The following is a 288,358-nucleotide window of genomic DNA, read 5'->3' as shown; positions in this document are numbered from 1 at the left end:
CTGTTTATAGCCCCCTTCTCCTCTCAATTCCCACTTCACGTGGCCCCTCCCTCAATTTAGCCTCTCTTTCACCTATGAGAAGAGGAAGGTACCACATGGATACCAACCCACCGAGGTCCTCACATCACTGCAGGACTAGGCACGTCCTCTCCCACTGAGGCTAGACAAAGCAGTCCAGTTAGAGGAACAGGATCCATAGACAGGCAACATAGTCAGGGTAAGCTCCCACCACAGTTGTTGTGGGAACCTGCATGAAGCCCATGCTGCACATCTGCGATATAACGTGCAGAGGGCAGGTAGGGGCCTAGGTCTAGCTTAGCTCTTTGATTAATGGTTCAGTCTCTGGTAGACCCCAAGGGCAGATAAGTGGACTCTGTTGGTCATCTTATAGAATCCCTATCCTCTCCAGGTTCCTTATTCCTTCCCCCAAATCTTCCACAAGATTTCACAAGCTTCATGTAATGTTTAGCTGTGGGTCTCTGCATTTGTTTCTGTCATCTGCGGGGTGGAGGCTCTCAGCTCATGTAGTGTGGGTGTCCTGTACTTTATAGCTAATATCAACTTATAAGTGAGTACACACCATGCATGTCCTTTTGGGTCTAGGTTACTTCATGCAGGATGATATTTTCTCATTCTATCAGTTTGCCTGCAAATTTTATGATGACCTTGGTTTTAAATAGCTGAGTAGTATTCCACTGTGTAGATGTACCACATTCTCTTTACTCTTCAGTTGAGGGGCATCTAGGTTGCTCCAGTTTCTGGTTATTATGAATAAAGCTGCTGTGAACAACTGTGTACAAAGACTATAAGTAACTTGAAAACTAATATTGGGAAGACAGCCTTGAGGACAGTATGTAAAACAATTTGACTTAAGGTTAGAAATTTACCACTTCCAATGGGAAATTTACTTAGCTGCTGTGAAAGAGAAGGACTGTCTTGGGGTTTTATTGCTATAAAGATATACCATAACCATGGCAACTCTTATAAAGGAAAACATTTAATTGGGGCTGGCTTGTAATTCAGAGGTTCAGTCCATTATTGTCATGGCAGGAAGCATGGTACCATGCAGGAAGATATGATGCTAGAGAAGGAGCTGAGAGTTCTACATCTGGATCTGCAGGCAGCAGGAAGTGACTTGAGACACACTTTCTCCAACAAGGCCACACTTCCTAGTAGGGCTCTTCCCTGTGGGCTAATAAGAGCCATTTTATTGAAATGACCACATAGGCCTTCAGAGGACTAGTTAAGGAATAAGCCAGAATAAGGCAAAGGCTACTTACTTCTAACCACTAATCGCGTCTCTCCATCAGTACTAAGGCCTCTTAATTCCCTAGGTGTGTGCAAAGATGAGTGTAAATGGGAAAACAGGGGGTTGGGGAATTAGCTCAGTGGTACCTAGCAAGCGCAAGGCCCTGGGTTCGGTCCCCAGCTCCGAAAAAAAAATAAAAATAAATAAATAAATAAATAAATAAAAATGGGAAAACAGGACCCCCTGGTGGAAGGCTGAACCAGAGGATAGAAGTTAGGGTTAGAGTCCTGGGTGGAGAGATGACTCACAAGTTAGCATCTGCACGGTATCAATGGCTCAGGCATTGAGCATGAGTCCCTCAGTGGGTGCAGAGGAAAAAACGTGTACAGCTCACTGAATAACACCAGCTATCCCAAATGCCAGTGCACCTCCCTAAATTTTAATTTGATATTTCAAACCTATTAAAATGTTAAGATTATATTAATCTCTATGATATGAAATAATTCATATACCCTCTATTTTAATCTTGACCCTGTTCAATATTTGTATTTAGTACAAGATGAAATAAAAAAAAGTTATGAAGACATGTTTTTTTCTGTCAACAAACATTGTGGTCCATATCATGGCAGGGCATCCTCGTAGCATAGAACAGTCCACGGGTGACATGAAAAACTGGTAGAAAATCTCACAGCCCCATTCAGTATTAAAAACCTGGATGTCTTTTACCATGTAAAGATAGCGACTATCTGCTTATCAGAATGCTCCTCTTAGAAGATAAGTCAGCAAGAAATTGTCTTCCTTAAGAATTTAGAGTCCGCTATGATGGCATACTTCTCGATCCTAGTTCTTGGGAACATCAAAAAGTCCAGGCCAGCCTAGGCTACACAGCCAGTGTCTATCTCAAAGCTCTAAAAAGCATACAAAGAATTTAAAATATATGCTAAGGCATTGCCATAACTCAGACTTAATGATTGTGTAAGTAAGCTTAAGAAATTACTTTCCCATGTTATGGCACATGTATGTAATCCCGGTACTCTGGCAACTGAAGCAGGGTGGTCAGAATTTTGAGACCAACCTATGCTGCCTGTGGTCTGTATAAAAAACCAACTGTGCTACAGAGACGACACAGAGGGTAAGGGCATCTGCTGCTCTTCCAAGGAACCTGGATTCCATTTCCATTAACTTGGCTTCTCACAATGGTCCAGTTCCATGGTAGCTGATGCCCTCATCTGGCCTATATGGGCACCATGCACACACAGTGATGATCAGACATTCAGGCAAAACACCCATACGCTTTGTTTGTTTGCTTGTTTTTAAATCAGAGAACCTGGGAGCGAGGGAGCAAGCTCAGTTAGTAAAGTGCACAAGCATGAAAACCTGAGATCATTTCCCAGCACGCACATAAAACTGGCATCATGAGGTGCCCTTGTGTTACCAACACTGGGGCGAGATGAAGACAAAAAGAGCCCTGGGGGTTCCTTAGTCAGCCAGTCTAGCCTGCTCATCAAAGCCCATGTCCCAGTTATAGACTCCATCTTAAAGAACAAGGCAAGTCCTGTAGAATGAAGAGAGAGTAACTGCTTACCCCTATATACATGCATATTGTATGTGTTTGTGTATATGGGAAAATGAGCATTGAGGTACATGTCTATAATCCCAGCACTCAGAAGGCAGAGACTGAAAGAGCAGTTGTTGAAGATCATCCTCTGCGCTACAGCAAGTTTGAGGCCAGCCCTGGATACCCGAGACTCTTTCTCAAAAGGAAGAAATGAGAAGAGAGGTGAGAGAAAGGGATTGGGGAAGGAGGGGGGAAGGAGAACAGACTACTGAGGATCTTCTCCCTTTGCCTTTGAAATTGTTCTGTCTCCTGTTTGCTGCAGAAATCAATCCAAGATCTTCCGGGGGTGAGGGTGGGGGTGGGGAGGCATTCGCATTAGCAGACCATGTGAAACTCCGCCCGACCACTAGTGCTTGGCACATTCCTTGCACATACTGTTCAGTAAACAACTTCAGGGAACCAGATCCAGCTAGATCATTCACTCAGAGCCTTTGGAAGGGGCTGTCTTAGTACAGCCTTGACGTGGGAGAAGTTGAGAAGTTAGCATTTGTGTTTTCATTAATTCTTTTTATAACAATGTTCCAGCTGTAGCTGGTTAATAGGAGCCAGGCCTGCCTGTTAGTGTACAGGTCTCTTACGCATGACAAAGGGCTTCTGACGGAAACAGGTTTTATTACTCATGAAGCCACTAGGGCTGTTTACATAAAGCCACTTGTGCAGTCATGTGATGTGATTGAGAATGTCCCCATTAATGCTCCCTGGATGCTATTCCACTCCATACTGCAAAAACAAACCAAAGACTCCAAAATATAACCCACTTCCTATTAAACTAGTCATCTTTGGATGGTGCATTCATGCAGAGCCAGACCCTAGCTACCAAGGATTTTTATTCTTTTTGATATTTTAAATCAGATGGGGAAAGTCATTATTGTTTCAAACACAACTAAGAATCATCATTTGGGGGATAGAGAATAAATTAACCAACTATTTCTAGTTAAGTTAACAATCATTCATATTACTGTGGCTTTTCTGGGTAAACTCCCTAGAGGCAAAAATTAACTTTTTATGTGAGCCATTTATTTAGGATAAATTAGAATGTATATATTTTTCTTTCTATCTACCAAAATGAAAAACCTCTTAAATAAGAAGGTTTATTAAGAGAGAGAGAGAGAGAGAGAGAGAGAGAGAGAGAGACTGAGACTTGTTTAGAGATTAAAATAGGACAGTTTTGCCAGTTTTCTTAAATAGCCTGCTCTGTGAATCGTTATCATTGTTCACAAAGAGAGCTTAGGCCTTTGAAAAGTGCTTAATGAGTTATTTGTGAAAATAGAAGGACTGGTGTTCTTTTTGTGAGTGTGGCAGCCTGTGTGTAAAGAGATGCAGCCATTTCAGCCGTTTAAGGAAATTTTTACGAAGTTTTCTTCCCATTCATGAACAGTATAAATGATTTAGTAATTCATATGTTAGGGTAAATGAGTCCTCAGCTATTACCCTCACCATCTCACAGAAGTAGTTTAAAGTTAATGAGGTAGACAGATGAAGTGGCTGGACTACCCTGTCTTGATTTTTTTTTTTCATGTATAACATGGACAAACGCAGTGTTTAGACTTGGCAGGCCATGCCAGTTTCTCTGTTCCCAACAGCCATCTAAAGCAGACACAGAAATAACACATAAATAGATGGCACTGTTGTGGTCCAGTAGATGTTCATCCACAAAAATGGTAGAAGTGAATATTTAGTCCACAGGACGTAATTTGCCAGCTTCTGATCTGTTTAAGTATGTCTTGATGTCTAAATGTTTCTTTGTACTGGCAATAAAGATGGGATTTTTAACCTCTGTTGTAGGTTCAGCTCTAACTTCACACATTGCATATCAAAACAGTGATGAAAGGTATGGGCTTTGGTTTTTTTAACTACCTTCAAAAACTGAAATTACAGTGGTACATTATATATTAACATACAATAAGCATGTTAGTAAATATAGTATATTAGTTAACTCATATTAATTTTCATAGCATCTGGTCCCTGCCACATGATATAAAATGACTCTGAAATGTTAAGCTTCTCTAAGCATGTTCCCTCTCAGATAATGTAATGATAAAATTATTCAGGCCGGGGTACATAACTTCATGTACCATGCACATTGCCTGGAGTTTGTGGTCCTCAGCACCTAACCACTACCAATGTAGGTCACTTCAGATTTTTGAACCAAGATAAAAAACTAAAACTTTTACTAAAGAACTATGTAATTTTACCCTTACTTTTTTTTTTGGGGGGGGGCAGTATCCAGTGAGCTCTGCTTCTTTTGTAAACCAACTATCATTATGTCTGGTTATTGTTCTCCTAGCCTCTGTTCCCCTTTGTTCTCCCTCTCTCTGCCTCGTTTCCTTTCTACTGCCCTTTGCTTTCATGAGCAGTGTATGTATCGCCTTGTGCTTCCTTGGATACTTCCTCTTGATGCTGGGAGTAAAGTGAGGAGAAGTAGAAGCACCCCAAAAGAAAAACACAAGTAGCATAAAAATAAAAAGTATAAAATGAAAGCAAGAATTAATGTAAATTCCAAAAAAATAAAAAAGAGCAGTAGAGGTTAGTGAAAAAGAACACTAGATATGTAATAAAAGGTCTACACTCTAATGCCATCTTGGATCTTGACTCAAGCATGTGACACTGGGTTACTTATTGCTTGTAGCTTCAGATTTCTCAGCATTACGGAGAAAGATGGTTATAATTTCACACGCTACTTTATAGTATAATAAATGTGGGAAGTACTCCAGTGACTTGATTTTTCTATAAATATTATTCTCAAATGTCCTCTGGATCATGGCTTCCCTTAGATATCCATGCATCTATCTGTCTTGGCTGCCATACTCAGAATAAGTACTAGATGCAGAGAAGAAGAAGAAACAAACCTCTCACTCAACTAGCACGCACAGCCTGTGTGGCTGATCTCATTTTCCTGTTCCTTGTTCTTGTAGGCAGTGGGGGCTGTCCTGATGTAAAAGTGTTCGGTCCTGCCCTTGGGTGAGCTCACAGAGCTGAGGCTGTATCTGGGACTGCCCCAAAGCCTTTAAAGATGTTTTTAAAGCAACACAGGTATCACTTACAATGAATTTCAGATTTAAATTTCATAACAAACTGTATGTCCTTCTAAGCAAACCAGCACCTAGAATTAGCCGTTTACCTACAATGGTCTTAGATTAGTTAGGTGATGATAGCCATGAGCATTTATAACATGATTTTAGAATTGGCCCTGTGAGTGTTAAGACACAGAACTGAATGTACTGCCAGATATTTTGCAGGAGTCACAGATGTGAAAGGGAAATCTGTACACACATCCCCCATCCCAGCACCCAAATGGAACATATGAGGGAGGCCTTCTGGATCTCACTATTTTTAGAGAAATGGAGGTGAGGCCAGAAAATACTTTCTTGCAACATATTTTATTATTTAACGTGAAAATATTTGTTATAATAGTGATATATCCTATGTTGTGATTTACCCTACTGGTTCATTTAATCTCTTCCAAACACTCAATGAAGTTTGGCTTCCTAATATTGGAGAGCTAACACACGGTACTCAGGCAGGGGCTAGATCTGGCAGAACTCAAAATAAAAGCAACATTATCCAACTTTGATTTGTGTTCATGGCTCAGGTTGTGCATGGGTAATGGCCACAGAACTGTCAGGCTGACCCTTCAGCATTAATTATTTTGGAGGAGACATGCGTGTGCCATGGTGCCTGAGTGAAGTCAGAGGACAGTTTACACTTGTTCCACCATGTGGAGTCCAAAGATTAGCCTCAGATTTTCAAGATTTTCAATATTTGCAAAATAGTAAATCTATTCTGAGTCCTATTCTCCTGTGATTAGTTTACACATTATATTTACTTTAAGTTGAAGTCATGAAAAAACCTTTTGTCCATAGAACATCAATGAATCTTTTCTTCTGTTCAATGTTTTTGACTATTCAAGAGGGAAGGAACTTGAACATCTAAGTGTTGGGAGTGTGGTCTTTATATCCCTTCTCATTTATTTGTTTGTTTTTAGAAGATGATCTGAAATAAAGCACTCAAACTTTCCATATATGCCTTCGGGGCATATACACATCAGTTGTAGAAGGGGCGAGATGCCCACTGTCCAAAAGGGTTCTGAAGTTGAAGACCTACCCTAGGCTGAAATGGAACATGGAGCTAGGTTTGTCTAACTATGAACATTAAAGCTGACAAAGGCAAGGGGCAGTTAGCCTTAATGAAAGTAGTTACCCAAGCTATTTCCCATTTACAATATAAGAAGTTATTTTGGGGCTGGAGAATATAGCTCACTAACGTAGCACTTTATTAGCATACATGAGGCTACAGATTCAGATCCCAAAGCCACGCTCACAAAGAAGTTATTCTCAACTATTCACTCTGGTAAGAATCAACATTGACTCCTATAGGTGATTTTTAAATAGAACTAATTTCACTTGCCTCACAAGCAATACAGTAATTGTCAGCTTTTACCTGGAAAGAACTTAACTGTCAAAACAGATATCTATGACCAGCAATTAAGTAAATTCGCATTTCTCTTAGCATGCTATTCCTTGATGAGTAAGAAACATTTGAAACAAAGGTCAGTCATCTTAAACTCTGATGAGATGAGAAAGTAAGTAGTGTTCTGTTGTTAATCTCACTTCCTTTGGCAACTAGGAACGATTCCAATGTTCTTCCTCATGAGGGCATAGGCCTTGAAAAAGAGCAGAATGTGATCTCAGCGTCCAGACCTTCTTCCTTGCTGTAGATGGCAGCGGAGGGGTGGGGTGGGGGGTGTTTAGGGTGTGTGTGTGTGTGTGTGTGTGTGTGTGTGTGTGTGTGAGCACACGCACATGCACACGCGCACACACTCGAGTATGGGTATTCTCATTATGCCCATTGGAGTTGGAAGACAGCATCAGATTTCCTGGAGTGGTTACAGGTACGTGTGAGCTGTTGGATTTGCGTGCTAAGAATAGAATCTTGGTCCTCTAAAAGAGCAGCACACACTCCTAACCACTGGGCCTTTGACAACAACTTTTTATATATCTTTTTAAGACTGATGTAGACGTGATAAGAAGGGAAAGATGATGAAAGAGCATGTATCTGTCTGATGCAGTCAGGAGACGTAGAAAGGAGGGCTTTCTGGTGACCTGACCCGTTTCATCCTTTGTTTACTTTTTTATTTAATTTAGCTTGTCATAAATATATGATAGAGACAGACAAAGACAGAGAATACCTGGGCACATGAATGGAGGCCAGTAGACAAATATCAGGACTCTATTCTCTCTTTCTCCTATGACTTCTGGGACCAAACTTAAATACTTAGGCTTGTGTGGGACTCACAGAGTTCTAAACCTCATCAATTTAGGAAACATTTTCATTCATATCTGCAGCCTTCACTTAAGAAGCAAGCATGGCAGTGGTCAAATAGATTCTTCTACTAACTGCATTCTTCATCACCTCAAACAAATATATGCATGTATTTATTTCATTATGCCTTATGTTTTCTGCCTATCTGGGTAAATGTAGGAGTGTCATGTTAATTTTGTGAACCCTATAAAGCTAAGTATGTATCTGTGTATGGCACACACATGTGGTATACACATGTATGTTTACATGTGGGGGTGGGTGTTGTATTTACCATGTGAATCCTATAAAACTAAGCTAAATTTGTGTGGTGTTCACACGAATGTGCAAGTGTAGAGGTATCTGCCTTTCTTATTGATGGGTAGCCTGGAGACAGACAGACAGACAGACAGACACACACACACACACACACACACACACACACACCACAAACCTTAGTTTTTGAGACAGGGTCTCTCACAGAAGCTGGAGCTCAGACATTTAATAGACTAGATGTCCAGAAAGCACCATGAAGCTATTCCATGTATCTGTAGCTTGTAATGTATCACTGAGGGAACTCAGGGCAGTAACTCAGTACTGAAGGCAGGAGCTGCTCTGACTGCAACAGCACAACCTACTGTCCTGTTTGTTCCTCATGGCTCGCTCAGTCTGCTTTCTGATGTCACCCAGCGCCATCAGTCTGGTGCCACCCACAGTTTTGTTGGATGCTCCCACGTCAATCAAGGAAATGCACCCCAGGCTTACTCAAAGGCAGATATGACACGGGAATTTTCTGATTTGAGGTTCCCTCTTCTAAAATGACTCTAGCTTGCATCAGATTGACATAACACTAGCCAATACAGCCTGTCTCCCCTAACTCCAGCACTGGCCTTACAGGCAGGCACTGCCACCCTGGGCTTTTCACATGAGTGCTAGGGATCTGAATCCAAGCCCTCATGCTTCAATAGCAAGAACTTTACCCACTTAGCCATCTCTCCAGCTTCACTGAAGATATTCTTTCTATCAGATATGACTGCAAATTGTATATAAAAGACCCATAAATAAAACATTTTGACATCAGAATCCCCACTTTTACAAAAATGGCCACATTACATTAAAGTTTGTGCCATAGTAAAGAGAGGGAGAGGGAGGGGGCATATTTGTAGACAGGCATCTCTTAATGCATTATTTGTTCATCCTTTTGTGTTTTGCCCTTTAAATGTGTGTGGTGAGATGTTCAGGGGAGAGTATATAGTTTCTCTACCCAAGACTTACTCCTCATTCATTGACTACATTATGAATGTGTCAGGTTTGGTAATAATGAACTTGCCTCCCTGCAACTTAAAAAGATTTAAGTGGGGCTGGAGAAATGGCTCAGAGGTTAAGAGCACCGACTGCTCTTCTAGAGGTCCTGAGTTCAATTCCCAGCAACCACATGGTGGCTCACAACCATCTGTAATGAGATCTGATGCCCTCTTCTGGTGTGTCTGAAGACAGCTACAGTGTACTCATATATAATAAATAAAAATTAAAAAAAAAAGATTTAAGTGGGTCATAGAATCATGACCACTTAAAAACAGAATTTCTAAGCAGCACCAAGTAGCCAGACCCTTGTGGGAGCCATCTTCTATGTGGCCAGAGTTCTTTTGTACCCAAAACCATAGCTGACCCCAGGGAATTGACACTGTTGTTACTGCTTCTGTCTCTAGTCCACTCAGTGTGAGGGGAAGGTGTCAGAAGTTGAATTCACAAACGGATTGGCTAATCTACCTGGCCCTGAACTTTGCCCCTTTAGACTAGCAGGAGGAGCACACAGCTATGCTTCAGATTGACAGGTTCCAAGTTACCAGGGACCTCCAGCAGGACTGTTGGTTGTTCAGTCTCTGCAGAGCTGGAAGTCCCATAGAAGGTGACAGAGCTTTCATCTTTGCCAAAAGAATCAGAAAGAACTTGCTAGAAACAAGTAAAAGTTTTGAAAGAAGTAGAGGAAATCAACAAATCTTTATGAGCATAAAATTTCATTCATTAAATATTATTTTCAATGTCTTTTATTTAGAGTTCTCTAAAATCTAAAAGTTTCTATATATTTCTTAGTAGTATTAAAGCTGAAGTTTATAGCAGGGAAATGGTGAATTCGAGGCCAGCCTGGTCTGCAGAGGGAGTTGCAGAATAGCCAAGGATGCACAGAAAACCTGGTTGGAAAAACGAAAACAAACAGAACCTGAATTTTTGTGATGTGATTTGAAGATTTAAAGGGAAATTTAATTAAATACAAGAAGTAGTTATGCATTCTAAATATTTTTCAGATATTAGACTCTTAATAAACAAACAAAATCAATTTTTATTTTTCTGTGTTCTACTTGCTGTTCTAATGCATGACTTGTTTTTAATACTTGTATTTTACAAGATTAGTCAAATTTATTTCTGCTTTTTTGATGCAAAATTAAATTCAGCAAATTTACTTGAGACATTTTTAAAGATTATAGTCTTCGAAGTCTATGCTAACACTGGAATTGCTAAGAAGAGTAGGACCAGGAAAATGACTCAGAGGGTAGAGGTACTTGTCATGCAAACTGAGCAGCTTTAGGACCAGTGATGCAAGTCCAATCCCAAGAACCTGTGTAAAGGTGAGAACTGACTCTGTAAAGTTGTCCTTTTACTTCTACAGTGCACACATTATACCTCTCTCCCTCATCCTTTCCTCTTCCCCATGTACAACTATAATAATAATTATATATATTATTGCATTATTTATTAATATTAATTATTAATTTTTAAAAGAAGAAAGAACAAACGGCTTACTAGTTCTTGGAACTTGTTAAGTAAAAGAACAGAGGCATGTCACATGTGGAAGGAGGCTATTGTTGGGTATTTACTCTCTCTGTATCTTAGTTACTTACTATGGCTGTGACAAAACACCATGACCAAGGCAGTTTATAAAACAACAACAACAAAACATTTAATTGTGGGCTTGCTTACAGTTTCAGAGGTTGAGTCATGGCTATCAGGGTGGGGAACATGGTAGCAGGCAGGCAGTTCTGGAATAAAATGTTGGAGATGGGTGAGTGGCCCATTCTCTCAATTGGGGGGTGGGGGTTGGGAGGAGGTAGTGGGAATGGGATGCCTCACCTCTGGATATGGTCTCAACAGGCTCTCCTTCCCCTTTATGGGATATTTCAGTTAATGTAATCCCCATGGGATCCTGGAGACTCTTACTTTTCTGGTAACTGTGACTTTCTGGTTCCTAACCCCAGTTCCCCATCCCCCATTGCTACACAGCTCTGCTCAATTTCCTGACCCTCTGTACATCTCCCCCATCTCCTCCCATACCTGATTCTGTCCCTCTTTTCCCCTCCCCCTCCTTTCTTCCTCCTAAGTCCCTCCCATTCTATACTTCCCTTGATTATTTTGTTCCCCATTCTAAGTAGGACTGGAGCATCCACTATTTGGTCTTCCTTCTTCTTGTGCTTCATGTGGTCCATGAGTGGTATCATGGGTATTCAAAGCTCTTTGCTGAATATCCACTTATCAGTAAGTATACACCAAGTGTGTTCTTTTGTGCATGTGTTACCTCACTCAGGATAATATTTTCTAGTTCCATCCATTTCCCTGCAATTTTCATGAAGTCATTGTTTTTAATTGCTGTATAGTACTCCATTGTGTAAATGTACCACATTTTTTTTAATCCATTCCTCTGTTGAGGAACATCTAGGTTCTTTCCAGTTTCTGGCTATTATAAATGTGGCTGCTATGAACATAGTAAAGCATGTGTGAAAGTTATACACTTGGAGCATCTTTTGGGTATATGGCCAGGAGTGGTATAGCTGGGTCGTCAGGTAGTACTATGTCCAATTTTCTGAGGAACCTTCAGACTGATTTCCAGAGAGGTTTTACCAGTTTGCAATCCCACCAACAATGGAGGAATGTTCCTCTTTTTCCATATCCTCGCCAGCATCTGCTGTCACCTGAATTCCAACCCCCCACCAGGGAGACATTTTATTTTTGTTCTGGAAATAATTTTTTTTTGCCCTCATTGCCTTGAGCTGTTTTTTTCTTTTCTTTCTTTCTTTTTTTATTAGATATATTTCTTTACTTACATTTCAAATGTTATTCCCTTTCCCGGTTTCCTGTCCATAAACCCCTATCCCCTCTCCCTCCCCCATACGGGTATCCCCCCCATCCACCCCCCTTGCTGCCCCCCCATTCCCCTGCCCTGGGGATCCAACCTTGGCAGGACCAAGGGCTTCCCCTTCCACTGATGCCCGAACAAGGTTATTCTCTGCTACATATGCAGTTGGAGCCCTGAGTCAGTCCATGTCTTTTTGTAGTGGTTTAGTCCCTGGAAACTCTGGTTGGTTGGCATTGTTGTTCTTATGAGGTTGCAAGCTCCTTCAACTCTTTCAATACTTCCTCTAATTCCCCCCAAGGGGGTCCTGTTCTCAGTTTGGTGATTTACTGCTAGCATTGATCTCTGTATTGGACATTCTCTGGATGTGTCCCTCAGGAGAGATCTATATCCGGTCCTTTTCAGCATGCACTTCTTAGCTTCATCAATCTTATCTAGTTTTTGTGGCTGAATATGTATATGGGTCACATGTGGGGCAGGCTCTGAATGGCCATTCCTTGAGTCACTGCTCTAAACTTTGCTTCCATATCCCCTCCTGTGGATATTTTTTTCTCCTTTTAAGAAGGAGTGGGAGCATCTGCATTTTGATCATCCTTCTTCCTGAGCTTCCTGTGGTCTGTGGATTGCATCTTGGGTAGTTCCAGCTTTTGGGCTAATATCCACTTATCAAAGAGTGCATACCAAGTGTGTTTTTCTGTGATTGAGTTACCTCACTCAGGATGATATTTTATAGTTCATTCTATTTGCCTATGAATTTCATAAAGTCATTGTTTTTGATAGCTGAGTAATATTCCATTGTGTAGATGTACCACATTTTTTTTTAATCCATTCCTCTGTTGAAGGGCATCTGGGTTCCTTCCAGCTTCTGGCTATTATAAATGAGGCTGCTATGAGCATAGTGGAGCATGTGTCTTTGTGGTATGTTGGAGCATCTTTTGGGCATATGCCCAGGAGAGGTATAGCTGGGTCCTCAGGTAGTGCAATGTCCAATTTTCTGAGGAACCTCCAGACTGATTTCCAGAGTGGTTGTACCAGTGTGCAGTGCCACCAACAATGGAGGAGTGTTCCTCTTTCTCCACATCCTCACCAGCATCTGCTGTCACCTGAGTTTTTTGTCTTAGCCATTCTGACTGGTGTGGGGTGGAATCTCAGGGTTGTTTTGGTTTACATTTCCCTGATGACTAAGTATGTTGAACATTTCTTTAGTGTTTTTTGGCTATTCAATAATCCTCAGCTGAGAATGTTTTGTTTAGCTCTGTACTCCATTTTTAATAGGGTTATTTGTCTCTCTGAAGTCTAACTTCTTGAGTTCTTTGTATATTTTGTATATTAGCCCTCTATCAGATGGAGGATTGGTAAAGATCTTTTCCCAATCTGTTGGTTGTCGTTTTGTCCTAATAACAGTGTCCTTTGCCTCACAGAAGCTTTGCAATTTTAGGAGGTCCCATTTGTCGATTCTTGATCTTAGAGCATAAGCCATTGGTGTTCTCTTCAGGAAATTTCCCCCTGTGCCTATGTGTTCGAGACTCTTTCCTACTTTCTCTTTTATTAGTTTCAGTGTATCTCATTTTATGTGGAGGTCCTTGATCCACTTGGACTTGAGTTTTGTACAGGGTGATAAGAATATGTCAACTTGCATTCTTCTACATGCTGACCTCCTGTGGAACCAGCACCATTTGTTAAAAATGCTATCTTTTTTCCACTGAATGGTTTTAGCTTCTTTGTCATAGATCAAGTGACCATAGGTGTGTGGATTCATTTCTGGAACTTTAATTCTATTCCATTGATGTATTGCCTATCTCCATACAAAAATCATGGAGTTTTTCTCACTATTACTCTGTAATACAGCTTGTGGTCAGGGAAGGTAATTCCCCCAGAAGTTCTTTTATTGTTGAGAATAGTTTTCATTATCCTGGTTATTTTGTTATTCCCAATGAATTTGAGAATTGGTCTTTCTAACTCTATGAAGAATTGAGTTGGAATTTTGATGGGGATTGCATTGAATCTGCAGATTGCTTTTGTGAAGGTGGCCAATTTAACTATATTAATCCTGCCAATCCATGAAAATGGGAAATTTTTATCCATCTTCTGAGATCTTCTTCAATTTCTTTCTTCACAGACTTGAAATTCTTGTCATACAAATCTTTCACTTGTTTGGTTAGAGTTACCCCAAGAAATTTTATATTTTTTGTGACTATTGTGAAGGGTGTCATTTCTCTAATTTCTCTCTCATCCCGTTTCTCCTTTGAGTACAGGAAGGCTACTGATTTCTTTGAGTTAATTTTATACCCCTGACACTTTGCTGAAGTTGTTTATCAGCATTTAGTAGTTCTCTAGTGGAGCTTTTCAGGTCACTTAAGTATACTATTCCATCATCTGCAAATAGTCATATTTTGACTTCTTCCTTTCCAATTTGTATCCCTTTCACCTCCTTTTGTTTTCTAATTGCTCTAGCTAGAACTTCAAGTAGTATATTAAATAGATTAGGAGAAAGTGGGCAGCCTTGTCTAGTCCTTGATTTCAGTGGGATTGCTTCAAGTTTCTCTCCATTTCATTTGATGTAGGCTACTGGTTTGCTGTATATTACTTTTACTGTGTTTAGGTATGGGCCTTGAATTCCTGATCTTTCCAAGACTTTTAACATGAAGGAGTGTTGAATTTTGTCAAATGCTCTTTCAGCATCTAATGAAATGATCATGTTGTTTTCTTTGAATTTGTTTATATAGTGGATTAAGTTGATGGATTTCCATATATTGAACCATCCCTTCATCCCTGGGATGAAGCCCACTTGATCACAATGAATGATCATTTTGATGTGTTCTTAGAATCAATTTGTGAGAGTTTTATTGAATTTTTTGCATCGATATCCATAAGGGAAATTGGTCTGGTTTTCTTTCTTTGTTGCTTGTTTGTATGGTTTTAGTATAAGCATAATTGTGACTTCATAGAAGGAATTGTGTAGTGGTCCTTCTGTTTCTATTCTATGGAATAGTTGGAAGAGTATTGTATTAGGTATTTCTTGAAAGTCTAATAGAATTCTGCACTAACAACACAGGTCCCTGGACTTCTTTTGGTTGGGAGACTTTCAACTTCTGCTTCTCTTTCTTTTCGCGTCATGGGACTGTTTAGATGGTTTATTTGGTCCTGAATTAACTTTGGTATCTGGTGTCTGTCTAGAAAACTGTCTGTCATCCAAAGTTTCCAGTTTTGTTGAATATAGGCTTTTGTAGTAGGATCTAATGATTTCTTTTTAATTTCCTCAGTTTCTATTGTTTGTCTCCTTTTTCATTTCTGATTTTGTTAATTTGTATATACTCTGTGACCTCTGGTTAATCTAGCTAAGGGTTTATCTATCTTGTTTATTTTATCAAAGAATCAGTTTCTGGTTTTGTTGATTCTTTGTATAGTTCTTTTAGTTTCTACTTGGTTGATTTCAGCCCTGAGTTTGATTATTTCCTGCCATTTGCTCCTCTTGGTTGTACTTGCTTCTTTTTGTTCTAGAGCTTTCTGGTGTGCTGTCAAGCTGCTGATGTATGCTCTTTCCAGTTTCTTTTTGGAGGCACTCAGAGGTATGAGTTTTCCTCTTAACGCTGCTTTCATTATGTCCAATAAGTGTGGATATGTTGTGCATTCATTTTCATGAAATTCTAAATAAATCTTTCATTTCTTTCTTTATTTCTTCCTTGACCAAGTTATCATTGAGTAGAGTATTGTTCAGCTTCCCTATGTATGTGGGCCTTCTGTCGTTTTTGTTGTTATTGAACACCAGCCTTAATCCATGGTCATCTGATATGATGTGTGGGATTAATTTGATCTTCTTGTATGTGTTGAGGTTTGTTTTGTGTCCGAGTATATGCTCAATTTTGGAAAAGGTACCATGAGGTGCTGAGAAGAAGGTATATTCTTTTGTTTTAGGATGAAATGTTCTATGGATAGCTGTTAAGTCTTTTTGGTTCATAACTTCTTTTAGTTTCACTGTGTCTCTCTTTGGTCTCTTTTTCCATGATCTGTCTGTTGATGAAAGCTAGTGTGTTGAAGTGTCCCACTATTATTGTGTAAGGTTCAGTGTGTGCTTTAGCTTTAGTAAAGTTTCTTTTATGAATGGGTGTTCCCTTGCATTTAGAGCATAGATGTTCAGAATTGAGAGTTCATCTTAGTAGAGTTTTCTTTTGAAGAGTACGAAGTGTCCTTCCTTATCTTTTTTGGTAACTTTTGGTTGAAACTCTATTTTATTCAATACTAGAATGGTTCCTCCAGCTTGGGACCATTTGCTTGGATTTTTTTTTTCCAGCCTTTTACAATGGGCAAGTTTCTGTCTTTGTCACTAAGGTGTGTTTCCTGTATGCAGCAAAATGCTGGGTCCTGTTTATGTATCCAGTCAGTCTATGTCTTTTTATTGGGGAATTGAGTCCATTAATGTTAAGATATATTAGGGAATAGAGATTGTTGTTTCCTATTTTTTTGTTGTTAGTGTTAGAATTATGTTTGTATGTCTATCTTCTTTGGGGTTTATCAATAGAAGAATACTTTTTGGCTTTTTCTAGGGTGTAGTTTTCCTTCTTGTGTTGGAGTTTTTCCATCTGTTATCATTTGTAGTGCTGGATTTGTAGAAAGGTGTTGTCATGGAATATCTTTGTTAACTGAGAGTTTTGCTGGTTATAGGAGCCTGGGCTGGCATTTGTGCTCTCTTAGGGTCTGTATGACTTCTGTCCAGAATCTTCTAGCTTTCATAGTCTCTGTTGAGAAATCTGGTGTAATTCTAATAGGTCTGCCTTTATATGTTACTTGACCTTTGTCCCTTACTGCTTTTAATATTCTTTCTTTGTTCTGTGCATTTTGTGTTTTGACTATTATGTAACAGGAGGAATGTTTTTTCTGGTCCAATCTATTTGGAGTTCTGTAAGCTTCATGTATGTTTATGGGCATCTCTTTCTTTAGTTTAGGGAATTTTTCTTGTATAATTTTGTTGAAGATATTTACTGTCCCTTTAAGTTGGGAGTCTTCACTCTCTTCTATACCTATTATCCTTAGGTTTGGTCTTCTCATCGTGTCCTGGATGTCCTGGATGTTTTAGGTCAGGGTCGTTTTGCATTTTCTTTTAATATTTTCTATGGTATCTTCTGTGCTCTTCAATCTCTTGTATTCTGTTGGTGATGCTTCTATCTATGACTCCTGATCTCTTTCCTAGGATTTCTATCTCCAGGCTTGTCTCCTTTTGTGATTTCTTTATTGGTTCTATTTCCATTTTTAAATTCTGGATGGTTTTGTTCAATTCATTCACCTGTTTGGTTGTGTTTTCCTGTAATTCTTTAAGGGATTTTTGTGTTTCCTCTTTAAGGATTTCTACTTGTTTACCCATATTCTCTTGTATTTCTTTAAGATAGTTATTTATGTCCTTCTTAACATCCTCTACCAGCATTATAAGAAGTAATTTTAAATCTAAATCTAGGTATTTGAGACAAAGTGGTAGTCTCACCTGTGCTGTTTGCTGTGTCATCACTCCTGGGAGACAAGCTCTTTTCTGGCAGGATTTGTATATGGAGAGCTGTGGCACACGGTCCGCTCCAGGCACAGATCTAGAATTTGTTTCTTGGAGAGATAGTTTACTATTTAACAATCCTTCTTGCTGCCTGGAAAGATGGCTCAGTAGTTAATAGCATTGACTGCTCTTCTTCCAGAGGTCCTGAGTTCAATTCCCAGCAACCACATGGTGGCTCACAACCATCTGTAATGGGACCCGATGCCCTCTTCTGGTGTGTCTGAAGACAGCGGCATTGTATTCACATACATTAAATAAATAAATACTTTTTTAAAAAAAGAAGAAGAAGAATCTTTGTTGCTCTTACAGAGAACCCAGGTTCACTTTCCAGCACCTATGTATGGTTCACAGCTCCACAACTCCAGCTCCAGGGGATCTGACATCTTCTTTCAACCTCTGCAGCCACCAGGCACATACATGAGATACATATATACATACATACATACATACATACATACATACATACATACATAGTATTTTCACCAAATTCAGCCTGTAATCCATAATTACTTATCTTAAAAGAAAATACTAGCAGTTGAGTGGTTTATATGTACAATATTCCATTTCTGTTTTATATTACTTTTCTTTATAAGTCTATTGTTATGAACTTTGTATCCTAGATAAAGCTAAAATTTCTTCATTCATAGAACATTTTCTGTATGTATTACACAACAAAAAATCATTTGTATTAGAATACATGGAATTGTATGAGCTTTAATGTTTATGATACTGTTCCATTAGAAAGATATTCCTTCCTGTAACAGGCAAGTTAAAATCTGTCTGTGTACCTTCTGACCTTGTATAGTACCATATGCTAACCACTCAGTAATGGTCTGCTTTTTCCCCAGTGATGTGTTGTTAAGCTATATACATTTCTTTTCAGGTCAATCATCAGAGTTAGTGACACAGAGATGCGTTTAACTGATGCTTAAATTCTGTCACTGTGTCAACAGAGGTTTACAGTGTGGCGTTCCCATTTGTGGATCCTGAGGACACCAGCTTCAGTCTTTTTTGGCTAACCGCTGGGACAGAGAGCTGGTTAGTGGTCTGTAGCCATGATTGTACCTCACAATTATGCTTAGGCACAATGGTGATTAAGCCAGTCCTGTGAGAATAGCCAATGAGGAAAAAGCTATGAGTATCACAGGTTTAAAGTGCACACCAAGAAGATTTGGATCAGGCGACTAAATAGCATAAATCCTAAATGGAAGGTAAAGATTCTCTCTCTCTCTCTCTCTCTCTCTCTCTCTCTCTCTCTCTCTCTCTCTCCACTCTCTCTCTCTTCTCTCTCTCTCTTCCCCCGTGTGTGTGTGTGTGTGTGTATGTGTGTCTCTGTGTCTCTGTCTCTGCCTCTCTGTCCCTGTCTCTGTGTGTGTGTGTCTCTCTCTGTCTCTCTCTCTTTCTCTGTGTGTGTGTATGTGTGTCTCTGTGTCTCTGTCTCTGCCTCTCTGTCCCTGTCTCTGTGTGTGTGTCTCTCTCTCTCTGTCTCTCTCTCTTTCTCTCTCTCTCTCTCTCTCTCTCTCTCTCTCTCTCTCTCTCTCTCTCTGTGTGTGTGTGTGTGTGTGTGTATCCTTAGAATATCTATACTTTACCAGTATCACACAAGGGGTTTTCAGGGAGAGAGTATTCCCAGGGTGATGGGTATGATCATGTTATTTTTTCCCTAAGTACTTATAAGGTATTTTATGTTGTAGGATTAAGCATATAGAGCAAAGGACAAGAGATAAGCCATACTCTGGGTTCGGTCCCCAGCTCCAAAAAAAAGAAAAGAAAAAAAAAGAGAGAGAGAGAGAGATAAGCCATACTCTCAAGTTTTCTTTAAGTGGAGCAGAGATATGCAGTGAGATAGCATGTGTGTATATGAATATGGAAATAACTCTTTGGGGCCTCACTTTTGCCATCTGTGCAATGGAGGTGATGTATGCTAATGAGACAACCCACACACAGCTCTTAGAAGATGATCTGGCCTTGGTAAAGGTTGAACTCATATAGAACAGTAATTATTACCATGTAGGAATAAAAAAAAACACTGTCATGTGGAATAATATATATGATTGGAGCCACAGTCACCTGGAAATGGCAGTCAGAAAAGCTTAAGAAGCCCTTTGTCTGGGGCCTCATTGCAAAGTGGAGCAGCCATGAGAAACTACAGAAAACACACATCCCAGACATAGAGCCATGGTATGGTCCATGGTATAAAAGTCCACGGTATGGTCTGATTTATGTGCCAGGAATGTGGTAGTTCTAGGAAACCAAGACAGAGGGGCACAGAGAAAGACAGGACAGGAGTTTGGGCTTTTGTTCTACAGATGATGAGGCACCTTCAAGGTTTTCAGAATTCAGTGGCTGGAATCTGATTTGTGCTTTGAAGAGATTGTTCTGGGTACTGAAGAACAAATGAAATGTACACGTGCAAGAGTGGGACCAAAAACCAAGCCAGGCTGTTCAGGAAACCAACCTGTCAGGGAGATGACCTAGCTTAGAGTATTAATGGGGAAGCAATAGGAACTAGAGAGCTCCAGGGACCATTTTTGGCATAAATTTGCACAGTTCTCTGGCTTTCATAGGAAAGAAAGACTTAAAGATGCTTGTAACTACTAGATTGAGTCAACACTCAATTTTACCTGAAAATCAACCACATAGTCTCACTGAAGAAAAAGAGCAAAATAATAAAGGAGATGAATAAGCAAGTCATGCAAGTGTGTGGGAAGATCGTGGCAGGAGAGAACAGGTTTGGGAGGTCTGGGGTGGAGATGTGGTTAGGGCAAGGGTGCCAGAAAAGTATATAGTGTATAGAATGGGTAGCATTGAGATTCAGTCATAAAGACTGAAACAATATGGTAAGACCTTTGAATTTTCAATCTTTGTGTCTTACATGGCTATTAGTAATTTGGAACATAGGAGGAACTAGTTATAAATACTAATAGAGGAGAAAAAAAGCTCTAATTCCTTTATGAAGGCAAGCTGGTAAGTAAAAAGGTATAACATGTTGTAACAATTAGAAGATGGAATGATCTAACCGTGATTAGTGGTACATGAAAGGATGGTATGGAAGAACTCTGAGGTTTGGTTAGCACCCTAGTGCTAGTCTATTAAATGGGATGAGGAATCCAGGAGAAAACTGAACTGGAGAGCTCTTAAAAGAGAACACTTCATTTTAGGCATGTTGAATTTGAGTCACAAACACAGAGAGGGTAAAAATAAAAGTGAACACATTATTTAGTAAGAATTCGAGGTAGTCTACATCTCATGGTTTTCAAAACAGGTAGATGAATGGGATGGGAATATACAGAAGTAATTGTGTATTGACATGTATGAGACTATATGTGAACACTTTGCCCAGCTCTATCTATTTAAAGCGTTCTAGGGTAGAGGTAAACTACCATTAGCAACCACAACCAGGTCTCCTTTGCAACATGTCTGGTTCTACATTTGGATAAGAGAAAATATAAAATGAGCCTTGAGCTTGGAATATTGGCAATAACAAAAGGAAAGGATGGTGATTAGCCCACCATTTCTGGATAAGTGTAATTACTACCTCATCAAAGAAATGACCCCTTACAACAGAGATCATTGCAGAAAACCACAACTAGATACAATATAGAAATCAACAGACCACGGAGAACCCAACCCCAACCTGTACATCTTCATCATCGTCCCTGCATCTATGGCTCAGAGAACATCAAGGAAAAGATGGCCCAGGTGAGGCCCTATGTTGATCCCTGATAATGCCAAAATGAAAGGGAAAAAGTGGGGCGAAAATAAGGCTTTCCTATCATATTTACAGCCCTGGGTTTGTTCTTTTTTTTTTTTTTTTTTTTTTTTTTTTGGTTGTTTTTTTTTTCGGAGCTGGGGACCGAACCCAGGGCCTTGTGCTTCCTAGGTAAGCGCTCTACCACTGAGCTAAATCCCCAGCCCCCCTGGGTTTGTTCTTAAATGACCAAATGTGATATCTATTCTAACTATAGAATGACACTTTCCTCCCTGGGCTGCATGGCGCTTCCACAGTGATATGGTAGATAATGCCCATTGCATATCAGTGGATCCATGTAACCCAGGCACAGTAAAAGGAATAGTGAGGTCATCGTGTGCCTGAGAAAAATAATGTCAGTCATGAAAATGAAACAAAGAGATTGATGAGGGGCTCTAACATTTACAGAGCAGACAGACATATTGACAAGATGCCCCATGAAGCTTTAGAGACCATGAACAGCAAGATGACACAGGTGGGCCAAAGGAGTTGTCAGTGCCCGCCAAGACTGTGTGGGAAGCTATTATATGGGACAGACATAAACATACTTGGAGATGAAGAGACTTCAGGAAAACATCTCTGGAATAATTTAGGGGAGAAATTTGAAGATATTTCAATATTTTCTTTAATTTTTACAAAAATGATTGAAGGTTGGCAGGAAGGAAGATCAATGATAGAGCTCCTGGGGAGGAGACTTGGCCAATCTGCTAATGGGAGGAACAGAAAGATACAGGGTACGGACGCCAATCTGCAGGGGTGCAGTGCGAGCACGAGTACACCCCAGCTGAGAGTGCCCCAGAGGGAGGAAGTTGGGAGGCACATTATACAGGCTTGCAGGCCAGAGTGGAGTAAGCAGGCTGAAGCAAGTTCACACCTGGAACCAACCTTCCTAGAAAGAAGAGAGTTGCCATCTAACGGTGTCTGCTTGACTACTTACTACCACTGGTACAGGAAACTGCATAGGCTTTAATATTGAAAATAATTTACTTAAAATACATCAAAACAATTTAACAGATTTCTTTAATTTTGTTCCTAGAATGGCTGTTCCTACAATTGTATAATGACTTATAAGGTTTTCATTAATATTGGTGTAGGGCTTGTATGTATGCATTTTACTAACGCTGTTTTCATTTGGTAGACTGTTGTTGCACTCGAATTCCTTCCAGCCCCCGCCCCACAGTAGGTAGGAGACAAGGTTAGAGGGGGAAGGGTGAATAGATCTATTTCAGCCAACAAAATAGACTATTTCCTGTTGATAGAGGCCTTGAATTTCTTGGGGCAAGTCCAATCTTCATCATCAGGATATCTCCAAGCTTCTTTTTCTTGTCTCTTTGGTCATGAACACTTAATGAACTAAAGCAGGGCTGTTGTTGGGGCTCCAGAGTCTCCAAAATTAAACCGTCTCACTAGTCTTCAGGAGCCTCTTACACCTGATGTTGTGTAATACAGATCAGGATTCTGTGTGGAGTCAGAGCCTCGCTCTCCATTCTGCTTTTTCCTTCACAGTCTGACCTCTATATACCAACCCCCTTTAAAAGAAGAGCCTTTTGGTTTCTGAAGCAGCAGAGACAGATATCTGACTTCAGACAGACAGGACTGTTTATTAACACACACAGCGTGGGACAGCCTCTCTCAGGCTACAAACTGAGGGCTCTGCAAGGGAAACGATGACTGTGATCTTTCATCTAGGCGGGGCTAGGGGTTTAGGAATGAGGAAATGGTTATAGTCTATAACTGTCTCACCTACAGTCTGTCCTTCCAGAAATTGTTTGCCTAGTCAAGACAGACAAGCAAGCAAGCTCATCTGTAATCTCATAGGAACTGCTTAATGCTGTGACAGTGGTAGTGGATATGGGATCCTACAGGGTATCAAAACCATACAAACTACATGTTTAGAAGGAAAAGTTATTATTTTTCCTATCCAGTGATACTGGAAAGTTCACATGAAGCCTGATGGCGCATGCCTGTAATTTCGGTACTTAGGAAACTGTAACAATGAGCTTCAGGTTTGAGACAAGCCTGGGATACATAGAGAGACCCTATTTTAGTACATAGAAAGGTAGAAAGGAAGGAAGGAAGGGAAGGAGAACTGTCATGTTTTAGCAAAATATGGTTTTTAAATGAATAAGAAACATTTCTGTATAGCAAAAAAAACACCATGCTGTTAACATCTCTTCATGATAAAAAGATAAACAGCAGGATTAAGTGTTTACTTTGAGATCCCATGCCTGTGGTTTTTTTTTTTTTTTTTTTTTTTTTTTTTTTTGAGAAAAGGGAACGCAGTGTCCTGCGTCTAGTTCCCAGCTGCAAGGAAGCAGCAGCCCTCCTCCTGTCTTCTGGGGAGCTCCTCTCTCATCTGGGTCAAGCCTCTCCTGGCTTTTCCTGCTCCCTGCCACCTTTCTCTGTCTCTCGCTTTTTACTTTTATACTTCATACTCCAGTTCCTTCTCTGTTGTTCTTGAGTCGATGCTTAATAAAAGGTTGCGAAGTAGAGAATAAGATCTTGTAGATCCTCAGACTGCAGCCTCTGACGGTGACCTAGAATAGAACAGCCAGCCTGTCTTGATTCCCGGAATTCTTGGTGAACTGCTAAGAACTGCTGCGATCTCAGCGTAAACACCCACATGGTCACTTAATCTTCCTTCTTGGCAAATCTGCATGTGCTGACACACACGTCCACAGTTTCCCTTGTTCCTTCTCTGTGGAGCAGTGAAATTGTACCACTGAATGAAAGAAAGAGAAGTTAGTTTAGAAAAAAGAGGGTGAGATTAAAATGCTCAGAGGAATTGTAGCCTTAAATTCCCCTTTACAAATCTAACTTTTTTTTCTTTGTCATTCATTTTATCGTTTTTGGTTTTTTTTTTATTATATATAACTTTTAAAGTGTTCTACAATGAAGCTGATAAAGGGAAGAAATAAAAAGCTTTTCAGGATCTGGATATAGCTTTGACTGAATGCTTGATGTCCATACATGAGGCCCTGAGTTCAATCACTAGTGCATGTAAGTGTGTGTGTGTGTGTGTGTGTGTGTGTGTGTGTGTGTGTGTGTGTAAACACATATACACACACAGAAGGGAAAAGGCAAATATTAACTATATAATAGACCTTTACATGTTAGACCTCTTATGTGTGTTGTTTTGCATTTCTGAAAAGGTTAATATGGGTTCACAAATATCATCTGCTTACTCTTTGTTGTTTTGTTTGTTCTTGAAACAGGGTCTCACTGTGTATCACAGAGTAGCTTTGGACTTTCCGTATATAGCCCACAGTGGCCTCAAATCATGATCTCTGCCTTGGCCCCGAGATTAGAGGCTGATGTCACTATGTCTGTCTCCAATGTCGTGGTTCTTCCTAGGTGGAGCTGAGTGACTGCCTAGGACAGGGAAAATGAGGGTCTGCATTTCAAGTCATGTTTTGCTTTACCCTTAGCAGAAACTTACATTACACATAAAACAACAGTAACTAAGGGATGAGATTGCCTCTATAAAACCCATCGTCACAGGTTGGTTCAAACAGAAGCTTCCTATCTCTCCCTCTTTGCTTTCACATAAAGATTCCCCCCCGTCTATGAAGACAAGTACATGAATATCACTAGCAATTCAGATTGTCTAGTTGGATGACAGAAACTACGATTTTTGAGTTTGGAAAAAGTATAGTAACACGGCTGGTGTTAAGCAAATTAAAGTCGCCTGGATCGTGTGGGAGTAAGGATTGACACTAGGGCTGTGTTCCTCAGTCACAGAGCACAGCCGTCTCCTCTGCCAGAGACACGGAAACCTGTTTGGGTAAGGGTGTTTATTTTCTGCCTCGGTGCTTTAAGAGTGGAATTTGCCTGTTAGAACGTTACTCCAAGGACAAAATGATGAGCTGTCTGATAGAACAAACCCAGTTCTGGTGCACTCTGTGGGATAATAGTCCTCTCTCCTTTATCACAGGTGCTCACAAACAGTTTTAAAAGCTCCCTGTTTGCTGTCAGTTTCAGTCTGGGTTGAAAACTGTGTTGTTTTTTTTTTTAAGTATAACTCTCATGGTAGATCTATTTCTAGCTTTTTGAGGCACCTCCACACTGATTTCCATAATGACTGCCAGTTTGCACTCCCACAGGCAGTGAGTAAATGTTCTCTTTTCCCTGCATCCACACTAGCGTCTTCCCTGCATCTACGCTAGCATCTGTTTTCTTAATATCTTTCTTTTTTTTCTTTCTTTCTTTTTAAATCCTGACAATTCTGCCAAGGGTTGAGGTATGAAATCATAAAGTGTTTTTAATTTGCATTTCCCTGGTGGTGTATTTTAAAATATTTAAAAATGTTTCTCGGCCGTTTGCATTATAGCTTTTGAAATATAGTTCTATGGATACTTTCTGTTGTGATAAAATACTATAACCAAAAAGCAGCTTAGGAATAAAAAAATTTATTTTGCCTTAGAGTTCCAAAGGGATAGAAACCATCACAGTGTGGGAGCTGTGGCAGCATGTAGGGAAGTAAGGTGGCAAGATCAGGAAACTGATCATTCATTCATCTATACACAGAAGTAAAGTGAAGCACTACACTCTCAAATTTAGCCCCTAGTGACCACTTCCTCTAACAAGGTTCCATCTCCCAAAGCTTCTATGAAGTCCACAGACAATGGCCCCAACATGGCAATCAGCTATTTAAGTATATGAGCGTATAGGAGACATCCCATTCCTATTCAAACCGCCACACTTGTCTACTGGAACTAAATGATGAGATTTTTTTTTTTTTTTTTTTTTTTGGTGAGGACATTACAACACAGAAAGTGAAGCTAGGGTTGAGCCAGAAGCTTCCTTTGCTGATGAAAAGCTTTCCCAGCTTTTGGGGGCAGGGATGACGAGGGAGAAGAGTCATCAATGATCTTGCCCACTGGTAGACCACTGATGCTATAGTACCAGCCTGTTGGGGATCTGTGCCAATACTGGTGCAGTAGGACCACCGGAACGATAATGGGGTGACCATTCTAGATTATAAAGCATTTGCCCTTGGGTTTAAGGTCAATGCTTGGAGAGGAAATTCATTCCTGATATGCTATATCTGGTATTTTATAAAACCTCACTGCCAAGGAGATCATACTTGGGGGTGTGGAAGCTACTGCTTTACCAAATAAACATGGTGTAAGTCTGTCTCCTACATAGAATAATGATTTCAATATTCATTGGAGAAGCTTCTTTTTGCAGTAGGCATTGGTTAATGCAGAAACTTAAACCTGACCCAAGTACTGAGAATAAATAAATGCTAATTGTTCTTCCTGAAACAGGCCATCTATGTTATCTGTCTCCTTGCACCCAAAACTTACCCAAAGAGAGGGAGACAAAATGTAAAAGCTGAAAGATAGGGAGGAGTGCTGTGCACTAGTCAGTTTCATGTCAACTGACACAAGCCAGTTAAGAAAAGCTTCCAGAAGACTTGCCTATATACACATTTAATAGGCATTTTCTTAACTAGAATAAGAAAATGAGATAGCCCAGCCTATGGGAGCTGATGCCACCCTCTGGGCACGTGGTCTTGGATCATATAAAAAAGAAGGCTGAGCAAGCCATTGGTCAGTGTTTCCTTTACAGCTTCTGCATCAGCTCCTGCATCCAGACTTCTGTCTTGAGTTACTTCATTGACTACAAACCCTAGAATCAAATAAACCCTTTCCTCCCAAAGTTGCTTACGGTCAGTGTCTTTATCACAGCAATAGCATCAATCCTAAAACAGCTGCAAAATGCTGTCTTCTGGACGTGATGATATTATTCTCAGGGACTCACAGCAGCTGTAGGTTGCATGCACAAAACTGACCCTAGCAACAGTCCAGTGTGGATGAAGCAGGGGCTCACGAGGACCTACCATGACTGAGAAACTGTGGGCAGTTCATGGCTGGTAGGGGAAGAGAAGCCATTTTTTAGGTGGTGTAGCTACTGATAAAGTTACCCATACTCCAATAAATAAGCTCCAACCTGTGCTCATGAAACAACTTGACTTGAACTCAGTGAATTATTAAACAAACAAAATAAACAAACACATGGCACATCCAGCACTTGGGATCGAAGGGTTATCCTCAACCACTCAACAAATTCAAAGCTAGCCTAGGTTATATGAGCTCCTTTTGGCCACATAAAAACCACTGCTCTCATCTTGATTTTTCAAGTCAGGATTTATTTATGTAATCCTGATTGTCCTGGAACTTACTCTTGAGACCAGGCTGACCTATAACTCAGAGATCCACCTGCCTCTGCCTCCCAAGTGCTGGGATTCAGTGTGTATGCTAACACCACATGGCTACAGCACTCATCTTAAAGAGAATTAAAAGGTGGTTTATTGTAGTAGAGCCATTATGAGTGACCATGGCCCAGAAACACAACTGTAGGTTACACCAAATTCAGTGTTCAATGTAGAAGCAGCTTCATAAAGTTTTTTATACTTTTACAGAACAGAGAAAGTCATAAATCATGACAAGTTTAAAATCTATTGGGTACATTAGAGAATTGGTTACAACAAAGATTGGTGAAAAGGTCCAAGATGCTTTCTGCTGACATTTGTAGCTTTCAAGAGAGTGAAAATTAGTGTTCTGTTAAAGTCAATAGCTTCTGAGAAGTGTTTAGTGTATTTTATCATGATGTGTATGGCAAGAAATGGCATCCTAGACGGCTAAAAGTAACCCCATATAGATCAATCAGCTTCTGAACCTACAGAATCCACATCTCTCCACAGCACTGAGATTCCCAAGAGAACCTGCAGACCCGACTCCTTTCAGGAGGCTTTGTTCTCATCAGACACAGCTTCTGTTCAGGAATGTTTGCTCACACTGTAACAAAAGAAACAAACAGAATGGGAAGTGAAGAAGCAAAACTGGCATTGGGAAATGGCTCCATGACTACAAACAAGGAAAATTAGTGAGAAAGATAAGTCATAGACCTTACCTTTTTCAATACACAGCTTAACTATTTTTATTCACATATATATTTTTATGACAAACAAAATTATCATTTAATAAAGCAAGTTGATCCACATAAAATCCAACAACTGACCTAATGTAACATGTGCAAGAATGTTTTAGAAAAAAACATTTTTAAGCTTTGTTATCAGTTGTGCCCACTAAAGAAAGATTTGCACACTGTACCATCCACTGAACCCAGCCCTATCCTCTATGGGTAACTCTTTCAGTGCTGTCTACCTTAACTTCTGTTACTCCCATGTTAAAATGAGTAAGTTTTAGCTCATATAGGTAGTTTTTGCAAGGTCCTAAATCTTTGACAGGATGCTGCTTTGCTGGGAAGCCATTTGAGACCCACTCAGTATTTCTAGTGGCTCAAGAAAAGCAAGCAGACCTGTGCCAGCAGTGGGTTTTTGAAGATAGTGTTTCACCAAGAGGGAGCATTAATAAGTAGGTGGAATTCACTGTGACCTATAAGGTAACTGCTGTTGTGGAAACCTACTTCAGGTGTGAGCCAGCTTGTCCCTAAGCCACAGCTCAATGTAGAGGACAGTGTGAGAGCACATCCAGCCAGCACAAACCAAGGGAGAGCAGTACTCAGGGCAGGGGCGGGGAGGCATGATCCAGGACCATATGACAAACTAAAGCAAAACAACAAGCAGAAGTAGCCTCCAGCTCCTTTGGCTATTTGAGATAAAAGCAATAGTCAGCAAACTAGGAAAGAGTAATATCAGTTCCCCACCTCTGCCTTTGTAGGACAACCAAGAAAGAGAACTTTATATTGGGTTCCATAGAGATTTTGATATTAACTTTTTTAAACAGTAAGATTTAGTAGGCCTAAACTATGCATCATTATCAAAGGGTCACTTTGATGCTCTCTTCCTATAGGAAAGCTGAAGGCCTTCTTAATACATGCGGCCTGGATACGGACCTCCTTTCACCCTCAACCCCATGGCTTTTCCTATTTTTACCTCTTTAAAGTAAATAGAGAGAAAGCTTGGATAAAGAGGTGGCTGGGAAGTGAGGAGACATGTAAATGGCTGGGACAGAAAGAGAGTTCAGTCTAATAGAAAAGGATATGTGTTCGTTCTCGCTCTCACAGAGGATAATAAAAACAGAAGGGGCAGAGAAAGCATGACTGGATTTTAAATAAAAGACTAGATCTTATTGAGATAAGCACATCAATCTCACAGGCCACTGTGTTTGTACGTACAGAGGATCAATACCTTCCTTCATGAATGATTTCCAACACATTTCCAGGAATTGGTAATCCTGAGATTCACCAGAGAAAAACAAGTTTTACAGTTTTGAGCCAAATTTGAACCAAGCTTTAATTAAATACTGGTGAGGATGGATTGGGCTCAGGTCCACTCTCTAGAATCCCAGCAAGCCACATTTTATAGGGGCTTTTTAAAGGGTAAAAACCACAGAAGCACAGTATTCCCCAAGTGGCTTTGTTATTTTCCAAAAGCCACAATTCCCAGCATTCTAGGAAGCTGCCTTATCCTTAGGCAGATTGGACAGATAGATTGACATTGGCTCTCACAGAATCTGAAAGGTGAGAGCTCCTGAATTCAGAAAGTATTTAAGAAGGAAAAGATAGCCTCATGTACACACATACCATACACTTAAAATACACACAGGACTCTGCCTCCCTCTCCCTCTCCCTCTTCCTTCCCCTCCCTCTTTCCTTCCTTTCTCTTAAATGGAGCCAGTGAAGGGGCTCAGTGGGTAAAAGGCCTTGCCGCATTAGCCTAATAACCTCACTTCTGTTCCCAGTATGCACATAAAAGGTGGAAGTAAAACAACTCCACAAGTTTACCTCTGACCTCCATATGCACACTGTAGTCTGTATATATGCGCGCTCACAGAGAGAGAGACAGAGAGACAGAGACAGAGAGACAGAGAGAGACAGAGAGACAGAGAGAGACAGAGAGACAGAGACAGAGGTGAGAGAGACAGGGGGTTGCGGGGGATGGGACAGATGAGCCTCCAGACAGGAGAGGACTGGCACTGAGCTGAGCATGGTCACTGAGACTGCTCTGCACCAGCAAGGGCATCAGGAGAGCTGCTTTACAACTAGACGAGTGGGTGTTGCAGCTTCAGGAGGCATTGGGAACTACAGGGGTTTGATAGAGACTTGTGAAAATGCCATAAAAAACTAAAAGTAAAACAGAAAAGTACAAGATATAGCTCAGTGGCAAGAGAGGACAGACACAAGGTCCTACATTCAATTCCTACTCCCACAAAAAATAAGTAAGTAAAATGTAATAGAAAATACAGTTTTATTATATGAAATACTATCATTTCCCTAACAATAAGTTTTGACACTTTTATCATATAGATCATAGTATTGAGCATTTTTCTAGTTATAATTTTCTGTTTGATTTGTGAATTCAAAAGCATATTATAGTTTCCAAAAGTAGTTGGGTATTGTGACTCATACCTATAATCCCAAGTGTCGGGAGGTCGGCAGAGGAGGATCTTAAATTCAGGCCAATGTGTACTCTATGGGGACAGATATAGTACAGATAGTAAAAATATATTAATTACTATACTAATAAAAGTAATAACTGTGCTCTCCAAAGCTAGACATGGTAGCATATACCACTAATTCCAGCATTATTCTTTCTAAAATATATAATTGAGAAATTATCTTTTGTGATGGCAGTAGTATTTACAAATATTCCAGCCTGAATTACATACCAATGGGAAAGTGCTTCTTTAAAAATTAAAGCTGAAAAATTCTTTATTTTATAACCACTCTTGAAATCCCCTTTGTTGGTAGATAGTTCTGAGGTGGCTTTCAGAATTTTCTGGCTTTATCCATAACCTTTGAGAAAGTAGATATAAATTAAATTTCTGTTCTACTAGATATTCTTTCAAATTAGCATCTGCTTCTTAAGTTTAAGAACCGTGTCATTCTTTTCTGTATTCTCTGTTATAGTACTGTCTTCTGTGCGCTGCCCTTACATCACTGTTTATTTTCATTGTATTATTAGGACATGCGGCCTTTCAGTTCCTCTGCTCAGTCACTGTGCTCCGTAGTATAGCATGAGGTCAGGGATGGTGATAACCCCAGAAGTTCTCTCATTGTTGAGAATTGTTTTTGCTATCCTGGGTTTTTTGTTATTCCAGAAGAATGTGAGAATTGCTCTTTCTATCTCTTTGAAGAATTGAGTTGGAATTGTGATGAGGATTGTATGGAATCTGTAGATTTTTTTGGTAAAACAGCCATTTTTACTATGTTAATCCTGCCAATCCATGAGCATGGAAGATCTTTCCATCTTCTGAGATCGTCTCAATTTCTTTCTTCAGAGACTTGAAGTTCTTGTCATACAGATCTTTCACCTGCTTGGATAGAGTCACATCAAGATACTTTATATTATTTGTGACTATTGTGAAGGGTGTTCTTTCCCTAATTTCTTTTTCAGCCTTTTTATCCTTTGAGAAGAGAAAAGATACTGATTTGTTTGAGTTAATTTTATGTCTAGCCAAATTGTTGAAATTGTTTATCAGCTGTAGGAGTTCTCTGATGGAATTTTTGCAGTCACTTAAATATACTATCATATCATCTGCAAATAGTGATGTTTTGACTTCTTCCCTTCCAATTTGTATCCCTTTAACCTCTTTTTGTTGTCTAATTGCTCTGGCTAGAACTTCAAGGACTATATTGACTAGATCAGGAGAGAGTGGGCATCCTTGTCTTGTCCCTGATTTTAGTGGAATTGCTTTGAGTTTTCTCTCCATTTAGTTTGATGTTGGCTATTGGGTTTGCTGTATATGGCTTTTACTATGTTTAGGTGTGGGCCTTGAATTCCTGTTCTTTCCAAAACTTTTAACTTGAAGGGGTATTTGTTTTGTCAAAGACCTTTTGAGCATCTAATATGATGATCATGTGGTTCCAAAGACTCAACAGGGTTGACGTTAGCTGTTACACAACACGGGGGAGATAGAACCTACAGAGACCATGGACCATATTTGTTGCATAGGCATAGCCCCTGGTTTAGGGATGGGGCCACCCATGCATCTCAAAAATGTTAACCCAGAATTGTTCCTATCTAAAGAAAATACAGGGACTAAGAGTAGAGTAGAGGCTGAGGGAAAAGCCATCCAGAAGTGCTGATCCTAGGGATCCATCCCATCTGCAGACACTATTGCTAAGCCAAGAAGTGCTTGCTGACAGGAGCTGGTCAGGCTCTGGCCAGACCAATACAGATGTGGATGCTCAACAGCCATCAATTGGACTGAGCACTGGGACCCTAAGGGAAGAGTTAGGGGAAGGACTGAAGAAGCTGAAGGGTATTGCAGCCCCATAGGAAGCACAACAATATCAACTAACCAGACACCCCAGAGCTCCCAAGGACTAAACCACCAACCAAAGAATACATATGGAGGAACCCATGGCTCCAGCTGCATGTGTAGCAGAGGATGGCCTTATCTGGCATCAATGAGAGGAGAGGCACTTGGTCCTAATGGAGGCTCAATGCTCCAGCATAGAGAGATGCTAGGGCACTGAAGTGGGAGTTAGTGGGTGGGTAAGGGAGCACCCTCATAGAGGCAGGGGGTGGATGGGGGCTTGCAGAGAGGAAACCAGGAAGGGGTACAACATTTGAAATATAAACAAATAAAATAACCATTTTTTTAAAAAAAGTCACTGCACTCCTCTGTGTGCTTGCTCTCCGGAACCCCAGGGGAATGTACTTGCTCTCATCCTGTCCACTGTTGCTGCCCTTCTCATGTTTGCACTCTCACCTTGCAAGCTGAGCTTAGGCAACATCCCCACATATACCTCGATTCCATAAGCACACCCTATGGATTCATGTAGCAATTTCCCACACTAAAGTGTGTGAGTTTGGTATGTGAATAAATGTACTGAAATTCTGTTTGCTTTGTCAAATCTGCTTTGTATAACTTCTTTCATATTAATACTTTTGTGAATTTACTTTTTCCCTCCATCTTTATTAAATTGGGTATTTCTTATGTATATTTCAAATGTTATTCCCTTTCCCGGTTTCCATGCCAACATCCCCCAACCCTTCCCCCTCCCATCTATATGGATGTTCCCCTCCCAATCCTCTCCCCATTATGCCCTCCCCACAGGAATCCCGTTCACTGGGGGTTCAGTCTTAGCAGGACCCAGGGCTTCCCCTTCCACTGGTGCTCTTACTAGGCTATTCATTGCTACCTATGAGGTCAGAGTCCAGGGTCAGTCCATGTATAGTCTTTAGGTAGTGGCTTAGTCCCTGGAAGCTCTGGTTGGTTGACATTGTTGTTGTTATGGGGTCTCAAGCCCCTTCAGCTCTTTCAGTCCTTTCTCTGGTTCCTTCAATGGGGGTCCCATTCTCATTTCAATGGTTTGCTGCTGGCATTTGCCTATGTATTTGCTGTATTCTGGCTGTGTCTCTCAGGAGAGATCTGTCAGGGGTTATTTATGTCCTTCCTAAAGTCAAGAAATGAGAGTTTAGATCTGAATCTTGCTTATACATGTGTTGGGGTATCCAGGATTTGCTGTGGTAGGAGAACTGTGATCTGTTGTTGCCAAGTCAAATTGGTTTCTGTTGCTTATGTTCTTTCGCTTGCCTCTTGCCATCTGGTTATCTCTGGTGTTGTGTGGCCTCCCTGTCTCTGACTGGAGCCTGTTTTTCCTGTGAACCTTTGATCTTCTGAAGCTGGATGTGTCATAATACGTGGGGAATCAAGCTGCAAATGGGTGTGGGCTGTGTGGAATCGGGTCCGGCTCGGGGGTCTGGTCTCCTACACAGGTGGGTACCAGAAGGTCTCTGGCTGGGTGGGGAATTTGCTTCCCTGGGTCACAGGGGTCCTGGTACACGGGTTTAGGAGTGGGGGTTTGGGTTCTTACCTGTCAAGCTGCAACTGGGATGTGTGCTGCATGGGATCAGGTCTGTTGCCAGGGTTCTGGTCCCCGGCACAGGTGGGAACTGGAAGGCATGCAGTTCAGGGAATCTGCTTCCCAGGGTCGCAGGGGTCTGGGTACTCCCTCTTTATCAGATTTTCAACCACAATGGCTGGGGGGTGAATGCTGAAAATCTTTTTGTCTCCTGTGTTTTGTGGCTAGCGATCTAAATACTTGCATGTACAAAATCAAAACAAAGTTTGGCAAGATGGTTCAAAAGGCAAAGGCAGCTTTATGACTTTGGTACAGTTTTGGGGGAAGAAGACAGGGATCTTCTTGATTCTTAATTAGAAAATAAATATGCTGCTTTTTACAGGTCCTGCCTTCTAGTGCAGGATGCCTGTGGGATGTTCGGGGAAGTGTACTTGAACAGCACCCTCTGGAAGGACAGACAGTTAGAAGGGAGGTCCTGCAGCATGTCGGGAGTGAAGGTTCTACAGAAAGCTACAAGAGGAAGGTAAGAACATGCTAGAAGATCATCTACTTTATATAATAACAAATAAAAAGCAAACGTTTTGGCTTTTATCTCAGATTTTTATTGTTTAAGATAGTAAGCCAGGACTGCTCATACCTGTACTCTAAAGCAAGACTGACAGTTGAGTGACCATACAGTATCCCTAGAAAAACATAATTGATAATCAAAGTAATTATACACCCTTCTGGTTAATATTTTGTTGAAATTAAGAGAAAACAGATAAGAACAGTACATCACATGTATGAAATGAAATGTCTTTAGTAAAAATATTAATTGTGGTGGTTTGAATATGCTTGGCCCAAGGAGTAGCACTATTAGGACAGGGCCTTTGTGGAGTAGGTGTGGCCTTGTTGAAGGAAGTGTGTATTTTACTGTAAGCATGAGCTTTGAGATCCTCCTCCTAGCTGCCTGGAAGACAGTCTTCTGGCTGCCTTCAGATGAAGAGGTAGAACTCTCTCTGCCTGGATACTGCCCTGCTTCCCACCTTGATGATAATGGACTGAATCTGTGAGTCTGTAAATCGCCCCAATTAAATGTTTGCCCTTTTAAGAGTTGCCATGGTCATGGTATATCTTCATAGTAGTGGAAACCTTAAGTAACTATATTTTTGTTAAGTATTGTTGTTAACTATATTTTTCCACAAATATACTATTATGTAAATGTTTAATTTTTTAAAGTCTCCTCATTTCTAGTGATTAATACATTTTGGTAATTTTATTTTTTAAGTATGTCATTGTGGAGGTGAGCTTTGAAATAATATTATTTTTACCTCTTTGAATACTGTTTCAAATTAAGTTAGATTAAGGAGAGCAAAATTTGCAGTAATAACTGTTCAGGATTAGTTTTCACCCTGCTGTGTAACCAGAGACCTAGGTCAGAAGGAAAGCCTTCTATCAGTCCACTTCTTCCCACTGGCCCTACCTCATTGCCTGGCCAGAACTTTGAGCATCTTGGAACCAGCTGATGAAATCTGGCAATTTAAGTCATAATAAAAAGAAATAGAACACAAAAGCAAAGATTTTTTAAAAAATTGTATGTATAGTTTACTTCTTGACCCTGTAATTGAAGATTTGTTTTCTGTAGTTTTCTAAACTATGTCTGTAAAAGAAAGAAAGAAAGAAAGAAAGAAAGAAAGAAAGAAAGAAAGAAAGAAAGAAAGAGAGAAAGAAAGAAAAAAGCTATTTAATAGTGGGTGTACGTGAAAGTCTAACTCAATGAAAAGACATAAAACTTTATTTTCCTTTGAGACAGGGTCTCACTAGGTAGTCCTGGCTGATGTAGAACTCTATATCTGTAAACCAAGCTGGCCCAAAACACACAGAGATCTTCTCTATTTCCTGAGTGTTGAGATAAGTGGAACTGTTTTATGTTGTCAAGTATTAATGCTTTTTCTTGGTGTGATGGCATACCTCTATAATCCCAGAATTTATGAGGTAGAGATGGGAAGATCAGAAGTTCAAAGCCATCATCAGTTACACAGTTTGAGGCCAGCCTGGGCTACATGAGCTCTTGTTCTATGGCATCTCACCTTGAACAGTTCGGATAGTGGGAGACGTCATGGTGTACAGACTGACCAAACTACGGTTCTTGCTTCATCAGAAACCATTTTAATCTGTACATTAGAAGGAATAAGGAACACATTTTTCTTGTTTAAGTATGTTTAATTTATTCTTTGTGTAGTTAATAAATGTTTACAATGTACCTTAATCATATCCTCCCCTAAATCTCCACTCCTGCCCTCAGACACACCCAACACTTTTCCTCCCCACTGACTCCAATTAGTGTTGCCCTGATATTACTACTGACTTGATCTTGTTCAGGTCTATGCAGATAACCAAAGCTGCTGTTCGTTCAGAAGTATAGGAGCACACCATGTCCAGAAGACTATGTTTCACAGCACTCCTCTCCACCCCGTAGCTCGTGTGTCTCCTCTACCAAGAGTATTGGTGGGGCGATGTAAAAGTCCAGTTTAGATAAGGTCACCCAACAGTTCCTTTGCTCAGCACTTTGACCCATTACTTGTGTATACTTTAACCTCTGCCTGTGTAGCTGTCGTCTACTGGATGAATATGAATGTTACTAGGCACTTTGATAACACATCTGCTTGGCAAAATGAAAGCAATAGGATCTGTGGCAAGGTTTGCATCACCGGGCATGGATTTCTTCTGTGGAGTATACCACAGATCCCATTTGCTGATGGCTGTTGTCTGGGTTGGGGTTACTATTCCTCTGACAAAACACCAATATCCAAAGCAGCGAGGAGGGAAGGTTTGTCCACTCACAGTTCTGTATAACTTTTCATCAGAAAAGCACTGAGGGCAGAAACTCAAGCAGGGCACGAAGCAGGAGGCAGGAGTACATGCAGAGGCCATGGAGGGTGCTGCTTACTGGCTTGTTCCCATGGTTTCCTCAGCCTGCTTTTTTACAGAACCCAGGACAAACCCAGAGATAACTGGGCTATCACCCATCAATGCCCTATGCAGTTGCCTGTAGCCCATCTTACAGAAGCATTTTTTTCCTTTTTCTTTTTTTTAAATTTATTTTATTATTTGACAGGTATGTATATTTTGCCTGCATGGATCTGTGTGCATCATGTGTCCAAGGAGGTCAAAAGCAGGCATCAGATCCCCTGTAACTGGAGTTATAGACAGTTGTGAACTGCCATTTGGGTGCTGAGAATCAAACCCAGTCCTCTGCAAGAATAACAAGTGCTCTTAACTGCTGAGCTAATTCTCCAACCCTGGGAGCATTTTCCTAATTGAAGTTCCCTCTTTACAGATGACTTCTGTTTGTATCAAGTTGACACAAAACTGTCCAGCACAGTTGGCTACCTCTCTAAATGAGTCATGCCGCTGTTTCACCAGTGGGCATATCTAGGAAGAAACCTTTTTTTAAAAAAGTATCCTATAATTAAATATCATAAACGCTAAATCTGAGGTTCTCAAACTCATTGTTACCTTTCTTTAAGTTATATATTACTCCTTCATTATTGATAATTATTTAATTATAGCTTCTAGTATCATTACACTAGGCCTGTTACAAATCAGTAACATTCTGAATCATTTTGGACAGCATCTTTTCTCCTTTGCATGATGACCACCCAGTGTGACCATTCTAAATCATGAACATTCACCACCTTTTCTCTTGGCTGGCCTAGTCTCTGTCCTGTCATATGAGTGACAGCTCTGTCTGAGAGTTTATGGACCTGGAAGAAGTAAATTTCATAAGTAGATCTGCTGTAGGATAAACTTGGAGCAGAATAAGAACATTCTCTCTGTTATGCTTATGTATCTTGAGGCAATACCTCCTTTTTTGTATTCCTATATTATAGTGCAATTACATTATACGATTTTGGGGTAAAAGTGAAGATTTGTTTGCTCAGGTGTTTGGAAAACATAAGTAGACATAAGACAAGCTTAATTGGGCATATGAACCCCATTCTTACTAAAGCTGACCCTGACTTCACTCCTTATTAGAATATTTGTATGAGCACTTTTCAACTCAGAAGACTTTGAAGACTGAAAGTCGGCAGGTCAGATGTCTAGAGTTAGACTCACTCCAGCAAGGCTGCTCTGGTAAGGGTGCCTCATGACTCAGTCTTGAGCTGCTATGTAGCTCATGATAGCCCAGAGAGCCCCTCATGCTAGAGACTGTCTGAACACTGTGGAAATTCTGATACAGACAGACATAGCCAGGGCTCGACCAGGGGTCTGTGCCTGCGTGGACTTGATGTTCTTCCAACATCATGCTATGCGTGTTCTTAATAGTTAATGTAGCTCTTGTGTATTACTCTGGGAGGATCATTGCCATCTTTAGCATCTCAACGGAAATAGGCTTCCCATAAGGGAGTGGCCAGTGATCCAAATAGTCCATCTGCAGGGGAACTTCCCCAGGCCTCACTCATGTTCTGTGAGTACTCTCTACCTACATCCCACATTACCAAATAATGTCTGAATCCTGTTCCATATTTAACTTGCCGGCAAAATATTTGATGCTTTTAGGAGTTAGGACTCACTTCTTTTTTTATGCATTTCATTTTGCTTCGGCATGCAGCCATCCAAATAAATATTTGGAGTATCTTTTTGTTCTTTTGGAAGCTGTGTTTCTTCAAAACAAATTACTAAATACTTTTGGAATGTTGGATGTTATAATTGCCTATTAGTGACATCATCCACTGTCGGTCATCCACCCATAGCCCAGAAAACAAGGTAGTGCATCTTTTATGCCCCTTATTGTGTTTGTTAGCAACCCTTCTAAACTTTAACAAAATATACTACTTGTAAACCCTAACAAAATATGATTGTTTCCAAAAATGTAGGTTAAAATAATTATGTGTCCAATTATGATATATAGGAAACCACTTTTTTTAACAATTAGAAGATACTTGTATGGTTAAGCTAAGACATACTGTCTTTCAGATCTACTGTAGCAGATTTTTCATGTGTCTACTACAGTTTTAGTGACAGAACACCAGTCATCCCTCATTGCCACAGGTCCATCCCAGCAGACAGGCTGCCATACTTTCTTAAGGAGCTCCCTCTGGCTACTGCCTCACTCCAGAAGGTTTGGATAATGACAGCCAGCATAGTTTCCTGACCCTTTTTTTGGGGGGGGGGTATATTTCTTTATTTACATTTCAAATGTTATTCCCTTTCCCAGTTTCCTACCCATAAGTCCCCTATTCCCTCCCCCTCCCCCATAAGGGTATTCCACCACCCCCATCTACTCCCCCTTACTGCCCCCCCACATTCCCCTGCCCTGGGGGTCCAACCTTAGCAGGACCAAGGGCTTCCCCTTCCACTGGTGCCCCAACATGGCTATTTTCTGTTACATATGCAGTTGGAACCCAGGGTCAGTCCATATAGTCTTTCCATAGTGGTTTAGTCTCTGGAAGCTCTGGTTGGTTGGCATTGTTGTTCTTACGGGGTTGCAAGCTCCTTCAACTCTTTCAGTCCTTCCCCCAGAGAGGGTCCCATTCTCAATTCAGTGGTTTGCTGCTATCATTTACCTCTGTATTTGACATGTTCTGGTTGTGTCTCTCAGGAGAGATCTATATCTCTCCTTTTAGCATGTATTTCTTAGTTTCATCAATCTTATCTAGTTTTGGTGACTGTCTGTATATGGGCTACATGTGAGCCAGGCTCTGAATGGCTATTCCTTCAGTCTCTGCTCTAAACTTTGCCTCCATACCTCTTCCTATGGATATTTTTGCTCCCCTTTTAAGAAGGAGTGGGAGCATCCGCATTTTGCTCATCCTTCTTCTTGAGCTTCCTGTGCTCTGTGGATTACATCTTGGGTAATTCGAGCTTTTGGGCTAATATCCACTTATCAATGAGTGCATACCATGTGTGTTTTTCTGTGATTGGGTTACCTCACCCAGGATGATATATTCTACTTCAATCCATTTGCCTATGAATTTCATGAAGTCATTGTTTTTGATAGCTGAGTAGTACTCCATTGTATAAATGTACCACATTTTCTGTATCCTTTCTTCTGTTGAAGGGCATCTGGGATCTTTCCAGCTTCTGACTATTATAAATAAGGCTGCTATGAACATAGTGGAGCATGTGTCTTTGTTGTATGTTGGAGCATCTTTTGGGTGCCCAGGAGAGGTATAGCTGGGTCCTCAGGTAGTTTCCTGACTTTTTTTAAATTTCAGTGTCTATAATTACCTGTAAGTGTAAGATGAGTTCATTTAAGTTTAAAACCTATGTGGTGTTCAAAGCCATCCTGGTGAGTAGTGCTATCTATCTGACTGCCTGCAGCCCTAATGCTTGCTGCTCCTGGTCCAGGGACCTTCTCCAAAGCTCAGCCTTTGAGGGTTATTTTCCTGAATGACTTGCGCATCAGTTTAGCAAGCCAAAGAGCTCAAAGTACTTTGACATTATATTCTATATATGAACTTGATCTTCCTTATCAACTCTGTAATTTTAAATTCCAGGAAATGTTAAGGAATTTGTTAACTGTGAAAATGATAGGCAACAAATCGTTTTACTTAGTAGGAGAATGGAGGAACTTATTTCAGTTCTCAGTCCTGGCAAGCATGGTGGCACTGATAATCCCAGCACAGGAGAGTCGAGAAAGATGACCACTGCAAATTTAAGGCCAGCTTCATGCTGCAGCTCCCGCTTGCCTGTTTTTAAAGATAAAGCATTAGAGCCTCCCTAAATATTGGTATTTTGAATTGATTTATAGTTGCCAATGCAGAAGAATATAGTACAAACGTCAAAATAGCAGAAGTATGTTTGGTACCATTTCAGAAATCACTTGACGATTCTGTCCTAAACACAAGCTGAACTCAAGTGAACAACTCAAACAGCAGTTTTAAAAACCATGTATTCTAACAACAAAATACAGATAACCTAATATGATACTTAAGTGCTGAAAAGGAGAGGAAGCTATTAAAAATGTTTTCTACAGTTAAACATCTCTACAAGTTCAGATTTTTAGCCAATCTGAATGTCTGCTAGTGCTGTAGAACATTACAACATACAGAATGCTCATGTGTGTTCAGAATGAAGGCTCCTCTGAAGTTGAGCGCCCCAGCGCAGGCTGGCGCTGCCAGGAATACCACATTCACTTTACTGTGATTCGGATTCACTTTCAATGTTGACCACTCAGAAACCTTTCTGTTTCCATGACCCCTGCAGTCAGTTGCCAGAAGCTGTGCTACAGGGAGAAGGTGCAAAAATCACATGGAAAGAACTTCTGCTCCCTGGGTGGGTACCCGTGGACAGGCAGGTGCCAGGTGCCTGATCTCTAGGTTAGTGAGAAACAGCATCCCAAAAGAGCAAGGTAGACCACATCTGAAAGTCAGCACTGAGGCTGTCCTCCAACTTACACATGCACAGCATTGGCATACATAAGCACCTGCATACACAAACACATGCACTTCCCCACTAAATTAATTACCAGTTGGTTAAAACGCACTTCCTCTTTGGTGAAGTGCTGTTCGAGTCTTGCCCATTTTTCTTTGTGAGGCTTGAACTTTATACCTTTTCTCTTTGTTTTCAAATTTTATACGTATTTATTTAGTATGTATGTCTGCTTCTAATAATAATCCTCCTGTCCCATCCTCTTGAGTGCTAGCATTACAGGTGTGTGTCACCACACCCACACCATATATAAGTATCTTTTCTTAGAGTCTGGGGCTCAGTAGTAAAGCACTTACCTAGCATTTGAGAAGGCCTAGATTTTATCCTTAGCACTGGGGTTTTTTTTATATGAAATTTGGGAGGCTCTTCAATGCCGAGTGTGATCCCAACACTTGATGTACAAGCAAGAGAACCAGTGAGTTCAAAGCGAACCTCAGCTATAAGAGGCCCTTTCTCAAAACAAAATTATAAAAATACAGATTTTTTTTACTATATTATACAATTAGAAAGGAAGCTGGAGTTAAAGCTACTTTCAAATCACTCCAACAAAATTCTGCTTCTATTTTTTTTTTTTTTTAGCCATGGCATTCTTTATTTTTGAGAATTGTATGCATGCATGCAAGAACTATTACGGTATCCAACCCCAACTCTCCCGACATGCCCTCCCACTGTGTCCTCCCCACTGTGTCCTCCTCAATGTCTTCCCCAGTGTGTCCTCCCCAGTGTGTCCTCTCCAACGTGTCCTCCCCAGTGTGTCTTCACCAGTGTGTCCTCCTCACATATCTTTTCCAATATGTCCTCCCCACGTGTTCTCCCCACTGTGTTCTCCCCACATGTCCTCCCCACTGTGTCCTTCCCACTGTGTCCTCCCCACTGTATCCTCCCCACTGTGTCCTCCTCACATGTCCTCCCCAGTGTGTCCTCCCCACTGTGTCCTCCTCACATGTCCTCCCCACTGTGTCCTCCCCACTGTGTCCTCCTCACATGTCCTCCCCAGTGTGTCCTCCCCACGTGTTCTCCCCACTGTGTTCTCCCCACATGTCCTCCCCACTGTGTCCTTCCCACTGTGTCCTTCCCACTGTGTCCTCCCCACTGTGTCCTCCCCACTGTGTCCTCCCCACTGTGTCCTCCCCACTGTGTCCTCCTCACATGTCCTCCCCACATGCCCTGCTTAGCATGTCCCCTCTTCTAACTCTATGTTCATTTATTTCCTGACCACCCACAATGCCTAGTTAATGCTGCTGGGATGTACACAAGTTTGGGACTATCTACTGGAGCATTGGGAAGCCTTCCAATGGAAACACCCTCAAAAAGATGATCTCCCTTATCCAGCAGCTCCTCAGGAAAGGGTGGGGCCTAGAGTACACCTCCCACATCTGTGCCAGAATTTTGGCTGGCTTGATTTTGTGTAAGCCTTGTGCAGGTAGCTATAGTTGCCCACAAGTATGGTTGCCATGTTATATTCAGAAGACAGCATTTCACAGTACTCCTCATCCTCCAGCTCATATTCCTTCTACCTCCTCTTTGGAGATGTTCCCTGGGCCTTGTTACTGCAGCCTGAAGCACAGCTCGATTGCAGTGGCATGCGTTGAGCTTGAGATGGATGGGAAAGTTTAGGCCGTGTGCCTTACCTTAAGTAAGCTGTTACTCTTTCCTCTATCTGATGGAAGGAAATGAACGTGAAGAGTCTTTGTTAGAAATCTCAGCTTTAGACTCGGCACTAGGAGCAGGTGGGACAGAGGATGAGTGCTGATTTCTGAGGTCTAGACTTACAGCTCAGTGAAAACACAACACCTGAGTTCCAACTCTGACCAAAGAAGAACTGTGTTTGCCATCTTTGGATAAAGATGAGTCGTTATTTTCTTCATTTCTTAATAAATGAAACACGGCTTTGAGTCAAGCATGGTGGCACATGCCTGCAATCCTCAGCGTCCTTAGCATGAGGCTGAGTAATTTTTTTTTGTTCCTTTCTTTTTTTTTTTTTTTTTTTTTATTAACTTGAGTATTTCTTATATACATTTCAAGTGTTATTCCCTTTCCCGGTTTCCGGACAAACATCACCCTCCCCCCTCCCCTTCCTTATGGGTGTTCCCCTCCCAAACCTCCCCCCATTGCCACCCTCCCCGCATAGTCTAGTTCACTGGGGGTTCAGTCTTAGCAGGACCCAGGGCTTCCCCTTCCACTGGTGCTCTTACTAGGATATTCATTGCTACCTATGGGGACAGAGTCCAGGGTCAGTCCATGTATAGTCTTTAGGTAGTGGCTTAGTCCCTGGAAGCTCTGGTTGCTTGACATTGTTGTACTTTTGGGGTCTCGAGCACCTTCAAGCTCTTCCAGTTCTTTCTCTGATTCCTTCAACGGGGGACCTATTCTCAGTTCAGTGGTTTGCTGCTGGCATTCGCCTCTGTATTTGCTGTATTCTGGCTGTGTCTCTCAGGAGCGATCTACATCCGGCTCCTGTCGGTCTGCACTTCTTTGCTTCATCCATCTTGTCTAATTGGGTGGCTGTATATGTATGGGCCACATGTGGGGCAGGCTCTGAATGGGTGTTCCTTCAGTCTCTGTTTTAATCTTTGAGGCTGAGTAATTTTAAAAGATATTTTGACCAGAACACTAAGTGCCTCTTGGAATGTAGGAAGAGAACAAAAGCTGTGTACAGGATCAAAAAACAACGTGTTACAGGACTGGAAGGAGGTGAGCCTGACCAAATACAGCACAAATACACCAAAGAATGTGTGTCATTTGCTGTTATACAACTTGTGAATTGTGTGTCCTAGCTTCTTTTTCTTTCCTTTGCTTGCTCTTTCTTTGTAATTCCAGACTTTTGCTTTTCACTGTAGTAGAGGATATAAACTCCTTACCCATCAAGACAGATTGCTTAGAAAGCTGGAAACCAAAGAAAAGTGTATTATTCTCAGTCACAGTTTTATGCCTCCCGTGTATGTATATTGTCTGTTTTCTGAGAGGCTCTGTAACAGGGATGTCTAATATAGCTGTATCCCGGTGGCTGCTTAGCAGAATTGACGCAAGCTGCCACGCAAGCAGCCCAACACTGCATGTGGCAAACGTGGGGTCAACACTCACGTCCCACCACTGTCTTCATACAGGAAAAGGAAGAGCACCCATTCCAAGGAAAGTTATGCAGTGCCATCCTTTCTCCTAGTGCTTCTTTGTTGCTCTTTGTTTTCTCCACTCTCAGAACCCTCAGGAACTGGGTAAGGTTTTCAGTGACGGTAGAAGCATTATAGTTTTATTGCAGAATCCCCAAGCCCTTAGTTTCCTAGAAGCTTTGAGAATAGTGTGGGTAGAGACTAACAGGAAACAGAACTTAGATAATGTTTGGCATAAAGCTGCACTTCCAGCATTTGGTCAGTCTGAAGCAGAAGGGTTCCAAGTTCCAGGACAGGTAAGAAAGCAGTGCATAGTGAAATCCCATCTCAAAAAACAAAACAAAACAAAACAAAACAAAACAACAACAACAATAAAAAAACATAAGAAAGGGAGAGGGAGAGAGAATATGTTGTGACAAAGCAGAACTGAAGGTGATCTAATAATCTAATGATGGAAGGCTTAGGTTATCCTTTCTAGAAAACCCTGTCTTAAGTTAGTGATGGCAGTACTCAGGAGTCTGAGAGATGTTTTGTAGATCCCTTTTTCCCATTTATTTATTCAATTTATATCCTGATCGCAGTCCTCCTGGCCTTCAATCCTTCCCCCAACTCTTCCACAAAACTCACTGAGCTGTATCTAATGTTTGGCTGTGGATCTCTGCATTTATAAGCTCCTGTCTTGAGCCTCTCAGAGAACAGTCGTGCCAGGCTCCTGTTTGCAAGCATGCCACAGTATCATTAATAGTGTCAGGGACTGGGTCCTTCCTACCCATGGGATGGGTCTCAAGTTGGGCCAATCATTGCTTGGTCATTCCCTCTGTGCTCAATCTTTGTCCCTGACGATCTCTTTTTAAATTCTTTTGTTATATTGTGTGTGTGTGTGTGTGTGTGTGTGTGTCTGTGTGGTGTGTGTGTGTGTGTGTGTGTGTGTGTGTGTGTGTACTTATTAACATCCATGCCACAGCTCTCTTAGTGAACATCAGAGGATAGTTCTTTTTTCTTTTATTAATCATTCCATTCGTTTACATCTCAAATGATATCACACTTCCTAGTTAACCCCTCCACCAGTCACCCATCCCACATCTGCCCTCTCCCCTACCCTTTGCCTGTATGAGAGTGCTCCCCCACCTACCCACACTCTCCTGCCCCGTGGCTCCATATTCCCCTATGCTGGGGTGTCAAGCCTCTCCAGAACCAAGGTTCTCCCCTCCCATTGATGTCAGGCAAGGCCATCCTCTGCTACACATGTATTTGGAGCCATGGATCCCTCCCTGTACACTCCTTGGTTGGTAGTCTAGACTCTGGAGAACTGGGTGTCAGCCAGCCTATATTGTTGTTCTAATGGGGTTGCAATCCCCCTCCTCTCCTCCAGTCCTTCTGCCAGCTCCTCCACCAGGTTTCCTGAGCTCAGTCTGATGGTTGGCTCTAAGCATCCACATCAGCATTTGTCAGTTCCTGTCCAGACCTCCTCAGGACCTGCCACACTAGGTTCCTATCAGTAAGCACCTCTTAACCACGACAACAGTGTTAGGTTTGGTGTCTGCAGACATGATGGGTCCCCAGGTGGGGCAGTCCCTGGTTGGCCCTTCCTTCAGTCTCTGTTCCATTTTTTGTCCTCGTTCTTCCTTTGGACAGGAACATTTCTGGGTTAAAAACCTTGAGATGGGTGGGTGTCCCCATCCCTCAACTGAGGGCCATGCCTATTTGCTGGAGGAGGTCTCTATAGGATCTGTCTCTCCCTTCTCTCACATTTCCGCTAAAGTTATCCCCATTGGGTCCTGGAAGCCTCACCTTTCCCTGGCGTCTGGTACCCTCTAATAGCTATCCCCAGTCCCACATCCCTTCTTCTACATAGTTTTGTTTGATTTCCTGACCCTCTGTACCTCTCTCACTTCTCCTCCAGATGCTGATGCCCCCATCCTATTTCCTTCCCCTCCATTCCCCTTTCCCTCCACCTCCCACAGGTGTCCTGCTCCCCCTCAATGCAGAACTTAAGCTTCCACACCCTGGTCTTCTTTCCATCTGTGCTCCATTTGTTCTGTGGGTTGTATTATGGGCATTGTGGTCTTTTGGGCTAATCTTCACTTATTAGTGAGTGCATACCTTGTGTGCTCTTTTGTGTCTGGGTTACCTCACTCAGGATAATATTCTCTACAGTTCGTGAGAGTTGATTCTCTCCACAGAATTGGAATTCAGGTTGTCACTCTCAGGGTTAACTAAGAACTTTTACCCACTGAGCATCTCAACAGGCCTGTCAATCTCTATATTGTCTGGTCTAGTAGAAAATGGAGACTTTAAAGTCTCTGAAAGACTCCTTATATATAAGAGAATGAAAAGCAATAAAAAGATCTTACTAGAAAACATGCCAGCATTCTTAACTGAATGCTCCATTTCCTAGATAAGCTCACTGGGTGTGCACAGTAATGCGCCCAGAGAAATGAGCAACTGGAGAACAGATTCTTAAAGAAAGTTTACGCCCAAATATACATAAGGTTTGAAAAACATCTGAGCTCTGTGAAGATGAACTATCTCAGTAGATCAGGCTGTTCCCTACTTGCTACTTTCTTTCTTCTGTCACTGATGTGGTTTAAATATCTAAGAGCAAATTCTAGTCCATCCACCCCCAAGAGAAAGGCTTAGATTGCTCTGTGAGATTTGCAAGTAGTTAGTATCAGGTTTGGGGAGGGGGGGGGGAGGTGTCTGACAGGTAGAAAGCAAAGTGTCTATTAACCAACAAAGCAACCAGGCCTATAGAAAGCAGACTCTGTACCCTGTAAGAGTAGGAGTGCCTAGAGGAAATTGGCCCATGGTCACTGACATCACCTAAGTAGATTTAGAGTCATGGGGATTTTTTTGTTTTTGTTTTTGGTAGCGGTGGTGCTTGGTTGGTTGGTAGGTTTCTGGCAGAAAAGACTATTTTACAGGTCCTGGGTTTCCTAGAAGAACAATGAACCTTCTTAGCACTCAAGGCAATAGCTTCTTGGTCTGTCTGTATTTAGGGCCTGTTATCTAGAAAGATACATTTCCAGTAGTTGGGAAACTTATCCCTAGTAGAGCTATGGAGAGAGCTGTGAGTCCTGAAGTAAGAGTATCTAAAGGGGATCTAACAGATGAGCAGGCTCAGATTGAGAAACTAATCCTAAAATAACTAAGCAGGCAAGCCAGTAAGTGACTTCAGCTGATTGTTCAACACTCAAAAAACATTGACTTACATTTACCCTCCGGTGGGCTAGAGTGGGTGGCAATCTTGGCTGCTCCTACTTGGGGTGATTCTTCTCCTGAACGGCATCCATCATCTGCTAGTCTGTATAAATTACAGTGTATTTATGAGGCCGGATATTGCCACTTGTTTCTTTTTCTTTTCTTTTTTATCAATCTGGGTCTAGTGGCTCATCCCTGTAATTTCAGTACTAGTGAGGCTTAGACAGAAGGCTAGACATGAGTTTGAGATTAGCCTGGGCTACATCAAAAGACCCTGTATCAAAATCATAGTGCTCTGTAGAACTGGTTTAGCACTGTCCAGGAAGGAGAAGCCCTGCTTCTTTCCTCATGTCTGTGTTTCTCATTCTTCTCTCTGCTATGGTTCCTGAATACACCACTCAGCTCAAGGCAAGGGACTCAGCTCACCCTTCCCAGGCCGCACTGCCTCTATTGCTCTTCTACAGAACAAACAAAAATGTTGGTGTTAGATCTTTAAACTCTGTAGTGAGTCTGTTTCTTTTAGTTGTGGTAGTTTTTGTTTATTACTTGTTTAATTTGCGTCTGCTTAAAGGTCTGTATATGTTATTTTCTCATGGTTATTTATCCTTCATGGGTCTCACTCTTCTAGAACTTCATCCGTTTCTTTTATGTTTTCCAATTTAGTGGAACAAAGGTGTATTGAAATAGATTTTCTTTGACATCTGTTGTAGTACCTTCCTTTTTATCTCTGATTTTATTAATTTTGGTTTTCTCATTTGGTTAGTTTAGCTGAGGTTTGCCAATCTTGTTTATCCTTTTTAGGAACCAGCTCTTTGTTTTATTGATCTTTGTAACTTTGTCATTTGCTGTTGTTTGTTTGTATTTCATTAATTTTTTTTCCTTATAGATGTCTTGGGTAAAGCTTGCTGCTCTTGCAGAGGATCAGAGTTCAGTTCCTAGCACCCACATCTGGTCATTCACAATATACTGTAACTCCAGCTTCAGGGGACCTGACACGCTCTTTAATAATAGATTCATTCACAGTACAACTTACATCCCGTATAATATAGTAACCATTAAATGACCACATAATAAACCATTACAAACTTTAGCATTTAGATAGAAACCTAGTATGTAATTGCATTAAGTATGGGACACAGAAAGGTGGAGTCAGTGCTTTTTTAAATCATGATTGAGTTTCGTGTAGTTCATAAGTCACCTATGCTTAAAAATTAAGCTGTGTACATTTTTTCTGATTTGTAATGTCAAAGCTACTGTAACCTTTCAGAGTAGAGAACATGTTTTCTTGCTAAGTTTTGTCAGTGAGGAAAGGACTCTGCCGTTTTATAATAAGTATATCTTTCCTTTCACGTTCTTTTCACAATTTAAAAAAAATCATTTATGTATTTTCCTGATCTGAATTATTTCTCCCCATCTACTGATTTGGGGTTTTCTTTGGGTAGCGGTGGGATCCCAGTGTCATAAGATATATAATTAAGTTTTTTAAGACCCCTGATTTCTTTTTTGAAGTAAGCACTTAGTAAAGTGCTATACTATAAATTCCCCTTCTAAGACCACCTTTATTGTATCCCATATGTGTTGATATGTTGCATTTTCATTTAGTTCTGGGACCTTTCTTAATTTCCTTTCTGATTTCTTTAAAGTCACACTTATTATTATTGAATAATAATGCATTATTTAATCCTCTAGCCTCAGCTCCCAAGTGCTTAGGATTACAGTATGAGCACCACACCTGACTTACACTTTATGCTTGCAGTCAAAGGGGAAGGCAAGTCACTCCGCTGTTGAGCACTGCTGTCAAGCTTAGGAAGTTAGGCAAATTAAAAGTTTTTTTAATTCTTTTTTTAATGGAATTATTTATTTGTTTTATGTATATGAGTACTCTGTAGCTGTCTTCAGACACACCAGAAGAGGGCATTGGATCCCATTACAGATGGCTGTGAGCCACCATGTGGTTTCTGGGATTTGAACTCAGGACCTCTGGAAGAGCAGTCAGTGCTCTTAACCTCTGAGCCATCTCTCCAACCCAAATTAAAAGTTTTTTAAAGATTTCTTTTATGTGTGAATGTGTACCTGCATGTTTATACATACTATGTGTATCGTATGTTCTATTGCTGTGAAGAGAACCCATGACCATGACAACTCTTATAAAAGAAAGTATTTAATTGACACTAGCTTACAGTTTCATAGGTTTCATCCATTTTTATCATGATGGGGAACACGGCAGCACACAGACAGACATGGTACTGGAGAAGTAGCTGAGAGTTCTCCATCCAGATCTGCAAGCATCAGGGGGAGAGAGACACTGGGACTGGATATTGAAACCCCAAAGCCCACCCCCCCCAGTGACACACTTCCTTCAAAACAGCCACACCCTGTAATCCCTGCTAGGCAGTGCCACTCCCTGATGACTAAGCATTCAGACATATGAGCATATGGGGGTCATTATTCAAACCACCACAGCTCCCGTGGTGATGGAGTTACAGATGCTTGTGAGCCCCCCCAATGTTTGCACTGGGAACCTAACTAATGAGCCATCTCTCTAGCCCCTGGATGTATTTTTGACACATGGTATTTTAAAATTATAGTGAATTTATCAAAACATAACTTCATTGTACTTAAATTGAAAAGCATCTGTATGTCTGTTTTGGAAAAATAGGGCTGGACTTTTAGTTAATAGAATGTTTGTCCAACGTGCACAAAGCCTTTGGGTTCCATCCCCGGTGTTGCCTAAATGGGATATGATGTCGTACTCCTGAAACAGGCATTTGGAAAGTAGCAATAGGAGAATAAGAAGTTGAAGGTCATCCTCAGCTATCTATGGGGTTTAAGGCCAACCTGAGCTACATGCGATACCTTCTCAAAACACAGAAACTGTAAGCTCAACTCCCAGCACCCAAATAATGGAAAGTGCCTGACTCCAGCAACCTCTTTGCAAGTGCATGTGTAAGTGTGCACACGCACGCACACACACACACACAAACACAAACACATGCACACACACACATGCACACACACATGCACACACACATGCATGCACACATGCACATACACATGCATGCACACATGCACATACACACATGCACGCACACATGCACACACATGCGCACACACACATGCACATACACACATGCACGCACATGCGCACACACACGCACACACACACACGCACACACATACATCTCAATGTATATTCCCAGTTGGTCTGAAACTTACATAGATTTGCCTGCCTCTCTCTCTCTAGTGCTAGGATTAAAAGACTGTCACCAGCCTAAAACTTTTCAAAATTCAAAAACCAAGGACCAGTGGGTAAAAGTATTTGCCACTGTGGCCCACACACCCACAAAGACATGTACAGGGACGATAGTAGTGATAATTATATATAAAAGGCATACATAGTTATAGATTTTAACTATAAATGTTTTATAATTGTTTATTGAGTAACTATATATGTATGTACATACATACACACATACAAAACAATCCAAAGAAAATATAAATATTGCCTCCAATCCTTTCTCAGATAACCACTGAAAACAATTTTAATCTTTTAGTCACCACTTTTCAGTTAGCAAAATAACTATGTCTTTATCCTTGAGGTTCTTGTTTTACTGTTTTGGCTGTTTTATATTTCTTTTTATTCCATGTACATTGTTTACTGTCTGCATGTATGTCCACTTAAGGGTGTCAGACTTCTGGAACTGGAGGCACATCAGTTGTGGGCTACCATGTGGGTTACTGAAAATTGAACCCTGATCCTCTGGAAGCGCAGCCAGTCCTGATAACCACTGAGCCATCCCTCTAGCCCTGTTTGGTTGTCGGTTGGTTTGGTTTGGTTTGGTCTGGTTTTTCTTGCTATTGGTAGCTGGGGTGTCTTCAAACTCTTGATCTTCCTACCTCAGGCTCCATGCACCAGTCTTCAGCTGTTTTCTGCATATCCATTTCAGTGATGACAGGCTGCATGCAGGTTCCTCACAGTGTAACGAACTGTCTTCTTTAAGTTCCCGAGTAGCTTGCTGTCTGGTACTTTATTGGCAAGTATTTGTTGATGAATTCCTCCAACAGTGTCTCTTGTTCCAGGACACCAGGGCTCTTCAGTTTAATTGACAGTCTGTGGCCCCCAGTGATACCTCTGAACAAGCCTTCCTGTGACGAGCCCAGTGGAGAGGTAAACTCAGTCTTGGCAAAGTTCTTTGGGCACAGACCCTGCCCTTCTCAGATACTGACGAACATATTCTCACTGCAGTCATATGGCCCATGTCATTTCTTGGGCAACAAGAGCTCTGCAGCTCATTCCTTTGTCTGGAGTGATACATGAATGCCATCTAGGACCATGGCTGCAGCTCCTCTCCAGTGCCAACATTCTCATGGTTCTTTTTCCTGTTTCTCTGGTAAATTCTTGATGAGTTTTTGTTTGTATTTCAGTTTTTGTGAGAAGTACATATTTTGTATTTTGGCCTCACTTTGGAGCCATACTGACCTTAAGCTCAAAACAGTCCATATGTGTCAGCTTCCAAGTACTGTGATTACGGGTGTGAACCACTAAACTCGATGATACTGCAAGTCAGATTCCTAGGTACCTCATTCTGAAGCACACACCAGTCTTCCCATTTCTTTGGACTTGGTTAGCAGTTAGCACATAAACTAGGTAGATGCACAGATAGTCAGTAGAAATCTTCCTTTCCTCACTACACTGTGAAGAAATGTGTGCACATGCGTTCATCTAACAAGCACATGTGGAGGTCAAAGCTTGATATCAGAATATCTTTCTTTAATTCCTTCTACACCTCAGGTGTTTGACAAAGGATCTCTCTCAAACCTGGAGCTCACCATTTTGATTAGATTGCCTGGCCAGCGAGCCTTTGGGGTCCTTCTGTCTCCATACCACTCGTCTGTGGGTTCTGGAGAACTGTACTTTGTGGCAAGCACTTGACCTACTGAGCCATCTTCCCAGCTTTTTATAGCTGCCTTTTTACCAGGATGCTACACAGATAGCATGTGAGCATGTGCCAGAGACCATCGTCCTTCTCAAACATTTCTGTCTGCATATTATAGAAGAAGAAATAACCTCTAAATGGTACTTTCAGTATACCCTGAAGAATAAATTTCTTCCCCTTCTGTTTTGTTTTGACACTGGGCCTTAGGATGTATCCTAGGATGACCTTAAAGTCACAATGTCCCTTGTTCTTCCTCCCAAGAGTTGAAATTATAGGTTTATGCTACCATGTCCGGCGTAAAGACTAAATCTAAAATGAAATCTTAAATCTACACAAAGTATTCTTATGCTTGGTCTCCCAGATGCACAAAGTAATCCATTTCTTATCTAGTCTTCCCTTGGAAATATACATCCAAAGCAAATTGTACGTGTGTCCATGCATGTACGTTCATTCCAGGTTCAGGAATTGAAGCTAGGGCTTCCACCATACTGGTAAGTGCTTTACCGCTGAGTTATATAGGTCTCATTAAATGGAGCAGGCTGGCCATTAAGTCTTCCTGTAGCCTGGATAAGCCTTGAACTTGTGATCCTTAGGTTTCTGCTTCCCAAGCTGAGATCACAGGCCTACACAATCAAGCCAAGCATAATGATGTACATAATACAGAACTTAAGTTAATAGTATTTTTCATTCTTTTAAAAGACATTCTTACTCTGCATTTTCCTTTATGCTAAGCAGACAAAGACTTATCTGCCTCCTCCTGTCTTCTGTTATATCTTCTCTGCACATCCAAATCTGGAACAAATTGATGCAATTGAAGGAGACACCATTTCCAAGCTTTACAAGCCTCCAGTTGTCCACTGTTTAAAAGAAATCCTCCAGGTAATGGCTGTGTTTCTAACAAGTTCTTCAAATACTTTTATTGCTTCTATGTACATTGCGTGATATTTTCAGTCTATGTCTTTTCAGACTAATGAACATGGTACACGTTGCAGCTTCTATGCCAGAGTGATTTATCAAAAGCCACAGGTAATAATTCTGCTTTTTTGCCAGTCTGTCTGTCTATCTACCCCTCTCTTTATCCTATGGAAAATCTATTAGAAATTAGCAGGATGACATAATAAAAAAGTGTCTCTAAAATCTAGATTAACCCATAATTTACCCTCCTAGTTTGGAGCCATCCTTCTCTGTGTAAACTATATGGAGCTCTTTTGGATTTTATCATTGCTGTTGTTTTTAATTTTGGTTTCTTTTAGGGTTGTTTCTATTGGGGAGCTATTGGAGATGTTCATTTGTTTGTTTGTTTTGCATTTCTCTAATACATAGTCAGTGAAAAAGTTATAAAAGTATCCAAAAAATGTTTCTTAATTTCTAAGTGAGTTACTAATAGGTTGCACATATATAAATAAAAGTCAAATTGTGTCATCATAAACATGGTATATTGGCTTCTTTCTCAACTATAATAGAAGGCATACAGGTTTTTTTGTTTGTTCCTTTGTTTTTGGTTTTGTTTTGTTTTTGTGGCAGTGCTTCTCTATGTGTCCTGGAACCCAATCTGTAGCCTAGGCTGTCCTGGAACTCACTATGTAGACCAGGTTGGCCTGGAATTCTGAGTGATCACAAGTGCCTCTGCCTCCCGAGTGCTGGGACTAAAAGCATGCTTCACTACCTCCCAGCTCCTTTAAAGGGCCAAATGGATCATATGTTATGGTTCTTGGATCGTGCAGTTTCTGTAGCAGTTAGTTGGTTTAGTGTTCAGTGTGAAAGCAGACATGTTGACATTCATAAATGAGTAAACAGATTTTTTTTTTAAAGAAAAGCACTTCCTCTAAATCTAAAGCAAAAGGAAGGCTGGCTCTGTGTTTTACATGAATCTACAGGACACCTAGTGTATCATGACACCCTGAGTATCAGAGACTTCCTGTTACTCCACATTCTAGACAAAGGACTCTGCAGACTAGTGGTGGTATAAATGTCATTTGCACTTCAGAGGCTGAGAGTAAGAAGGACAGGGTCAAATGTCAGTAGTAGGTGGAAACAGAGTAGCAGAAGGAGTCATATTTTGAGTCCTCCACTTAATGACCTCAGGGGGCTGGGTAGGCATGCTGACATATGTAGTAAGCAGATTCTCAATATGCAAGGGCAATCAACCCAGCTCTCAGTGGGGTGGGGTGTCTGATGGTTCTATGGTGAGGAGTAAGTTGGGAACCAGAACTACCATCCATGTTCAAATACTTTTTCTAGGTTACATATAGCGATAAGAATTCTTTAACAGATTTTATGTTTTAGAATAGTTTGGAAGATATATAAAATCAAGGATAAGGTAAAAATGTTATGTCCTACTTCAGAGACACATAGGCCCTTGTTATCATTGTCTCCCACACTGACACAGTCACTAGAGCCAATGGCACTTATTCTGCATTATAATTTGGCACAGGATCTTTACTCTAGAATAAAAGCCCTCTGTGCTTTGCCTGTTCCTCCTTTCCTCCCTCAGACCCTTTTGTGTGTATGTGTCAAACCTAGAGTGCCAGCATGTTCTAATCATAGAATACACACTGTTTCCAGATGGTTTTTCTCCTTCTGTACTAAACATTTAGGCAGCCATGTCTCATCAATGACTTGAAAGTTCATTTCCTATAACACTTATTACTAAGTACTCTGCCATCTTGATATATCAAAGTTCATTTATCTGTTTATCTACTGTGATGGTCAGTATTGATTTTCAACCTGACAGAATCAAAAATCACCTAGGAGACAAAGTTTTGGATTCATTTGAGAGAGTTTCTAGACTAGGTCAAAGGAGGTGGAAAGAGAGTAAATCAGAGTAGTGCCTTCCCATTCTATATGGGTGCTCCCCTCCCAATCCTCTCCCCATTACTGCCCTCCCCACAAGAATCCCGTTCACTGGGGGTCCAGCCTTGATCTTCTTTCGTTGTCTGATTGCTCTGGCTAGGACTTCGAGTACTATATTGAATAGATCGGGAGAGAGCGTACAGCCTTGTCTAGTCCCTGATTTTAGTGGGATTGCTTCAAGTTTCTCTCCATTTAGTTTGATGTTGGCTACTGGTTTGCTGTATATGGCTTTTACTATGTTTAGGTATGGGCCTTGAATTCCTGGTCTTTCCAAGACTTTTAGCATGAAGGGGTGTTGAATTTTGTCAAATGCTTTCTTAGCATCTAATGAAATAATCATGTGGGTTTTTTTCTTTGATTTTGTTTACATGGTGGATTTTGTTGATGGATTTTTGTGTATAGAACCATCCCTGCATCCCTGGGATGAAGCCTACTTGATCATGATGAATGATCGTTTTGATGTCTTGGATTCAGTTTGCATGAATTTTATTGAATATTTTTGCATCAATATTCATAAGGGAAATTGTTCTGAAGTTCTCTGTCTTTGTTGGGTCTTTGTGTGGTTTAGGTATAAGCCTGGTTGTGGCTTTGTAGAAGAAATTGGTTAGTACTCCTTCTGTTTCAATTTTGTGAAACAGTTTGGACAGTATTGGCATGAGGTCTTCTATGAAGGTCTGATAGAATTCTACACTAAACCCATCTGGTCCTGGGGTCTTTTTGGTTAGGAGACTTTTAATGACTGCTTCTATTTCTTTAGGAATTATGGGATTGTTTAGATGGTTTATCTGATCCTGATTTAACTTTGGTACCTGGTATTTATCTAGAAAATTGTCCATTTCATCCAGATTTTCCAGTTTTATTGAATATAGGCTTTTGTAGTAGGATCTAATTATTTTTTTTATTTCCTTAGATTGTGTTGTTATGTTTCCCTTTTCATTTCTGATTTTTTTTAAAGATTTATTCATTTATTATATATAAGTACACTGTAGCTGTCTTCAGATACAGCAGAAGGGGGCATCGGATCTCTTTACAGATGGTTGTGAGCCACCATGTGGTTGCTGGGAATTGAACTCAGGACCTCTGGAAGAGTAGTCAGGTGCTCTTAACCGCTGAGCCATCTCTCCAGCCCTCATTTCTGATTTCTTAATTTGGATATACTGTCTATGCCCTCTGGTTAGTCTGGCAAAGGGTTTAATCTATCTTGTTTATTTTCCCAAAGAACCAGTTCCTGGTTTTGTTGATTCTTTGAATAGTTCTTTTTTTTTTTTTTTTTTTTCTACTTGGTTGATTTCACCCCTTGAGTTTGACTATTTCCTGCAGTCTACTATTCTTGCTTCTTTTTGTTCTAGAGCTTTTGGGACTACTCTCAGGGTGCTAATGTATTCTCTCTCTCCAGTTTATTTTTGGAGGCACTGCTTTCATTGTGTCTCATAAGTTTGGGTATGTTGCCCTTCATTTTCATTAAATTCTAAAATGTCTTTAATTTTTTTATTTCTTCCTTGATCAAATTATCATTGAGTAGATAGAGTGTTGTTCAACTTCCATGTATAGGTGGGCTTCTGTCATTTTTGTTGGAATTGAAGACCAGACTTAGTCCATGGTGATCTGATAGGATGCGTTGGATTACTTCTATCTTCTTGTATCTGTTGAGGCCTGTTTTGTGACTGATTATATGGTCAATTTTGGAGAAGGTACCATGATATCATTTTGGTCGATTTTTTTTCCTTTGATGAATATGAAGTGTCCTTCCTTATCTTTTTGATAACTTTTGGTTGAAAGTCAATTTTATTTAATATTAGAATGGCTTGTGTCTTGGGACCATTTGCTTGGAAAATTGTTTTCCAGCCAAATTTTACTCTGAGGTAGTGTCTGGTGTGTTTCCTGTATGAAGCAAAATTCTGGGTCCTCTTTAGGTATCCAGTCTATGTCTTTTTATTGGGGGAATTGATTCCATTGATGTTAAGAGACAACAATCAGTTAAGGAAAACTGATTGTTGTTTCCTGTTATTTTTGTTGTTAGAGGTGGAATTATGTTTCTGTGGCTCTCCTCTTTTGGGTTTGTTGCAATGAGATTACTTTCTTGCTTTTTCTTGGGTGTACTTTCCCTCCTTGTGTTGGAGTTTTCCATCTATTGTCCTCTGTAGGACTGGATTTGTAGAGAGATATGATGTAAATTTGGTTTTGTCGTGGAATACCTTAGTTTCTCCATCTATGTTACTTGAGAGTTTTGCTGGATACAGTAACCTGGGCTGGCATTTGTGTTGTCTTAGGGTCTGTATGTCATCTGTCCAGGATCTTCTGGCTTTCGTAGTCTCTAGTAAGAAGTTCTGATAGGTCTGACTTTATATGTTACTTGACCTTTTTCCCTTACTACTTTTAATATTCTCTCATTGTTCTGTGCGTTTGCTGTTTTGACTATAATGTCAAGAGGAATTTCTTTTCTGGTCCAATCGATTTGGAGTTCTTTAGGCTTCTTATATGTTTATGGGCATCTCTTTCTTTAGTTTAGGGAAGTTTTCTTCTATAATTTTGTTGAAGGTATTTACTGACCCTTTAAGTTGGGAGTCTTCACTCTCTTCTGTACCTATTATCCTTAGGTTTGCTCTTCTCATTGTGTCCTGGATTTCCTGGGTTTTTGAAATTAGGGACTTTTGTTTTTTACATTGTCTTTGACAGTTGTGTCAATGTTTTCTATGGTATCTCCTGCCCCTGAGATTCTCTCTTCTATCTCTTGTATTCTGTTGGTGATGCTTGAGTCTATGACTCCTGATCTCTTTTCTAGGTTCTCTATGTTCAGGGCTGTCTCCCTTTGTGATTTCTTTATTGTTTCTATTTCCATTTTTAAATCCTGGATGGTTTTGTTCAATTCCTTCACCTGTTTGGTTGTGTTTTCCTGTAATTCTTTCTTGCTTCTCCAGTGTGTTTGGATATTCAGTATTTGTTTTTGTGGGAGATCTGGGCTCTGATGATGCCAAGTAGACTTGGTTTCTGTTGCTTAGGTTCCTGGGCTTGCCTCTCACCATCAGGTTGTCTCTGGTGTTCCCTTGTCTTGCTGTTTCTGACAGTGGCTTGACCCTCCTTTAAGCCTGTGTGTCAGCACTCGTGTAGACCGGTTTTCTTTCAGCAAGATCTACGAAAAGAGAGCTGTGGGACCACATCAGCTCCAGGTGCGGGCAGAAACTGGAAAGGTCCTGTCCCAGACTGCTCCTGGGTTTGTGTGTCCTAAAGCCTCCAGGCGGGTCGCGTGGAGTAGAAGAGTTGACCTCTGTTCTCAGATGTGGCAGTGCTCCTTTGGACTGGCTTTTCTGCTTTGAATGCAGGCAGACACTGGAAGGGTCCTGCCCCGGACTGCTCCTAGGTTCCTGTGCCCAGAGGGCACAGAGAGCACTAGGCAGGTTCCTCTTGGGCCAGAAATGTGAGCAGTAGTTGTCTCCCTGAGCTCTCAAGATTGTCTGAACTTCTGAAGGTCCAGCTCTATCCCCCACAGGATTTGGGTACAGAGAGCTGTAGGACTGGTTCCCATTCAACAGACTTTATATAATATGTTACTGTTGTTCATTCAATGTTCTTGTTTTTCCAGATTTATGCTATCTCTCTAGTCCTTCCAACATATTTATATCTGTGATGATTTAAATGAGAAATGTCTTCCAAAGGCTCCTGTATGTGAATATTTGGTCTCCAGTTGGTCGTACTGTTTGGAAAGTTTGTGGAACCTTTTGGAAATAAGTTTTTCTGGAAGAAGTACGTCACTTGGTGTGGTCTGTGAGATCCCCCCCACCCCATTTTTCTCCCCTCCTTGCTTTTTGCAGCTGGCAGGAGTTCTCTTTGCTTCCTGATTGATAACCAGCTGCACACTCCTGTTGTCATGCCTTCACCATGATTATGCACTATGTCTCCTTTGGAACTATTAACTAAGATAAACTTTACTCTTCCAAATTGCTGTTGTTTGGGGAATTTATAACAGCAACAGAAATGTAGCTGAGCATCATTCTTTGAATTCTTCCTTTCTGAACAGTAAGATAGATGTGCCCAGCTGACCTTTGGTTGTTTGTTTTCATTGTTTTTGCCTGTCAGTGTGTGTACATGTGCACATGCTTGTGTACATGCATGTATGTGTGTATGTCTGTGTGTCTTTATGTGTGCACATGCCCCTGTGGAAGCTAGAGAGCTACTGATGAGATTCAGCTCTCCTTCTGGGTCCTGGAATTGTCAGGCTTGGCAGCAGGCTCCTTCATCCACTGAAACTGACTTGCCAACCTGCTCTTAGGGCTTTCAACTTTAGATTCAGCCCTCTCTTCAAGAAGCGCTGGTAAATTTTAAAGAAAAAAATGATATTTAGGAGCCCATATCTGGTTCTAGGTAGCCTTGCTTCTTGGCATTTAGTTGCTTTTGGCCCTGTCTATGAGTAGAGCAAGGAGGCAATGTGAATGTGTCACAGTACGTGGTGGCTAGTGTGTCTGTATAAAGTCACATCACACCAGTACCTCCTACCATAGAGCATCAGCAAGGAATTTGCTCCAGACTTCCCTTGGGGAATGTCCTCTCCAGCTGAGTGTGGTGGCTTGAAGGTGAAAGCAGGAAGATCAGGAGTTCAAGATGAGTCTTGGTTCCACAGGGAATTTGAAGCCAATTTGGGCTGTATGAAATCCAGTCCAAATAAATAAATTAAATCTTCCCTTACCAACAGGGAGGAGGCTGGCTCTGTTTATATTTTCCTCAGTACTATTTACTTTATGTAATCTATTCCCTAATGTAGGACCCCTTCTTCACCTTAATCCACATCTCCTAAGCATACCATCCACTCCAGACACATCAACTGAACTCTAAAGCAGCTCAGGTCCTGGGCCTAAGTCATTGCACTTGACTTGCATTTGTATCTACTTATGTAAATTCTGATACACTGGTAGAGGCAGATGCCAGTTTACTAAGACTTCCAAAAGTAAAGACAAGACTGATAAAAATGAAACCTACTGCACATGCATCAGAATTGATATACCTGTTTTATATCAAAGTTGTCTGCAAGAGCACACGAGGTTTGTCCCTGACCCTCAGGAGACATAGAGATCAGAGAACAGGTATGCAGTGAGCAGAAGACAGCACTGTGCATACAGATATAGGCTTGGGAGGGAAGGAAAACCGCCTGCTGTCCCTTTAGAGGACCTATAACAGGCACAGAGTAGATGTAACTGTGTCAGTGAGTACTAATCTAATAACCTTGATATGTAAACTTTATTATATATTTTAAAGTATTTTTGAGATAATATATTAAAGTATGAGTATAAATAACTGCTAAGATTGCTTTTAAAAGGTTTTAGCTATACATAATTAACAGTTTTTATTTGTCTTTTACTTTCGAATTGTAGCTAAAGAATCTTTTGGCACAAAAGGAAATCTGGCTGGTGGTGACTGACATTACCCTACAAATACAAGATGAAAGGGACCACTCTCTTCCCAAAACCCTGCCAGTCTATATAGCCCCCTCATGTGTGCTGGGCCCAGAGGTTGTAGAAGAACTTGCCAGGCCGGCATCTCACACCTTACTTTTCAGGGATACTCTTCGAGACAATGGTATGTCTGTTTGTCCTGATTGCTTGGGTAGAGTGACTGCTTAGTGCCTGCACTGGGAGGCCATCTTACCAGCCATGGGCTCTCATTGCTCTTTGCCAACCCCACCTGATAGGATCCAGCACCCTAAGTTGTGGTAAGCATGGAGAAGCACTATTGGCCACTCCGTGACTCTTGACACCACCTGTGCATACACCTATGCCTAGATGTCCCTTTTTAAAAAAAACAAAAGGTAGAGAGCATGGTGTATGTTTGCCCTGTAACAAAGGCCTCTGACTCCAAAACACGGGATGCTGAGGCAGGAATAGTAGAAGTTAGAAAACAGCCTACATCACAATGAGACCCTGTTTCAAAATAAACTAAATAATGATGATGATGACAAGAATAATCCAGTAGGCTTTAGATCAGTCTATACCATTTCTTGTGACCAAATTCTCAAACTTCTTTTTCATTTTATTTAGATATTACCTTGAATACTACAGAATTCACCTTTTTCAATTGTATCTTAATGTAGTATCTTTGTTCTTTTTCATCTAAGTTCACTAGGGTCTTTAAGATGTATTTCCATGTAGACACTTATATACTGGACATGTCTGACATTAGCAACAGACTAGCCCCTGTCTACACCTTTCTTCCGATAGAGCTTGCTGTGGCTCATGAAGGCTGGCTGGAAAATTCATGTTTCCCTTAATTGCTTAAATAATCTAAGTGTCTCCATGGCAGGTCAGATTGTTTGTATTGAACGGACAGTCCTCATACCCCAGAAACTTCTCTTGTGTGTACCTTCTTCCTGTGACTTGCCTGGCCCAGTGACAGTAGATGAACTAAGCCTCCTCACACCTGTCAACTCCATTTGCAGTGTGCAAGGTAGGTAGGCCTCTGATTGGAAGCAGAATTTCTAATGTCTTACAGCCCTGTTATTTTAAATACACTGCTGCGTAAGTTTTATTGTCTATGTTCCAGATGTTGGATATAGAGTGACAGAATGAGAAGAGGGTCTCTTACTGTGGACTTGGAGTCTACATAGGAAAATTTAAATCAGGTACATGCACAAACAGGACTCCACTGTCTCAAAGGAGTCAGAGTAAGATCTATGAAGGTTCCCTAAAGACTGGATCCTTGGGCATCTGCAATGGCTCAGCAAATGAAGGTGTTTGCCCCCAAACTCAATGGCCTTAGTTCAGTGTCCATCATGGACACAGTGTATAACGAGAGCCAATTCCCACAAGTTGTTCTCTGTTCTGTGAATGTGTGCAAGCACAAACACACACACACACACACACACACACACACACACAGAGAGAGAGAGAGAGAGAGAGAGAGAGAGAGATAATTATTTTAAAAATCTGAACTCTTAAATCAAGTATGAAAGGTACATTGATGATTGGGACCAGAAACAGGACCTATAAAGATAGCCACAGGAGAGAGCTGACAAGCCAAGGGAGAAGGGTGGGTAGGCTTGGATAGAGGGAGGTACCAAGAGGAAGCTAAAGAGACAGCCAACTGTAAAGAGTATAATCTGTTATGCACAGAAGTAGGCAGCCTCAATATTGACAGAGTCACAGAGATATAACCATTGCACAGAGAGACAGCACCCTGTGGTGATAACATAGGGAGTGGTTGAAGAAACTAGCTTTCACGACTTAGGGGTATCGTCTAGATTCAATCATGACCTTAGAGAGGGGGCCAAGAGGCAACAATGCATTGACAGAGAAATAAATACAGGGTAAATGGAGGAGTGGGTTTCCCTGGGAGGAAACACTGATGGGTTGGGTAATATGTCAAGTCAAGAGGAGCATACCTAGAGAACAGGTGCAGCCACCTGCAAGCTTCCACCTCAGGCCAGGAGGCACTGGCGGCAGATCTGCCCTATCAGACACAAAATATGAGGCAACCTTGAGGGATGCCTGTGCCTTGCTTGAAATTTTGGCTATTTGCTTGTTTGTGCTTCCTATTGTTATTTAGTGTATATTAATTATATATGACAATGGATTTCATTGTGACCATTTCATCCATATGCATAAAGCATTTTAATCATATTCACCACTTACTGCCTCCTTCATTCTCATTGATTCCGTTGTTTGGATGGTTGTTTTGTTTAGAGGTGATTATAGTTGTATTTTTTTTCTTTTTTTTTTTCTTTTTTCTTTTTTCGAAGCTGGGGACTGAACCCAGGGCCTTGCGCTCGCTAGGCAAGCGCTCTTCCACTGAGCTAAATCCCCAACCCCTATAGTTGTATTTTTAATATTTATTCTATTCTTAATTATGTCTATTTGTATGTGACTGTGAGGTGTATGCACATGAGTACAGATGCCCTCAGGACCCAGAGTGGCGGCTCCCCCTGACGCTAGACTTAAAGACGGTTTGGATGGGTGCTGGAAACTGAACTCAAGACCTTTCCTAGAACAGTACACACTCTGAGCCACTGAGCCATCTCTCTAGATCACTCAATTATATTTTTAATAAGCTTATAAAATAATTGATTTTGGTGTTTTTAAAGCGTGCGGAAGAAATGTTTCAGCAGCTGGTTGGACATGAGTCTAGAGATGAAAACAGTATCAGCACTTTCTTCGTTAACTCTCTGAAAATCACTTCATTATAAAAGTAATTACATGTACATTGGAGTACTTCTACAACATACTTGTGCTGCTGTGCCCCCACCACCACCACCACCACCACCACATACAGGAGGGAATGGAGTGTTGTAGGCAAGGCGTCTGTCTGGGGAGCTAGAGGTTCATACAGGTACAGGCAGGCCTTCGTGGACACGCTGCCCCTCTGCCAGCACACACGCAGGATGACCAGGACCTCCTTAGCTAGCATTTCCAGTTCTGTAGAGAAGGGTTTCAGGGACCCAGTCTGTGTTTTGTGGGTTTTAGTTTTGTGACATTCTGGAGATGGAACCCAGGGTCTTGCCTCACGCACTTTATTAAAGCCTTTATGTGCTTTATAGTTCACTTATTCAAAGTGTTTTAATATGCTCACAAAATTGTACAAGCATCTCTATAACCTCAGAGCAAAACCAGCAAACCAAACCCTAGCACACGCTTCTTCCCACACCTTTAACAAGTCATCTGTGTGCTCTCTGCTTCTATGAATTTGCCTGCCCTGGACTGTTTGCCATTGTTGACGATTTAAGACAGGGATCTCTTATAGTCCTGATCCTCTGGCCTCTTTGCCTGGGTGTGGGTGGCAGTTGTAGGCATGCACCTCCATACCTACTTTGTTTTGTTATTGTCTGTCAGACATTCTCCTTAGTGCGTCTGTGTGAGTACCCACACACTCCATGTGTCCCACATGCACGCTTGGGCCTGTGAGGTCAGAAGAGGGTGTTCGGTGTCCTGGAACTGAAGTTGTAGCAGTTGTGAGCCACCTGGTATGGCTACTGAGAACCAAGCATAGGCCCTTTGCGAGATGAGCCAGTACTTATAACAGACTCATCTCCCCCCAGCCGTAGTTGCCCCTCTTTTGAATAAAGTTTCCTACTGTGGCCTAAGCTACCCTGCAACTCACTGTGTAATCCAGGCTAGCCTTGAATTCGAAATCGTACTAGCTCAGCCTTCTGATTACCAACCAGCATGCTCAGCTGTAAATTACATTGTTATTTACATCATTATCCTCATGTGTGTGCATGTGGACATCATCACCATCATCATGTTGCATGCATACAGGGTGTACAGGTGTGGAGATCAATTCTTTGAAGTATGTGAAGGATTCTCTCCTTCCACCTTTATGAGTGTCCCTGTAATGGAACTCAGATCATCAGACTTGCATGGCACTTAACCACACTGAGGCATCTCCTTGGCCTGACCTCTGTTTTTCAGATAATTAAGTATGCTTTATGAGCCAGGAATGGTCTTTTGACATGAATTTTCTCTCTAAACATAAGAATGCATTTTCCTGCTATTGATGAAAATATCAGATAATGTCAGTTCAGTCCTGTTGGTCAATGGAGCTGTCAGTGCAGCACCCTATCTTACTTCCTGCTGTATCTGTCACAGTCGACAGGCAGGAAGGGGTGTTGCTTTGGGGTTATACTCGTGAATTTACTCTTCCTACAAGTTCCATCTCTTTGTTTCATGTATTTTCTTAATTTTTGTTTTGTTTTTGGTCTTACAGACCTGGAACTCTATGTAGACTATTCTAGCCTTGAGAGCTGGCTGTGTCTGCTTCCTGAGTCCTGGGATTAAAGCACACCCTGGCTCTTCATGTATTTTGATGCACTGTTGAATGCATACACATTAATGTATTGACCTTATTGTTTTTACTTAATAATTACTTCCAGTCCCAATAATTTCCAGTACTCTGAGGTTTACCCTGTCTGAAATTAAAGTTAGGGCAGCATTCTCTCAGTAGTTTTAGCACTGTGACTGCTTTGTTCTCCCCTTTATTTTTTTTTTATTAGAAAGGTAGTTTGTTTTGTTTTTTTTTTTTTTAAATGAAAACTCACACCTTGAAGTGACTTGGAATATAACTAGCCAGGCCTGGTAGTTCATGCTCATAGTCTGCACTTGAAAGGCAGACATTAACATCACCCTGAGAGAGAGCAACCTGATCCACATTAGCTAGGCAGGGCTATAGGGAAACTTGGTCCTGGAAAGCAAGCTTGTGGGCACACTCAGTTACCTCACTACCGTTTGCCTGTGAGCACACCCAGTTACTTCACTACTGTTTCTTTAACCTGCTCATAAGGTGTAAGTATTGAATACATGACTGTTATTGTCATTTCTTTAAAAACTATTAAATCACCAGTAGCTTATTTGTCACTTTAGACTTTCACGGATGACATTTTTCCTACAGACCTACATTTATGACATGTTCCTTCCATCTCAGCATTCTCTAGTAGCATTTGCAAGTGGGTTTCCTCTGTTTCCTGGCCAGCTCTGAAGCTGTCCTGGAGGACTGAGCTTGGAAAAGCCCAGTGTCATGGAGCAAGGTATTGCAAATCCACTACACGAGAAAGCAGAGTAACCAAGATTGGCTCTACCTGCCAGGTGGGGTGCCCCCAGCAAAGGCCCTCCAGCTCTCCGGGTGACCTGAGGGCAGAGTCACAGATCTCTGGGTCCACACTGCTGTGTGTCAGTGGTGCCCCCTCTCGGGTTTTTCCTTGTCTTCCCTGCTGCCTCCAAACCCAAAGGTTCTCGAATATGACTCATTCTCTGTCTGGCTCTTTCTTCACATCTTCCTTTGGAAAACCTTTTCTAAATGAATTAATAGCTAATATGTATCCCGAGCCTATGTGTGAGAGATTTCTAGCTATTAGACAGAGTAAATAAAGGCTTTCAGCAGTTCTTGAGTGAGTATAGGAAATGAAGCAGGCTTTTCTTTCAATGCTCATGTAAAATAATGCTTTGGATACCAACCATTCAGTGGTATACTTCCCAGCTGTCTCTCAAATCTGCCTTACAATTATATGAGATGATTTCCAAGGTTTATGAACTCAGATGAAAAAAATCATCTCCTGCCTGACTCTAATTTAAAGAAAATTGCTTAATCCCATATAACCATGAGGACTCGTAACACCCTCAGATACCCTGATTAAAAAAGAACTTTGATTAGTAGCAGCCTACTTTTTATTGACTAATTTACAAAAGGAAGGTTGGGATATACCCAAGTGCTTGCCTAGCATGCCCAAGGCTCTAGGTTCAATGCTCAGTACTGTAAGGGAGATTATAGAAATAGACTGGCTACAGATGACCAGCATGCAAGGCACCAGCTAGTGTTTAGGGATATTGCCTAGTCTCTCCCTCTGGACCTGTAGTTCCTTAGCTAAGGAGCTGTTGGTGGCTAACAGCAACTAGGAGAGGAGAGGAGAGCCCAGTGTTTAAGGGTACAGCCCCTGGTGAATTACCCAGCCTCTAGTGAAAAGTCACGCACCCAGGGGTAATGTACAGCACATGCTACGTAGTGCAGGGATGACACAAACTTGATTGGGTAGGGAAGGATGGGTGGGTCTTTGAGGAGTGGAGCATAAACATGATAAAAATGCATGGTGCAGATTTTTCAAGTAACCAATAAGAAATGACAAAAAAAGAGAGTTGTTACAATTTTTCAACCAATTTACCCACTTTTGATTATATTTATAAAGATAGTGTTGTTAGTTGAAGCAGATTTTTCAAAATTAAAACCTATCCTTGTTTTTAAAAGTCATTCAAGTTAGCATCGCATGAATGTATTTTAGTAAACCATGCCTTCTAGTTCTCATAATTCTGCTGCACTGTCTGTATATCTTGTTTCCTAATGCTTGTTCTAGTGTAGAAAGACATTATGCTTCAAAAATGAGAATAGGGTTAGGGAATATGCCTGTGAAGTAAAATGTTTACCACATGCTAGGCTTGGTCACCAGTACACAAATGAAAAGCAGGAGACAGGGATGTAGGAGAAAAGAGGAAAAGGGGCTGGAAGGCTGAGAATCCTCCTATGCCGTTGGAAACTCAGTCACTTCTTACTTTTTCTTTTACTATTGAATGGACTGTAATTCAACAACGATGGCTGAAAGTAGACATGTTCATTCAGATGGCAGTTGCGTGTTCCACATCAGGAAAACCATTTTCATCTCCCCTGAATACTGCCTTCCTTCCATGTGCCGTCAGCCTACAGACTAATCATGCCCAGGTCCCTGAGCCAGCTTCTGTGGTGTGCTCTGCAGAGGCTATTCCAACTGCAGTGCAGACTTTATCCTCTGACGCTTGTTCATCTGTCTCACCTGCTTTCCCGCGGCTGAACTGATGATGTGAGAGGACAGACTGTACCAGTTTTGTCTCTTAGACCCCTATGTCCCATACTATCACACACAAATGTTTATTGATTGAATGGCCCATAAATGTTTTGTCAACAAATGTATGGTGGGGGGGGGGGGATGTGCCTATGAATGTGGCTGTGGGCACTTTTCAACCTGTACCCAAGTTCCCCAAAATAACAATTCTCAGAATAAATATTTCATGAAGAAATACCTAGGCCAGAAGCTTTCACTTATTCTCTGACTAGCTCATAACTTAATTACCCTTCTACTCTACTCTACTCTATCCTGTCACATAGTCACCATTCCTCCGGTTCATGCAACTGTCTTGCTCAGAATTCAGGCAAATTCCCTATCTCCCACCACCACCACCCCACAACACATGAGAGCACATTCACCTTACTCTATCCCAGAATTCCAGTCGCTCTTCCAGATCTTCCACTTTCTAATCCTGACTCCTCTCATTGACTGTAGGTTTTTTATTGACAGATGATGCTTCCGTACAGTTATGAGAGATTCTGTGTTTTGTGGGGTGGGTACTGATATACACTCTTGCTCACACACTGGGGCCACACGAAGACATCATCTGTCCTGTTCTGTTATTATCCACGTTGCTCACTTGAGACAGGGTGCTTACTGAACCTGAAGCCAAGAAGCTCAAGTGACCCTCCTGTCTCTGTCACTGCAGGTCGTGTGCATCCATGCTTGCCCCTTTTTATGAGTGCTAGAAACTTGCTCTTACTTCCCCATGTTTGCACAATGAGTACTTTTACCCTCCAAGCCATATCCCCAGCCCTGTACTACTTGCACTCATTTATTTAGTTAGGTTTCTTGAGACAAGGTTTCTCTGTGTAGCCCTGGCTATCCTGGAACTCACCCTGTAGACCAGGATGGTGGCTTTGAACTCAAAAACTCAAAGATCTGCCTGTCTCTGCCTCCCAAGTGCTGGGATTAAACCTGTGTGCCACCATGCCCAGCTATATATTCTTAATCCCAAGTAAACCAGAAAATTCATATTTAATAAAAGGAATTAACTAACAGTTTATCTATTTATAAGAAGTACCGCAAAGACAGGCAGTTTCAGGAGACCATGATACTGGTCAGTGATGAATTTTGCCTTTCTTCTTACTGGGCTTAGGTACCGTGGTTGATATAGATGAGAGCACTGCTTTCTCATGGCCTGTGTGTGACCAGTGTGGCAATGGGAGATTGGAACAGAAGCCAGAAGATGGGTAAGGATGCCTGAAATGCCTGGGGCCCACAGGACATGGCAGTAACCCAGCCCCAGGGCCCCACAGTCTTCTACCCTATGACTGCACTACTGGGCAGCAGCATAGGGGCTGCAGTGCTGCTTTGTGAGTTTCGTAATGGAGAACCCAGTCATTGTAGCTCTGGTCTTTAAAATGTAGAACTGAGATGTGTCCTTAGAGCCTTCATTACTAGAAGGAAAAAACACGAACAGGTTAGACAAGCTGCGTGGCATGCCCTAGGGGTTTCCCAGATTTCCCGGGGACAGAGCAGCTGCATGGCATGACTTTCCCAGGGCACAGTGAGCACATTTCAGTAGACACCCCTCTCTGCCCTTTTATCTTACCCCCCTGGGCTAAGGTCAAGGCTAAACATTTGTCTTAGTTATAGCTTCTTTGTTGCTGTATGAGCCACAGGAACCAAAAGCAAGTTGGGGATTTACTTGGCTTACACATTATACTCCATCTTTGAAGGAAGTCAGGACAGGAACTCAAGCAGGACATGAATGTGGAGGCAGGAGCTGACGCAGAGGCCGTGGGTGGGTGCTGCTTACTGGCTTGTCCCCATGGTTTGCTCAGCCTGCCTTCTTATGGAGCCTAGGGCCACCAGCCCAGGGACAGCAACGTTGTCGGGACTTGGCGCCTTCTCATCCATCACTAGTTAGGAAAATGCCTTACTGCCCACAGCTGGCTCTTAGGAGACATTTTTCTGGATTGAGGCTCTAACCTTCCAGATGACTCTAGTTTGTGTCAGGTTGTCCTGAAACTCTCCGGCACAGTGTTGGTACCATTTGTGTGTCTGGAGTGACTCTGCCTCCCAGTGCACTTTATCATATGACAGGCCAGAATGTGCCATCATCGCTTGCTCGCTCCTTAGACTGGGGAGACGGCCGTGAAGAGCAGGGACTGGGGAGACGGCCGTGAAGAGCAGGGACTAGAGAGACGGCCGTGAAGAGCAGGCTGCTCTTTCAGAGAACCCACATGGCAGCTCACAGCTGTCTATGATTTTAGTCCCAAGGGATCCAGTGCCCTTTTCTGGTTTCTTCAAGCACCAGGAGTGTACATAATGGAGAGAATACATACAGGCAAAACATCATATCCATAAAAATAAGTTTTTTAAAAGAAGCAAAGAGCAAATATCTTCCTGACGCTTAGGGTTATTGACCTTATGAGTACACGAGTTATTTCTGGACTATGTCAAAGAAGCAAGGGAACATGGGTGTATGTGACAGCAGTGTGGGAGTGAGGACGCCAGGGCTGATGAGCAAGCCTGACCTGCCAGCGGGATCAGCAGGATGGGAAACTCACTCCCCTGACCTCCTGGAAGGTCTGGCCTTCACTTCCTGGAAGGCTACCTTCCCCCATATTCCTCGTGAATAATGCCTCTTTGTGTACCCAAGGCCCCCTCAGCAGCTTCCAACTGCTAAATCATCAGAAGAGTCCCAGTTCCTGGCTGTTTTTGACTGGTTCCAACAGGAGTTCTGACAGCAAAATTTCTCACTGAATGTTTAGAGAAATCTCTTTGCTGTAGAACTCTTCTGATACGTATCTCCCTGGTTGCTTATATCCTTGTGCACTTTCTCACAACAGAGGCTCCTTCTCCTGTGGGGACTGTTCCCAACTGGTCCTGTCACCTCTTCAAAAGAGACAGCTGCATGTCTTTCTGGACTGCCCCACAAGACCTGAGAGTACTGTGAAGGTCAAGGTAGGAGCTCATGTTCGATTGCATGTGTTCACTCTGTGGACAGCAAGGATGGGGCTGGAGCTGGGCTACCCATGTGTTCCTTTGTTCACCTTGTGGCAAAGTGTGCATGCCAGTTAGGAGATGCGGAAAGAGCGCCTCAGTTCTTTGGAGAAGAGGGAGTCACCTATTCTGTCTAGATAGAGTCCTGATTAATTGAAGGCTCTGAGACTTGCCTATAGAGGAGGCAGACAGCTTAGAGTTAGTGTTCGTCCTCAGATAGGAATACCTCAGGTGAGTACTTGTCACTTGGTAGAATGCCACTGATCCCTTCTTCCCTGTTACTGCAGCTGTTGGAGAGCAGTATTTCTTTACTTCTGATGTCCGCTGCTTTCAAGGATGGGGTAAGTTCAGGGCCAGCCTGAGTGTGCCCTTTGCTCTTGAATCTGTGTGAGGTCGTCCCTGAAGGAAGATCCCTTTGCTGTACATGTTCATTTTCAACAGATCCTATTGTAACACCACAAGGATTTATGTGTTAACACATACCCACCTTGCCACTGCCACTCACCCATGTAATGCAGGGGCAGAGACGTTCCTGTCTGGAAGTGAGAGATGCTGGAAATCTTCCTTCTTGGCTTTTGTTATAGTCACACAGCCTGGAGACCAGAGTCCTTCTTCATGACTTCCCAGTCACAAAACAAAATTGCTAAAGACATGCTTTTTTATTACATTTATTGATTTGTGTATTTATTAATGAGTGTGTGTGTGTGTGTGTGTGATGACCAGCACCTTTACCTGCCAAGCCATCTCGCTGGCCCTGTGCCACACTTTTTAATTTTTACTGATAGAGCTGGATTCTGAATGACTGGATTATCATTGTTATTATTTCTCAGAGCTTTGTTGCCTGCCTTGAGAATTACTATAGCAAGACTTAGTAAACCGTGGCATGTGTCTCCAAGAAGAGAATTTTGAAAGTTGGTCCTCAGAGCAGGACTCCAGCCAGTCCTCTGAAATGGCACTTACCTTGTAAAAGCCACTTAAGGGCACCGCAGGGGCTGGGAATATAGCTCACTTGGTGGGGCACCTAACCACCATGCACAGGCTCAGACCAGAAGTTCAAGATGACTCTTAACTACGTAGCAGGTCTGAAGCCAGCCCTTGGCTATGTGAGACTCTGTCTATAAATAAGTGCACTGTATGTAGCTCATGGGATTGATAACCCAGAACTAAGGCCAAGGCTGTCAGGGTTTAGATGAAATTGGAAACTGCTTAAATACGCTCTGAGGGTTATTGGTCTGAGCTGTGGTTCTCAGCCCTGACCTCACAGGGTGCCACAGCTTCTGTCCCCCTGGTATAAAGCACACCAGCTTTAAAGCCCTTTGGTGGCCTTGACCTCTGACCTGGAACTTTTACCTGAGCTGTGGCTAACACTGTCAATGTTTCTGAATAAAAGAGTCATGCTTTGACACCAAGTTAGAGGACACAGAAGCTGATATTTTTCTTATTGTATAAGTCTTTAGTCACCATGGCCTAAGAATCAAGCCCATTGCATTGCTGACACATGGTCCTCAGTGCCTCTGCCTTCATAAGGGACTCACCACAAAGGTGTCCCACCAAGGTAGCTTTTATCTCTGCAGAAAGGAACAGTTAGTAGTTGGTGTCACCCCAGATAGGAAAGCATGAGACAGGGACTTGAAGAACTTACAGTGTTTAAAGGCAGGTAGGGAACAGTGTCTGTTGGCTGATATAAGATGAGAGAATGAAGACACTGGACCAGAACTAGTGAACTGGAGCTTTCCAGTCTGATGTAGATGCTCAGATGGATGCTTTAAAATGGTGGGTTGGGATTTTCGAAGAACACATCCTCTGTGGAGACAGTTGGGGGAAAGCACGGAAAACCTTGCTTGGATGAATAACTAGATGAGCCCAGCCTCCTATGTAAGCAGACTTAAGACTCACAACCATCAATAGCCACACATGTGCATAGAGGCTGATGTCTGCCCTCTGACTCAGTAGCCACCACAGCACTGATGGGGCCCTCTGTAAGAAAATGTCTTTGGGGACCCAGACACCAGGAACATTGGCAGAATCCTCCCTCCTTTCATTCCTGTTGGCTGAGGTATCTTGTTTCTGCAACACACTTCTTAACCAGAAGAAAATGCTCTTGTAGCTGAAAACCTGCTGGTCAAGCTTTTAAAAGGCATGTGGTCATGTATGTATTCCTGTATGTGGAAGTGCAGGTGTACATGCACCTGTATATGAGTCTCCTTGGACACTGGCTGTACTGTGCGTGCGTGTGTGTGTGTGTGTGTGTGTGTGTGTGTGTGTGTGTGCATGAACATGTATGTGTGTCATGTACTTCTACATGAGGAATCCACTTGGACACTGGCTATACATACAAATACATTTTACCTGTGTATGTACTTGTACGTACATGTGCACAGATAGTAAGTAAAATAACAAAGAGAGATCATAGCTCTTGGAGTCACCTCTGTAGGTGCTCTAGTTTCATAGTCCACATCCACAAAGGAGCTATCCATGCTTGGAGCACATTTTAGCAAGCTGCCCTCAGCTCTGCTCACAGGGACCACTAGCAAGACCTTTACCTCTGACCTGGGGAGGAGCCTAACAGAAGATGGCAAAGGCCTATGTGCAGACACAGCTGCAAGTCATCCACTCTGGATTCTGTGGGTCTTCTGGTGAGAATGCACAGCCACAACGTCCAGAGAATCAAATTAGGGGTCTCCGTAAAAACCATATTCCATTCCCTGGAGCAAATGTACTGTTTCTGGTTAAGATACACGGATGTCACTGTGAATGTGAAAGCAATGGGATTAACTGTTCTTCTTGTTGTTCATTAGTGGTTACATTTTAGTAGTGGAGGATTGAAATCTGTTTCTTCAACTTTCAGAAAAGGCACACATATATTGTATCTAAAAAAAAATTGACATGGGATAACTCAGCAAAATTGTCATTACAAGTAATGGCATGCAGAAAAACTTGGGTTCCATCCCATCACTCAGTTTTTCTCAAAAAGACATGAAATTAAATAAATAATTAAAATCGGAAACATACATTTTCATATATGTAGATACCTATTCATATGGACAGTACATGATTTGCTGGTGTCCGTGTTTTAAATTCATTCTGTTGATTTCCCCAAAGCACATATGACTTATAAAACACGAGTCGAAGGCTCACTCATGGGGAATAGAGCTAAACCTAACGACTTACACAGAAAGGATTTTTCACTGACCTTTATGAAATCCAAATTGCATGCTTTTGAGCGGTGCGTGGTGTTTACACCTGAGAGGTAAGGCAGGAGAATCAGGAAGCCAAGCTTGTCTTCAGCTACGTAACAATCTCTAGGTTAGCCTGAGCTACATCCCATGGGACCTTGACTCGAGAAAACAAAAAAATCCATACTTTTATAGGAGAAGAACATGGGAATGCTGGGGTTGTCGCTTTCACACTTACACAGGCATTGGTTAAGGAAAACAGTAAGAGGCACTGACGGAGCTCTCAGCTTCCCTCCCTTGCCATCCTTCTGCCAAGTAATGGTGACCGGATCCTGGTGCTCTCCCCAGACCTCCCTGTCAGGCAGACTGTGAGCTTGCCATTCATACAGCAAACCTACAGAGAAGCACCTGCCAAGTGTCCAGTCTTCCTCTCTCGACCAGCACTTCTAATTTTTCCGAGCAGGCTATTGAACCACACTGTAGACCTTGTTCGTTGGCAAAGTATTAAGTAAGCTACATTGGGAAATTGAGTCAGCATATGTCATTCTTACATGCCAAACTGATCCTGATGATTACTCTACAAAACAAAGCATCCAGCACGCTCCACACAGATGTTCTCCATACAGTCCCTTCTGGGTTTCATTGGAATGGTCCATCTCTGCTCCACTGGGCATCAGCTGGTACCCTCAAGGCAGGGCTGCAGCCACTGAAGCCTCTCCAGCCAGGGCTGTTGGCCCAACTTCCTCACAGGACTGACTGGGCTGGCCACCTTTCCTAACTGAGCGTAAGGCATCTATCTCTATGTCCCTTCCGCTGCACTGTATCCCAGCCATAAGTTTGAGAACAGAATCAGTATGTCTGGCTCAGACATACTCATCAAACTATGGGCACAGGTACAATGCCCTTAGGACCCAAAGCTGTGTTAGCTACATTCTCTGCCCTCTCCAGCTTCCATCTTCTTGGCCGAAAGTGGCCTGAGTTCCTTGTCGCTGCCTTGTCCAAAGGCCAGGCTAGGGTGCCATCACACTCCTCTGCACTGGCCATCACCTTCCCCAGTCTCCTCCTCAAGCTTGCACTTTTATTTTTAGCCCTGCCCTCACTGAATATACTCGGCAGTTAGATCCATGAAAGCCAAGCCAGGGCACAGTGACACCAGGGACTGACCAGTACCTGTGTCTGTCTAGAGATGAAATTCTCCCAAGATTAACTATGTGGATAAAACCTCCAGTCACATCACCACAGCACAAAAAGAAATGTTTACCCCAATGTAACTCAAGAAGAAATAGAATCCAATTGAAGAGGGAAGTTTGGGGCAAGCACCAGGAAATCCTTTGACCAGAAGTGTTGCTAGATTGGGGAAGTGTCCCCAACGGAAGTGGGAGACATATGCAAGCCAAAGGCCCATCCCCCATGGAAGAACAGCACTTCCTCTGCATATTGTCTTCCAAATCCTGTCCTAGGCCAGTTTATCCTGGCAGCCACTAAAAACAACAAGACTCAACTGTCATAATAAAGTGGTTCATTCATTTGCTATATAATAAAGGGGATTTTTATAATCCACACCCCCAGCCTTCCCACTGGATGGAAGGCTGGAGCTTATGGAAGGAAGGGCCTTTGTCCTGGCTGTGGCTTTGTTGTTGGGAACAGACTGTCCAGGAATCCAGGACTGTTTATGTTAACCAGAATGCTTCTATCACTGCAGAATTATGAAGTAGAGAACATCCTTGGGAAGGAGATGGGACCGTTACTCTGCTTTGTCCAGTCCGTCACTACACAGCAGACCAGCTGCATCACTCTGGAAGAGATTGAGCTTCTGAGTACAGCGGGAGCCACTGCTGCTCCGCCTCCTCCTCCCTGACATCTGCGCCCTTGGCAGTGAGGCCAGGGACTTGATCTGGGGAATCCGAATCGGGTTAACTCTGTAGTGTTTTTATAGTTTTAAGTTTAGTGCGTTTCTTTTCTTTCCTTTTTTTTTTTTTCTGGTAAAGAGGATATTTTGTAAATTAAAATTCAAAATACCTCTGTTCGATCTTTTTTTCTACTTTACCTTCCTACAAATTTGAGGACATTTCTTTGAGTGTTTCTCCTGTCTTCTTTGTCTTCATTTTGTGCTGCTTAGGCATTGTTATTGATCTATTAGGAAATGTGCTTTGTTGTAGTTTAAACTGTTTACAATTAGCAATATGTATGTGGTTTTCTTTGCAGTATTTAATATTCTCTGTAAGACTATTCTGTAAAGCTTCAACCAATATCTCATGTTGAGATATTACTGTTCTGTTAACAATAAATAAATGTCCAACACTTTGTGGTTTTAGTGGTCTAGGAACTGCCAGAGGTGGCACTGTCACCTGTCCACTGTAGGTGAGCTGGGTGTGACGATAGCTGTATAAAACACATTTCTGTACCTTACTCCACTACACACCTGTCAGAGACCCTGAAGAACTGCAGAGGGCAAAGATCACAGACTCACAGCAATCCACAAGCCTGCTTTAGGCAGGGATTTGAATTACAAAGCAAAGCAACTACATATTTGGACCTTGGAGGTTTTGTGTTTTCTTCTGTACTGCAACAGGCTGTGCAGACCAGGGAAGGGTTTGGAACACCCAGTATTCTTAAGGAAAAAGGCATAAACTTTGGGAGGTAGGGGTGGGGATTGAGCCTGCTAACATTACAATTACTGGCACTTGGAGCTGCCCTCTTTGTATACTATGATATTAATTTGTCCTGGTGCACATTTTAAAATCTACATGTCCCTAGGTTGAGGAAAGTAAAAGCAAGGAGGGATCAAGTTTCGGAGTCTCAGCTCTCTTCCACCCTCTCACCCTTCAGCAACCACCTAAAAGTTAGGCCAGCCGTTCTCTGGCCCAGGTCAGCATAGCATACTCTGGGATAACACCTTCCACCTACGCGGAGTAGTCATGCCCTCCCATGTTCCTTCCGCACGGAGTATACAGCAAAAGGAAACTCGTCCATCTCCTTACCCCATGTGGGCAACGCACCTGGTCCTGTGGCTCCCAGGTGCTTGCTTTTCCCTGGTGAGGTCCCAATATGTTGTGTGCGGGAGAGACTGAATATAGGAAGCTGCAGCAATTTAAATGCTTCTTTATTCTTACAAATACTGTAAAAATGAATATAAAAAGCATGCGCAGTCTCTTCCTCTTATCTACAAAAGTCTGTCGGAAAAGTCTTTTCTACAATGTACCTTAGCTGCAATGGTAATAAGACGTAGAAAACGCTACCATTATAAAAAAATAATTTAAGGGGGATTCATATAGCTTCTCTCGCAGTCCAGTGCCCAAGAAACTGTAGCAATTCGGGCGGCGTCTGCTCCCCGCCGTCGGGGTCTGAGGTATCGGTCGTTCGGAGTCTCTAAGGCCCACACCGCGCGTTACCGGCAGTCGGTGCCGGTGGGCGGCAGGAAAGGCGGGCTGGGCAGCTCTTTGAAGAACTGCCGGAGGCTGGCCAGGTCCCGGGTGAGCTGCTCCACACGCTGATGCAGCTTCTCGTTCTCGGCCGACAGCTCCACCAGCTTCTGCTGCATCTCCTGGTTGCGGCGCTTGGCCTTGTCCCGGCTCTTGCGCACAGCGATGTTGTTGCGCTCGCGTCGCTGCCGGTACTCAGGGCTGCCCCGGTCCGGACCCCTCTTGCCGGCGCCCTTCTCTCGGACGGGGCCAGGCGCAAGGCTCGGTCCAGGGCTGCCTCGAGGAGGCTCGGGCGAAGTGGGTGGTGTGGGCTGTGCCGCGGCCGCCAAGCTCACCACTGTCTGCGCGCACACTGCCACTTGCGCCGGCAGCAGGGAGCCCGGCGCGTCGCCGTCGCCCCAGTCGGGTTCGCGCTTCAGCGGGCCCCTGGCGATTGACCCCACACCCGGGGGTCGCGTAGGGCCGCCCTGCAGCAGCTCCAGGCTGCCCGCGCCGGCCGCTTTGTGATTGCTGTTGAAGAGGTCGGCGAAGATCTCGTCGTGGCACAACTCTAGGGTGGGCACGGCAGCCATGGAATCAATGTAGGCGCTGAAGTCGATGGCGCTCTCGTCGTCATACATGGCAGGGGTCGTGGAGCCCGGCTCCCCCAGATCCCCAGGCTCCGGCCCTCGTCCTGGCTTGCCCACCCTGCCTGGCTCGTAGAAGGCCGCGGGCTCTGTGGGCCAGGGTGCGCCGCGTGCTGGGCTGTCTAGGCTGAAAAGAGCGGCGCTCATGGCGGCGTCGGCTGGGCCTGGCGTCCAAGTTGGGCTGTCACCTCGCCGGGACGGACCGCCGCCTTTTCTAGCCCCAGCTGACGCGCACGCCCCGCCCCGGCCCCAGAGGGTCGGGGACCCGAGCAGGGAGGGACCGGGGTGCTGCTGGGAACGACCCGCCCTCTGCCCGCACTCTTGGCCTTCCCTCCTTCCTGTTTGTGCGGTTTGGACCTACTTAGCGGTCTGAGCCTGGAGCGAAATGAAAATCTGGATTTGGCCCCGACGCGCGCTAAGCGGGACGCCTTCAGTCATCGCAAAAGCGGAACTGGGACAGGGCTGGGCAGCCCGAGTCCATGGCTTCTGTCTTGGCGCCTCCGCCTCGGGGCCAGAAGGAGTGAACCGTGGTTCGTGGACCTGGGCCTCAGTCCCCGCCGGTCAAGAACGAGCACAGCCAGCGTGAGTCTCCGGAAATTCGAACCCGCTCCAGCCACATTTCTCGGGGTGCTGAGGCCCAGCTGCCATCGAGGTTAGGTTCAGCAACACAGCCCGATGGACAGACAGATCGACGGGGCTCTCCGCTGACCACAAAGTCGACGGAAGAGAGACCGCCACCCTAACCGCGCGGTGCGTTTCTCCGCACCTGACAGCGGTCTTGGGTGCTCCGGTAACTCTTCAGGTTATTAAAGCTGTGCCACCTGGTGGTAGCATAGCATCTTGCTGTTTCTTTTCCTTGCTAAGTATACCCAAAAGAGATGCTATTTAAAGTAAATGTGGCTGGCTGAGAGAAAACTGAGATTTACATCAATACTCATAAAGGGGTATTAAGTTGCCAGCTCTTCAAATTTCTTGAAAAGATGAAGAGAAATTTCAACTCCAGCTACTCAGACCTGAGACTGGATGGGTAGTTGAATCCCAAGAGTTCAAGTGCCTGACGGCCTGTCTCAAACATGCAAAAGTCAAGAAAATAATCTGTCCAAAATCAGATGTGTCCCTCATATTCCTCCAACTCTTTCCGATTCACCAGGTGTTTTGACCAACATCGGCTGATTTACAGAGCAGCCTAGGTCCTGACTTCAATTCCCGAGGAAAATCCTAATGATGGGCTGTGGAATATCTAATGGCTTTTCTGAAAGAAAGGTAAACACAGCTTTGGAATTTTATAATTGATATAATTGATGTTGATATTTTAACTAATTACCTCTGAGGTTAAAGCCATCGCACATGTGAGTTCATGTACATGCACAGGAAAACCCTGGGAGAAAGTTTTTGGTTCTTAGCCCTGGATGCCAGAGAAGCACGATTAAGGAACACGTGTTTATCCCTCTGAAAGGCCGTTTTCAAGTGAGACAACCTGCTGTTTTTGATTCCTGGGTCCATTCACTACATTTATGAAAATGAAGCTGTGCTTACAAGACAGTGGGGCCAATTAGAAACTCAGAAGGTTTGGCCACCGTGGGTACCTGTGGGTACCTGTGGGCACCGTTGGGCTGCACCTGAAAGCTCTGTGGAGTCTGTGTTCAGAAACCTGCCGACCTGTGCTTAATTTTCCATTTACCAGAGACAGAGAAAGGCAGCATGGCAGAACAACAAAGTATGAATGTATTGTGACAGTTGAGAGCTATCAAAGACCCTTTAAAAATAACAAAGTTTAGCTCCTATGACAGTCATTTGTAATCCTTTCATGAGTGTTCCACACACCGCTCCTATCTCAAGGGCTTTCCTAGCGTCATGGGGGACTTACTCAAGGTGAATATGAACACTTCCGTGCTTTGTTCCTGCGAGAAACACAGCATCCAGGTGTGCATTTTAAGCTCTCCTCGGCACATCTGTCAAAAGCCTTCGAGCTAGAATAGTTGTCCTCAGCACCCTCACATGTGGAACATAGTGGAGAATCCAATGATGCCCAGTCCATGTGGGCATTCTGGAAACCTTGGTGTTTAAAAATTCAGAAAACTAGCAGTGTTGTCTTAGAGTCGTGGAGCACTGTCAGACTTGGAAGATCAGTCTAACAAACCAATCTCCAGGAGATCCTGTTTGTATATTTCACTCCGTACCAGAACAGTTCTCTAGATGGAATATGTATATTCCATCAAATATGTATAAATACTCTGAAACATTTCTGGGTAGTTCTAGGTAAAATGAAATATGAAATCAAGCTGGAAAAGAAGTAAAACTTCCCAGCATCCAAGAAGTGAAGGCCATCAACTTAATGGAAAGAAACTCAGCACAATTCCAAAAAAAAAAAAAAAAAAAAAAATCGAGAACAAGACAGGCTGTTCGCTTTCTCCATGCATATTCAATATAAGATTTAAAATCTTACCATCTACTAGAGGACTAATATCCAAAATATATCAAGAACTCAAGAAACTAGATATCTAAAAACTAAATAATCCAATGAAAAATGTGTACGGATCTAAACATAATTCTCAAGAGAAGAAATCCAGAATATCTGCAGAACGTTTATCGAAATATTCAAACATTCTTAGACATCATGGAAATGTAAATCAAAACTACTTTGAAATTTCATCTTATACCTGTCAGAATGGCTGAGATCAATAACATAAGTGACAGCGCATGCTGGCCAGGATGTAGAATAAAGGGAACACTCCTCCATTGCTGATGGGAGTGCAAACTTGTACAACTACTATGGGAATCAGTTTCTTAGAAAAATGGGAGTCAATCTACATAAAGATCCAACTATACCACTCTTGGGCCTATACTGAAAGGACACTTGTACCACAAAAACACTTGTTTGCTCAACTATGTTCATTGCTACTCAATTCACAATAACTAGAAATTGGGAAGTACATAAATGTTCCTCAACAGAAGATTAGATAAAGAAAATGAGGTACATTTACACAAAGGTATTACTCAACTGTCTAAAAGATAATGGCATGAAATTTGCAGGCAAATGGAAGGAACTAGGGGAGAAAAATCATACTGAGTCAGGTAACCCAGATCTAGAATAATGTATTCATTTATATGTGGGTATTAGCAAGTAAGTAAATGATATCAAGCTACAATCTATTGGTCTAGAGTATGGGAACAGGGTGACACATAACTCTCCTTAGGAGGGGAAAATAGAATAGGTTTTGTGGGTCTGAACCAGGTCCTCTTTATACATATTATGGCTTTCAGTTTAGTACTCTTATGGGATTCCTGTGCTAACAAGGTGGTTTCTGATTCTTATACCTTTCCTTGGGCTCTTTTACTTTTGCTGGTTTGCCTTGTACTGGATCAGGAGGATCAGATGCTGAGGGGAGATAGGGTTGAGGGAGGGAATATAGGGAGAAACAGCTAGAATTGAGGGGCATTTGACATAATATGGAAACCTAGTACAGTGGAAACGTCCTAAAACATATGGAAGTGGTCCAAATGAACTCTCCAAATAACTGAGGAGACAGAGTCCTCACTGGCCATCTCTTGTCACCAAAAAAAGCTTCCAGTACTGGAACTGGGTTACATCCATTTGAGTTCTTAGCCAAAGGGGTCCCATAGAAATCCCCAAATAACCCAGGCTGATGCCAAGACAAACTGACAGCAAGTCCTCATTGTTGTAGACAATATCTGCACAACTCATTGAATACGGAGAGGTTAAGCTGTTACTTATAGAACCTTCACCTGTATGTTTTAGTGTCTGTGACACAAGCAGACACTCTGCAGGCTACCAAAAGAGAAACATATATGGCAAATCAGTCACAAAACCTTTCTTCTACAATACTGTCCTGCCACAGATCTGCTAGGGCACTGGTGACACAAAGCTTGTGTGGTTGGCCAACCAATGTCTGATGTGAGTTGAGGCCCGCTTCATGAAATGGAATCCACACTTGACATTGCTCAGGTGACCGAGAACTAGAAGTAGACACCTAGAGTACAGACAAATACTACTGGTCTTTAAAAAAATAGGTAGTGAAATGACTCTTAATATCTCTATACTTATAGATCAATGCCTTTTATTCAGCCATCATCAAGTTTTCTCCTGCAGCAGATAGGAATAAATACAGATACCCACACCAAATATCACACACACACACACACACACACACACACACACACACACACACACACACACACACAGAGAGAGAGAGAGAGAGAGAGAGAGAGAGAGAGAGTACAGAGAGACAGAGAGACAGAGAGAGACCTTAGAACACCCATATCTAAATGGGATGTCTCTGAAATTCCTCCCCTTAAAGCTCAGAGAACATGAAGGAAGATGAGGCAGAAAAAAAAGTGTTAGAGCCAGAGGAGATAGAGAACATCTGGAAACCAAGGCCCTCTAAATCAACAAAGTAAAGGTCATATGAACTCACAGAGACCAAGCAGCAGGACATGCACAGACCGGCACCAGGTCATCTATGCATATAATACAGCTTCCAGTTGGGGGCTCCTGAGTGTGTGAACAACATTTGTGATTCCTGAGTCTTCTCTTGGGCTGTTTTCCTTCTCTTGTTTTGCCTTGTCCAACTTTAATGAGATGGAGTTTGTTTTATCATATTTTATTTTGTTATGTCTTGCTAGTGTCTCTTAGAAGCCTGCTCTTTCCTAATGGACCCAGATGGGAGGATTAAATGGGATGTGAGAGGAACTGGAAGGAGTGGAGGGATGGAAAAGTGTAATCAGGATATAGTGAATATATAAAGAATCTATTTAAGGGGTTGGGGATTTAGCTCAGTGGTAGAGCGCTTGCCTAGCAAGTGCAAGGCCTTGGGTTCGGTCCCCAGCTCCGAAAAAAAGAAAAAAGAGAAAAAAAGAAAAAGAAAAAAGAATCTATTTAAAAGGGAAAGAAAGAAAAATTTTAAAAGCATATACTCCTGTGCCTAGAATTTAACTAGCTGCATACCCAGATGAGAAAGCAGAGCTGTTTGACCCAGTGGGTCTTATGCCCCAAATAATATTTCCATACTTTTACATTATTTTTCATATATTAATAAAAGTGAGATGTTATTAGAACCCATGCCTGAAGCATATTACATTCTTTTTATGAATGCAAAATAGAAAGTTAAAGGAATATAATAGGAGCAATGTCAGAGTGGGACGCCCCAGGCTCTGGGAAGCCATGAGGGATGGTAACATGCCTCAGTACTTAAAATTCTTGTTGCCAAGTCTGTGGCCTGTAAATAGGTAGAGAGGGAAAATCAGCTCTACGAAGTTGTCCTCTAGCTTTGTGTATGGTGAACTCAGCTCCATGATAAATGAACCCATTCTTCATCTGAACATAATAAGTCTCTGTGAGAGTCATGCATCTTGCAGATTAAACGTGAACCTTTAAATTGTCGCCCCACTTAGGTTAGCATGTAGGCCCAAAAATATCAAGGCAAAGAAACAAGAAGAAATCTCATGATCTCAATACAAGAAAGATGAGTCTATGTCTTAGTGCCCAAAGGGTAACTATGGGTTCTCAGCACTGTCACCTAGACCTTGCTTCGATCTCCACTCAGCTCCTAGGCACAAGTTGTTGATGGAAAGGAATCCATAGCGCCATTTTGGTGTAAATGTAACTCTTATTCTCCTCTAGTAATTGTCATCTTGAAGGCTTACTGCCTCCATCTGCTAACCCAGGCCTAGTCCTGGAAGCTTCCAGCCTCCAAACATTCTAATCTAGAATGTGTTCAGCCTCTGAGACTTGCTGCTGAAGAAGCTCACCCCTTCTTGTCCTTTCCAATCTCTGGTTGGCTGAATCAGCTGTTCTGGTTCAAATTCCACTCCAAGCTGACTTATGCAATCTCCTCCTTCCCCTCCCCCTCCCTTTCCCCTCCCCTCCCCCTTTCCCTTCCCCCCTCCCCTTCTCTTGGATTACTCTGTTTGCCCTCATACTAACTTTAACAATAGGTTCTAATTCTGTAGCTCCCTCTCATTCTCTGGCTTGTTCTGTCTTCACCTGTGTCTAGCTTGTTCTCTCTGAAACTTGTCTCTCTATAATTTGGGTAAAGCTGCCTCCCCCCTTTTCTTTTTCTCCTTTTTTTTCTGCACTGCTCTCTCCTAAATAGCCTTCTTCCTCTCTCATGATGGATTTGAAATCTGAGACAAATGCCCAAGTTGCTACACAGTCTGCTCTTGTGAACACACAAAAAGGAAGTAAATGTCTGAGCAGGGTCCTTTCTGTAGCGTGTTCCAGCGGTAAGCAGTGGCCTGCCTGGTCCTCAGACAATCTAGTGTGATTTGCTAACTGGTGTAAAGGGGAGGGTTCAGGAAATGTAAATCCTTGCCAGGCTAACTGCTTTTGATAAAAATAATTTTAACTTCTTCACTATTGCATTTGGCTTTTTTATTCAGAGAAAGAACTCAATTTGTCAGATTTGCACCCCAATCACTTTTATCCACCGAGCTGGCTCCTAAACAACCAAATTATCTTTAAGTTGCATTTTATAATTGCACTGTAGAACTAGCTATTGGTACTTAGCACATTTAATATTAAGCCATGTACTGGTGAAGAGTCCATTGGTGAGGAGATCAATGTGTGGACCATATAATAGTTGTAAGATGCCCTGAAAGAGAACATTTCTTTTTTTCTAGAGATTTTTTATTAATAATCAATATTTTATTTATTAACATCCCAAAAGTTGCCTCCCTCCTGGGATCCCCCTCAAAGAGCTCTTTCCCCCATTCCCCTTTTTCTTCATCTCTGAGAGGGTGCCCTCCCTTCCATCCCCTTTCCCTGAGGCATCAAGTCTCTACAGGATAAGGGAATCCTCTCCCACTGAGGCCAGACAAAGCCATCCTCTGCTACATATTTGCCAGGGACACTGGACCAGCCTATGTATGCTCTTTGGTTGATGCCTTAGTCTCTGGGAGCTCCCAAGGGTCCAAGTTGGTTGACACTGTTGATCTTCCTATGGGGTTGCCATCCCCTTTAGTTCTTTCAATCCTTAGAGTTAGGTTCCCCTAACTCTGCCATAGAGGTCCCTGACCTCAGTCCAATCCTTGACTGTGAGTATTTTCATCTGTCTCAGTCAGCTACTGGTAGAGACTCTCAGAGGACACGCATGCTAGGCACAACATTGGTTGGTGCCCCCATCCCTCCACTGGGGACCTTGTCTATCTCCTGGAGGTGGTTTCTTCAGGGTCCATCTCTCCACTGTTGGACAGTTCAGCTAAATTCACCCACATTGAGTCCTGGGAGCCTCCCCCGTCCCCGTCTCTGGGACTTTCTAGAGGCTCCCCCCACCCCCATCGCCAAGCCCTGGCATGAGCATATTTCCATTCATTCTCCTGGCCCTCTGGGATTCTTTCCTGTCTTCCCCCATACTGATTCCTGTCCCCCTTCTCCCTTCCCCTCTTTTCTCCCACCAAGGTCCCTCTCTCCCTCTGCCTCCCATGACTATTTTGTTCCCCCTTCTAAGTGAGATTCGGGAATCCTCACTTGGGCCTGCCTTCTTGTTTAATGTCTTAGGGTCTATGGATGTATCCTAGGTATTCTGTACTTTTTGGCTAATATCCACTTATCAGTGAGTACATAGCATGCATATCCTTTTTGGTCTGGGTTACCTCACTCAGGATATTTTCCAGTTTCATCAATTTGCCTGCTGGAAGCAACCTTCCACTGAAGAATGGATATATAAAATATGGTTCATTTCCACAATGGAATACTATTCAGCCATTAAAAACAGTGGCATCATGACTTTTGTATGCAAAAGAGGATATTTCTAAAATTGACGATCTCTAAAATTGAATCAGACTATACCCGGCAAACTGAAGATATTGGAAAACCTATTGAAAGAAGTTCAGAAAGTGTAGCCTTTGTGATCTTAACTTTCTACTTCATTAAAATGTTCAATTTTGTCTAAAAGGGAAAGAAAGAAGTGTGGAGATTACAACAGCTTTAGTGATTGATATCAGATTTAATCCTATAAATATGGCTCAATTTGCCATTTTCATTGGAGATATTGATGATATATATTGTATTAGCCAGGGTTATTATAATAACTTACTTGCTGCTAATCGATAGCTGCCTTATGTACAGAATGCCCCAAAATCCAAGAATCCAGTAATTGTTCAGTCCACAAGGCTGGATATCTCAGCCGATCTTCAGTATAAACCAGAATCCCAAAGTAGCAGACTCGACTACCAGTGAAGGAATGGGCTTGCCAATGAGGATGGGAGAAAGCAGAAAAAAGAGAAAGCGTCTCTTTTCCATGTCCTTTGTATAGTCTTCCAGGAGATTATATGGCCAAATAAGAAGTGGGTCTTCCCACCTCAAAAAGATCTAGATTAGAAGTAGATCTTCCCATTTTAAACGATCCAATTAAGAAAAAAAATTCTCACAGGTGTGCCCAGTCACATTTGGGTTTTAGTTAATTCCAGATGTAGTCAAGTTCACAACCAACAACAGCCATCACAAGTCCACCTCTTATCGACTTGACACACATTATCTCCTTATGTTGTGGTTAATTTAAAAATGAAACAATAACCAAGTCATAATTATGCCTAGCTTAATATAACTATCTCACATATAATCACAAATGTATTATAAAATTTTAAAATATATTGCCATGTCCCTTAAGGGATATTCTTTTAATATATCAGCTTAAATTTGCTAATCACTAATATTCTCTTAGTTGATGCTACAGCACATGACAAAGAAGTTGAAATGAGAAAACTATCTGCATAAACACATTATTAACAGAATACAGCAGAAACACTCATGTCATTTATAATTCTCATTCCTGCAACTGTCACATAGCCTTAGCTAGTATTTATAACCACTTTCCTCTACTACCCATTCTGTATTTCCTCGGCAAGTACCTCAGCAGGTCTTATCCTAGAGAAGTGACCTATACATCCATTCCTGATGGATCTGTGCCCTTTGCTATCCTGCCTGGATTAAGCTGTTGTAGTTCTCCACTGACTTTAATCACAGTACATGGTAGCAACTGCAGGCTCCCTGTAGGCACTCCTGCACTCCAGACATAATCTTTCTTACCTGTGTGTGGAGAAGCTACTCAATTTCCCCTTGGTAATCTGTGTCAGTCCCTCCATAACACTGTTATTCCTTTCTTAGCCTGTTGGCTTATGAGCATCAGAAGCCCAAAGAGGCCGGAGAAAAGTCTCAGCTTTCATTCCAGTGGAATGTTTGTTGTATTTTCTGGAAGGAACGTTTCCCCCTGGAACCTAAACTTCTAGGCCAGAAGAACTTAAGGGAACAAGAAACAGGAAATTTTCTAGAGGGTCTCTAGGGGTGATAGTGAATGGAACTATCATCTACTCTTTTATCCTGGACCCATGGATCCTGACTACAGGAGAAACTGTACTATGCATTGAATGCTGGTTTAAAGTGTATACTGTCTTCTGGGAACCCTGCCCCAGCCTTCTAGTTGGCGTTGTAACTGTATCTTTAAAAGCCATTTTTATTTCATCTTTCTATTAGGCCAGTTGCTTCCTGATGGTGCAGAGCATGGTAAGACCAATGGATTCCATGAGCATGGTCTGTCTGTCACACATGCCTGGCTGTGAAGAGGGTTCCTTGGTCAGAAGCAATGCTATGTGGAATACCATGATGGTGGATAACACATGCAATAAGTGCACATGTGTTAGTTTTAGCAGAAACATTACATGGAGGAAAAGACAATTCTGTAATCAGAATATCTACTTCAATAAGGTCAAAGCATTTTCAGGGAGCATAAGGTTGTCAACCTGAGAGAAGACAGGTAACTCCTGCCAATGCTACCATACAGAGTCTCGGTGTTAATCTTTTCTGTTGTCAGACCCAACACTCAGCAGCAGCTGTAGCCACATCAACCTTGCTGAGTGGAAATCCATGTCATCGAGCCCATGCATAACTCCCTTTCCTGCCACACGGACACTTTGTTCATGGGCCATTGAACAATGATAGGAATGGTGGAAGAAAGAGGCTGACTGTTCACAGAATGGGTCATCCTATCTACTTAATTAGTGAACTCCTTCTCAGCTGAACGCCTTCTGATGAACATTTACATAGAACAAAAGTATCTTCAATCCTTTGCCCATTTGGAGAGTTCTATCCACATGTTTCTTCAACAGATGTCTTCTTACCAATTTTCCAATCATGATTTTACTAAGTCTTTACCCTGCCAGCCAGTTCACTGGCTACAACCCATGAATCAGTGAACAACCATGCCATCTGCTTATTTCTCCTTCCAAACACAATGTCTACTGCCCAGAGGTCTGTCAATTTTGAAGATTTCTCTTCATCAGTGTCTTTCAAGGTAGTCCTTATCATTGTCCATGATCTCTCTTCTGAACTGCCCAGATAGCAGAGTTAAAGGGTGATGATACAGCATATCTGCATTTTTAAATCCTGGAAGGTGGCACTAATTTCTGAAATTCCTCCAGGGATGAGATACTGTTTTTGATTCACTATTTTCCCTGTCAGAGGCAACACTAAAGTCTGTCATTTAGCCTTTCCAACCATGATAACCCTCAGTCCACAGGTCAGAGAACCAATGTAAGAATTCTTCCAACTTCTAAGTATATCCATCCCAATTATATATTCTGAAACTTAGGAAATAAACACAGAATGAGTTCAAGAACCCATTCAATCTACAGTACAACTACAGTATAACCAAAACACCATTAAATAACCTGACCTCCCCCTACTTCAAATGGAGGACCACAATATTTCTTGGGGTCTCCGGGATTTAATGCCAATTTAGAACCAGTGTCCAATAGACCCTGGAAAGTCTGTTTCCTTTCCCTCAGTGTAGACTTACACATGTAAAAGGACCAGAGAGAAGATTACAGGAAAAAATTCTTAGATGTTTTATCAAGTTCCTTCCTTAGGGAAACTTGGCTGTCCTTTCATTCAAGGGGTTCTGGATCTGCAAACTGGCTCAAGCCTGGAAATTGGTTCATGGACAAATATTCCTTTCACCATGATCCAAATGAGCCTCTCTGACTGTCTGTCTGTCTGTCTGTCTCTCTCTCTCTCTCTCTCTCTCTCTCTCTCTCTCTCTCTCTCTCTCTGGTTTTATTTATTTTATATATGTGGGTACAATGTTGCTGTTGTACCAGAAGAGGGCATCGGATCTCATTACAGTCATTATGTCCTGTTGGTGAACTGGTTCCTTTTTGTCAAAATATAGTGGACCTCTTTATCTCTCCTGATTAGTTTTGATTTGAAGGTTACATCAGATCTGAGAGTTGCTGCAACAGTTTTTTTTTTTTTGTATTTTCTGATTTTCATCCTAGTTTGACTTCTAGATTAGTCTCTTAGCTTCTGATGTAAAGGCATCAGTGTCTTTCTTGGAAAAAGCTAATATTAGACCTTGTTTTTCTAAACTAATCCTAAATTTGTTTATTTTAATTGGTGACATAAAGCCATTTAAGTTCAAGGTTATGTTTTTTTCTGTATGTGGTTTTGTTGTTTCTTTTTTTGTCTGCCTGGTTAATTTATATTTCTTCCTTCCTTTCCTTATAGCCTTGGTATTTGCTGTCATACTGTGTTGGGAATGACTGGCTTCTTCTCTACCACCCTCTGATGTTCTGTTGCTTTCATGTTCTGTATTATATACCGAATTTTTGTTTTGTATTTAATCTCTACTTTATTTCCTTATTTTTTGATAATTTCACATATAGTGTTATGATTATTGTCACCCTCAATTAACCTTTGTTATTTCTCCTTCCTCTCCCTTTATTTATTCCCAATAAGTCCTCAAGAGACTACATTTCATAGGCAGTGAAGAAAAGGACCCCACCCACAACAATGGGTTCCTCCTTTTTCTATGATGTGAAAGTGAAAAGCACAATATGACAGTCCCACAGCCAGTATCATGCTAACACAGAAAATCTTGAAGTACATCGACTAAAATTAGGAACAAGACAAAGGTGTCCATTCGCTCCACTCTGTTCAATAAAGAGTTTGACCCTAGAGCACTAGAAGAAGTGAAAGGAAACAAAGAGCTACATAAAAGAAAGGAAGATGTGGGAATATCTTTTATTTGAAGATGGCATCATTCTATATATAAGAGACCTAAAAGACTGCACCAGAAAACTCTTAGGGCTGATGAATTCTTTCAGCAAAGCGGAGGACACAAAATTAACACATGAACATCAGTTACTTCCTGAAGCCTTGATAGACATCCTAGAAAGGAATGGAATAAACAATTTCATTTACAGTTGCATCAAAAATAATAAAATACCTTGGAAAACCCTAACAGAGAAAATGAAGGGATCCTACCGTGCTTTAAAACACTGAAGAAAGAAGGTGAGGGAGACACTAGAAGGTGGAAGTGTGTTTGTGGATTACAAGAATTGGTATTGTGAGGATGGCCACATGACCAAAAGCAATGTATAGAGTCAGTGCAATCCTTGTTGATATCCTAGGACCATTCTTCATAGCATCAGAGAAAAATCTATTTTAAAATTTAAATATGAAAGGTTGCATGTAGCGAAAAAAAAAATCCCGAGCAAATAAGAATTCTTGAGGTGCTGGGCTGTGGTGGTACATGTCTTTAATCCCAGCACTCGGGAGGCAAAGGCAGGTAGATCTTTGAGTTTAAGACCAGTCTGGTCTACAAAGGAAGTTCTAGGACAGATGGGGCTACACAAAGAAACTCTGTCTCAAAAAAAAACTATTATAAAAAGAATTATTGAGATACATCCATTTCTAAGTTCAAGCTATATTATATAGATATAGTGAAAGAGAAAAGAAAGAAAGAAAAAAGAAGGGAAGGAAGGAAGAAAGAAAGAAAGGAGAAGAAAGAAAGAAGGAAAGAAAGAAAGGAAGGAAGGAAGGAAGGAAGGAAGGAAAGAAAGGAAGCATAGAGGACCAAAATATAAGCCTACATATATTTAAAAAAAAAACTACCTGATTTTTGACAAAGATCACACATCGTCAACAAATAGCTAGAAAAACTGGACATCTTGTAGAAAAATCAACTCAAATAGATAAAAGATTTTAGTGAAACTCTGAGCCTACTAAAGAAAAAAGGGTGGTGCACTTCAAGATACAAGTGTAGGTAAGGACTCTACTCAGGATTAGGACAACAGCTGACAAATGAGATTTTTGTTAGACCCCCTCCCCCAAAATAAAACAGGCTATTGCCATGTCTCTGGGTTTCCCATCAGAACTAAATGAAAGGACCCTACTGCTCAAGACCCAAATACTTTTGTGGTGGGATATAGTGAAATCAGTTGGAGAGCTTCCTAAGTGGTGGTTAGCTTCCATGGTACCAAAGGTGAAAAGTCACCAGTGGTCTTAACTGATTGTAAACCTATGAACTACAAGACCAATATGTCAAGCACGATGTGCCCATTGGTACAATAGTTGTTGTGTTTTATAAAAAGGAAAGAAGCCAGGGTTATGTTTGGTGTTGGCATGGTATGGTGTGGGGGAAAGGGTGTCTCTGTGGGTCCATGCTGAGGCACGTCCTTTCCCCTGAGGTACCAGTCAGTATGGAGTAGAACAGAACAGAACAGATTTATTTAGGGTATGGGGAGGGGAGTTGAGGGAGTAGAGACAGAAAGTGAGGGGGGGTAGAGGTGTAGAAGCTATCCATGAGCACATGGAGGGGGGGAACGCAGAGAGAGGGGGAAGAGTAAGGGAGCAAGAGCAAGAGGATAGAAGAGAGCAAAGAGGGGGCAAGCAGTCCCTTTTATAGTGAGTCAGGCATACCTGGCCTTTGCCAGGTAACTGTGGGGCTGGGCCTAGAAATGCCAACAACAGTCATTATTATTATAGAGGTAACCAAGCACACTCTCATTGGATTTGTGGGCCTCTCTACATAAGGAATTGGTGCCTCACAATAGTAGAAACTTATTCCTGTTGACATGGTGTCAAAATGTAAATACTTGTCTATATGTATGCGTTAATGTTACTCTCAATATTCATCAGATAAGCACCTTTTTACAGGGAGCGAAATCTGAATGCAGAAAATCAAAATAGGACCAAATGCTGAGAGTAAGTGATATTGGGTTCTCAGTCCCAAGAACATCATAGAAGAGGGGAGAAAGAGCGTAATAGCTGGAATATGGAGGGGTGCTGTAAAGTATCTTCTGTCTATAGCATGACCACTGTACTGATTAACTCACAGTATCAGGAGCAACCTGCACAAGACTAGGTCTATAAACATTCCTTCATGACTGGAAGGCAGGACCATAAGACACCGTATCGTCCCCTCGGGAATAGGTAGTTAATAGTTGCTAAGAAAAGGGTATCCTATTCATCAATGGGATAGCCAGTGGTAACTTGCCTTTGGTAACAAGAAAATAATCCCATGCATGTTCATGCAGACAACACTAATTCAATTCAGTGGGCTACAAGAATATACAGAGATAGGCCTGACCTTGTTGCACAGAAGAAAAGGCTAAGTGGGGAAGATGGGGATGGGAGGGGAGTAAGGGATTCCATGATCGAGGCACATTGCATATTATGAAACTGTAAAGGAATGAGTGTGAAGGAGCTGCAGAAACTAAAAGCTATGAGAAAACATCTGTGAATCAATGAACAGACACATATCTGAACGTAAAAATGACAAAAATGACCCAACATAGGAAAAAAAAAACTTCACCATTCCTAAATGCAGAGCAAAACGGTTTTGTCTAGTTTTTACCTTATTTTATTATTTACTCTTTAGGCGCTTGTTTGTTTTCTAAGAGGAGATGGAAGATGTTGGAGAAATTGGGAGAAAGGGAAACTACAATCAGAATATATTATATGAAAAATCTATTTTCAATAAAAGACTAAGTTTTGCCACATGACTGGTTACCTCTCCTCAGTTTCATACATCCAACTTCCTCTGGGTCTTAGTGGCGAATGCCCCCAGTACTGTACTGTCTGCTTCCCAGAGTTCCCCTCTCTGATCAGAAGCCCCACCTTAGTATTCTATCTTTTGCTATAAGCCATAGTCCTTTTATTTTAATCAATCAGATGGTGCCTTAGACAGGCAAAGAAGGGCAGAGACATCTTCACACAGTGCACAAAAAATATCACTCCAATATTTCTCCCTTTTAATCTGATAAGAGGCCTTCTCATTATTTTATATAATAAACCATATATAATACAAACAATTATAAAAACTATCATGTAAAACTACATTCACAACATCCATTTGATTTGGCAACCTTGGAGAAAGTATTCTATTATCTATCCTATCGTGGGGAGCCAGAGTTTTATACTTAAATCACTTAATCTATCATAACTTAAATTTACTGACCTGTCTTTTAGACCTTAAATCATTTTCTTAAATCCTATAAAACTTTAGTTTAATTGCAACACTATAACTATCTAGTCTTCAACTCCATTAGAGACCTAAAAAAGATAAATATTACCTAAGTAAACAAGAAGTGCGGGCACGAAGCTTCCACAACTGCACAAATGACAGAGACAGCTGGCTGCCTGGACATCTCCCAAGGTTCCTCTGCAATGTTGAAGCATCCACCTTTGGCCTTCTGGTCCAGCGTGTGACACACCTTTCTCTGAAGCAGGAATCATGAAGAACTTGCCCACCTCGTTCTTGCAAAGTCTGGCAAGCAACTCTTCCATGTCCTGCCTGTTCACTGTTTTGACAGCATGCTGCCTGCAGGCAAAGCAAGGGCTGTTTTTTGCCCAGTGGCTAGCTTTGCCACATATGAAGAAAACTCCACATGGAGATTCTTGGATGCCCATCATTTTCTTTGGAGTAGTATAGGGATGCTAACAGGAGCACTTGTGTCTCGCTGTTATGAAAGACTTTTATTAATAAAAACGTTTTTAAATGCCATGTCCTGAAGATCTTTGATGTTTCTGAAGACCACCTATTTATCTATGGTATATTTCATAGGCAAATGTTGCTTGTTTCTAGCTGTCCACTCTCTGCTTAAGTTTGAAAACGTTTACAGGATGATAATAGTTTATTTCTGTAATTAACTAAGTTAGTATGTATCATGACCATAAGTTTAATCGACTATTAGCTTGCATTTCTTAATTATCCTAAATAGTCTACAATAGCGGCTTTCAAGAACCAGAACTTCATATTGTGTTTTTAAATGAGTTGAATAGGTTACCTTAATCTTAACTTAAACAAGAGTTGAATCATATACACAATATGTCCTAACAAAAATATAACCTTAAATTTGTATCAATATACAAAATTCCATAGCAGTGTAAAAATATTCTTGGATTGTTACTTTCTAGTCTACATAGATTCAATAATCTATCCTTTTATACCTTCATTCCTTTATCTCTCCTTTTTCTTTGTATCCCTTATTCCCCCTTTCCACCTAACACTAGATACAAGAGAAAGAAGGATAGAGAAAAGAAAAAAACAACAAAAAAGAGATCCCTGGATCTAACCTCCTTTAAATTGCTTCCACCTTAACCAAGAGTGGTCATCTCCGGCTAGACCTTCCTACCTAGGTGTTTTGCAGTTGTTCTGAATGCACACTTTTTGAGGAAACAGCTGTTGTGACAGTCTGTGAGGCTGGATCTCCTGAGCCATTTGTCTTGTTTCCATTGATGTCTGGTCGTTTTGCTCTGTAAACATAAACTTTTAAAGTAACATAGATTTTGCATTGACACATATATGGAATGTGCAGTGTGTACAAACAAGCTCATTGTCTGAGCAGGTGAAGGCATCTTTCTCTATGTCAGTTTGGACTGTATACATTATCATCTGTGCTGTTTAAAAGGGTAGACTATAATAATAAGCCCTGAGGATTGTATAGCCAACCAGATTTATGGGCTACAAATAGACACTTTCATGTCTCAGCCTGTCTCAGAGCTGCTCCTAAGTAGAAGGATCAGTATTCAGGTCACCTGTTCGCTATCCTGCTGGGTCTTTCTCTGTGTGTCTGCAGCCAAGATTTCCTTGGTCAAATCTAATCTTTATTAATTTTGAAGCAATCTGAAGCTTTTCTTCTCCTGTTGAAACAAAGACAAAACCTCTTTCCTGATGCAACACATTTCCTGCCTTCCATTCTGAGGTTATCATATCTATATAGGCTGATTTAACTCAGCAGTCCTTTCTAAAAATCTGGTGCATTTCAGCAGCTGTATTATCTGTCTTATTGTCGTTTACAAAATTTGAAGTCAATAAAGCATTATTTAATCTATCTCTGGGTATCTTTATATCCCCCTTTCGTTTTATCAGCAAAGTTCTGTTAGACCTTTCTACAGTTGACTATCCTGCAGGATTGTGAGATATGCCAGTAACACGTGTCTTACTACAATGCCTAAAATATTGTTGTATTCTAATGGATACACATACCAAAGTACCACCAGCTTCAGTTTGTAAAGGCATCTCTAAGATAGCTTTCACCTCTAACAAATGTGCAATCTCAGAGTCAACCTTTTCAGAACTCAAGGCAGACACATACCAAAATCTTGAGTATTGATTGTATAATATATTAACATATGTACATATCTTAATTGTACAAGCTTTACAACATATAATACATAATCTATTGTACCAATTTCTAAGGTAGATCATCAAACAGAATCTGCATTCTTAATTCAGCCTGTTTATCTAGGACTTTAATAGGCTGCCATTCTGCAATCTGGTCACAAGGTGGCGACGTAGGCTTTAGATTGGATTCCTCTGAAGCTCCTTTATTCTGAATCAGTTTTCAACCACTTTTTTCTATCACTTCCACTCTAGCAATTGATTTTTCAGTCTTTTCCTTCTCTAAATCTGCTTTATTCTGCTCTCTCCTTAAAAAGATATATAAAAATTTAATCATTAAAAAATAATGATTTGTATACTTATAATTGTAACAAAACTATAGGATCTAAATATAGTGTCTTATAAACATGGAAAATATTTTCTTTCTAAATCTCTCTTACTCTTTCCCTTCTATAGAGACTTTATTGTGCACATTTGTAGAACATTTTTACTTATTTTCTTTCTTTCTCCTCCTTTGGAGACTTTATTTCTTTTCTGCTTCCACACTTAGTATTTATCTCTGTAGCTAAGCTTATATAAACTCTCACTTTTAAGGACCACTAATTACTGTAGTAGCTCAGAGGCTCCTCTGTATTCAGGACTTCAGGATCTTGGCTTCCTGCACTCAGTGACCACACAGCCTCATCCTTTGACTTGGAAATTGTGATCAACAGCAGCAGCTTCTGCTCTCAGTGCTGGCTAGCCTCAGGTTCCACCTGGCTACTAGGTTTCACTTCTGCTCCATTTTGCCTGCAGGTACCAGTTGGAAACTCTGAAAAACTGTGGTTGCTTGGGAAATGTTTCTCATTTCTAATTTCTGAATCTTTTGTCTAAGCTTGGATTCTGTGCCAGGCAGTGGATGCCAAATGTAGACGTATGGGCTTTATGACACGGAGACCTGGTATATTTATTAAAAGCTTCAGTCATGGCAGCACAGGTCTTCCTGGTTGCTGCCGCTGCAGAGAGCCCGTGGGTAGCACCCCACGAGCGAACTTGAGCCTCGGGACCACAGGTAAGACCAACTTTTCTGCTGCAAGAAAGCTGCCTGGTGAACTCAAGACACAGGCCCACAGGAACAGCTGAAGACCTGTAGAGAGGAAAAACCACACGCCGGAAAGCAGAACACTCTGTCCCCATAATTGACTGAAAGAGAGGAAAACAGGTATACAGCACTCCTGACACACAGGCTTATAGGACAGTCTAGCCACTGTCAGAAATAGCAGAACAAAGTAACACTAGAGATAATCTGATGGTGAGAGGCAAGCGCAGGAACCCAAGCAACAGAAACCAAGACTACATGGCACCATCGGAACCCAATTCTCCCATCAAAACAAACATGGAATATCCAAACACACCAGAAAAGCAAGATCTAGTTCCAAAATCATTTTTGATCATGATGCTGGAGGACTTCAAAAAAGACGTGAAGAACTCCCTTAGAGAACAAGTAGAAGCCTACAGAGAGGAATCGCAAAAATGCCTGAAAGAATCGCAAAAATCCCTGAAAGAATTCCAGGAAAACATAAATAAACAAGTAGAAGCCCATAGAGAGGAGACACAAAAATCCCTGAAAGAATTCCAGGAAAACACAATCAAACAGTTGAAGGAATTAAAAATGGAAATAAAAGCAATCAAGAAAGAACACATGGAAACAACCCTGGATATAGAAAACCAAAAGAAGAGACAAGGAGCTGTAGATACAAGCTTCACCAACAGAATACAAGAGATGGAAGAGAGAATCTCAGGAGCAGAAGATTCCATAGAAATCATTGACTCAACTGTCAAAGATAATGTAAAGCGGAAAAAGCTACTGGTCCAAAACATACAGGAAATCCAGGACTCAATGAGAAGATCAAACCTAAGGATAATAGGTATAGAAGAGAGTGAAGACTCCCAGCTCAAAGGACCAGTAAATATCTTCAACAAAATCATAGAAGAAAACTTCCCTAACCTAAAAAAAGAGATACCCATAGACATACAAGAAGCCTACAGAACTCCAAATAGATTGGACCAGAAAAGAAACACCTCCCGTCACATAATTGTCAAAACACCAAACGCACAAAATAAAGAAAGAATATTAAAAGCAGTAAGGGAAAAAGGTCAAGTAACATATAAAGGGAGACCTATCAGAATCACACCAGACGTCTCGCCAGAAACTATGAAGGCCAGAATATCCTGGACTGATGTTATACAGACCCTAAGAGAACACAAATGCCAGCCCAGGTTACTGTATCCAGCAAAACTCTCAATTAACATTGATGGAGAAACCAAGATATTCCATGACAAAACCAAATTTACACAATATCTTTCCACAAATCCAGCACTACAAAGGATAATAAATGGTAAAGCCCAACATAAGGAGGCAAGCTATACCCTAGAAGAAGCAAGAAACTAATCGTCTTGGCAACAAAACAAAGAGAATGAATGCACACAAACATAACCTCACATCCAAATATGAATATAACAGGAAGCAATAATCACTATTCCTTAATATCTCTCAATATCAATGGCCTCAACTCCCCAATAAAAAGACATAGATTAACAAACTGGATACACAACGAGGACCCTGCATTCTGCTGCCTACAGGAAACACACCTCAGAGACAAAGACAGACACTACCTCAGAGTGAAAGGCTGGAAAACAACTTTCCAAGCAAATGGTCAGAAGAAGCAAGCTGGAGTAGCCATTCTAATATCAAATAAAATCAATTTCCAACTAAAAGTAATCAAAAAAGATAAGGAAGGACACTTCATATTCATCAAAGGAAAAATCCACCAAGATGAACTCTCAATCCTAAATATCTATGCCCCAAATACAAGGGCACCTACATACGTAAAAGAAACCTTACTAAAGCTCAAAGCACACATTGCACCTCACACAGTAATAGTGGGAGATTTCAACACACCACTCTCATCAATGGACAGATCATGGAAACAGAAATTAAACAGTGATGTCGACAGACTAAGAGAAGTCATGAGCCAAATGGACTTAACGGATATTTATAGAACATTCTATCCTAAAGCAAAAGGATATACCTTCTTCTCAGCTCCTCATGGTACTTTCTCCAAAATTGACCATATAATTGGTCCAAAAATGGGCCTCAACAGGTACAGAAAGATAGAAATAATCCCATGCGTGCTATCAGACCACCACGGCCTAAAACTGGTCTTCAATAACAATAAGGGAAGAATGCCCACATATACGTGGAAATTGAACAATGCTCTACTCAATGATAACCTGGTCAAGGAAGAAATAAAGAAAGAAATTAAAAACTTTTTAGAATTTAATGAAAATGAAGATACAACATACCCAAACTTATGGGACACAATGAAAGCTGTGCTAAGAGGAAAACTCATAGCGCTGAGTGCCTGCAGAAAGAAACAGGAAAGAGCATATGTCAGCAGCTTGACAGCACACCTAAAAGCTCTAGAACAAAAAGAAGCAAATACACCCAGGAGGAGTAGAAGGCAGGAAATAATCAAACTCAGAGCTGAAATCAACCAAGTAGAAACAAAAAGGATCATAGAAAGAATCAACAGAACAAAAAGTTGGTTCTTTGAGAAAATCAACAAGATAGATAAACCCTTAGCCAGACTAACGAGAGGACACAGAGAGTGCGTCCAAATTAACAAAATCAGAAATGAAAAGGGAGACATAACTACAGATTCAGAGGAAATTCAAAAAATCATCAGATCTTACTATAAAAACCTATATTCAACAAAACTTGAAAATCTTCAGGAAATGGACAATTTCCTAGACAGATACCAGGTATCGAAGTTAAATCAGGAACAGATAAACCAGTTAAACAACCCCATAACTCCTAAGGAAATAGAAGCAGTCATTAAAGGTCTCCCAACCAAAAAGAGCCCAGGTCCAGACGGGTTTAGTGCAGAATTCTATCAAACCTTCATAGAAGACCTCATACCAATATTATCCAAACTATTCCACAAAATTGAAACAGATGGAGCACTACCGAATTCCTTCTACGAAGCCACAATTACTCTTATACCTAAACCACACAAAGACACAACAAAGAAAGAGAACTTCAGACCAATTTCCCTTATGAATATCGACGCAAAAATACTCAATAAAATTCTGGCAAACCGAATTCAAGAGCACATCAAAACAGTCATCCACCATGATCAAGTAGGCTTCATCCCAGGCATGCAGGGATGGTTTAATATACGGAAAACCATCAACGTGATCCATTATATAAACAAACTGAAAGAACAGAACCACATGATCATTTCATTAGATGCTGAGAAAGCATTTGACAAAATTCAACACCCCTTCATGATAAAAGTCCTGGAAAGAATAGGAATTCAAGGCCCATACCTAAACATAGTAAAAGCCATATACAGCAAACCAGTTGCTAACATTAAACTAAATGGAGAGAAACTTGAAGCAATCCCACTAAAATCAGGGACTAGACAAGGCTGCCCACTCTCTCCCTACTTATTCAATATAGTTCTTGAAGTTCTAGCCAGAGCAATCAGACAACAAAAGGAGATCAAGGGGATACAGATCGGAAAAGAAGAGGTCAAAATATCACTATTTGCAGATGACATGATAGTATATTTAAGTGATCCCAAAAGTTCCACCAGAGAACTACTAAAGCTGATAAACAACTTCAGCAAAGTGGCTGGGTATAAAATTAACTCAAATAAATCAGTTGCCTTCCTCTATACAAAAGAGAAACAAGCCGAGAAAGAAATTAGGGAAATGACACCCTTCATAATAGACCCAAATAATATAAAGTACCTCGGTGTGACTTTAACCAAGCAAGTAAAAGATCTGTACAATAAGAACTTCAAGACACTGAGGAAAGAAATTGAAGAAGACCTCAGAAGATGGAAAGATCTCCCATGCTCATGGATTGGCAGGATTAATTTAGTAAAAATGGCCATTTTACCAAAAGCAATCTACAGATTCAATGCAATCCCCATCAAAATACCAATCCAATTCTTCAAAGAGTTAGACAGAACAATTTGCAAATTCATCTGGAATAACAAAAAACCCAGGATAGCTAAAGCTATCCTCAACAATAACAGGACTTCAGGGGGAATCACTATCCCTGAACTCAAGCAGTATTACAGAGCAATAGTGATAAAAACTGCATGGTATTGGTACAGAGACAGACAGATAGACCAATGGAATAGAATTGAAGACCCAGAAATGAACCCACACACCTATGGTCACTTGATTTTTGACAAAGGAGCCAAAACCATCCAATGGAAAAAAGATAACATTTTCAGCAAATGGTGCTGGTTCAACTGGAGGGCAACATGTAGAAGAATGCAGATCGACCCATGCTTATCACCCTGTACAAAGCTTAAGTCCAAGTGGATCAAGGACCTCCACATCAAACCAGACACACTCAAACTAATAGAAGAAAAACTAGGGAAGCATCTGGAACACATGGGCACTGGAAAAAATTTCCTGAACAAAACACCAATGGCTTATGCTCTAAGATCAAGAATCGACAAATGGGATCTCATAAAACTGCAAAGCTTCTGTAAGGCAAAGGACACTGTGGTTAGGACAAAACGGCAACCAACAGATTGGGAAAAGATCTTTACCAATCCTACAACAGATAGAGGCCTTATATCCAAAATATACAAAGAACTCAAGAAGTTAGACCGCAGGGAAACAAATAACCCTATTAGAAAATGGGGTTCAGAGCTAAACAAAGAATTCACAGCTGAGGAATGCCGAATGGCTGAGAAACACCTAAAGAAATGTTCAACATCTTTAGTCATAAGGGAAATGCAAATCAAAACAACCCTGAGATTTCACCTCACACCAGTGAGAATGGCTAAGATCAAAAACTCAGGTGACAGCAGATGCTGGCGAGGATGTGGAGAAAGAGGAACACTCCTCCATTGTTGGTGGGATTGCAGACTGGTAAAACCATTCTGGAAATCAGTCTGGAGGTTCCTCAGAAAATTGGACATTGAACTGCCTGAGGATCCAGCTATACCTCTCTTGGGCATATACCCAAAAGATGCCTCAACATATAAAAGAGACACGTGCTCCACTATGTTCATCGCAGCCTTATTTATAATAGCCAGAAAATGGAAAGAACCCAGATGCCCTTCAACAGAGGAATGGATACAGAAAATGTGGTACATCTACACAATGGAATATTACTCAGCTATCAAAAACAACGAGTTTATGAAATTCGTAGGCAAATGGTTGGAACTGGAAAATATCATCCTGAGTGAGCTAACCCAATCACAGAAAGACATACATGGTATGCACTCATTGATAAGTGGCTATTAGCCCAAATGCTTGAATTACCCTAGATCCCTAGAACAAACGAAACTCAAGACGAATGATCAAAATGTGAATGCTTCACTCCTTCTTTAAATGAGGAAAAAGAATACCCTTGGCTGGGAAGGGAGAGGCAAAGATTAAAACAGAGACTGAAGGAACACCCATTCAGAGCCTGCCCCACAGGTGGCCCATACATATACAGCCACCCAATTGGACAAGATGGATGAAGCAAAGAAGTGCAGACCGACAGGAGCCGGATGTAGATCGCTCCTGAGAGACACAGCCAGAATACAGCAAATACAGAGGCGAATGCCAGCAGCAAACCACTGAACTGAGAATAGGACCCCCGTTGAAGGAATCAGAGAAAGAACTGGAAGAGCTTGAAGGGGCTCGAGACCCCAAAAGTACAACAATGTCAAGCAACCAGAGCTTCCAGGGACTAAGCCACTACCTAAATACTATACATGGACTGACCCTGGACTCTGACCCCATAGGTAGCAATGAATATCCTAGTAAGAGCACCAGTGGAAGGGGAAGCCCTGGGTCCTGCTAAGACTGAACCCCCAGTGAACTAGACTATGGGGGGAGGGCGGCAATGGGGGGAGGGTTGGGAGGGGGACACCCATAAGGAAGGGGAGGGGGGAGGGGGATGTTTGCCCGGAAACCGGGAAAGGGAATAACACTTGAAATGTATATAAGAAATACTCAAGTTAATAAAAAAAAAAAAGCTTCAGTCATCCATGACAACTTTGGCATCGTGGAAGGGCTCATGACCACAGTCCATGCCATCACTGCCACTCAGTGACTGTGGATGGCCCCTCTGGAAAGCTGTGACGTGATGGCCGTGGGGCAGCCCAGAACATCATCCCTGCATCCACTGGTGCTGCCAAGGCTGTGGGCAAGGTCATCCCAGAGCTGAACGGGAAGCTCCCTGGCATGGCCTTCCATGTGCCTACCCCCAATGTATCCGTTGTGGATCTGACATGCAGCCTGGAGAAACCTGCCAAGTATGATGACATCAAGAAGGTGGTGAAGCAGGCGTCCGAGGGCCCACTAAAGGGCATCCTGGGTTACACTGAGGACTAGGTTGTCTCCTGCAACTTCAACAGCGACTCCCACTCTTCCACCTTTGATGCTGGGGCTGTCATTGCTCTCAACGACAACTTTGTAAAGCTCATTTCCCGATATGACAAGGAATACAGCTACGGCAACAGGGTGGTGGACCTCATGGCCTACATGGCCTCCAAGGAGTAAGAAACCCTGGACCACCCACCCCAGCCCAGCAAGGACACTGAGAGCAAGAGAGAGGCCCTCAGTTGCTGAGGAATCCCCATCCCAACTCAGCCCCCAACACTGAGCATGTCCCTCACAATTCCATCCCAGACCCCATAATAACAGGAGGGGCCTGGGGAGCCCTCCGTTCTCTCTTGAATACCATCAATAAAGTTCCGATGCACCCTCAAAAAAAAAAAAAAAAAAAGCTTCAGGCACTAAGCTGGGACTGAAGTATTCTAAAGCAATGCTGCTGGCCTGGCCCACTTCCTAGCCGCCTGGCCCTTTTACCTGCCATCTTAGTCTTGCTCTGGCTCCGCCTTTTTCCTTCAAATCTGGATAGGGAGATTCCTCTCCTCCTATCTGAGTGAGTCTATCACTCTCCGGGCTTGAAGTCCTGCCTTATCCTCTCCTGCTCAGCTTATGCTATGCAGCTCTTTATTTAACCAATCAGAAGGCGCCTTAGGCAGGCAAGGAAGGACAGAGACGCATCTTCACACGGTGCACAAACAACACTCCAACACTTTTCCTTGTGTTTGTTTGGTTTTGCTTTATAACTTATAATTCCTTCACTGAGGGAAGCCAGGACAGAAACCTGGAGGTAGGAAATGAAGCAGAGGCCATGGAAGAGTGTAGTTTACTGGCTTGCCTTTTTTTTTTTTTTTTTTTTTTTTTTGGTTCTTTTTTTTTCGGAGCTGGGGACCGAACCCATGGCCTCGCGCTTCCTAGGCAAGCGCTCTACCACTGAGCTAAATCCCCAATCCCACTGGCTTGCCTTTTCTTCGTGGCTTTCTCCGCCTATTTTCTTGTAACACCCACGACCACCAGTGAGCCTTCCCACACCAAACATCAATCAAGAAAATGCCCCACGGGCTTACTAACAGGCCAGTTCGTCGGGGACACTCTTAACTGAGGTTTCCCCTCCAAATTGTAGTGGTTTGAATAAATATGGCCCCTATAGACTCATTTGTGAATGTTTGGCCCATAGGAAATGGCATAATTGGGAGGTGTGGCCTTGTTGGAGGAAGTGTGTCACTGTGGGACTTCTATGCTTAAGCTATATCCAGTGTGGCACACGGTCTCCTTCTGCTGCCTGCCCCTTGGGCATCCGCCATGATTCCCACCAGGATGATAATGAAAAAAAAAAAAAGCTCTGAAACTGTAAGCCCCAATTTGACATTTTTCTTTATAAGAGTTTCCATTGTCATGGTGTTATCTCCACAGTAATAAAACACTAAATAAAACACAAATCATTCTAACTAGTGTCAAATTGAAACAAAACTAGCCCACATGGCCACCACCGAGGGAGGGTCTCGGCAAGTGTCCAGGCAGCAAACAGGAAAGATATAAGACTGAAACTCAATTCAGATTGACTTCATCAACCTGGATCAAGACTTCTAAAGAGTCTGATCTCAGGCAGTTTATTCCCAACAAATTTAAACAGTATGATTTGGGAAAAGTTTCCTGGTGTAATACAAACCCTGATGCATAAGCAAGCATAATTACATGAAAATTTGACTTAGAGTCCACGTCATTTCCTCCAAGAAGATGGTTCTAGAGATAGGCTACCTGTGTAGCTTAAGGGCTTAGGGAAGGCTCTGGCCTTGTCTTGGTCATACAGACAGCACAGAGTCATTTGGGCTATTAGTCACCTCTGGTCCTGGTTGTGGGAGCTTGAAGGAGCCTCTGGCTGTACATGTAAGGGTATTTAGACTATTAGGTGTCTCTGGTCCTAGTTGGGGGAACTTGGGAGGCCCTGGCTGTCAATGTCATGTGGATGACACACTACCTCCAGTTCTGCTGGCAGAAGCTTGACATCGTCTGTCTCAACAGATAATGGGGGTCACCAGGCTGTTCATCGCTCCCAAGTCCCAGCTTTCTTACACCTTTCCCATCGGAGAGACATCCTCTGGGCCTAACATTCCTGGTTTCTCTGAAGATCTGTGGGCATAGGACCTTTGCGCTATGCTCCCAAAACACCATCAAAAAAGAAATGACAGCAAATAATGGAGATGATATAGGGAAAGGAGAGCCTTATCAATTGCTGGTGCAGACTGCTAGAACCACAGTGGAAATTTTTATTGTGCTTTCTCAAAAACTAACCACAGAACTACCACGTGATCCAGTATCCTGGTTGACTTTTCTATTGGTTTGACAAGATTAGAAATTATCTTGGAAGCTAGAAGAGTCATGGAAGAGAAACATCAATTGAAAAAATGCCTCCAACAAAGGTTGCTCATAGGCAAGTCTAGGGCATTTTCTTTATTAAGGATTAATGAGTAACTGATATGGGAAGGCCCAGCACACTCCAGTGAATGGTTTAACTCCTGGGCAGGTGGTCCTCACAGTATAAGCAAAAGGGTGGGGCAGGACATGAGACACAAGCCAGTAAAAAGCACTTGTTGCCTTCGTGTTTCTACATTGAGTTCATATACCTCAGTGGTAGGTATATAAGGTGAAATAAAGCTTTCCCTCCTCAAATGGCTTTCGGTCATGGTCTTTATCACAGGAACAAAACCCTGACTAGGACATCCACTTATACCGCTCTTGGGTTTATACCAAAAGGAGTCTCCATACTACTTCATAGATTCTTGGACACCAGTGTCTACCGCTGTTCTTTTCACAATAGCAAGGAAATGGAATAAGCTGTGATAGTATGAGTAAGAATGGCCTCACAGGATCTACTTGGCAAAACTGTTTGGGAAGGATTAAGAGGTGTGGCCTTGCTGGAGGTGTGCCACTGGAGGCAGCCTTGGTGTTTCAAATGTGTGATAGTTTGAATAGGCATAGCCCTCATAAATTCATGACTTTGTATGCTTGGACATAGGGAGTGGCACTATTAGGAGGTGTGGCCTTTTTGGGGGAGGTGAGCCTTGTTAGAAGAAGTGTGTTACTACAGAGGCAGAGCTTTGAGATCAGATATGCTCAAGGTATACAGTGAGGTAGATAGTCTCCTCCCTGCTGCCTGCAGATCAAAATAGAAAACTTTCAGCTCCTTCCAGCACCATGTTTGCCTGCATGCCTCTCGCCCTGATGATAATGGACCTCTGAACCTGTAAGCCAGCTGTAATTAAATGTTTGCCTTTATAAGAGTTGCCATGATCATGGTGTCTGTTCACAGCCCTAAAGCCTGAACTAAGAGAAAAAGATTCATACCATTCCTGGAATGCTCTCTGCCTCCTGGTGGCTCGAGATGTGAACTCGGGTTTTCCTGATGCCACCACGGACTCTAACCCATGAGCCCAGTTAAATGCTTTCTTATATAAGTGGTCTTGCTGGTGTTTTATCACAGTAATAGAAAAGTAACTAATGCATGGCTCACCCATCAATAGATAAACTGATAATGAGAATATGCATGCATGTAAATGCGGTGGAATTTTATTTATTTGTTAAAAAAATGAAATTTGCAGGAAAATAATTGGAAGTGTGAAGATTATACTAGGCATTAGGCTAGTCCCAAAATGATGCATACCATATGTTCTCTGTCCTATATACATCTTAGATTCTAATTGTTAGTTATGTGTTTGTAGGTAAAAATATATGTCATTAGAGGCCAAGTTACTGCAAAAGTACCCATGAGAAGAAAAAAATATTTTAAGGGAGAAACTGGAGAAGACAATAGAACTCATGAGTGATTAAGGTGGAGTGGGGAAAATTAAAGACCTTTACAAGTAGCGGGAATATTTGCGTACAATATACATTCTCATACAGCAAGGAAATAGGGAGGAGTAGCATTTTGACAAATGTCTGAAACTGAAATGGTCACACATTTTGTTACTTAGTTTTCTCTTAGGATACAAATTGACACAAAACCACAATTACATGAAAATAATTACAACGAATAGAGGTGACTCAGTTAAGCCAGATCAAGCTATATATAACTATAACCAGGTTATAAAGACCCATGAAGTTTAAAGCTTATACCTCTATCTATTGAAATATAAGAAAGGCTCAAAGATCTAAAGAGAAAAGGCAGAGGCTTATTGTGTAGAGTTGAGACTTCTGTCTTATGAGCAAAATAGCAGAGGGGGAAACATCTGCCCAGTGTCACCTCAAGTTAAAGCTCATTAAACGTTTTAAATTTTTATTTTGTGTGTGTATGAACACTTTGCTTGCATGCATATCTGTGCACCAACTGCATGCCTGCTGCCCAGAAGACTGTGTCAGGTCTCCTGCAATTGGAGTTACAGATGTTTGTTAGCCACCATGTGCTTGGAATTGACCTTGGTCTTGTAGAAGAGCAGCCAACCGTCTTACTATTGAGACTGCAGCCCAACCCCAGGTCAAAACTTTTTATTTTGTAATTTGTAGTGAGACCAAGCTATATTCTCAGTGCTTAATTGTATATCTAAAAAAAAAAAAAGAATATGATTTGGAATACTCACACCCTGGGCAAACACCACCAATGTGTCCAGTATAAACATGGTATCTTAGTTATTTTTCTATTACTAGGATAAAACACCATGACCAAGACAACTTATAGAAGAAATAGCTCATTTGGGATTTATTGTTTCAGTAGCGTAGACTCCATGATGGTGCAGCAAAGGAATAGCTTAGAGCTAGTATTTTGAGACACAACAACAAGGCAGAGAAGAGACATGGAAATGGTGCAAGTATTTTGAAATATCAAACCTGCCCCAAATGCCACAGTCCTTCTAACAAGGCCACACACCCCAATCCTTCCCAAACTGTTCCACCAACTCAAAAAGAAAGTATTTATAAACGACCTCATGGGATCATCCTAATTCAACCCACCACAACTGGGATAACTGAAGCTGAATCCTTTACCTGGATCAGATGCCATGAACCCACCCATGTAGCCATTGGGGCATCGGACATTTTCTAAAACTCTAGTACCCATTCTTTCCTCCAGACATCTCTAGGGACATCCTCATCCTGAGTAAGACAGTGCAAAGTTCAAAGACATTGATACAAATAACAACTAGGTTATTGTTTTGACATAAGAACACATGAATCTAAACTTGTTTCAGCCTTTTTCATGGTTCATTTTTCTACAGCTGTGATAAACTTGGGATAGAAAGGATTTATCTGGTATACACTTCCCCATTATGTGTATCACTGGAAGCCAGGGAAGGAATTCAAGGTAGATACTTGGAGACAACAGGAGAATGCTGCTTACTGGCCTGCCTTTGTGTGTGTATGTATGTGTGTGTGTGTATGTGTGTGTGTGTGTGTGTGTGTGTGTGTGTGTGTGTGTGTGTCTGCGTGCACGCACTCATGCATGTGCAACACCAGCTCAAAGCATGACTACATCAAAACTCTTTGCAAAGAACATCTGATCTCTTCCATAAAAATGAATATTACAGACTGAGAAACAATGCTCAAGAAAACGGTCTAAGGAGAATGACTGAGGGAGCCAGGTATGCCCTGGCCTTACAGAGAACCCAGAGGTCATCTAGGCTCTGTTCTACTGTGAAGTACATGAGACTCTCCCATCTACTGACTGAGAAGCAATGCTCAATATAAAGGTCTATGGAGGAAGAATCTAGGGTCGTCACATGTGGCCTGACCCATAGACCGCACAGGTCACCAGACTATTAGTACCTCCATTCCCAGTCTTCTTGGAAGAAAACAGGTTATGCTTCTCTTCCATTGAAGAGAGAGCCCTGCATGTTTAACATTCCTAGTTTCCCCAGTGCTTTTGTGTGGCCTTGTGCTTTCGATAGCTTGCTCCTCAGACTCATATTCAGCTACCTTTTACACCTCCCAAGATGACCTGTTCAGCGATGGCACCTCATGGTGGCTAGGTCCTTCCCCGCATCACTCATTAATCAAGAAATTGCTGTACAAAACTGACTATAGGCTAATCTGATGCCTTTTCTTCTGTAGAGATTCACAGATTACTCTAGCTTGCATCAAATTGACAAAAACAAACAAACAAACAACCAAGACACCCTTGAAAGTTGTAGAATCCGCTTCCTTATCTAGTGAGACTACAGATTTGAACAGATTATATCCTTATAAAGAGATAAGGCAAACTGGCAACATAGTGCAAAAGAAAAGACCAGCCATTCTCCAATGTGAGGCTATCAGCATCACAGAAAGTAAAGACAATAGTGAGTGCCTTTACAATTTTAGGGTTGTCTTAGTTATTTTTCTATTTTATATCAAAGAGATAACATGACCAGGGAAGCTTATAAAATAAAGTATTTAATTGGAGCTCATCGTTTCTGAGGGTTGTCCATGACCATCATGGCAGGGAGCATGGCCATAGGTAGCAGGCACGGTGCTCAAGCGGTAGCTGAGGACTTACATATTGAAACAACAGCCACAAAAGATCTAAATGGGAATGGTGTAGGATTTTTAAATCTCAAAGCCCACCCTCAAGGACACATCTCCTCCAGTGAAGCTAAACCTCATAATCCTTCCCAAATAGTCCCACCAAACTGGGTATCAAGCATTCAAATATAATGGCTCATAGGGGCCATTCTCATTCAAACCACCATAAGGATTCAGGCACACATCCAAATAAATAAGTAAATAAATAAATGTAATAAAAAGAAAAGTTTGAAAAGTATATTTTACTATATACTTTAATAACAAGAGTCAAGAGAAAGAAAGGTATTCAAAAAAGAACACTAGGCAGCTAATTTGGGTTTATCTAAGTGTTAATCACACTTCATGGCCTTTACAATCATTATATTGTTATATAATTACAATATAATTAAAACAGAATTATATTATTGCAAAGTCTGAAGCTACTGTTCCCACAGGGTTCCAAGGCAGGTGCTTCCCGAGGAAAGGGGTCATAACTGATGAGGTGAAGCTGTAGATGAGGTAAGAGGAAGGTCAGAGAATATCACTGAAAACTAAGTTAATAGTTTTGCTTTGGATTTTCAGAAAATGTCTGGAAAGACATGAAGCTCTCCCCTAGGTCATAAATACTTGGTCCTTGTGTGGGATGATGTCATCACGCAGGTATAGGCAGGTACATGATAGAATGAGGCCTGCCACTGGACGGGAAGAAAGGATGGGCGGGAGAAAAGTTTTAGAGGGAGAAGGAAACTAGAGCGAGGCAGGGGAAGCAGCAGAGAGAACATGGAGGCGGACGTTAAGATTCCAGTCTGTGTATTTACAGGTTGTTATGAATGTTCTTAAGGGATGGATGTGTACAGGGCTTTGTATGTCTAGGTGGGCAATTATATCTTATCAATTGGATCAGAGGTTATTGTGTTGTGTGTTCTTTCATGTGGCAATTTAAGTTTAAGAGAGTGTGTGGCAGCCAGAGACACTAAGTTGCCACAGAATTGGGATGTATATTTTTGGCATGGTGACAACCTGCCTTGAGAACTAGATGGGTAGAGAGATTGCTGCCAGGCTCAGAGAGAAGCCATCGGCAGTGTGATATGGGGTGGAGCAGAGCAGGTGAGACGCTTTGCTGACTGAGATAAAGATGTCTACAGATATCTTGGGGCACTACGGAGTGGGATCTAGTGCGGGATAAAAATACAGCATTTTTTTTATAATTTTACAGCAACATCCTTGTCTTATGGTTATTGCTGTGATGAAACACCATAATCAAAAGCAACTTGAGAAAGAATAGAGGGCTAATATCCAAAATATATAAAGAACTCAAGAAATTAAGACACCAACAAACCAAATAACCCAATTAAAAAATGGGGTACAGATCTAAATAGAGAAGTCTCAATAGAAGAATCTTAAATAGCCGAGAAACACTTAAAGATCAGGGAAATGTAAATCTGATATTCCACCTTACACCATCAGAATGACCAAGATAAAAAAATCTCAAGTGACGACACATGCTGGTGAGGATGTAGAGCTAGGGGAACACTCCTCCATTGCTGCTCGGAGCAAAATCTTGTACAACCACTTTGGAAATCAATTCGGTGGTTTCTCAGAAAACTGGGAAGAGTTCTACCTGAAGACCTAGTCATCCTGCTCCTGGGTATATATGCCTAAAGGTGTTCCACCATACCACAGACAGTTGCTCAATTTTATTCATAGCAGCTTTATTTGTAATAGCCAGAAACTGGATACAACCTAATCATCCCTCAAGGAAAGAATGGATAAAGAAAATGTGGTACCTTTACAAAATGAAATATTACTCAGCTATTAAAAACAATAACAGCATGAAACTTGCAGGCAAATGGATAGAACTAGAAAGGACCATCGTGAGTGAGTTAACCCAGAAAGACAAACATGGTATGTTCTCATTTATAAGAAGCCATAAACTACAAGATAACCACACTACAATCCACAGACCAAAGAAGCTGAGTAACAAGGAGGGCACAACAGGGGTTGCTTGAACCTCACAGAGAAGAGGAAGTAGAAGAGGCATTGAGGGCAGAGGGAGGGAGGAAACTAGGGGAGCATGAAGGGTAGGAGGAGGGATGAAGTGGGAAGAGGTATAGGTATAGGGAGAAAAATGTGGCATTGGGGAGGCATCTCTGGGGTGAGCTAGAAATCTAGGCTAATGGAAACTCAGGAATTCATGAGGGTGAGCCTAGCAAGACTCCCATAGGAATATGGAATCTGAACCAGTCGTCTTCTCTAATCAGAAAAGACTTCCAGTGGAGGCACTGGGACACCAAAGCAGCCACAAAACTTGAGACCCACAATTTGTCCTTCCTACAAGATACACAGGGATAAAGATGAAATTGAGAAATCGAGGGAAAGGCCAACCATTGACGTCCAGCTTGAGACTTATGCCATGAGAGAGAGCCCACCCCTAACATTATTAATGATATTTTGTTGTACTTGGACATAGGAGGCTAGCATAACTGTTATCTGAGAGACTTCACCCAGCAACTAATGGAGACAGCTACAAAGACCCACAGTCAAACATTAATGGGAGTCTGGGGAATCCTGTGGAAGAGGTGGGAGAAGGATTGAGGCAGCCATTGAGGTCAAGGACACCACAAGAAAATGGATAGAACCAACTAATCTGGAGCCATAATGGCCCATAGAAACTGAACCATCAGACAGACAACATGCTTGGGATGGACCTAGGCCATACATAACTAATAGTTGTGCAGCTTCAGCTTCGTCCTAATAGGAGCGGGTGCTGTCTCTGACTCAGTTGCCTGCCTTTGATCCATTTCCCCTAACTACGTTCTTGCCTAGCCGCAATAGATGTGCCTAGTCTTACTGCAACTTGTATGCCAAGGCAGGTTGATATCCACGGCAGGCCTCCACAGGAAAACGGTGTGTGGTGGGGAGATGAGGAGGAGGTATTGGAGAAGAGAAGAGGGAAGGGAAGATGTGATTAGGATGTAAAACAAAAAGAGACATATAAATAAATAAATATTGAGTAAATTCCTATTGAATTATTGTTGGCTAATGCAATATGCCTTCTAAATTAAAATGTTTAGTTAGCAGATAAAATCATATTTTATTGAAAGTCAAGAGAAATAAGACAAGTTTTCAAAACTGAACCGAAACAGAAAAGGTTGCAGTTCACAGAACAGCCAGATAGCAAAGGATTCACGGTACTGTTTCCAGGCTTCAGTTTCTTAGGAAGACGCTACCTACAACAGTTACCTCAGAGATTGCTCATAATTTAGGAAACAATAAGTCTTTTCTCAGAAAGGAGACTAGGATAGGAACTGAACCATGTTAGGATAAAATATCCACAATACGGTTCAGCTCACGGTGCCAGAGTCTGAATACCTCCTCTCCCTGTCTTTAAGCCCTTACTCCTGCAGCAGATTCTGGCTTTCAAAAGTGCTTTGTAGAAGCTTGTATGCTTATCTTAGTTCAAAAAGGACTCTTTTACTGAATCCCTGAGGGTATTCAAATTTAAAAGTATTGCATTGGTTTATTTTAATTTTTTTTTTTACCTCTACTGATGAATCAAGAGCTACTGATTTGCACTGATGTTTATGTGACTTTGGGTAGCAAGTTACTATAGGAAACATAAACAATTTGAAAACATAACCAAATACACTAACAGTTTTTTATATTTAGTACGTGCCCTGGAAAATACTGCATGCTCTTGTGTTTGCTCCATTTATTTGATGTAAACCTATTTACTTGGTCCTGGAGATCAGCAATGGACAGAAAGTACCTGTTTTGGAACTTATATTCCAGTAAGGAAGTAATTAACAAGTAAAACATGAGGTACTTCTTCCCTGGTTACTAGTCTATTACTGTGAGAAAACACTACAAGCAACCTTTAAAAGAAAGCATTCAAATGCGGGGTTTGCTCAGTTCCAGAGAGCTAGTCCATAAGCACCAAGGCAGGCATGGCCAGGTAGAACCAGCTAAGGGCTTGCATCTGATCCACAAGTTGCAGGCAGAGAGGCGGGTGGGAGAGAAGGAGTGGGGTGGAGACAGGGAGGAGAGGGGAGGGAGAAAGTGGTTCAGGTATGGGCTTTTGAAATCTCAAAGCCTATCCCCCAGTGGCACATCTCCCTCAACAAGGCTGTATCTCCTACTCCTTCTCAAATAGTTTCACTAAACTATAGACCAGACATCCAAATATATGATTCTATGAGGGTTTTTGTTTTAAATCACCAGAACAAGTGATTAAAATAAGAGCTATGGAAAAAATGTTCCAAGAAACAGTGAATGTGTGTGTGTATGAGAGTGTGTGTGTGAAAGTGTGTGTGAGTGTGTGTGTGAGTGTGTGTGTGAGAGTGTGTGTACGTGAGCCCCAATGCTCACGCATGAGTGCTTGTGAAAAAGTAACATTTTTTAAAATATTTATTTATTACATAGAAGTACACTGTAGCTGTCTTCAGACACACCAGAAGAGGGCATCAGATTCCATTACAGATGGTTGTGAGCCACCATGTGGTTGCTGGGACTTGAACTCAGGACCCCTGGAAGAACAATCGGTGCTCTTAACCACTGAGCCATCTCTCCAGCCCAAAAAGTAAAATTTAAGTAAGATGAAGATCTATGATAAAGATTTGAAGAAAGTTAGAGATTCCAGAATGGACTTCTAAGGCTTGTTGAACACTTACATACAACTCTTTGTTTAGTGATCACAGCAACACTATATGTAGGTACATTTATTATTCCCATTATGGACAGGAAATTGACATATAAAAATATACAGAACACTGCTTTTGGTCCGCCACTTGGTGTTTCCAAGGCCTGCTGTTCTTTCTCATGACTCCTACCTCCAGAGCTTTCCTCATGACCTTTGACCGTGTGGTCTGTTGGGAAAGGGTGACTAGTCCTTGATTTCCTCCTCACTTCCTTGATGCTTAGGTAAAGCAGGAAGCTGTACATTGATTGTATAGTTAGGAACCCGGGGAGGAGAGAGGCTGTGTTCCCTAACCATTCCAACGAAGGTACAAACCCTAGCAACCCAAGGAAAAGACCTCACTTGATAACTAACATAGATGCTTTTCTTTTCTCCCAAGCAGCATCAGTTGTTAACCGTAAGGTCAAGGACCCTCCTGTTGAGCTTAGCTCTTGTTCTCAGAACTCAACTAAAAGCATGATAAACTCAACAAATTGCAGATTTAAGTGAGAGCCCTCTTCCATGAGTTCCCTACAAAGAGCTTGTCATAAAGAGGGCTTACTCAACATTAGAAGAGCTATTAACATATGTATTAAAAGTCATCTTTTCTCTGGGCCTCTTATTGGAGTTTCTCTGTGTGGGCATGTTCCTTAAGAAGGAAGTGGGTGGACAAGAGCGCACTGGGTACAATTTGTGTATTTGCAAGTGCAAGCAGAGGCTTTCACTGAGGGAGAACATATGTTTCTGGGGCTCCATCTGTGCAAAAAGCTCGGCATCCTGAAGTACTAAGGATAAAAAAAAAAAAAGACTTTTTGAATACTTCTATTTCATCTTTCATCGTCTGTGAACATTTGAAACAGTGTAACTGACCCTAATTAACTAGAAGTGCTACTCACAGCCCGAGAAGCTCCCAGCTGCACCTGTCCTAAGGGCAGCTCCTCCCACAATCCTTCGGGAGCCCAGTGTACGTGGGGCTTCCGAGGACGTGCTCGCCCAGGGCCTGAGCGCGCCGGCTTTGCAGGAGCCACGCCTCTGTCCCCTGCGGGCCTGGGTCCCTGAGGGGCGGGGCGGGGCGGGGCGGGGTGGGGCGAGGCGGAGCTTGCGGCGGGGCAGGGCGGGGTTTGCGGCCAGTCCCTGCGCCTCTGCGGCTCTGCGGGCAGGTCCTGGCAGTCCTTTCCTGGTCACCTTGCGGACGCCATGGCGATCCCAGGCTCACTGGGCGAGTGTGGTTACATCCGGACCGTGCTGGGCCAGCAGATCCTGGGTCACCTGGACAGCTCCAGCCTGGCCTTGCCCTCCGAGGCCAGGCTGAGGCTAGCGGGCAGCAGCGGCCGCGGCGACCCGGTGGCCCGGAGCCAGCGGATCCAGGAGCAGGTGCAGCAAACCCTGGCTCGCCGGGGCCGGAGCTCTGTAGTCGGCGGTAAGTCGAGCCCCACCCGCGGTGTTAGTCGTAGCTCTCAGCGGTGCGGACTTGTGTCCGCCCGCCCACCTGTTGCTCACCTTCCCTTTTCGGACTCGTCGTTGGTCGCTTTCGAACAGGCTTCCTCCTTAACCTTTGGTTCAGGTCTACGGTTTTCCAATGTTAATTACACAATTGTCCGTATTAATGAATTCGATCCGTCGGAGTTCTAGTCTAGATTCTAAAAGCACTTTGAAATTTTATGCAGACTTTGGTATGTGAGATTGTTCTGGAGAAAAGCGCTTTTGGCTTTTATTTAGCTGTTTTAGAGTTTAGGACTCTCCGTAAATATTTTTAGACAGAAACCAAACCCTGAAAGCCCTGCGGCTCCTCTATCCTCTAAATTGAGGTTACCTCTCCCAAGTACTTGAGGAGTACTCTGTATCTGCAGTGAGTATTTGATCTGCGACTGAACAAACTGGGCGAGTCGGCTTTGGGCCTGGGAGCAACCTCAACACCCTGCGGAGGATAAGGAGGAGGAAGGAGACTTTGGCCAGGCTGAAGGTAGCTCCGCCTGCCCACCTCACACCCACACACCAGCACCAGCACCAGCACCAACAGATGCGTGGGTGCAGAACCGTCCTCATTAAAAAAAAAAAAAAAAATCAACCCCCACCACACAGACTAGTTGACAGAAGTGTGGTCGATCAGAAAGATCATCAGAAGCTTTGGCAAAGGTGGTTACCATTAGGAATAATGCTTCTGTGCCAACGTGTGGATTCCAAGTAGCAGAGTCTGTGAGGCTGTACTCTTTAGTTTGTCTAAAGGTTAAGGCAGTTGATGTTTGCATAGTTGAAGAGTAAAGAGGTGTCTAACGATTGTAAGCTCATGTAACTGAATGCCTATAATGTCCCTCATTAGGCTGTATGGTTCGCACCTTATATTACCTTTTTAAAATGAGCTGTGAATTGGTTTTTTCTTTCTCTTTTCATATATGTAGATATAGGTATGATTTTTAAGATACACCCTCCAACTTCCTGTCTCTGCCTTCCATGTGCTAGAATTGCAGCCATGAGCCACCTGGGTTTTCTGTGTATCTAAGCTTAGAGACAAGGGAACTGAGCAAATAAATAAGCCAAGATTCCAGGTAGAAAGTAGCAGAGGTGGTATATAAAAGCCAAAATGTGGAGTTTTAAACTGATCATTAATTACGGCATTAAGTGTTTGATTACAAACACAGAATGATTACTTGGAAACCAAGCTTCCCTGTAATGAAGCTAAGGAAAACTAAGGACGTTCTAAGAGCATGGGAAGGTTTACACAGGAAAGAACGGCTTTAGTCCCTGGTGAGAAAAAAAAAAAACCCAAAAAACAAAATTTAGGGTCAGGAATGTGGCGCAGAACTCCAGGATGACTGAGCCAGTGCCTGGCTAATACTGGCTAATCCTGCCATTGCATCCTGTAGTGTAAAGAGTCTCATGCCCAGTGCTAGCCTGGAACTAAAAGCCTTCTTACTTATCCTGTAAGGGTGGCCAGCCCAGAATAACAAGCAGGCATCAACTAGTAAAGAAATGGGGCGGGGGTGGGGTCCAGTGTGGGCAGGAGGAACTGGGGAGCTTTGATAAGCAACTATTATATGGCAGATTGTCATCTCCAATCTCATGTGTCTCCATTTCATTATGTCCTTAAATGAAATTGGAAAGGTAGATGAGCTAAATAAGGTGATCCGTTTCAAATGGGAGGCATATGTCTGTCAACAGTTGTATGATGAGGGTCCAAGCCCCTCAAAATTGGTGTCTCCTCTCTACGAAATAATACAGGAGCTGTTTGGTTAATTCGACCACTGCCACTGAATGTGTTCTTTATCAAGGGGCATCACTCAGGTGCTGAATTAAACACACATTGGTAACAGGAAGTTTAAACCCAAGGAAACGCAGTCCTGAATCAAAAGCCCTAAGTACCCAGAAAACAGCAAGGGTGTCATAGAGCATTCAATGCTAAACAGAATTTTGACAATCTGGAGGAACTGTGATACTCACTCCTCACCCCAACCCCACACTCTGAAACTAGAATTGTTCAATCTCAGAAATGTGTTAGGATTGTGCACTGAAGTAAGCTGGAGATGTGTTACTGTAGAAGAGGTGAGCGTGAATAGCGTAGCCGAGTGACGTGGGAGAACAAAGGCACAGCCTTGGTGCTTCTGTTCAGCTGAACAGTTCTTCCAACTAAGGGATAAAGCTCCGAGCTATTTTTGATTACAACCGAGCTCTTCGGCAGGCTACACAGAAGTGCAGCTTAGGCGAGGGTAAAGTATCAGACCCCTACTCTGAAAGGAAGTCAGCTCCCATGTACCCTGGAGCAGTGACAGAGGTGACTCCCACCTGTTTAATCGAAGCACTTTGAAGGTGTCTGGGACTCTGGGTGACTGTATTGCTCTTTCATTTTCCTTATATCCTTGTCCTGTCTGAGGTGCAGAAACCCAGCAATGCTGAAACAGTGCTGATCTGGAAAGAGTGACCTGATGTTACTGCCCTTAGCCCCAGTTCCCTGGAGAATTCTGGATTGTTGACATACCAGAAAGGATGAGGCAGCAGACAGGCTGCTGAGAGATTTGTGGTTAATACCCTGTAAGGCTCTTTCACCCTCCCTGTCTTCCTTAAGGTGTATGTTTTCACTCTAAGTCACTCACTGACTTTGGTATCATTTTAAACTGCTGAATATTTTAAAGTCAGTTTTATCTCTTAGGTCCCAAAGGTGTGTATGTGTGTGGCTGTTGTTATAAAATATGCATGTGTTTTATCAAAATTTAAAATCTTAGAAAAGTCAGAATGAAACATTTAAAAGTGGCAAAGAAAGATAGTAAAGATGGCCAAAAAAAAAAAAAAAAAAGAAACAAAAACCCTACTCTACTGTAAAACGATGTCTTACTTTATTACATTGTCTTTCTAGTGCCTGACTAGGAAGAAATGCACAATGGGTTATATTCCAACTCACTTTACATGGTCTTTGAGGACCTACCATAAGAGCTCCAACCATGCTTGTTACTCACATGATCTCCTGATGAAGCCACTATCATCAGCACTGGAGATTAGAGTGGATTCTGGAGAGGGGACTACAGATCTATTCTGGGCTTCAAATGGTGCAGTTAACAAAAGCCATGTGTACGCTGGGGATTTAGCTCAGTGGTAGAGCGCTTACCTAGGAAGCGCAAGGCCCTGGGTTCGGTCCCCAGCTCCGGAAAAAAAAGAACCAAAAAAACAAAACAAAACAAAAGCCATGTGTAGTGACTCATGCTGTAATCCCAGCACTGAGGTGTCTGGGGCAGGAGGATGGCTGTGAGTTTAGGACGAGCCTAGTCTATAGCATAAAACCCTGTTCGTAAAACACAGGCTGTTAACAGGTGATGCTACGAAGAGAAATTATTTCATAATCGTCATCTTAGTTGCCAATAATAGACATGCCCTTTTAGAGACGTAAAATAAAAGCTTTTAATGATTTTTTAACTAGACTAGAAATTTCAATTTTAATGTAAACTAAAGTAACTGAAGATAAGATAGCACAAAGCTTTGCCCTGTTAGACTCCTATGCTAGAGGGTATTACAGAATGAGTCACTCTTGAGCCAGAGGATTAGTCAGTAGGTAGAAGGAAACAGGAGGGAGGAGTCAGTGGCAGGGCTGCAGCTCATGCTGCTCTGAAAGTGAGTGTCATTCAGACCTCAGGGTGCAGTGACTTGCACGTTATCCCATAGCACACTTTCATTCAAATTGGTAAATTTTTTTTTATGTGAGAGTTTTCTGCTTTTACAAACTTCTGGTTATACTCTGTCAAAATAAAATACCAACAAAATGAGGGCTAGAAAAGAACGAACTTCTCAAATGGGAAGAACACATCCTCTGTGGGTAAAGGGCTGTGTGGGAGAATGCTCCCTGCAGAGCCAGCGGAACTGAGAGAAACCAAAGATCCAGGCACGGTCATAGGATTTGATTAAAGCACTGTTCCTTAGAGCAGGAACTACCTTAAGGAAAAGACCTGACTGATGTCAGAGTCGCCCTGGGCTAGTGTGCTGTTGTCATGGGAACAGTAGGCCAGCTTTAGAACTGATTAGTCGAGCTATTTGTGGCTCATTGGTGCCCTCTCTTACGTATCCTTCTCTGACGTATCCTTCTCTGACGTATCCTTCTCTGACGTATCCTTCTCTGACGTATCCTTCTCTGACGTATCCTTTTGTGTATCAATTTTAAAACTTTTTTCTCATGTATTAAAATAAGACTTGCTTTATTTTATCTTCATATTGCTCAACATTGACATTGATATGGAATTTAATAAGAAATATATGACTCAAACACCTGATTTGATTAATGCGATCTACAATGAGAGGGGTTGCCTCCCGCTCAGATGATCTTCAAGATACTCAAATTATTTAATTCTGAGATAAATGTAGACTTCTATTTTGTGTATATATCCAAATGTTTTTACATACAAGCCCCATGTTCCTCTTTGGAAAGGGAACACTAAGTATCACCAACAAGACTGGATATAGATCCTGAGTTAAGATTTTTTTTTTTAATATCTTTGTGCCAAAGTAACCCCTTCCCTTCAGTTCACTAAATTAAGAATAAATCATGTATAAGGTTTCCTTTATAATAGACCAGTAGTTCTCAACCTGTGGGTTGCGACTGCCTTAGAGGCTGCATAGCAGATCATCCTACTTACCAGAGATTTACAAAATCACAGTTATGAACTAGCAATGGAATAACTTCGTGGTTGGGGGTCACCACACATGAGGAACTGTATTAAAGGGTCGCAGCATTGGGAAGGTTGTGACGGATATAAGAGAAACATTAAAAAAAACTATTGTATGTCTTTTGTATGTTGGATATGGGGCTTCAAAGTATACATTTAAATGTTTCCAGACCAGATTGGCAGCTTAGTACGTAGGCCTAAATAAAAGTATTTAAAAATACTCTGCAGCATTTAAAAACACACTGTATCATTACCACTGAAAGAAAGCACATACTTTCTGAAATATAGCTTTAACTATAATAATGTTAGCTGACCCAAGCAATAATATCCAAATTCTATAATTTTATCATTTCCAGAATTTCAAAGAAAAATCATTGCATGTTAGACTTAGTATCACATCAATTTACTGAATCTTGTAAGACTATAAGACTTTATACTTTTTAAAATTTATTTTTCTTGGATATTTACATTTCAGATGTTATCCCCTTTCTGCCCTCTCCCATATCCCCTCCAACCTCCCCCTGCCTCTATGAGGATGCTCCCACTCCCACTTACCCACTCCCGCCTCAACACCCTGGCATTACCCTACAATGGGGAAATGAGCCTTCACAGGACTAAGGGATTTTCCTCCTACTGATGCTGGGCAATGCCATCCTCTGCTACATATGCGGCTGGAGCCATGGGTCCCTTCATGTGTATTCATTGGTGGGTGGTTTAGTCCGTGGGAGCTCTGGTGGGGTCTGATTGGTTGATATTGTTGTTCTTCCTATGTCATTGCAAATGCCTTCAGCTCCTTCAGTCTTTTCTCCAACTCCTCCATTGCGGTCCCCTTGTTCAGTCCAATGGTTAGCTGCAGCCACCTTCATCTGTATCGGTAGGGCTCTTAAAGAGCTTCCTAGGAGACACCCATATCTGGCTCTTGTCAGCAAGCACTTCTTGGCATCAGCAGTAGTGACTGGATTTGGTGGCTGCATATGAGATGGATCCCTAGGAGGGGCAGTCTCTGGATGGCCTCTTCTTCAGTTCCTGCTCCACTCTTTGTACCTGTATTTCCTCCCTTGAGTATTTTGTTTTCCCTTCTAAGAAAAATGAAGCCTCCATATTTGGTCTTCCTTCTTCTTGGGCTTCATATGATCTGTGATTTTTTTTTCTTAGGTTTCCAACCTTCTGAACTAATATCCACTTATCACTGAATGCATACCATGTGTGTTCTTTTGTGACTGGGTTACCTCACTCAGGATATTTTCTAGTTCTATCCATTTACCTAAAAATTTCATGAAGTCATTGTTTTTAATAGCTGAGTAGTATTCCAGTGTGTAGATGTACCACATTTTCTGTATCAATTCCTCAGCTGAAGGGCAACTGGGTTCTTTCCAGCTTCTGGCTATTATAAATAAGGCTCCTATGAACACAGTGGAGCATGTGTCCTTGTTATATGTTGGAGCATCTTTTGGGGATATGCCCAAGAAAGGTATAGCTGGGTCCTCAGGTAGTGCAATGTCCAATTTTCTGAGGAACCTCCAGACTGATTTCCAGAGTGGTTGTACCAGTCTGCAATCCCACCAACAATGGAGGAGTGTTCCTCTTTCTCCACATCCTCGCCAGCATCTGCTGTCGCCAGAGTTTTTGATCTTAGCCATTCTGACTGGTGTGAAGTGGAATCTTAGGATTGTTTTGATTTGCATTTCCTTGATGACTAAGGATGTTGAACATTTCTGTAGATATTTCTCAGCCATTCAGTATTCCTTAGTTGAGAATTCTTTGTTTAGCTCTGTACCCCATTTTTCAATAGGATTATTTAACTCTCTGGCATCTAACTTCTTGAGTTCTTTGTATCTATTAGATATTAGCCCTCTATCAGATGTAGGATTGGTAAAGATATTTCCCCAGGTTGTTGGTTGCTGTTTTGTCCTATTGACAGTGTCCTTTGTCTTACAGAAGCTTTGCAATTTTATGAGGTCCCATTGTCCATTCTTGATCTTAGAGCATAGGCCATTGGTGTTCTGTTAAGGAAATTTTCCCCAGTGCCCACGTGTTCTTAGCTCTTTCCCACTTTTTCTTCTGTTAGTTTGAGTGTATCTGGTTTGATGTGGAGGTCCTTGATCCCTTCAGACTTAAGCTTTGTACAGGGTGATAAGAATAGCTCGATTTGCATTCTTCTACATGCCGACCTCCAGTTGAACCAGCACCATTTGTTGAAATGCTTTCTTTTTTCCACTGGATGGTTTTAGTTCCTTTGTCAAAGATCAAGTGACCATAGGTGTGAGGGTTCATTTCTGGGTCTTCAATTCTGTTCCACTGATCTACCTGCTTGTCCCCTTACCAATACCATGCAGTTTTTATCATGATTTCTGTAATAGAGCTGTTTTATGCTCTGGGTGTTTTTCATGCAAGAGAGTCCTGCACCACGTGCATGCAGTGCCCACAGAGGCCAAAAGGGGGCATCAGATTCTTTGAGAAACTTGTGAACTACCCTGTGGATATTGGTAATCAGACTTGGGTTTTCTGAAAGAACAGCTCTTCTTGCCCATAAAGCCATTTCTCCAGTCTCAGATTGCCGATTTGTCGTCGTCGTCGTTGTTGTTGTTGTTGTTGTTGTGGTTGTTTTGCTTTGTTTTTTGCTTTATAAATTGAAGGATAGAAACAAATGAACATTTTTCTTGATAGATAAAACACATTCATTATAGAGTAACAAAAGACCAAAGGTATACGTACAAGTCATACAGATAAGAAATCAACAAGTACATATTATCCAAATATAGACTCAGCCTCGACAAAAATATCAGTTTTCCTGATTCCTCAGTGAGAGTTCTCTACATTTTGTAGAAAGCAGTTTCCCTTCTTCACCATGTACCCAGAAACACAGAGTAGGGTTGATGTTTGATTACCTGCCATCCATCTAAGACCAGGACATACACGCCTCCTGACCTCCTGGCAACCTAGGAGATTGCGCTGACCTAATCTGTGTGGGGAGGCTATTTTGGATGTCTGAGTGACACGACTGCAGAACATTAACTTGCCAGGTTGCTGCAGGACTGTCTGAGAAGTGTAGTATGAGATACGATTCTTTGTGTACAGGAGGAAAAGTCCACTTTGTGATAAGAACCTCTTGCTGCCCTGATCTGCCCTTCTCTGTTTTCCATGCAGTAAAGTGAAGATTCTAAAATCCCTCTCTTTTTTTCCTGCAATGCCTTTGAGTTTCGGCCACAGGAGTAGAATCTGTTTTCCTCCTGGCATTCCAAGTTCTCTTTGATGTGATGCCTGCAAATTGTCACCACCACGTCCTCAGCAAACACACACAGTTTATCTTCTTATTCCCAGGCCTCTGGAACCCTCCCCACCTTTCTCTCTGCCTGGCTAACAGTTCAGTTGTGTCACTCTGTAGGTGGCCTTCCCCCATTCCTCTCTTCTTGCACATACTGGAGATGGGGATTTTAAGTGCTAGTTAAAGAATCTGGTAATTGTAAATCTTAAAAGGTTTCAGCATGAAAGAAACATAAAAATGCGAACTTCCTGTTTGGCTTATAAGGAATATTTAAAGAAAAAAAGAGCAGTTCTGCTCAGTAAAGTGAGAAGGTCAGCCCCAGCCAATGAAAAGCTGAGAAATATAATGGGTTGAGATTCCTCATTTTAAAAAACCATATTGAAGAATTGTAATTGTTTTTGATCTGAACGTTTCAGTGGACTCTGGCTTGGCATTTCACACAGGATGGCCTCTAGCCCGGAAGGTGGAGGAGATGATGTCCTTGCATCCTGAGCAGCGGGGACTTTTGGGACACAGCACAGGAATGCAGCCAGCTCAGCAAAGGAAAAAAAAAAAAAAAAAAAACAGAACAACAACAAAAAAAAAAACCTGTAGTTTTTGTTTTCAGCTTTTTGTGATAGCTGGCCAGGAACTCAGTCTGTGTAGACAGGTTGGCCTCAAACTTACATATCTGCCTGTCTTTGCATCGACCTCAGAAATGCTTGGATTACTGGCATGCCACCATGCCCAGCTCTCTTGTCTCTCTTTCCTAAGGGCAGGAGCAGCTCAGTAACAACTGCTTCCGTCTTCAAACTAATATCCGGACCATGCTTAGTTTTCTCTTGTGAGGTGAGGTTTTCTCGATGAGGTGAGCCAGGATGAGCTGTAAATTCTGGACTCTAGTCATCCTCCCAGTTCAATCTACAGACACAGGCCATCACACCCAGTCCCACATCATCTCTCTGGAGTCTTCAGAAAAATACAGCCACAATAGTCAGTCAGGCAGCTAAGATTCCAAGTGAATCTTCATAGTCATAGTTCCAAAAAGCACCACGAAGCTACTTCAGGTGGTGGGGGTGGCAGATAGAAATGGTGTTGACATCGGACAGCAGTCAGATAACTTATTGCTGATATTAGACCATTGCTTGAAGGTAAAATGAATATACTGTGGTTTTTATTGGGCTGTTGCTTTAAGGCAGTCTGACATTGTTTGGTCTAAGTTGAAGTCATTAGTTCAAATGTTCCTCCTACTTCATCCTCCCTAGTAGCTTATTCACCATACTCATCTTTAAATTATTTCAGAAAACAAAAGCAAAACAAACAGTAAATCTCATGTGGTTGTTTAATTAGGATAACCGCCACGTGTTCATGTTTGAATGCTTAGTTCCTAGTTTGGAAGTGTTTGGGGGAAGGATTAGGAGGTGTGGCCTGTTGGAGGAGGTGTGTCATTAGAGGTGGGCTCTAAGAAGTCAGACTCCCATACTAGGCCAGCCTCTCCTTTCTCTCTGCTTCTATCGTATGAATAAGATGTAAGTCTCAGCTGTTGCTCTAGTGCCATGCCTGTCACCATGCTTCTCGCCATAATGATCGTGGACTCACCCTCTGACACTGTAAGAAAGCCTCCAGTTGGTCTTTTTTTCTATAAGCTGTCTTGGACTTGGCGTCTGTCTCATCACCAATAGTAAAGTTAATAGTAAGTAAAACATCTAGTTTCTTATTCATCAGCTAATTAATACTTATTTGCCTGTACAGACTCTATAGGAAGTTTCTGTTTCGTTGGGAATAGGAGGAATATGGGCTTTCTTCATTTCACCTCCCGTAGGCCCTTCAGGCTCAAAGCTGTTTGTGTTATCCTATGTCTATACCGCTAGTCTCCAGTCCTAAGCCAGTATAACCTTTACACCTGCCTCCTAGTTGTCTGCTCTGTGGACTGGACCAGGGAGTGAGGGGGAATAGCTAGCCTAGGCAGGAGCCATGCCCTTGAGAGTACCCTTAAGACCTCTCCTAAATTGAAGAAATTCCTTTCCCGGGCTGGAGAGGTGGCTCAGCGGTTAAGAGCACTGACTGCTCTTCCAGAGGTCCTGAGTTCAAATCCCAGCAACCACATGGTGGCTCACAACCATCTGTAATGGGATCTGATGCCCTCCTCTGGTGTGTCTGCAGACAGCTACAGTGTACTCATATATAATAAATAAATAAATCTTTAAAAAAAAAAAAAAGAAATTCCTTTCCCTCATTCAGTGGTAAAGGCACTGAAGACACAGCATCCTGAGAAGTTCCCTTAATCATTTGGGGACCGTGATACAAGGCACACTAGCATTTGTGGCTTGAATGCAAAACAGAAATTTTGACATAGCAGATGTGAAATAAAGTTAAGATTTTATTTTTAAAAATAATATTTAATATTAGCCCGAGAATTAAGGCTGAGAGAGAAAGCAAGGTGCTCACATGGAGGTAACATGCCTAAGAGCATAGAGCTGGGAAGTGAGACACACCCAGGTGTGGGTACAGGCCCCTCAAGGGAAAGTCATGGCTGTTTTAGCATTAGCCACCTGTGCCATTCTAGGGGTTCTGTGGAGGCAGAATCTCACAAAGTTGTAGAGAAGGCCTCCCCTTTTACAACTAACTGACATAAATGTCTCCAGAGATAGGATTATGATCTGATAATGTAAAACCAAAAGCCAGCAGGGCTGCACATGGCATTTAATATATGTCTTTTGCCTGCCAGTGGAGTTTCTGCTGAGATTCCCAGGAACTGTAGGACGATGGCTGGGAAGTCTTTCATTGAGTTACTAATTGCACTGGGTTCTTCCTTCTTCAATGGCAGGCAAGCGGCTTCAATGAATTCCTGAATTCCTCTCCTTTTCCAGGCCTCAAAATTTCAGTGTCTTGAAAGCGACAGGTACAAGCCTGCAGGTGCCTCTCCTCAGGAACCAGACAAAAGTGCTTGATTGGCATCAGGAAATAGGGACACATGTATAAATATAATCCAAATGGATTCAAACTGTTCAGCTATTCTGGGATCAACAATCTTCTTTCTCCCTCCAAGTAATTTGTGAATGATTATTAGTCTTTTGAAATGTAAACATTTAAACCCTCTGTTGGAAAAGGTTCCATCATATTGAGAGGGACTGATTCTGTTGCTCTCAGCATCTCTCTTGAGGCTCTCAGGATAGTTGAATGTCTTTCTTCCTCACTTGTGCAAAAGAAACGCGCTACAGGACAAAAGTAAAAAATAGGAAAAGACATTACCTAGGCTTTAGAAGTCTTTTTTCTCCCCCATTTAAGAGGTTACAAAACAAATGCCAAGAGAAAGCTAAAGAGGCAGGAGAGGGAGGACTAGTACTGTCTTCCACCCCACATTCCTCAGAGATTAGTAAGTCAAGTGTATGAGACATGCATCACTGAACACAAGGCCTGGCTTTCCCCAAGTGTTTGTGGGATAGTCAGAGTGTCCTGATTTCACAGGCACAGTCATCGTAAAAGAGAAGTTAATTTCCCAGCTACCAATTCACAATGCCAACACCTTGTCCTAGCTTTAGATTGCTCCGAGGTTTCTGTGACTACACAGTCCCCCACCTTGTTTACAGGAGCTCCCTTATCTGGTAGCATTTGAATGTTTTCATTGCCTTTGACTTCTGAAGAGCAGAAAATTCCAGAGCTCCTACCCTGGGAGCACAGTTTACCTCTGACCTGAGAAACGAAACTTCCTGGGACAGAACCAAGCTGGTGCCCCCCACCACTGGTCAGCCCAGCAGCAGGCTGCAGCACTGGATTTTCCTAAAGCCTCTTGCCCATGTTGGGTTTATACTTTTCCATTGTTTCTTGTTTTGTCTTGTTTTCTGTTTGGTTGGTTTTTGTAACTTGCTTGATTTCATTCAGGCTGTCCGCAACTCAGAAAGAGAGGTTTCAGGATTACTGACATACACCTTCTGGGACTTGGAAACACCCAGTGAGGCTTTGATAACCTCTGATCATTTGTGTTTTCCAAATGACAGCTTTCAACTAGCGTTTTAAAACACTTAGATACAAACTTAAATGCTCGTCATGGATCTGATAATTGTTGATTGGTACATTTGTATTCTAAATTACCTTAATGTTTTCTTAATTTCAGGGAACCTTCACCGAACCAGCAGTGTTCCTGAGTATGTCTACAAGCTGCACTTGGTTGAGAATGACTTTGTTGGAAGGCAGTCACCTGCCGCTAGGGACTATGACATGCTTAAGGTGGGACGTCAGAGAACATAACCTGTGACCAGATTATCAGGAAAACAATTTCAGACTTTCGGGGGAGGGAGTGATCTGTCTCAAGTGGTCTCCTTTCCCAGTTTTTGAGAAAATTTATGAAAACATGGAAAACTGGGACTTTAAAATTTAAAAGTTTGAACAATGTTAAATTCTAGTACAAATAAATATTATTCAGGCAAACCCAAAGGTACTGATTTCCATTTTATTAAAAGAAATGGACATGTTAGATTGTAATCCCAAAGTCAGACATTATGTTTCATTTAAGTTTTATTTCTCTCATACAGGCTGGAGTGACTGCCACTTACGGAAGTCGTTGGGGGAGAGGAACAGCACAGTATAGTTCGCAGAAGTCAGTAGAGGAGAGATCCTGGAGGCAGCCCCTGAGGAGACTTGAGATTTCCCCAGATAGCAGCCCGGAGAGAGCCCACTATGGGCACAGCGAATACCAATATGCCTGGCGGAGCCATGTGGTGCCTGGTGGGCGCCTTACCCTTCCACGCTATGCTCGCTCAGAGATCCTGGGCCTGCGCCAGACTGGCACAGCCCGAAGGGCACCTGGGTGCGGGTCAGTCAGCGATGCTGTCTTTGACAATGGCCCGCTTAACCCCACCATACCCACCCACCCTCCTGGCACCAGCCACAGCGCAGGCAGCCTGCTGGAGGAGACCACTGTGCGTGTGAGCCAGGCTCGATTTCAGGGCCTGCAGAGCAGAGCCGGCCGCTCCTCCTGGCCCCGGAGCTCAGTCCACAGTACCTTGCGGGAGTCAGGAAGAATGCTGCCCACCGCAGGCCAGGCTGCGGTGGGCAGCGGGGATGCGCATCGGGACAGGAGCGCCTTCGCTGACTCCCAGCTCGGGTGAGCCTCTAAACTGCCTCACAGTTTTATATTGTGTTTATGCATTGACTTACCTTTTGACCCAGTCTTCTAGTTTATTCTCAGCACCCTAACAGTGAGGCAGGTTCACAAGACATTAAAAATGTTTTCTGAGGTGCTGGAGAGATGGCTCAGCGGTTAAGAGCAAAGACTGCTCTTCCAGAGGTACTGAGTTCAATTCCCAGCAACCACAAGGTGGCTCACAACAATCTGTAATGAGATCTGATACCCTCTTCTGGTGTCTCTGAAGATAGCTACAGTGTACTCATATAAGTAAAATAAAATAAATTTATAATAAATAGGTAAGAAGGTTAAAAAAAAAGTCCCCTGAGAAAAGAATGAAGGAGTGAAAAAAGACGGAGAGGAAATAACAACTTTTTGCTATCTGTACGTTTTTGTTACTTAAATTCTACAATCACTAGCCATAGTTGTATCAGAATATTGTTTTAATGGACAGTGTAATTTTAATAGAATGTTTAATTCTATTTCAAAGAATCACCTCTTCTGGAGATTCTCAAATTTTGGAGACTGGATGTTAACTTTTCTTTCTGAAGGGAGAGGTTTGTTTCCTCTGGGAAAGAGGCAAATAGGTCTTCCCCTAACAAGAAAAAAAACAAAGGCAGTTGCCTTCCTGCTGGTGTCTTGTACAACTCAGAGTCTTGGCTGCTGCCAGAAACTTTGGCCACAGGCCTGCACACCGCATCCTCTGCCCTTACTCTGCTGTTTCACATTTCCCTTTGGCCAGACCCTGTTTCCAGACTATCTTTTTATGCCCTCCAAATATATTTTCATATGTGTGGCTCTTTCCAATGGAATATCTAAATGCAACTGTAAACTTACATTGTGATACAAAGTACTAAACTGTGGGTTTATTTTCCAGAAGATTGGAAATGTTTCAGTCAGGCAGTGGCTGATGCAGTTGGAAACAGTCTGGAGGGTAGAGGAGACACTTAGCACTTGCCCAAAACAGACTAACAAGAAATTTTTTGTTTTGTTTTGTTTTGTTTTTTATTACCAAGTAAGTGGCTGGAGAGATGGCTCAACTCTTAAGTGCACTGGCTGCTCTTCCAGAGGACCCAGGTTCACTTCCCAGAACCCAGGTGGCAGCTTGCTATTGTCCAGTTCCAGGGGTTTCGACACCTTCACACAGATATACATGCAGGCAAAACACCAGTGTACATAAAATCAAAATAAATAATAAAAGAAATCAAGTGAAACACCATACTCTACATGGATTTTTTATAAATGAAATTTCTATACCTCTTAGAGTTGAATAATTCAACAAATGAATCTTAGATGTCTCCAGAGTGCCCTGTACTTCTATAAAGCCCCATAGAGAAAAAAAAACTTGGATTGAGGCTCTGAGAGAGGGGCAGAGAAAATAAGCAGGGTGTGTTGTAAGCAACAGCTCTGTGTGGAATAGTTAGAGAGTAGAGATCGGTGCACTCTGGGATCAGGTAAGGAGACTAAGGAGAATGGACCGTCAGCAAATCATCAGGCAACTGGCCATCTATAGCAGGTTGGAGCACACAACAGATCACACTGACTGTCCTGCACATTATGTTTACTCTCATTATTATTTTAACAGTAAGAAATCAAATATCCTTGTTTTTCAACATATAAAGGACAAGTCTTTACAAAGGAATGCAAGCCCCAGAGCACCCAATGTTTATATGGCGTTTGAACCAGGGAATTGTAACTGTGTATATGTAGCCATTTGAATCAGGGAATTGTAACTGTGTATATGTAGCCATTGAACCAGGGAATGGTAACTGTGTATATGTAGCCATTGAACCAGGGAATGGTCACTGTGTATATGTAGCCATTGAACCAGGGAATGGTAACTGTGTATATGTAGCCATTGAACCAGGGAATTGTAACTGTGTATATGTAGCAAGAGGAAGATCCTTGGAGTAGGTGCGGTAGGCATAGAACAGCAACCACGAGCTGTGTCTCAGAAAGCTAACAGAAGGTAAGTGTTAGTGTCTCTTTCAGCCTGATCATCTCATGTGCAAGGAAGGTATCTTTCTTCTGGGAGTTTTGTGGCCTACTTTAAGTAGCAGGGGAGGTCCAAGACTGCTTTCCTAGCTGCAGTTTCCAAGTTCCTTTCAGTCTCACATAGTCAGTAGTGGAAACTGCATATTATGAGGTGATATATTCTGAAACCTCAAAGAGGTTTTTTTTTGTTTTTCTTATTTTGGACTTCGTAATTTTCCTGTTGGAAAAAAACTTGCAGTTATACTTCTGTCTCGTATTCTTAATTAATAATTTTTGAAGAATAATCAATTGCCTTTTTATAGTGAAATGCGGACCACACTGTTATTCTGGTTATCACTAATTTTATTCACATTGAGCAGGTCATGCACACATCAGTTAGCACCACTGAGGAGGTAACATCTTCCTATCTCTTACACATGTCTGCTTTCAGTTGGATCTTTCTATAGTCACTTCCCAGTTGAAGACTTGCTTTACTGTCTCAGCTTAGACTCCTGCAATACTCTGAAGTGTCTGTCTGTCTCTAAGCTTTCCACTAACAGGAGTGAGTCATATCCACATCAGCATTCTTTCCATACCTTGGACAGTTGGGCAATTTTTATGTCTTTCTACAACACTTACGGAGCCTGACAGCTTCAGAGACGTAACCATATGCTATATCAGGAGATAAAGACTGGGCAAACTAGCACAAATATAAGTCAGGCATTTCACACACAGAAAATTACTAGGATTTTTTTTGGAGGGAGGAGTCATTCCTTTTATAAAGGCTCTTATTCTGATCAGTAGCATTTTGTGCTCTTCCTGTTTTATTTGTTATTTACATTTATTAAGTTTCTTATTTTGTATGTGTGCATATGTGTGTGGTGTATTTATGTATGTGTGTACTGTGTATATGTATTGTGTAGTGTGTATGTGTGGTGTGTATGTATGTTGTATATGTGTGCGTGTGTTTGCATGTTGTATGTGTATAGTGTCACTGTGTATGTGGTGTATGTATGAATATGCATGTGTATATGTATGTGGCATGTGTGTGTGGTGTGTGTGCATATATGTGTATATGTGATGTGAATGTATGTGCATAGTGTCAGTGTGTCTTTGTATTTGTGAGTTTGTATATATGTGGTAGATGTATGTGTATGTGTTGTATATATGTGCAGATATGTGTGTCTGTGTAGTATGTCTGTGTTTGTATGATATGTGTATGTGTGGTATGTATGTGTGTATGTATTGCTATGGAAACCATGGAAACACACTACTACCAAGCTCTCACCTCAGCTGATTTACACTAAGAATTATAACTAAAATTGTTGAAGAGGCTCAGTTTTTGAGTTCCTAGTTTAGAAGACAGGAACCTGGGAGCAACTGTTCTTTCTGATCTCTCACTTATCTCCCCAACCCCATCTATCAAGTCATATTTCTGTGGGCCTCAAGAAGTGCTATCTTGTAGCCCACACTGGCCTTGAACTCAGTATACAATCAAGGATGGCCTTGAACTTCTGATCCTAAGTACTGGGATTATAGGTTTGTGCCACCACCCTGGTACTGGGGTTTGAACATAGAGCCGAACATTGTACATGTCAGCATGTCAGGCTGATCCCTAGCTCTGTCCTGCCATCTCTTTTTAACCAATTACAATTGTCTCCTGAATTATATTTTTCAAATATGGGAACATTATATAGTTCTTAGTATAGAGGACACCAGTGTTCTGCTTTTCTTTAAATACTTTTATATTCATGAAGTGCCTTTCAGCACAACATAAATAGTAGCCAAAACTCCCTGTTTCAAGATGGCATGTTCTGAAATTCTGTGTTGCAAATGTATTACAACAAAACATTACATTGTTTCTTATGTCCATACCTGCTGTAGGCTTACCACCACACAGGGACAACAGTCACAGTGCTGCCCACATTCACTTCTCACTTGTTCATATAATAATTGGTGAAGAGAGACTATTCACACTGAGCATATGTTAGAAAACAATCTCACAAGGTGTCTGGGTGTTTTTATTACTTGGAATGAATTAGATGTAACCATGTCTATATTAGACTATCTAACCCAGTCACCTCCCAGCAGAAATTGAAAAGGAAAGTGTTGCTCTGTGAATTAGTTGGGGTTATATTTTACAGGCAGTGACCTCTATAAAGGGGACTCTCTGTATTCAACTACTGAAGGGCAAGCTGCCTGCTAAGCACCAGGCAAACTTTGTTACCATGGCTGAGCGAAGGGTAGTAGAGAGTAGACTGGGGTTGAAGTTTTAGGGAAAGGAATTTCTAGGAAGATGATTAGACAGTGCTTTTTGCCTGACACATCTGTCATACCAGCATGACTTATTTTACCAAAACAAAACTGAGTTTTTCTGGCTGCTGTTGTATTTTCAAGTAAAATAGCAGATTCTGAGCAACTGAGAAAAATCTAATGGTTATTTTGTTTTTGTTTTTAGGGAGATGTTTCTACTGTAGCTGTGAAATTCCCAGAGTAATTAAAATAATTTTTAATTTCTATGAACAAATTTTAATTAAATTATGTTTAAATGGCTATATTGGTGAAGGTGTTGGGTAATTATTTTTTGTATAATTACAATACTGTACCTTTTTATCTTAAAGAGTTGCATTTCTCTTTTTAGTACACATTGTTACTCTCTTCTACTACATCATCAGAAACCAGTTTCAGGAGAACTGGAGATACTCTGCCGTCAGCCTGATACCTTCAGATTTCCAGGGCTGACGTTTCTTAGGCTAAAAAAGAATCTAGAGTGCAGATGTTATAGGTGCTTCCTAATCCTAGCTAGGTCACTTCTGGGCAATCAAGAGTGCATGGTTTGCATTTTCACCATGTCATCTGTGACTGTTTGTCTAGGAATGCAGACTTAGAGATGACCTTGGAGCGAGCTGTGAATATGCTGGATGCAGACCATGTACCACTGTCCAAGATCTCTGCTGCGGCTACCTTCATACAGCATGAGAGCTTCCAAAAATCTGAAGCACGGAAAAGGGTGAGTATCTTCTAAGCCCATGTTAAATCCAGCAAAATGTCAGTGGTATGTTGACCTTGCACACCAAAACCAGTCCTTAATGTAAATGTAAAATCCTTCACTGAAGGCCGAAACAGTGCCTCCTTGTATACACAAAGCCCAACACTGCACAAACGAGAGTTGGGGACACAGGCCTGTAATCCTAGCACTTGCTGTAAAAGCAAGTGGATTAGAAATTCAAGTTCATTCTTGCCTACACTGTGGATTTAAGGAGAGCTTGAGCTGCACTGACCTATGGGTATAATAGAATGTCATTAGGTCTCATTTTATTGCTACATTTCTTTAGCAGAACAGTGATATTTTTTTGCACTAGGTCCCTGGCCTATGTAGTCTCAGGTTTTGTATGGGTTGTAGGTTCCATCTCATGGAGTGGGCCTTAAATCAAATAAAAATCTTGGTTTGTTACTTCTATAAGCTTTGTGCTACTATTGTACCAGTGTATATTGTAAATCTTGGGAGCTGGGTTGGTGTTTCCCTTTCTCCCCTGGTAGTGTGTACAGTACCCTCCAGTATAGTAAATACTAATCCTTAGGGGCGAAGGCTCTAGGTAGGCAATCAGCTAGACTTATCTGTGTTTAATGAGTTATATAGGTTGTCTTGAGCAATAGGGCCTTTCCGTTCATTTGTGGGGGGCAACAAATAACCTGAGTCGTTTGAGGAGTCCCATGGAATCCCTCTGTCCAACAACGTTGTGCTGGCTACTTTTATGTAAAATCATTGAGAGCAGGGAACTTCAATTGACAAAGTGTCTTTACATGACCAGGTTGTAGGCAAGCCTGTAAGTCATTTTTTTTTTAACTAGTGATTGATGGGGGAACAATCCACCCCAATGTGGCTGGTACAATCCTTGAGCTGGCAGTCTTGGGTTCTATAAGAAAGGCTGAGCAAGCCATGCAGAGCAAATCAGTAAGCAGCACCCCTCCATGGTCTCTGCATCAGCTTCTATCTCCAGGTTCCTGCCCTGCTTGATTTCCTGCTCTCACAGCTTTTGATAATGAACTGTGCCGTGAAACTGTGAGTGAAATCAACCCTTTCCTTCCCAACTTGCTTTTGCTCATGGGGTCTCATCACAGCAATAGTAACCCTAACTAAGATAAGTACAATTATATGTAACCCATTCCTGGCACTGGGTGCTTCATGTGGTGATGAGAGATGTCCGGTTAGAGCTCCATTCCACTTGCCTATTATTTAGCAATGTTATTTAGACCAACTTTATCTATGTGTTTATTTTAGGAAACTTCTATTGTATTGGGTTTCTATGTGATCCCTCAAATGGGGTAGTTTTAGCTATTCTTCCCCATGTTCCCTCACTCCTCCTCTTCTTCTCTACTGTTCCCAATTTGTTCCTCCTGTTCTAGTACCACCACTACCACTCCCATCTGTCCATCCATCTGTCCATCCATCCATCCCATATCTATCCTAATTCCCCTAGAGAGATGCATTCCTCCCCCTTAGTCTCTTACTCTATATCTAACCTCTGTACTTATAGGGATTATAGCCTTTTTAGCAAAGAATTAACAGCAACACCCACATATAAGTGAATATATACCATATTTGTCTTTCTGAGCCTGGGTTACCTCACTTAGGATGCCTTTTTATTTTTTAGCTCCAGACACGTATCTGCAAATTTCAGGTGTCATTTTTAAAATAAATGAGTAATATTTCATAATGTAACTATACTAAATTTTTATAAAGTCCATAGACATGTGGGTGATTTCTAATTTCTAGTTATTATGAACCCAGCAACAATGAACATGGTTGAGCAAATGTTTCTGTGTCAAGATGACACATCCTTTGGGTATATACCCAAGAGTGATATCACTGGATCTTGAGGGACATGTTTTCCCACCTTTCTGAGGAATTGACATTGATTTCCATAGTGGCTCTGGACAAGTGTGGACACACACACTCACACACCCCGCCCTCCCAGCCAGTACTGTGTGTTCCTTTACTCCATAGCCTCACCAGTATGATCATAGTCGTCCTGAGAGGAGTAAGATGAAATTTCAACAATGCTTTGGTTCTGGTTTTCTTGGTGACTAAGGGTGTCACCATTTCTTCAAATGCTTCCCGGCCATTTGAGTTTCTTCTTCTGAGAATTTTCTCTTTAGATCTGTGCCCCAATTTTAATTAGTTTATTTGTTTTCTTCATAACCATTTTCTAAAGTTCTAGGTATTTTGGGTATTAGCCCTCTAGTGGATGTGTAGTTAGTACAAATCTTTCCGCATTCTGTGCCCTGCTGTTTATCTGAATGATAGTGTGCTTTGCTTTGCAGAAGCTTTTCAGTTTCACCAGTTTCTATTTGTTAATTCTTGTTCTCAGTGCCTGTGCCAATGGTGTTCTATTCAGAAAGTTTTCCTGTACCAATTCACTCAAGATTATTCTTCAGTTTCTCTTCTACCAGGTTCTATCTGGTCTTACATTGAGGCCTTTGATCCATTTGGAGTTCAGTTTTGTGTGCTGTGATAAGTATTGCTCTATTTGGGTTCTTCTATATGTAGTCATCCGGTTTGACCAGGCCTAGTTTTTGAAAGTGCTATATTTTTTCCACAGTGTATTTCTGACTTCTTTATCAAAAATAGGGTGTCCATAGGAGTATGAACTTATTTCTGGGTCTTCAATTCAATTGAAGCCATCAATGTGTCTGTTTCTTTGCCAATTCGAGGTTGGTCTTGTATTCTGTAGATGCCTTTCTTTGTAGTACAATTTTGGACTAAGGATGGGGAGACCTCCAGCAGTTCTTTCATTAGTCAGGATGGTTTTAGCTGTCCTGAACCTTTTGTGCTTTCATGGGAAGCTGAAAATTGTCCTTTCAAGTTCTATAAAGAACAGTGTCAGAATTCTGATGAGGATTCCAGGGAATGTGTACATTGTTTTTAGTAGGGTGGCCATTTTTACTGTCTTAGTTCTACTGACCCATGAGGATGAGAGATCTTTCCAATTTTTTTTCCAATCTCTTTTCAATTTCTTTATTCAATGTCTTAAAGTGTTCATAATACAAGACTTTCTCTTGCTTGATTACAGTTACCTCCAAGGTATTTTATATTCCTGAGCTATTGTGAAAGGTGCTGTTCCTCTGATTTCGTTCTCAGGATGCTCAGTATTTTTATATTGAAGGGCCACTGATTTTTGTGCGTTAGTTTTGTATCTAGCTACTTTGCTAAAACTGTTTATCAACTATGAGTTTTCTAGAGGAGTTTTTAGGGTCCCTGATATAGAGTATAATATCATCTGCAAATAAAAATACTTTGACTCTTTTCTTTCCACTTTGTATCACCTTGATCTCCTGTTATTGTTCCAACTAAAACTTGAAGTACTGTATTGATAAGGTATGGAAAAAGTGCATAACCTTATCTTGTACCTGATTTTAGTGGAAAAGCTTTCGGTTTTTCTCTATCTAGGTTGATTTGGCTCTGGACTTATTATAAATTGCCTTTATTATGTTTAGATATGTCCCTTATATCTGTAACCTCTTCAGGACTTTTATCTCAAAGGAGTGTTCAGTCTTGTCTTAGGCTTCTTTTGCATCTAATGATCTCAAAGATTATCATGTGTTCATTTATATTGTGGATTATGTTTATCGATTTATTATCTTTTTAATGTGCTGTTGGATTCGGTGTGCAGCTATTTTATTGAGAACTTTTTACCTATGTTCATAAAGGAAATTGGTCTATAATTTTCTGTTTTGAGTCTTTATGTGGTTAAGGAATCAGGGTAACTGTGGACTTGTAAAATGAATGGGGCTTTGTATGTTCTTTGTATTTTGTAGAATAATTTGAATAGTATTGGATTTTAATTCTTCTTTAAAAGTCTGATAGAATTATTCTCTAATACCATTTGGCCCTGGAATTTGGGGGGGGGTTGTTTTTTATTTTGATTTGTTTGTTTTGGTTTTGATTTTACTTTAGAGACTTTTAATTACAGCTTCTATTTCACTAGAATGTATAGATGTATTTAAATTGCTTGTCTGGTCTTGCTTTAACTTTGGTAAGTGGTTATATATCAAGAAAATTATCTGTTTCCTTTTGATTTTTCTATTAGGAGTACAGGTTTTCAAAGTGTGTCCTTTTGATTCTCTCAATTTCCTCTCTGTCTGTTGCTATGGCCCAGTTTTTTATTTTTGTCTCTAATTTTGTTAATTTGGATTGTCTCTCTCTCTCTGCCTTTTGGTTAGTGTGGCTAAGGATTTGTAAATTTTAATTGATGTTCTCAAAGAACCAACTCTTTGTCTCACTGATCTTTTTTGTTTGTTTGTTTTTGTTTTTGTTTTTGTTTTTGTTTTTGTTTTTGTTTTAAATCAGAAAGTGTTTAATTAATTGATGAGAGAAAGCTGGTCCAAGAATGGCAGGCAGATTCTGTGGAGTGAGAATTAGAAGCGAGGGACTCCATAATCATCTGGCATCTGCTCGATGTTGTATCTGTGATTAGAAATGTACATGATTGGGACGCCAGGGATCTTCCGGATTCTTCGTTTGAGGTCACAGTCAACTGTGGCCACAATGTAATACTTGTGCTGAGTCAACCTCTCCACCAGGCAGTCATCGGCATAGGTTCCTTTGTGTGTGCATGGCAATCAATCAAATCGGGGATCCTTGGCGATTCTTAGTGCTACACGATACTTCTGTCCTAATTTCTCAAGTTCAGCCATTAAAACAATCGGTTATACAAGGGATATACTTGGCGTACAGACAGTCCATCATTGACTGCACTAAGTCCAGTTTGGCTTTAATGGAAAAGTTGATGAAGTTGGTATCCACAAGATGTGGTAAGGTAGACCCAGCTGTGTATTACACTGGAAGAACAAGCAGGAAGGATGCGGGGGGACTTCTCTTTCTTTCAGTGCACTAGGATCTTTCTTTTCTTTCTTTTTAGGCTTCACCTATCCTTTTCTTTAAGTCGCTCATCTCTGAGACTGAGCATTCGCTTCATAGTCGCGTATTTCCTTGTTTTCTTTTGCTTCCCCATGTTCACGATGCACTCCTGTTTCTTCCCTGATCTTTTGTATTTTGTTTGTTTCTATTTTACTGATTTCAGCCCCGCTGAGCTTCACGGTTTCTTGCCTTCTACTCCTTTTGTGCTATTTCTTTGTCGTTCTTCAGCTTTCAGCTCTGCTGTTACATTACCAATGTGAACTCTCTTCAGCTTTTTTTTTTTTTTTTTTTTTGGTTCTTTTTTTTTTTTTTTTTCGGAGCTGGGGACCGAACCCAGGGCCTTGCGCTTCCTAGGTAAGCGCTCTACCACTGAGCTAAATCCCCAGCCTCAGCCTCTCTTCAGCTTTTTATGTAGGCACTTAGTGCTATGAACTTGGCACTGACAACCACCCTCACTGTGTCCCATAAACTTGGGTATGTTATGTTTTTATTTTAATTTAATTCTAAACCGTGTTTAATTTCTTTCTTAATTTCTGAGTTTGTAATCTTTCTGTTGTTATTGTGGATGTGGCTGGCCGGCTTTAATCTGTACTGGTCAGATTTGATATAGGGTGTTATTTCAGTCTTCTTGGGGTTTTTTTTTGTTTGTTTGTTTGTTTTGTTTTGTTTTTTGTCTGAGTGTGTGCTCAATTTTGGAGAAAGTTCTCTGAGGTGCTGAGAAGACAGTATATTCTTTTGTGTTTGGGGAAATGTTCTATAAATATCTGTTAGGTCCATTTGATTTAATGTCAGTCAACTGCAGCAATTCTCTGTTTATGTTTTGTCTGTCTACAAGGAGAGTTGGGTATTGAACTCTCCCACTATCAACATTTGATGATCAATATGTGATTTAAGCTTTAGTAATCTTTCTTTTGTGAACTTGCGTACCCTTGTGTTTGGTGCATAGATGCTAGGAATTTTAGTGCCCTGTTGGTAGATTATTTTTTCCTTTGATAAGTATGAAGAGTCCTCTATCTCTACTGATTAATTTTGGTTTGAAGTTTATTTTGTTAGATACTAAAATGGCTGCCCCAGCTTGCTGCCCATTTGCTTGGAATATCTTTTTCAATCATTATACTGTGATATGATGTCTATTCTTAATGTTAAGGTTTGTTTCTTGGATGCAACAGAAGGATACATTTTGTTTTTAAATCCATTTTGTTACTTTGTATTTTCTCGGGGAGAATTGAGATCTTTGGTGTTGAGAGATGTCACTGAGTGTTGGTACCCATTATTTCCTTGCTCTGGTGCTGGGCCTCCCCTCCCATCTTTTGATAGTATTTATTCCTTGTGTTTTCTTCAATGTGGTTAACTCTTCCAGCTGATGTTTTCTCTCTAGCACCTACTGTAAGGCCATGTTTGCAGACAGACACTGCTTGAATTTCCTTTTATCAAGGAATGTTTTCCCTCTATCTATTGAAAGAATAAATCCTTAAATTTGGTGTGTCTTAGACTTTGAAGACGATCTCTCCAGGAATTTCTGGCTGTTAGAGTCTACACAATAAAAGTCAATTTTGTTCATCTTTTCCCCCTTTTGTATTTAATCTTCTTTCTTTGTTCCAGGCATTTAATGTTTAATTATTATGTGACATGGAGGAATTTCCTTTCTTGTTCAATATTTTTGGTGTTTTGTATACTTCTTGTCCCTTGATAGGCATCATCTTCTTTGGATTAGGAACATTTTTTTTCTATTTAAGATATTTTCTGTGATTTTGATCTGCCTTCCTCTATCCCTAATATTGGTAATTAGTCTGTTTGTTGTATCCCAGATTTTCTGAATGTTTTGCGCCAGGAGCTTTATAGATTTAACATTTTCTTTGAATGAGGTATCCATTTTTTTCTGTCTTCAGTATCCATCTTCAATATCCAAGATTCTTTCTTCCATCTCTTGTATTTTGTTGGTGAGTCTTGCTTCTAAGGTTCCTGTTTGAGTTCCTGAACTTTTTATTTCCACTTTTTCCTTAGTTTGAGATTTCTTTAGTGATTTTTATTTCCACTTTCCTGTCTTTCTGTTTCTTTACATTCCACTGTTTGTGTTTTCATAGATTTCTTTAATGGAGTTATTCATAACTTCTTCAAGGATATCTAATATTCATAAAAGCTATTTTGAAGACCTTGTCTTGTGCTTTAGTGATATTGTATTTCTTGTAGCAGTGTTGCTGTCCTCTAATAGGTAATCATTGTTGTCTCTGTTATTTATTGTGTTTTTATGTTGGAGTCTAGGCATTTGTGTTTGGGGAGATTATAATTCCTGGTGGTACTACCCATTCTTACCCTTGCTGGCTGGGTGTTTCGTTCTTTGGTTTCTCTTACCCTCTCTTGTTCTTAGAAGAGTGTATGGCTATGGGGTGCCTGGTAGGGAATGCTTCTGGAATCCTGGTAGGTGTGGCCACTGGGGATTTCATGTAAGAAAATTTTTCTAATATTGGCTGAGCAAGGGTTGGTCTTTACTTCTTTTTCCTTTGGTAGCATATAGAATACCTTCCAGTACCATAAGCATTAGTCTAATTTTTTTTTTTTTTTGCTTAGTTTACCTTGTGCTTCAGGTAGAGGCATTTTAGACAATGCCACCCACAGAAGTCCTCTCTTGAAATGCCAGATTTGGCCTAACTTTGAACCGATCATTCAGTGTTTGCTTCATTTTTGTTTTTTATGTAACTGCTTTTCATAAAAAGTACTCCCCTTAAAGTTACCATAACTATAAAGTAGATACTATATATGAAACTCACTATGCTGACGCCTCAGACAGAATGGAAAGGAGAAAGTTGTTGTGGTGATTATTTTGATTATAATTTACTATTTAGATTATTTTATAATGCTGTTTTTTTTCCTGTCTTGCTAGTCTTTTCCCTGATCAACTCAAAAGAAAATATAAGGTTTGAAGACTATTGCCATAAATTCCACTTTTGCCATATTTTAATATTCATTTATTACATGAATGTGCCTACACACATGTGACATGATACACAAGTTGTGAGAGGACAACTTGTGGGAGTCGATTCTCTTCCTCTGTCTTTCTGTGTCTGCAGACTAGCTGCCGACAAGCTTTCAGGGATTCACCTGTCTCTCCTCTCATGTCCTAGTAACAGCCTGCAGGGATGTGAACACTTCACAGCTTTTCACTTGATTTCTGGGCTTTGAGAGGTTCAACTTAGGCCGTCAGGCTTGGAAGCAAGCACTGTTGCCCACTGTGCCATCTTGCCAGTCCTTGCTATCCTTTCTGTATTAGGGAGGGAAGCTGGAGTTTGATATACTGTATAATATGCAGGTGTGTCACTGGCATCAGCTATACAACGTTCAGGTACCTGGATGCCTCGTTTGACAACAAAACCCATGGTCAGTCATAAGAAAGACTTCTTAACAACATCTGCATTATGATGATGCGAATGAGTGAGGTCTGTACCAAGTGCCCTTTCCAACTTGAAAATTTGCCAGACAGATGCAGACAGAGGCAACGATGTGGTATAACCCTGAGATGGAAAGTTAGCATCAGATGATGTGTTCACATCCTGATTCCTTCTGTGGTGTTTGCAACCTAAAACACTAAATCACTGCTCAGATTTAACTGCTCGTGTTTAACACCATTCATGTTTACCTTATTTTAATTGGCCATAATCTGTATATCTAATGCATTTATTTTATTTTATCTTGTTTTTTGGGTTTTGTTGTTGGTGGTGGTTTGTTTTGTCTTACTTTGCTGTGTTTGGAAACTGGGCCTCACGTTGTAGCTTGCTAGCCTTTTCTTTCAACTTCACAAATGGTAGGATTACAGGAACATATTAGCATATTTAGCTAAGAAATCTGCTTTTCTCTTCCCTTCCTAGGTGTAGCTCTTTCTCTTAATAGACATATTCTCCGTTGCATGCATGGGTAGAAGAAATATTTTAAATGGCACATTGAAAGGTATAAATTTTTTACTTAAAATATCCACATAGCTTATGTCATCCCTTTAAATAGTCCAGGCAATTGGCAGTAATGTAGATTTGGAGGCAGATTTCAAGGCTTCTAATGTTGCCCATAATAAATGTATTTTCCCTACTATTCATTTTCATTAACTATAAAAATTTATTCTGGAAAAAGTATTTACGTAATTTTGTGTTGTTTCATCAAATTTTCCTAATCCCCAGATTTAAGGTTATCTTTTATTTTATTTTTTCCAGGCTTTTATTACCAAGTTCTTTTCTCTTCTTGAGCAGTCGTTTTTTCTTTCTTTTTTTTTTTTTTATACGACAAGAACTGCATTTTATTCCACAGGCAACACGTGCAGTGGACAGCAAGACTATACCTCAGCAGTCTAAATTCTTTTTCTTTTCTTTTTCTTTTTTTATTGAATATTTTTATTTACATTTCAAATGTTATTCCCTTTCCCAGTTTCCTATCCATAAACCCCCTATGTCATCCCCCCTCTCCCTTCTTCTATGAGGGTGTTCCCCCTCCCCAACCACCCATTCCTTCTAGTCTCCCCACCCTGACAATCCCCTACACTGGGGGTTCCAGCCTTGGCAGGACCAAGGGCTTCTCCTCCCATTGGTGCCCAACAAGGCCATCCTCTGCTACATATGCATCTGGAGCCATGGGTCTGTCCATGTGTACTCTTTGGGTAGTGGTTTAGTCCTGGGAGCTCTGGTTGGTTGGTATTGTTGTTCTTATGGGGTTGCAAGCCTCTTCAACTCCTTCAATCCTTTCTCTAGCTCCTCTCAATGGTTTGCTGCTAGCAGGTGCCTAACTATATTTGTCATGCTCTGGCATAATCTCTCAGGAGAAAGCTATATCAGGCTTCTGTGAACATGTACTTCTTGGCATTAGCAATATTGTCTGTGTTTGGTGGCTGTATGTATATGGGCTGGATCCCAAGGTGGGTCAGGCTCTGAATGGCCATTCCTTCAGTCTCTGCTCCAAACTTTGTCTCCATATCTCCTCCTATGAAAATTGTGGTTCCCCCTTTTAAGAAGGAGTGAAGCATCTACACTTTGTTCATCCTTCTTCTAGAGTTTCACCTTTTTTTGGGGGGAGGGGGGAGCTGGGGACCGAACCCAGGGCCTTGAGCTTGCTAGGCAAGTGCTCTACCACTGAGCTAAATCCCCAACCCCTTCTTCTTGAGTTTCATGTGGTCTGTGTATTGTATCTTGGATAATCTGAGCTTTGGGGCTAATATTCATTTACCAGTGAGTGCATACCAAGTGTATTTTTCTGTGATTGGGTTACCTCACTCAGGATGATATTTTCTAGTTCCTTCCATTTGCCTATGAATTTCATGAAGTCATTGTTTTTGATAGCTGAGTAATATTCCATTGTGTAGATGTATCACATTTTCTTTATCCATTCCTTTGTTAAAGGGCATCTAGGTTCTTTCCAGCTTCTGGCTATTATAAATAAGGCTGCTATGAACATAGTGGAGCATGTGTCCTTGTTATATGTTGGAGCATCATTTGGGCATATGCCCAGGAGTGGTATAGCTGGGTCCTCAGGTAGTACTATGTCCAATTTTCTGAGGAACCTCCAGACTGATTTTGATAGTGGTTGTACCAGCTTACACTCCCACCAACAATGGAGGAGTGTTCCTCTTTTTCCACATCCTCGCCAGCATCTGCTGTCACCTGAGTTTTGATCTTAGCTATTCTGACTGATGCGAGGAATCTCAGGGTTCTTTTGATTTGCATTTCCCTGATGACTAAGGATGTTGAACATTTCTTTAGGTACTTCTCAGCCATTCAATATTCCTCAGCTGAGAATTCTTTATCTAGCTCTGTACCCCATTGTTTAATAGGGTAATTTGAGTTTCTCAAGTCTAACTTCTTGAGTTCTTTCTATATATTGGATATAAGCCCTCTATCTGTTGTAGGTTTGGTAAAGATCTTTTCCCAATCTCTTGGTTGCTGTTTTGTTCTAACCACAGTGTCCTTTGCTTTACAGAAGCTTTGCAAATTTGTGAGATCCCATTTGTTGATTCTTGATCTTAGAGCATAAGCCATTGGTGTTTTGTTCAGGAAATTTTCCCCAGTGCCCATGTGTTCAAGGCTCTTCCCTGCTTTTTCTTCTATTAGTTTGAGTGTATCTGGTTTTATGTGGAGGTCCAAGATCCCCTTGTACTTGAGCTTTTTACAGGGCAATAAGAATGGATCGATTTGCATTTTTCTACATGCTGACCTCGAGCTGAATTAGTACCATTTATTGAAAATGCTATCTTTTTTTTCACTGGATGGTTTTAGCTCCTTTGTCCAAGATCAAGTGACCATAGGTGTGTGGGTTCATTTCTGGGTCTTCAATTCTATTCCATTGATCTATCTGACTGTCTCATCCTAATATATTAAATGTCTTAATGCCACATCAGAGTTAATTAATAGGGTCATTGTATTAAAGTTCTCTAGAGTCACAGAGGTTATGGATTGTCTCTCTATATTGAGGGAATTTATTGTGATGACTTACAGTCTGCAGTCCAATTAACCCAACAATGGGTAGCTGTGGATGCATAGTCCAAGAGTCTAGTGATTGCTCAGTCCCACGAGGTTGTTTGGGGTGGCTTCTGTAGAAGTAGGTTCCAACAGATATACTGGCAAGTAAGTTCGAGCAGGTGACAAAAGAGTAAATTTTCCTTCTTCCAATTTCCCTATGTAGGTGTCTAGCAGAAGGTGTGACCCAGATTAAAGGTGTGCACCACCACACCTGGATTTGGGAATTGCTTTGTCCCAGGCTGACCTTAAACTCAGAGATCTCCTTCCCTCAGTCTCCTGGGATTAATAGTGTGTACTACATTGCCTGTTCCTAAGCTTTTCATGGCCACTACGCCTCAAGATTTCCATGCCAAGATCCAGGTCAGAAAATTGTGTCTTCCAGCCTCAAGATCTGGATCACAGGTGTGCCCTCCAATTCTGGATTGTAGTTCATTCCAGATATGGTCACGTTGACAACCAGGAATATCCATACAGTTATGTACATGTATTCTTTCCCTAGGTCAATCAACTTCAAGGCATCCCTAAACTTCTGCAGCTGCTCAAAGTTCAGAATGAAGACGTTCAGCGGGCTGTGTGTGGGGCCCTGAGAAATTTGGTATTTGAAGACAATGATAACAAGTTGGAGGTCGCTGAACTGAATGGAGTGCCTCGGCTGCTGCAGGTGCTGAAGCAAACCAGAGACTTGGAGACAAAGAAGCAAATAACAGGTATTTCCTACTAACCAATAAGAACCGAACAATGCAAAGTCAGCTGGATGCTTTATGTCATATGTTTTTCTTATGTTTCCTGGAGTGGATGATGAATAGAGTCATTGATACAAGCCATCAGGAGGTGGCTTGTAACCAAGAATCTGAACTCCTTTCTTCTGGAGGAGAAAAGATTCTGAAGTTTTTGCTTAATATTTTAAATGGAAAACTCTATAAACTTATGAGTAGATGTTTTTAAAATAACTTTTAATGACTAACTACATGAAAAATTTCCTTAGCTTCACCAATAAACTACCTTTTGGTTTGAGCATAGGTGGGAATTTGATGTTACCCCACACATCCCTAACATTTTAGAGGAAAGTGAGAAGCATGTCCAAGTGTTTATTCGACAGTCAACATTCTGCATCTGTGAGGGGAGGGAAATGTAGAGTTCCATAAATGATATATATGTATATGTATATGTGTCACTCACATGAAAGCATCTGCTTTCAGATGTTAGGCACAGAGCCCCAGGCTGGGGAAATTGTTTTGATTTTCCATCTACTCGGCTATAGCGTGAAGGACTTAGTGTGATAAAAGACCAGACCATGCATCAGAACTCAGCATTTTCTTCATGCACAATGACCCATAAGAAAATCAAGCATATTCTCCTTTTCATAGTCAGAAAACACTCAGAAGGAAGTCTTCTCATTGTGGGTCTTAAAAGGGCCTTCGTGGTGTGTTAAAGGAGAGTGACAGTTGTTCTTGGCAAAGTGAACATAACTAAAAGGGAGGGAGGGGGTCAAGCTGCTGGTTACATGAAGGAAACGTGGAAATTAGTAATTGGATACATAGTAGCCGGGGTCTTGGGCGAGGGGGAATTCTGTGAAAATAATCCATTAGTAATTGGGTTAGGATACATAGTAGCCGGGGATCTTGGGTGAGGGGGAATTCTGTGAAAATAATTCATTAGTAATTGGGTTAGGATACATAGTAGCTGGGGATCTTGGGCGAGGGGGAATTCTGTGAAAATAATCCATTAATCTACACCTTTCTTGTACAGATGATAGAAGGCTAAAGTCAGAGCATTCTGTGATGCTGATGCCATAGCAACCATCCAGGCATCAGAGGGCATGTGTACAGCTGAGGAGTAGAGTCCAAGCCAGATCTCCATATAGGAGGACATTTAATTGTATTAACTATACCGACTGTTTTGCATTTGATACAAATTGCCCTGAATGATTCCCTTTATCTCTGGAACATGCTTTCTATGCCTCAGAAAGAGATCCTCCTAACATAGACACTTGTACAGAGTAAGAAAGCTTTGTATAAGTTTTCCTAAGTCTCAGAGACTGTTTCACTTAACATGGTCACATGCACATAGAGAGAAGCCTGCATGTGAGTCTCCCCTTTATTGGGCCTGCTCTCATTTGTCTGTGTCATTTCTGACCCTTAGTCTTCAGTGAAGAGAGCGATATTTCTTCACTGTAAAAGTCTGTATTTTGTATGTAAACATAAAGGAGATTTACTTAAATGGCTGTATTTCCTCTTGTAGTGGGCAATATTAGTAAATGGCTATAAGACCCCTTTACCAGTTTCTCATTTTTTTAATATCGTCCTATTTGGCCATAAACTTATGGACAATGGAATTCTTACAATTGCTATGTATTCAAATTATCACTGACAAGAATAAGTTTTCATTTTTTGTCTTGGCTAAAATGAGTACCTATTGGTAGAAAGCAGGTAGACTGACCTCAGCAGAGAAAGAGAGAGAGAGAGAGAGAGAGAGAGAGAGAGAGAGAGACTTAGGTTCTGTGAATAAACTTCTATGAAGTTAAAATAGAGGCAAATAAAAACGTAAACCTTAAATATTATGTTGCTGAATCTAAAATCTATTAAGTGACATCTCTTCAGAGTCATTAGCAGTCATTAGACCATTGCTTTCCTAGTTGTAGATGACTGGGAGGCATTGAGATGAGACTCAATTCCTGCAGAAGTGAAATCATCCAGCAATGTAGGTGGAAAGGGAAAAACCTCCATATGGGGTTTGGGAGTGGGGGGTGCCCTAACAGGGCAACAAAGACAAAACATTGATTTAGGAGGTGTTAATCCAGGAGTACTGGAAGGAAATGTATGCTAGCTGCAACCAGGAGGATTAGCAATGCCCAGCCATTGAGCTAGTCAAGGCATAGCAAAATTAGCTGTGGGGGGGGGGTTCATTCAAGAATTCAGAGAGCTCTTAGATGGGTGCAGCACATGTGTGCCCCACCAGGAGTCAAATTGGATTAACAAATTCACCACTATACCTTGTACCACAAATTTGTGGATTTTATGAATGTATGTTGTTTCCCTAGGTATGTCGTGTAGCCTTGACTAGCCTTAAACTTGCCTCATTCTCTTGTGTATTAGGATTGTAAATACCATCATGTCCAGAAAGGAGCTGTTTATTTGTCCACACAAAAACACACATCTCATCCCAAAGGGTGTGAGTAGTTTTCTCTGAGCTGGAAAATACTGCTATGTCCTAAGACCCAGAGTTAGGTTACCCCAAGTATTCTAGTGTGGTTATGATTTCATGAAACTTTGATAATAACAGAATAAAATGAGGTGTTGCTGAATACATTGGTAGAAACATCAGGTAGGAAGATTAAAGCTAAGTGAAGAAGTCTCTGGAAATCTTAGATACTTTCTGATGACACTCTTAGTCTTTGAATTGGTAGAAGCTGGAGTCTGTTTGTATATTGAAGAAGGATTTTTTAACTGAGCCACAGGGCTTTTAGGTCATATGCAGAGGTAGTTAATAACATAGTATTAAAGTGATTAAAGATCTCTCGAGATGATTTGATGCTCAACTCACCACCATCATAGCAATTTTAACCAGTCTCATAGAATATTTAATATAGGTGTCCCCAGTACTTACACTCAGAAATATAAATTCTTATAATCCATTTTGAGATTCTGGTGCAGTAAACCTGGAGAGAGGACCAGATTCTGATCTGTCACTGGGTTCCTTTGCAGACTTCTATTAAACACTAACGTAAGGATAAAAATCCTTGTTAATACACTGGTAAGAAGTGAACTAATTTTTTTACCCAGCCCAGTTACAAAGCTGGATCTTCTAAGTAGGCCTTTCTGGTTTCTACAAAGTCTTCCGGTTTCTACAAGGTTTCTATAAGGTCTACTGGTTCCCCCCAAATCTCTCTCCTTAAGATTTTCAGCTGATGATTCTGGCTTTGCCTTCTGTAACCACAGAGGGTGGGCCTCATCTGTTTAACCCAGCCTTTCTTTAGTGATTGGACATATAATGACCCTAATATATCTCAGCTGTGTGCTAAGGAATTACCCTATTTCTAGCCGATTACTGTTAAGTTGTGTGTATATGTGCAGAAGGGTATGTGGATATCGCCAAAGAATGCTTTCTTCTGATGTTATACCATCCAGAAATCTGGTGGCTGTGACCTAGGTATACATTAGCCTACATTATTTTTTTTTAAATCTACACAAAACTTCCTAAATTATATACTTGCTTAGATATAGTGTAGCATGCCAATCTAAGAAGGGTATATAATGACTGTTAAAGGAAAATTCCATTCCCTTTGTTCAAGGTAATCCTCTTTGATTTTATGTAAGATGTACTGAGTACTTTGAATGGTTCTTTGTAAAAAGAGGAAACTTCACTGTGCGTCAGATTTTTTTAAGCCACTGACAAGCAGAGAAACTCGTTGATTTGTTTGCTTATTTTGAACTCAAGGAAGTCCCTACCCATGCAGCCCTGCCTCTCCCCCACATTCCCTCTGGCTTTCTCTCCTATTTCTCTCCGATTTTCTTTTGTAGCTTAAATCAAAACTCAACCTCAGGCCTGCCTTTACATTGTCTCCAACTACCTTCTGAGTTTTATTCTCTCTGTCCCCTTCCAGGGCCTCTTAAGATGAAGTGAGAGGGATGAAGCCATTGTATTGCAGAACCCACGGCTGAGACACTGCTCCTGACTAACCCCAAATGCTAGTTTGATCAGGAAAAGACTTCCTGAAGTCCAGAAATACTGTTCCCAGCAGACATCAGTCCTACTGTGACCATATCTAATGGAAACTATGTGTAGACTGCATGAAACTCTGGTTGCTGTTTCAAAAAATTATCCACAGCCAAAACAAATTGTTTAAGCCTGAAACATTAGGCCTAATTAGTGTGTTTTAGTTGACTGGGCCATAGAGCTATGTAGACCATTATTTTAGTTATTAAAATCAAGGGAGATGATATCACTTATCATAAAGTAGATATCTTATATATCTATGCTTTCACTGCAGTACATTTAAGAAGTAGGAATTACTGACTGGGAGATGATGAGACGGGAAGGTAGCGGGAAGGTAGCATCGCCCCTTCTCTCTTCTGGCCTCTTTGCCCTTTCTTGGATGGCAGTTAATTGGAGGACCTTATTGGAGACAAAAGATAGCAAGACAACATCACACATGGGCAAGGCCATTGTCACAGCAACATGTAGGTCCGCAGTTCCTTCACTGAGAAGTATTTTGGTACCAAAGCTACATTTTAAAAAGTCCTAGACACACGCACGCACACACACACACACACACACACACACACACACACACACACACAATTTTCTGTTATCTTTCAGTACCAAGCTCTTGTTTCTATGTGTAAATGCCCTGGAAAACCTGGGTTTGTTTTGTTTTCTTTGTTTTGTTTTGTCTTTTGAGATAGGGTTTCTTTGTGTGTAGTTTGGCTGTCCTAGAACTTGTTCTGTAGACCAGGCTGGCCTTGAACTCACAGAGCTTCTCCTGCCTCTGCATCCCAAGTGCCGGGATTAAGGGTGTGGTGTGTACCACCACACCAGCCAACTTGGTATTTTATTTTCTTAATTTTTTTCCTGGCTGGTTGGCTACACAAGCTTTCCCTTTAATAATGGCATCAGGGGGAAAATGAGTGTTGTGTGAGCAGATGTGACTCCGATCTCTGACCATATAACACTGTGGAGACATAAAAGGCAGTGCTTTTTGTCTTTCACTGCCAAACTCTAAAAGTATAAAAGAAGGTGAGCAAGTCCTGAGGGTAGAAATTCTATCGTGGGGCAACAGTTGACAAACATTAACTAGGAGTGTTGACCAGCTGCTGCAGTAGAATAGAGAGAAGTGTTCTGCAGCTGTTCCTGCCGCAAGTGGGACAGAAAGTACCAGGTTACACAGGTAGTGAGGAGCAACACTTAGGAACATTGTTGTCTCCTGGTGTTTCTGGAAGAGAAAAGCAAAAAGACAAAATTCCTTTAAACTATTGAAACAGTAGTTACAGGAGGGCAGTTTTCTCACCTCTAGCTGGAGTATGTTAGGTAGATGAGGTCAGCTTTGTCGGAGAGTCCATAAAAGAAACAGCCATAAAGCTTAAGTGTGTGTCATTACTTTCTTTAGTGCTAAGATAAAATACCAAACAAAAGCGACTTTTGGGAGTTTATTTGGGATCAGAGCATCAAGAAATCTAGCCCATCGTGGTGGGACTGGAGTCATGGAGCTGCTTCTTCACATGGTGGAAAACACAGAGAAGGGAAGGAGCAAGAGGCAATAATCCAGTAATGACCTGCCCCAGTGACCTTCTGCTTCCAGTCAGCCTCCCAAAATGGGAGGTGAGCTTCAGAACATGATCCTGTGGGGGATATTTCAGACTCAAATGATTTTATTCACACTCCTGATTATTTTGAAACTGCATGGTTTTGCATATTAAGTAATAGATAAGTGTTCTTAGGAATCTTAGCATCAATGAGCACTAAACAGGTTTCCAGCCCACATCCTTTTTAAAATACCTGTTCACAGTCCTGAAGTTGACAGCCTTGCCTTAAGTTTGAGCACTGTTCTCACTGAGCCTGTTTTTCTAGGTTTGCTCTGGAACTTGTCCTCTAGTGATAAACTCAAGCATCTCATGATAACAGAAGCCTTGCTCACCTTGACAGAGAGTGTCATCATCCCCTTCTCAGGGTGGCCTGAAGGAGACTACCCCAAAGCCAATGGCTTGCTTGATTTTGATATATTCTACAATGTCACTGGATGCCTAAGGTAATAATACCTCCTCGTGCCCCTAACCCTCAGATAAAAGGTGTAGTCAAATAGGGCACCCAAAGAGAAGTTGAAATGTGTTCTATTTTGGATCCTTTCTGTAATTACGTAATTTAGTTTTGGTGGCCTCTGCTTGGGTAGAAACTGATGAAATTCATTATAGTAAGATGTTTCTGTCTAGTTAATTGCACTGTCTTAACTGTCTAGTTAATACCTGACTTAGGGTTACCATTACTGTGATGAAAAAAGATGACCAAAGGCAGGTTGGGGAGGTTGTATTTGGCTTACACTTCCACAGGAACTCAAGCAGGACAGTAACCTGGACGCGGGAGTGGGTGCACAGGTGGTGGAAGCCTTACTGACTTGCCCCTCATGGCTTGCTCAATAGTGTAACATGGGACAGTAGCTAATTTAACTGACAGAAGAAAAGAAAAATTAACTCCTACCACTCCCAGCAACTCTACTACCTGTCCTTAGACTGTGTTTTCAGGTTTGACAACTTTCTATAATTCCAGGTTTCATATAGAACCCAGGACTACCAACTTAGGGGTGACATCACGCACCTGGGCCCCCACATCAATCACACTGTAGGAAAATGCTTTATAGGCTTGTCTACAACCTGATCTTACAGAGGCATTTTTCTCAGTTGAGGCTCCCTTTTTTTCCAGTGATGCTAGCTTGTTAAGTTAACATTAAACTAGCCAGTATAATATCAAATATCATTATTGTTAAAAATAATATTGTTTTTGTTTGTTTGTTTGTTTGTTGTTGTTTTTTGTTTTTTTTTTGGGTTTTTTTTTTTTTTTTGGTTCTTTTTTTCGGAGCTGGGGACCGAACCCAGGGCCTTGCGCTTCCTAGGTAAGCGCTCTACCACTGAGCTAAATCCCCAGCCCCAAAAATAATATTGTTAAAGCCTATGTTAGCTACTAGGGATATTTGTGTGTGTGTATGTGTGTGTGTGTATGTGCGTGTGTGTTTATGTGTTTGTACATATATGAGTACCTGTATGTATGTTTGTATGTGTGTGTGTGTGTGTCTGTGTGTTTGTAATACAGAGAGGAAGAATGTGGTTATTTCTGTCCTCTGTCACTTCTATGAATTTCACTCCATTCCTTGGGACTTTGCAAAAAAGCACTTTCGCCTGCTAAGCCATCGAACCAGACATGGAATAGTTTTTTCTTATATAATGAGAACTCATTTCACTTGTCTTTCTTCACGGACTAGTTTACAAGTTGAGTCTTGGACAGAAAAATAATTTCTCAGAATGTCATTATCAAAAATTTTTAAAAGCATCTCAAGAGTTAAGGAAAAATGGCTGTGTATATATTACTTAAGTTATAGGTAATATTCTGTGAACTGTGTTTTATAACAGCAAGTATGTTTTTACAGAAAAATGTGTGGCTGATCATAGTCAGAAGTATATCTTAAAAAAACATTTTAAATTTCATGATTATTTTTCAAATTGGTAGGTTTGGCTGATAATATTACCCAGTGGGTAAAGACTCTGCTAAGGCTAACAGAATACAAATGTCTTCTGATCTCACATGCACTCTGTGGCACAAGGGCACCCACACAAGTATAATAAATAGAAGATAGATAGATAGATAGTAGATAGATAGATTGATTTAAAGCAGAAGGTTGTTAGGAAACACCCCTCCATCCTCAGGACTTTTTTTTTCTTTCATTGGAAGTATTTTTTTCAAACAATATATTTTGAAATATACTATTTTTCCTCCCTGTGTTTCCACCCATTCCTCCCTCCCTCCCACTCTCCCTGTCTCCCTCCCATCTGGATCCCTTTCTATCTCAGGCATTTAAGGAATGATAATAAAATAAGATTAAAACAAACAAATTGGAATAAAACAAAACAAAGGAAAAAACTGAAAAAAAAGAAAAGAAAAGAAAAGCATACCTAGGTACAGAGAGACACATTCTCACACAGAAATCCATGAAAACACAAAAGTGGAAGCTATAATATACACAAAGGACCTATAGAATTGAAAACTAATAATAATGCCCTGACTCAATATTATGAGACAGGGTCTAAAAGTTGTATGAAGCCTTTTTTTCTTTAAAAACAATAGTTGAGTAGGTTTATAGAAAACCGGGGCCTCTGTCAGTAGACTTCAAGGTAGAAAACATCTATACATTGTGTCTGTATCCTGCCTTTTGGATAAATTCCTTAATCATCCACTAACAATCCAAACATCTCCTTTAGGTGTTAAATAAGCTTATTCAAGTTGCAGTAGCTTCAGTGTATACTGTTTAAGTTACAGCTTACTATTTATAATCAACTTTAAATGGAACTTGGTGTTCTACCCCAAACTGTGCAAAATGAGTATTACCAGCTAGCTACATGCTTGTTGATTTAACTCAACATTCAGATGGTTTTGAAACATTCAAAACAATCAGGAAAAGCAGAGCTAAGAATATCTCTCTCTCTCTCTCTCTCTCTCTCTCTCTCTCTCTCTCTCTCTCTCTCTCACTCTCTCTCACACACACACACTCTCTCTCTCCTTCCCTCCCTCTTTCTCTCTCTCTCTCTCTCTCTCTCTCTCACACACACACACACACACACACACACACACACACACATTCTCTCTCACCTCCCTCCCTCCCTGCCTCCCTCTCCCTCTCCCTCTCCCTCCTCTCCCTCTCCCTCTCCCCCTCCTTCCCCCTCTCTCTCTCTCTTTCTCCCTCTCCCTCTCCCTCTCCCTCCCCCTCTCCCTCTTCCTCCTCTCCCTCTCCCTCTCCCCCTCCTTCCCCCCTCTCTCTCTTTCTCCCTCTCCCTCTCCCTCTCCCTCTCCCTCTCCCTCTCCCTCTTCCTCCTCTCCCTCTCCCTCTCCCTCCTTTCCCTTTCCCCCTCCTTCCCCCCCCCTCTCTCCATAATAGAAGCATGGATGTGCCTTTGAAGCGTAGCTGTGAATTCTTGTAGCCCGTCACTGTTGCTCCCACAGAGGCTGCCTGAGGCAGATGCTTGCTGATACCTTCAGGAGCTGGTGTTGATTTTATAGTAACCGTCAAGCCCTTCTTTTGGCCTAGAATTTTTGTTGCTCTGCCAGTTCTAAGGAGGTTTACTTTTAATCCTGAGCAGCCATAGCTGCCTCTGTTGCCTTCTCTTTGTTAGTTACAGATAAGCCTCAACTGTTGGATATAGATCAGATGGAAGTTAAACGAAAGACTGGGTCTAAATCTCAAACAAGGGAAGAAAGTGCTTCCTCACAGACCAGCATCTTACAGTCTAGATTAGACTTTGCCAACTGTTTACCAAGCTCTTAATAGACCAGGCCTCCTTGGAGGTAATGTTGGTGGAATTAAGGAGCCTGAGCCCAGAGCCAACCGACAGTATGTGAGAAACTACATCATCAAGTAAAAATAACCCTACTTATTTCTGACATATTTCTCTTCACCAGCCCTCGTACCTGCCATTCTCACGTCCTGATGACTAGTGATAGGGCGGGCCTCCAACTTTCTGCCTTAAAACAGTGCATGTCAGCTTATTGCTTCCCTAGGCTCCCTGACTGCACACTAGACACAGAGCTTCAGAGTATCGTTAACAGATTTCCTTTCAGCGTATACTGGACATGTGAGAGCATACCAGGCATTACCAGAGACACCATATGGAAGGGCCAGAGGAAATACCGTTGGCAACAGTCCATTCTGATCTTAGTTGCTAGTAATACGCCATGATTATGAGTGAAATTGTAGGGTACCACAGCCTCAGAAGTGTTATAAAAATTACAGATGAGTTGTTCACCATCATGTGTAGCATATACACTAAATTATAGCTATCAGTTTGATACTGTTTAATTATAAATTAATATGTAATTATAAATATATATAATTTCAAAGTGGGTTTCCATATGGAATTTTCATAAACATGTTTTCTTTGATCCCCAGTCCTCCCCATTCCCTTTGTCTTCCTGACTCTTGTTTCTTGTTATACCCTTTCCCAGTCCTCCTCACTTCTACTTTGCTCTGCTGTCTTTCCTTCCTTCACTCCCTGACCTAGACCAGCAGGTCATTCTTCAGTGACAGGATCATGAGGGGGAGGTGCCAGGGATGAGGGCAATTGAGAAAATAGACAATGAGGAGACAAAAGCTAGGGTCAGGAGGCTTTGCACAAGCTATGTCTTATGCCAAGTGTGTCCCTGGCTTTAGACAAGGAACTATGCCCTCTCAGTCAACAATAGTGAATGAAGGTCGAAGGAACAAAAGAGGTTAAGTCCCTGTAACTGGTATAGTGAATCCTTGGTCAGTGTGGAGGGGGCCTCCACACAATTAGAGAGAGAACAATTGATACAGGTAATTTTGCAGTGCTCCTCACCTTTTGGAATAGAGAGACTCCTAATCACCAATATATATGGAAAGTTAACAGAAGCATTGATTTCAAACATAAAAAGAATGTCTTTATGATGGTCCATTGTTGTGGATAACAGCCAGAAGTCCAATTGAGCCTTTTCTTTGGAGACAGTGTAATAGATAGGTGGGATATTAGGACGCTGTCTTCATCCAGACCAAGTAGGCCTAATGTCTTAGTAAAACCTAAGACCAAATGTCTTGGGCTGGAGAGATGGCTCAGTGGTTAAGAGCACTGACTACTCTTCCAGAGGTCCTGAGTTCAGTTCCCAGCAACCACGTGGTGGCTCACAAACATCTGTAATGGGGTCGGACGCCCTCTTCTGGTGTGTCTGACAGCTATAGTGTACTTACATGAATAAGATAAATACATCTTAAAAAAAAAAAAAAAAGACCAAATGTCTTAGGGTTTTGTTGCTGTGAGTAGGCATCATGACCAGGGCAACTCTTGAAAAGGAAAACATTTCATTGGGGCTGGCTTACAGTTCAGAGGTTTAGTCCATGGCAAGAAGCATGACAGGATGCAGGGGGCCAGGCACAATACTGGAGAGGTAGTTGAGAAATTTATATCTAGATCCAAAGGCCTGGTTTGAGCATCTGAAACCTCAGAACCCATCCCCAGTGACAGACTTCCTCCAATAAGGCCACACCTACTTCAACAAGGCCATGTGTCCTAATCTTTTCAAATAATGCCATTCCCTATGAGCCTGTAGGGGCCATTTTCATTCAAACTACTACAGTTGCCTCTAGGACAAGTCAACCCATGCCTCATTCATAGGCACAGAGTTCTTTAAAACCCATGGAACATGCCACCCAAGAGGGAATTCCATTTTGAAATCAGGATGCTGGATTGACATTGCATACTAAAAAATTACCATCCAATGACAGGGTGACCTGTGAGTGATAAGAAACTGGAAAATGTCAAGGGAATGAATTGGTAATGTTTGAAAACTGTACATTCAACCCTGCCAGGCTTTTGAGACAACGCTTGTGGGTCATTCCTGACGAGGGACCCATCTCTATAGACAGTGACAAACAAGAATGGTGGGTGATGTGCTGTACAGTTAAAGGGAGCAGTACAGGCACCCCATGAGGAGCATCACAGGATGATATTCATGCTGTAATATTAGAGTACCCCAAAATTTTTAAATACATCTAGTTTTTTGTTATCATTTATATTAAATCTTACAAACTTTAATATTGTGTGTATTACCTTTGTACCCCAAATAAGTTAACCAGACCTTTTGTAATTTTCAGAAACCTTTTAGTTTTTTATTCTGTAAACATATATATATATGTATGTATAAATCCTTATTTATTAAAACATTTTATCTTTTAATTTTATAACATTTTATCATTTAATACCATGAGATAATATAGTCATATAGACCAATCTCCCCATTTTTACATTTAAAATAAAAATTTGGCTGGGATGGCCTGTTTGGGACAATTATTCTTCAGTCGTGAAGACCCAGTAGAACCGACCTTAGCAGATATTTAATGGCAGCTACTATAATTACATTTTGATTTATTTTTTTTAATCTATCAGTCTAAAATATTAGCTTTTTTGTTTGTTCTATATATTATGTAAAAAGCATATCAAAATTAAAACAAAACATTAAAATTACAAGATAAACAAACATCTCCTCAGCAACAGGAGACTGAGCCCAGAGGTGGTGAGAGGGTGGTCATCCGAGAGAGGACAGAGGAAAACTGCCAGCTGTGGCTTTCACTGTTTGGATCTATCTCCTGGGATGTTCTGCTCTCCTCCCTGTCACAGAGCCAGAGGACCTCTCTGCCCAGGAGAGGTGTTTAAAGGACATACTGAGAGAAAACAAGCTCCCATCTGAAATGGGAGCGCTAAATCCCATGCTCCAGAGTCAGAGTTTTGGCTTAAACAGCACAGGACAGTTTGGCCACAGCAGCTTTTTTGTTTCTGAGTTGGGGCTCATTAGCCCTGGTAGCGTCTAAGAGAGGAATTTAGGAATTAGTTTAGAAGTTTGAGCCAGCAAAACCTGATGTGCGAAAATGAAGAGGAGGGGTGGGGGTTGGGAGACCTAGGAGTCTCTATTTTTATGAGGTTGCCAATGCCCAGGTTACCCTGTCTGCTGTGCCACTGCCTGCGTAAATCTGGCCTGGCTCAGTTTCCCCTTTGAACGTATTGCTCTGCCCTGAGGAGCAGAGACTGATCAGCTGGCTGGCTGCACCACCACCACCACCACCACCTCCACCACCACCTCCACCACCACCTCCACCACCACCTCCACCACCACCACCACCACCTCCACCACCACCTCCACCACCACCTCCACCACCACCTCCACCACCACCACCACCACCACCACCACCACCACCACCACCACCACCACCACCTCCACCATCACCACCACCACCTCCTCCCCCCCCACCACCACCACCACCTCCACCATCACCACCACCACCTCCACCATCACTACCACCGCCTCCACCACCACCACCGCCTCCACCATCAGTGTTCCAGAAGCCTTTAAAGACCGCATGCACACATTTGCCAGCACCGTGGTCTTCTGGAGTCAGCACAGCCACTAGCCAGCACTGCCCTTGTCTGTTGGACTCTGGACTCTGTGTGGCCACTGCTACAACTCTCAACTGTGTTCTTTCTCTTACTCTGTCTGTAGGGGACCGACTGTAGGAGAGGTATTTGGCTCAGATAAATGAGTAGGAGCCATTTTGGGTGATTTTGTAATCAAAATTTTTTTCTCATACTCTGAAGCAATAGTAATTTTAAACTTGATGACACTTTCCTGTCTTTAGCACCTTTTTAATCCCTATTTTCTTTCTTTCTTTTTATCTTTTATCCTTCTGTTCAGAGGAGAATGACCAGATCTATACAGGGTGCTAAATTACAATTTACTCAACTTTATGCAATGGTAAATAATCTGTAATCAAATTCCAGTGCAAAGTCATCAATTGGAGACCCGCTGGCCCTTGTGGGTGACATTTTGTCCTGAAACATTTGCCTACATGTTCCCATATATTTACATTTAAAGAACCATTTTAGGGAACCAAGGGCAGATTTTTTAAATAAAAGTAAGGGACTTTTTTGGCTGGTTGGTTGATTGGTGTTTTATTGTTTGTTTTTTCAAGGGAGGGTTTCTCTGTCCCGGAATTCACTCTGTAGACCAGGCTAGCCTTGAACTCAGAGCTCTGCCTGCCTCTGCCTCCAGAGTGCAGGGGTTAAAGGTGTGGCCGTCATGAAGAACTTTTTAGGACTTTAGCAATTACAAGAATTATAAACTATGCAAAACTACACAAGCATCTAAAAGAAAGCAAGTGCTCCTCAGCACCCCACTGCTGGGGTCTACCCCACAGTGCTGTGACACTGTGACACTGTGACACTGTGTTTGCCAGTACTTATGGCTGCACTTTCTCTTCGTAGCATCCTTGGCTGTCCCTGCTCAAGCAGTAGTTTGACCTGGACCAGCAGGTCGGTCATTCTTCAGTAACAGGTTCATGAGGGGGAGGTACCAGGGATAAGGATGATAGAGAAAATAGACAATGAGAAGACAAAAGCTGGGCGTCAGGAGGTCTTATACGAGCTGTGACTTCTGTCCAGCATGTTCCCTCTCTATATAACCATGTTCTAGGGAAAGCCTTGGCTCAGCCCAGTCCTCAACACCTCACTTCCTTAGTTTCCCGCCTCTCCGTTTCCTCCTACTTGGAGATGCATGTTTAATACTCAGAGGCAGGAATTGCATAGAAGCCTGGCTTTCCTTGGTATGTTTCCTAACCTAACCCATTTTCCTGATACTTGCTTTCTTATAGTTGAACAAAATTCATTTTATACATGTCCAAAATTGTCATTGTCCATTCATCTTTTGATGGCTGTCAGGCTGGTTGTGTTTCTTCCCTATTGTAAATACAGCAGCCACAAACATGGACGTGCACACATCTCTACAGTATAACAGAGCCCTTTGTTTGTATGCCCAGGTAATTTTCTTTTAGGACTTCAAGTGATTACATAAGCTTCCCTTCGTACTAATAGTATCTAAGGCTCCTCTTTCCTCATATCCTCTCCAGCATTTGTTGTCATTTGCTTTCTTGATGGTCATTCTGACAAGGCTGAAATATTATCTCAAAGTAGTTTCAATTTACATTTCTCTCATGACAGAAATATTGAACAGTTTCTTGTTTGGTTTTGTTTATAGAGGGTCTTTTTGTTTGGTTTTATTTATAGAGGGTCTTTTTGTTTGGTTTTGTTTTATAGAGGGTCTTTTTTTTTGTTGTTGTTAGTTTTGTTTCAAGTCTCCAGGGAATTGACCTAAGACTGATGTGTGCTAGAGAAGTGTTCCAACTCAATCTCACCCCTAGTCCATTTGCATTTCTTCTTCTGAAAACTGTGCAGATCATTGGCTTGTTTGTTGACTGACAGCTTTGTTTCTTTGGTTTAATGTCCGACATCCTCTATACGATCTAACTATTAACCTGGTGTTTAAGGTATAGGTGGACATTTTTTTTCTCTTATTCCTTGGGCTGTCTGTCTATTCTGTTTCTTTTTCTGTTCAGAAACCTTTTAATTTCATGTAGTCTCATTTGTCAGTTCTTGGGGCTGTTCTCTGTGCTATTGAAATTCTATTCCTATGCTTTAGGTTACTGTATGAAATGACGATTCCATCATGATACCATTAATCTTCAAAGAGACACAACAATTCTAGCAAGGGCCAAGGTGGCCTTTGCTGTCTTCATGCGACTCAGGAATGTGAAAGGGAAACTGTCTTGGAAATAGTCCAAAAATCACAGAATCTGCTCCAGACAAGGAATCTGAAACATTTAAAACTGCCAAGTCCAAGACACTTCAAAGATGCACTGGGCTCAGAATCAGTTTCCTGACTCCATTAAAAGCTATATTGGGGCACAGGGTCCTAATGTCAATCTCTGGCTGCAGATATTGCTTTTGGGCCTAGTTGAAGTTAATATTGCCTTCAATGAGCGCCATCTTCCCCTCATGGCTTGCTTGTTACTGAGTACTGATTTAGAGGCTCATTTTGACTTTGTAATAAGGTTGTTATTTTGGTATATTTAATTTATACTTCTGAGGTACTTTCCATGTTAAGGTAACACAAATGTAACCTTTTACAATGTAACCTTTTACAATGTAACCTTTTACAGTGTTAATTCCATTTCCTACAGCTTTAAAGATTAGCTACTGGAAAATGCTTTCAGATAAATGCCATTTTACATAAATTATTGGTTTTTATCAGAGTAGTATAATAGTAAAATACTTTTTGTCAAATGATTTCTGTTCATAGGTGAAGTGGTATAATCTGCCCTTGTTTGTATTTTTGGCTGGCTGAGTAAGATGGGAAATATTTTTGCTATGCAGGGACAGTAGTGGGGCATCAGGATTCTGTGTACTTTCTGTCAGCAAAGGTATTGACTGCCAGGAACTCCTGATAAGCCCTATTTTGAGCAAGTGGTGCCAGGATAATAGATGACAAGACAAGTTTACTGCTGAGAAACCGGCAGCAAAGCCAATTACACCTCCATGTTAGCCAGAACAGACACTCTGGGTTAGACAAAGCCAAGTCCCCTTTCCAAACTATGCAGAAGACTCAGCTAGTGAGCAAGACCGACCCTTTGACTTGTTAGAGCAATTTTAAAGGGTCAATTCTCTAATCCAGAGGTTAGAAAAACGTCAAAAGCTTTCATACATAAAATACAGTTTCTCGTGGTTGGGAACATATGGTATTTGCTACACGAAGAGCAAAAAGAATGAATGTTGGATAAGGCTTTTACTCTGCTGCACCTCTCTAGGTAAGAGAGAGAAAGTAGTCCTCCTATAGGACTGGAGAGAGCTCAGCAGCTTAGAGCCTTACAGAGGACCCAGGCTCAATTCCCAGCCTTCACATAATATCTCACAAGCATCTGTAACTTCATTTTTGGAGGATCTCATTCCCTCTTCTGACTCCCACAGACACTGAGTGGACATAGTACACAGACCCATACGCATAAAAATAAAGTGGGAAAAATAGTAATATTTAGAGATATTTCAATTAAAGTTGGAAAAGGGAATAGGAGACAGTTCTCAAATTCTAAAACCTCATTTATTTTTAGTATTCTTTTTATTCTATGTATATGCTTGACTGAGTTTTTGTGTCTCATGTACGCGTGGGAACTCAGTAAACCAGATGGCATCAGGTCCTCTGGAACTGGAGATTGTCTCACACCAGACACCAGACACCAGACATGGGTGCGGAGAACTGAGCCTGGTCCTCAGTGAGCAGAGTTAGAATCTTAACTGCTGCTGTCTCCACAGACTGTTTCACTCATATTGAGTGGTAAATGATTAAAAGAAAAAGTTAATGCAAGGGAATCTAGAAACGATAATGCCAGAATACAATGCGGCCTGAGTCCGAAGTGTGATAAGAGCACCCTTTGCTTTCCCATATTTGATAAGTTACCTTCCTCTATAAGGAAGCAGCCTCCACTGTGGTCATGGCCTAGCAAAATTAGAAAAAGACTAAGCACAAAGATATTTATAGGTCAGGGTTCTGGCATCACAGACCCTGGAAAGTATGTTTTCTCTGATAGCTTAGCTCTCTGCCATTTGAAGGGGAGGACTATCATGTTTTAGAGGCTCAGGCTTAATATTTGTCAGTAACAAGTTTGTATAAAAACCTTCAAGACTCGAGTAACAGAGACCAGCACACTTTTACCATTGAGGAAAGTGAGGCCCAGAACAGCATTAAGTTGTTTAGAGCTAAGACATGGAGAAAACTGGGACATGGACACACAGCATAATGCTATTTCTAGTGTGCTGTGTTTCTTTACTTGCAAACATTTGCCTCATATCTGCCTCTCAAAACTGTGGGCAGGATCATGTAAACCCTGTCTGGGCCTTGCTACCATGGAGTGCAGCAGGTGGGTGACTCACGATGGCATCCTGTCCTTACGGTCTCACGTTTGACATTAGGATGGTTTCCTGGACTGGTGACAAGCTTGAGACTCAGGTTTATTGGGTTCGTAGGATACATCTTACACAGACCTTTGGGATGCATAGCGCGTGACTTACTCAAGCCTTTAGGATACATAGACTACATCTTACTTTTTCTCGTTGTTCTTGAAAGAAACATGAGCTCCGCTGGCCCTGATGGGAGGAAGGTGATGAGGAGGTGTGATGGTCTCATTGATTCATTGGTCCATTACGTCAGAGGAACCATTGCAGACTACCAGCCAGATGATAAGGTAATGCCACAGTTAATCTTCCTCATGCAAATTACCCACCGCGACTTACTAAGATGCTTCAAATATTAAAATACTTGCTTGGTGTAGTTTAGTTCCTTGACTTACGTGCTAAGGCCGGAGTTTTCATTACATGCTTAGGCACTTAAATTTTCTTTCCTTTTTTTTCCAAGATAGACTTTCTTTTGTGTAGATATGGTTGACCTGAAACTAGTTCTGTAGACCACACCGGCCTCAAACTCACAGAGATCCACCTGCTTCTGCCTTTCAAGTACTGGGATTAAAGGTGTGAATCACCAGCACTCAGCTAACACTTACATTTTCTATCTAGCCTTAGGCTAGAAGTTTTTCCAGAGCTTAGTTTCCAACAAACTTTTTAACAACTCAATGTGGATGTTCTTCAGGAACATAGACCCACAAGTTCAACAGTCAGCTTAAATTCATCTCTTCCATTGTCACAGTCGTTGTAATCTAACGCCAGCTTGTCCTCGGATGGAGATTATAGGTCAGTGGTAATGCACTGGCCTGACATGTGTGGCATCTATCTTAGGTTCCTTCTGTAGAATTGTGTATACAATGGACTGAGGAGTAGAGGACCAAGTGAATTATCACCGTTCATCAAAAGAAGACCGAATCTGAATGGCTTGTGCTGTTCCTCTTCCCTCAGGCCCTCCCTGCATGCACAGGCCCTCTCCCTCCCTGCAGGCACAGGCCCTCCCTGCAGGCACAGGCAGTACACTATATGCCACTTCTCCGGTGCCATATCCGCCCTTACATTTGTGTGTCCTTTACTGTAGTTTTTACAGTAGCCTCCCGATTGGTCACTATATATAAGCAGTGTCATATTTTATTCCCATCTTAGTGTAGCTGCCAATTTATGTATGTGAAGTTTGAAGTTGTTCCGGACATACGTATTTTTTAGAAATATGCTAAGGGGCTAGAACTATAGCTCAGTGGTAGAGCATTTGTGTACTGTGCAAGACGACGCCCTGGGTTCAGTCTCCAGATATGTTTTTAAAGGGAGTTGGGGGAGGCTACCACCATTTTAAGAAGCTTGGATTCTGTGTTTTAGCATAGTACTCCTGACCATTCATTCATGTTCTAACGTTAGCCTTTTCAGCTAGCCTCAGTAATTCCTGCATGCCTTAGGTCCAAGCAGCACACTGATTGTAAGAGCCAAACCTTAAACAACCTTGTTATCTGAAAGGGATGTCAATGTGCATCTGAGGAGTATTCACGTTCTGTTTCCTCAGGCCACAGAGAACTGCGTATGCATTCTTCATAACCTCTCCTACCAGCTGGAGGCTGAGCTCCCAGAGAAATATTCCCAGAGTATCTACATGCAAAACCGGAATATCCAGACCAACAGTAACAAAAGCATCGGGTGTTTTGGCAGCCGGAGTAGAAAAGTAAAGGAGGTATAATGGGGGATCTTTGAGAGATGTGGGTTGGAGATGGGGACAAAGGGGGAGTGGGGTTGGAGGCTCTGATTCCTGCTCTCATGTCGGCTACTGTTTCAGATTATTTTGGTTCTCACATCAGCCCTCCCATGAGGCTTCAGGAAGGAAACAGGAACAGAGAAGCTCATTTAGTTTCCCTACATTGATGGAGTGTTTGGGTGACAAGGATAATGTTTAATCCCCACTCATCCGGCTCCCAGCTTGTGCTGTTAAACCATGCTGCCCTGTCCTTTGTGGGCCAGGTACAGCCATTGTTTGAGCATTACCTGAAATCTAAAAAACAAAACATGAGCACATTAAGAGTAAGTTTCCTAGAAAGATGCATATCTCTTTCAAAACTAACATAAATATGAAAAAAAATGGGAACTACCATGTTTTTAGTCTTGTGGTATTCTTAAATTTGGAAAATGGCTGGTAAATTGATACTATTCCAAACCACTCTATAAGCATCTGAGGAAACAGACTTGTTTTTCTTGTCTTCAAAGTGATGGTGACCATTTAGAATTTAGGTTAAATGTAAGGACCTGTATTTAATTCCCTTACTGTGATGTGTAAGGTGAAGAATGTGAACGTTTCTTAGAAAACAATAATTACTGTGAGCTAAAAGTTAAGTGATTGAATATACTGTTTTTGTGGTTTGTTAGTCTTTCCAGACAGTGTTTCTGATCTGTCAGTGTGGGTGCACAACTGTAGGCATCACTTGAAGTGCATTTGCTCTGTGTGTACCTAGCAATACCAAGACACGCCGATGCCAGAGGAAAGGAGCAGTCCCCGTGGCATTGAGTGGCTGTGGCATTCCATTGTGATAAGGATGTATTTGTCCTTAATTGCCAAGAGTTCCCGAAACTATACCCAAGAGGCATCATTGGGAGCTCTCCAGAACCTCACAGCAGGAAGCGGCCCGGTAAGTCTCATGCCAGTTTTTCTACTTCTTAAATGAGGTCACTGTAGACATGTTTAGCTCAGAGCAACCAGGCAGAAGCAAAGGTTTCCTCATTCCAGCCAAGATAGGTCTCAGACACCACAAGGCCTTCCACCACCTTCAGCCTTACTGTCTGTACAGCTGTGTCAGACAACGCTTACAAGCAGAGGATACAGTAGCTTTTATATTGCTTAGTTCTTCCTCCATTTCAGGCCTTAGATCACTGCTTCAAGCTAGTTGAGAAGGAAAGGAAGGAATTTCTCATATCGTGGAATTAAGAGGTTTGGGCTCGGTCTCTTTTCCTTCACGATTAGTCCTGAATACCTCACTCCATCTCTGCATTCTGTTTCCTGGATTCATTTCACAGGAATGAGGATAGCTAGGAATGACCGCAGGGGTACATCTTATTATTCTGGTGTCCTTAAAAGTAGTGCTATTAAGAACTCAGCAAATGTGTCTCACTGGTCCCGTTTGCATCTCAGTTGTGCTTTGGAAAGAGACTGTGATGTTAGTTGGCCCTGACTGGGTAAAGTGCCCAGGGTACAGGTTTGCACTGACTGGGGTCACTTGCCACTTACACTACCCGTAAAGGAATGCGCCCTCACGGAAAGCCAATGTTTACACCAAAAGAAGCTGTGCATTTGTTCTTTGTAGATAAGAACACAATGTTAATGATATCACGGGATTTGAAAGGACCCCCGCATGCCTGTGTTTTGGAAACCCACCCACAGCACAGAGCCCATTCTCTTTCCCAATGACTTACTTTTTATCATCAATGTCAAAGCACATAGCAGAAGATTATTGCCTGTACCATACGTGTGTGTATATTATGTATTTATATATTCTATTTTAAATCATTATTTGAACTAAGCTTATAGTACCATAGTATCTTGCTTATAAAGTAAGCACTCCAAAATAGTTCATTACATAGCTGATCTTCAGTTATATATCTGAAGATCACATACACACACACACACACACACACACACACACACACACACAGATAAAAACATTCTTTGAGGGAACAGAAACATTTGAGGAAATGGAAATGCATTTGTTTCCTATATAAAGTATCACTTATTTGTTGTAAATAAAACTGTGAAGTGATAAGGTCACTTTACCATTGCACTGTGGTAGAGAATACAATCAATCACTTACTTGATTTGTCATAAGTTTGCTTGGGAACAAAGAGAAAGGAAGAACTCCATTGTTCGAAGAAACTCAAATGAGAAAATATGGAATAAAGTCATTTTTACCTAGATGATTAGGAACTAATGGTAGAGGAGGGGAAGCCAAATGAGGAAGAACAGCGTGAGCCACACTAAGATGTTTGAACGTTATTCTGAAGGTGACAACCATTGGTATTTAAAATTAGCATGTTTTGTTTGTGTTTTTAATTTAATGTGCATTAATGTTTTACCTGCATCTATGTCTGTGTGAGGGCATCAGACCCCTTGGAACTGGAGTTACAGACAGCTGTGAGCTACCATGTGGGTGCTGGGAATTGAACCCAGATCCTCTGGAAGAGAAGCCAGTACTCTTAACATCTGATCTATCTTTCCAGCCCCTTATTTATAAAGATTTTTTTTTTTTTGAGACAGGGTCTCTTACACAGCTCTGGCTGTCCTGGAACTCACTCTGTAGACCAGGCTGGCCTTGGACTCATAAGAGATTCACGTACATCTATTCTATTATTAGAGGTTTGTGCCACCATGCCTGGCCTAAAAAAAGAAAAACCCTCAAGTTTATTATCACTATTGAGATCATGGGATGTCTGGATGAATAAGTTTGTAGAAATGCAAATCTAGGAATGTTATTCTAGCACTAGAACAAATCTAAAAATCAGAAAAGGCAAACCGCTGAATGACCCAACAATACAGTGTTGGTGGGTAGGTGAAATTAAACTGGGATGTTAGCATTGTTAATGGCAATTATGTGATAGTCCTGGAAAGTGAGTGGTTAGTCCTGGGAAGTGTGAATTCCTTAATCCTGGGAAGTGTGAATTGGTTTAGTCCTGGGATGTGTGAGTAGTTAGTCCTTGGAAGTGTGAATTCCTTAGTCCTGGGAAGTGAGTGGTTAGTCCTGGGAAGTGTGAATTCCTTAGTCCTGGGAAGTGTGAATTCATTAGTCCTGAGAAGTGTGAATTCATTGGTCCTGGGAAGTGTGAAGAGGTTAGTCTGCTCAGCTCCATGGATAGGAAGTAGAGAAGACTGACAGCCAGTCTTCATAGCCTTCAGAAGTATATGTCTAGATGGCATATTGGAAATAAAGGAATGCCTATCCTTCCTCTTGACCCAAGGTGTGGGATTGTTCGTATATTATTTTAATTATTATTATATTAGTACTATTATTATATTAATACCTTCCTCTCTGGATAGCTCTGGGGGAAATAATATTCATAGAGAACAATTGGTGAAAGACATATAGTCACTATAATGTAAAAACTATTTTCAAGTATTAACTATTAAACTTCTTGAGCCATTGAAAGTTTGAGACTCTAGTAAAGTAATATACGACTTTCCTAGGAATATACATACATTCAAACACAAAACCGTTTTTGTGATCGGTATTCCACCACCTGTGGCTCTATATTAAGAGGTTCAAGTCTAGAAAGTAGAGTGGAGAAAATGAAGAGTACATGTGGTAAGAGGCAAATTGTTTATGAGTCAGTAAATGACAAACGTCCTGAAGAATGGTTAAGAATCACAAGAATTTTGTCATAGTAGCTCATATTAGCTTCAAACAGAAGTTTACTATAAAGTCACAGACACAAGCCAAGGCTCCAGTTTTGAGAGCTCTTGATGCTAAAAGGGGCCGGATCAACATTTAGATCCTCAGTAAGATTTTTCCTAGACCTAGGACAGCAGTAGTCTCAGATACACAGATTATAGTAATCCATGCCAGCATAGTGGCCCAGACTTTAATCCCAGTGCTCGGGATACAGAGCAGAGAGATCTCAGTAAATTCAGAGGTAGCCTGGTCTACAGAGCAAGTTACATGGTAAGAAAAGATAATCCAACTAGCAATGTGGATTATCTTTTCCCCATCTACCCGACAGTGCGAATCCATAGGAACTCACAGGAGTACGAGGGCTCACATAAGATGCACACAAACTCAAGACAGACAAATCCAAGTGCTAGGGGTGGAGGAAAACCCAGAGCCCCACCTCTGAGGAGCCATTGGAATTGACAGCCACTGAGAAAAGGAAAGTTGTGTTTCTCTGGTGCTATGATCCCTGGTAAGTCAGCCATACTGCAGGGCAGGCCCATATCTAATAGTGACTGAGCAGCACCAGTTGCACTGGACGAGTTTCTTTCTTCCTTTTTTCTTTTTAGAATGTGAATAAGATAGTTTATTCTGGAGTTTATCATGAATGACCATTGTCAGGGAACACAGCTTTAGGCTACTTCAAATTCCATATTGCAATGTGAAAGAAGTTTTATGACGTTGTTATAGTTTTACAGAACAAAAAAAAAATCATAAATCAAGGCAAGTTTAAAATACATTGGTGGGTATACTAGAGAGGCAGGTATATCAAGGGTTTTTAAAAGAAGAAAACTCGAAGTTGGCTGGATATGGAGGATCTGAGGGTGGATCAGGAAGGAGTTAGGAGGGAAGGATAAATATGACCAAAATACATTGTATGAAATTCTCAAAGATCAATAAAAGCATTTCTTTAAAAATCCCAATTCTCTTTTTAGAATGAATTGGGTTTGTAATTTAGAAATAAGTTTGTGGAAATATGTTAATCCCTGAAACTTGAACCAGAATAACAGAACAATAACTAAGCATCAACTAGTAAATGAAGCAAATCGGTAAGAAAGAAGCTTACATTTTCTCACCTCAGTTGGCAATCCAGGAAAGCAGACTCAGGTCCACCAAGTCTTAGCTGTAGTCTTCACTTAGTTTCAGCTAAGTGGCTAGCATCTGTGTGGCCAAACTCTACCAAGACCACAAAGAAGAGCTTATCTTAACTGAATAGTTCAAGATGCTAGAAAACATACTGTCCAATTAAGTTTATATTATTCAAACCTTGTGGGATGCTCAGTGGTCACATATACTTACTTGCGAGCATAAGAACCTTAATTTGACTGCCCTTCATGCACATCAAAAGCTATACCTCTCTTGGGCATATACCCAAAAGATGCCTCAACATATAAAAGAGACACGTGCTCCACTATGTTCATCCCAGCCTTATTTATAATAGCCAGAAAATGGAAAGAACCCAGATGCCCTTCAACAGAGGAATGGATACAGAAAATGTGGTACATCTACACAATGGAATATTACTCAGCTATCAAAAACAACGAGTTTATGAAATTCGTAGGCAAATGGTTGGAACTGGAAAATATCATCCTGAGTGAGCTAACCCAATCACAGAAAGACATACATGGTATGCACTCATTGATAAGTGGCTATTAGCCCAAATGCTTGAATTACCCTAGATGCCTAGAACAAACGAAACTCAAGACGAATGATCAAAATGTGAATGCTTCACTCCTTCTTTAAATGAGGAAAAAGAATACCCTTGGCAGGGAAGGGAGAGGCAAAGATTAAAACAGAGACTGAAGGAACACCCATTCAGAGCCTGCCCCACGTGTGGCCCATACATATACAGCCACCCAATTAGACAAGATGGATGAAGCAAAGAAGTGCAGACTGACAGGAGCCGGATGTAGATCGCTCCTGAGAGACACAGCCAGAATACAGCAAATATAGAGGCGAATGCCAGCAGCCCAAACCACTGAACTGAGAATAGGTCCCCTATTGAAGGAATCAGAGAAAGAACTGGAAGAGTTTGAAGGGGCTCGAGACCCCAAAAGTACAACAATGCCAAGCAACCAGAGCTTCCAGGGACTAAGCTACTACCTAAAGACTATACATGGACTGACCCTGGACTCTGACCCCATAGGTAGCAATGAATATCCTAGTAAGAGCACCAGTGGAAGGGGAAGCCCTGGGTCCTGCTAAGACTGAACCCCCAGTGAACTAGTCTATGGGGGGAGGGCGGCAATGGGGGAAGGGTTGGGAGGGGAACACCCATAAGGAAGGGGAGGGGGGAGGGGGATGTTTGCCCGGAAACCGGGAAAGGGAATAACACTCGAAATGTATATAAGAAATACTCAAGTTAATAAAAAAAAAAAAAAAAAAAAAAAAAAAAGCCAACATGGCCACCCTGAGGTAATGGAAACATGTAGATCCCAAGAGCTTGCTGGTCAGCCTAGCAGAAACACCAAAATTCAGGTTCACTGAAACCCTGGCTCAAGGGAATAAAATGGGGAATGACAGAAGACACCTGATATCCTCCTCTGTCTTCTACAAGCGTTTACAGGAGTGTACACACACACACACACACACACACACACACACACACACACACATGCACGCACACACGCACACAAACATTAAAAATTTTATGTGAAGCACAAAGTAATATCAGACCTATTTTATCTATACACAGATGTAAAATAGCAAAAAGTAACCAACTTTTAATTGTTTAAAAATACTGGAAAAAGCTTTGCGCAGTGGCAGTATCATAGCCAATGAGGTTTATCCGAGGCGCGATTATTGCTAATTGAAAAATACTGGAAAATATTTTTATTAATTAACTATATTGAAAATCCATAAGATTTAAAAGAAAATATCTGTAAACTGCTTTCATTATAGTTCTAGCTTTTATCCTTCCTCAACCTTTGGAATCTACAGAGAACTTCTCTGATAGCAAGTGTGATAGCATTTACAGGATGTGTCTCACAACAGATACCCACATCGGTAGCTCGCATGGTTGTCCAGAAGGAAAATGGTCTTCAGCACACCCGGAAGATGCTGCACGTGGGTGATCCCAGTGTGAAAAAGACTGCAGTCTCCCTGCTGAGGAATTTGTCACGGAATCTTTCTCTGCAGAATGAAATTGGTGAGTGGTTGGTCTAATTACCCTAGGTGCATTCTGAATATCCAAGTGCAGGAAAGCAGGAGATAAATAGCCTGGCTTTGCTACCCCACAGGCTGGGGCAGGTGCCCTCATTCACTGGCATTGGATTGGCCTAATATCCAGCCTTTTAGCTAATTTGCTTTGATTAGATTTGCATCGAACCTCTCGCCCCATCAGCTGTTCCATTCAGAGGGTGGGTCTCATACACATGTTTGTCAGCAACATACATGTCATTTTAAAATTGCCAATTTTATCTATCTTCAATTTAAACAATAAGACCTATCTCATTTCTGAGTTTTAGTAGCCAGGAATAAGTAAAAATTCATTTCAATGCATGTTGTGTTTTTAATGAGATTTCTAGATAGGTAGGTTTTCATTTATTTATTTGTTTGTTAGTTTATTGAGATGGGGCAGGGGAATGAATATATCGTGACTACAGGTTCAGATAGACAGCTTCCCATATTATGTTATAGAATGTATTTTCATACATGTATTGTCCTAAGACAAGTAAAGGTGACAAAAACAAAACAAAACAAAACAAAACAAAACAAAACAAAACAAAACAACTCTATGGAAGGGATCCCCTGGTGGGGTGTGATGATGAGAAGGAGTTGGCACAGCTCAGTGAGCAGCTCAGGCCTTCCTGTTATCTGGCTTGCAACTATTTCCATGTTGTCCACATAAGTTGTAAAAGGAATACTCATGTTCTCAAGGTCTTCAGTTGGTGGTTTAACCTTCTGATGAAAACTTCATCTTTTGAGAGCTTAGTATGTGTGGCCAAAGTAATGTTCATTAACTCCTGAGCTCACTCAGAACAACCTGCGGAGAAAGAGAGTGTTATTTCCGATACTATACATTAGAGAAATTTGTCAGAGATGAGAAGGTAGCTTGTATGCCCTGCAGAACCAGGGATCTGAAGAATCTGCTGTGGATTGGTCCTTGGTTTAAGGAAAGGTGGTTAAATCCTCCTCTTTTGAACTGAATGAGAAACTTGATTCTTTTTTCAAGTTTATTTTAGTTAACTAAAGATATGCCTATAGGATAGTTATACCTTTATGATGTTTTTAGTATATATATATGAAATATCTTTGTAGAAGTCTTTTTCCACTTTTAAGGTAATATCTCCATTGCCAGAAATGGAATTGGTTGAAGAATATGAAATTTTAAAATTCTTGATATTGATGTCACCTTAACTCTGGAAAGGTTTGCGGCACACTGAGAACAGGACATCCTCTCTGGAAAGATCTTCAGATTTGATTATAGAGACTCAGCATCTTTCCATACATTTGTCACCCGGTGACTGGTGACCCCAGCACTTGGAGGTGGGATAGGGAGACCTCAGAGCTTCCTGGCCAGCCAGCACACCCAGAAAACCAAGCTTTTGGTCTAGGTAGAGACCCTGTCTCAACATGGTAGGTGGAAAGGGAACAAGAAAAACAGGTATAGCCTACTTTGACTTGCATGTGCATGCGCGGTAGGCACACATACTGAATACTCATGTGCGTGTGGCACATACACATGTACGCACATATTCTCCCAAAGGAAAAATCTTTCTAATCAAGCATTGTTTTTCTTTCCATTTGTAGCTAAAGAAACTCTACCAGATTTGGTTTCTATAATTCCTGACACAGTCCCAAGTACTGACCTCCTCATTGAAACTACAGCTTCTGCTTGCTATACGTTGAACAATTTAATGCAAAATAGTTACCAGAATGCACGAGACCTTCTGAACACTGGAGGGCTGCAGAAAATTATGACCATCAGCATAGGAGAAGGGTAAGTCTCTTAGTACCTGCCCATCACGGTCTCTATTTGCCTGCTGTCAGTGCTATATAAATGTTATAACTGCGGTTACTCTTTCCTGAATCCCATGGGCAGCATAGCCCCAAGCAGCATCACAGACCAGGGCTGCATCTCCTCTAGTTCTTGGTTATTGCGCAAGGAAAGAACTGAGTAAGCCAAGCTTAGACATCCATTCTCTTCTAAAAGTCAGACTCCATGGTTTCTTTACTTGTGAACTCTAGTTACTGGTATGATGAATTAGCTTCCCAGAGCAATGATTGTGATTCAAGAATGATAGACTAGGGCTGGAGAGATGGCTCAGTGGTTAAGAGCACTGACTGCTCTTCCAAAGGTCCTGAGTTCAATTCCCAGCAACCACATGATGACCCACAACCATCTGTAATGAGCTCTGGTGCCCTCTTCTGACATGCAGCTATATATGCAGAATACTGTGTATATAATAAATAAATAGATCTTAAAAAAAAAAAAGAATGATAGACTATGCTCATGGATTAATACAGTAAAAATGGCCATTTTGTCAAAAGCAATCTACAGATTGAATGCAATCCCCACCAAAACTCCAACTCAATTCTTCATAGGGATAGAAAGAGCAATTTGCAAATCCATTTGGAATAACAAAAAACCCAGGATAGCTAAAACTATTCTCAACAATAAAAGAACTTCTGAGGGAATCACTATCCCTGACTTCAAGCAGTATTACAGAGCAATAGTGATAAAAACTATATGGTATTGGTACAGAGACAGGCAGATAGATCAGTGGAATAGAATTGCAGAGCCAGAAATGAACCCACACACCTATGGTCACTTGATCTTTGACAAAGGAGCTAAAACCATCCAATGGAAAAAAGATAGCATTTTCAACAAATGGTGCTAGTTCAACTGGAGGTCATCATGTAGAAGAATGCAAATCACTCCATTCTGTACAAACCTTAAGTCCAAGTGGATTAAGAACCTCCACATCAAACCAGATACACTCAAATTAATAGAAGAAAAAGTAGGGAAGAGTCTCAAACACATGGGCACTGGGGAAAATTTCCTGAACAGAACACCAGTAGCTTAGGCTCTGAGATAAAGAATTGACAAATGGGACCTCAAAAAATGCGAAGCTTCTGTAAGGCAAAGGACACTGTCATTAGGACAAAATGGCAACCAATCCTACATCTTTACCAATCCTGCATCTGATAGAGGGCTAATATCCAAAATAAACAAAGAACTCAAGAAGTTAGACTCAAGAGAGCCAAATAACCTTATTAAAAAATGGGGTACAAAGCTAAATAAAGAATTCTCAGCTGAGGAATATCAAATGTCAGAGAAGCACCTAAAGAAATGTTCAATATCCTTAGTCATCAGGGAAATACAAATCAAAAGAACCCTAAGATTCCACCTCTCACCGATGGCTAAGATAAAAAAACTCAGGTGACAACAGATACTGGTAAGGATGTGGAGAAAGAGGAACACTCCTCCATTGTTGGATTGCAAACTGGTACAACCTCTATAAAAATCAGTCTGGGGCTGGAGAGATGGCTCAGTGGTTAAGAGCACTGACTGCTCTTCCAGAGGTCCTGAGTTGAAATCCCAGCAACCACATGGTGGCTCACAACCATCTGTAATGAGATCTGATGCCCTCTTCTGGTGTGTCTGAAGACAGCTACAGTGTACTTATATATAATAAATGAATAAATCTTTAAAAAGATCAGTCTTGAGGTTCCTCAGAAAATTGGACATTGCATTATATGTTACCTGAGGACCCAGCTATACATCTCCTGGGTATATACCCAAAAGATGCTCCAACATACAACAAGGACACATGTTCCACTATGTTCATAGCAGCCTTATTTATAATAGCCAGAAGCTGGAAAGAACCCAGATGCCCTTCAACAGAGGAATGGATACAGAAAATGTGGTAATCTACACAATGGAGTACTACTCAGCTATCAAAAACAATGACTTCATGAAATTCATAGGCAAATGGATGGAACTAGAAAGTATCCTGAGTGAGGTAACCTAAATCACAGAAAAACACACATGATATTTACTCACTGATATGTGGATAATAGCCCAAAAGCTCTAATTACCCAAGATGCAATCCACAGACCACATGAAACTCGAGAAGAAGAATGAACAAAATGTGGATGTTCTCTCCTTCTTAAAAAGGGGGACAAAAAATATCCATAGGAGGGAATAGGGGAGGCAAAGTTTAAAGCAGAGAATGAAGGAACGGCCATTCAGAGCCTGCCCCACATGTGGCCCATATATGTACAGCCACCAAAACTAGATAAGATAGATGGGGTTCAGAGGTAAACAAAGAATTCACAGCTGAGGAATATCGAATGGCTGAGAAGCACCTAAAGAAATGTTCAACATCTTTAGTCATAAGGGAAATGCAAATCAAAACAACCCTGAGATTCCACCTCACACCAGTCAGAATGGCTAAGATCAAAAACTCTGGCGACAGCAGATGCTGGCGAGGATGTGGAGAAAGAGGAACACTCCTCCATTGTTGGTGGGATTGCAGACTGGTACAACTACTCTGGAAATCAGTCTGGAAGTTCCTCAGAAAATTGGACATTGCACTACCTGAGGACCCAGCTATACCTCTCTTGGGCATATACCCAAAAGATGCCCCCACATATAACAAGGACACGTGCTCCACTATGTTCATCGCAGCCTTATTTATAATAGCCAGAAGCTGGAAAGAACCCAGATGCCCTTCAACAGAGGAATGGATACAGAAAACGTGGTACATCTATACAATGGAGTACTACTCAGCTATCAAAAACAATGACTTCATGAAATTCATAGGCAAATGGATGGAACTAGAAAATATCATCCTGAGTGAAGTAACCCAATCACAGAAAAACACACATGGTATGCACTCATTGATAAGTGGCTATTAGCCCAAATGCTCGAATTACCCAAGATGCACAGAACACATGAAACCCAAGAAGGATGATCAAAATGTGAATGCTTCACTCCTTCTTTAAAAGGGGAACAAGAATACCCTTGGGAGGGGATAGGAAGGCAAAGTTTAGAACAGAGACTGAAGGAACGCCCATTCAGAGCCTGCCCCACATGTGGCCCATACATATACAGCCACCAAACTAGATAAGGTAGATGAAGCAGGCTGACAGGAACCGGATGTTTATCTCTCCTGAGAGACACAGCCAGAATACAGCAAATACATAGGCAAATGCCAGCAGCAAACCACTGAACTGAGAACGGGACCCCCATTGAAGGAATCAGAGAGAGGACTGAAAGAACTGAAGGGGCTTGAGACCCCATATGAACAACAATCCCAACCAACCAGAGCTTCCAGGGACTAAACCACTACCCAAAGACTATACATGGACTGACCCTGGGCTCCAGCTGCATATGTAGCAAAGGATGGCCTTGCTGTCACCAATGGAAGGAGAAGCCCTTGGTCCTGCCAAAGTTGAACCCCCAGTGTAGGGGATTGGGGGGTGGGTAAGGAGGGATGGATGGGGAGGGGAACACCCTTATAGAAGGTGAGGGAGGGGGTATGGAGCTTATGGACAAGAAACCAGAAAAGGGAATAACATTTAAATGTAAATAAGAAATACCCAATTTAAAAAAAAGAGGATATTTACCTTCCATATCACTACAACTTTGGACTCATTTCCTAATTGGCTCTGCTCTCAAAGCTACCAGAGATCCACAAATATAAGGGCTTCTTAAAAAAGAAAGAAAGAAAGAAAGAAAGAAAGAAAGAAAGAAAGAAAGAAAGAAAGAAAGAAAGGGAAGGAAGACAGACAGACAGACAGACTAGCAAGGAGGTGGTGGTACACACTTTAATACCAGTACTCAGCAGGCGGAGTTCTGAGTCCAGCCTGGTGTACGGGGAGAACAACCAGGGCTACACAGAGAACCCGGTCTTGAAAAACCAAACAAAATAAAATAGTGGACCATAGGCAAAGTGGGATTCTCCCCCATTAAATCTTTAAAACAAAAAACTCAAGTGCCAAACAACTAATGCACAGAACAATTTGTATTCATTGTCGTTTGCTTTCTGTCTTCTTGATTGCACGTCAGTAGACTTTTGTGCCACAGGAAATAAACCACAATCTTTGAAAAAGGAAGTTCCACCATGGTTTGGTCGGTAATAGAAAGTAGTGAAATCCACGAAGAAACTGATCTCTAGCTAGAAATGGGAAGTGTAAGACAGATTTAGAAAAGGAACATTGAAAAACCAGTGCCATTGTCAAATGTGGTGGGGAATTGGATTTGTGATCGAGTAAGCTTCTGTCAGCCCTATGCGGAAGACACAAATAATTTTAAGCTATTTTAGCAAGTATTACCACAAGAGTATATGTATTGACTTGAAAAGACTGTTTTCTGCCTGTATCGATAGGGCCTTTTTAGTCTCAGAGGCACACACATTTTCAGTTGTTTTTCTGTGTCGCAATCTGTAAATATGTATTATAACTATATAAATGTAAGGGTCTACAAGTAATTAATGGCTTAAAAATGTATATAAATAAAAAAACAAAAAAAAAACAAAAAGAAAAAGAAAAGGGGTTGGGGATTTAGCTCAGTGGTAGAGCGCTTGCCTAGGAAGCGCAAGGCCCTGGGTTCGGTCCCCAGCTCCGAAAAAGAACCAAAAAAAAAAAAAAAGTATATAAATACCATGGATTTTTCCTTTATAGATTATTTATTTATTAGCACTACCTTTGTGATATATATATATACATATATATATATATATATACATATATATATATAATTTAAAAGCTTCCTGAAAAGTGAGCTTGAGGCAACTGTTAAAGCCACACTGAGCAGAGAGTTGAGAAACGTGAATGAAATGGCTAAAACTGCACATTCTCACTGACCCAGACACATCTCTGTCCTTTCAGCTATGCCCCCAACAAGGCCAGCAAAGCTGCCTCTGTCCTCCTGTACTCTCTGTGGGCACACACCGAGCTCCATAATGCCTACAAGAAGGTAAGAACACTGACCAGCTAAAACCTGACCCCTCGTGAGAAATCAGCAAATTGCTCTTCCTCCTCTTCATCATCATCCTCTTCCTCTTCTTCCTTCTTTGTTTCTTGAACATGTTTTTGTTGTTTTGTTTTGTTTTTTGAGAATTTCATACATGAGCACAGTATCTGCAACACTTCTACCTCTTCCTCCCCTTCTGGTTCCTCTCTTGCAAATTCAGGTTCTCTTCTTTAAGTATTATTGTTACATGTATATACATATGTGCATGAATACGTGTGTGTGTGTGTGTGTGTGTGTGTGTGTGTGTGTCTGTGTGTGTGTACTCGAGCGTATATGGAACCCACTGAGTCTACTCAGCTTTGCTCATGTCCACAGTTGACAACCTGTGTAGGAGTTCATCCCTGGGAACGATTGGTTCTCCCTCTCCCTTGATCCCTGTGGCTCTTCATCTAGAAGGGCGATGTGAATTTCCTTTGTCCACATTGATATGTCAACTGGTAGTGCCAGTTTGCTGGTTGTGTTCAAATGATTATATTATTGAAAGTTCATGGATCCATTTCCCCTGCCATATCTAGGGGACACGATACAGTCTAGCAACCTCTGGCTCATAGGATCTTTCTATCCTTTCTTCCATGATTCTCCCTGGGCTCTAGGTAGAGGGTTGCATCACAGATGCACCACTTGTAGCAGGGCACTGCATGGTCCCATACTCTCTACATTTTGATCCGTTGTAGATATCCGTAATAGTTTCTGTATGTTGCAAAAGGAAGCTTCTTTGGTGATGAGTGAGAGCTACACTTCTTTTTGTGGCTCTAAGGAAAAGTAATTAGAATACAAATTAGAAATTATACTGATTTAGGATATGGCAGTAGTAGACTAATTTTGGGGATATGACCTCTCTAGGGTTTACAGTACCAAACAGTATTTCCCTACAGTGAGTGGTCAGAAACCCAATTAGACAGTTGTTAATCACCTCCCAGACAGAACCACCACGATTTGAGCGTATCTTGTCGGTCCAATCCTTGTTGTGGTACACAGGCTTTACAGGGAACGACGACTACTGATTGATCATCCTCTCCCTTGGCAACTACTGATATGTGAGAGCCACTCCTTAAGAAGGAGGCTTCCAGGTCAGTTCCAGCTCGCTTCCTCCAAGTCCTCTGTGCACAGTGTGTGGCGTCTTCAGCAGTAGGAATTTACCTTCAAGTTCTAGGAGGCAACACAGGAAATAGTAATGGCTTATGTTGCTTTGGGAGTCTTATGGTCTCCCTTGACCAGCAAAGAAGAAGAGGGTTTCTCATGTGTAGTACCAGAGGTTTTGTTAGATAGTCCATGGCTTTTTAGGGAAACATTATCACCCCAAGTGGTATAACGTCATTAAGCTCTATATCCATGTATACACATATATGTAATTTTAAATAAACATAAAATAATTTGCTATGCTTTTTCAAACGTTCTTAGTGTTCCTTATCCTTCCTCCTTCCCTTTTTGTCTGTATCACCCCCCCAAATCTCCAATTAATATGTTCCCATCTTTTCCATTTCCACCTTCCTATCACCTGTGTCTTGTCATTCAAGAACTTTCCCTCACTCCATGACCCCACCTTTCCTTTATTGCCCCGTAGCCCAACCTTTGCCTCACTCTGGCCCAACTTCGATCCCCCTTTTCTCCTTCTGGCTTCTGCAGATACTCCAGGCTTCCATATGAAGATTAAGAGCTAGAGCCGTAAAATAAGAGAGAACATGTGACTTGATTCTCTGGGTCTGGATCACCTCTCTCAGTAAAATATGTTTTAGTTTCATCCCTGTACCTGAAAATTATATGCCTTTATTTTTCTTCACAGGTGAATAGAGTTTCGATGTGTACATGTACTGCATTTTTATCATCCAGTCATCAACTGAAGGGCATTTAGGTTGTTTCAAGAAAGTATTTCAACAGTATTTGAGATTTCCTCTTTCCCCATCAGAATGCTAAGATTAAGAGTGAAAAGAGTAGGTAAGGATTATGGGAAAGCAGCAACCTCATTCACTGTTGGGACTGCACACTGTTGCAGCCATTCTGGAAATCAGTATGGATTTTTCACTCTCAGAGAGTGAAAAATAAATCACTATATGACCAGCTCTATGACTCCTTGACGTATGTCCTCAGGACATTGTGTGAGACAGACGCCTGTTCACTGCTGCCCTGTTCACAACAGCCAGAAAATGCAAACAACCTAAATATCCTTCAATTGACAAGTGGATGAGGCATTTTCTTATGTGAGAATTTTTATATTTTCTATTTTTGTCTGCTTCTTCTAAAGGCTCAGTTTAAGAAGACGGACTTCGTCAACAGCCGGACTGCCAAGGCCTCCCACTCCCTTAAAGACTAATAAGGAGAAGACGACTCAGGAACTCCAGCTTCACAATTCTCCACTGAAAAAATAAAACAAAAAACAAAAAACAAAAAAAAAATCCCCAAAGAAAACACCTATTTTTCTACTAACTGACCCAAGAAACCTCAAAAAGCATGCTTTGTTTATACTCTTTTCTATTTTCATCCCCCAAATCTAGTAACGAATATCTGAATATGATTTTGTTAGACATCCTGGAGACTTGCCAGGTCGCACCAGTGTGGAATCCGTGTTCCCTGTGCAGATGATGGGCATCAGTATCCAGGCTTATGTACACCCATGTGGGTGCTCATCGGAGGAATCTGAGGAAGCCTAGTCACTTGTCTGCATGTCACCTCCTTAGTGAGCCAGAGGTGTGTGTGCACCAGTGCTGCACAGGACCCAAGTGCAGGAATAAAGCTTTGATGGCAGATCACTTCCTCTGTGATTGTTCTTGGCCCTGCTGCATTGCCGTTCTTGGCTTTGCCTTTTCTTTCTCTAGCATAAATGAATGTAAGGCAGGTACGGAGACTACAGAGCTGTGTGACAGTAAGGTGGAGAAGCGGTCATAGCAAACATAAGGACAAGTGTTGATTCTGAAATCCCATGTACTCTCTCATCATCGTGTGAATGGGATTTTTGCTCCAAGAAATGGTTTGCCTATAATGTCATCAGTAGGCTTGAATCTCTCTAATTACAATATAATCTAGGCTTTTGTACCCAGTGGAATTGGTACGAACACTGTCCTTCAAGAGGAGCCGAGGGCCACAGAGGAGCGAGGCCAGATAGGTACTGAGAGCAGCTTGTTTTAATGAAACGTATGTCAACTTTGTCCAACTCTTAAAGCACAGGGCTGCTGCAGCTCATGCTCTCCCCCTGGTATCAGGTCAGGAAGCCTCAGAGACAAGGCAGGAAGCTCTTACAGCCCGAAACTGAGAAGTGCCAGCCTCCGGCAGCTGACATTGGCTAGGAAGTGCATCTATGGGAAATGCAGTTTTAACAAGACAGTAATGAAAGCCATTGCCATTCCTCCTTAACTACAGTTCTGCCATTTATTGCTCCTTTGAAGTCTGACTTCATTTGCATAAAAAAGTAAAAGAAGAAAAAAAAAACCCTACAGCTACTTTGGTGGGGGGAAAAAAGGAACAAAAATTAAATTCCTATTTCTATTTAAATGGGCATTTAGGTCTGAATTGTGCTATAACTTAAAATACTTTTAACTTTAAAAGCTCCAGCTTAAATAATTAGCCCAGGTTGAGAGATTTTTTTTTTTTTTTTTGGTTCTATTTTTCGGAGCTGGGGACCGAACCCAGGGCCTTGCGCTTCCTAGGCAAGCGCTCTACCACTGAGCTAAATCCCCAACCCCTATTTTTTTAAATACTGAAGAGAGAAACTTTCACTAAAGTTCTAACGATAATCATTTAGGTTTCATTTATTTCTCCTGATAAGTGATATAAGTTTAAAGTTTCCATGGGGTTCTCTGTTTCTTTTAGTGTCTCTATCTTAAGGTGTTAATAGTGTATCAGATATATTAAATACAGAATGAGTGAAAGTGGAGTCACCTAAGGCTATTTATATTTATTTCCAAATCAAAGTACTAAATTCTTTCCAAGAAATTTTTTTCTATCATGACCAAAGTATATTAAAACAGAAAGACTCATCACTGTTGTCACTGTCGAGCCTGAGTCTATGGGAAATCAGCTAACTTGGTCCTCTTGCTGCGTCCTGCTAACAAATGGCCTCTGCTTTACTCTGTCAGCATCTCCAGGGAGGAGCATAGGTGAACATCAGTTCTGACCAGTGTTGTAGGTACACAGGCTGTTGTGTCCTGACTGCCCATCCCACAAAGCATGGGGTGCCCCCCTTCTCATCAGTGCTGTGTGGTTTGAGGGCTACTCCCATATCCAAGACTATTAAGTAGATTTCTAGAATCTGGGAGGTGTCGGGCTTAGGATTACATTGTGGGAGCATTTGGTTCACCTGACTATCCCCAATGTATCTGCAAAAGACCATCCATAAAGTAAAGGGGAGATTAACATGCCAAAAGTGAGGATAGGTAGCCAGGCTCAACAAACCACTTTAATACCAAAGAAGTCACCCTCTATAGAAAAAGTGTGTGCATGTGTGAAATATGGTGTGAGATTTCTACAGACTTTCATCCTGAAGTGAGGACGGCTGTAGCGCACATGTGTTTTACACACTTGCAGAAGAAGCTTCGAACCAAATCTCAGGGCTAGGAAGAAATTTAGAAGACACCTAGTCACCCTTCTGGAGAATCTTCTTGTACCCAAAAAGACTCAGTCCTGATGACAGCAGAAAACGGACTCAGTCATTCAGCTCCTGCCCATTGTAATAGGCACACTTTGAGATTCAGTCGTGTGGTATTTGCTAGGGGATGAAAACAAAAACATTTGTAGGGGGAGAAAACAAACAAACAAACAAACAAACAAACAAACAAAAAGGAACCAACTTTTCAAAATACAATCTGCTTGATTGCAGTGGTACTGACGGACTCTTAGGAAATAAATGCCAGCTTTTTAAGGTGTGACAAACTGTCTCCTTGTGGTGAGTGTGTTCAGAGGGGAGAAAGAATGCTGTTGGAATGCTAGGCAGAAAGGAGAACATTTTATAGCCATGAACCAGAGTCTCATGGGTGCTGTGTTATCCTGTGGAGCCTGACAGTCCATGTGGTACAGAAGATGCTGCCCAGTCACTCGGTTGTGTCAGCTAGAGACCAGCAGACACTCAGTGGTATCTTACCCTCCTCAGGCTTCTTTTTGTTTAAAAAAAAAAAAAGAGTATACATGGGACAATCTAAGACAGAGATAATCATATTCCTAAAGTCACAATGCAAAGGTACGGAGGCCTATCTGAAGCAAAGGGCTTGGCTCCTCCAAACCAAAGCTCCTATCTCTGTGACCTGACAGAGGGCTCACCTAACCATTCCACCTGACCTCTCACGCCGTGGCACGTCTATGGGTTCATCAGGCTAAAATCTCATAGTGAGCCATCCTTGGAGTTCATTTTAAACAGACAATATGAAGACTTGCATATTTTAGTAGATCGAGAACCATTCTCTAAGCATTTTGCTCATGCGGAGTACTGCAAACTGACAGCAGTTAGATAAGTCAGAAGGTAGCTATTACCCAGGGGAACGTGTTGAGACAGCAGCAACATTCCCACTGGCTAATCAGGCTTTTCTCATAAACCTAACATCGATGAGCAGTTCAAGTCTCAGAAGCCTGAACTCTGCCTGTAAGCTGCTAGCACACCGCATATCTGGCAAGACATGAAGAGCGTGCCCATACAGTGCTGCTGTTTCGTTGGCCACGCACGGGTGCTCATCACTGTAACCAGCAGTCCCATGGCTGCTGGGAGGGGACCTTTCAATTTCAGCATCACGGATTACACTGCAGCTGAGGACTGGTAAGCTATCAATCCAAGAACATGCCCGTAGATCTTACTGAGATTGGCTTCACCGTATGGAATGTTCCAGTTTCTACAGTGTCTTGTTTTACCCAAGAACCCCAGAAGCTTGCAGCTGTAGCATGGCTGGAAGCTAAGCAGTATACTTACCACACTCATTAGGAACTGCAGAAAGGACATTTGCATAGAATAACTGAAGTTTAGGGTTGCTGGGGGAAATGTTTTGATAGTGTTTGTTCACTAACTGACCTTAGTTAGACTCCATTCCCATAACAAAAGGAGACAACCCAGATGTACTACTGGTCCTCAGGCCCGTCCTCACATCAAAGGACTGGAAGGGGAACAGCACCGGGTCACAACCACCAAGTCCTAGTCTGCCATCAATCCCACCGCCACCTTATCAGGAGAAGCAGATTCTGACAGGTGGGCAAGAGGACCCTGGGTAACAATTATTCAAAAAACACGGTATGGTGGCCTATGTCTTTAATCCTAACACTTGAGGTAGAGACAGGCAGATCTCTGAGTTTGAGGCCTGCCTAGTCTCAGAGAGAGAGTTCGAGGAGAGAGAGAGAGAGAATTCTGCCTAAGAGACCAGTTTTAGTTTCTTGTCTCTGTTTAAATTATGAAAGTGTAACCTGTGGATGATTTAAGGAAACTTAAGATGACTCTATGTAAGTGCGTGAGCGTAAGGACTGTATAAGCTGGTAAAAATTTCTGTTCAAGGCTGGATAGATCCTTTTGTGCATTGGCCAGAACTAGTTGTGAACTTAATATCTGAGTGTGGGGAGTGTGTTCTCACGGCCCTTTCAAGATATATTAATTCTATAGTAAGCTCACAAATGTCTGAAATGCCTGGTCTCTGTGGGTACCAAGCACAACATGCACACAGACATACACACAAGCAAAATACTCATACACATTAAAAAATAAATAAAGGTTAAAAGTAAAAAAAAAAAAGACAAACAAACCAGCAACAATACCAGCAAAAGAGAAAAAAATAGACAAGATTTTTTTTTTCTTAGCAAATTTTGTTTCTTTTTTCCTAGGATCTGATTGGGGGATTTTGAAGTTCTGGTTTTAAAAATCTGTTTTCTTGACACGACTTTAATGCTCTACACTAATTAAGTGGCACCATTGCCTTTGGTGGCTCAGTGCCACTAAACTACACATCCAATCTCAAACCACTTCTTAGCATTAAAACCGGTAAAATCCTGGCCATGTAATCTAATTACATTTCAGCCAGCACTGGTCATCCCTGCCCTGGGGTCCATGGATGGTGATATTGAACTGTCAGAAATGTCCTGATAATGAAAAAACAGGACTGCAGACTGCTCTGCTAACGTCCCAGGACCCACTGGATGTGGAGACACACAGAGAAGAATGACTCTGACCATGTTTATTAAGTGGATCTCATCTGTCTTACGAGACAATCATGTTCTTTCAAACACTGTGTGTTTCAACTGTGGTTTCTTCTGAGGGTTTTTTACATTGAATTAGGAAAAAAAAATCCCTGGAAAGAATGTAAGAGTGGTGAACAAGCTGGGAACTGCCTCTAACCTGAGAAGTCCATTCAAGTGTGGTAATAAAGTCATAAAAAGGGTGCTGGACCGATCAACAGGAGGCAGAATAAACTAGTGATGTAGGAGAAACTTGAAGTAACACAATTGGCGTTACAGGATTTCCTAATAGACTTGCTTAGGGACATGAAGTCACACAAAGTAGAGTTTAGCTAAGGGAGATAGGTCCAGTTCAACAGTCAGGCTTGTTAGAAATAACTCAAGTGTTATCAAGACTGACCCCCAGCTAGGCTCCGTTCCCATAACGAAAGTGACACTCCTGACTTAGAAGCAGCCATTAGACCCATCCCTTACTTACCAGAAGCAGCCATTAGACCCATCCCTTACTTACCGAAACAAAGACTGAAAGGCAGAGACACAGCCATCGTTTAGTCTTGATCTGTCATAAAGCATGATTCTGCCAGGTGGGTAAGATAGATGACCCTGGACGGCTACTATTCAAAACAATAAAACTGATGTACTTAAAAACTATTAATTCTAGCACTATCTTTGCTGTGTAAATCTCCACCTGCCCAAGTGGCCAGACATGCAGTATCCTCTCTATATTTAAATTGTTCACAAGGTAACCTGGGAGTAGGGAGATTTATGGATGACAGTGTATATGGGACACATAAGCCCAATGCCTACATAAGGTAGTGAAGGTTTCTGTTCAAGGCTGGCTCCCTTTTGTGCATTAGCGAGACCAGCTGCATGCTACTGAAGGATTCTTCCTCTGTTAGTGTCTACGTGCATGGTATGACTTCTCGCTGGGAGAGCCTGCTCTGCGACAGTTGACTCTTTTCTAGGCATTCACTATTCCTCACCTTCAAGCAACAGCTACAGAATAGGAAATTGAACTATGGCACAATGTTCTTGGAGGAAAGTCTGTGCCTGAATTTGGAGTGTGAAGTTTTCTTGCAGAGGCATCAGGGACAGAAGCATGTTCACTGGGCAGGAGGACCATGGGTTTGAGTTTTGACTTCCCATAGCTACATGATACTATGGGTGTTAACTTTCAACATATTAATTTTACCTCATTGCTTCATATGGTTGTGGAAAAAGCAAAATGAGATGCTTCAGAACACTGAGCTACCTAAGTTCTCAATGGCTGCTACAGAAGGATCCCCAGGTTTCACTTTAACACCCCCACATTATTCCCATAGTTTACCTGGGGCCCTAGGGATCATCTTAGAGCAAGTAGTAAAGAACAAAGCTCCCTGAAGAATTGTATCCCCTTTATCCCTTTCTTTTGGTTCCAGATTCCAATCACTTCTCTGTTCCATTTCCATAACCTAGAGTGGTGGTTCTCACCTTCCTAACTCTTCAACCCCTTAGTATCATTCTTCATGTTATGGTGGCCCCCAACCATATAATTATTTTCACTGCTACTTCATAACTGTAATTTTGCCACTGCTATGAATCGTAATATGAAGCTCTGGGTAGAGGGTGAAGTGTCCCTGTAACAGGTAGGGACTGAGGGATGCTGGGAGAGTCTGGTGGCCAGGTCCTCTTTCTTAAATAGGCACCTTGGCCTTTGCCCTTGGTTTGAAACTTAACTTCCTCCCACCCCTAGCAGTGACACCACCTGGTCACTGTTGCCATGGCAACTGCCATACATTCCCAGTTTACCTTTGGCATAGTTCCCAATTTCACCTGGGAGCAGTCACGTCATATTCCAAATAAAAAGCAGATGTGTTCTCTCTCTCTCTCTCTCTCTCTCTCTCTCTCTCTCTCTCTCTCTCTCTCTCTCTCTCTCTCTCTCTCTCTCTCTCTTTCTCTCTTTCTCTCTCTTCCTCTCAAGTCTTTCTCTCATCCCTTTCCCTTGTCTCATTCTCCCATTAAATCTCTCCATGTGGAACCATGTTGGCTTGGTGTGCTTTGTCCAGACACAAGCCAAGATTTAAACACCAACCCAACCCCAACACACACAATGCTAAAGGCTGGCCACAGCTGCAGCAGACTGTGGGGGGATCCACCACAGTGGCAGCAGACCAAGGAGATCCACCCACACCGTGGCACACCACCTGAATTGGATCATTGGATCTTCTAGGCCTCCACTGCCACCTGCTGGCTGCTGTGAGACTCAAGACTTCCTCCATGTGAGTTACTGCTTCAGCTGGCTCGCAGGCCGACTTCTCCATGAGCCGCTGCCCTCCATGGTTTACCACTGTGCCAGCTTTTGCCGCTTAGACAGGCCCTCATCAACTACGCAGTTCCACTTTCCCTGTTACCAGACTGCAGCTACAATTTCCGCACAGACACCTGCAGATTGGTAGGTCTATTCCAGTTGACAAGGAAGACCCCAATTTCCCAGATAAAACCTGGCCAGTTTTTTCTGAGATTATGGGAATTTCCTTAGCTAACATATGCAATAGGACCCGATCATTGGGCAGAGTTTCCCTCAAAAGCAGTTCCACACTCCCCTCTCGCTCCGGGCTCTCCCAGCCGACACAAAATTCCAGGCCTGGGTAGGAACGAATTCTGATGTGTTTATAACCTCCAGGAGCCTAAGTGATGACTCAGACACCTGACCTGGCAGAATACTACCATTGCCATTAAGACGCCAGTGATAATTAATTGGTGACTTCCCCCCATGGGAAATTTGAGGTCTTTGACTGTACCCCCACATACACCCTTGGGATGTCTTTTGGAGAATTTCAAAACTTTAAAATTAATGCGTCACCTGAGGACATCAAAACTGATACACATATTCAATAATGTATTCATTAGATAATGGTTCAAAATGGCTGCATGACAGCATGCTAAATTCCACACCTTTTCGGGATCTTCACAATTACCGCCGGCAGTCTGGTAAATGGAAAGAGATTCTTTATGTCCAAGCATTCATATATCTTCGCCCTAACCCCTCTCTGTGTTCCTCTTGTAGCCCCACCCAACTCCTCTTAGCTATGAAACAGGCCCCAAATGACAATACAGCTCTTGACCCAGCTAAGGAACACTTCCTCTTCGCCTCAGGCCTGCTTCCACACTTCCAAAAACCCAAGCTGCTGCCTCAGTTTCTCCTTCTCACCAGGTTACCCCAGAGGCTCCTTGATCAACCTCTCCAGACCCCTCCTCTCCTGCGCCAACTGCAGGACGTTCCAATCTCCCTGTACTGGCACCTACTTTCACCCCTCTTATCACCCATTCCAAGATCATAGCCAAACCCCCAAACCCCTCATTGGCAGAGATGCCTGACCCAGCACCAGTCCTTTCATTGAGAGAGGTGGCCGGTGTAGATGGGCTGGTCAGGGTACACGTCCCTTTTTCATTGAATGAACTTTCTCAAATAGAAAGCATATTGGGTTTCTATACCTCTAACTCATCCGCCTTTGTTAAAGAGTTCCAGTCTTATAGCTTGACTTTCCATGATGTACATATGATACTTACTAATTATTTACTTCCAGAGGAATGCCAGTGAGTTTGGGAGCAGGCGAAAATACATGTGGACAAGATACATCAAACGGATGGGACATACCCTATTGGATCTGAGGCAGTACCTGACCAAGATCCCCAATAGAATTATAATTCCACAGGTGGTGTCCCAGTCAGAGATAGGTTTATAACCCGTCTCCTGGCCGGTCTCCTCAGGATAGCCTTAAAGTCAGTGACTTTTGAAAAACTATAAGAGGTCATCCAGGACAAGACTCCATACCTTTCCTCTATTTCTCTTTTTTTGTGTGTGACAAACTGTTTTAAAACCTCCTGGACACATTCTGTAGGAATGCTAAGCTCCCTAGACTGCAACAGAACTACAACCCTTGATACCCAATCTCTGCCACAGTGCCCTGCAACCCAGAACACATCAATCTTCTGTGGCACCCAGGTATACCATCGCCTGCCTGCCAGCTGGTCAGGAGTTTGCACATTGGTGCTCCTTTTCCCTGAACCAGGGGTAATCCAGGGGAACGAGCCCCTGCCAATCCCAGCTATAGACATGATAGCTGCCCAACACAAGAGGGCAGGGCAGGTCGTGCCACTCTTGGTCGCTGCAGGAACAGCCATAGGCGTTGGCACTGCAGGAATAAAGGAATAACTACTTCTATGACCCAATGAAATAAGTTCACTTATGAGCTTGACGCAGTTTTCAAAAATGTCTGAAACCATGCTGACCCTCCAGAAACAGATCCATTCTTTGGCAGATGTGGTGCTTCAGAACTGACCGGGGCTGGATGTCCTGACAGCTAAGGAAGGTGGTGTTTACCTGTTCCTCCAAGAAGAATGCTGTTTCTACATCAACCAATCCAGGATAGTGAAAAATAAAATCCAGGAGCTTCAATCAGACATGCAGAATTTCAAGGAATGTGAGGACTCCAGTCCCTGGACTTCTGAAAACCCTATATAGAAGTGCACACTCCTTCTCATAACACCCTTTCTAGTCTTCTTCCTGGCATTACTATTCGCTCCCTGCCTCATTAATCTTGTCTCTACATTCCTTCAATGATAGATACAAAAAATTTCCAATCAAACTATTAGTCAGTTCCTGTTACAGGATTACCAGCCGCTGTCCACGGGGGAGCCTGATGAGAACGTTTACCAAGTGGACCCTGATGGTGAAAGTCAACTATAGCCTGACATTGCTGATGCCCCAAGACAGCAGGAAGTAGCCTTAGAGACATGGCGCCCCTATCCCCCTTCACCATCAGCTTCCCCCTCCCTTTTATCTCCTTTTTATGATAAGAAAAAGGGAGGTATTTGGTATCAGGAATTGCTTTCACCTCCAGCAACAACAACACCTGGTCGCTGTTGCCATGGCAACAGCCATACGTTCCCAGCATACCTTTGGCTTAGTTCTCAACTTCACCTGGGAGCAGTCACGTCATATTCCAAATAAAAGGCAGACATTTTCTGCCCTCGCTCTTCTTTCTCTTGTCCCTTCCCCTTGTCTCATTCTCCCATTAAATCTCTCCATGTGGAACCATGTTGGCTTGGTGTGCTTTGTCTGGGCACAAGCCGAGATTTAAACAACAGCTGGGACCCACAGGTTGAGAACTACTGTCCACATCAAACCCATCAGAACTCAAGGGGACTCAATCAGGGAATCTTCCAGAGACATAAAGTGAGCACTTACCCCTTCTTGATAATAGGATAGCAGCAGAAATTAGTGTAGCTTTGCTATCCCAAGCAGAAAACCTGGGTATGTCTTTTTAAAAGAAAAAAATAAAATAAAATAAACCAAAAAAACCACCTGGGTATGGGAAGACTACCCTAGTTAAGAGTTTTGGCTGCTCTTGCAAAGGACTTGGGTTCTGTTCCCAACACCTACATGGTGGCTTAGAACAGTCAATAACTCTACGGGTGTCCCATGGGCACAGACACACGTATAGGGAAAACACCTATACACATAATATAAATGTAAAAAAATGTAGAACCCAAGGCAAATAATGGGTTAGTTCTGCCCAATAGTAAAAATTAATTTTCTTTTGTAGAAAAAAAGCTGTTTTGAAAGAAAAGATAAGCAACAGAGTAGAGTCACATGCTCTGCCCTGACTTCAGACATAGGCAAGTATAAAGTCAATGATTCTCCCAAAACCTGCCTTAAAATATGGTGACTTCTTTCCTTCCTTTTTAATATCCTACCAGGAATGCTGATGCTGCCTTCCTGGACCACAAGATGAAGGCCATTTATCACACGGGTCACCTGGTGCTAAGTGACCAGGTCATGCTAATCTGGGACTTCTCATCTTCAGACATTGTATACATGACCAAGTAAAGTTTTATTGGGCTTAAGCGATTACCACTGGGTATATGCCATTGTGGGAACTGAATGCAGGTCTTCGTGTGTGCACCGTACACATTCTGTTTTAAGCCTCTGAACAAACTCTTGAAAAGAAGTTGTATCTGCAGAGCCTGATTAACTTCAGAGACTATTAAGTGAACTACTGCAGGTCGTGTAGCTAATTACCCTATCTGGTGCTAGTTCTAGCCTTGCCCATCTATGTCTGAACTAACATCTTGTGATGATAGCTAAAAATCTCTTTGACTCTCTGCTCCTCCTTGTTCCAGAGACAGCCGCTTCTTCTTGTGCAGTGCCAGCCTCGTCTCATAGACAAGATGGTGAAGGTCAGTGTGAAAGGATTTGGCCATATTGGGCACCTGGTTACCAGGACTACCTTCTGCTCTGCATCTGGCAAAATGTAGAATGTTGCCATCAATGACCCCTTCACTGACCTCAAATACATGGTCTACATGTTCCAGTACGACTCTACCCATGGCAAGTTCAACGGCACTGTCAAGGCTGAGAATGGGAATCTTGTCATCAATGGGAACCCATTACCATCTTCCAGGAGCGAGATCCTGCTAACATTAAATGGGGTGACGCTGGTGCTGAGTATGTTGTGGAGCTTACTGGCGTCTTCACCACCATGGAGAAGGCTGGGGAGCACTTGAAGGGTGGGGCCCAAAGGGTCATCATCTCCACCCCTTTCAGCCGATGCCCCCATGTTTGTGATGGGTGTGAACCATGAGAAATATGACAATTCCCTCAAGATTGTCAGTAATGCATCCTGCACCACCAACTGCTTAGCCCCCCTGGCCAAGGTCATCCATGACAACTTTGGCCTTGTGGAAGGGCTCATGACCACAGTCCATGCCATCACTGCCACTCAGAAGACTGTGGATGGCCCCTCTGGAAAGCTGTGGTGTGATGGCCATGGGGCAGCCCAGAACATCATCCCTGCATCCACTGGTGCTGCCAAAGCTGTGGGCAACATCATCCCAGAGCTGAACAGGAAGCTCACTGGCATGGCCTTCCGTGTTCCTACCCCCAATGTATCCGTTGTGGATCTGACCTGCAGCCTGGAGAAACCTGCCAAGTATGATGACATCAAGAAGGTAGTGAAGCAGGCATCCGAATGCCCACTAAAGGGCATCCTGGGCTACACTGAGGATCAGGTTGTCTCCTGCGGCTTCAACAGCAACTCCCACTTTTCCACCTTTGATGCTGGGGCTGGCATTGCTCTCAACGACAACTTTGTAAAGCTCATTTCCCGGTATGACAAGGAATACAGCTACAGCAACAGGGTGGTGGACCTCATGGCCTACATGGCCTCCAAGGAGTAAGAAACCCTGGACCACCCACCCCAGCAAGGATACTGAGAGCAAGAGAGAGGCCCTCAGCTGCTGAGGAGTCCCCATCCCAACTCAGCCCCCCAACACTGAGCGTCTCCCTCACAATTCCATCCCAGACCCCATAATAACAGGAGGGACCTAGGGAGTGCTCCCTTCTCTTTAATACCATCAATAAAGTTCACTGCACCCTCAAAAAAAAAATCTCTTTGAATCTATTAACTTAGCAGACCACTAACTTCTACCAACCCAAAAGCCAAGAATGTCATTGGACAACATCTTGGACCAATAGAAAGGCCTCCTCATCTCAGTGTACTACCCTTCTGATGTACCCACCAACACATTTTTAACTCACCTTAATTTATGACTTTCTTTGTTCTGTAAAACTATAAAAACTTCATGAAACTATTTCCATTTTGGAACATGGAATTCGGGTAACCTAAATCTGTTTCCAGGCTATGACGGCTCAAAAGCTTCCAGAGTAAACTACCTCCTATTCCTTTTAAGATGAGAGCTGTGATTTTGTTTTGACTATTATGGTACAACTGGTCACAGCTGTTTGGGAACACTTAATTGCCTTTATCCCATAGTCCAAGAGTGGACTTTTATCACTTCAAGGATATTGGCTCTTGTTTTCTTTAAGGGCAGGAGCCATCTGCATCGGAGAAATACTGGTTGTTAATCAGGAGGAAGGAGGATGAGTCTGGGCAACGCTGAGGCTGGAGTAGGTTGTCTTTCTGTTCCCAAGGCAGCATCTGCCTGGGGAGGTCAGGAGTTGGGGGAGTGCTGTCATGAAAGGGATTGCAACAGGCTGGAGAAAAAGCTGGGAAGAGAGCTAACTGCCCTGGCTCTGCACAGAGACAGGAGAACATAGGATTTGATGTGGAGAGATGGAGCAGGGCTCCCATGTCTCTTCACATTCATGAGGTCAAGCTGGTCATATGACTCCATGCTCTGCAGTCGCTCCAAGTCTACCTACTGCGTCCACACCAATTAGCGTTATTTCCTCAGGTAGACTGTTAGTAAGTTCTTTCCAGGGTTTTGGACCTCCCTTGGTTAGATTGATAATCACTTTTGTTTATTCTAAGCTGGTTATCACGGATCCTACTTTTTTTTTTTTTTTAATTTTTATTTATATTAGTGCACTGTAGCTGTCTTCCAATACACCAGAAGAGGGCATCAGATCCCATTACAGGGGGTTGTGAGCCACCATGTGGTTGCTGGGAATTGAACTCAGGATCTCTGGAGAGCAGCCAATGCTCTTAACTTCTCTCCAGCCCCCTTGATCCTACTTTGATAGATACATTTTTGGGTCTGTTTTCAAGAACACGTTCTGCTTTAAGCCTCTGAACGGAAACTCTTGAAGTTGCATCTGTGTTTGGTCCAAGATATGTATGTGATTGTACGCATTTGCTTTTAGAGCGTTTGGTCTAGACATTTGGTTTAGCTTCTTTGCTGACTTGCTTCTTTTGGATCTCTAATACCATTTTGAACTTTGGCTACTTAGCTTGTTTTTAGTATTTGCTTTGCTTTTGGAACTTGGAGAATATTGATGGCTTGTTTTATTTGCTTACTTGCTTTGTGTGCTTGCTTTTGGATCTCTAAAGGTATTTTCGGTGTTTGCTTTTGGAACTCAGAAGGCATTTTGGTTTCTGTCTTGTTTGTATTGGTTTTCTTTGTCTTTGAAATGTTCTGATTTATTATCAGTTGGACCTTGCTCCACCTTCCCTCACACCCAGAAGTGTGGTGATGTCAGGGGACACCCCCATGATCATAGGGAAACTGAATAGACGCCCCATCCTGGGTCAGAAAAAACTGTGCTGGCTCTCCTGGGAGAACATACCTGAGTCACCCAGTGTCTGGAGCCCCTTCATGTTTGTATTAACATTGTAAGGTAACCCTTGGGTAATCCAGTGGAGAAGACAATAGCTTAGAAAGCCTTAGGACAAAAGCCGAGAGAATCAATTCCCAAAGTAGCATACAAAACTGACCTAAGTCACATATTTCCCAGCTAGCATAGACAGTTTTTCAAGAGAAAAGAAACACACACACACACACACACACACACACACACACACACACACACAGAGAAAGAGAGAGAGAGAGAGAGAGAGAGAGAGAGAGAGAGAGAGAGAGAGAGAGAAGAGAGACCAGAAGAACATGGAGGCAGATGTTAAGATTCCTCTCTGCACCTTTACAGGTTGTTATGAATATTCTTTTTTTTTTTCTTTTTTTCGGAGCTGAGGACGGAACCCAGGGCCTTGCATTTGCTAGGCAAGCGCTCTACCACTGAGCTAAATCCCCAGCCCATGAATATTCTTAAGGGATGGATGTGCACAGGGCTTTGTGTGTTTAGATGAGCAAATTATATCTTACCAATTGGATCAGAGGTTATTGTGTTCTGTGTTCTTTCATGTGGCGATTTAAGTTCAAGAGAGTGTTGGTGGCTGGAGACCTGTATGGTGGCAGCCTGCCTTGGGAACTGGATGGGTAGAGAAACTGTTGCCAGCCTCAGATAGAAGCCATCAGCAGTGTGATATGGGATAGAGCAAAGTGAGTGAGAGGCTTTGCTGACTGAGATGAAGACATCTACCAGTTATCTTGGGGGCACTGTGGTGCTGGACCTAGTGAGGGATAAAAGACAGCATTTTTTTTTTATAATTTTACAGCAACATACTCATATATAATAAATAAATAAATATTTTTTAAAAAGGAAAGAGAAATAGAATAGATAGTTATGGATGGATGTGAAGGCTGGAACTAGAGGATCGGGTGGAAGGGGGAAAGAGAGAGGAATGATTGAGGAAATATAGGGAGAGACAGCTGAAGTAAGGCCATTTGAAGGGCAGACTGGAAACCTACAGCAGCAGAAACTTTCTATAGCATAAATGTGTATCAAGTTAATCTAAGTGAAATCATCAAGTAATGGGGAAGACAGAGACCCAACTGGCCATCTCTTATCACCAGATGGAGCTTTCAGTACTGGGATTGAGTTACATCTAATTGAGTTTTTAGCCAAGTGGGTCCTCTGGGATCCCCCAAATAATCCCAACTGTTGCCAGAGAGGCAGCTGTTTATCGGAATATGACAGCCAGTTCTAACCTGATGGCCCAGAAAGAGTTCTCTCCCAGTTGTTAGTGACACTTTTCCAGGTCAGGCTTCTGTGATAATTTATACATGACTTCCCTGGGATGGCTAAGAAACTTAATAAAGTACCAGGCACCCTTTAAATGCCATTGACCTTTGCCCTGAAATGCCTGTGATATCCTAGCTGCCTGAAGACTGCGGTGAGGTAATTAACTACCTGCTCTCCTTTTTAAACCTGCTTATCACTGTGGGGCTCTATCACTGCATAAAGAGAAAAAGAAATACCAGAGGGCAGTAAAGGCATTTTTTTTTACCTAGCTGTGGATTCCACAGAGCATGAGATAATCACAGTGTACTCCTCTGATGACCACCTTTACAAAACCTTCCTTTACCCTCTTTGGTGCAGGATGCTTTCTGGCTCTAAGGCTGTTGTCCTTTTGCTAACAGTAAGAATAAATTTATTTCATCCAAATTTGAGCTCAGTCTAAGTGTTTGGTCTTCTCCAGTGTATTCAAACAACACAGTAAGTTACTCTTCACAACAGTCAACAAGGTCCCATTGCTAAAGACGATGCCTACACAACTTATTAAACATAGAGACATGGACCTGCTATTTATACAGAGCCTTCACTCCTGTGTTCTGAAATGTTTGGTTTAGGAAGGTACTCTGTACACTACCATAGAGAAACAAACACCAAGCCAGCCACACACCCTTCTAACTTCAGTGGTGTCCTTACCTGCAAGGTGCGTTAGGGCAATGGTGGCACAGAACTTGTGGCAGTGACCAACCAATGAACTGGTTTGTCTTAAGACTCACTTTAAAAGATAGAACCCATATGTGACACTGCTTGGTGATGAGCCTGAGATTAGATAGGCCAGAGACCTGTAGGAAAACCAAATACTAATGTTCTTAAAACAATGTAGAGAAACAATGCCTCCTAATGACTTTTCTTTCCTTTAGAATAGAGTTTATTTAGGGAATGCGGAGGGGAGTTGAAGGGGTAGTAGAGACAGAGAAAGGCAGAGAGAGAGAGAGAGAGAGAGAGAGAGAGAGAGAGAGAGAGAGAGAGAGAGAGAGGTGTAAAGGCTGGCCCTGAGCCAGGGCTTAATGATCATTTCCTGTACTCGTTGAGTAATGCCTTGCTCACCATTATCAGAGATGCTTCCTTCTACAGCAGATGGGAACAGATACAGAGACTCACAGCCAGACGGCATGTAGATAATGAGAGCCCTTTGAACACTCAATTCTAAACAGAATGTCTTCATCAAATTCCTCCCTTGGGGTTCAGGGAAACCAGAGGAAGAGGAGGCGGAAAGAGTATAAGAGTCAAAGGAGAAGGAGGTCACCAAAACAGCAACAACAACAAGAGCAACAACAACAACCACTCCAATGACAACAACAAAACAAACAAAAAACCCAAGGCTCTCTAAATCAACATAATCAAAGCTTGTATGAAATGACAGAGGCTGGGACAGCATGCTGGGCCCACACAGGTCTACACCAGGTCCCCTGCGTATATATTATGGCTTCTAGTTTAGTGCTTCTATGGGATTCCAGAGTGTGTGAACAGGTGGGTCTCTGATTCTTGTGCCTTCTTTTGAGCTATTTTTCTTCTGTTTGTTTCTCTCTCTCTCAGATGTATTAGATTTTGTTTTTATCTTACTTTTTTAAAAATTATTATCCCTTAGAAGCTTGCTTGTTTTCTAATGAGACAGAACAGGAGTGAGTTTAGATGGGATGGGAAGTGGGAAAGACCTGGGAGGAGTGGAAGAAGGGGAAACTGTAATCAGGATATATGTGAGGGAAATACGTTTTCAATAAAAGGCAAAAATGTTTAAATTTGGGTTGGAGAGATGGCTCAATGGTTAAGAGCACTGACTGCGGGCTGGAGAGATGGCTCAGCGGTTAAGAGCCCCGACTGCTCTTCTAGAGTTCCTGAGTTCAAATCCTAGCAACTACATGGTGGCTCACAACCATCTGTAATGAAATCCAGTGTCCTCTGATCTGGTATGTCTGAAGATTGCTACAGTGTACTTATATATAATAAACACATAAAATTTTTTACAGCTTTCACTATTATAAAAAAAAGTGCAAATTTTGACAGGCAGCAGTGGTGGTGGTACACACCTTTAATCCCAGCACTCAAGAGACAGAAGCAGGAGGATCTCTGAGGTAGAGACCAGTCTGTTCTACAGAGTAAATTACAGGACAGAGTAAATTACAAGACAGAAAAACCCTGTCTTGAAGACAATAACAACAAAAATATATAAATTTCAACCTCATCAAAAGTATATAACTTTTTGTTATTTTAGAGATTTGTTTCATCTATGATCTTTAGTACATAAAGTCAGACTACTTAATTTTAGGTACTGTAATCTTTGTCCCATGTAAATGTTATGTCAGATGCAGATGTCTTAAAAATTCAGTTCCAAACTGTGATAGCTAATAATTTTGATTTGATCCAGGAGGGTCTTTCTTAGAGGCCTTTGGCTGCTTTTCCTCTCCCCTGTGCTTCACCAGATCCCGCAAATGGGCTTCCTAGCTATGTGGGACTTTATAGCGTGTAATAATAATAATATGCACAAAATGTGATGCTAGGCTAACAGGCATTCATTTATTTTTCATGATTCACACTCAAATTTAAAATAATGATTAAAAACAAAGCAGGAGAGGTTTGGCTTAAAGGTAGAGAAATTACTAATAGGCGAAGCCCTGAAATTTGGTTTCTTGCACTACAAAAAAATACAAAACAAAACTAAGAAAGAAAGAAAGAAAGAAAGAAAGAAAGAAAGAAAGAAAGAAAGAAAGAAAGAAAGACTGTAAACCCAGAAGGCCCAGGAGTGGCCTAGGTCAGAGCAGCAGCTATCAGAAGAAGGCAGCTGGCAAGAACGCACAGAAAAAGAACCGAGTTGGTCTGCTACCTCTCCGTATCTCGCTCAGGACAACGCTCTTTACAGCGTAGTCTACACTCGTGTTCAGAAACCAATTCTAATAAATGGACACATTCATAACAAATAATAAATTGATTAAAATTACCTATATTAATAAGAACAAAGTCTCTGTATTCCAAGATACATAAAAGATGTGCCCTACGTTTAATAAGTCAAACTTTCTTTAACAGTTAAATGACGCAAAGGAACCTTTGTATAGAGATGTAACTCATCTGGCTCCTTTAGACATTCAGATAATTTTTTGGATTTTTGAGACAGGGTCCCATGTAAATAAAGATGATCTTGACTTGGTCCTTCTGCCTTAACCTCCTCAGCTCTGAGGTTACACAAAAGTGTGCTGTCATGGTGGGTCTAAAATGTACTGGGGATCAAACTCAGCTTGAGATGTTTTAAAATAATGGTGCTAGGATCAATTCCAAATCAATCAAGTCCTTAAACTCTAAAGCGTAAAACTCTGTAAATCTTAGAGGAAAACATTTTGTGTTGTGGATACAGGCACACGCAAGTCTATCTGAATGGGTCACAGGAAATAAGGCCAATAATTGACACATAGGACCTCACAAAAGTAAAATACTCTGTGCAACTAAGCCATCAGCTAATCACATACAGAGATGGCTACAGAATGGGATGTGGAAATTTTTGCAAGCTATATACCTGGAAGGGGTAATACCTAAAACACAAAATGAACTCAGAAGACTTTAAACAAAAAAACCAACACAATCAACAGTGGGCTAATAGAATGAACAATTCATCTTCAAAGATGACAAGCAGATGGCCAGTGGTCATACGAGCGGCGTCAACCTCACTAACCATTAGAGAAATACAATCAAAACTGCACTGAGATTGATTCCATCATAGCCTAGTCAAAGGGGCAGCCATTAAGAAAATCAACAGGAGTTGAGCATAGTGTTGCCCATCTTTTTATATATATATATATATATATATATATATATATATATATATATATATATATATATATATATTGTACCTGTCTTTAGACACACCAGAAGAGGGCATCCAGTCTCATTACAGAGGGTTGTGAGCCACCATGTGGTAACTTGGATTTGAACCCAGGACCTTTGGAAGAGCAGTCAGTGCTCTTAACCACTAAGCCATCTTTCCAGCCCAGTGTTGCCCATCTTTAATCCCAGGACTTGGAAGCAGAGGCAGAGGCAGAGGCTGAAGCAAGCTAATCTCTATGAGTTTGAATCCAGAGTGAGTTGCAGGACAGGCAGGGCTACAAAAAGAAACCCTGTCTAAACAAACAAACAAATAACAGCACACAACAACAACAACAACCAAAAAACAAAGAGCATCTGTACCCAGAGCTAAGGCTGTCCCACGGCCCTTTTGACCCAAAACCTGCCCGTAGAGAGCTGGTCTCCCAGGAGTGCTCTCACTCCTAAGCCCACAGATGAGATCCCACATTCTGCTTCATTAACTGTCCAAAGAGGAACCTGCCAGGAGCACACAGAGTACAGGAACTGTGGCGCAGACTGGGTCAGGACACTTCTGGTCTCCATCTGTGCACCGAGCTAAGACTGTCACATAGCCCTCTGGACCCAAAAGCTGCCCAGAGAGAGCTGGTCTCCCAGGAGTGCTCACAGGCCCACAGGAAGGACAGGCTCCAGTCAGAGACATTTTTGAGTCATTTCTGCTCCCGTTCATAGCCCCTCACCCACATTCCTGTAAGTAATCCCAAGAAAACTCACTGGTGTTCCAAATGCTCATCATTAATTTGTTTAGATAATACTCAAAATCCTCTATTTTGGCTATTTTAAAATTGGTGTCTCTTCTTAATCCACATTCAAGTAAAGACCTATAAGATATTATTAGTTATGGACATTGTTGAGTATTCAATGATAACTCACGTGGTGGGGAAGCCCCTCGACCTCTAACCATGCACTTTGCCCAGTTCTCTGCTGCTTCTCCCCTGAGCAGAGGCAGCCGCTCTCCTAGGTTTTTTTCTTTACCAATAACTCTCCCGTGTGAGGTTTGTTGTTTGGTGTGACTGTGGTATTCCTTGGCTCCCAAATGCCAGGATACCTCTGGGACCGAAATTGTAACACTTCCACTTGGGCAACTTCCCCCCACCAGATCAGAGCTGCTACACTTGTATTAGGGAAGCTTTGGCAAACCTTCCCTGACCTGAGCAGAGCTTCTGTAGAGAAGTCTTTCCCTTCAGAGCCGCAGCACTTACGGATGTAACCATAAAGCTTGCAAGGTTAGCCTTCAACTGCTCCTGACTGTCTCTCGGTCAAAGCTTCAGCTTCTCTATCACACCAGGTCATAGAAGGAGATTCTTATGCGAATATTTTGCCAAGATTGCAGCTATCATCGTCAAGTTCATGCTGAATCTGCTTTGATGTCCCTTTATGAAATACAAGGTCTAAGATACGCAGTGTCGAGGGAGGAGAATGACTTGCTATGTTGTACAGTCGGGCCTCAAATTTATATCAAGCCTCCTTCCTCACCCTCCCAAATGCTAGGATTATAGGTATAAACTGCCATGATCAGAGCCTGTTAGGGATTGGCTCTAGTGCTGTCTCAATTCAATTTGGCTCCCAAAAGGCCGAGTTCCCGGATGCTGAGGGTCTCTGCCCCCAGCTAGATTTGATTGGCAATAAAGAATTGCTCTACAGCCAATGGCTGGGCAGGTAGACTGAGGAAGGACCTGGAGATTTGCTTAGGCTAGGGACTGGAAGGGAGAGAGGAGAATCACCTTGACTTGGGGGGTGGGGGAAAGGATAGGACAGTAAGAGCTGCAGGAGAGAAAGCCAAGCAGCCATGTAACAAATAAGATAAGTGGCCACTGGCCACTTCCCCAATTGGGCCTGGGGTAGCAGGGGAGGGTTTAGGAGTGCTCAGCCTTTGAGCTAGAAAATTAACTGGGGAGAGAGAGAAAGAGAGAGAGAGAGAGAGAGAGAGAGAAAGGGGGGGAGGGAGGGAGGGAGGGAGGGAGGGAGGGAGGGAGGGAGAGAGAGAGAGAGAGAGAGAGAGAGAGAGAGAGAGAGAGAGAGAGAGATTCCTTTGTGAATCCAGATTGCTCCTGGGTGGGTGTGCGCATGTGACCCACTGGGAGCCAAAGTGTTGTAGCCAACTGTTGCTACCAGAGTCAAATCTATTTTTTCTTTCTTTTTTTTTTTTTTTTGGTGGTTTTTTTTTTTTTTTTTTTTTTCCGGAGCTGGGGACCGAACCCAGGGCCTTGCGCTTCCTAGGCAAGCGCTCTACCACTGAGCTAAATCCCCAACCCCAAATTTATTTTTTTTAAAGTTTAAATAAACTTTAATAATAAACTGTTGGAGTGATGTTCTTATGCACTTTGTAAAGATTGTCTCTGTATTCTACAGATGCTGACTCTGAATCCACAGAGATGGGATTACAGGCTGGACTTTGATGTCATTAAGCATCACCTGCCTCAGTGGTTTGTAAATACTCCCTCTCTTACCTTCTGATTAGTTTATTTAAAAGTTGATGGCCTATAGCAAAGGCAGAAAAGAAAGGTGGGACTTCTGGGGGGGAAAGGGGGGTGAGGGAAGGGTAGGGGAGGGGGAGAGGGAGAGTGAATGTCAGTCTGATGAGGGTGATTTGCTAGGGAAATTCTGAAGAAGATGTAGGCCAGACTAGGAAGGAGAGGTAACTAACTATCCACATGAATAGAATAAATGGGTTAATAAGGTATGTCCTAGTTGTGAACAAGCCTAGACATTTATTCAGGAGCCTGTCACCGCCATTACACTAAACAGTAGTTTTTGTTTTTTGTTTTTTTTTAAAAAGATTTTTGATTTATTTTATGTATGTGAGTACACTGTAGCTGTCTTCAGACACACCAGAAGAGGGCATTGGATCCCATTACAGATGGTTGTGAGCCACCATGTGGTTGCTGGGATTTGAATTCAGGACCTCTGGAAGAGCAGTCAGTGCTCTTATCCATTGAGCCATCTCTCCAGCCCTAAACAATAGGTTTTAATTTTTTATAATCTGAAAAACGTTTCCATCATGCAATGCTGACATGAGAGCATATGTTTATAAAGAGCTGTACTGTAGCGAGTGCAAATACGAAGTCATAGTTTGTAATATCCAAATGCTCTTGAAAGCCACAGATATGTAGGTATTTGTTATATTAACCCAAACTTGCAAGTGAAAGATGTTCCCCAGGCTGGGTACTAAGTACAGTATCTGTTGGGCACTCAGAATTTCCTGCTGTGCATCTTGTTGTCTGTCTCTGATCAAAGTGCAGATCAACAGATTCTGACTACAATTTTAAAGATATTTTGAGTAATATTAGAGAATCCTATCTAGTAGTGGCAATGAGAAATTAAACTCACTGATAATTAGACAAGCAAATACATTGATTAATCAATTAACAAATTAATAAACCATTAAAATAAAAGTCTTCTTCAGGTACCTTAGTGTTAGGAAATGGGAAGATCAGTAGGTAATGGTCTGGAGATGGGTGGGATCCTGCTTCAGGAACATCGTATGCAGTCTGTAAACTGCAATGAGTGTTCTTTGCCCTCTTCATATGGCTCTCAGCCAAAAGTCTTGCCCAAAGTTTGCATTTCTCCCTAAAGATTAGCCAGTAATAAAATAAAACAGCCTACCTCCTTGCTTCAATTTGGATGACTATGGAAGGAAATCTCAGCTCCTGACTTCCCCTGGGATCACTGAATGGCTCTTGTTTGACCTAGGGTTTCTATTGCCATGATAAAACAATATGACCAATAAGAACTTGGGTTATTTCATTTTACAGCTTATAATTCATCATTCAGGGAAGTCAGGGCAAGAACTCCAGGCGGAAAGAATCCTGAAGGAACTAAAGAAGTAGTCGTGGAGGGTGCTGCATACTGGCTTGTCCCACTTTGTTGGCTCAGCCTAATTTCTTACAGCACCCAGGACCACCAGTCCAAGGGTGCTGTTTGGTTTGGAATCCTGGGACAAGGGACTGAGGTGCATATTTTACATATGAAAACAGACCTGGTTTCCAGTTCTCTCATCATCCCCAAGTGCCAACCTGACATACCCTATCCCCACCCCCCTTTCTTTTCTCTCTTTGCATGAACCCTTTCTTTCCCCTCACTCCCATGGCGACTCCGCTGGCCTCCATTCTTGGGGGCCCAGTAAACTTTCTGGAGAGCAGCTTCCGAATAAACATGCTTTTGATATAATCTAATCTGGTTTGAATTGGCTCATTTTACCGGAGAAATGCCTCTGATTTATAAGGTGGCACCACCCACAGTGAGCTGGTCCCTCCCACATCAATCACCAATCAAAAAAAAAAAAAAATTCACCACCGGCTTGTTCATAGGCCACTTTGGTCACAGTTGAAGAACCTTAATGACTCTAGCTTTGTCAAGTTGGCATAAAACAAGCCAGCACACTCTACAGCAAATTACTCCCGATTCAATTGTCCTCTCTCTCCCTCCGTAACCCCTACTTCTCTCACTATTGTAGGTGTTGTCCACAAATGGCACTTGGTTTTAGTTATGTTATAAACAAAAATAGGAAGTCCTTTCCTGTATTGACTTTCCTCTCGCTGTAGCTAGGAGACTTCAGGACACACACTAAAGACACGTGTGTGTGTGTGTGTGTGTGTGTGTGTGTGTGTGTGTGTGTACTGTGCTGAGGTTGTCATTAACTAGGGAAACTGGTACAAAGAATTTTTGTCTCCACAACCACTCCGAGTTCTTTCTACAGATCCAAGACCTTTGGGACTTGTGCACCACAAGCTTTTTGCATAATAATTTAAATGATAGTAAACGTTTGTAGAGCGCTTACTACACCGCCAAGTGCTTTCACCACAGCTGTGAGACAGGAAGTACTGTCGTGACATCCTCATTGAGAAAACGGGAATGAAATTACAGAGGAACAATGGTGGCTGCAAGACGGAACTCACTCGGTCCACATTCCAGGACTGCCCAGAGCACCAAAACTTACTCAAGCTGGGCTCCGGCCCGAGCATGCGTAGAAGAGACACTGAGGCGCCCGCGGTCGCTGGGCGACAGAGGTCCAGCATGCCTTGCGTGTATCGCAAGATGGCGGCGCCCATGCTGAGACACCTGTGCCGCGTTCCGCAGTCAGGGGTCTGGACACGGGGGCCGCGTGCGGTGCGCCCTGGCGCGCGGGGAATGTTGGTGGCACCAAGGGCCCGCGGCCTGTTCAAGGAGTTCTTCCCCGAGAGCGGCACGAAGACAGAGCTCCCCGAACTCTTTGACCGCCGCAGGGCGGGTTCGCCCCAGACTGTGTACTGCGGTTTCGACCCCACGGGCGATTCGCTGCACGTGGGGCACCTGTTAACTTTATTGGGTCTGTTCCACTTCCAGCGAGCCGGCCACAACGTGATCGCGCTCGTGGGAGGCTCCACGGCTCTCCTGGGAGACCCCAGCGGCCGGACCAAGGAGCGCGAGGCGCTGAGCGCTGAGTGCGTGCGGGCCAACGCGCGCGCCCTGCAGCGAGGGCTGGAGACCTTGGCGGCCAACCACGCGCGCCTCTTCGCGGACGGGCGGCCCTGGGGCACTTTCACGGTGCTCGACAATGCAGCCTGGTTCCAGAAGCAGCACCTAATGGATTTTCTGGCCACGGTGGGCGGCCACTTCCGCATGGGCACTCTGCTTAGCCGGCTGAGCGTGCAGTCCCGTCTCAAGAGCCCAGAGGGCATGAGCTTGGCTGAGTTCTTTTACCAGGTGCTCCAGGCCTATGACTTCTACTACCTTTTCCGGCACTATGGATGCCGGGTCCAGCTGGGCGGATCAGATCAGTTGGGCAACATCATGTCTGGCTACGAGTTTATCCACAAGTAAGCTGGAATTATTAGAACCTACAGAAACTCTGGGACGAATACACAATACTAGTGTGTTATTCGTTAGGAAGAATGTAAGAACTCACCCTTGCGAGTTAGAAGTCCTCAATTATGGACATATTGTAGAGCTGCTGGAAGCAGACCAATATTCAAGATTTGGATTGTGTCTGTTTTCCCTAGATCTCCTTCAGTTTCTAACTTGGGAAATCGTTATTTATCCCGAAAATAATTGGATTTCTGTTTAGAACTGCATTAATTTAGCTTTTCGTCCCCATAAAGATTTTCATAGCGTTTTCTTGAAGAACATAGAGTACAGGACTGGCTTGTGTGCTACACGACAAAACTCATTTAAAAATTTAAAGAATATTAAAAGCCACCTCCTAAATGTACTCTCCTGGTGCCCCTTCGTCCAGTTTTGTCATTTTTCATCTGATCGTTTAAAAGTCACTTCCTGTTGATTTGTTCAGAAGCATTCCCACAATTGCACTTAAGCAATGTGTGTTTTTATAGTTCTTGAGGACTAGTGTCCAGACAGGTTTTTAAGAACATACAGTAAGTAACCAGACTTAAATCTGTATTGTGTTTGGTGGAACTAATTGTGCTTAATAGAATACCATGAATATATGTATAGGTTGACTGGAGAAGATGTGTTTGGAATCACTGTACCTCTAATTACAAGTACAACTGGAGCGAAGCTGGGAAAGTCTGCTGGCAACGCGGTTTGGCTAAACAGAGAGAAAACATCTCCGTTTGAACTTTACCAGTTCTTTATCAGACAGCAAGATGATTCTGTAGAAAGGTAAGCTTTTATTAGGCAGCTGACAAAAAATTACTATGTAGTTATAACAGAGTTTTAGATATTGAATTCTCTGTAGGTTTTTTCATTGATTCTAGTTAAGGTGTAAATTATTGTGTGACAGAATATTGTCATAGTTTTGTTTATTTTTACAAACTAGAGTTGAACCTAGGGCTGAAGGGCTACTAGGTAGGTGCTTAACCATTGAGCTATATCCCAGGTCTGGAGAAAAAGAAGAATGTGATGTTCTAAGTTGTTCAGGACAGCCTCTGGCTTCAGTCTTACCTCCACTTTTGAGGAGTGTAACTTAGTCATAGAAACTTGTATGTAGGTAGCTGTTGTGAAGATGCCTACTCATGTGAGTCTAAATTGTATGTACCTTAATCTTAATAAACTAATTTTGCTTCATTCTTGCTGGTCCTCAAGTCTTCTGTTGTATAATCAAGGATCCAGCTTTACCTGAATGCAAATTTCAAGGGGGGGGGGGAAGAAAACTTTCAGTCAGATGTGTTGGTCTGTGTACCACCAATGACTGTATCAATTATCATTGCGAGAGTAAACTTAGAGATCTTTGAAATAATAGTTACTAATCCTTACTAAAATAAATTTGTTCATAAACTATGGTCTAACGTAACCTCTACTGGATACATGCCTGACAGAAGTTCATGCAAGTGTACTAAGAAAAATATGAAGGTTTTTGTAGCATGATTAGCATATGTTCAGAAGTAGACATAATGGCCACAATAGAGTAAATCACAGAATATTAACAGCTTTGAAAGCTGTGTGTATGTGACATCGTAAGTCTGAATATGCTGGTGTGCCAGAGTAAGTTAGAAATAAAAATGCATTTTACATGATTTTACTCATAATCTTGTATTTCTTAAGAGGGATGATTTCATAGGTGTTTGCTTCATAATGGTTCATTAAGCTTTGAGATATTTGCTTTTTCTTCATAGTATTTTGCAAAAGTTAACATATGGAATAGCCTTTTTTTTTTAAAATAGATTTATTTATATGAGTACACCATATCTGTTTCAGGCACACCAGCAGTTGGTATTGGATCCCATTACAGATGGCTGTGAGCCACCATGTGGTTGCTGGGAATTGAACTCAGGACCTCGGGAAGAACAGTCAGTGCTCTTAACTGCTGAGCAAGCTCTCCAGCCCGCTAATGCCAAAAATTTTAAGGATATACATAAAACAAAAACGTCAAAGTATGCTTAGGAAGGAGGCACACGTTTCTGCACCATTTTGTGCAGAATGGAAAAGAAGTATTGAAAACTATTACCCATTGGGGTTGTGTGCCTTAGTGTACCGCTGAAGTACATTCTACAACTTTTCATGAATTTAGGATTTTTCTTCCCAAGCTAAGCTAGTAGATGCACATGGAATGTTTTATCTCTTGTCCTGCAGGTACCTGAAGCTTTTCACTTTCCTTCCCCTCCCAGAGATTGATCATATTATGCAGCTACATGTCAAAGAACCAGAAAAGCGAATTGCTCAGAAACGACTTGCTGCAGAAGTAACAAAGCTTGTTCATGGACAAGAAGGTCTGGACTCTGCGAAAAGGTTGGCTTTAGCACCGTTACTGGTCTAGGTACTAGTCCTAGCTTGATAGATCTACAAGGTAACTCCTACACATAAGGCAAGTTAGTGGATAGACAAGAAAAATCGGAGTTGATGTTTTAAGAGTTTCTAATTGATTACTAACCTGTACTGTATTTAACTTAAATATTTTTACGTTGTCTTTACTGGGTACGTCTTTAAGTTAGCGAATTACACAAAATAGATCACTGCTGTTGAAACGTTACACTGTAGAACACAGTGAGCGCTCCAATTATTTGGTGGTGTGTGTGGGTTGAGGGTAAGCAGTCCCTGATGTAACTTTGTTTTTCAGGTGTACACAAGCCCTTTACCATAGCAGCATAGAGGCACTGGAGGTCATGTCTGACCAAGAGTTAAAGGAATTGTTTAAAGAAGCTTCATTTTCTGAATTAGTTCTTGACCCTGGAACGAGTGTCATAGACACATGCCGTAAAGCAAATGCCATTCCTGATGGTCCCCGAGGGTAAGGTTTTATTTTGTGATTCTTAATTCACTGTGAGATGTTGCACCTCACAGCAAGTTTCCAGGGTGTTTTCCTGCTGGTGCTTTAATGTAACTCATTTCTTGCAGAGGTTAGGATAAGTCGAACAATAATGTAAAACCAGGAGTCCACACAGTAGAAAATACCTTGACCTGTCTGAAGGACTCCTTCAGTGTTTCACTGGGATCAGTCAACTCAGGGATCGGTTCACAGAGAAGTGGAAAGATTCGTAGGACCTCCCTCATAGGCAGCCTGTAGCCTCAGGGTTTTGGAGGATAGGATCTATTTTAAAATTTAATGACTGAAAAGAAATGAGAATAGAAATAGAACTTCATAAAACTTGCAAGCTAGACAGAGTTCTGGAGAATTCCATTTTTCCTTTGCAGAAGGAAATGGCATATTGCATTTCCTTAGTTCTCCCATATTATCAGGGAGTACATTTGCTCTACAAGAACTGGTATGGAATTGAATGTCCATTTGTAAGTGAACAGCAGTAGAAGGAAAGCAGTAACTAGAAACCCAAGTGCCTCATGGGCTGGGCTCTGTATAAAGTTCCTGTCACTCACCCACGAGTGGCATTTGTTTCAGTTGCTTTCTTTGATGTTTTGGAATGTCTGCCTCTCCAGTGAGATCTAAACTGTGTCTATGTAGACGAACACCATGTCTGCCTGTCTGTGAGCTGCCACTCAACCTTATTTATTCACTAGCATGTTGGCTTACCTAAAATGTACCGAACTTAACCCTGGCATCAAATTCTTTGTACACCAAGTCTAGATTCATGCATTTTCTTATGAACTTCCCTGATAACTAGTTTGCTGATAACTAAGTTTTACCTCTACTTAAATCACCCAAATTAGCCAGAGTTAGAGGTAATGCTGTATTTTTATACCATAAATAGAGTTGCCCTGTATAAAATTAAGCCTGGAAACAGCCTGCCTACACTTGTAAATACAATTTTGTGGGCTTGATTTTACAAAGCTGTGTTCTCTGAACTGCTTAACTTTGTTTAGTAACACCTGCCACTTCCAAGGGTCCCTTTTGTTTCCTCTCCTTGTCAAAATCCCTGTTGTCATCCAGTGTCTTAACACCTTCTCTGTCAAGGACGTTCCCAGAGCTTACCTACCAAGTCAGTGTGCCCAGACCTTCATTTGGGCCTCAGCATCGCACCTTCTAGAGAACCTGGTTTGTCCTGATCTCTCTTCAATACTGATGCTTGCTCAGCACACAGTAAGCACTTTATTGAATGAACTGGATATAAAATTTCAGTTAAACTTACTTTTAGCATATACTTATTAAGTCAGCTATTATTGATTTCCCATTTATGAAGTCAGCTGATTAATAAAGAATTTTGTTTATATTTTAAACAATACTAGTTCATAGTCTCAGTATTTTCCAGTTTCCTATCATTTCTAAAGATTCAAGTTGGGGAATTTATTACCTATGTCTACAGGTAGCATATTTTAAAAGCAAAATTGTTCTTTTTTTGTTTGTTTGTAGGAATTTGTCTAGGAGTTTTTTCTCCACAAGAATAGATAAATTCTGAAAGTGAATCTCCATTAAAAATCATGAGGTGAATGTTTCAAACATGATATATATGAGCCTGGTGGCACAGGCCAGCAATCCCAGACACTTGGGAAGTTGAGACAGGAAGATCACAACTTGTAAGAGCTGCCGGAGCTGCAGTGTAAGCTCAGACGAGCACAGGCAGCTTGCCCACACCTTACCTCAAGTCAGAGGTAGAGGTCAGGTCAGGTCAGGTCAGGGTGGCTGAGTGCTCTTAGTTCTTATAGCTAACCTTTCTGTTTTCAGGTATCGGATGATCACAGAAGGTGGAGTCAGTATAAATCACAGACAGGTAACAAATCCTGAAAGTGTTTTAGTAATTGGACAACATATTCTCAAGAATGGACTTTCCTTACTTAAAATAGGAAAAAGGAATTTCTACATTATAAAATGGCTTCAGTTGTGAAAGCTTTTGTCCAAATTTGTCCATCATCCATTTTCAAAATGTGGAAGTCTTCAGAAACCCAAGAGTGGATGTATACAAGGCCCCCACACTATGTAAATACTTCTGTGCATTTCAAAATAAAGTGATATTTAATTATAGTTCATTTCTTTATGCAAGAATGATCTTTCTTGCTCCTTGGTCTGAAGAAGTGGTGCAGTGGAAATGACTGTATAAAGTTAACACAGGAGGTAAGGTAAGCACCTGATTGCAGTTGTGTTACATAGCTGTACAAACTGGCCAAGCTTCTAATGTCTGTTTAGATGTGAGAAATCTGTTACAAAGTTAAACTTCTGATTGATGCTGCCAAGCAAACAGAATTCTTAAAAAGGAGTTAGATATGGCAGTGGTTCCCAATAGAAACTGTAGTACAAAATAGTTTTTTCTTAAAACAAAACATCAATCAGTACCAGACTTCATTTATAGTTCAGTTTTCCACTTCCTTGTTCTGTGTTTCAATAATTTACTGATAACTGCCTATTTTTGCCAGTGGGTTCCTATAGCAGATATTTTAAGAAACCAAAGAAACAAAAAGTATCTCATCAAGTATGCAGTCAGTAAGAACAGAAAAGATACAGGAAGTTTTGAAGTCAAACTAGTTCAGGTTTGTATACACAAGGCAAGCTAATTCTCAAAAACAGTTTCTGTAAAAATCAAGATAGCACCACCCCAATGTACATAGGGGTGAAACATAAACTGTGGATCAGCTTCTAGACGTCTTGCAGCAAAGTTCATGTTCTCAGCATTCATCCTTGGATTACTTGGAAGAAGTTTCTGTCTTCATCTGTAGACACAAAGATGTAACAAGGCCTTGGTGGTGATTATCTAATTAAAAAAATGGCATAAAACTTTTGGTGCAGTACAATTTAAATCGTTCCATTATGAAGTAGATTCAGATATTTCAAAGATGCACCTATTTAAACCTCTCTCTTACGGCAAGTCAGGAAGAATTCACTTACTGGCAAACCGTAATGCCATTTCACACCAGCATTTTTATTTACATAGAACATACAGTGGTCTTATAAATTATCTCCATGTTTCAGAACACAGCTTAGTGTAAAAGTACACAAAGGAAGCTTTCATTTCCCTACCTTTCTTGCTTGTTTTTCTTTGTACAAAGTGTGTAGTGCTAACAAGTACATTATCATAGCACGTTTTTAAAGCTAACATCTTCCTTTTAAAATCTATTTGAAATGTTGGATAAAGGTGCATTCTTTCTCTTTACAAATTCAAAAGGCTACAGTGGTGGTCATCTCTCTTAAAAAATAAACCATGGATACCTAATAGTTAGATAACAGGATATTTTTCTTAAGTATGCTAACACATTTAGGCAGTGTATACTCACTGTCAAGCTGGTACTGTTATCAGACTGCCTTTGTTTTTGAGATGGTTCAATGGGCATCTAAACTAAAGATAACATGTTCTTGTTTTCCTTGCTAATAGTATTTCATAAGATGCCTGACCTGAAAAGAATTTTAGTATTTATAACACAAATGTATCATTTGGTCAGAGAAAACTAGATACATCAAAGATTTCTATTTAGGTTTCAATTTTTTGGGGGGAGGGGGGTTCAAGACAGGGTTTCTCTGTGTAGTTCTGGTTGTCTTGGAACTCAACTCTGTAGACCAGGCTGGCCTTGAACTCAGAGATCCACCTGCCTCTGCCTCCCAAAAGCTGGGATTAAAGGTGTGCACCACCACTGCCCAGCTAGGTCAGAAATTGAATTGCACAGGCAGTTTTCACAAAATAGGTTGTAAATCCTCAACCCCTGAATACAGTTTAGTAGTCCATAAGCTTTTAGGTGTATGTGTATGTCCAGGTATTTTTCTTTGACAAATGTATTCTGTTGGTGTGGAACTATAAAGTAGCATTACCAGTGGATACAGAGTAGACTTTTAGGTCTCACATAACTGAGTCTCGGAGCCCAGAGTCAGCGCCCCACCCTAAGGTGCATCTGGACTGCAATCGATGTACTTGTAAATTAGGGAAATTTAGGTTGTCACTGAGTCATTTAGAAACTAACAGGACCAGTTATTGTTACTAAGAAAGTTCCTAATAGTTATTTTTAATGCAGGAAGTCAATTTATATTTTCAGGCTTATTTTGAATCAAAGCATATTTTACTTTCTAACATTAGGGCAGTATAGACTCAGGAGCCATTAATTACACAGTCTGTTCCTACATCTTTATGAGTCTTTCAGATCTTATATTTTTCCTAAAACTGCAGAAGTTTCAGAATTTTGTTTGTTTTTTAAGACTATAAAAATGAAGGATAGGTGGATACATTGATTATGTGAGGAACTCGCCAGGCTCCACCTTTTGAAGCCAGGTCAGTCTATATAAATAGTGCATGCATTATAGTCATGAAATGTCCTGGAGCTTCCTCTTTGAGGACTACGGCTGCAGCTTTAAGACTAAAAAAAGGTTACGCAGGTCATCATATGCACAGGCAAACTGCTTTGTACAACTAGAACATCAATTGTTCTTGTAAGTTTGACTGAAACGGACAGACTTGATATACATCATAGGAAACTTGAAAAATGTGAATTAAACATGTGATTTGTCTTGTAATGAATAATATACTTTTCAGCTTATAGCCAGTCTTCACACAAGCAAATTCATACACTGCGATACACAAAAGTCCATAAATAAATTTCTACTCAGGTAGGCAGTAGCTAGTAGGTTCAAGTCAGCAAAGTGTAGAAGACCAAACAGTTCTGTTCACCAAAGATGAGTCTCTCGGATTTCAGCAATAATTTGACTGGCTCCTTGTAATGCCTGCATTAAAAGAAATAAAAACTCAAGTTAGAATGTTAATCTGAATTTTATAAGAAATGTCTCCATTTTCAATGCTTAAAAAAAGAAATTAAAAAAAAAGAGCAGTATCTTTTCTGAAATTTTAATCTAATCAAATATGAGTGTGAAGGGGACAAGGTCAGAGTGTAACTTTAATATCTTGCACGTGTATGTGCACATTACAGGGAGACAGATCGAGAACAGTTTCATTTGCACGTGTATGTGCACATCACAGGGAGACGACAGATGAGAACTTTCATAGTCACCTTCAGCATGTCAGCCGCTTCTTTTCTTCGCTGTGCCATGTCCTCGGATTCAGTCAGAAGGTCATCTAATAAGGATGACTTATACAGCTGCCCTACTAATTCACTCTGAAGAGTATCTTTCACATGATTAACCAAAAAATGCATTACTGCCTTTGGGACGCTGCAAAGCAAGGTCAAATCATGAACTTTTGGTAACAATTCTATTTTCCAAAATTTAGCTCAGTGGTTCTCAACATGTGAGTTGCAATGCCTTTGGAAATTAAATGACCCTTTCACAGGGGTTGCATATCATATATTCTGTATATTAGATATTTACATTATTATTCATAACTAGCAACATTACAGTTAATAAGTAGCAACAAAGTAATTTTATGGCTCCTGTCACCACAACATAAAGAACTATGTCGCAAGAAAGTTAAGAACCATTGATTTAGACTTTAACTAGAGTATGGCTTTGTAATGAAGTTAAATAAGAACACTGAATATTTAATATACTCAGTAAAATAGATACTCTTCAAGTATTCATTTAATGAATCAGTAAGCAAAGTCACAATGCTTGATATTTTAACTTCAATCATCCATATCCCATATATACACAACAATGATCATTACTCTCAATAGCCCAAACTGAAATAATAAAATATTCTGAGTAATGAGTAGATATACAAAATATGGTCTATAATACAGTATTTCAGTCAATTGTAGAAAGGAAGTCAATTGTAAAAAGGATTCAGGCTGTATGAACAAGCTTTAAAACACACTGACAAGTAGCTGAGATTTAAGGCCTGATCTACAAGATAAATCCCATACCTGGCATCATTACTGGGCCACAAACTTTTGGCTAGACAGATCAAAGAGACCCCAGCCAGAAGAGAACCTACCACTATTATTATACTTAATGGACAAAGCATTCAAACAGTTCCTAACGACCTATTGTTATAGCCATCAATTATACATCTCTCAACCTTCATCTGAGAAATCGTTGCTTATAGTGATTAACAGATCCACAGTGGCCAAGATGCAGAGAATAAGACATACAACAGTCCATCCTAAGTAGAGTACCTATATCTCCTCCCAAGAATCAAGGACCATTGCAGAAGAGGTGGTGGATGACAAGGAAACATTTCTGGACACAGTAGCGCAGCTGCACATATGAACTCAGCACTTGTGACAGCATGCACAAGACTGGTGCAAGCCTAAACCAGACCACAACTCAGCATGAGTAGAGAGGGGTATGGAATACAAAGTCTCATCCCCAGCAGAGGAGCGATTGGCAATTCTCAGCTGCTGGGAGAGGGTCAAAGCGAAGCTGCTAAGAGCTCAGCCAAGCTCTAGTAGAAGGCTACACACTAGTAATATCAAGCAGCACAAATTGGCCTTGATTGAGGAAGGAAAAAACAAACACAAATTTGGCTAAGAAAGGGCAGAGATCTAGGAAGAGTTCCAGGAGGGAGCATGAAAAGAATCAAAATACAAAGAATTCTCAAATATTTCTTTAAAAGGGGAGGGACACTCACAAGTGACAAAAGCCAGACAAAAGGTCACATGTTATTGTGTTCCCACTAGCATGAAATGTCTGATTGGCTAATTCACAGGCACCTTAGAGGCAACCGGACAGGAAGTTATTAATGACAAAGGCTGTACTTTACTTTAAGTAAGGTAATAAAATGTAAACCATGTAGGCTACTAGAACATAAGAATGTTTTTCAGAGTACTGTGGGGATTGAATCCAGGGCTTCATGAATACTAGACTAAACCACTGTGTACTACTCAGTGGACCCACACTGCTACTCTTTGATTTTGGTTTTGTTTTGCGATGGGTGTAGTGAGAGTTTGTATGTATATCTGTGATCATTCTGCTTGAGGCTCAATCTTCCTGACCTGTGATTATGGACACTGCATTCCTACATCCTTGACTTTTAATTTTATTCAGCCGATATATAATATTCTAATTCCATGTCATCTTGCAATCGCAGTTAACATTAATATTTAGAGTCAAAGGGAATCTAAAGATTTTAATGTATGATTTTTTAAACATCAAGAACTCACCCAACAGTATTTACATATTAAATAATACTAACCTGTCTTGAATATTCTTTCTGACAATTAGAAAATATGATTTGATGAGTCTTTCAATAACCTCACAATCTCGCTGTTCTCGGGCAGACAGTTTTCGTGCAACTGGAACTGGCTAAAAGAGGTAAAAATATTACTTCTATGCTATTTTGAAATGGCAACATTAAAAGTTAAAGATTTTGGTGAATTTAATTTCTTCTGTTTAGAGAATATCTGCTGTTAACTTGGTACACTTGTAAATTTAAACAGAATTGTGGTGGCTTACCACATCTAGCAAATTGACAGCATGGCCTTTTTGTGGACTTGCTGGCATAATTGGAATTGGTTTTGATTTTTCTTCAGCAAGTAATTCTTCAGCTTTTGAAGTTTTCAGCATTCCTCTCCAGTTGCCTGTTGTCGGTTCCTGACCACCATCTCCAATTCGACCACCATCTCCAATTCCACCACCTGCAGATGCAACCTGAAAACACATGTTCCAAACCTATACTCTGTATATTTAACAACAAAAGAAGTTCACTTTCTTTGGTGGCAATCTAGAACCAATTTTCTCTGCTTCCTATATGGAATTTATCCAAACAGATAATGAAGTCCAGAAATAATGGTGGCATTTGTCACTAGAAACTTGAGAGATTCTGTTTGAAGCTGTCTGTAAGCCAATAGCCAAACTCAGGTCCTATTTAATTACTTTTTATTCATTACTTTCCAAAATTTTTTATCTTTCACCATGCCTAAACACTAAATTAAATGCACACACAAGAAACAGAACTTGCCCTTGGTTTCATCTCATCAAAATAATCTTCAACACTTAACACTGACCTCTGACCTTACAGTCCTGGAGCTTATGGTTCTACACAGTTCTAAACCAGTTCACTATAGTTCTGACTGTCCTTGAGAGTCAACAGTTAAAGTAGACCTTTAATAGAAGAAAGACTACACCATAGACTGACCCGACTATCGCATTACCAAGCTTCCTAAAATGTGAAATGTAACGAGCACAGCATACTCTGATCCAGTGAGAGAACCCACTGTTACTCTCACAACCTTCTAAGAGAAAAAACTGCCTTCTTACTATAGTGGGAAAAATAAAACACACATCAATGTTTAAGAGATGTTTCTAGATCCTCTTTAAGATCTTGTAAACTAACAGAAGATTGAATCATATAAATGTAATGGAAGAGCGCGCATAAGAAAAATGTTTGGGAAATCATTCAAATTTGAAAAATCTGCTAAAATGTCAAAAAAAAAAAAAAAAGGATGAAGTCATAAGGAAAGTGAGCCATGAATGAAATAAAACGAATGCAGTGATTTGTATGGTTCCCTGGAGACCATTGCTGAAAGATGGAGATGTCTGTGAAGACTGGAGGGTGAGAAATGTAAGCCAAGAAAGTGAGGAATGGAAGAAATAGGTTTGCATGGCCTACACATGGTTTTCTATGAAAACTATGACCAAGACAAACCTTCAACTCTCCATGCTTTGAATTTGCTTAAGCTTTGAACACACATGTGGGACTCTAGGTTAGAGTTAGTACAGACACTGACGGAAACACGGAAAGCACTGGATAGGTGAAACGTTTATAGAGGAGATGTCCCAAGCATCATTTCCATCCCTGAAATCTTTATTTGTTTGAGACAGTGTTTTTCTATGTATCCCTGGCTGTCCTGGAACTCAATCTGTAGACCACGCTGGCCTCAAACTCAGAACTCCACCTGCTTCTTCCTCCCAGTGCTGGAATTAAAAGTATGTGCCACCATGCTCAGCTCCATATCTGAAGTCTTTACGAAAGAGGTCACTGAAAGTTAATCTTGAAAGTAACAGCAGTCGGAGAGGCTACTGTTAGTAGTTAAGACAGTGCTAAAGCTAGACTAATGCCACCTTACAAGGGTTAGATAGAAGGAACATTAAGACCATACACAGACAACAAAAAAATGGAGGGCACTGTACAAACAGGTTCTTGATTAACTTGAGTGTTTTAATAAGAACCAAAGGCACCACCAACATTTCCATCTGAAGCAAGAGACTCACATTTTTAGTTTCTCTTCTGTTGTCCTGAATTAACTGTTAAAAGATATGTTAAAACATGCAATTTAACAAGCAAGATTTAAATAGCAATGGCTTGAAAATTTTAAAGTTGATAATTTCCTTTTAGAATTATTTTTCTCCATATTATCTTCTATATAGCAAGCAAGGGAAAGCATGTCAACAATACTTTGTTATACAATTTAAAAATTTGGACTAGGCTAACAGTTTAGCACAGTATCCCATATCAATATTGTTTCATTCAGTGTACTGTCTCCAAACTAGGCATGCAGGCTTAGATTAGGAATCAGAACAGACCTTGCCATCAGCCTCGGCAGAAGCGGCAGGGGAGGGCTCCTGGGAGGCAGGTGCCAAAGCACTTGGAACTTTAGAAGACTGAAGGCAAAAATGCAGGGGGGAAAAAAATCAAGGATGCCAAAAATGCATTTGGAAACATTTATAGACAAAACTTCCTCTCCATAATGAAATAGTTAAGTAATGTAAACTAGAAGTAACCATGGAGCTGTGTGTGTACTCTGTTTTTATCTCCTACACCACTGTTACTGTTAAGTTTTTTTGCAGATGAACAAGAAAACCCAAATCCAACAGCAACTGCTGCTGCGTTTTTTGTCTGTTTTTGTTTTTTTGCGGAGGAGATGTGGGTGGAAGGTCACTTCATATCTGACAAGGAACTCAAGGTAACAGGTATGACAACTCTTGAAAGTTACTGCCAAAAGTTAAAATCTATGACATATGTTGTTGTCTTCCCTTTGTCTTTCAAACGCCTTTATGACAAAGTCATTCTGACCAAATAAGAATCTTAAAAAAGAAATCCTGACACTTAAAAGCCATCTTTCTTTTTAAATTATTCAAAGTTTTTTAAAACTTATGCATACCCCTTAAGTATTAGAGACAGGAAGAAAAATACATTCTCACAGAGAAATACACTCAGCCGAGGCTGACCTTTGGGTGTGGGGAATTATATTATAAAAACATTTTTATTTCTTTACCTTGTCTCGCGATACAGCGGAAGGTAGTTCTCTTGCTAGTCTGTTTCTTCTTTGTTCCTATAAAATGTTACAAAGCTTTTCTGATTATCAGAACATTGAGATGTTTATCTTAGTTGAAAAGTATGGAGTAACTTACACATATTACTGTTGGAACTTATGCCATAATCAATTATATTTTTAAATAAATAAATCTGAAACCTATGTCTGTTTTCTGTCCAAACACATCTGCTAAGGGATATAATACAGCATCAGTAGCAGTGGTTCCCTTTATCAGGGACTCCCAAATGAAGGGCAGTAGATAAACTTCTTTTCCTCAGAAGGTAAGGAACACTGACTTAAACTGTTTCCACACCAACATGGCACACAGGCTTTCAGCATACCATGAAGAATCTGAAGACACACTTCACAGAAAACCTAAACCCTTAAATGTCATTCAGGCAACAAAACAAAACCCCCATAACTTAGATGTCTATTTGAAAAAAGGTTTATCCCTTTAAAGAATATTGTCTTCTGGTAATGGTATCGATAACCTATTTAACAGACTGATAAATTACTCGTTGCTATATTATCAAATGGTTACAAACTATAGAGATGGTGTTAAAGTTGTCATGTGCTGAGCACCTGCAATACTGTAACAAGTAGATGTAACAAATACAGATTAAGGTAATAAGCCTCTTACAGGCATTTGGAAAATGTAAACCTGAGGTGGTAGAACAGCATGTATCAAAATTGCTCCTCAAGTGAAAACATTTCATGAACATTCTCAAGCTTGCAAAGATCTATTACGTTAACAAAGTTTCAAAAATGATTCCTTAGTTTTCCTGGGCTACCAAGTGGTAAACCCCACTCTCACTGTTAGGAGGCCCACAAGAACACCACGCTACTCAGTGTAACATATGCAGAGGTCACACACTGGACTCCTACAGGGTCCTTCTTTCCCTACTTATGGGACCTTTTCATCCTACTGGGTGGCCTCATCCAGCCCTCATGTGATGGTACCTAGTTTTATTGTAGCTTGTTATACCATGTTTGGTTTATGTCCCTCTTTTCTGGAGGAAGGTTAAATGGGGGTAGACCTGGGAGAGGGGAGGTGGGGGAAGAAACTGGGGGGAGGGCAGGGAAAACTATGAGAGAATTAAAAAAATCATAAAATCTTTTAGGTAAAAAGTTAAAGATAGAAAAAAATATGATAGAACATACGGATTTTAATACTATATTCATCCTATAAGTTCTACAGAGGTTCTATAGTTAGGGTTCTCTAAAACCCTAGCACACTTGTCATACATGACCGTATTAGTTAAAACAAAACTGCTCCAAGCAAAATATTCTATTGAAATTGATTTCAATGTTACAAGAATCCTTAAACCAAGGAAGTATGTGCCTACTTCTTGAAATAATTTTATTTTACTTTATGCTTATGGGTATTTTGCCTGCATTTATGTCTGCTTACCACATGCATGTTGGTGCCTGTGGAGGCCAGAAGAGTGTGCCAAATCCCTTGGACCTAGAGTTACAGATGGTTTTGAGTTGCCACACAGGTGCTGGGAATTGAAACCAGGCCCTCTGAAAGAACAGCTAGTGCTCTCAATCCCTGAGCTATCTCTCTAGTGCAGCCATATCGGCCTAGATTTAACATAACTTGCCTAATTCGCTTTTTCAGTGTTGGGGGGGGGGGCTTTATTGTGAGGAATCTACACTTTTCCAAATTATGAAGTTAGGTAATTCTTTGAATGTTTCCTTCATTGTTTGCAGAACTAAAAACAAAATAAAACAAAACACCCTCAATTATAAGCATTCACTTGGTTTTATATACTTCAAAGAACTATAATGGTTACTGAAAAGGAGAGATCATTCTGCAACATTAAAATAAATCCTTTTTGATTAGTAAGGAAAAATAATTGTCTCAGGTGATTTTGAGAACTAAAATTAACCTAACAATGAAATGAATTTAGGATATCTCCTAGGCATACAACCAGCAGTAATATGCCACATCTCTTGTACAAATCTACTTGCACCTGATCCAGCCCTTTGAAAAATGATGCCCTACTCACCTCTATGTTATTGTTCATTAGCCCACAGGCATCAGCAAAGTCGGGGTGTTTTGTGTTGATATATGCTAGCTCAATTGCCACTAAGTTATGTACCTATAAAAAAAACAAAATAAGGCTAATAAAAAAAAATGCCAGTCTAACCTAACCTTGAGAAGTCTAAATATGAAAACCTTAGTATACAGACAATATTGCAAATGTGTAAGAAACATTTCCATACACTTGATGACTATACGCCAAATAACACTTTATGCCTAATGATAATTAAATTATTTACTTTCCAGACTTAAAATTGCACTTCCAAGAAAGAAAACATGACATTAAGTTAGCTTTAAAGTAATTTCCCATTACTGCGAAAAATTATGTATTTGATGCAATTTTAAGTTCCAAGCCTTCAAAACGCAACTTTGTTATTCAAACTTCAGATCATACATTATAGTGTCAAAGCTTATGTTCAATTTTAAGTAATTAGTTCATAAGTGGGCATAAGTAAAAATGCTAATTTTATTTGAATAACAAACATATTTAAGCCTGAGGTAGTTAAGTTATAACTTAGCTTTAACCATGAAACATACAGATAAAATTAATGGGGCTAAAAGTCTAATGAGACAGCATTCAAAAGGAAACATGAAGACTTATGTTTTCAATCTTCTACAAAATTCCTAAGGTTTACAGAGAATGAACTTAAATTTTTATCTTTAAAAAAATTAATGCCCCAAGTTAATAAAGATGAAAAAAATTAATGCATATTAGTTATGCATAAGTGGTTTCATTTGTGATGTTTTCATCCATGTTTTAACCATACTCACCATTGCCATTCTTGTCCTCGCCCCCACCTCTTTCTCTTCCCAGTTAGCAGTCCCACTTCTCTCAGGTCTTTAATGACCTGACCCACCTGAGTTTCATTAGAGTTGCTTACAGAAATACTGGTGAGGGCAAGGGATTGTTTACAGAACCATGGCCACCCTTAATGTGTTTTTATCTTCTAGGCTTTAAATGCTTCTGGCCACAGCTTTTCTCCAAAACTTAACTCCCCTACTGCCAACTCTGAACGAAACAATTATCAAAATATTACTTATTAAGTTCCAAATGAACACAGTGTGAGCTACTTGTTAGCCCAGTAGCTGTTTGTGCCAAGTTAAACAATAAGGTACACATAAAAATATGGAGGTCATTCAAGAGGAACCAAGGCTCCATGACTGCCCTGTACTCTCTCAAGTTTCAGAACACCACTAATGGTGCAGAGCTGGTGCCATGAAGTTCCAGTGATCTATAATGCTGGTGGGTAGAGAGTGAGATCAGGCTTTAGGCTTCTGACTCTAACAGTAATCCCTGTTTACAAGAGTGATCACTCAGCAGCCGCTCACCGAGATTTCCAAGGGTATGGTTAATGAACTTCAGGTGAGGCTCAATGCATTTTTAGTGGCCAGAAGGAAAACAAAAAACTGCTACCCACTTGGAGGCATAAGTGTAATTTCAATTTCACCATTTTAATGGGGATGGGAGTGGACAGCTATAGCTCACTATGGTAATAACTAACTACTATCATTAGGATATAGAACAGGAAAATGTGGAAGAGACCAAATTACCCTGATGTGCTTCAGAATAAAAGTAAGCTTGTTGTAAAGGTCTGGTTACTGAGTCCATAGACAAAGAATTCCCACAAAAAAAAACAAAACAAAAAAAAAAAAAAACAAAACAATGGCAGCACAGAACAGAAGTAGCTAGAAAGTCCTCATGAAATCGAATGGCAATTCAAATAAAACAATAGCTCACCATTTCATTTGTCACGGGCAACCTTTTACGAAGAAGACAAGTCACTACTTCAACTATGGCATCATGGAGTTTAGGGAACCGTAACAGTTCCTGTATGTAGTAAAGAAGTAAAAATGTTAGTCTGTCTAACTGAAAATGAAACAATCACTGAAGTACTAAGTTGTAGATTTGGTTTTACTCATTCCTCCCATTCTATGGACACAGGACTCTGGGGAGCCCGTCCCACCCGTCCCACTGGTACCTGTGTGCTGTAGTTGCTACAGTGCTGAATGATCCTCTGCATTTCCTCGTGGACCAGCTCCACACAGCGGAGGCTGGGCTCCTCTAGACGCTTAATCTGACGTTTGACCAGTAACTCAAATGAAACTTCAGGCACAAATAAAGCTGGACGGGGGCCCTGAAAAAGCAAAACTTAGCTTCGTATCATTATAGCTATGTTCATTTTCAGGTCTTCCAAAGGATTAAAAAGGAATTCCATTTTTGTTCTTTTTCCTAAAAAAATTCCAAGTATGAGAATAAAATAAATTGTACATCAACTTAAAATATGCTTAAGCAAATGAAACTTTAACCTGTTGTTAGGCATACTCACAGTAGCATTTCTAATGGCGGTCAAGATGTCAATAGTGTTAAGGCCACCTAGTGGATCAACAGATTCTAAGGTTCGCCCAAAAGTCTCATGGAAAATATAACAAATCCTAGCACCACCACATCTGAAAAGCAATGAATTATACAAATATGCATTACTATAAGGAAAGCAAGCTACAAGTTACGTCTGTCTTTTTTTTCAAAGATTTATTTATTTACTTATTATATGTAAGTACACTGTAGCTGTCTTCAGACACACTAGAAGAGGGCATCAGATCTCATTATAGATGGTTATGAGCCACCATGTGGTTGCTGGGATTTGAACTCAGGACCTTTGGTAGAGCAGTCAATGCTCCTAACCACTGAGCCATTTCTCCAGCCCAAGTTATGTCTGTCTTTAAGCTTTAAGGCTGTTTCATTTTCCAACAAACCCTTATCAAAAACTCAATGGCTGTATTAATTTACATCCCCATCAACAATGAATAAGGATTTCTCTCTTAATATATATACCCGAAGTACTTGTAAATGTTAAATTTCTTTCAAATTTTGTGATTTTTTTCCTTTAGAGCTAAGTAGTATTTAAGTAGTATTTAGTAGTATTTATAAACATATGTTTATAGATTATACATTCACCTGTTGATAGATACGTAGGTTGATCCCAACTCTTGAGTGAATAAAGCAGCAATAAACATGGAGCACAATCACCTTTCTGTAAGTCAAGTTATCTGGGGATATGCCCCAGAGTGAAGGAGCTGGGTCAGATGGTAGTACTATTTTTAATTTTTTGAAAAATATACAAGCTCATTTTCACAATGGATGTATTAATTTGTACCTCCCATGAGCAGTGAATAAGAAGCTCTCTTTTTCTAACATTCTGTCAAATTTGTTGATGAAGACCACTTAAGACTGGGAATGAAGTACCTCAAAATTATGACCACTTTTTAAAATAATTATTGGCCACCTGTGTGGTTTTGTTAACACTAGTCTAATGATTAGGATTTTATTTCCTTGGTATTGAATTGTTGCAATTCATTATAAATTCTGATATTAGCATCTTTTCTAAGTATAGCTAGCGACATATTTTTGTTTGTTTGTTTTCTCTATTCTATGAGCTGTTTGCTCTGCTAATAGTCCTTTTGCTGTACAGAAACTTTTATTTTCATGTAGTCCCTATATGTTGATAACTGGGACTAGGTCCTGTGTTTTGGTGTTCTATTCAGAAAGTTCTTGCCTACCCCAATGTCTTGAGGGGGACTCTCTCTGTTTTCCTCTAGAAGTTTCAGTGGTCTTTGATCCATTTTGAATTTACTTTTGTATAAGGTCAAAGAATCTAAATTCATTCTGTTTGTGGACATCCAGTTTTGCCAGCACTTCTTGTTGAACAGGCTTTTTTTTCAAATGAATGTTTTGCCATTGTTAAAAATTAACTAGGCCTAGCATTCTCCTTTTAATTCTGGGTCCTCCATCCCATCCCATCCCATCCCATCCCATCCCATCCCATCCCATCGGCTTGTCTGCCAGCATAATGCCAGTACCAGACTGTCTTTATCACTATGGCTCTATAGTATCATTTGAGGTTGGCATGTGCCCTTTTGGGTCTATAAAAATTTTCCATAAATTTTAAAAATCCATCAAATATGACATCAAATTCTGATAGATATTCCATTAAATGTATAAATTAATTTTGGTTTCATGGCCATTTTTAAAATATTAATTCTGTCAATCCAGGAGCAAGATTTCTCCTTTTAGTGTCTTAAAGTTCTTTTTTGATGAATATTTAATTTTTCGAGTTATTTGAATAGGGTATTTTTCCTAATTTCTTTCTTTGAGAGTATATTGTTGATATATATTAAAGATTTTTTATGTTGATTTTGTATTGTGTACCTTTACGGTGTTTATTAGATGAGTTAGTTTTCTGGTAGACTTAATGGGGATCTCTTAAAAGAATCATGTCATCTACAAACATGGTTTGACTTTTTCCTTCCCTGTCCCCCTTTCTATGTCTTGTCTTCAAGCAAAATCTCTGAGGCAGATTCTCTTTTATTAAAGTTTAGGTAATTTCAGGATTATGGGTAATATATGTCTTCATATGATTTAGTATATAGTAGCTATTTAATACAAGGCTCAGGCAGCTGAAACTTGTTAAATGGCATTCCCTGCCCTGCTAGCTTATAAGCTTCTCTCAGAAAGGAAATAGTACCTTACGTGTTTCTGCTGACTTACAAAGTCTACAACTCAGGCTAGACAATAAATATGTAGGCCTTTCAGTATTTGTTGCAACTACCAAAATCTGCCAGTAAATACAAAAACAATCTGTAAAAAAAAATGACTTGAAGTTAGGTATGCTGCAATAAAACATACAGCCTGACACTTAAATTTTATATAATTCCCAAATATCATGAAATACTAAATAAGTTTTTATTTAAAAATTGTGTATTTATATGTAAATATCATTCTTAGTCTTCCTAGTCACAGCAGGATGAGATCAAAGCAAAACTGACAGCTAGCAAGGTAAACACCAAATCCTGTGGTTCCAGCATCTGGGCTCATGATGGAATCATGTGGGTTCCAAGAGTCTTGGGTGACCCAACCCTCCAGCTCTGCTACCCACAGTCCTCACACTCTTTCTTAGGCCTACAGCTTGTTAGAATGGCCAACAGTTTTGGCGTTTCAAACACTCAGGGCTCTACTGCAGCTTGGTCTTCACCTTTGCAGCCTCACTTACTAACTCATTAACTACTCAGTGGCTTCTTGTAGAGAACTGGTCCTGTCAGTTTGGCCTCAGAGGCTGTCCAACATTGGCATAAGCCCCTATTACCCTGCTCACCCTTGCATGGGTCATACCTGTAAAACCAGTACCACACAGATGATGCATGTTTTCATTCTGCTGCATATACACTGGGAGGGAGATTGAGGGACCTCTCTGTATATTTGTTGGCAAATTCTTGTATGTCTCTATCCTTAAATCTAAAGTGTTTTTCTTTTTTACTGAGTATATGGACAGGAGAGGGAGAGAAAGGGGGAGTAGGGAAATAAGTATGTTTGGAGTCATGTATTTTTATATACTGCTGGCAGTAAGTTGTCTGTAACATACTGATTCGAAGAAATGAGGCCAAGATAGTATGTACAGCACCTGATAACATACAGGCATTTACCTGCCGTACGGCAGATGTGTGACGTGTAAGTTAAAGCAAACAAGAAGGAATAATCTCTGGTTGGTGAAGTTAATGGTAATTCTGTTTTTATGTTTTGTATTTATTTATCTGTATTTTCACTACCAATTATATACCATGTGTGTACCATGCCCAGACCACCATGTAAAGCTCTTCCACACTGGCTCCACAATGACCAATGTAAACACTAACTTGATTTCTACAACTAAAATGACTTCTTTTTCTAGAGCCTTTACTTTCCCCTCTGTCTTAGGTCTCTATTGCTGTAGTAAACACCATGACCAGAAGCACCATGACCAGAAGCATTTTGGGGAGGGAAGGGTTATTTCCCCTTACAGCTTACAGTCCGTTATGAAGGGGGTCAGGGCAGGGACTCAAGACAGGAATTGGGGCAAGAGGTCATGGAGGAGTGGGCTTTACTGTTTTGTTTAGCCCGTGTTCTTACAGAACTCAGGATCACCATCCAGAGTGGCTAGGCACTCCCACATTAATCAAGTAAGAAAATGCCTGACAAACTTGTATACAGGCCGACCGTATGAGGGTATCTTCTCAACTGAAGAGTTCCTCTTCCCAATGACTCCACTTTGTGTCAGGTACACATGAAACTAACCAACCTTACCAATCCCAGTGATAGTCAACCAAGAAAGATGCCTGCCAATTACAGGACTGTTCTTCAAACTGAGCGCTCACTGGCTATACCTAACAATGGCCAACTATAGGACAAAAAGAAGAAAACTTCAATCTTCCCACCCTCCTTCTTCTAAAATCTGTAAAAGTGGACCCACTCTCTGCCACGTGAACCTAAGCTCTCCGTGGAGCCCTTGTTCCCCATGCAGCAGTCTGCCCTATCTGTCTGTGGTGTTAAAACTTGAAATCTCTTCTAATAAACCTCATAAAAAGGATAACTTACTACAGTGTCCTCATTAGCCTCAAACTCAAAACTTCTTAATGTATATTAAGGAAACAACCAGGCTGGGTATGTAGCTTAGTCACAGAGTGCTTGCCTAAGTAACCCATACCCCAAATAGTTTAAGTGTTGTTGTAAAAACATAAAAAATAAAAAGTGGATTGTTGTCTTTTACCTCGCAGGGTCCAGCACCGCAGTGCCCCCAAGATATCTACTAGATATCTCGGCAGAAACACATCCCAACTCCACGGCGGCCCAGTGTCTCCTGCCGCCACACACTCTCCTACACTCAAACCCTCACATAAAAGAACACACAACACAATAATCTTTGACCCAATTGGTAAGATATAATTGCCCACTTAAACATACAAAGCCCGGTACCATCCATCCCTTGACAACATTAATAACAACCTGTAAATACACAGAGCGGAACCTTAAGGTCAGCCTCCATTGTCCTGCCATGGTCCCCCCACGTCCCCTTTCCATTCCAGTCTCCTCCTCTTCCTTCAAACTTCTCTTCCACTCATCCTTCCTTCTCCTCCAATGACAGGCCTCCTTCTATCCTGTACCTGACCCTCACCTGTACTTTACAAATTCAATGGGGAGAAGGTTCTAGTGAAGTCACCTGATTCCTGACTAAGAGAATAGGCAGCATTCCAAGAGGCAGTGGAATTAGCATCAAAATACAGCTAACTCCAGAGCAAACCACAACATTTAAGCACGATTATTGTGCTTTGGATGTGACTGGTCAGGTGTTTGAATCTCTCTCCAGTTGGTTTGGGTAGGTTTAGGTGTGGCCTTTCTGGGGAAGGAGGTCACTGGGGGCAGGCTGCTAGGTTTCAAAGCTAGACTCCATGTAGTTTACTCCCAGCTTGCTGCTCTAGCACCAAGCCTGCTTGTTGCCACATCTCCCTACTATAATGGTGATGGATGAACTCCTAGTCCCTTGGGAACCATCAGGCCAAACAAAACTACTTCCTAATGTAAGCTGCAAGTTGCCTTGGTCTGGATGCTCTATCAGAGCAATAGAAAAATCACTATTGCAATTTTAAAGGTTAAAAGCTGGTGAGATGGCTCAGAAGGGATGACACAGTAACAAGAATCTATCTTGGATTTTGCCCTGATAGACTTGAAAACGAGAGCAGAACAATAATAGTGGTAGCTAGGTCTATGGCAATATTAGTGGAGCTATTGACATTCCGTATAAAGCAGTGACTCAACCTTCCTAATGCTGTGACCCTTTAATACAATTCTTGATGTTGTGTTCACCCACAACTATAGTTATTTTTGTTGCTACTTTGAAATTGTAATTTTGCTACTATTATGAATCAAAATAAAAATATGTGTTTTCTGATGGTCTTAGGTGACCCCTATGAAGGTCAGTCAACCCCCAAAGGTGTCATGACTCATATAGGTTGAGAAACATGCTATAGAGAAATTGGAAGATTCTCACCAGGGATTCCAAAAATTATTCCCTCCCCCAGCTGCAAGTCATCTTGGGAGATGAGAGACTAGAAAAGGAAGCGAAAGGGTGATTGATGATGGGGCATGTAATGCAGAATCCATGAGACTGCCACCCAGCATGGGATGGGACATGGCATCAAGAGAGCTATTATGGGGTTCCCCAGACTTCTGTAACTAATTTACACGTGCTCTACAAACAAGCTCAATGCACTCAGAGCTTTATCTAGTCGGACTCTGGTGAAATCAGTCACCGACAGACATCTGGGGTGACAAGATGTTCATTTGCTCCTCCCTAGGCTTGAAGAGGCCTGACAACCCAAGCTCAATCCCTCAATCTCACAAGGGAGCAGGAGAGATAGCTGACTTTTGACCTCCACATGTCTGCTGTGCCACAGAAAGAAAGGGCAGTTGGGGGCAGGGGATGAATTTTACTTTAAAAATTAGAGAGAGGAAAAAAAAAGGAACCACTTCAAAGCCTGACATTATGGCATGGTCTTACAATTCTAGCTATGTGGGAAGCTGAGACAGGAGGATCATGAGTTTGAGGAAGCCTGAGAAAGAGTAGGGATATCGTCTTTTTTAAAAATGTTGCTTTTTAAAAAAACCTGTAACTTTACCATGTTTTTACACAATTTATAAACATATAACACAATCCTCCTGTCATTTCTATAGATTTATATTCCTATTTTATGGATAATAATCACAGATGATCTAAGTCACCGCAAAGATCCTTACAATCCAAGCACCCAAATCTTTACAAAACCTTCTTACTTACAGCTCAGAAGTTTCAATGTACTTTGCCGTTCCTTCAATAGTGTTACAATACTCTGTGGCAAACTTGGTAATGAGCTGGAGTAAAGTAGCACTTTTATCATCCACGGGCTCACCATAGCTATTTAGAAGAGACTGATACTGAGCAGCTAAGACATTTATTCTTGTTTTCAGCTCTGGTAAACAGTCTCTGATATGATGCATAAGTAACCTGAAAGATTAGAAAAGCAGGGTTTTAGCATAAAACTACATATTCTGATACTTTAAACAAGTCAATTAAAAATGTGTAAAAAGTGGAAAACGTTCTAGTACTCAGATCTTAAAAGTGTCTGAGGATTGGTGGCTAGATACTGGAAAGACTAGAAAGGTGGAAGGATTGAGCTGTTCAATCCCAAACAACTTGCTCACCAATGGCTAGGAAATAATTGGTCATATGAGGAAACTGCTAACTCAAGGAGAGAGCGCATGAAATTAGAGAGGCTGTATGTGCAGCACAGCACGCCCAGAAAGGGTCTAAAGCCCGGGCTCACCTTTCAATAATCCATGTACCTTACCTTACCTATCTCTTCTGACTGCGTCCTTTATAGTAATAATGACTTCATGTAAATAGTGTCAGAAGTGAGTTAGAGGACATCTAGTTATAATCTACCAAAGAATTACATTCTACGGTATATGGGGAAAACCCAACATAATTCTGTCAGAAGTACTCTGTTCGTCTAAGTAACTATAAGAATAAGAAAATAAATTTTTAGCTCTTCCACCATAGCACAAAAACAAGAAATACAGCAATCTTAAATTAGAGGTCCTTAGTCAATTTAACTGACATAGACCTTTCGCCCACCCAGTCTGGTGGTTGCGAGAAAACCAAAACAAAGCAATGCACATTATTTTATGTCACAGTGATCTAAAGTAGGCCACTCAGTCCAAGTCTACCTAGAATTCTGGTTTAATAACTTATCTTTTACAACAGGTATTAAGTATACTTAGTATAAATAAATCCATCTTACTAAGACCCAAATTCATTTTCCTTCAATTTATAGGATAAGTAATAATGGTTTTCACTTTAGTCACTTATACACAAGGAAGGCTTTTTAGTACCTACAGCATTAGTAGATATTCAGAACAGTAGGTATGGAACTCATGTTATTTCTATTATGAATAAATGTAAAGGGAATTCTGAGTTAGCTTGTCTATGAATATCACGTGATATCTGTAGCACATCATGTGATAACTGAACAATTTAATTAAATTCATGCAATCTGAAGTGTTTTGGAAGTCATCTAATTTCACTAAAGTTCAAAATCCTGTTCAATTTTCTTAACTGCTCAGGCAAGGTACCGTGGTGGCAGCTGCTCTGCTGACGTCAGTCTCTAAACCTCCTGCATCTGCATCGGCCGCTGATGCTATCCAGTCAGCCTGCTGCTGTTCTCATGGATCACATAAAACAGATGCGTATTTCGATTTCATTGGATGACACTTCAACAAGCCAGAAACAGGCAGCTATGAACTGCACAAAGAGATGAGCAGACTCCGCTAGGGGCTGACTCCAAGCCCTGAATCACTGGTGCCGCTTTGTGGGCATGGGGACAGTTAAATGATTTGGCTGGTGCTGGTTGATTCTGGAGGTTCTTAAGGAGAAAGGATGACCCCATAAGCAAATTTATCCCTATCAGGAACTTAGATCAACTTTAAATCTCCACTCCAGAGATCTGGGCTTCACAAATGTAAACTCCGTATGATGGGCTTCCCAAGAATTTGTTATTACTACTTGATTGTAAACAATACTGACAATGTTTTACTTGAACAAAATTTTTTTTGAATATTAAACCATATGATAGTAATTTGGGAAATGAGTTTGAATTGAAAAAAAAAAACCCACTTCCCAATTAAGAAAATTATCTGAATACTCAATCCAGACTACATGATTTAATATCAAACAAACCAAAAAACAGACGTTTGCTTCACAGGAACCCAGAAGTGAAGCTGGAAGGAACAGTATGAAAAGATCTGAAATGAAACCTGCACATTCTAGGACAACTGGTGGCAAAACAAAAACATTTCATCTTCAAAAAGTGAAAATGTTACCTATTCAGAGTCCTAGCAAGATACTTTGTTCCATTTCTGTTGGCCAGAGATGGGTACTTCTTTTGAAGAAAAGCATACTCATCACGGATTGAATCAGTTACACTCTTCTTATTGTTAATGTCCAGTTGGCTCCTGTGGTTGAAAAAGAGCAAACTTGTTCAACTCGAGTCATGAGCGGCTGCATCAGATGATGCCTCCCGACTTCTAACATGCTGTTTATTTACGCCTCCAGTGATCCTCCACAGCAATGGGCATCACCTTACATTTTATACAAGGCACTGATGTCTCAATGAACTCACACAAGGAAGGCACAGACAGCCAAGATTTGAACTGTGTGACTGAACTTAAGATGACTAGTATCAGCTTCACTGTTACTATTAACTATAAGCAAAAGCAGTATCCTTAAATAGGTTGTAAATTGATGTACAAATGTAATTATATCTTAATCTGCTTTATTTTATCCATGGGCAGATGACTAATTTCTACCAAAAATGAAAAAGTTAACTTAAAGTGTAATTACCTACAAATATAGTATGCAGTAGTGTATATAGCACATGCTTGCCTGAAAAGAAAATAGATATGTTTTCTTTAAGTGTGGAAAGGAATGTATGGAGGAACATACAGAGACAATGGGACAACCTTATATATCACTTAATAAAATAAATGTTTTTAAATGACTTGCGGGCCAAAGATGTTACAAGTGATTTAAAGTCTATTATATCCAGACCATGTAGAAACTAGAATTAGAACTTGGTCTCTTACAGTCCCATCTGGAGATCCATCCCATATACAGTCACCAAACCCAAACACTATTGCGGATGCCAAGAAGTGCATGCTGGCAGAAGCCTGATATAGCTGTCTCCTGAGAGGCTCTGAGAAGGCCTGACAAATACAGACGCAAATGCTCGCAGCCAACCACTGAACTGAGAACAGTGTCCCCAATGGAGAAGTTAGAGAAAGGACTGAAGGAGCTGAAGGGGTTTGCAACCCCGAGGGTTTGCAACAACAATATCAACTAACCAGACCCCCCAGAGTTCCCAGGGACTATGCCACCAACAAAAGAATACACATGGAGTGACCGGTGGCTCCAGTCCCATATGTAGCAGAGGATGGCCTTGTTGGGCATCAGGGGAGAGGCCCTTGGTTCTGTGAAGGCTTGACAACCCAGTGTAGGGGAATGCCAGGGCAGGGAGGAGGGAGGGAGTGGGTGACCTAGTGGGGGAGTACCCTCATTGAAGCAAAGGGAGGGGGATGTTATAGGGGGTTGCTAGAGAAGAAACCAGAAAAAGGGATGATATTTGAAATGTAAATTAAGAGAATATCCAATAAAAAAATAAAGGTTTGAAACACACACACACACACACACACACACATGCACGCACGCACGCACGCACGCGTGCACAAACTCGGTCTCTTGACAACTAGTTTCCATACCATAGAGAATCTCTGACCTAAGAGAAACCGTCACTGCCTCGCACAAGTCCTGCCTCCCGTGAGAATCTCAACACCGCTACAAACTGCTCACTGACAAGAAATAGTCAATACTAGTTGTTTTGTTTCTGTTCTAACATTTTTAATGCCAGCATTTTTTAGGATGTATCCTTAAAGTTTCCAAGTTACATTCTGGCAATAACACAGTATTACTAATGATATGGGATTAAAATGGTCATTAGAATTCCACTCCCTTTAAATTTTCTTGATTGGGCACAAATTAAATAATACTTTTTCTTTACCCAATGCCCTTATACATAATTTAAATAGCAGGCAAGAATTTGTAAAAGCTAATTATTAGTCATCTCCTGTTTGTTTACTTATTACCTTAGAAACACTTTTCATTAGAAAACTCAGAGAGGAAGAAATGTTTAAAAAGGGCCTCGGAAGTGACTCTGTAAAAACACTTGCTGCTGAGCCTGATACCCAAGTTTAAACCCCAACACTCAAATGAGAGAAAGAGAAAACTGGGTCCTGCCATTGTCCTCTGACCTCCACATACAGGTTAATACTTAAAAAAACCAAAACCACCACCACCACCACCACCACCACCACCACCACCACCACCACCACCACCCCCACAAAAATACTCAAGAGAGATATTATGAACCTCATCTCTTTATAGTGCATTGACCTCTGCAGCAATATCAGCATTAGAACAGGAGGGGAAACAAGACAGTACCACATTTCAGACTGATTTTCAGAAATTCAGACTTGCTTTGAAGTAAGAATGCTATGATTCTTATCCTATTCTTAAAAACAAAAACAAAAAAAAAAACCATTCTTTTCTTATTTACGTGTATATGTGTGCATCTGCATATTTATATGAGCACATGTATGCTGATGGTACCCTTGGAGGGCAGCAGAGGGTGATGGATCCCTTAGAGCTGTGGTTTTAAGTGGTTGTGAGTCACTCAATATGGGTGTGCTGGGAACCAAACTCTGGTCCTCTGGAAGAGTAACAAGTGTTCTTAACCACAGAACCAATTCTCCAGCCCCTTTATTCTATTTAAATAGCTAACCTGTTAACTACTCCAATTATTCCAAGCTTGACTGGAATAACCCTTCCCATCAATACATCCATGGCATCAGTACCCGCATCCATGAGATCAAGCTTGGTGATTACAGCTAGAGTTCTGCGCCCTGGTAAATATAAAAAGGAAGGGAGGAGAGATCCATTAAAAAAACAGCATTAAGTTTAGTAAAGGAAAATTTTCATCTATAGTTGTACTTAACACATGGCCTCTTTCACCATTTTGTTAAATATTTTTCTACCCTTTGCTTCCAGTACTTTATCTAAAATAAATTTAAATATGGCATGCAATTTTAAAATTTGTTTTCATGAGTAACTTTTGGAAATAACTTTTAAAAATTATGTGTATATGAGTGTGTCTATGTTTGTGCATGCGAGGGAGGCCACAGAGGGTGGTGGATCTTCTGGAGTTACAGTTACATAAGGACAGTTGTGAGCTGACTGCTATAGTTGCTGGGAACCAAACTCTGGTCCTCCACAACATTAGCAAGTGCTCTTAACCACAGACTCAACTCTCTAGCTCCATAAGTAAGTTCTTATTATTGCTTAAGTCAACATCTGTACACATTTTACATTTTAAAATTTACTATTTTTTAAAAAATATTTTATTTATGTATATATGTGTAGATCTACATGTTTATTCGTGCACACATGTGCTGGTGAAATCCTTGGAGGACATAAGAGGGTGTAGGGTCTCTTGGATCTGTAGTTATTTACTATGTAGACTCTTGCCCCTGCCCAACCCCCTTGGCAGTGCTGGGGAAGAAACCTAGGTCTTTGGGCAAGGTGAGTAACTGCTAAATTACACCCCCAGATTCTAATTTGGTTCTTTCTGACAAGTACATCCACTTTAATACATTACAGCACCACTACCCGGCAATGTCCTTTTTTGCTAAGTAACCAAACCTGTCTTCCAGTCCTACTTTTGTATGTCTTAGAATGTTATGTGACAGGAGGATGTCACTGATGTCTTTCATTCACCATGACTCACCTGAGTGCTGTCCTCACTGTAGTAGACATTAGCTATCACTGCTGAATACTGTTCTTTATTACATGGGTGTGCTAATTTGGCTATTCATTTCTGATTTGAGAAATAGCTGAGTTGTTTTTAGTTTGGGGGAATATGAATTAACTCAACATAGATGTTAGTACACAACAGGATATTTTTAAAAATTCATCTATCCATTTATTTTTGGGGTGGAAGGAATCGAAGGGGCATCTAAGTAGAACTGCATATATATGAGCTTTAGGATGGGGTTTGTTCTTTCCTTTCAGATCATCAGACTTAGCAGCAAGAGCCTTCACTTGCCAAACAATCAACCTGCTAAGCCCCAGATTTTTGAAACAGGATATCTGAGTGCACAACAGCCTGAGCTAATCCATTTATCCATTTGCTGGTATTCTATGTGCTAGCTTACCAGGCTCCCAAGAGGTTTTCAAATGAAAACGTAACATGCAATTGCTGACTGGAGTTGTTCTTCTTTCCCAAAGTGAACACAGCACTCCACATCAATACATGTAACAATTCCAGCTGCTCTGGCAGGTACAACTTCAGATAGGCATTTTCCCAGTTATGGACTTTTTTCTTTTGTTCCCAATTTACAAATCCCTACTTATAGTGATTTCACATTATCTTATTCCCATTAAGAAATTACATCTACATTGCCCTTAGCTGCTTCTGTGTATGTGCTCTGCATGCGTATTTATGTGGAGTCATGGGATGTCTTCCTCAATTACCTTCCACCCTATTATTTGAGACAGGGCCTCTCACTGAAGTCGGATCCCACCTGCTGGCTAAACTGGCTGAACAGTAAGCTCCAGGGGTCTGTCTGCTGTTCTCCTCCTGCCTCAGGCACTGGGGCTGCTAAGGTGTTCCTCTGTGCCTGCCTTTTAGGGATATGAACCTGGGTCCTCACTCTTGCACTGGAAATACATTTGCAACTGACACCTCTCTATATATTAATACTGATTGAAATTATTTCCCTGTAATGTATTGTCAATTTAGATTATTAGATCATCTACATACAAGTTCCAGGCCAGCCAGGGTATACAGTGGGATACTGTCTTAAAACAACACAATACAAAACAAAAAACCAACCACTCCTCCCCCCAAAAAAAACAACAAAAAAATATTACTAGATCAAATGTATCTCCATCTTTGCATGATTATTTTGTGTGTGTGTGTGTGTGTGTGTGTGTGTGTGTGTGTGTGTGTGTGTATGTGTGCGCGTGTGTGTGTATTTAGAGACAGGATTTCAGATATGGCTAGCCTCACACTCACTGTAGCTGACTGATAGTGACCTTTTCCTGTTCTCACCTCCCAAGTGCTAGGAGTATACGTGGGCACCATCACACATGACTAATCATGGAAGTTTTGATTGTACTTCTAGTATTCCTATCAAATTTTTATTTGAGATTATTTTTCAAAGCAGAAAAAGCCTGTAACACAGATGCTGGTTGTCAAGAATCTAGGTGACAAAACAGTTTCCTGTGGGTCAATTGCCCACTTACTCACAAAGCTAGCATTTCATACAGACTCAGAGACACCTCTAGTATCCTAAGTATCACAAAATTGCAACCTGGGAAAAGAATGGTTTATAACGGAGATGCCTTAAAAGACTCTCCTCTGTACTGAGCTTGTCTACTAGTGTGTTTGTTTTTAATCTGCAGACAGTAAATTCTATTAATTATCTCTCCTGCATCACAATAATCTATACAATTATGAGTTATTTGTTCTTAAATGTTGGCTATTCAAAAATTGAGATTCCATTTACACAAACAAGGAAACATTTTACAAAGTAATTTGATGTCAAAATTATAATTGGGCAGCTACTGAGAATATATACCTTATGAGGAACGTTTTCCTTTATAGCAATCAAGTAACTATTTTCCATCTTAATTGCATTTAAATTTGTTAGAAAAGCAGGAAAGCATTTTAAGATCTCTACTGAGATCTACTGGATACACTCCTTTCAATAAAATTCTTTTCTTGAGGAAAGATTTACCACTGTAAATCAACATCTATTTAATATAAACATCTGTCCTTACCATCTGGATCTACCTCTCTGGAAATCTTAAGTGCCTCTGACGTTGCCATATCTGTATTTGCAGCAGTGACAGCAAGGATAATGGAATTGGGATTACTGATGAACCGAAGAATAAGTTCTCTGATTTGAAGCTCAATATCCTTGGGCTGATCACCTACAGGTACCTAGATCAAACGAAGATGAACTATATAAAAATCAACTCAGCTTTTTCTACGCATTTAATTCATAGAATACAGGTATTTCTATATATACAAATAACTAAATTAATAATGTGCTATAGAGGTATTTGTTAATCTAGTAATGGCCAAAGCCTCAAATATCAAAAATTCACTATTGCATAAATCATGTCAAGAACTGCTGAGCACCAACTGCATACAGACGAGCTCTCAGTGATAAGCAGCGCGCACACACACACACACACACACACTGCATACAGACGAGCTCTCAGTGATAAGCAGCGCGCTCGCACACACACACACACACACACTATGAGTAAGTAAATACTAAGGCACACTCATCATCTCAGTGGCAGATGTACTTAGCAACAACACAGAGTAGAGCAGAACAGAACAGAGCCTGGCGAATGATGCCTTTAGATTCTTGCTTTAGATGATGTTTAAAAACAGAATAATCAGGATCTACCTCAATTAGATGATGATGATTAATGACTGAGCAGAAATTAAAAAAAAAAAAAAAAAGGACAGAGCGTGGTAACCTGTAATCCCAGGATCTAGGAGAGTAGAAATTCCCCACTACAGATGGTTAGAGGCTATCCTGGGATGTCTAAATATACAAACAAACTAGAGAAGTGCGAAAAGAGACAGGAATAGACATTTATAAGAACTTTAATTTGTACTCTCGGTAAAGAGGTAACTGGGAAGTCAGTGAAGAGACTTTAAGCCAAGAAATGATGATCTAATTTTCATTTTAATAGAACAGTGTGGTTACTAAAAGTAAAAAAGAGAGACCTATTATTTACCCTGTAAGTTTAATTATACAAGCCGAGTGAAATAACAAGAGTTACTACCTGTCATGAATATACTTAGAGGTGACAGAATTCTGGATATATTATAAAAATAAGGAAAGCCTAGGAGACTTGCTGAAAGGAAGGGGAAGAGACAGTTAAGAAATGTCAGTGATGACTGTAAGGTTTTGGCTGATCGATTAGAACAGTGGGATTGCCATCTATGCAGATAGGGAAGATGACAGAAGGATTAAACACAGATCGGAGTTTGATACTGGACATAGTAAAGCTTATTAAAACATTGCAATGTGTATACCAAGTGGATAGTTGGACTTGTATCTGGAAATAATCTGAATGTTCACATATTCAAATTAATGCACTAAAAGCTGAAGATCTGAAAATACTTTCAACCTAATTAGATTATAATATGAGTACTTCAAGAGGACAAGAGGCCAAAAAAAAAAAAGAACTCTGATTACAGACTTAGGTGAGATGAGAAGAAACCAGCAAAAGACACTGGAAAGAGGTGGCCAGCAAGATTACAGACGAAACTGTAGATACCCTGGGAGCCAAGGTAAAGAAAGTGTTTTAAGGAGAAAGAAGGGCTAAACTATATAAAATGATCTGATAATAACAATAACTGTGAAATTACTCATTATTCTCATTAGGTCAATGTTAAACAGAAAATAAAACACATTCCTTTAACAGCTGTTCCTTACTTTGGTCATTCCTGGTAAATCCACAAGCGTCAGGTTGACAACGTTGGGCGAGAAAACCTTGAGATGGATTGGCTCAGGGCTTACTCCCTAGAAACAAGATTCAACTATATTAAAATGAATTTCAATGAATTATGAAATGCTAGAGCAAACTATATTCAAGTACATAGAGTTTAGATGCCTTAAAGTATTTATTAAGCTATGGTTCCTAAAATCTTTCAATAATAAAAGTTTGATGAATTATATAAAGGAGAAGGCAGCCAATCAAATAACAAAGAAGGATTATCATCCTATACAACCTTATACCATTAATATATAACATTTCTTCTCCCTATACATTTTACTTTTTTATATGTATATGCCAATTTTTAAAAAAGCGTTTAACAGATTAAGTACTTAAAAATAATGCATTTTTATTTATCCAAAATTATGCTCCTGAATTGATGGTGCTAAATTGAGAGAATAATAGAGGAGAAGCTATTCCCACTAATTTGGTCACATATTGGAACATCAAGTGGAAATTTGTACATACATAGTGAGTCTGCTCAGGCAATATATCTCAGTTTTCAGATCCCCAAGACACAAAGCCACCCTGACATAATCTAGTTATACTCCTGTCACATTCCAGGTACAGCTGCTGTGAGGCATTTAGGGAAGTGTGGTGTGTGGTGGCAACAGGCAACAGCAGGGACTGGAAGGCGCCAGCTCAGAGTCTGACACTCAGCAAAGCACTGGTACTGAGAGAGACAAATATTTTCAACTGGCACACAGCCTCAACGCTGCTCAAAATGCCTCGCCGTCCGTCAGGAAGTAACTACTGTATCATACTATCCGTCAGGAAGTAACTACTGTATCATACTATCCGTCAGGAAGTAACTACTGTATCATACTATCTGGCAACGAGTATATACTGGATATTATCACTAGGCTCAAGGTCACTTGTGAGATTCAATGTTCCTCCAGATAATACAGAATAGCAATAAACATAAAAAGAGAACAGTAATTACAATGAAGGGTATAAAATGGATTTAAATGAGGCCGATTTTGACATTAAAAGTATCCTAGATGCTTGATTTAAATTCTCACATTCTTAGAAAAATTTAACTATAAACAAGTACTATGTAATTAAGTTCACAAAATATAAGTGAAGTACTTTATATGTATAAAAGTTTTAAGGTGTGTGTGTGTATGTGTGTTTATGTGTGCACACATACTGTTGACTTGCAGAAAATAGAATCACCTGGGGAAAGGGCACTCCTGTAGGAGATGGTCTTTATCACTCTTGAATTAGATAAAAGACTTATCTAACTTTTGAGTGGTACCTCAACTATGTAAGTAGAAAAGGACAGTTAAAAATTAGTATGTATTCCTGCACTCAATATTTCCTTCTGATTCTGAACATGTGAGCAGCTGCTTCAAGCTCCTGTTGTTGTCACTTCCCTGCCACAATGGACCATAAAACCCTTCCTTCCCCCTCGCTTTTGTTAGAGTTTTTATCACAGCAATAGAATAGAAACTGCATGTGTTGCCGAAGATCTAGTTCACCTCTTTCACCAAACAGTCTACCACTGAGCTCTGTCCCTAGCCTTTGGTGTTTACAAAACTATTTCAGTGTATATCTCAAGCTGCCCTTGAACTCACATCTGCCTGCCTCTACTGCCCCAATCCTGGGAACTCAGATATAAACCAAGACAACTTATACAAGAGAGATAATTATTCACTTAAGTTTTTATGTTTGTGGAATACTCTGGTGTTGTTGTTTTTGTTGTCTGAGACAGGGTTTCTCTGTGTGGCCCTGATTGTCCTGGAGCTCTCTGTAGACCAGGCTGGCTTCAAACTCACAGAGTTTGCCTCTGCCTCTGCCTCCCAAATGCTGGAATTAAAGGTGTGGCCACCACTGCCTTGCATGAGTACTTCATTTTTTAAGAAAGCTTAAGATTATGAAATTATAAACCAACCTAGGCAACACATGACTGTAATTTCCAGCTACTCAGGAAGGTGAAACAGGTGTATTCCAAGTTCAAGACTAGCTTTGATAATTTCATGAGACACTGTCTCAAAAAAATAATAGTATTATTAAGGCTTTAGAATATAGCTCAGTGGGAGAACACTTACCTAGCATGTAAGGAGTAGTTCTAGAAGGAGAGAAGAGTGTGACTGTACAATACACTTAAATATTATTATATACAGAAAACATTCAGCAATGGATTTACTTTTCGAAAAGTCTTCCAGGTTTGAAATAATGCCTACCTTATTATTTCCTGAAATTCTTTCAGTTTCATTTTCAATTTCTTGTCGAATTTCATCAAAATCTGTGTAAAGCTAAAAATTATTAAAACAAAAAGAATCAAATTCTAAATAAGACCAGACACTCTTAAGGGATGGAGGCCACATTTAAAGAATATATATGGATTTACTGCAGAAAATTAGTTCACATTTCTCACATACACATACATTTTTCTAAGATTTGTTTCAAAGTTGCCTGATGTCACAATATTTAAAAATGTCCACATTAGACAGAGTCAAGGCAAGTTAAAGTACAGCAGTGAGAAGCGTCACTGAGAAAAGTTCTACTTTACAGGAAGCAAGAGACACTTCCAGTAAGACACTAACTGTTTCTTTGCAAAATGCTATTTTCTATGTTTTTTTAATTATATTCTTCAGTGATTACCTTGTTTTTGGTGTGAAGAAATTTACCCCATTCTTCTGCTTCAACTCCTAGAAAAAGAAAGACTCATTTTTTAAAGACTGGAAATTAAGTTTTATAATTAGGAATTTAAAAAGGTAACACAATAAACTTTTTTTTTAACTACAAGTTAACAGATGTTTTAATTTTAGGATCTGCTAAATACACATTCACATTTTTAAAGTACGCCACAGACTACAAAGGCAGGACTAATTTCAAGTAGAGTTGCCTGAAAGTCCTCCCTGAATTTGAAATCTATTTTTTTTTTTTACAAATAAATTGTTCATTTCCTATTTGTGATTATAATAATTTCTTTATATATCTTACATATGAAAGCAATATCCAATTAAAAATTTTAAAGAACTAGAAAGGAAAATTAAAAACCCCACTAGATAATGCAAAAAAAATCATAAAGCAAACGTGTACATAACAGTTAAAATATACATGCCATATATGAATGAAATAGCTAATTTTTCTGCTTTTGAAAATCCTGGTCTTTTATTTGGTTTTCTGTTGGCTGCGTATAAAGCTCTCAGTGGCAGGGTAGTAGTTGTCTTGTAATGCAGACTGCCAATGTGATTTCTCCTAAGGTCAAGTCTATATTTTCTTATGGAATTATAAAACAGAAATGAATGCAAAGTGAGTGAAGATAGAAATATATATGTATGTAAGGAACTGACACCTGGCTAGTTTCCAGTCTGTTCCTGACATCTTACCCAAGCACTGCTATTCTGCCTTCACCAAATTCAGAAACTTAAATATCTTAATGATTTAAAGTATTTAATATATAAAAGTCACTTGAAATAAAAGTAAGATTTTCATATAAATACTTACTTAGTAAAAGGTATATTGTTCTTTGTTGGAATAAAGGTATATAAAACCAGATCCTTTTTGCAAATAAAATGTTCATCTACTTGAAGCTTAGAACCTTCTTCTGAAAAGGACCTTTGACAGACCAGACTAATGTAGGTGACAGAACTCATGGAGGCACTACTACATACAAAAGGGGTATTTTAACTTAATTAGTCATATAAAAGTTTCAGTATCTGCAGTTGTGTTTTTGTAAAAATTAAATTCTGTCACCAAAAAGGGCTTGCATGTTAATGCAATGCCAAAATACTAACAAGAACCACCAAAACCTGCAATCAATGGAAACAGGCAAATAAAAATGGAAGAAAAAAGGTGCGCACAGCCTGTAGGGTACATAAGCACACATGCAGGCACACGAAAAAGGGAGGGAGGGCGGGCTAAAAACAAATGGATAAAGAGACCTTTAGAAAGGTGTCTTGAGTTTTTCCATGTAGCAGGGTCTGTAGTTAAAGAGAAATAAATAGCACAAAGTAATTTTAGTGCTTATCCCTAAAACTTTAAACGTTTAAAGAACTGAAATGTGTAGAAACACGATTACACTTCAAATGTGCATAAGCATTTAATTATTAAAACTTATGAGAATCATAAGAACAAATATTTTATGTACTAATAATTTGCACATTGTGTGTGATACTTCAACTTTTTAAGAATTTTACTAAGTGAATTTCCATTTTACTCTCGAAGTTTGCCTGAGACATTTGAAATCCTGTTGTGGGGGAGATAAGCCATCTGGTTTACTAGAGGGTAGCAAGTATGATAAGCACAGCCTTTACAACCTTCAGAGTTAGTAAGTAAATGCTATTTGCTGAAAATGACTGTTCACAAGGATAGTTTCTTTAAAATATAAATTGCATTTAGCAAAACACCACAAATGCATGAGCTCAATCCAACAGGACTCTACTGTCACAGTTCTTGTACTTAGTATTCATTACAAACATTAAACAAAGTATTTTATCAGCTTTCATAGACCTCGGTTTAAAGTTACACTTTGTTTCATTTTACAGTGTGTTACTCTTAACCCATTATTGGTAACTGGGCCTTTCTTATGTAAAAACCTCAAGGAGCTTTTATAATAAGGTTTTATAACCAAGACACTGAATTCTTTTATGCAAGACATGCACTTAAATGTACAAAGCAAAAACAACACTGACTCCTGAGGCAACCTGAGCCAGATCAAGAATACTCTTGGTACCTCAGGCCCACAGAAGCAGTGGGACAGTTGTTCTTAATTCCAAAGCGGAGTTCCTGCAAAGGCCACTGGACCCCCTCATGGATCTAAACTAATAGAGAGTAAGTAAGTGAAAGTAGAACTGGAGGGAAATAAAGAGAACCAAATACAAAGGTCTGGCTTGTTGTTAATCTTTAATGGTTTCTATTAGGTGTGCTTGCTTCAAAGTTATTTCCTTTCACTGCTCATGTGTTTTAAATCTAAACTGAATGTTAATCTGTTTTATTAGTTCTTCATTTCCACAACGTCAGAATGATTCGATATAAACTGCTTATGTAGAGAAGCAAGTGGCTTTGATGAGAAGGTAAGGATTGCCAGCAAGGCGGCTCAAGAGGTAAGGCCTGCTGCCTAGACTGACTTCCCAAGTTCCAGCCCCAGGACCCACATGGTCAGTTGTGCTCTGACTAGAGCGTAGTTACCATAGCACACACATACCATATCCACACACATATCCTTACATAAAATATATTAAAAAAAAAAACCTTTAGAAAAAGGAAGCAAAGAATTATGGAGGAATAAGGATGAAATTTAACACTCAAATTTGCATCTATTTTGTACTCAAAAGTAGCCATCACTGTGAGTGGGAGCATAATAGATATTTTTCTTTATATGCAAAGACAGATGTATGTATGCATGCACACATGTATGTAAACACACACATAATAGCAGGACCTAGGCTCAGAAATAATATATGTGCTGATAAAAATGCGCAGCTTTACTGACCTGCTCCCATATCAACAAAACACGCTGGGCATATAATCAAGGTGATCAAGGAACCAACATGTTTACACTCTTTCTTAACAAGCAACAAATTATTTAAGGAAACATCACATTTGCAAAGACTCTGATAGAGATACTGTCCTTTCAAAAATGGCTGAGGAAAAAAAAGATCTAAAGCCCTAAGTTTCTCAAAGTCTTGGTTTAAGGTATTAGGTAATGTGTTTGATGTAACTGGTGAGAACAAAATTCTGAAATTTTTATTCTAGATATTTGAGGCTAAGCAACAGATCAGCTAAGAATGATTAAATTTAAGGTTCAAACTTTCATAAGCCAGTAAGGGCTGTGTAGTTGACTTTATCACAAAATAAAATAAATAAAACAAAAATAACGTCAATAATAAATGTTAAAATATAAATAGCTAGCATATGGAGAAGAGGCCTAGTAACTAAAGGTTTCCTACTTGATCATCTATTATAAAATATTACTAATATCTACAAGCTCATTAACTTTCTTCAGTTATTTTGGAGTCCCTGTTTTAAAGTCATGGTAGATGCTCATGACAAGTTTCTCCGCCTACTTTTAAATAAAATCAGCATCACCACCAATATCTTCTATGATGAGCAGGGAAAAAACCCAAATGTAATACTATCACCCCACCTCAGGTCAGAAGATAAACAAAACTGCACTGAGAACAAATCCCTGCAGGTAAGGACAGCTATCGCGATCACTTACAGACACGCTCTGAAAGTCAGTAGTTTTAGAGAATGTTAGGAGACAGAGTCTAAGTCAGACATTGAACTGAACAGAATACTGGATGGATTATTCTCAGACACTGCAAAACTCACTAATATGATTAATACAGGATGTAAAGATGTATCATAAGCAATTTAAAGTTTATTAATACAGAATATATCTTAAAGTATTTTTAGTTTTTAAAGATTCAGCTACGTAAAACCATAAATATATTCATACTCTGGTCTCATTTTTCATATTATCTATTAAAAAAACCCCTTAGTTTAGGTATTATAAACAGAACATTACAAAAGGGAGGACCTTTAAAAGTACAAATAGTATATGATAGAGAAGTGTAAGAAGAATAAAATTAGGTATAATACTTTTAAAATTAAATCTCTTCCTATAACATTGGTAGCATCTGTTTGTAACTAGGTAATTAGGAGGTAGAGGAAGGACCATCTCAAGTTTGAAGTCATTCTCAGCTATATGGTAGTTCTGAAGCCCATTCAGACTACATTATCTCACAAAACCAAGAGATCTTTCTGTAAGTAAGAGCTCTTCTCTTGGACTAAAGCAATATGTAATTGAAATTAGTGAGCACAGGATACCAGGAGAGGGCAAGTACAATAAGAAGCTTCAACTTTATTCTGCATTTCAAATCAATAAAAATTATTTTGTGTCTTGGTTTTTGTCGAGACACGGTTTCTCTGTGTAGCCTTAGCTGTTCTAGAACTTACTCTATAGACCAGCCTGGCCTTAAACTCGGGGATCCACCTGTCTCTGCTTCCCAAGTGTTCATATTAAATACTGACACCACTCCTAAAGATTTCTGATTTTGCTATAGCTACTATCTTCCAATTCACTAATCAACTTTTACTTTGAAATCCCTATCTTGAAATTAGAAAAAAAAGAGGGAGGAGTAGCATTTAAAAATAATTCTTACTCCAGCTCTGAAATTTACCATTTTCTTCTCCTGTTGTTTTTCTTTTATCTTCTGGTGAAACGTGGACCAGCTGCAGAATAAGAGGTCTCCGGGTGACCACACCAGTCCCTCTGGGAAGAAGGTCCCTCCCCACTAGGCTTTCCAGCACTGAGCTCTTTCCACTGCTCTGAAAAGAGATCATACGAGAGCAAAAGAAATGACTTCTCTAAACAGACAACACTAACAAAGCAGCATACAAATAAGCTAAACAATTCAATCAGAGAAAAGCCCACACTTGTAAGTAAAATACAGAAAGCAGTCTCCTTCCCCACATTGTCTTACGTTGATACTCTCCAGTCTTAAAACCTGTGTCATATAGGTACATAGTTATTTCTTTTTTTTTTAAGATTTATTTATTTATTTTATGTATATGAGTACACTGTCACTGTCTTTAGACACACCAGAAGAGGGCATCAGATCCCATTACAGATGGTTGTGAGTCATCATGTGGTTGCTGGGAATTGACTCAGGACCCCTGCAAGAGCAGTCAGCACTCTTAACCACTGAGCCATCTGTCCAGCCCAGTTATTTCACTTAAATGGGGCATTACTAACTTTATTTTTAATGTAGTCAACAGGAATCACATTCTTTAATAATATATCTCCTGATTAGTTTTTGTCAACTTGCCAGAGTTGTCTGGTAAGAGGAACCTTTAAGGAGAAAATACTTTAATCTGATTGCCGGTAGGCAAGTCTATTGGCCATTTTCTAGATTAACTATTTATGGGGAGGGCCAAGCTCAGCGAGCTTGTTTAAGAAAGCAGGCCAAGGGGTTGGGGATTTAGCTCAGTGGTAGAGCGCTTGCCTAGGAAGCGCAAGGCCCTGGGTTCGGTCCCCAGCTCCAGAAAAAAAGAAATAAAAAAAAAAAAAAAAAGAAAGCAGGCCAAGTGGCACAGCCATATCCACCAAAAACGACCAAGTCATGAAGCCAGCACAGTTGTGACAGCCCAGCAGCACTGAGCTGAATGCTGCCATCGCTGTCACTCTGTCTCTCACTTCGGGTTCTGGTCTCTGGCTGCTGCATTCCTAGGGACTTTCTGCATTATCGTTCATTTTATGTATTTTCCCAAGAAAGTTATGTCTGAGTCTTTCTAGGAAAGTCCTAAACTTACTATCCCTTCTGCTTTTAGGGAAATAACTTCATCTGGCCCTATTTGGAAGTCTTCCTTATGCCCCAGAGATCATGATAAGTACAAAAATGCTTGAAATTTCTTTGAGGCTATAACTCTAAAAATCTTGGGATATCCACCCTCAAGAAAACCCAAACAGTGTAAGTGGGGTAGGATAAACAGAGACAACTGACAAAACCTGGCTGGCTGGAGGATACGTTACAGATTCAAGGCCTTCTTTTATAATATGCTTAGAGCACTCTGAAAATGTAGTTTAAAGTCAGGGGATCATACAGGGTATAGCCCTGGAGGAGCGGAACTCAGTAACTAAGATGGGTTGACTGAAATAACTTCCTACTTTACAGTGTAGATGTAAAATAATGTAGAAAAGGAGTTAGGTGTTAATGTTTGTTACTCCTAAAAAGCAGATAGTTTCTGCTTGCCTGGAGTGCTTTCAAACTGCAAACACTGCCAGCCTAAAAGCAGGCTGTCATACAATAACTGTGCTTCTTTGGAGGAGAGAGCCTTTAGATTCTCTGAACTGGAGTTAAAGGGCTGATAATAATAAAATCTGTTCTGTTTGTACTTTCTAATTGTGACTGAACCCAGATATGTAATGAAAAATCAGACATATGTCCAGAGACAAAATGATATAATCCATACTTCTTGGATAATCATGAGTCTGTCTGTGCTCTGTGTAATCTGTATAAATAAAGAAGCAACCTGAATGCTAGTCAGTCAGAACGTCAAGTTAATCAGGCCGATTAACTCCTCCCTCACCAACTCCTTATCTCCTCTCAGCAATCTGTCAACTGTTGGGGCTGTCCCCCCAAACCCCCAGACATCCCCCACCTCCCTAACTTTTGGCAGTTGAGCAAGCTCCAAGGAGCAAGCCAGAAAGCACTGAGTGTCACTCCATCATTTCTGCTTCAATTTCGTGCTCTAGGTTCCTGCACTGACTTCCTTAAGTGATAGGGTGTGACCTGAGTTATAAGATTAAAATAAGCCATTTTGACCTAAGTTGCTTTTGGTCATTGTGTTTTCACAACAATAGAAGACAATATAAAACAGCATCCATATGTGCATCAAAACAATATTCTGTGTAAGACTTAACATCAGTACAGAGAGACTTAAACTTTTGCTATTTATCTTAGTTACAGTTTCCCTTGCTACGATACAACACCCACTGTGACCAAAATCAACTTGAAAAGAGCTTACTTCATCTTAAAGTGAGAAGTCCACCATTCTGGGATGTCAGGGCAGGAACTCAGATGCAGAACTAAAGCAGAAGCCATGAAGGCTTGCCAAGATCCTGGTCTGCTCCCTATGCCCTGTTTAGCTTCCGTTCTTAAAAAAACAAGACCACCATCCCCGAGTGGGCACAACCCACAGTGAGCTGGGCCCACTCACATCAATCGTCAAGAAAATGCACTACAGACTTGTCCACAGATGCTAGCGAGGTCACATTGCCAACTGAGGTTCTGTCTTCCCAAATGACTCCAGTTTGTGTCAAGTTGACATTAAATTCACCAGCACCATGATCAAAAGCAACTTGGGAAGGAAAGGTTTTATTGTTATTTTAAAGATGTATTTTAATTATAACTGTTCTCCCTCCAACATACCCTTCCCTCTTACTCTCTTTCAAATTTATGGTCTGTATTTTCATCAATTGTTATTGCATGTATGTACACACACACACACACACACACACACACACACACACACACACACACACACACACCGTTAACTCCCTGTGTGTATGTTTTCAAGGCTGAATGTTTTTCTCTGGGGAGGGCTGCCCCTTCTGCTTCTGCTTCTAGATTTACTTAGTAGCCAGCCTGTAGTTCTTTCTGTAGGACTAGGATCGCATGGGCTCTCCCCCATCCAAGTTAGCATGTTCACTGATGTCCTCCTTGTTCAGCTCCCACATCTGGTGGTCATGTTGGTGAGACTTTATGGATAGTTTCCGACATAACTAGGAGACACATCTCACAGAAGTCCCTAATCCTGTCTCTTACAATCTTTCTGGTCCTACTCCCAAGACCGTCGGTGTGGGAGTGTTTCTAGCTGTATCAATTGGGAATTGGCACTCCTATTTCTCCATGTCCACTCTCAAATCACTCGTATCACATTATTCCCTTTACCATCCTCCACCTTCTTCTGTATCTGCCTCTTTCCCACTCCCACTGCCTTATGGCTTTATCAGACATCCTTATGGCTACTGTACCCTGATATCGCCTTCTCTATTGATCTCCACCATCACCCTCCCCCCTACTGCAACAATGTTCCTGTTTTACTTTCCTACTTTCTGTAGTAACTATAGGTCACACTATTCATATCTGAAGATTTAGAGCTAGCCTTTGAAGAGAGAGAGAATATGTGTGGCATTTGTCTTTCTGGGGTTACTTCACTCAAAGAAAAACTGTCACTGTGTATGTACCATGTTCCATTACCCGTTCCTCCTCAGTTGTACAATAGTCAGACAGTTTCCATTCTCGCTATTGTGACCAGACAAGCCATGAACATGGCTGAGGAAATGTCTGTGGACACAGGCCCACAAGTGGGATAAGTGGGTCATATGGTAGGTTTATTTGTAAATTTTGGGACCTCATTTCCACAGTGGCTACACCAGTTCACAGTCCTACCTACAGTGAATGAGGGTCCCTACAGCCTTACATCCCCTTCAGTATTTGTTTGGATCATTGCTATCCTGACTGGGGTAAGCTGAAATCTCAAAGTTGTTTTGATTTTCATTCCTCTATTTACTAGGGACAATGAACGATTTCTGAGCTATTTCTTAGCTATTTTTTCCCTTCTTTGGAGAACTCTTTATTCAGGCTCCAGGCCTCTTTTTTAAATGGGCAATTTGGTTTTTGTTGTTGTTTTGACTTTTTTTAAAAAAGTTCTTTATACATTCTAGATACTAATCTTCTATCAGATGTACACCTAGCTAAGATTCTATTCCATTCTGTGCGCTTTCTCTTTACCCACTTCACTGTTTCTTTAGCTGTGCAGAAGCATTTTAGTTTCACGAAGTCACACTTGTTAACTGTTGGCCTTAGTTCTTGCACAAGTGGAGTCCTATCCAGGATGCTTTCCTATATCTACTTATTTTATGTAGGAATATAAGAAACTGCCTATTTTTTCTTCTAGCAGTTTCAGTTTTCAGGCTTAGTGATTCATTTGGAGTTTTTTTTTTTTTAATTTTTTTTTCTTTTTTCTTTTTTTCGGAGTTGGGGACCGAACCATTTGGAGTTATTTTTTGTGCAAGGAGATAGATACGGGTCTAATTTCATTCTTCTGCATGTGGACAACCAGTTTTCCCAGTACCATAGTTTCAAAATGTTTTCATTTTTCTGTAATATATTGTTGGCATCTCTGTCAAATATTACGCAGCTGAAGTTATGAAGTTATGTTATAAAGTTAAGTTATAAAGCTATGCCTGCCATTTTGTTCCATTGGTGTACATGTCCTACACTGTTTTTACTTCTATGGCTCTGTAATACAACTTAAAACCTGGAATGGTAAAATCTCTCTAACATTGTTGGGGGTTGTTTTTGTTTGGATTTTTAATTTGGTTGCTCAAAATTGTTTTAGCTGTCTTGGGTCTTTGGTGGTTCCTATGAATATTTCTGCTAATAATGGGATGAGGCTTTTGATTGAGATCACAGTGAATCTGTAGGTAGCTTCTGGTAGAATGGTTATTTTTACAATGTTAATTCTGCCTTCCCATCTTCTAGTATCTTTATTCGTGTCTTCAGTGGCTTAAAAGTTTTCATTGTAGGGTTCCTTTACTTCCTTGTTTGGGTTTACCCCTAGATATTTTATTTTCTTTGAGGATACTATATTCATGATCTCCTTCTTAGTATGTTTGTTATTAGTGTACTGATAGAAAAGCTATGAAGGTTGATTGTGTACACTGCCATGTTGCTGAGAGTTTTCTGGTACAATTTTTGGGATCTCTAATTTATAGTATGTATCATTTGCAAATATAGGTAGTTTGACTTCTTTCCCTATTTGTATCCATTTAATTTCCTTCTCTTGCCTTATTGCTTACCTAGTATTTTGGGGATAGTACTGAAAAGGAGTGGACACAGTAGCCATCCCTGTGTTGTTCCTGACACTGTAGAATTGCCTCAAGCTTTTCTTCATTGAGGAAAATATTGGTTATAGTTTTTTCATATATAGCTTTTATTGTATTCTCTAGCCTTATATTCTCTAATAGTTATCATGAAGGCATATTGGATTTTATCAATCTTTGGAAAATGATTGTGTGCTTTTTGTCTTTTAGTCCATTTATGTGACATTATTTTAGCTTGCAAGTGCTGTACTATTTCTGTATTTCAGAGATAAAGCCAACTTGGTCACTGTTTTAGTTATAGTTTTACTGCTGTGAACAGACACCTTGACCAAGGCAGCTCTTATAAGGACAACATTTAATTGGGGCTGGCTTACAGGTTCAGAAGTTCAATGTATTATCATTAAGGCAGGAGCATGGTAACATCCAGGGAGACACGGTGCAGGAGGACCTGAGAGTTCTACATCTTCATCTGCAGGCTGCTAGCGAAAGACTGGCTTCCCAGGCAGCTAGGGTGAGGGTCTTAAAGTCCACACTCACAAGGCCACACCTCCCAATAGTGCCACTCCCTGGGCCAAGCATATACAAACCATCAGTCATGGTCTACACTCTTTATGATCTATCTCTACATCCTGTTTGCAATTATTTTATTATGTATTTTTACTTTATGTTCCTTAGGAATATTGGTCTACACTTTTCTTACTGTTGAATCTTTATGTGGTTGGGTAGTAGAGTGATGCAAGCTTTGTAGAAGAAATCCAGGGATGCTCCTTATGTCCATTGTTTTAAACAGTTTAAAAAATAAACTATTGGGCTGGAGAGATGGTTCAGTGGTTAAGAGCACTGACTGCTCTTCCAGAGGTCCTGAGTTCAAATCCTAGCAACCACATGGTGACTCACAACCATCTGTAAATGAGATCTGATGCCCTCTTCTGGTGTGTCTGAAGACAGCTACAGTGTACTTATAGATAATGAATAAATAAATCTTTTTTTAAAAAGAAATAAACTCTAAGATGGAGACAATATTTGACAGTCTGGTAGAATTCTACTGTGAATTCATTTGGCCCTGGCCTTTCCCCCTCCCCTATTCCAAAATTAATTAATTAACTAATTAATTAATTAAAATAAAATAAAACAGGTGGCTTATGCCTTTAATCCCAGTACTCAGGAGGCAGAGGCATGCAAATCTTTGAGAGTTTGAGGCCAGCCTGGTCTACAGAGTGAGTTCCAGGACAGTCAAAGCTGTATAGAGAAACGCTGTCGGGAGATGGAGGGTGGGGGGCTGTCTGGGAAGCTTAATATTTCAATCTCTTCATTTGTTTCAGGTTGTTGACACCTTCTTGGTTTAATTTGGGTGATTTCAATAAATCTAGATCACCCTTTCATTTAGGTTCTCCGCTTCATGGAGTATAGGTTTTTTTAAATATTTCCATACAATATTCTGAATGTCTTTGGTGTCTATTATGTTTCCCTGTTCTTTTCTGACTCTGTTAATTCCAGTTTGTTCTTGTTTTTTCCAACTTTTTTACTTGTATCTCTAAGCCATTTATCATGCTCTTTCTGACTTTTTAATGTAGGTGCTTAGAGCTGCACACTTCCCTAATAGGACTGCTTCCACTATGTCATAGGTTTTTGTTTTGTGCTGCTTTCATTTAGTTCCAGAAAATGAACTCTAAGCTTCTGTTCCAGCAAGGTGCCTGCCTGCCGCCAGACTTTTCTGCTATGACAGTGATGGATTCTGTAACTGAAAACCAGAATAAACGGTTCCTTCTGTAAGTTTTAATCATAGCAAAAGGAAAGGAAAATACAAAAGCTTAATAAAATGCCACTGCGGATAACACATACCAACACATCCTTTTAACTACTAACTTACAGCACATTAGTAAGCATGAAGGTGCAGTGTATGTGTAGTATACTGATCAGGCATATGTATAGTAGACTTCAGGCATATGCCTAGGATCAGAAGACTTTCTCCTGAGAACTATCTCCATAAAGCCAACATTAATACCTTCCTAAGGGCAATACCCCCAATGAACCTGCAAACTCCCACTACCTCTTTACGATTCAACCACTTCCAAACCACATTAGGGACCAAATTCAAACCATAACACTTCCTAAAGAAATATGACATGGAGGAAAATAGACATTTTCAATCAACCTTTCCCAAGTGCTCCACATGTTCAATATTGTTCCATGCAGTCATCATTTGTTGTTTTATACTGATAATCTAATGCTAGTTAGAATTATCCTTTCGTTTTTAGGAAACCTGTATGTACCTCCTAACCCCTCTATTCAGAATTTTAGTTTTTGTTTTAGTTTTATTTCATAAACTTGACTATAGTTTTTAAAAATTACATTAATTGAGGGAGGAGACAAGTAGCATAGGGTTAGTCCTTAACAGCTACATTCCTTGATGTGGCCAAATAATCTTTTCCTTGTGCTTCCTCTAGTGGCATGAAAGTGCACCCAACGGTCTTCTTGATAAACTTGAGTGCCTGCTTATTCTTGGAGATCTTGAGCAGCAACACAGGACAAAGACACACCTCTCTGACGGCTTCTCCCACAAAGGAGGTGTATTTGGTGTAGCTCTCAGGGCACTGGTTATGCTAGGCTTGCTGTTATCTCTGTCACCTTGTGGGACCTATTAAGGCCCATAGCCATGGATTTGATAAAACAATGGTGGCCTTGACAGGAAGGTTAGTCCAACACTTATATGCAGCAGTTGAGATGTGAAATTCTTAATTCCTACTAGGCATCATCTATTCATGATTAGTGTCATTTGTTATCTGCTATATAAGCTCTTTCCCAACTAAAGAGCTTACTTTCAAGTTTCTTTCTCGAATAAAGTCCATAACTTATGCTTTTGATCTTTTAGAAGAATTCCAAGTTACTTTCTGTCTAGTTAGGGTTTTACTGTGGTAAACTGACACTATGACCAACTATGTCTATAAAAGACAACATTTAATTGGGGCTGGTTTACAAGTTCAGAAGTTCAGTCCATTATCATCAAGGTGGGAATATGGCAGCATCTAGGCAGGCATGGTGCAGGAGGAGCTGAGAGTTCTACATCTTCATCTGAAGGCTGCTATTGGAAGACTGACTTCCAGGCAGTTATGATGAGGGTATTAAGCCCACATCCACAGGGACACACCTACTGCAACAAGGCCACAACTCTTAATACTGTCACTATTTATACTGCCACTGCTGTCACTTTCCTATTCCACAAGTTACATTTTCATAAATTTCAGCAACTACTGTTTTGAAAACATTTTGGTTTTTGCTTTTAAATGAGATATTTTACAGACACTACATTTTAAACTCTTTAAAATCTGATAATAAATTCATTATCACTTATTTGCTTTTGTGATCTTCGTGTGTGTGTGTGTGTGTGTGTGTGTGTGTGTGTGTGTGTGTGTCTATTGGTTTGAATGAAAATGACCTCCCCAGACTCATAGGGAGTGGCACTGTTGGAAGGTGTGGTCTTGTTAGAAGTGTGTCATATGGGATGGGCTTTTTGGTTTCAGAAGCCCAAACTAAGCCCAGTGGCACTCTCTCTTCCTGCTGCCTGCCTATTGGGATGAAGAACTCTTAGCTACTTACCTCTCCAGTACCATGACCACCTGCGTAATGACAGGCTTAATGGACTAAAGCTTTGAATTGAAAGCCAGCTTTAGTTAAATGTTTTCCTTTTGAAGATTTGCTGTGGTCATGGTGTCTCTTCATGGTAATGAAATGAAGTCCAATTGTTATATAACCCTCCTAAAATTTGAAATTGGAAGTACTATTATCTAGCACCTTAGAATGTGATTGACTGTATTTAGAGACAGGGCCTCTAAAAAGGGCAATTAAATAAATAAGATGATGGATGGAAGTCTTATAAAAGCAGCAAGCCATTCTGCTTATAGGTGTTTGTCAAACTAATACAGAGGACAAATTTCATCATGCACAATAGAAAGGAATTAAGAAAATCAACACAGATTTTGATCAAAATGCCATGAGAAAGTCAATCACATCTCAATGAAGAATTTAATTTAACCATATTGTATTCTTCTAAGTAGCATATTAAAAAAAATAAGAGGATTATCTTACTTTTATTATCATCAAAAAACTCACCATGGCCAAGGCTTATAAAGAAAGCATTTGGGAAAGATGGGCTCACAGTTCCAGAGGGTTAGAGACCCTATCCATGAGGAGCATAGCAGCAAGCAGACATGACACTGGAGCAGTAGTTGAGAGCTCACATCCTGAGACAACAACCATGAAGTATAGAGCCCATGCCCACTGGCACACCTTCTCCAACAAGGCCACAGCTCCTAATCTTTCCCAAACAGTTCCACTAAATGAGGTCCAAGCAATCAAATATAGGAGCCTATAGAGCCATTTTCATTTAAGCCACCACAGGTGTTAAGAGTTTTGTCTCAGAATAGGGAGTTAACACCTTAAAGTGAAAGGTTACTCTAATCAATGACACCAGAAAGCAAGCAGGCATTGCTATATTAATAATGTACAAAACAGACTTTAAACGAAATTAGTCAGAAGATGAAAGGCATTTCATTCTGATCAAGAGAACTACTACCCAAGGCTTGCAATGCTGGGCTGGAGAGATGGTTCAGTGGTTAAGAGCACTGACTGCTCTTCCAGAGGTCCTGTGTTCAAATCCCAGCAACCACATGATGGCTCACAACCATCTCTAATGAGATCTGATGCCCTCTTCTGGTGAGTCTGAAGACAGCTATAGTGTACCCACATATAATAAATAAGTAAATCTCGGAAAAAAAAAAAAAGACTCACAATGCTAAACACTTATGCACCAAACTTGGTGCATAGTTTGGTGCATACAGTCTCATAGAGCATACTACTGAAATTAAAGACAAGATTAAAATCAGCTCTCTGATAGTAAATGACTTCAACACTGCACTTCCTTTCTCCAAAAGCAGGTCATTTGGATAAAAACAAAAAAACAAAGGGCAAACAAAGCTACACCTAGAAACATAATAAAATGATATCACACATCACATGGACTTAACCGGTCTACAGACTTCCATTCAGATGCTGAAGTACAGTCTACTCAGCAGCCCATGGGAACTTTTCCAAAAGAGGAACTTTTCCAAAAGAGACTACATTCTGAGACAAAAAACAAATCTTAAGAAACTGAGAAAAGGGCTGGAGAGATGGCTCAGCCATTAAAAGCTAGGCTCACAATCAAATGTATAGGAAACTGAGAAAAACTGATGTACTTCTTGTATCCTATCTGACTGTATTAGTCTGGGTTAACAGAACTAATAATTTATATATATGTATGTGTATGGAATTTATTAGGTCAACAATGACTGTTAAGAAATGGAAAGGACAAGAACCCTATCGCTGTTAAATTCACAGGCCTGGATGACTCAGCAGTCGTATCCTCTGGCACTGAAGTCTTTGAAGGATTCCTGGAAAGCAGGTGGATCTTCAGTCTATACTGGAATTCTGAAGTATGTTCTAATACCAGCAAAAGAATGCCTCAATGACAGGATAAATGAACTTGCCAGCAAGAGTGAGAGCAAGCAGGCAAAAGGCAAAGTTTCTTTCTTCCATGCCCTTTCATGTGGGCTGGCCCATACTTAGGGTCTTCTTTAGCCTTAGTCTTCTTGTTTGAAATAATCTATTAAGAAAATCCCCCACGGGCATGCCTAACATCTGTGATCAAGTTGATTTCAGACGTAGGCAAGTTAACAGCCAATATTATCCTTAATAGAGACTATAGCACAATAAAAAATAAAAACAGGAAACATCTCTTAATAAGTACACAAACTCCTAGAGATTAAGCAACCCATTAATAAATGATGAATGGGTCAAAGAAGAACTTAAGGAAAAAGGGAAATTTGAAAACAAGTGCCCCCCAAACCTCTGGAAACATTAAATGCAGTCCAAATAGGGAAATTTATGCCTCTATTGATTGCATTAAAAGACCAGAAAGAGTGCAGACAAGGGACTTAATGATGAAACTCAAGAATTTGGAAAAAACATGAACAAACCAAGGCTAGTAGACAGAAAGTAATAATTAAAACCAAAGTAGAAATTAATGAAACAGAAACAAATAATACAACACAAAGAATGAACCTAAGAGTTGGTTCTATGAAAAGATAAATAACATCAACACTCTATTGTCCAACTAACCCAAACAGAGTCCCAAATCAACACAATCAGAGATGAGCAAAGAAACACTGTGATACCACAAAAGAAATCCAGAGTATTAGAAGGGGTTACCTTTAAAACCGGCATTCCTTTAATCTAGAAAACCTAAAAGAAATGGAAGGATTTCTAAATTGAGCCAAACCACCCAAATTAAACCGTCGTGAACAAATGAGACAAAGCGGTAAAACAAGCAAACAACAAAAACAAACAACAAAAGCCAAACACTAGTCTAGATGGATTCTACCAGACTTTTAAAGATCTAGAGCAAATCCTTCTTAAAGTATTAAAAACAAACAAATAAATGAAGAATGAAAAAAAGAGAAGCACTTCTAAATCAATAATAAAACCAGTATCACTCTAATAACAAAGAAAGAAAACTACAGGCCAATATTCCCAATAAACATCAATTCAGAAATCATGACTAAAATACCACCAAACCAAAGACAAGCATACAAAACAAAACCAAACAAGCCCCAAAACCCAAAACCCAAAAGCAAACAAAAAAACAGGAAACAAAGAAAACTGTCCAACAGGACCAACCTGGCTTTATCTAGGAGATACAGAGGTAGTTTAACACATTCCAGACAATAATTTAATAGATAAAATAATGAACCTAAAGATGAAAATCACATGATCATCTCAATAGATATAGAAAGGGCTTTGACAAAAATCCAACATGCCTTCATGATCAAAGTGCTAGAGAGAGACTGGAGGAAGGGAACATAGCATAATAAAGTCTATAGTAACAAACCCATAGCCAAAATTTATCCTAAATGGAGGGGGGGAATCAGAGGAATCATACTGAAATCAGTAATTATACAGTGCTGTCTACCATCCCCACTCCCTTTCAATATATTCCTTAAAATACCAGTAAGAACAATAAAGCAAGAGAAAGAAATTATCCCTATCTGCAGATGATACATAAAAGACAAAAATTACTCCAGATTTTTTAGCAAAGTGACAGGATATAGAATCAACTTAAAGAAATTAATCACCTGTCTATATGGTAACAATAAATACAATATGAAAGCATAAACACATTCCCATTCACAATAGCCTAGAAGAAAATATATCTAAGAAGTTATAACCAGGGAGGTAAAATAGATTTATACAGCAAAAGCTTTAAACTTTTAAAGAGACTGAAGACACTAAAAAATAGAAAAAATGTCCATTATACAAAAAAGTTTAGATTCTATGCAATCACAATCAAAATCCTATCTTGTTTTTCACATAAATAGAAAAAATTTCTAAAATCTATACAGAATCATACAATATCCTAGATAGCCAAAACGACTGCAAAATTTCTAGAGGGATTATCATTCTAGATTATAAGATATAGAGCCTGAGTAAGGTAATGACACAAAAAAGAGACATATAGACCAATGGGACAAAGAAAATACAGACATGAGGACACGTTCTAATATTTGACAAAGATGCCAAAAATATACAGTGAAGAAAAGATAACATCTTTAAGAAATAGTGCTGAGAAAACTGGAAGTCCACATGTAGAAAAACCAAAATGAGGACCATATCTATCTATCTATCTATCTATCTATCTATCTATCTATCTATCTATCTATCTATCTATCTATCACCTTGTATAAAAACTAGCTGCAAATGGATCAAAGACCTAAATGTAAAATCTGAAACACTAAAATTGCTAGAAGAAAAACATGGACAGTTCCCTACAGGATATAGGTAGAGAAAATGAGTTTCTAAATAGGACTCCATTTGTCTAAGAATTAAGACCAACAATTGACAAATGGGATCTCATAGAACAAAAAGCTTCCGCAGAACAATCAAATGAAGAGAAAACCCATAGTATGAGAGTCTTGCCAGCTATACAGTTGCAGAAGGCTTAATATTCAAGGGTCAAAAAAGACTCATTCAAATAATGGACGATAAATCTGGACAGTTCTCAAAAGAATAAGTCAAAATAGCTAAGAAATGTTTCTAGACTCTTCTTTGTTCTTGAATAAAAAAGAACTAAACTTCAGATAGTAAGAACTGAATGGAGATGAAATCTGTTGGGCTGAAGAAAACAACAAACCTATCCTTTGAAAATTTGTAACATTAACAAGCAGAAGTGCCATGAAAGTATCATCACTAGGCAGAGTTTCAAAGGCCTCCCTTCTTCCCTCCATTACCCCTCTACTGTGTGCAAGAAAGCCTGTCTTGATTTTAAACTCTTTACTCTAAAGATTTACTGTATCCCTGATTCTTTTACTGTATCACGGTTTAAATGCACTTTGAAATCTCTTATGAGTATATCTGCTCTAAAGCTAGGTCACAATTCTTGATTGTTATGAAAGAAAATTTAATTATGTCATCTTTTCTCATTTTATTTACAAAAACTAGTTTTTATTATAAAAGTCCCAGTGTTATAAAAACTCAGGGACTGAAGAGATACCTCAGCAGTTAAGAGAACTTGTTGCTCTCACAGAGGACCCAAGTTCAGTTCCCAGCATGCACATGGCAGTTCACAATGATTTGTATCACCAGTTCCAGAAGATCAGTTGCCCCTTCTGGCTTCCAAAGGAATTAAGAGGCATTTGGTACATATACATCCACACAGGCAAATATTCATAAAATAAAAATTAACTTAAAAACTAAATATCTCATTACCACGAACAATATGCATCACTGAAAATCTTTATAGAGACCTACTACAAGAGCTCAGGAACAAAATGTCAAAACAAAACAAAACAAAACAAAAAAAACAAATAGAACACTTGATAATTTGGTCTTCAGGCACTGCCAACATCAAATGTTAATGCTGGGTTATGCAGAAATGACTGTCGAACAAAATCTATGCTAACCCAGCAATTCCCCTCCCCCTCCAAATAATTCCTACTGATTTAAATATTTAAAGGTCAAAATAATAATAAACTACAGGAGGGTTTCAAGTATATGGATATCCTCTAATATTCTCCTATATCTATTCCTACTTATAATATTTATACACTCACTTCTGAGGTAAGATGTAGCCATACAACCCATGGAAAATGAGAAATCACTCATCACCTCAGAAGATACGAGTAGTAACAAATGCGCGCACCTAAAAGTATGTTTACAAAGGGGCTGCAGAGATGGGTCAGAGGTGAGGAGCAAAGGCTGCTCTTTTAGAGGACATGCATGGCTTATAGCAACCACATGGTGTCTCACAATCATCTGTAACTCCAGTTTCTGGGGATCAGACACTCTCTTCTGACCAGCCCCAGGAAAAACACTCACATCATAAAAATAAAAAAGTAAAAAAAATAATTCTGGGCATGGTGGTTTATCAGTCAAGGGAACTGAGGCAGGGGGAGTGCTATGAGTTTCAGGTAACTCAGGTAACATGGTGAATTCTTAGCCAGCTTGAAATACAGAGTAGGGCCTGTCTCACCCACCCCTCCACCCCCACAGGAGGCTAGCGAGGGCTTAGCGGTTAAGAGCTAAGAAGTCAATTCCCAGCAACCACATAGTGGGTCACAACCATCTGTAATGGGATCTGATGCCCTCTTCTGGTGTGTCTGGGAACAGCAACGGTCTACTCAGAAACATTAAAAAAAACAACCAACCAAAACCAAAAAACGTCCCTGTCTCCTAAAGTTCTGTTGCTCCTCTTCAGTTCAAAGCAGGCATTTTTTAAAAAATGAAACTCATATATCCCTGTCTTTCTAGATATTTATTTCTTCAATATTCTTTTCATACAAAATTTGAATTCATCTCTAATACCCACCTAAGGCCTGAGAACCTCATACCAAATTTGGGTCACAGTCACAAAACTACGAACACCCAAGTCATGGAGTAGTACAAGAAAAACCTGGTGCTCCTTCCTAACTTTAGATCTCCAACTACACACGGGATTTTCTTTTAATCTTATTTTTACGTTGTAATGTTCCGTGGGCCGCCGACTCACCACTAGCTTGCTGCCCTTCTGTCCACCGCAACTCCAGAGCCCGTCCGGACCTCAGCCGCCGGAAGGAAGCGACAGCCCACACGCCCGCCCGCACGTCCCCCGAGTGCCCTTGGGCTAAGCCGCGCCCGAGTGTAGGCTGCAGGGCCACTCAGCCCGGCTGAGTGTCGGGGACCAAAGCGGAGCGCCGGGCGGCCGGCCTCCTCTCGGCTGACACCTGCAGGCCTGCGACCGAGCCAGGCCTCGCGATCGCGGCCTCATCTTACCTGAGTTCCCACTACGACAATCTGAGGCAGCTGGATGATGTCGGCGCCCACGGTGTTGAAGACGTCTTGCAGCTTATTGATGACCGGGATCAGCGCCTCCATGACTCCGGAAACACTGGACCCCAACCCAGCAGACCACTGCAATGAATGGGGACGCAGCCCGCAGCCCGCTTGCTTCCTTTTCTCCTCCGCCCTCTCCTCGGGAGCACGCACCCATTGGGCTAGGCCGCCACCTCCCAGCCCGCTCCCGGCAGGCCACGCGCCACGCTGGAGGTGGGCGCGCAAAGGCTGTCGGGAGATGTAGTTCAGACTGAATGGAACGCGAAGGCCTATTCCAGAAGGTTTCGGGTATCCACCTGAACTGGTTGTAAACAGAAGCTGGGTCCGTGAATCTGAGTCTATTATAGTCAAAACGCTAGAGAACAGCTAGATGAATAATGATTCGGGAGTTAGGACACACTTATAAACCAACTATGGGAAACTTAGGCATGAGAATAACAAGATCTGCACTACATAGTGAAATCCTGTGTTTAAAAGAAAGGAATAGAGTCTATTGATTAACCAATATCATTTTCTTTTGATAAGCAATACGTTATGAAGAGCAATCAAGGAGACTTTAGGAAAATTTAAAGAATGTCTCAAGACATTTCCACTGCCCCAGCCTACCCTCCAAGAGAATTTATCTGGTCAAAGTTCCGAGAGTAAATGATGAGCCCTTACTCTTAAACTAGACATCCGTATCACACACACCAACCACAACTTAAGGTACAGTGCAGAAATGAAGGCAGAAAGAATTTAAGAAACTAAGAATTGGGGAAGCTGTCATCTACTTCTGAAGCTGCAATTGTAGCCATGAATACATAACGCTATATACCTGCACAAGATTGGACCCTCCAGCTATCTACCATAGAAACAGGAGGTGCCCATGAAGCTCCATCCTTTCTAAAGGAGCAGTAACTGTTCATGTTTGCTGGAGTTGGGAGTTAGCTTTTGCTATTGGTATAACCACAGGGTTCCAGAAAGGAAGGGGAAATATCAGACGGTAATGAGTGTATCAAAATAATCACAATATACTGGATTATGAGACTGTCAAGCATAAAGAAATCAGTAACTCAGAGCCACAAACTCCCCAGTGCGAGAGGAATGAAAAGTCAAGACGAACTTGCCGCTATCCATCCATGATAGCCGCGAGTACTCACAGCCATGAAGTTGTGAATTGTATAACTGAAAGGGTTACTATTCACCTGCTACATACGCCACACAAGACAGGCTTTACTGTTTGGCAGACAGAGGGTGGCTGATTGATAATTTTTGAAAAACACATAAATGAAAGAATCTGAAGATCCCGAAGAGGTTTTTGGACATCTTGGCAAATGTTATGACCTTCCCTTTTTTTTATTTTAAAAACAAAGATTTCAGAATCCAAAGTCAGCGTATACATAACCTCAGACTGAGAAGGCAGAACCGAGAGTCAGCTCTGTTAATCTCCACAGTAAGCTCCACGCTAACCAGAGCTACGTAAGGTTTATCTCCAAGAAAAGAAGTGGATGCTTTAATTCCAAGTTAATTTATAATATTAGATATCAATAAATAAAACATTATCCACATGACCTCACAGCTCTCCATTAAGATGGTGTTTTTTATTTTCTTTAAGAAAGACAGAAATTAGAGCAGTCCCTAATCTTTCCATCAAGGAAAATAGACAGAAGAGAGTAGGCTCATCTTAATGCTCAAGAAGATCAAAGTACCCTGGGCAAAAATGACGCATCTATACTTGACTTTCCTTTGCCTTGGCCTCTGTGTTAAGAGCTAAATTGGAAAAATTGGTATACACACATATTACCAAGGCCAACATGTCATAGATTGTGCGTGGTATATATTCCTAATTAAATTGTCTTTTCTCTGGTAATGGAACACATACAGCCTTATATATTATCATGTAGCTTTTTGAAAGAGAAAGGAGGATCCCACAAGCTGTACTTAGGAAAGTCTACCAGTACATTACTGCCAGGATTTCCCAGAGCAATCAGACACGAGATGAAAGCAACAGGAACACACACACACACACACACACACACACACACACACACACACACACACTAAAAGATAATCTGAAAGTAGACACAAGCCCCATTCCTAATTCAAGTTCAGGTACTATCTCTAAGTGATAACTGCTCACAAAAGAAAAAATTAGTTTTCTCCAATGGAGTCTCTTTTTCAGTGATGTTTTCTGAGCCTTAGTGAGGGGTGTGTGTGTATGAGTGTACGCACGCATGTATGCATATGTGTGTACATACGTGTGAGTGTGTATATGTGTATAAGGTGGTGGGGGTGGTAAAGCACCCCATTTAGAACTCAATGCTTAGGTTTTTATTCCCAACACTCTGGCCAATTTTAGCTTTTGCATTGGCTACTGACTGCTGTAAGTTTCTCTGGCCAATGTTAAAAGCAGTCCACATTTATGGGTGTCAACTTAAGTATGTAGAAGGAAATTTGACAAATTTAGTAAAACAACTATTGAAAGGAAAAAGTTTAAAATTTCCCCCTAGACAAAAGTAGAAGCCAAAAGCGGGCCCTGGAACTGCCTGCTCCAGAAACTAGCTGATCACAGAAAGAGTAATTGCACCAGCTGGTTCAGATAATAGCAGGATTAAACAATCACAAGAAGCAGGAGGTTCTTCCTTGTGATTCGGTATGGTTTTTCCTTTAAATACCCCTTTTCCCAACCATTTGTGGTTGAACTCCTCTACCCCTGCGTGGGATATGAGTCTCGACCCCAGTGCACTGGTTTCTGTCGTCCCTATCAATAAACCTTGTGTAATTGCATCAAGATCGGTCTCTTGTGAGTTCTTGGGGGGTCACGTCATCCCGAGACTTGAGTGAGGGTCTCCCCGCTCCGGGGGTCTTTCACTATGACTTCCTAGTAAAAATCTATGGCTTAGGAAGTCATAGTTGTTTTACTAAATTTGTCAAATTTCCTTCTACATACTTAAGTATAAGGCATAAAATTTCCTGCTATAGAATATTTAATCAGAAAGACATTAATTATGTCCTACTAGTTGTGAGATTATTGTATGACCTGGTACACCTTGCCTGGCAGTTTTGTAACATGCAGGGTTGAGGACTGGGTAAGATGCTTAATGTATTTTCTTGCCCAAAAGCCTATATAGGATCTCCAAGAAACATAAAAGCTGAACACCAGGGAATTTCCTGGACAGTTAAGGATTGTTTTTTTTTCTTGCAGTCAAAGTGTGCAGAGTTTCTGCCACAGCATCATGAGTAACCAAGGATAATGGCAACAGCCTGTGTTGTGGACACTTCTGGGGGATCCCCGACCAGTAATTTCTAGGAAGGCATCTAATGCTTATGCTGTGATTTTTAGTCAATAGCCCAAGTCATCTGGGAGTAGCACTGTCCTATTTGAGTTTCTGATTTTGAGAATTCTCTGAGTAGACCTAATTTTTAATTGAATTGTTTTCTTGATGTCTTAATTTTTAGCTCTTTATATATTTTAGATACTAGCCTGCCAGGAGGCCTTCCCTAGCCATTTGACAGGATAGCCTTAGAGGAGACAAAGAGTCAGAGAGGGAGGAGTGAGTTAGGCAGGGTGGTCGGGAGAACCTTGCAGCTCTGACTGACTAGCATTCAGGTCATTTCTTTATTTACAAAGGCTTCGTAGAACACAGACAGATGCATGATTATCTAAGAAGTACAGATTATATATAGTTTTATCTCCAGACATATGTTTGATTTTTCATTATAAGTTCAGTCACAATTAGAAAGTGTAAATAGACCAGATTTTTATTTCTATTATCGACCCTGTAACTCCAAGTTAAAGAATCTAATGAATGTCTCCTACAAATCAAACACATTATATGTCAACCTGTCTTTAGGTTGGCAGTTACTGGGGACAACATGCAATGACAGGGACTGCCAGCAGTAGACAGGGATGGAGACAACTCAGAAGCCCTGGGCAGCTCCTTGTAAAGTAGGGTAGCCTCTGGGACACTGAGAAGCAGGAGACACATCCCTCCAGGGGACCCACCATCTGAAATAAGAGGCTGCCTGCAGTAGGCCGGGATGGAGACATCTCAGTAGCCTGCAGCAGCTCTTTGTAAAAACTGGTTGTTCCCATTTTTCTTAACCTTGGCCCTGGACAACGGCTGTATAGAATTCATTTGTGTGTGACTGCCTCTCAGTTGGCCTTGGTATGCATAATTATTCTATTATATCTGACTTTTCTACTTTTTTCTCCTTCTGCTCTGGTGAATTCTGTGAAATTAGATGTTCTTTGAGGTTATGATTCTTAAACAATTGGAAATTGAGGCATAGGGGCACAGCACAGCACAGCCCTAATGGCCCAGGTACATGCTGTGTTCTCATCTTAGAAACAATATAATAAATGCACAATGGTAGTTCCAGATTAATGCTTGACTTGCAAAGAAACTTTAAAGAAATTATTAGAAAGTGAATTAGAGGGCTGGAGAGATGGCTCAGCTGTTAAGAGCACCCGACTGCTCTTCCAGAGGTCCTGAGTTCAATTCCCAGCAACCACATGGTGGCTCACAACCATCTGTAAAGAGATCTGATGCCCTCTTCTGGTGTATCTGAAGACAGCTACAGTGTACTTATACATAATAAATGAATAAATCTAAAAAAAAAAAAGAAAGAAAGAAAGTGAATTAGAGCCAACATTGGGACCCTAAGAAAGGAAAAAATTATTGAAGTTAGGAAATAAGTTTTATATAACATTTGAGAGTGTTTCCTGGATAAGGAAGTATAGAATATATAAAATTATATACTATAAAACCAAGTGAAAATACTAGGACTCTTATGAGAGTCATTGTGTCCAAGGAACAGAAAGCTAGCGGAACCACTGAGTTAAGGGTTAACTTGATTCTTTCTGGACACTGCCTGGCAGCTTTGCCTATGTCATTTATCATTCGAGCTTCACAGGAAAATGCAAGTAGCTGACCTCAGAGCTTTGAGCTCTGAAGTATAATAAGTTAAAAGTTAAAGTTTAAATAATGATAAGTTTACAATTCTTATTATTATTTTGGTCATAGGCCTGGGAGTAGGGGAAACTTGAAACTTTGGGGAACAATTGTCATTCTTAGTTCTTTGTGGGATGTGGTTATTCTTTTGAATTTGATTTGGCAATGATTATACAATGTCTTTTTTCTACCTGCTTTTGGATTATTAATAAAGGACTGGGGCAAGAGAAAGGCTACAGAACATGTGGAGAGTGAATGAGAGCGAGCATGAGGGAGAGAATGTGAGAGCGAATGAGAGAGTGAGTGAGTACCAGAAGAACATGTGAAGAGTGAACGAGAGAGAGCATGAGGGAGAGAATGTGAGAGCGAATGAGAGAGTGAGTGAGAGAGTACCAGAAAAGCATGTGAAGAGTGAGTGAAGAGAGAATGTGAGGTGTGTATGAAGATTGTGTGTTAGTGAAAGGAGAGTGCGTGTGGTGTGTGTGAGATATGTGTGAGGTATGTATGAAGAGTGTGTGTGAGAATGAAAGGGTAGTGAACAGAGGTGTGCATGAGTGTGGGAGATTGAGAAAAGAAAACCGCAATAAAAAAAAAAGCAGAGTGTGCAAGAGAATGCAGAGTATGTGCAGCCTCAAGCAGAGAGAGAGAGAGAGAGAGAGAGAGAGAGAGAGAGAGAGAGAGAGAAAGAGAGAGAGAGACTTTAAGCCTTGAAATTGCCTGTCAGTTTGTACCCAAAGACTAATCTGTGTATATTTATTATGTGTCGTCCAGATGTCCCTGCTTAAAGTTGAGAACTCCGATCCTATGTCGAGGCTGAACCCCGGCAGGCAGTGGTTTTGTACTTTGAAAACAGTCTACACAAACAGAAAATATCTGAACATCTGAACCAGTCCTTTTTTTTTCCTTCATTTTTTATTGGATATTTTCTTTTCTACATTTCAAATGTTATCCCCCTTCCCGGGTTCCCCTCCAGAAACCTCCTGTTCCATCCTCCCACCCCCTGCCTCCATGATGGCGCTCTTCTCCACTTCCTCCCACCTCCCCACCCTGGCATTCCCTACACTGAGCCTTCACAGGACCAAGGGCCTCTCCTCCCATTGGTGCCCAACAAGGCCACCCTCTGCTACATATGCAGCTGGAGCCATGGGTCACTCCATGTGTACTCTTTGGTTGGTGGTTTAGTCCCTGGGAGCTCTGGGGGGGCTGGGTCTGGTTGGTTGATATTGTTGTTCTTCCTATGGGGTTGCAAACCCTCTCACCTACCTCAGTCCTTTCTCTAACTCCTCCATTGGGGACACTGTTCTCCTCGGTCCAATGGTTGGCTGTGAGCATCTGCCTCTGCATTTGTCAGGCTCAGGAGACAGCTCTTGACATCCCCAATAGTGTCTGGTGAACTAGTCTTTTTATGAACAACAAACACTAGAACCTAGCTTCTTGTATTATATGTTTCATTATCTGTGCTATGAAGTAGGAAAGATTTAATTTAGTCCAACTATCTTATTTTCTGAGTCATATTCCTCCAGGGGTGTACCCTGCATGATTCCCTATCTTTAAACTGCATTTTCAGAGGGCTCTAAGCATATAATAAAGATGCCTTGACCCTGTAACCATTCAGTTTGTCAATTATCTGTGTTTGCCCTGTACCAGTTATATTATTTGAGTTTGCTAAGGGGAAGATACCAAGAAGATTCCTAGAGTAATGGCCTTATCTAGCTATGTGCTTGTCTCTGCTTGATGATCTCCATAGGGAAGACTTTCCAATAGGACCAAATAAAGTTAATTTTAGGATTTTCCTGAGAAAACTCAGGCATATTTTTTCCTCAGGGAAAGACATAAAATAAGTATTAATGCAGAAAGTCCTCAAGAAAGAAACACACAGAGACCAAAACCCAGAAATGAGAGATAGGAGGAGAGCCACTGTGGCTCCATTCAGCCTTGCTGGAACTATGACAGGCTGCTATGCTGGCTTTATAACTCTCACCATTTCCAGTGGATATGGCTGTGTGGGAAATGTTCTCTCATGTGGACTGCAGAATTAGGATGGCCTCTTCATAGAAGGATGATTATGTGTATGACTTCTCTGTCCATGCACTAGTACATTGGGAACAATGAACTTAACAAGTGGAAAGCTAACATCTCCCACTGTTGAGGAGATAAGAGGTAGAGAGTTTGAGCCCTAGTTGCTGGATGTATCTGACAGGAAACAACAGGTAGTGCATACTGCCTCTTCTGGCCTGGCCCCCTTCTGTGTTATACTACACCAGGGCAACACATGGTTTAGGAACCACAGACCTAGGCCTGATGATCAACCCTTGAAAGAAGACACAAAGGACTCTATTAGCAAACTGACACTGAAGGAGCGTAGAGCTGCTGTGTGGTACCATAAGGCTCCAAAGGCAGGGTTCCTCCCTTCCTAACCTGTGCTCCTTCTCACCAAGCACTCCTCTCTCATCCTTCCCTCCACCCCCAGCAGCAGCTCGTATGCTCTAGAGTCTGTTTCTCACTCCACTTCTTCAGAACCCACATAAGCAGGATTCACTGGGGAAGCTCCTTCTAGGCTCACAGACATCTTAAGGTTTGTGTCTATAAGTGAGACAAAGTGACTTTGAAAAAAGATTAGATACTCATGTGAATGTTGGTGGCCATGCCACTCTGTTTCCTTGAGACTCCATTTTCCTTGGTTTTATATCCCTTACTTAGATGTTTTGTCTCTTCTACTTGGTGGGGGGGGGGGGGGACAGAAACACATCCTGCTAAACAGGTGACTAGTCTGCCTCCTCACCCCTTTCCATCACCTTCTGCTGTTCCTGTTTGAGGCTATGGGTGCTTCTTGGGATTGGTCCTTTGTAGATGTCAATGATTCTTGCCAATTTCATATTCATAGTTCCATTGTTGGGGACTTCCATGCAGAATATTATATTCTCTGTTATCTTGCTCACAATGTGATTCACATCTACTTTTTGGTAGATTCCCTCAATAGCACCAAAAGCATCATTTTGTCCAGGGTTCTGTTTGTTGTCAGAGTCCTCCAAGAAGGACAAAACATCCAGAGGTGTGCTATTGAGATGGTAATTCCTGTTCCTCAATCTCAGCCTCCACATGGGTCCTTTTGAATGTGTCAGCACAGAAGTCTTTATCCTCTGTCTCGGCAGCATTGGTATTCACTGCATTTACACAACCATCCTGTGGGACAGAATTCACAGGTAAGCTAATATGTATAAATCTGGTAACCTGGACCTACAGAAACCCTTGACATTTTTGTCGTTGCCTTTTTCTTTTTAGTTTTCTTTTCCTTTCTTTCTTCCTTTCTTCCTTCCTTCCTTTCTTTCTTTCTTTCTTCCTTCCTTCCTTCCTTCCTTCCTTCCTTCCTTTCTTTCTTTCTTTCCTTTTTTTCTTGAGGCCATCATGAATGTGGGCAGAGCCAATTCACTCCGTTTCCTCTATAAGGGAAAGGGAGGGCAGATGATATGACTTGCAGGTGACTTGACTGAGTGGTGTTTTCAAAGATGTACAATATTCCCAGGGATGTAATGGTGTTTACTCTGGTAGAGTATATAATTTCTTGCCAGGGTATTATTAAAGCATGTTGCTCTCTCTGTGTCCAAGTTTTCCTCTATCATGTGGCTCAGAAACACCAAGTGTTTACCAGGCTGGACCATCCTGTTTGACTAGATGTTGATGGTAAATTTGCATCACTCAGATCTGTGTATGAAAATTTGTCTGCCATGTCCTTCACCTCAAAAGATGGAGGATGGAACAACCACAATACCCAAGCAGAAGATAAGAGTAAAAGTAAGAATAAGAGGAAGAGGAGGAAGAGGAGGAAGAAGAGGAGGAGGAGGAGGAGGAAGAAGTGTGATGATACATTCACGATCTTATGAGTACATATATAATGAGTAATGTAAAGAGATCAATATGAGTACAAGATAGAAAGAGTAATACAGTCTTTTCCAACAAGGACAGCCAAGGACCAAGAGCTTGCACAGTGGATCTTACCTACTGGCCATAAAGTACATTGGAGATCAATAATCCCCAAGGTGTTTCAGTAGAGAGACAAGGAAAGATTATTCCACTCTTAGTCTAAAAGCTAGTATTACCCTAATACCAAAAAAAAAAAAAAAAACCCGACACATACATGTAAGCACAAATGTATGTACACGTGCATGCATGCACAATGTATTTTAATATCCTTGATGAAAATCTACATGTACATCTGAAAATAGATTCTTTGGTAAATTACACAAAAACAAGCAGGCAAGGAGGTCAAGAGAAGAGGCCATGTTCAGCCACTGAGAATAAAATTCTGTTATTTTCTGAAATATACAAGTATATAAGGTTGGTTGTCAATAACATGCCAGTTCCAGAGATATACTGAGCCTAACTACAGCCACGGTTGTGTAGGTGGAATCTTAGTCAAAAGGGGAGCATTGTAGGCACATGACAGAGGCTGCAGTAATGTAACAGAGCGGATGAACTTTTTCCCAGTTTCAGAGGGAAATTCTTTACCCTAAACAGTTGAGATTTTAAAAGTAGTAAAATAAAATAAAATAAAACAGTCAAAGGCAGAGAACAATATAGCAAAGAAAAATTATTGAAAAGGACCTTTTGTGGGTGCAGTGAACTTTATTGATGGTATTCAAGAAAGTAGGGCTCCCTAGGCCCCTCTCATTATTATGAGGGTCTGGAATGGAAACTGTGAGGGAAATGATCAGTGTTGGGTCAGAGACTCTTCAGCGACCGACGGCCTCTCTCTTGCTCTCAGTATACTTGCTGGGGTGGGTAGTCCGGGGTTTCTTACCCCTTGGAGGCCATGTAGGCCATGAGGCCCACCACCCTGTTGCTGTAGCCATATTCATTGTCATACCAGGAAATGAGCTTTACAAAGTTGTCATTGAGAGCAATGCCAGCCCTAGCATCAAAGGTGGAAGAGTGGGAGTTACTACTGAAGTCACAGGAGACAACCAGGTCCTCAGCATAGCCCAGGATTCCCTTTAGTGGATCCTTAAATACCTCCTTTACCACCTTCTTGATGTCAGGTTTCTCCAGGTGTCATGTCAGATCCACAATGGGCACACTGGGGTAGGAACGCAGAAAGCCATGCCAGTGAGATTCCTATTCAGTTCTGGGATGACTTTGCCCACAGCCTTGGCAGCACCAGTGGATGCAGGGATGATGTTCTTGGCAGCCCCATTGCCTTCTCACCACAGCTTTGTAGAGTTTTCTGAGTGGCAGTGATGGCATGAGTTGTGGTCATGAGCCCTTTTTCCATGATGCAAAAGTTGTCATGGATGACCTTGGCCAGGGGGCTAAGCAGTTTATGGTGCAGGATGCATTGCTAATAATCTTAAGCAAGTTGTCATATTTCTCATGGTTCACACTCATCACAAATATGGCGGCATCATCAGAAAGGGCAGAGATGATGACCCTTTTGACCACACCCTTCAAATGAGCCTGGGCCTTTTCCATGGTGGTAAAGTCTCCAGTAGACTCCACAACATATTCAGCACCAGCATCATCCCATTTGATGTTAGTGGAATCTTGCTCTTGGAAGATGGTGACAGACTTCCTGTTGATGATGAGTTTCCCATTCTCAGTCTTTTTCACTCAGACCCTCAAATTCTACAATGACTCCGCCTACCTCAAACTTCCCCATCTCCACAGGCAACATACTGGATCCCTTTTTCTTAAACTCATATTAATGGGAATTGTAGTGATAGAGGCCTGTCCTTAACACTGTGATTCAATGAGGAAATGTGCTGTCCCTTAAGATCCCCCAGGGCACGTTTTATCTCCTGAGTTGCATGGTGGCAGCGGAAGATTCTTAACTAGGATAGGAAATAGGGAAGTAGGATCCCAGTGCATGACATAGTCAAACTCCTTATTTTATTATTTTTTATTTGTTACTATATACATAGTAACAAGGTCTTAAGGTATAGAAATAAACCAATGTGCAAAACATCAAAGATAAATGAAACGAGGATAATAGAAAATAGATGATAAAAAACACCCAAAGCTGCCAAGACTGAACCCCCAGTGAACGTGATTGTTGGGGAGATGGTGGTAATGGGGAGAGGATGGGGAGAGGAACACCCATATAGAAGGGGATGGGGAGGGGTTAGGGGGATGTTTGCGTGGAAACCGGGAAAGGTAATAACAATTGAAATGTAAATAAGAAATACCCAATTTAATAAAGATGGAGAAAAAAACCCACCCAAAGCAAATGCACAAACTAAATCTAAAACTTTGAACAGTAAATCCAAATCCCTACTCCAACGCCAATCCACCAGGAAGCAAATTCACTATGTTCAGGTCTATGGGGACCACAGATGTTCAATTCCAAACAAAGGAAATAAAAAATAAAGATCTCAGAACACAATTCTGAGTCCAACTGCTTTTAGCCAACAAGCAGCTAGCTTACAGCAGTAGAAGAACCAGATTCAGGTTCAACTGCTACCTTACAATGGGCTAGCATTTCTCACAATGGCTCCTTGTGAGGTCATGGGACCTGTGACCTAAAAACATCTAGCCAAAACTTTTAACCAGTTTTACCTTTTCATGGGTCTTTCCAAATCCATGGCATAAAACAACCTCTGAACAGCAGAGGATGTTTTGGCTCAGGCTTTCAGAGGTTCAGGCACAGCACGATGGAGGGTTCACCTGCTGGCGCTGGCAGCAGAGCGTGTGGGAACTGGTTTCAATGCCCTAACAGTTTCCCGGGTCTCCTAAGAACCCAGTGTCTCCCACCAGTCTACACACCCAAGGATTCCCTAAGTACTCAAACAGGGTCGCCTTAGCGACCAAATGTCTAAACAAATGAGATATCACAGGACATATCACATTCAATTCATGACAAAAACCTTTTACTCTTAATAGTGACCACAAATAATCACAAAAGATATGATACACTGAAGAAGATGTAGTTCTCTGGGGTTGACACTGGCTTTAACTAGTTAGGAATTTATGTAGCATTTGTTAATGGTCTTGAGATTTGGGCCCTAAAACTCTGTATCAACACTTGGCTTTTACAGACTCCTCACCTCTGCACTCAGGGTGTTCAATGCCTTTAGTTTTGAGCTTAGTCTGATGGGTTTAAAGGACGTGGTGCATCACCAACACTGAGATGCTGTAAGATGTTCTGTGTCCACTGTACCCCAGGGCAGATATTGAGCTCATGCTATTGGAAATACTGAAGTTAAAGCAAACCTACTACAATGGAGGATAGAAAGAGGGCTTCTTTTGCTCTCCATCACTCTGTTTCTGTCCTTGTATATTCGAATGGAAAAACTACACTCAGTACATTATTCATTTGCCTTACATTCTATTAATACCTAATCTTCCTCTCCGCTCTGCATGGGGACAAAACAGTTTAAATTATCACAAACTGTCAGAAAAGTCTCATCTAGGAGATTTCCTGCAAAGCCTTCACCTTGTCTTCCACCGCATATTTTGAGGATGGACAGAGGGACAACCCCAACTGTCCCTAGAGCTTCAGCTTGATTTAGTCCCTGCCACTGACATGGCCACACCCCACTGCTGTCTGCCTGTATTTCTCCTCACTGAAGCTGATGTCCGTGTGTCTGCCTAGTCCTTCCTCTAGACATGGTCTTTCCCTCTTGCCTCTGCAGCTGGGATCAAGACTGTAGCTCTGATCTCACGCCTAAGCTGCTTTGTCAGCTCCTCTGCACCTTGGTTTCCATTCTTCCATCATCAGTGCACATTCTGTTTCTATTTCTACTCTCCTCCCTTTGAAGCTGAAGAATACTGTTGCCTCCGAAACCTTTAATGTTTAATGTCACTGTGTGATCTGTGAATAGCTTTCCACCAAGCACAAATTGTCTCAAGCTCATGTGTCTTAATTTTGATAGACACATGATAAAGCCAGGAGAAAAAAGACAAATCCAGGCCCTTGTCAAACTCCTGGCTCAGATCAGTAAGAGCTTTGAATTTCCCTGCTTGTGTTGATATCCTCTGCACCTCATGAACACAAAGGACTCTTCTTCATGGTGAGCAGCTATATCAGTGCTGGTGACTCAGGTACACAGGAAGCAACCAAAGCTAAAGATGGCTCCCCCTAATCTCCTGAGGTACAGTTTGAACTCAAAATAGCATCAGAACTCCAGGGTCTGAAATGGCTTCTCCAGATTCAAAGACATTATCAACCAGGGCAGAGATTTTATTCATATCTGAATTTTGTATAGACAATGATCTATTACTATGTTCTGTTCCATGGCCATAAGAATAGCTATAGTTCCTGACAGTGTCTAAAGGAAGTCAAATAAAAATACACACATTTTGGATCTGAGAATATCATCATAAAAACTTCCATGGCAACATCTATAGCACAGGCTCCTCACCAAGAAGATAGGGGGAGAGGAACACACAGGTTATCCCTGCACCTGATACAAAATTAGCTCAAGGAGCATCACAGCATCTGGAATAAATCAGCACAAACTGATACCATTGTCAGCCAAGGCAAATGCTGGCTCTAATTCTAACTATGACCATCTACAAGGCAATTTGCTCACCGTGTTCTGTGAAATGTGAACATGGTATTGCTAGTGTCATTTCCGTAATGGATGGAGCCACTCTCACTTTAATCACAGACCTCCTTCCCCATCTCTGATCATCTGCGTGGCCAGACTTACAGATTCTTGCTGAGCTCATTAGATCCTACCCTCCTCAGCTCTTCCGTTTCTGCTTTCTAGGCCTCCTGATGGCTCTTAAAGGCATTAGAATTTGCATGTTAGTGAATGTTTCACACAACTGTGAAGATACTCTTCCTGTAGCTCTTAACTCACATTCCTCATGATTAAGGAGCTTAAACATCAGGAATCAGACCTTCAAAAGCTTATTGCTGTCCTCATCTCCATCCTTAGGTCTCAGTTCCTTGTGCCCTTCCTTCGTGTCTTTACTGTGACAGAAGAGTCCATCTTCTTTCCTGTTCTTCCTTCTGCCTTCTTTTCTTAAACATCAGCTTTGAGGCTTTGCATATGGAGAGGATTGATCCTTTTCTCCCATCACCTTTTCTTTTTATGTATTGTTTTCCCCCTCCACCACCTCCCAGAGTTCACTGAGATCCTCAATAGAGGAAGAATGGTGGTGTGTCTCATGCATGCCATTGTTTTTTTTTCTACACTCCCACAAGCCCTGTTTTCTGAGAACAGCTAGAATAGGACCTTCACCACAACACCCAGGTTGTTCAGGTCTCTAAGGTTCGAGTCATTACTCATTTTCCAGCACAAAAATAAAGTGTCTGGACTGGGAATAACAGTTGGTGAAGTGCTTTCTTTTCCTGCCACAAGTCTTGGGTTTGAGTCAAAGCACAATGTAAAACCTGTATCTCTCCTGGACACATATTGAAAGTATCTGAGGACCCAAGAGACACAGGGGATACAGACTGAAGAGAGTGGGAAAGGAAGATACAATCTGTGTGGCCACTCCAAACAGTGAGCTTCTGAGATGTGTTAGCACATGGCTTGTCCCTATATCCTGAATCTGTAGGAAGGAAGAACTGCAGGGATGGAAATGGAGAAGAGCCTGAGGAAAAGAAGGTCCAGCAACAGCCCCAAAGTGGGATCCAGCTCAATGGGAGGCCCAAAGACCTGACACCATTACTGAGGCTACAAAAGGGACCCATCATGACTACCCTCCGAAAGACCCAGCAAGCAGCTGAAAGAGTCAGATGCAGTTATTTACACCCAACCAATGGACAGAAGCTGCTGACTCCTCCGGTTGAATTACGGAAAAGCTGGAGGAAGCTGAGGAGGAGAATGACCCTGTAGGAGGACCAGCAGTCTCAACTAACCTGAACCCCTGAGATCTCTCAGACACTGGATCACCAACCAGGCAGCATACACCAGCTGGGATGAGGTCCCCAACACATAGACAGCAGAGGACTCCCAGGTCTGGGTTCAGTCAGAGAAGATGCACCTAACCCTCAAGAGACTGGAGGCCCAAGGGAGTTTAGAGGTCTGGTGGGGTGGGTAGGGTGGGGCACATCCTCGAGGAGATGGGGGTTGGGGTGGAGAAGGTATGGGATGTGGAACAGTGGGAGGGTAGACCAGGAGGGGAATAAAATCTGGAGTGTAAAAAAGAAAATCTAAAATAAAAATATTTCCCATTCAGCACTTTCACTCTATTTCCAAGAAGCCCATCTTTAGTGTTTTTCTAAAATGCTCCAACAATTTCCTTTCTTCCTAAAACATTTTTTTTAACTATAGTCTGGCATTTAAGACATTGAGCCATCCAGAGCCTGGGATATCTTATAAAAAAAATCAGCCTGTTTTCTAAGAAGTCTAAGACCATCAGGTATCACTGTGTCTCCTGCTGTGCTGGTGGGGTTTTCCCTCACTCCCCCCGTAAGGTTCCAAGTCACATTGGAACTTCAGGAAACACTAGGACATTGAAAAAAACTGGCTCCTGTCACCATAGACACCAAACACATGCTATAGCGGACTGAAGATAGGTTCAGTAGGTAAAATTGTTTTCTACAGAAACATGAGGATCTGTTTGATCCCTGGAACCCACATAAAAGATAGGGATGGCAAAATGCACATCTGTAATCTCAATTGTGTGTGTGTGTGTGTGTGTGTGTACACACAGGAGGATTGCCTGGATATTCTGGTCAGTCAGTCACTGAGTTGAAATGGTGAGTTCCAAGATTAGCAAGATAGCGAGAGACTGTGTCTCAAGGGAAAAGGGCAGAGAGTGATGACGCTCTGGCATACACACATGGACACACATGTGTGCACACACACATCATACATCCACACATGCCACTCTCATCACACACACATTATTAATTAACAGTTTTATAATAGTGTAAATATCTGTTAATGAGTCTGATGCCTGTTATTCCCAGATGGAGTCTGATTTCTGTCTATAATTCTGCCTCCCTGATCATTCCCAAGCTACCATCAGCGGTCAAGGCTGATGTCGACCTTTATTCTGAGATGACATACGATGTGTTATGGGCTGTCTGAGCCATTAAGTCACCACTGTGACACTTGTAGGATGGAAATCTGCTGGGAAGTCAATGTTCCAGCCCCTTTCCCAGGACTGTGATCACACAACACCATCTCCATTCTCTTTGCCTCTTCAGGGCTGGGATGTGGCTAAGTTGACAGAAACATCTGCATGAATATGGATTTGGGCGATAAAAGATCTTTCCTTTGTCAATTGCATGGCAGATGTGCCCGTTGTTTCTCTATCCTACAAAGACTGGGTACAGAAAAAGGTTCGGTTGCCCCACAGGAAAACATAACCTCAAAACTCCTCACTGATGGAGGCTTTGTCTGTCTTGTTAGCTGGCTCTGTCCAAATACAACAGTTTTCTAGTCAGTCGTCTCCAGTCTCTTTTGACTTCTGGTTTTCTACTCTACAATGCCCTCTCCCATGTGTTTCCTGTTTCCACAAATAGTTAATTCTGTGGTTCACAATCAGCAGACACTCATGGCAGGACTTTCTTTTTTTCTTTTTTCTTTTTTTTAGAAGCATAGACATTTGTCATTTATTTAAAATCAAATTTAGTGAGAATTTTTCCACTCAAAATGCAAGACAAATGTAGGGTATGTGTATGTTAAACACCATATAGTGACTCATTAACAATAATATGACAAATACAAAAAAATGCTACATCCTCTGCTGTGATAGTTTACTTTTTTTCTTTCTTTTTTTTATTAACTTGAGTATTTCTTATTTACATTTCGAATGCCATTCCCTTTCCCGGTCTCCGGGCAAACATCCCCCTAACCCCTCCCCCCCACTTCCTCATGGGTGTTCCCCTCCCCACCCTCCCCCCATTGCCGCCCTCCCCCCAACAATCACATTCACTGGGGGTTCAGTCTTGGCAGGACCAAGGGCTTCCCCTTCCACTGGTGCTCTTACTAGGCTATTCATTGCTACCTATGAGGTCAGAGTCCAGGGTCAGTCCATGTCTAGTCTTTGGGTAGTGGCTTAGTCCCTGGAAGCTCTGGTTGCTTGACATTGTTGTACTTTTGGGGTCTCGAGCCCCTTCAAGCTCTTCCAGTTCTTTCTCTGATTCCTTCAACGGGGTCCCGTTCTCAGTTCAGTGGTTTGCTATGGCAGGACTTTCTTAACTCAGAGTGAAATTTTATTTTAGGATTTCAAAATAAAGGACTTTATATATATATATATATTTCCATGATCTGCTTCTGATCCTTGTGTTTTATCACTGCAACAGACAATAGTGAGTGCACCATTAAGGTGCCCAGGGTGGTATCTTTTCCTACTGCTTCCGCTAAAGATCAACCATGCGATGCCTACATGCTTGAATGCTCTCAAGAAAGATCATGATACTTAGGGCTACACAAACCCTAACCTTAGTGGGCAATAATTCCAACAAATGCCAGAGGCTGCACCAGTGCCTGTAAGATAATTCTGTAGCACATACTGAAGTCAAGGAGTCTTCCTATGAGAACTTCCATGGTTCATACAAACCTGCCAGCAGTCTGTAGCACAAATTCTCACCTACGCATCCTTCCCATACCTCAAGAGAGCACCACAATGGACCCAACATCCATTACCGTGATGAGGACTACATCTTCCCTCACAATGAAGGGAGAAGGATGGCCCCACTGCTGCAGGTGCTGTCACCATTCTTTTCTAAGCTACTTTGATCCTCACATACTCCTCCTTCTGTCTTGTATGGTCCTGTGGCCTATTGTTTGAATCAATCTAGGATGCATTGTGATTCAGGTTTCAGTCTCTTCTGATTGATGTCAATATGGAGAAAGTAAAGTTTATAACAACACAGAGAATGTTATGATGAGAAAAGATGGAGGCGTGCCGAGCCTTTGTTATATTCAGGAAAATGAAGGAATGTGTCCTTCGGCAGCCAGTCATTTGTACCCAGGTAGAAAATGATTATGCAGTTACAAAGACTTGAGTGAGTTATGGTCCAATGGATTCACCAACCTGGAGGAGGCAGCCACAAGCTACAGCCAGCCTCCCAGTACCCTGCTGTCTTTGTCTAGTGTCCTAGAAGGGAGTGAACCAAACATTTGAATCTGACATGAGTTAAAAACCACACTTCTGTATGGTAGGTATGGTGGTTTGAATGAGAAAGCCCCCCTAGAATCAGAGACTGTCATTACTAGAGGTGTAACCTTGTTGGAGTAGGTGTGACCCTGTCAGAGAAAGTGTGTTGTAGTCACTGTGTGGATTTTGAGGTGTCAGAAGCTCAAGCCAGGCTGAGTGGCTCAGTGTCTTTTCCTGCTGCCTGCAAATCTAGATGGAGAACTCTCTACTATGTCCCCAGTACCAAGTCTTGCCCTCATGACAATAATGGACTAAACCTCTGAAATGTAAGTCAGTCCCAATTAAATGTTTTCTCTTATAGGAGCTGCTGTTGTCGTGGCGTCTCTTCACAGCAATAAAACACTAAGACAGCAAACATTTTATATGCTAAAGTTTCATCCCAACCTTTGTATAATGAGATGGAATTTTATTCTGGAGATTTCCATGTTGAACTTAGGACAGAGTTGTGTGGTTGTGAGTACAACTGAGATACTGACTCTGAGTCAGGTTCTTACAGCGCAGAGGTACATGGGAGGTCCAGGCTCCGGGAAAGGCAGATTTCTCTTGAAGGCACTGGGCGTTTTCTCTCTAAGATGGAGGGACTCCTGTAGGTATTGGTAATCTGAGATTCACGGGTGCTCTCTCAGCTCCAATCCCAGAATGTCATCTCCCAGACAGACTCTTTCCTGATGCCCCATGGCATCTCCAGGGAATCCTAAGCCAAATTCTTCCTGTTGTCAGTACTTTACAGAACCAACTGAAGACTTTTTTTTTTTGTTTCCTTCTAACTTTAAGGTTTAATTAGCAGACAAAGTATAAGGTTTCACTGTGGATTTCAAATGTAATTTGTTGCCCAACACCTCCTGCCCCTCCCCATGACCTTCCACATCCTATCGCTTCCTACCTGCTTCTATGACATATGTATTCAATTACCTCCTCCCCTCACCTGGTTCCCTTTCTGTTTACATGATCTATAACTTCATATATATATATATATATATATATATATATATATATATATATATATATAAAGCTAGGACCAACAATGAGAGCAAATTATGCTGTATTTGTGTCTCTGAGTGTGGGTAACATTCATAAGATATTTTTTCCAGATCCATCCATTTTCCTGTAAAGTTCATATTACCATTTATCTTCATGGGTGAATAAAATTTCATTGTATATAAAAAAAAATGTGTAAGTTGGGGCAATATCAGAATGGGCAATCTTCATTGTACAGCCCTATTTCATCACATTATTGCCAACTGAAGACTTAAGATGTGATTTGTGTAATCGGTTTCTATAATGAGGAAGCAAAGCCTTAGGGAAGAGACTAGACAGAGGGAAGAAGTGTTATGGAAGTGATTGGCACCCCCATGAAGAAGGCCCCCTCCCCATAGGAGAAATCTCCACCAGTTCTGCATGAAGGGACACAGCCTGAGAATGGCTACCTATAAAGGAAACCCTTGCTGGATAGAAAAGATGACCTTTCAGTGTTTTCAGATTCCACAATGGGAGCAATAAATCCAGTAAGGGGCATCATGCTATAGCAGTTCAAATGGCTAAGGCAGCAGCTCAGCCTATTTTAATCCGAGTAAAGAGAGAAAATAGACTTATTTAGTATACTGAAGAGAACAGGGGTCTAGAAATAACAGATCAATTTTGTGCCAGTCACAGGATATTTTGATATCACGTGAACAAAACGATCATTTTGTCAGAAGATTCTTCTAAATATACAAGGTAGTGAACATGCCTAGACAAAGCCATCTGTTTGATGACAATATTTATATTCATCATGTTATTGATTCCTTATGAGTGATTCCTTTGAAATCACAGCCTTTCAAAAAGTACAGATGTTGCTAATACCTATGACACAGAGCTTGAGTGCCAGGGTGCACAAAGATCTCACTCCAAATGCCTGAAATAATAAGACCTTTAAAACCAGATGAAAAACAGATTGTGACATAGATGGAAGGAAGTTTTTTTGTGAGATCATAAAAATGGAACACTCAAAAAAAAAAAAAAAAAGGAACATTCTTGCCAGTTGTGGTGTTACCTGCCTTTAATCCCAGCATTCAGGAGGCAGAGGCAAGTGGATTTCTCTGAGCTTGAAGCTAGCCTAGTAGAGCTACAGAGAAGCCAAGAGCCCTGTAACAAGGAAACAAAAACTGGCACTCTCCAAAGTGCCCTGAGTCCAGGTAAAGACAGCACGATGTGCTCTGTAACACTAGTGCGGACTGGAGAGTGTTCTTCCCTCCATGTGCCCGAGGTCCTACCACTGTTCAGATCCATCAGGCATAAATTTCACACCTTGCAGTCTCCCTTTACTGCAGACCTTGAGAAATTGGTAGATGGAGATAACATTTGCATGTGCTTTCTCTCATCTAGTCCAAAGGAGAAGATATAAACCCGGGAGCACCTCACCCCAGCTCTGAACCGAAAAGGGACTGAGTCACCCATGGCTAATTCTTGCTTGTCCTTCTGATTTCTTGGCACATCTCAGGTATAGGCGTCACATGTTTAAAACCAGCCTCCTCTAGCAAGGTACTTGTTTTCTCACCATCACTATGTCTGTTTCTACAGCACAGCCTGTGCTGACTCAGCTCCCTGCCCTCACTGCATCTCCTGAGCACCAGCCAGACTCCCTGCACCCTGCCCTGAGTAGTGATTTTATTGTGGTTGGCTTACTTTATACCCTGGGGCCAGCATTAGTCAGGGAGCAGTGCTCGGTTTCTTCTAAAATATTACTCAAACTCAAGTAAGTACCAGGGTTCTGAGCCTACCAACCAATACTCTGGATCCAAATATGCCTCAACCAACGCAGGGCTTCTACTCGTATCTGGACTTCAGCCTGAGGAATCCCACAACATCTCAACCTAACAGCCACACCACACTCAGAGGACCTGGTGCAGACCCATGCCGGTCCTGAGCTTGCTGCTTCAGTCTCTGTGAACTCCTATGCATCCTGCTTAGTGAATTTAGAGGGCCACTTTCTCCTGGTGTGCCCTATAACATTTCATCCCTACAATCTTCCTTCCTACTCTTCTCCAGGATTCTGGAGCTTCTAGGTCATCAGCAACACAGCCATTCAAAAAAAAAAAAAAGGTGCACTTCCAGTGTATGGGTCTTTTTTTTTAATTAACTTGAATATTTCTTATTTACATTTCGAGTGTTATTCCCTTTCCCGGTTTCCAGGCCAACATCCCCCAACCCCTCCACCTCCCCTTCTTTATGGGTGTTCCCCTCCCCACGTATGTAGGTGCCCTTGTATTTGGGGCATAGATATTTAGGATTGAGAGTTCATCTTGGTGGATTTTTCCTTTGATGAATATGAAGTGTCCTTCCTTATCTTTTTTGATGACTTTTAGTTGAAAATTGATTTTATTTGATATTAGAATGGCTACTCCAGCTTGCTTCTTCCGACCATTTGCTTGGAAAGTTGTTTTCCAGTCTTTCACTCTGAGGTAGTGTCTGTCTTTGTCTCTGAGGTGTGTTTCCTGTAGGCAGCAGAATGCAGAGTCCTCATTGCGTATCCAGTTTGTTAATCTATGTCTTTTTATTGGGGAGTTGAGGCCATTGATATTGAGAGATATTAAGGAATAGTGATTATTGCTTCATGTTATATTCATATTTGGATGTGAGATTCTGTTTGTGTGCTTTTCTTCTCTTTGTTTTGTTGCCAAGACGATTAGTTTCTTGCTTCTTCTAGGGTGTAGCTTGCCTCCTTATGTTGGGCTTTACCATTTATTATCCTTTGTAGCGCTGGATTTGTAGAAAGATATTGTGTAAATTTGGTTTTGTCATGGAATATCTTGGTTTCTCCATCTATGGGTCTTTTTAAAGTTAGTGTCTTCACTACTGTTCTAGTTTCAAGGAGAGTTTCCCAGACTTTTCTTTTCTTTGCTGTTGCTATGTGCAACTTTTGTTTCCCTTCCTCCATCTTCTTTTAAAAACGTTTTTCAGTCAATCCCTGATTGAGAAGACGACGAAACAAAATGAAACAGGAAAGGCCATGCAAGTCATGAGAGGAATTAACAAAGACTAATGTGAAAGATTGGAAACAAAACACAAAGGATCCCAACTGTGTTTACGGAGAGGGTCAGAGCCAGAATGGATGGAGAGGACATAGCGTGTGAGCTTGAGGACAATTGGGAGGACTGGAACAGTCAACAAAGATGGAAATGAGATCATAAGGCAACAGTGGGCACTTCAGAACATGCACGCCACGCGGAATTTGGACCAACTACAGGAGAAGGAAAACGACGCCACTCTAAGTTATAGAAAAAATTCCAGAGAAACACAAGAAAGCAAAAATTTCAAAAATTAGGAGAAGTTGCCGATTCATATATAATGAGCTGTCCTTTATTATATTACAATTAAAATGTTAAATATACAGAAAAAAGAATATATAATTAAAACAGGAAGAAAGAAAGAAATACCAAGTCACACAAGGCAGAGCCATCAGAGTATTAAGATCATGTAACTGAAAACTTAAAAGCTGAAAGTGCTTTATTAATAATGATTTATCTGAAGTTCTTAATGGGAACAATAAATCCAGCAAAGCTGTTGTTATACATTACAAACCAAAAACTTTCCATGATAAAACTAGTATAATATCATTTATGATGACCAAGCCATCTCTATAGAAAAGACTTCAAGTGGAATAGCAAAACTAATCTATCCATGAGACCACAGAAAAGAGTAGAATATTATGGAATATGTTTCTGAGAAATGGAGAGAGAAATTTTTAAAGGGGTGATTTCTGGTAGGTTTGCTATGCTCCAGTTCCAGACCTAGTAGTATATGGCCTGAACAAGTTAGAATCAGTGGGCTTTTACTTCTTACATAAGCCCAAAAAGGGGAAGGGTGTTGGACATGGGGGTGGATGGATATAAGAGCAGTTAGGAAGACAAGTTGGGGATAAATATGACCAAATACATGTGTGTAAAATTTTCAAATCCCCCCACAAAACTATATTTAAAAGAAAACAGAGCTTTCAAACCAGTAACTTAATAACTTAATAATACACCTTAGGACCCTAGAACAAGTTAAACTCCCAATCAGATTATGAAAATAAAGATTATGTTCAAGGCAGAAATTAATGGAATGGAAATAGAAACTGTTAAAAAAAATCAATCAATGGAACAGAGAGCTGGTTCTTTTAAAAGATAAACGAGATTGACAAAGCGTTATTAACCAAGCTCAGAAAGAGTGGCAGGGTCTCAAAATTAGCAAAATTGGAAATGAAAGGGAGCCATTGTGAACGACACCAATGAAGTCTTACCTTAAAACACTTATGTCACTAAATTAGATTGAAGCAGTACAAAAATTCTCTCAACTAAAAATTAAGGTCCAGACCAAAATAGATTCATGATGAATTTTATCAGACTTTCAAAAGATAAGTAACATGTATAAAATAGCAAAAGGAATATTTCTGATACTTAAAGCATATAAAGATGCAACAAAACACAGAAGTGTGGGTTAATCTCCTTGATGACCATAAAAAATTCTCAGCAAAACATTTGCAAACCAATTCAAGATCATATCACAAAGAACACCCACTGTTCTTTATTTCAAATGTGGGGATGGTTTGATGGTTTGATGTATGTAAATGAAGAAATGTAATACATCACATAAATATATTACAGGAAGTGATTTACATGGTCATCTTCATAGACTCAGAAAAGGATTTTGCCACACTAAAAAAAAAATCCCCTCATGCTAAAAATAATAATAATAGTACAGACTAAAAAGGACATATCCCAACATGATAAAGGTTACATATGACAAATCTATTCCCTAACATTATATAAAATGAAGAAAATCTCAAAGAATTTCCAGTAAAAATCAGGAACAAGATAAAACTGTTCACTTTTTTTCACTCTTTTTCGAAGTCATAGAATAATGTGAGAATGAAATCAAGGGACACAGTGTGAGCCAGCTCTACCAGTGGGAATTCATGACTTAAGGTCCTATAATTTTGGTCAAATGCCCATGGCTGGGGTGGTCACAGGGTCCTGGGGAAAAGGAACCTATGACTGTTATGCTAAAAGACGTATTGTTTAAACCAACTTCAAAATACATGTCTACATCCATAGATCTCTGTTGCTGTCAGCCTTGTAAATAAGAGCTCTTCTTGCAGTTGTCAGATGGGAATGAGAATCCTCATAACTTGCCTAAGTGCTGAGAATAAATGACTGTTGAGTGTTCTGTCATGTAAGAGAGACATCTGCATCTCTGTCTCTAAGGCTCAGGAACTATCTCAGAAGGAGGTGTGGGCAGAACATCAGAGCCGGAGGATGGGGCAGAGGTTTTATATGTGTTACACTCAAGAATTCCAAGAAGTTTTGGTTCCTTGTCTAAGGAAAGCAAATGATCAAGACAATCAACATTCATCTGTGTTTGGGTAGAAACTCCTGAGGTTCCACGCCTAGTTGAGGAACTATTGGGAACTGAGGATGAAGATTCATGTTACTTCAGGGATTTGGACTCTACCAAATTCATTATGGTGGATGGTCCCACCCCCATGTTCATGTAGGCAGTACTAAACATCACAAATTATTTAATTTCACTAATTATTATTTATAAGCATGGATATTTTCCTGAATATGTGTCTGTGTACCACATACATGCCTGGGGTCTGCAGAGACCAGAGGAGGTGACCTTTCAGACACCCTGGGGTTGGAGTTATAGTTGATTGTAAGCTGCTATACGGTTGCTAACCTCGGTCCTCTGGAAACACAGCCAGTTGTCGTTGACATTGTCATTACTATGACTATTATTTTTATAATTATCTTGATTATAGAAGAGGACGTTAAGGTAGGAGAAGGAATTTTGGGGAAAGTCAGTCCAGGGATATTGGGAGCAGGAATTTGAGTTGGCTGTGATTACATACATGTATGAAATCATACATGTGATTGTATACATGTATGAAAAATTTGACGACTAAGTAGAAAATATTCATAAAAAAATACAGCTGGTCAATTGGTTTCACAAAGAATATCCAAGATTAAGAATACAAACCTTTAGCTAGAACTCTTTCTTTTCTTTTTCTTAAGATTTATTTATTTATTTAATGTACGTTAGTACACTGTAGCTGTTCTCAGACACACCAGAAGAGGGCATCGGATCCCATTACCATCTGGTTGCGAGCCAGCATGTGGTTGCTGGGAATTGAACTCAAGACCTCTGGAAGAACAGTCAGTGCTCTTAACCACTGAGCCATCTCTCCAGCCCAGAACTATTTCTAATTTTCTAAGAAACCACCAGATTGATTTCCAAAAGACCCAGCTATACCACTCCTGGGCATATGCCCAAAAGATGCTCCACGTACACAAGGACGCATGCTCCACACTATATGTTCATAGAAGCTTTATTTGTAATAGCAAGAAACTAGAAACAACCCAGATGTCCCTCAATTGAAGAATGGATACTGAAAATGTGGTTCATTTACCCTGTGGAATACTACTCAGCTATTAAAAACAAGGACATCATGAATTTTGCAGGCAAATGGATGATGGAACTTGAGAATATCATCCTGAGTGAGGTAACTCAGACCCAACCAATGGACAGAAGCTGCTGACCCCTGTGGTATGTACTCACTAATGAGCAGTTAATTGAAAAAAGTACAGAATACCCAGATACAGTCCACAGAACTTAAAAAGGTTAACGAGTGTTGCAGTCACCTCTCCAACCCAAATAAGCCCATGCAAAGAAAACACAACTAGAATGATATGAATACAAGCTTGCGCCTAGATTTGGCAGATTTATCACTACACTACTCTATTCCCCTGGCTATGAGATCCCTTATAACTTGGGGTTTCTCCAGGCCATGTGCTTCAGCTCCATCTTTCTTCCACCTCTCCTCCTCTCCTCCTCCCTTCCCACCTCTCCCCTACTCTTCAGCTCCACCTTCCCTTCCCCTGCCCAATCACCTGCTCTCACCTTTATTTTATAAGTTCTGGTGAAGTCTCGAGTCCTGAGTAATGACTTGCAGCCCTTCTTGGGGCAGCGGAATTAGCATCAAGATACAGATAACTCCAGGGCAAACCACAACTGCCTCAGTCCCACTTGGGAGGGAGAAGAAAGCAATCACAGGAGGGAGGGACCTGGGTGGGAAAGAGGACAGGGAGGAGAAGAGGGGAACAAGATCAGGTATTGGATGGGGGAAAAAACTGAAACCCTGAGGGCCAGCAGAAAGAATGGAAAAGGCAACCTCGGGAGGTAAGAGATTGGGGGACCTTCCAAAATGTACCAGAGACCTGGGAGGTGAGATACTCTCAGGACTCAGAGGGGAGCACCCTAGATAAAATGCCCTACAGTGGGAAAAGGGAACTTGTAGAGTTCACCTCCGATAGAAAGACAGGGCGTCAAATGAGAGATGAGGTAGCCATCCCACAGTCAAAAACTCTGACCCATAATTATTCCTGTCTGACAGAACTACAGGGACAAAAATGGAGAAGAGCCTGAGGAAAATGAGGTCCCGTGACCGGCCCAAAGTGGATCCAGCTCAAGGGGAGGCCCCAAGGCCTGACACTCCTACTGAGGCTATGGAG

At 41.1% G+C, this 288,358-nt stretch overlaps 5 protein-coding genes, 1 non-coding gene and 3 pseudogenes across 45 annotated transcripts in view; 5 read left to right on the top strand and 4 right to left on the bottom strand.

Annotated features, from left to right (window-relative positions):
* Window positions 1-76,656, top strand: part of Spidr (scaffold protein involved in DNA repair) — a 240,982-nt gene extending 164,326 nt beyond the window's left edge. For 4 of the 18 annotated variants that reach the window (XM_008768898.4, XM_063270718.1, XM_063270717.1 and 1 more), the window contains 10 exons: window positions 34,747-34,887; window positions 52,172-52,259; window positions 53,764-53,907; window positions 53,995-54,054; window positions 61,245-61,449; window positions 62,170-62,313; window positions 69,324-69,417; window positions 71,023-71,137; window positions 71,464-71,517; window positions 76,055-76,653. In XM_008768898.4, the coding sequence (XP_008767120.1) occupies window positions 34,747-34,887; window positions 52,172-52,259; window positions 53,764-53,907; window positions 53,995-54,054; window positions 61,245-61,449; window positions 62,170-62,313; window positions 69,324-69,417; window positions 71,023-71,137; window positions 71,464-71,517; window positions 76,055-76,210 (1,201 nt within the window). In that variant the 3' untranslated portion in view covers window positions 76,211-76,653. Of the gene's footprint in view, window positions 1-2,909; window positions 3,030-4,652; window positions 4,699-34,746; window positions 34,888-52,156; window positions 52,260-53,760; window positions 53,908-53,994; window positions 54,055-61,244; window positions 61,450-62,169; window positions 62,314-69,323; window positions 69,418-71,022; window positions 71,138-71,463; window positions 71,518-71,617 lie in introns of those variants that run through there. The other 14 variants (XM_039088589.2, XM_039088595.2, XM_063270720.1 and 11 more) reach the window with 12 other exon arrangements.
* A 784-nt stretch (window positions 76,657-77,440) lies between these two features.
* On the bottom strand, window positions 77,441-78,579 carry Cebpd (CCAAT/enhancer binding protein delta). Its single transcript, NM_013154.2, has one exon. The coding sequence runs from the start codon at window positions 78,545-78,547 to the stop codon at window positions 77,741-77,743; it is 807 nt and encodes a 268-aa protein (NP_037286.1). The 5' UTR covers window positions 78,548-78,579; the 3' UTR covers window positions 77,441-77,740.
* Window positions 78,580-115,518: 36,939 nt separating this feature from the next.
* Pkp2 (plakophilin 2) lies at window positions 115,519-181,461 on the top strand. The gene is made up of 13 exons (NM_001100499.1): window positions 115,519-115,778; window positions 127,860-127,972; window positions 128,278-128,849; window positions 133,719-133,854; window positions 145,756-145,963; window positions 151,824-152,001; window positions 163,467-163,584; window positions 164,835-164,999; window positions 165,772-165,945; window positions 171,724-171,877; window positions 173,482-173,671; window positions 178,570-178,657; window positions 180,957-181,461. Exons 1-13 carry the CDS (start codon window positions 115,556-115,558, stop codon window positions 181,023-181,025), a joined length of 2,388 nt encoding a protein of 795 aa, NP_001093969.1. The 5' UTR covers window positions 115,519-115,555; the 3' UTR covers window positions 181,026-181,461.
* On the bottom strand, window positions 138,195-138,879 carry Fcf1-ps7 (Fcf1 rRNA-processing protein, pseudogene 7; annotated as a pseudogene).
* LOC120095799 (U4 spliceosomal RNA) lies at window positions 171,478-171,625 on the top strand. The gene has a single exon (XR_005491568.1). It is a non-coding gene; the product is annotated as a U4 spliceosomal RNA (small nuclear RNA).
* A 10,600-nt stretch (window positions 181,462-192,061) lies between the features above and the next one.
* On the top strand, window positions 192,062-193,391 carry LOC134481105 (glyceraldehyde-3-phosphate dehydrogenase-like; annotated as a pseudogene).
* Window positions 193,392-205,114: 11,723 nt separating this feature from the next.
* On the top strand, window positions 205,115-210,905 carry Yars2 (tyrosyl-tRNA synthetase 2). Of its 2 annotated transcripts, NM_001009627.1 has the most exons (5): window positions 205,143-205,909; window positions 206,544-206,711; window positions 208,122-208,277; window positions 208,606-208,776; window positions 210,604-210,905. In NM_001009627.1, exons 1-5 carry the CDS (start codon window positions 205,149-205,151, stop codon window positions 210,761-210,763), a joined length of 1,416 nt encoding a protein of 471 aa, NP_001009627.1. In that variant the 5' UTR covers window positions 205,143-205,148; the 3' UTR covers window positions 210,764-210,905. The 2 variants fall into 2 exon arrangements, with proteins under 2 accessions (XP_038943984.1, NP_001009627.1); XM_039088056.2 differs by lacking the exons at window positions 208,606-208,776; window positions 210,604-210,905 and having other exon boundaries at window positions 205,115-205,909; window positions 208,157-208,277.
* Window positions 210,906-211,771: 866 nt separating this feature from the next.
* Window positions 211,772-263,386, bottom strand: Dnm1l (dynamin 1-like). 22 transcript variants are annotated; one of them, XM_039087888.2, is made up of 21 exons: window positions 261,775-263,386; window positions 246,206-246,371; window positions 242,981-243,019; window positions 241,695-241,741; window positions 241,274-241,345; window positions 239,027-239,113; window positions 237,345-237,507; window positions 234,286-234,406; window positions 231,773-231,904; window positions 229,692-229,898; window positions 223,377-223,497; window positions 223,029-223,184; window positions 222,788-222,877; window positions 221,015-221,107; window positions 218,964-219,020; window positions 218,272-218,349; window positions 217,960-217,992; window positions 216,202-216,396; window positions 215,942-216,051; window positions 213,861-214,020; window positions 211,772-213,576 (listed from the first exon to the last, which is right to left on the bottom strand). In XM_039087888.2, exons 1-21 carry the CDS (start codon window positions 261,874-261,876, stop codon window positions 213,520-213,522), a joined length of 2,286 nt encoding a protein of 761 aa, XP_038943816.1. In that variant the 5' UTR covers window positions 261,877-263,386; the 3' UTR covers window positions 211,772-213,519. The 22 variants fall into 22 exon arrangements, with proteins under 22 accessions (XP_038943816.1, XP_038943817.1, XP_063126306.1 ...); XM_039087889.2 differs by having other exon boundaries at window positions 246,224-246,371; XM_063270236.1 differs by lacking the exon at window positions 261,775-263,386 and adding an exon at window positions 261,512-261,652 and having other exon boundaries at window positions 246,224-246,371.
* An 8,285-nt stretch (window positions 263,387-271,671) lies between these two features.
* LOC134480936 (glyceraldehyde-3-phosphate dehydrogenase-like) lies at window positions 271,672-275,575 on the bottom strand (annotated as a pseudogene).
* Window positions 275,576-288,358: the final 12,783 nt, after the last annotated feature.

The sequence above is a fragment of the Rattus norvegicus genome, chromosome 11 (genome assembly GCF_036323735.1).
Source record: "Rattus norvegicus strain BN/NHsdMcwi chromosome 11, GRCr8, whole genome shotgun sequence".
NCBI classification, from domain to species: Eukaryota; Metazoa; Chordata; class Mammalia; order Rodentia; family Muridae; genus Rattus; species Rattus norvegicus.
This window is presented reverse-complemented; position numbering and strand designations above follow the sequence as displayed.

Excerpts from the sequence above, each read along its gene's own strand:
- Yars2 (NM_001009627.1), top strand. The coding sequence starts at position 205,149 with ATGGCGGCGCCCATGCTGAGACACCTGTGCCGCGTTCCGCAGTCAGGG. Across the intron at positions 205,910-206,543 it reads GGCTACGAGTTTATCCACAA|GTTGACTGGAGAAGATGTGT; the intron begins GTAAGCTGGAAT and ends ATATATGTATAG. Across the intron at positions 206,712-208,121 it reads CAAGATGATTCTGTAGAAAG|GTACCTGAAGCTTTTCACTT; the intron begins GTAAGCTTTTAT and ends CTTGTCCTGCAG.
- Pkp2 (NM_001100499.1), top strand. The coding sequence starts at position 115,556 with ATGGCGATCCCAGGCTCACTGGGCGAGTGTGGTTACATCCGGACCGTG. Across the intron at positions 145,964-151,823 it reads GACAAAGAAGCAAATAACAG|GTTTGCTCTGGAACTTGTCC; the intron begins GTATTTCCTACT and ends CTGTTTTTCTAG. Across the intron at positions 163,585-164,834 it reads ACTACCAGCCAGATGATAAG|GCCACAGAGAACTGCGTATG; the intron begins GTAATGCCACAG and ends CTGTTTCCTCAG.
- Dnm1l (XM_039087888.2), bottom strand. The coding sequence starts at position 261,876 with ATGGAGGCGCTGATCCCGGTCATCAATAAGCTGCAAGACGTCTTCAAC. Across the intron at positions 239,114-241,273 it reads GAATTTCAGGAAATAATAAG|GGAGTAAGCCCTGAGCCAAT; the intron begins GTAGGCATTATT and ends TCTTGTTTCTAG. Across the intron at positions 229,899-231,772 it reads CTTGCTAGGACTCTGAATAG|GTTACTTATGCATCATATCA; the intron begins GTAACATTTTCA and ends CTAATCTTTCAG.
- Cebpd (NM_013154.2), bottom strand. The coding sequence starts at position 78,547 with ATGAGCGCCGCTCTTTTCAGCCTAGACAGCCCAGCACGCGGCGCACCC.